Genomic DNA, 282,907 nt, shown 5'->3' with positions numbered 1-282,907 from the left:
AGTGGGATTCTTGTAATGCCTCTGCATTTATTGCCTCAACTGTTACTTGAAGGTGGCATGCCATATAATTTAACCTGTGGTATCAGTGATAGAAATGATACCTTTCTGAAGAGGGGGTTTATCATAATAAGCTGCTTCCTTGAGGGCTTGCACTTGTAGAATTGCATTCCCTTCTGCAGTGCCATCTTTTTAAAAATACATATATATATAACTATATCAGTCCTTGGTTACATTTCTTTCCTTCTCTTTGGACCATAAGCCTTAGAGTCGTGACTTCTGGAGCAGGCTAATTTAGAAGTTGAGACCTTTACATGGAAAAGTAATTTGCATGTATGAGATAGGAAGGTGTTTTGTTGTTGGGGTTTTGTTTGTTTTGGGGTTTTTTGGTATGTTACAGGCTTAGTTTAAACCATTTAACTTATGCTCCAGGGTAACTGTAATTTAATGTTGGTAGTATAGCAAATTATGAATAGCTTTAATTGTGTGTTTAAAAGTCATGTTCACAAGCTTAAGTCTGGATATCAGAATTTAAGCAATTCTTGGAATGTATGAATGTCTCCTTAATATACTGATTACAAAGCATTTCCAGTGTGTCACTACAGGCTTTTTTTTTCTCAGGAAAGCATTAGCTTTTCACTAAGATAGGTAACTTTTCATTTAACTAGTTAAAATGAGTAATTCCAAAAAATACCATTAACTGTAGTCAAAATATTTTCAATTAAATGTGTGGAAAGTGAAAAGTACGTCATGAGGGAAATGCAAATCAAAACAATGAGCTACTACTTCCCATCAAATAATCCAAAATCTAATTCAAACTGAAAGCAAATGAGAATGGAGAAGTCGGAATCCTCTACATGGCAGGTGGGAATGTAAAATGGTACGTACACCTGCTGTGGAAAAGTTGAGCAGCTCCTCAAAAGCCAGGCATGGAATCGCCATAAGACCCAGCCTTCATACTCCGTAAAACTCACATGACTTGGTGCCAGTATGGTAGCATTGTCCACAATAGCCCAAGGGAAACCAGCTGTGTGTCTAAAAGATAGTAAACCAAACGTGACACGTTATACAGGGATTGGCAAACATAGGTTTACAATTGTGAGTACATGAAACAGTTTATTCTCTTACTAATTACTGTATCATGCAAAAACTAAACCTACTTTCGCCCACCCTATATATGACGCAAAAGGACCTATGCTATATATTATGCTCCCAGCTCCATAAATGCCACAGACCAGAGTTGGGGGGACACAAATGGAGAATCAGTACATAATTTTTCTGTCTGGGATGATAAAAAGTTTTGGAAATACTGATGGTTGTGTACTGCTACTGAATTGTACACTTAAAAATCGTTAAATTTTATTTTACATATCTTAACCACAATAAAACTTTCAAAAGAAAATAGTTATAGTGTGGAGGCAGAAACTTGACAGGGTTGTAGTCTTAAAAAAAAAATGCCTCTTAGAACATTGACCACGGTTATCACAGAAATACAAGTGTTTTACCTGACCTCAACACTGCTGCTTTCTCTGTGATGCTTACCCCACCCATTCACACTTTGAAGGAGTGAGAATAGAGGCCAGTTATGTCCCACAAGCGTGCTGTGTAACATGGTGGCCAACCTTCCTGTGTGTAAAATTAGCGTCAGATCTTTTCTGCATACAGTGCTGGCTTTCAACCTTAGCTGCAAATTGAATTACCTGGGAAGCTTTAAAATCTGGATGTTTGCGTACAGCCAAGTTTCAACACTTACAATGTGGGGGTGTGATTGTATTTACCCATGTAGGACAGAAGTGCCACGTAGAATTAATGTGGAAGTTCAAATAATGGCAGCCCTTGCCACTGCAAATGAGATACTGAGGCCCAGACCAAGGGAGCTCCCAGCTTAGACATCACAATTTTTCTTTTGAAGTAACTGGAAAAATTAAGCATAGGGTCTAAAAGCACAGGAAAAGAAAATGCTAGTGAGTTACAAATACACTCAAGGGTTTCTGAAATCTTGCACCTTTATCACTTCACAACTTTGTGAGGCTGACGACAAGAATTAAAGCATACAGTCAGCTCTCTATATCTCAGGTTCTGTAGCCACGGATTCAACAAATTAGTGGATGGAAAAATATCTGGGAAACATCCCAGAAAGTTCCAAAAAGCAGAACTTGAATTTGCCACAAGAATGATGTGTATAGGTATATCCTGCTGTAGGCTGTATGTAAATGTCATTTTTATGTAAGGGTCTTGAGCATCTTCCCAGTTCTGGTATCTCCTGGGCATCTGGGACACAATCCACTGCAGATACCAAGGGCAGCTGTGCTTCACAGGTGAGGAAACTGCCCTCTAGTCTACTGGTTCTCAAATTCGTGTGTGCTTGCTCAGTACCACTGCCGCAGTTTCTGCTGCTGTAAGGCTAGAGTAGGGCCTGAGACTGCTTCTTCACATAAGTTACCAGGTAACAGCCATTGTTACGGCCCAAGTAAATTTACTTTTAGAAGGGAAGGGAGGGAGAAAAGGAGAGAAACATCAATCAGTTGCCTCTCGTATTCCCCCAGCTGGGGACCCGGCCTGCAACCCAGGCATATGCCCCAACAGGGAATTGGACTGGCTACCCCTCACGAGGCCAGCACTCAATCCGCTGAGCCACACCAGCCAGGGCTTTTTCATAGTTTTGGTCTTTTTCTTAAATGAGTCCCTTTAACATTTCATATAATAATGATTTGGTGATGAAATTTTTTTTTTTTGGTCTGGGAAGCTCTTTATCTGCCCTTAAATTCTAAATACCTTTGCTGAGTAGAGCAGTCTTGGCTGTAGATCCCTGTTTTTCATGACTTCAAATATTTCTGCCAATCCCTTCTAGCCTGAAAAGTTGCATGTAAGAAATCAGCTGACAGTCTTATGGGAACTCCCCTGTAGGTAACTGCTTTTTTCTTGCTTTTAAGATTCTTTTTCTTTAACCTTTGGCATTTTAATTATGATGCGTCTTGGAGTGGGCTTCTTTGCATCCATCATAATTGGGACTCTGTGCCTCTTGGACAGACATGTCTTATTTCTTTCACCAAATTAGGGAAGTTTTCTTTCACTATTTTTTCATATAGATTTCCAATTTCTTCCTCTTTCTCTTCTGACACTGCTGTGATGATAATCTTGGACTTCTTGAGGTTTTCCCAGAAGCTGTTTATACTATACTTACTTCTTTTTTTCTTCTTATGCTGCTGAGGTCCTCATTAAGTTCCTTGAGCATCCTTATAACCAGTGATCTGAACTCCGCATCTGATAGATTGCTCACCTCCATTTCATTTAACTCTCTTTCTGGAGTTTTGATCTGTTCTTTCATTTGGGCCATGTTTGTCTCCTCGTTTTGGCAGCCTCTGTGTTTGTTTCTATGTATTAGGTGTAGCTGCTTTGACTCTATGTCTTGGTAGTGTGACCTAATGTAGTAGGTGTTCTGTAGGGCACAGCCTCCCCTATCACCAAATCTGGGTAATTGAGGTGTGCCCTTTGTGTGGTCTGAGTACACCCTCCTCTTACAGTTGAGCCTTTGTTTCTGTTGGAAGATTAATGGGAGGGATTTCCCCAGGCCAGTCAGCTGGAAGGACTGGCTGTGACCACTTACCACCAACCCTCCATGATCAGCTGTGCACGAGCAGGGTGGTGATGCTCCAACAGTCTGTAGCTGTCCACTGGGTGCACTGTCCCTGGGGTTTCCTGGGTGGTGTAGGCCAAAGTCTGTCTCCACCTGTTTTGCCTGTGGGCCGTTGCTTGTTCCAGAGGATTTAGGTAGTTGTGAAGCATGAGCCAAGACCAGCCATTCATATGAAAAAGCAGCTTGGGTGGGCTGGTAAGTTGGGTTGGGGCAGCATCTCTGGGATCTCCAAGGTAGGTCAGTGTTAGCCAGGTTGATGGAGTCAGATACGGCACCTGCTTGATGGTTCTGTAAAGGGTTCAGAAAAGGGACAATGGCTGCTGCTTGCCTTGATGCCAAGACACTTCAATTTCTCCCTCTATGCCACTGGTACCTTTCAAGGCGCTACCCAGGTGCTGGAGCTCAGAGAGAGTTGAGTCTGAGTAGGTGAGAGGGTATGTCAGTTCTTTTTAAGAGGAACTGTTTGGGGGTCCCACAGTTTCTTCCACCGACTCAGTCCCTGTTGGTTTTTGCAGCCAGAAGTTATGGAGGCTTATCATCCTGGCACCTACACCCAGAGCTGGGACTCCTGACTCCTGACTCCTGAGATATCCCTCCCGAATTTTATCCAACACATGGATGAGGGACCAATCCATTCCACATCTGTGCTCCTACCAGTCTGGATGAATATGGTTTCTTTGATTCTGTAGTTGTCAACATTTAACTCAATTTCTAATGGTTCTGAGTTATGGTTGTTCTACATTTTAGTTGTAATTTTGATGTGATTGCTTTTAGAGGTGAGCCATATCTGCCTATGCCGCCATCTTGACCAGCAGTCCCAGGAAAAATTTTTAGTTTGGGAAGTATGACTGGGAGAGAGGGATTTCTTAGCACCGTTAAGAATTTATTCAACCAATATGGAGCATCATTATTTGCTAGGCACAGGATCAGGCTGTATTTAAAATTACAATGAAAGGTAAATTATAAGACTGCAAAGGTTTTTAAAAACTCTCCCCACTAGTTTGTACCTAAAATTACAGGGCGGCAGAAAAGAACTACACGCACTAATAACGCCTCACCTTCTGGAAATGATACCTAGCACAGTACCTTCATACGTCAACACAGATGCTCCATCTTGCAACACCTTTGGTTGAAACAAAAGAGATACCCACATGCCAAATATTTTCAAGGGTTTGTTGGCTTTTAATTTTTTTCTCTTTAGCTAACTGGTAATGACATACATGGCAAAAAAGACTTTTCTAAATCTCAGGCCTTTTCTTTCTTCAGAATAGCACATTTGCAATGACAAACCCTCCTTCAATGAAGAGAAGGTACCAAAGCTGAACTCTTATAATGGATCCTGCAACTAGTTCCACCAGTAAGAATGAGATGCTATTCCCTGGAGTTGGCCAGAACATGGGAGAAGGCACAGCTAATAAGAATGAGTGGAGGGGTTAGGGCAGTGAAAAGAGACGTTATGCAACAGCCAACCTTTTTACGCAGTTTCCTCTTCCACCCAGGAGCTGACTCCCGGCTGTGTTTAAGATTCAGGCATAATAATGTCTGTGTCCCACCCACCTCACTAGATTCTAAGTAAATATGTTAACTAGATGAGCACTTATTTACATTTAAAAACAAAGCCCCCAGAAAGGTGTAAAGTTTATTACAATCTCAAAAAAAAAAAGATGGAACAGCTACTGACTATGGAATAGTTCCTTATTTACAAGTTTACTGCAAGGAGGCACATTTGAATCAGCATTTCAATAATCAAAGGAATACATTTTTTTCTAGAAATAGCAGTTATTCCACTTTCCAGGTAAAAGATTATTGAAAACATTAGGTGCCTACCTCAATCAGAAACAAATGAATACCTTAAAAATATATTAAAAAGGATAACTGCTACTTAAACATGAATTTTCACAAAATTATTCTTGTGCCTAATTCAGACAATGTACTCAGAAAAGCTGCCGCCGCCCCCCCCCCCCAAAAGCAAAACATGAATTTGTCTTCATATAAGTACATGCTCTCAAGCTAATTTAAAGAAAGAAGTCAAATTAGGGTTTCCAGAGTTTGAGGAGTCCGTCCTCACTGTAGGTCGCAATCAGGTTCTGATGAGGGTGATGTGCAATACCGATCACATCCTTCTCGTGAACCTGGGGAAAGTAAAGCACAGCGTTAGGGTACACAGGTCTATAAAAAATCACTCCGAAGAGGCTTCCAGAGCTGAGTGGGAGAGAGTAAGAGTGAACCTTCCACTATTCACCAAAGGAATCAAGCTTAAGCCAGCCTCAGAAAGGGCTAAACACACACACAGTGTTTATCCAAAACACAGTGTTTTTCATAATGTGTGAATAACTTTGCCCCAAGACAGTGGCTGAGACCAAATGATTCCTTCTACTCAGTGAACCTGGACTGTCCAGGGCCCTCGGCTAGAGGACACTCTCCACCTCACCTTGCTTTACTTGCGTCTTAGATCAGTACTGGAGATTTCCCAGGGCAGGTGCACCAAAAGTTCACTCAAGAATGATACAAAACAAAAGGTTATTCTCTAACTTGGGTACGTACATAATTTTCTGTATGTTCACCATACCATGTCTTCCTGGACCACAGAGTTTACATTTTCCCTGCCCCCCTTGCATCTGGGTGTAGCCATGTGACTCAATTCTAACCAAAAACAAATGAGGAACAAATACAAGCCACTCCCAGATGTGGGTCTTAAAAACATCCAATATAGCCCTCCAGGTATCTTTCTTTCTTTCTGAGATCTTAAAGGACATATATTTCAAATGGCACAGCCAAAAAGATGGAGAAGGCCTGGCTGGTGTAGCTCAATGGATTGAGCGCTGGCTGCGAACCAAAGGGTCGCCGGTTCGATTCCCAGTCAGGGCACATGCCTGGGTTGCAGGCCAGGTCCCCAGTGGGGGCCAAGTGAGAGGCAACCACACATTGATGTTTCTCTCCCTCTCTTTCTCCCTCCCTTCCCCTCTCTCTAAAAATAAATAAAATCTTAAAGAAAAAGATGAAGGGCTACCCAACTCATTCAGTTAAGCTTCTGAAATCTGGGGACTGGTTATTACAACAGCTGGCATTAATTACTCCTTGTACTGACTCTTACAACATCAAGCTCCTTCAAAACATCATAATCAAATCATTTGATAGGATAATGTAAAGGTAATGTGTTTTTGAAAGGGCATGGACAGAATGAGCTCTGTCACTCTCAGGTGGAAGGAGATTGATTTGATTATGCGGTTGCCTCTCACTTGCAACCCCCTGAGGAAGATACGGATAATCTAGCTGGCTAGACAGGCATACTTTCTTCTCCTCTGCTTTATGTACACCCACCCTATCCATTTGAAGCTGAGGGCTCAACGAAGGATGACTTTTCTTGACAGAGGAGGTAATTACATACAATTACTTGCAGGTCCTTAATTTTATTTAGTGATAAAATTTTTTGTATTTTTTATACCAAGGTTCACACTGGTAGCAGTCAGGAAAACGCTTATTTCAGAGTTCAGAAAAACACAAGCATTAATTTCTTTAAATGGCCTGAAGTCAGTAATACTCACCGTCAAAGTTCTCTCCAGTTTGCCAGTGACTGTGCTAAAACAGTAGAGCACAAAGTCCTCCCCCACACAGTAGATCCATTCACCCCGGGGAGAGAGGGCGCAGCAAACAAAGTCACCACCTTCTCTCTTACCAGAGCTGAAGCTTCTGACAATCTACATCAAATCGCAGACCAAGACAAAAAACAAAACATCTGGATTAGCAGTTCTAATGCAGCAGTTTAAATGGCTATCTTTACATTGTTACTTTGTACTTTCGTTTACTGGCATTTTTAATTAGATCATCAATTCCATTCATCATATGCTAAATCCTGAGAAATATTCAATAGACAGGCTAAAGTCAGTGGCAGACAGAAATTTAGATTTCATACGTCCCAGGTCACCAATCTTGCTCTTTAGTCTATCGAGTCCTTTTACCCTGAGGCAAATTCATGACCACACATACAACAACTTCTAAGTCAGTATACCACTAGGTCTCAATGTTCTGTGGACCATGCCCCCCAGTTCCCACTTTCCAACAGAACGAGACACTCTCCCATGTGGGCTGGCACTGTGTCCAAGACCTTGCTTGCTCTATTTTACATACCATTTAAAATCATCACAAATCAAGCTGAGAGAAAACAAAGTGTAAAGATTATAAAAGGTTACAAAGCACAGGATTCCATTTATCCACCAGTCTCAAAATGACAAAATTATAATAATGGGAAACAGACCAGTGGTTAGGCTTGATGGGGAAGGTTTGAATATAAATGTGTATTATGAGGGAGTTTCTTTGGAGGTGATAAAACAGTTCTATATCCTAATTATGGTGATGTTACATAAATCTACATGTGATGAAATTTCATACAATTATTAACTTCCTGCCTCAAAATGAATGAATGTAAAAACTGGTGAAATCCAAATAAGACTGTATTTGAGTTAACAGAATTGTACTAATATCAATTTCCAGGTTTTGATCATTGTACTATGGTTATGTAAGATGTTATCATTGGGGAAAGGGTACACAAAAACACTGTTTTCTGAAACATCTTTATGAATCTAAACAAAATTTTTAAATAAAAATATCTTTAAAAAGTCATACAGAAAGCTATGAAGTGGACAGCTATGGCTGTCGTGCAGAGGCCCAGCAGATGCTGCAGACCAGCCACAGGTTCTAAACTACTCATCTGCATCAGTTATAGGGACTAAAGGAATACACAGCTCCATACACCACCCCCCAGGTCTTCTCCAATGCTCGGCAGAATCCCCACATGCCCAGGCCAACATTTCCATATCACACAACACATTCTCAGGGCCCGAGACCTCAACCTTGAAGTTTCTAATGTCCCTGATGCTATAAAAGTGAGGTTCCTTAGGAACCATGCCAATGTGCTGACTACAAATACATCATGAAGACATTGTTGCCCTTCTCCTTTAAGAGTTCTACCTTAGATCACATGGTAGCTAGATGTCCCAAGTTGGTGACTGACACTATCTCCCTCACTCAGACAAGAATTGTTATCTTCAAATTTTCCATGAAACTCAGCAAAGGCTTAAAGACAGATAAGAGACCCATTCATCCAAAGGATACAAAAGAAAGAGCAAAAGACACAAAAACCCTGGGGAAAAGAGATAACCTTTTGAAAAGCCAAAGTGTATAGTTTAAATAAGCACTTGAATAACACACACAGTGTATTCGGCTGGGAGGGCCAGGACCCGAGCTCTAGGCGAAGGCCCCCCCCTGGGGCGCTCACCTGCCCCTGCATGTTCATGATGACCACGGTGTTCGACCTGTTGCACACCACAAAGTGCTCCGGGTTTTTGGGGAGCAGGATCACGCTGTTGACAGTGATGTCTGTCCCTGCAGTGCTGCCCAGAGACTTGAAGGTATTTGAACATTCTGTGGTCTTCATATTCCAGATCTGCGACACCAAAATTTAAAGCATAAACAAATTCAAAGCATAAGAATCTCTATAGTTTGGGGATTTAAAACAATGAAAATTAGATTATTAAAAAAGAATAAAATTGACTCAGGAAAAAAATAACAACTTCTTGATTTTTCAGTCTAATCAAATACCTACACTGCCATATTTATAGTAAGCACTCATCTACTTGCTAATTAGAATAAAAGTCACAAAGCTAAATAATAAAAACCTTTAAAAATCTATGATCTTTTCTCATAAAATTTTTCTAATGAGCTACCAGCTTTAAAATTAGCTGTGTCGATACTGTCCTTCTCAGGAACTCACCCACACCTTTCTTTCCTCCTAGGTGTGCACGTAGCTCCTGTACTCTAAGGGTCCTCACAAGACTTGCAAACAGGGGAGCCATGGGCAGCAGCAGCTTGTCCCGGGCTAAGCCCCTGAATCTGTCTCCAAGGCCCCCTTTTCTACTGACTTTTCAGTAAGCCAATAATAGCAGCCCCTCCTTGGCTCACTTCTGTCATTGTGACTTCCTTCTCAGCGAGCCAAAGCAGCCCTGCCGTGGCTCAATTCTTCCCTATAACATTTCCAGAGAGCCAAAGCAGCTCCACCTAGCTGCTCTCCGGCTCCTTCTGTCTATTCTAAGCCCCTCCTTGTTTCACTGTTCCCAGCTTTAATAAATATACTCTCAAAATAAATAAATAAATAAAATTAGCTATATGTCAATACTGCCACTGTCATCAACAACCACAAAACTACCTCACCTGGACAACAAAATCAAATGGCGGCTTTTTAGAACTGCATGCTCAGGGCCCTGTTCCGAGTTTCTGATTTGGTGGAGCACAGGCATGTGCATTTTTAAAAGCTCCACAAGTGATTCTAAGTACCACCTGAACCACTGAGCAGAAGTCAAAATGTTGACACACACACACATGAGGATCCATGAAGCGGAAGCCACTCTTGGCCACCTACCTCTCCCCATGCAACATCTCTTTTGGTAATAGCTCTCCACCCTAATGCTTTTCACCCTGTCCCCCGGACTGTCATGAACTGAAGGGTTACATCAGACATTGTAGTTATTGACATCTGAGATGTGCTGAGAGGAGGGATGGACCAAATATTAATTGCATAGCCTTGTCTGGACACCACTCACTTAATGAGATGTAAATGCCTCAAAAGTATGGAGTTTGTTGTATTTTCTCTGTGCCTTCAACAGAGTTTAGCACAAAACAGATGGTGAATACCCACAAACAGGAGGAAAGTTGCCCACTAGTTGCCCCAGTGTTTATTTTCCTAATAAACACTGTAATCATCTGTCCCATTCTCCTCTCTAAAATCCCAGTTGCACCCTGGCTGGTGTGACTCAGTGGATTGAGAACCAGCCTATGAACCAAAAGGTCATTGGTTCAATTCCCAGTCAGGGCACATGTCTGGATTGCAGGCCAGGTCCCCAGGTGGGGCTGTGCAAGAGGCAATAGATCAGTGTATCTCTCACATATTGATGTTTGTCTCCCTCCTTCTCCCCCCCTTCCCCTCTCTCTAAAAATAGATAAATAAAAACTACCTCCCAAAGGCATTTTACATGTGCTGGTGCCCTACACATAGCACAAAGAGGGCAATCCCATGACTAAAGTACCAAGAGCTCCGTGTATTTCCCCATTCATCCTGAGGAAGTGTTATCTTCTACGCTCAGGTTTCTGATTCGATTCCCAAGCCGGAACAAACCTCAGAGCATGGTCTGACTTTTAGGCGTTTATATTAAAATGTTGAGGTCTTTTGCTAGAAAGCACTTACATAAGGCAATTTAAAAGCAAGTCCAGAATATATATGGGATGTCTCAAAGATCTTCAGCAATTTACTTTTTGAATTTCTCATCTTTTCAAGAAAACGAGGCCCTCTCTTAAAATAAATCTCTTAAGGTACTAAAGATCAGCGGACAGCTAAGGGCAGTATCTGAGAAAGGGCTTGGCTCTATACATCTCTGTCCCTCTATAAATGCTATTAGGAAGGCCATAAATGTGGGGGTCAGGGGTGGGATGAGGCTATGCAAAAAAAAAAAAAAAAAAAGATCCATTTATTTGGTCACTGAGTCCTTTGTGAATTGGTTGCAAGTGGACCCACACCTATGGCAAGATCAAATTTAACCCTGAAAGAGGGGTATGACTTAAATTTAGGACCCTATACTTTTCCCCTTTCCCTATACATGCTAAAATCTGTTTTGATTTTGTAGGTCTGAGATTTGAAGTTCCTAGGCCAATAGGAATTACCAATAGAATATTACTACTGTCCCAGACTCACCTCAATTATAGCTAAAATGGACAGTAAAGAGGTTTACTTCACTACAATTATCACCATTACCACCACTGAAACCTCTTCAGGGAAAAATGGAACAGAAACCCCCAAATACTTAACCTTTACAGTGCCATCAGATGATGCACTGATAATATAATGTCCATCTTGTGTAAATGTTGCTTCGTTAACAAAAGAAGAATGGCCACGAAATTCCTTCAGAGTTTTCCCAGATTTTAAACCATGAATTCTATCACACATAAAAGGAAATGAAAAGAACTATTAATATTCAATATGTTATGGTTGAGACCAAGTGCTGAATGCATTTTAGATGAATTATAGAAGCTCTTGTTATAATAGGTCTATGTATTTATGTATGCAGTATAACTTTTATTGTGTCAAACACAGAAAACCAAACAAAACTAAGATAAAGGTTGGCACAGAGACTGGAAGAAAATATGCCAATAATATCATAGGCTTCTGTTCATGGACAGACTTCTAGGTCTTGGCCGGGTCCCAGGCATCTCTATTGGTGATACGCCCTCTAACACGATGCAGATGCAGGTGGGTGAAGGCTCCAAAGGACAAAATCACAGCACTGTGTCAGCTGAACCCTGACTGGGGAAACGAGATCTCACATGCTCTCACTCTCCATGTAATACCATCCCAGTAAAAGCATAAGGAATCACAAGTACCTCTGAAGGGAGGCACTGCATCATATCAAACCCCAAGGAGGGCAATTTAGGGATTCTTACTTACCTAATTGTCTGGTCAAAAGAGGCACTAAGGATCTGACTGCTATCCTTAGAAAAGCTTAGACAGGTGACACCTTTACTGTGCGCCCTTTCAAATCTCCTCAAACACTGTCCACTCTGAATTTTCCACACCTTTATAAAACAAAATAGTAAAAACTTGTAAATAGTGTCCCACTCTAGCCCAAAAGCCAAGCCACACGCAGTGCTCACTACTGTACAAAAACAGCATTAAAAATGCATGCTAATAGCTGAATATGACGTGTCTGCTTCACATAGTACGATGATAACTGAATCCTTAAAAGTTAAACCTCTTTCCTTGTAAATTATTAAAACAAAAATTTAGACTTTAAGTTCACTTTGCAGAGACCATTTCTGTATTTTATCTAGCTCAGGGCATTTTACCAGCAATTAAGTACAAGCCACAGCTAATGAGCTGCAGTCCATCTCATTCCCTAAAAAGTAAAGTACAACATATATAAGGTGAGGCAGGGCGGGGGTATCCAGCAGAAAGGGCAAGAGCAGATCTGGACTGAAGTCCCACATCTATCACTTACTATGTGACCTTAAAGAAATTATTGGACCTCCCTCAGCAGAGTTATTATTTGGATTAAACAAAAAACAATGAAGTGATTAGCACAAAGTTGATGCTCAATAAACAGTAGCTATTCCTGAGCTGCATATCATATGCAGGACCCTAACTACCTCATGACAGAACCTCAAAATGCCCACATACAAGAGTTTGTGCCACTAATCCACACCTTGATTTTTCCATCTTGGGCCCCAGTTGCTAACATTTCTGTATCTCTGCTGAAGCACATGCAGAGGACAGCATCATCCATCATCATAAAGTTATCCTGGGCCTGGTACTTAAGATCCTAAAGGAAACAATGATAAGCAGTTATCAAAATAACACAAAACCCAGTTACCCCAGATCTCCACAAACTCACTGAAAGCAGGATAATGGCTTATACTTATGCTAATCTCCGAAGCAAATAGCAGTGGCATGCACACATGTTCCTAATAACAACTGACAATGCTGGGAAAAATTTTACACAATTCAAACTAACATTGTGAAACGTGCCAACATAATAGCCTGTATCTTTTGCTGACTAATCTTTTCTGAGCAAAAATTCCATCCAGTTTCATACTGTACATCTTTAATAAATCTTACTTACCTTAGGGGTATGATGTGAGAACCTAAGGTTTTCCCCCACCAATTCTCAGCTACTTTTCCTTAAATCATGTTACTGACTCATCTGTTTACTTGTGACTCCTATTTTATCAACCAGTATTGTTCAAATAGAAGTATCTCTGTATTTTTCTAATTATACACTGAGACTGCTTCATGGTTTTAGAAAAGACAAACTATAAACATATATATAAAGAAGAAAGTGAAAATTACTCCTAAATTCACTACTCAAGTACAATTTGGTACTCTGTGATGAAGATTACAATTTAAATTAGTGGATAGTCAATAAACAGCTACTTGGGAAAAAAGTTTCAATCTTCACTAACTTTATCTCCCTAAACAAATTCTAGATGGATCAAAATTTGAACATAAAATGAAACATAAAAAGACTAGAAGAAACTGTGGAAGAAAAGATGGATAAATATGATACAAAAAAACTTTAGGTATATAAAGACAAACCATGAGCAAAATCAAAAGACAAAAGTCAAAATTGAAAAGTATTACAAGGGTTGATTTCCTCAAACTTTAAAGAGCTCCAACAAATCAGTAAGACACAATCCAAAAGAAAAACGGGAAAATGATATGAACAGACATCACAGAATAGGAAGTATTGGTGGCTTATCACATATAAAAAGATATTCTCTCATCCATAATAACAGAAACACAAATAGTACTACAATTAGGTTAGATTTGGAATAAAAATTGTTTACATATACCTAGAAAGTTCCAGAAAGGTTACACAAAAAACTAGTAACCCTGGCTGGACCAAGGAAAGGAAATTACCAGCTGAGGGACAAGGGTGGGAGCAAGACCCATTAGTGAACAATTTTTCTATTTTATAAAACATTGTATCAGTTGTACATATCACCCATTCAAAAAAATAAATTTAAATTGTAAAAATAACAGATAATTTAAAAAGCAGTAACAAGTCATTGTTTCACTAGAAAGATCAATACATTTTAAATACTTTACCTTCCTGATTTTCCCAGTTGTAAAGTTCCATACTTCAATGAATCCGTCAACAGACCCAGTGACCAGATACTGACCATCTGGAGAAAATCGAGCACACTCCACATGTGATTTCTGACCAAACTGTTTCAAACGGAACAATGAAACAGATAAATCTTCATCTAACGGCCTCACAACAATTCTCATTTTAACCTTTTGAGAAACCTTGCCCTAGCATAATAAAGTCATAGGTAGCTTATTATTATGAAGTATTGGACATTTCTGTACCTGGACACAGAAAGATTGTGGATACGTTTTCTCTGACCAGTTTTATGTCTAGGCCCTGAGCTGAAACTAGTTTTTTAATGTAAAGTTGACATTTCCAAAGAAAAGTGGCCCCCAAAAAACTATTTTAGCATGGGACTTAGGAGAAAACTCCTGTTAACCCAAACAAGAAGCTTTTATCCGGATCAGTCGCTGTTAGCATGGTTTTCACATTCAACTCACTATGGCACTATATGTTCCTATTGTGCATTAAGGGGAAAAGTCATTTTTTCAAAACAGATAACTGTTTTCATACACTATTTTCTAAACAAATGTTCCATCAGTTTCTTTTCATGACCTTCTCTTAATTAAGTGATAATGTGTAGGTGACTAATTACAGGAAAATTAATGAAAGATGATGTGGACTGTTTACCTGGGAAATGCACCCTGATCATTTACCAGCAATCATGCTCCCAGTAACATGAAAACTACAGAACATTAGACAGATGAGTCCAGAGAAATGCTCTGTTATGAATTTCAACTTAGACGCCCACAAAGGAAAGTGTAATAAAAATCTTAGCCCAGCAGCATAATTGCGGTGGATTTCTATTTGTCTCAAGGCTTCAGCCAGAGTAAAAGTACTGCTCAAAAATATCTTTGAATGCGAGTCAAAACATGTAGCCCCAAAGAGACCAATTCAATGTGCTCAGCCAAAGTCAAAGATTTGAAGAATATGAATTATGTTAAAATCCATAAATTCAATGGGAGCAGAAACCCAGAGAGAAACTATAATATAAAAAAGATGCTGCCCTGACTGGTGTGGCTCAGTGGGTTGGGTGTCAGCCTAAAAACCAAAAGGCCATGAGGCACGTGCTTGGGTTGCAGCCGGGTCCCCAGTTGGGGGCATGTGAGAGACAACTGATCAATGTTTCTCTCCCTCTCTTTCTCCCTCCCTTACCCCCTGTCTAAAAATAAATAAATAAAATCTTAAAAAAAAAAAAAAAAGATGCTGAAGTAGCAAATATATTTGTAATTGTGGAAACTGCAGCAATTACTTGATTGTGCTTTTTCCTAGAAGAGTCTCAGATTTAAAAAAATAATAATAAACAACGAAAAAAAAAAACCCAAACACCCCCCGCCGCCCAAAAATCCAAGACCCAGCCATAGGATGATAAAATTATTTTCCTCAAACTGCACACAAGCCCACTTTACAGTCCATGCCTGATAATTTGCTGACATGCAGCAGGCAAAAACACAAATGTTGAACAAGACAAATATATTAACAGTTCACAGATAGTCCCAGGCTTAACCAAACAGCTAACCGTTCTTCCAAACGCAAGCTAACTGGGAGAAGTGCACGGTAGATGGTGGGCCAGATGTCAAATGTATGTCCACTAGGTTATACAACTGAGGGGTGCCATTGCCAGGCCACAGGACCCCAGTAGTGACCAATGGCAACACTGAATGTTGTCAGAGCTGGAGAATGAGTTCTGCTTCCTAAACCCAGCTCCTAGCATAGGGGCCTGACTGAGCAAGAACATGTTGAGTCCTCAACATATGATTACCAACGGGCTGAGTGTCTAAGGATCCTACCTTAATATGCCTACTCAGCTGTGTAGGAAACTTTTCTTCTTCCACATCTTTGACAGCTGCTTTGCCTCGGAACAAATCTATGGTCATGCCAGGAGGAAGCAACCCCTGGTGCTGCTGCCACTTCAATGCCTATGAGAAAACAAATGTACAATAATCCATGTGGGTGCTTTTAAGATCTGATCCTGATTGCTCAAAGCCAAGCCCGAAGGGATGACATTCAGAGGACACTGTGAGCTACCTAGAGCCAACCATCTTTGGCCATCTACACACAATTTTTTTTTTTAATTTGTTGAGGTGACAGTGGTTAACAAAATTATACAGGTTTCAGGTGCATAATTCTACAACTCATCACCTATACACTATATTGTGTGCTCTTCACCCCAACTCATGTCTGTTCAACACCATTTATCCCCCCATACCCTCCTCCATTTCCCCCAATCCCTCTCCCTCCAGTAGTCACCACACTTGTCCATGTCTATGAGTTTTCTCTTTTTTTCTTTTTCGTTCAATCCCTCCACTGCCCCCAGCCCTGCCCCCACAGCTGTCAGCCTGCTCTGAATCTGTCTCTGTTTTGCTTGTTAGTTCATTTTGTTCATTAGATTCCATACAACACAATCTATGTTACTCTGTGTGGAATCATTAGATTCCAAACAGATTCCGCACAACACAATCTATGCTCCTATGAACAAAGGTTCATCTCAGGGTGGGCTGAGGATTCTGAAAGCCATCAAGTCCATCTTTCCACACCTATTTTGTTTTATTATGAATAAAATTTGGAAAACAAAAATCTCCCATAGTTCCAACATCGAAACACAGCCACTGTTAGCATTTTATGTATTACCTTCTAGTATTCCTCCCTTACACATGTGTTTAATTAATGTAGCTGTAATTATACTATGTGTAAAGTTTTAAGTTTTTAAACACTTTTTTAAGTTGATTTTAGAAAGAGAGGGGGAAGGGAGATAGAGAGACAGAGATAAGGGAGAAAGGGAGAGAGAGACAGACGGACAGATATCAATTTGTTGTTCCGTTTATTTATTCATTGGTTGATTCTTGTATGTGCCCTGACTGGGGATCAAACCTGCCACCTTGATGCATCTGGACAATGCTCTATCCAACTCAGCGACTGGGTCAGGGCTGTTTATAAAGTTATATATTCTCCTGTTTTCATCTAGTATCAAATCATGCTATGCTATAATTAACATTTCAATGGCTGTTAAATATATCCTATCTAGTGGATATTTAACAATTTAATTAATATATTAATGGACATTTACACACTTCCAATATTTCACACATCTAAATAATGCTGCAAGGAACACCTTTGGACATAAGACTTTTTCTGTTTTGGGAAATATTCCCACCTTAGAATAGACTCCTAGAATAGGAATTATTGAATCCAAAAAAAGAAACATGAATGGTTACAGCTCTTGATATATACTGACTAACTATTCTCCCCAAAAGGTGCCAACTTCAACAGTGCCCACAACTACGTTATGGAGAGTTGAAAGAATCGTGGACATTGGAGACAGATGGCCCTAGGCTACATCATTTGCCAAATGTTATTTTGACTCCCCATTTTATGAACTAAACAAAAGTAAAAGCCTAATTCCTAGAGTTCCTGAATGGATACAACAAAATAATATACGTCAAGTCTATATAACCAGTACATGGATCAATGTTTATTCCTTCTTCCTTTTGTTACATCAGGAAAACTCAACTGTTTTGGATATCATTTTAAAACTCTACTAATTTACCTTGGCTGGTGTGGCTCAGTGGATTGAGTATGGGCCTATGAACCAAAGGGTTGCCAGTTCGATTCCCAGTCAGTGCACATGCCTAGGTTGCGGGCCAGGTCCCCAGTTGGGGGTGAGCAAGAGACAACCGACCTGTGTATCTCTCTCACACTGATGTTTCTCTCCCTCCCTTCCCCTCTCTAAAAGTAAATAAATAAAACCTTTTAAAAAATGATGTTAAAAAAAACACAAGAGCTTTTTTTCCCACTGAATTGTTTAATAACTGACTAATGGTGATACATAGGAATGCAATAACTTATATCTGGCAATATCACCAAACATTTAAATTCTATGATTATGATAGTTGAAATATGTAATATTACTAAATATTATTAATTTTTTCTTTCCAAAATCCGTGTTATTTTTCATGTTTTACTGAAATAATAAAAAAACTTGTATCTCTCTCACAACCAAGATTACTTTAGCAAGCAAAGCTATCATTTAGATTCAAAGGATAGACAAAGAGCTCCCCAGACAAGAAAAAGCTAAAAGGAGTTCATCAGCACCAAGCCAGGATTATATGAAATGCTAAAGGGTCTTCTTTAAGAAGAAAAAAAAGAAAAAATATGAACAACAAAATGGCAATAAATACACACCTGTCAACAACTGAATCTAAAAAACAAAGTGAAAAGCAGTACAGAAACAGACTTAAAGATACAGAGAACATTTTGACAATTGCCAGATGTGAGGGGGGTTAGGGGAATAGGTGAAAAAGGTAAAGGGATTAGAAGTACAAATGGGTTGTTACAGAATAGACACGGGGATGTAAAGTACAGCACAGGGAATATAGTCAATGCTACTCTAATGTCGGATGCAAAATTTATCAGGATGATTACTTAGTAAGTTATGTAATGTCTAGTCACTGGGTATACACCTGAAACTAACAAAATAATGTGTGTCAATTGAAATTGAAAAATAAAATAAATAAAATAAAAATAAACAAACTTGTATCTCCTCAGGGCCTCTCTCCAATCAACGTGTACTCTATGCTGGCTTTTTACCATGAGTTTATAATAGTTTCAAATCACTCCCGTCTCTAAATGAAAAGAATCCCCTCTCTTGCCCTGTGTTTAGCCATTGCCCTCCCTCTCCACGCCTCCTCACTGTCATTGTCTCCCTTTAACAGCCAAGCTTCATGGGCCATCTACACTCATTATCTTCAATGTCCAGTTAATTCAATCCCAACTCACAGCAACGTACTGTCTGCCTCCTTTTTCATTGGAAATGCATCTCAAATATCCTAACAGGCAAAACCAGACTCTTTTCTGACATTAAACTTCCTCATGTTCTCTGTTGCTGCCAACTCTGATGACCACTCATCTTCCTGAAACTCCTCTCTTGGCTTTTCTAACCCTATTCTCTCAGCTTCCCTTTTCTCTCTCTGGCTGTTCTTTTCTATGTTCACTCTGTTGACTGTACGTGTTCCCTATAGCTTTCTTCTCATATTTTTACTCTTCTTATTTCTTCATGCTTTCTGAGAGTAATCATATTTACATGTGTGGCTTCAACCACTATTGCAATTTATAAATCTATAGATCTCGCCAAACCTCAAGGCTGAGGTCTGGATTCACAGTGGTATTTTCCAAGACCCTCAGTGGATGCTTGGAACAAGACAGTACTGAATCCTACATATACTACTTTTTCCCTATACATGCTTATGATAAACTTTAACTTATAAGTTAGGTACAGTAAGAGATTCACAACAACTAGTAACAACAGAATAATTATGACAGTACTATAAAAGTTATATGAATGTGGTCTCTCTTCAAATAGCTTGTGCTATACTCACCCTTCTTCTTGTGATGATGTGAGCTGATATAATCCCTATGTGATGAAATGAAGTGAGGTGAATGACAAAGGCATTAGGCTACTGCAATGGTTACGTGAACATCAGCCCCCAGATACATTAACAGTCAATGTGATAATCAAGATGGCCACTAAGTGACTAGAGGGCAGATGGTGTTTACAGCATACAGCACAGATATTCGGGACAAAATGATGATTCAGCCCTGGCTGGTGTGGCTCAGCGGACTGAGTGCTGGCCTGCGATCCAAAGGGTTGCTGTTCCAGAAGGTGAGGGACAAATACCATATGATCTCACCTTTAACTGGAACATAATAAATACAAGAAAAAAGGAAACAAAATATAACCAGAGACACTGAAGTTAAGAACAATCTAACAATGGTCAGGGGGGAGTGGGGAGGGGACAGTGAGGAGAGGGGATTACAGGAACTACTATAAAGGACACATGGACAAAATCAAGGGGGAGGGTGGAGGTGGGGGAGGGAGGGGGTTTCAGCTGGGGTGGGGTAGAGGGAGGGGGAGAAAAGGCACACAACTGTAATTGAATAACAATAAAAAATTAAAAATTAAAAAAAACAAAAAAACAAAAACGAAAAAAAAACAAAGGGTTGCTGTTCAATTCCCAGTCAGGGCACATGCCTGAGTTGCAGGCCAGGTCCCCAGGAGTGGGTGTGCAAGAGGCAACCACACAGTGATATTTCTCTTCCTCTCTTTCTCCCCCTCCCTTCCCCTCTCTCTAGAAATAAATAAATAAAATCTTAAAAAAAAAAAAAAAGATGATTCATGTCCTGGTGGGACAGAGTGGGATAAAATGAGACTTCATCATGCTACTCAGAACAGCATGCAATTTAAAACTCACAAATTGTTTATTTCTGGAATTTTCCATTTAATATTTTCAGATCTTTTAATGCAGGTAAGGGGGAGGGCACTATACTTATACTGGAAGTCTCCACTTGTACATCCCATAGGAACTTCAAAATGACTACATCCAAAAGTGATCACCTCCCCATCCCTAGTGCCCACCTCCATCCATCCCAAATACTCTGCCCTTCTTGCATTCCTTACCAAGGTACTCAAGCCAGAAACCTGAAAGGGCAACCCAGAGGAAAAGCCTCACTCACCCCTCATATCTAACCAATTAAATGTGGAGGAACACATGAATTTATTTCCACTCTCTAGAAACTCTACTACAAGGACAATAAAATAAACACAAAAGTATATACCAAAAAAGACAAACATGGAAGAAGAAAAAACAGAAGATAAATGTCAGTAAAATTTCAGATACTGGAAAGTGAATGAACCAGTGGCAACCAAGAACAGAGAAAAATGAAACCTAACTATATAAGGTGAGGACGAGGAAGCCACAAAAAAAAAAGCCCCTACCTTGCATATTCCAGAAAGATTTAGGAATTGGAGGTACCATGTACCCCTCAAGGATAAGGCAGGACATGAGGCAATGATAAAATACGTATTGAGAGCAGTTAGCTCCTGGGACCTCTCCCAACCCAGTGCATCAGGTGACTGCCTTGCCCCAGCCTCAAGAGAAGTCAGGTGGTTTATTTTCTGGAAAAGTTGAGATCCTGGGTGCTAGAAAACAAGATAGAACTGAGGGGTAGTGAGTAAGAAGCTACAATGAAAAGGGGGATCCACTACAAATTGGTATGCTAGACAGTGAGGTTTCTCTACTCTCCACCCCCACCAGTTTCCTCCCACCTGTGGCTCACAGGACAGTTTATACTTCTCCCATGTAGGAAGCGAGAGGACTAGCCTCTGAAAAAGCTGGTGAGTCCAAGAGAATATACCTATAGATACTGATATACGAAGATCCTCACCCATTCATTCCAGGTTGAATCTTATCAGTTTCCACCCCCTTCCCACATTGAGTTTCCAAATAACTTTTCAACATTTCACTCTTAAATATGAACCAACTACCAAGAAACCTGAAATATTTCAGCAAAGTTTCTAAACGTGGGCACCTAAACAAGCGGGCAGGGAAAAAAGGGACTCGGAGAAAATGAGGAAATGCAAGGAGAAAAATAATACTTTCAGCACTTGAGTAAAGAGAGATAAGAAATATTCCATACACAAGTCTCAAAAATTTACCTCAATGTACCCTTTCTCAGGAAGTTACTAGAAGTACTCCATCAAAACAAGGGTTTAAACTATGAAAAGGAAAAAAACAAAAAAAAAATGCCCCTAAAAAATATGCCCCAACAAAAGAGGGAAAGAATTCCAGGAGGAAGGTGAAAGAAGTCCCAGTACAGTAATTGTGCAGCAAGCCAAGAGAACCAGTCCTGATGGAGACGAAAGAGAAGGGCCTCAGGGAGGGTATCAGCAAGAGGGGAAGGGAAGCACTTTTTACGAGGTCGGAAGGATTCAGGCTAAGCTAGCAAGAGGTAACAGAAAACCAGGCAAAAAAAAAAAAAAAAAAAAATCAAGCAATGACTGCAAGGAATCATAGAAATTATGTAAGAAATTAAATGTACCTATTTTTGGCTATGAGTAGTACTTATGTAAAGATAATAGGACTTTCGGTCAAGGTTGCAGCATAGGCAGACACGCTGACCTCTTTGCACACCCACATCCAAATTACAACTAAAATATAGAACCAACACTCAGAACCATCAGAAATAGAGGTAAATGGAAGTCTGACAACTACAGAATTAAAGCACATCTATCCAGACTGGTAGGAGGAGCACAGATGTGGAATGAGCTGGCCCCACACCCACATGTGGTGAATAAAAATTCGGGAGGGATATCTTGGGAACAAGGAGTCCCAGACCCACACCAGGTCCCCCAGCCCACGATGCCAAGCCAGGGACATAAGTTTCCACAACTTCTGGATGTAAACCAGCAGGGATTGAGTCAGTGGAAGAAACTGCAGGAGCCCCAGACAGTTACTCTTAAAGAACCCACACATGGACTCACCTACTCAGACTCATTCCCTCTGAGCTCCAGCACCCAAGTAGCAGCTTGAACGGCACAGTCTGAGTGGTATACAGGGAGAAACGGAGTTGTCTCACATCAAGGACAGCAAAGGCCACTGTCCCCTTTCGAAACCGTCTCCCCACAAAACTGGTAAGCTGGTGCCATATCTGAGACTCCATGAATGCGGTTAACACGGTTTGACCGCCTTGGAGATCCACAGAGGCTCTGCCCCACCCAACTTACCAGCTGCCCAAGCTGCTTTTCCATATGAATGGCTGGTCTTGGCTCCTAAATCCTATCAAATGAGCAAGAACTGGCTTCAGTGAGCCCTAGTGGCAGCCAAATTAGAGTCACAGCTTGGCTTCACCTGGGAATCTCCAAGCCCAGCACAAGTAGCAGCCATCACAGATTCCTTTATAGCTCAGGCAGGGTACCCCAGGAAAAACAAAGGTGGGGGCTGACCTTGGCCTGCATCACCCAGGAAACCCCAGGGACAGTGCACCCAGTGGACAGCTACAGACCATTTCAGAGCACTACCACCCTGCCCCTTCACAGCTGATCCTCCATGGAGGGTGGAGGTTGGTGGTCAGTGGTCACAGCCAATCTTTGCCGCTGACTGGCCTGGGAAAATCCCTCCCACTGATCTGCCAACAGCAACCAAGGCTCCACTATAAGAGGAGGGTGTACTCAGCCCACACAAAGGGTGCACCTAGAGTACCCAGCTTGGGTGATAGGGGAAGCTGTCCCATTGGACCCTACAGGACACCTAGTACATTAGGCCACACTACCAAGACATGGAGTCAAAGCAGCTCTACCTAATACATAGAAACAAACACTGGGAGGCTGCCAAAATGAAGAGACAAAGAAGCATGGCCCAAATGAAAGAACAGATCAAAACTCCAGAAAAAGAGCTAAATGAAATAGAGATAAGCAATCTATCAGATGCAGAGTTCAAATCACTGGTTATAAGGATGCTCAAGGAACTTACACAGGACCTCTGCAGCATATAAAAGATCCAGTCAGAAATGAAGGATACACTAACTGAAATAAATATTTACAGAGAAACGACAGTGGAATGAATGAAGCCAAAAATCAAATCAGTGATTTGGAACATAAGGAAGCAAAAACCAACCAACCACAACAAGAAGAAAAAAGAATCCAAAAAATGAGGACAGTATAAGCGTTCTCTAGGACAACTTTAAGAGGTCCAACATTCACATACATCATAGGGGTGCCAGAAGAAGAGAAAGAGCAAGATATTAGAAATTATCTGAAAAAAGAGTGAAAGAAAACTTCCCTAATTTGGTGAAGGAAACAGACGTGCAAATCAAGGAATCACAGAAGAATCCCAAAGAAGATGGATACAAAGAGGCCGACTCCAAGACACATCATAACTAAAAGGCCAAAGGTTAAAGATAAAGAGAACCTTAAAAGCAGCAAAAGAAGTTAGTTACCAGATGGGAGTGGGGAGGGGGAGAATGAGTGGAGAGGTGAGAGGATTAAGAAGTACAAATAGGTAGTTACAGAATAACGGTGGAGATATAAAATACAGTATAGGAAATGGAGTAGCCAAAGAACTTATATGCATGACCCATGGACACGAACAATGTTGGGGGAATTGTCTGAGGGAGTGGAGGGTGCTGGGTTGAGAGGGAAAAGGGGGCAAAATCAGGACAACTGGTATAGCATAATCAATAAAATAGAATAAAAAAATAAAGATAATAATAGTGTAAATACTAAACTGATTTAATCAAAAGTTGTGATATAACTATATTGAGAATCTGAAGAAAGAACATGAGTGCATTCTAGGGAGTGAATATGAGGTAAATCATCTTCCAAAGTCAATAGCTAATGTCTTAAAAAAGAAAATTCAAGATATAATAGCATAAACATAATACTTTATTTATCTATGGAGATAAATGCCAGGAGAGTCAGAAGTGACTGTAAGAAGTAAGACTCAGGAAAGGAAAAAGACAGATGGGACTATTTTTCACTAAAAGCCCTAAATTTTGTATATCGATTACTTTCATAAAAAGTAATTTAGGAAAAAAGCAGCTTAATTTTGTATCTGAGAAGCAATACAAACCTGGAACAAACAGCTTTTTAGCCCTCTTCTAAGTGCAGATTTAGTGCAAAAAGGCTATTTACAGCTCTGTTAATCGCCTGTGCCCTGTGCTACTTATAAAACAGCTATTAGGCCCTGGCTAAGTAGCTCAGTTGGTTAGAGCACTGTCCCAATATGCCACGGCTGAGGGTTCAATCCCCAGTCAGGGCACATACAAGAACCAATGAATGAATGCATGAATAAGTGCAACAATAAATTAGTATGTCTCTCTCTTTCTCAAATCAATTTTAAAAAAACTGACTGTATTACTCTAGGTAGCTCTATATTAATAATGACATTAGTAAATACTACCACAAATTTCAAAAAAATCACCACCAGCACCTACCATTTACTATGTGTTTACAAGGTGTTAGGCAATATAGGAAATGCTCTAAGTGCATTATATCATTTAATCCTTACTACAACGCCGCGATGAGTAAACGGGATCAGAAGAGGTAGGTAACATGCCCAAGACCACGTAGCTCGTAAGTGAGAGAGCTTGGATTCTAACTAGGGTTGACATTTGTCCCAATTTGCCTGGGACAGTGTCCTGGCACAACGATCAACAGTGCCCTTAAGTTACACTGGACTGACTGGTAAGTCCTATGGTCACTCTAACTCTGACTCTAGGGCTTTTGCTCGTAAGCCCTCGTCTATACTGCCTCTCCCAGGAAAGATGAGGGCGGCGCGGCACAGCCGTTAATACGGAAAGCTCTACCAGTCATCCTCCACACTCAGGGTGCCTGGTATCTTTAGCTCCCGTGCACAGTTTACATACAGGGTGATTTCAGTTCCACACACTCTGACTACCTGTCCCAGCAATGCCATGAGACGGGATGGAGGCACCACACTGACTTCCCCAGCTAAGGCCTGGGCAATTGCTGCTCTTCTCTTCTCTTTGCTACTTCCATCTGGGTATGCCTGAAAAAAGGAGAGGGATTAGCATCATTACCAAGCAATGGCTAGAAGATATGAGTGTGCTTAAAAAAACAACAGTCATAAAGCAGAAACACTCAAAAAGGAAAACATGGAAAGAAGCTTCCCAGTTAAACAGGGGATTAATGAAATTAATTAGTTTTTTAAAATGACTTTCCATTTCTTCCTACTTGTATTTCAAAAGTACGAGCTGGGAGAAAACTGATGTCAGCCAATCCACACTGTTATTTCTGAAAAGAGTCCGTGTAAACCATGAAAAACAACCAGGGTTGTTTTTACAGTTTTTAAAAAATCTGCAGAGCCAAGGATTCTTTCATATTCTTTGGTAATTCCTTTCAGTCAAATGACCCCAGCCCAGAAGTTCTTCACTACCTCTAACTTAAATCTGGTCTTGGTAATCCTGTATCCTCGTGGTTTCTGAGTTTACCCTAACTTTCCATTATCCAATGTCTATTAAATTCTTCCTCCCAATTTGACTAGCAAAAGGCTTAGTGAGAAAGAATGAAAATATACTAAAAAAAAAAGGTTTTGAAAGAATAAAAGAGTATCAGTCACCATACTTTACCAGTAAGCATCATCAGCTGAGAAGTAAAAGGATGAGCTGTGCCCTGGCTGGTGTGGCTCAGTGGATGGAGCACTGGCCTGCAGACCGAAGGACTGCCAGTTCGATTGTCACTCAGGGCACATGCCCGGGTTGCGGGTCACGTCCCCAGCGGGGGGCAAGTGAGAGGCAACCCACTGATGTTTCTCTCCCTCTCTCTCCCCCTCCTTTCCCCTCTCTCTAAAAATAAGTAAATAAAATATTTTAAAATAAAAAGTAAATAAATAAAAATTTTTAAAAAGCATTAGCTTCTAAGAACTGAAAGAAAGAGCTGGAAGGAAACTGCAATCGCCAGTGGCAAGGGACACAAATGCACAGTGAATACCAGCAGTCAGGTAGCACTTACAGGCCAGGCAAGTACGTGGAATAATGAAGAAATGATATCAGAATAGACTTTCTGCTTCTTTACTAATTGACACACAAGCCTCTGCAAAAGGGGTATGTGAGGAAGGGAAGACCCTCCAATACTCAGAAAACTGGACAAGATTAATCTCTAACATATGCAAATTTCAAACAACATATATAAATAGAAAAGTCATTATAAAAAATTAAAATCACAAATGTATCCAATAAAATGGTTTAAAAAGATTGCATTATTGTATGTTTTCAAAATTAACAAGTTTCTTTCTGTTACCATAGTCATACCTCACGAGGATCAAAATAAGACCTGGCCAAGAGGTTCTCCAGATGAATATACCGCTCTGGCTGCGTCTGCTTTAACATGATCATAGGGTCAGTCTGTCTCAGAAGTGACCTGGCCGCCCCCAATTCACGGAGCTCTATCAATTCCAGAACAACCTGGGAAAGTGAAAGAAAATGGCTATTTCAATGCATTCTCTTTGTAATACATCTTTTTCAGTACAATTTGTTGTGCAGAAATTACTGTCAAAGTAATTTCCTATATTGGGAAATGCCCCTTTTCCTTTTTAGATGGACAACTGAAATAACTGTAAATAATAACTTCAATATTTCAACTCCCATCCTCCATTTTTATCTACCAAAATCCTCTCCTCTCAAGCCACTTTTTTCAGAATATGGATGCTGACCAAAACTAAAGATGTTAATATCTCCACGGGCTCCAGAGAAATCTTTCTCCAAGTATCAAAATTTTCTTTGGGGAATTACTGAACTCATGCGGATTGTAAAGAAACAAACCAACTACCCTACTTTTACAAACAATACTACATTCCTGTATACAGAAAGTCCACTCTGTCCTTTCGTGTGATGTCTGTCCTGGTCTCCTGGCACAGTGCACCTAAAACCCCTGAAATTTCACCAGTGATAGCAGTGTCTTTGCTACTAATGAGCCCCCTGCAACACTCTTGAGTTTGTGCTAAAAGACAGCTCAGGATGGGGGCTGGTGACCAGAAAGACCAACCATGTGATTATAAAGTTGAGGCTTTGAGCTAGCCCAACCTCCAGAGAGCTGAAGATTGAATGAAACCCCATAAAACCCCCAGTGGAGCTTCCTGGTTGGTGAACACATGACTGTGCCAGGTGAAGGAGACATTGAATCCATGGACGGAAGGCACTGGAAGCTGTGTTCAGGATCCTCCCAAGACCTCACCCTGCGTGTCTCTTCTCTTAGCTGGTTCCAGCCTGTATCCTTGATAATAAAACTGCACTCATAAATATAGTGCTTTCCTAGTTATGTGAGTCATTCTAGTAAATTATCAATTCCAAGGGGGTCATGGGGACCCCCAAATTTGTAGCCAGTTGGTCAGAACTGTGGGCGGCCCGAGACCCTAAAGTACATCTGGTATCTGAAGTATGGGCAAGCTTATGGAGAACTGAGCCCTTTACTGGTGGGGTCTGCACTAACTTTGAGTGGTTAGTGCCAGAACTGAATTGCAGTATGCTAGTTGGTGTCAGAATAGTTAGCATCAGAACAGTTCACTGAATGATCAATTAAGAAATACTTTCAATTTGAGAAAATCTTGGCTTTTCCAAGAAGAGAGGGGAAAAAAAATACAAAGTAGCACTCAAGCCTTGACAGTGTAAGCTTTAAGGGCTATTACAGCCCTATAGTGCTTGAAGGAATGCTCACTAATGCTTCCCAGCCACGGGGCCCTCAATAAACCAACCCACGGGAATACGCTTACCTGTTCATAGAGGTCAATGAGGGTTTTGTCTGGCAATTTCAGAGACTGTATGGCCTGTAAAACAGTGTCCCAGTGGCCACTATTAATGTCAGCCACAAAACTCTCGATGCTGTCCACGGTATTCAGAGACACAGTCGTCTCCTCCTGTAAGGTGGCTAACGCCCGGTGTAAACTGTTCTCCTTCAGGTACTGCATGATCAGTCGGATCACACTGAAAAAAGAAAGCATGCCATCCAGTTCGGGGACCCTCACTCACTGGAGAGACCACAAAATGAAGCCCATGCCAGCTTATTTCTCCTCAGCCATCTTCCTTTCACTGCCGACTTTCCCTTTCTTTATCATACAGGAAAAACTTTTCTAAAAACACAGAATCTAAGTTACAGGGGACTTTGGGGATCATCTATTACTACCTCCATCTCAGAAATGGGAGAACTAGGGTTCAGAGAAGGGAAATAATTTGCCCAATGTCTCAGTTAAAAAGGGAGTTGGTACCGAAGTGACCCTCTTACTTCAACGCCAGAGATCTTTCTACTATGCTAAGTTTCTTACTGATTTGTATAATTATATTTTTGCACACTTTAGTGAACTATTTAAACCAAGCATAGTCACTGACTAGTGTTCAAAAATACTCTAAATGCTTGTACGATTATTTGGTTCCTTTTTAAAATGACAATCAAATATGTGAACTGAGATTTTCTTAACATCTCGGGGATTTGTTGAACACAACTAAGGTAGAGCTATACTGTATGTAAAAGTAAAGCAAAGCAAAGCTGTGTGTCCTCATTTGCAAAAATAACACCGACCTTCTGCCTTCAGTTTCCCAAGGAAGAGAGGAACCAGATAACTGCCAAATATTGAAAGAATAAGCAACCATTTTCAACATGTGATGGAAAATATATTTATACTTAAACACGTTTATAGTTAAAACATCTTCATCTTGCACTTAATGAGTCTAGTGAAGAATCTGTTCACATAGACTGTAAAAGCTCACTGTTTTCCTTCTCCTTTCTTATATGTGGCTCACACTATGTTTCTACTAGACGGCGCCAGTACAGAGGCTCAGATTGTCATAGGGAAGGTATTTCAGAATGGAATTTAGTCAGTTTACTCTGGGGAGAAATATCAGTCATAAAATAATAACCAATGTTTATTATGTATTTACATTACACCAAGTACTCCTCAAAACAATCCTATAAGGTAGGTTACTATGTCCATTTTACAGATGAGGATCTCACCAAGTAACAAGTAAGTGGGAAAATGAAGATTCAAACTGGCAGTGTGGCTCTTGAGCACACATCCCTGACGGGAAAGCAAACACTCTCATCTTAAGAATCCCTGTAGAAGGAAAATGATTACTGCTATTTACTGTAGTCTTTTTCCTCATGGCTCCTTTAAGAGACACTCAGGTTTAGATCCCTACTATTCTAGTACCTACTCTCTTCCTTAACACACTTCCATTTGCATTCCCTAACTAAGACACTCTCCTTGAAAAGACCTCTTATTTGGCATCATCAAAATCAAATTTACTTCCTTCAAACACAATGTAATACACAGAGTTTAAAACTCTGGAGACCAGCTGGAATTTGAATCAAAGTATTGTCACTTACTAATTGTGAGCTTAGGCAAGTCAGTTATCTCTGCACCTGTTTCCTCATCTGCTAAGGAAAATACCTACTCTGCAGGCTTGGTGAAAGGGTTGGCTATACTGCTTATACCATGACCAGCATAGAAAATGCTTAATAAATAGTGGCTACTATTGATAATAAAAACGTACAATGGCCCAAGACTGGAACAATGGTTGGTGTCCATTATTATTCACGTCCAAAAGCATGGGATCCTTCCCAACTCCTGCCCTTGACTTAGTTGTCTTAACTCCAGCACTCTTTATCACTCTTCTTTATTTTTCTCCACAATACTTATCATCATCTGTTAAGCCTCATATTTTACTTATTGTTTCTGTATGTTGTTTGCCTTCACCAATCACTATGTACATCGTTAAGGACAAGGATTTTTGTCTGTTTTGTTCATTACTGTATCCCCTGGGGTCTACAATTATACATAGCAGACTTCAGTATTTGGTGAATAAATAAACCTCCTTTCATCCTATGGCAGGTTTTTAGGAGAAGTCCTCTCCCTTACACTCAGGACACAAATGTTATGTCTGATGACTTAATTATTAAGTGTTGGCAAGGTGGAAGATGATGTCCTGGAAAAGTTCACTGAAGACCTCCTTTAATCACTCATTAATCCCCGCCCCCGCCCCCATCTATCATTCTTCTGGCCCGACCTCCAGATTGTTTCTCCTTTGTAGCTACACAGAACTCACAGACGACCCAAAATTCAGCGCCACATAGAGCCTGATATAATAGTTAGTTGTTCATTCATTACAAAGGCGGTGAATGAGCCTCTACGGTGTGCTAGATACTGCAACTATAAGAAAAAAGAGCCTCCAGGCGCCCACACAGGCTAGTAGGGTGGACAGAAAGCGACAATGCTGGGTTAAATGGTGTGCAGAGGAAAGCAAACCACGTAAGCACGTAAAAAACGAATCACACTTATTTAACGGGGGCAGGAAGAGCAGGAAGGCTGAGTCCAAGCCCCCTTGCGCAGGTAATCAGACCGGAGCCCAGAATGGAGGAGTACTCTGGTCAGTCACAGAGAGCGCCGCCAGGAGTTGGCGACGGCTAGAACTCAGGTCTTCAAGGAGCCGGCCCCGCGCCGCCTCCCGCGGGGCTTTGGGCTTCACGTCCGCTACTTCCTCGTGGGCCCGCCTCCGAGGTAGCCAGACCCAAGAAACTTATTTGTGGGTAAGGAAATGCTCCTCCATCCCCGAGCCTCTCGGACGCCTCCCGCTGAGCACCTTCCACTCTGCACCCTTCAAGTCCCGACCCCCGTCACTTCCCGACCATCCATCACCGCAGGACTCACTCCGAGGATTCGATTTCGATCGACATTGCGTTATATTCCCGGGCGCAGGCCCCAGTCCACTCAGGCCTAGCCGCGCAACACACCAACGACACCTCCGGCGGCCAATACGTCACTTCCGCTCGACATCCGCTGCCCGCCCGGGGTGATGTGTACAGAAAAGGGGTGTAGAGTACGTGGGGGGCGGAGCCTCTAGGGGCTGTCAAAAGTAGGAGACGGCGTCTGCCCTACAGAATTCTCCACTCTCTTCCCTGGAGGAAATGCGTACTTAGAAGCCATGGATGGAAATGTTGCTTTCATTTGATGTAATTAGTTGATTGGATTTAAAGATAGGATTGAATTTACAATACTGGAAGGTTAATACATTCGAAACCAATGAAACACTAGCAGGTAGAGTTAAGAATTAATTAATGGCTGTGGCTGGTGTGGCTCCCTTGATTGAGCACCAGCCTGCTGGCCGAAGGGTTGTAGGTCCGATTCGGGTTGGGGCACATGCCTGGGTTGCGAGCCGGGTTCCCAGTTGGGGGATGTGCAAAAGACAACCACATACTGATGTCTTTCCCTCCCTTTCTCTAAAAGTAAATAAAGTATTTTTAAAATAAATAATTAATGACTTTGAATCCAATACTAGTTTAATCAGTCTAGTTAGGAAAAGTTTGGAACTCAGGATTTTCATACCCACTTGTGGGAAGAGCTAAATTATAACATTTTCAACTAAGTTTTTAGTTGAAAAGGGTTTCATTTCAGTGATTCATTTCAGTGATACTGGAAAAACAATGAAACCAATGCAGAAGTGCACAGGGAGATTTGAGATTTCTCTTAAATGACTTTAAACCATGCATTATTAAATTAGTTGAGACAAATGAAATGTAGAGGTATCAATGAAATAAAGGTGTTTTAAAAATATTTTATTGTCATTTTTAATAATTTTTTTAAATGTTGCGGCACAATGATATGACGTATGTATTGTGAAAAAACCTATTGACATGATTTATTTGGAGATATTCTGTTGGCTTTCAGTTTTATCTGATACTGTCCCCAAAAGTCAGCCACAGAGCTTTCCTGTAGCCTCTTAAATAATGCTTTTTTTTTCCTTTCAAATTTTTCTCTATTTCCCATCACTCTTGAAAGACATGATCGCCAAGATTTCCAAGTTCTGGGAGTCTAAATGTTCGCTCCAACATGTGGTGAGATAACTAGATGAGTGTATGACGTCTGAGATGTTCTCTCATAGTCCCACCCCATGACACAACACAGAAAATTAACATCTTCCTTGAAAAGAGCCAGCGAATTTTCAACAACACCATATACCTGCATTTTCTCTATTTAGTACTTGTCATGTTATTCTTACTTTAATTAAGTTTACCTCCCTATTTTGTTTATGCAAATGTCGTCTCTATAATTACTTAGCACCAGGTTTTATTCTAGTGTCCACCACATCTCTTCTGCCATTTAAATAGAATGGCTTCTCTTTTTATTGTAACGGGTGTGGAACGAGGTTCAGAATTTGGGGTGCCCGGGAATATAGGAATAAAACCCCACAGCCATCCTTTGGGGGATGGGGAAGTGGACAGACCACAGACTGGGTTGAGAGATACTTTTCGTATCAATAACAGTTGCCCAGTGTTACAATCATTCTAAATAGCTGTGGCAGCCCACTAGGGGCCAGGGAGATGGGCGTGACTTTAACCTGTGATGTAGCCTGGAGGTGGTTACCTAGTTGCTGCACCTCCCTGAGAGCAGAAAGGCAGTTTCTCCAAGTCAAGGGCCACACCTGTCCCAACTAACAATGGCTGTCAGAAAGAGGCAGAAGATACCAGAGAATGGGCAGATGTAGCCGACTGTGGGAGGAGTCAGAAATGTGGTTATGGAGGTGGCACTGGGAATTAAACTAGGCGCAGGAACAATTTTCTCTCTCTCTACCACGTGGCTTAAAAAGGAGCAGAAAAGCTGGTTGTGGCAGCCACGTGGAGCTCTCCTGATTGTGCAGCTTGGCAAGGAGAAGGGCTCTTGGCCACGCAGGGAGTAGTAGTTGGGGAAGAGACATGCTGCCAGTAGTAAGGGATTTTTGCCATGCATTTTGAGAGAGAGCAGTGAGAATGGAGAAGTAAATGCTCTGGCTGACGCTAGAGCTGCAAAGAACTTCCTTGAAAGATCCTCACTGGCTGCACCTGGATTTTACCTGGACTTTTTTTTTTTAAGATTTTATTTATTCTTTTTTAGAAAGAGGGGAAGAGAGGGAGAAAGAGAGGGAGAGAAATATCAATGTGTGGTTGCCTCTCGTGCTCCTCATACTGGGGATCTGGCCTGCAACCTAGGCATGTGCCCTGACTGGGAATCAAACCGGCAACCCTTTGGTTCAGAGCCCATGCTCAGCCCACTGAGCTACACCAGCCAGGGCTTACATGGACTTTTAAGACTTGTGCCTTTCCTGAGTTTCACCATGATCCAGGGTAACACAGGCCATGCTTTTTGGACTATTAAAATGGGGGCTGATGAACATGTATCGCAGATTCCAAAGGAGAGAGCTGCTGCGTGAGGATAGTGACTTTGGTACCTCCCAGAGGGACTGGAGAACTGTATGAGCAGCTGGCTAAGACAAGGACATGAGAAAGCTTCAGGGATGTTTCTGGCTCATAGTCTGGTGGGGAACATGGGAAGTGCTGAGTCTCGGAAAACGGCTCAGAGCAGGAGTACTCTAGGCTCCCCCAGGGTTGGAAAGTTGTAAATAAAGACCTGCTCCTTCCAGCACTAATTGTCAGGTCTTACACCAAGGCGACACGTGAACAGGCCCTGGTCTGCTCTGTAACATTATAACTCCTATCAAATTCAACCTAATTAGTTATACATAGATACAAGCACCTCATCACTTCATTATGTTTCTTTAAATTATATTTTATTGATTATGCTATTACAGTTGTCCGGGTATTTCCCCCTTTGCCTTCCTCCACCCAGCACCCTCCAATCCCTCAGGCAATCGGCCCACAATTATTCATGTCCATGGGTCATGCGTATAAGTTCTTTGGCTACTCCATTGCCTATACTCTACTTTACATCCCCATGACTATTCTGTAACTACCTATTTGTACTTCTTAATCCCTCACCTCCTCACCCATTCTCCTAACCAAGGATGTAAAAGACCTGTACATAGAAAATTATAAGACAAAAGAAAGAAATAAACTGAAGAAGATACAAATAAGTGGAAGCACATACTGTGTTCATGGATAGGAAGAATTAACATCATTAAAATGTCCATAGTACCCAAAGCAATCTATAGATTCAACGCAAGTCCTATCAAGATTCCAATGACATATTTCACAGAACTAGAACAAATATTGCAAAAATTTATATGGAACCACAAAAGGACCCGCATAGCAACAGAAATCTGGAGAAAGAAGAACGAAGTTGGAGGAATCATGCTACGTAGTGATAAACTGTACTATAAGGCCATGTAGTCAAAACAGCATGGTACTGGCATAAAAACAAACACATTTATCAATGGAACAGAATAGAGAGCCCAGAATAAGCCCACACCTTTATAGTCAATTAATATTTGACAGAGGAAGCAAGCACATACAATGGGCTCAAGATAGTTTATTCAATAAATGGTTTTGGGAAAATTGGACAGATACTGCAGAAAAATGAAGTCAGACCACTTTCTTACACCATATACAAAAATAAACTTAAAATGGATTAAAGAGTTCAATGTAAGACTTGAAACCATAAAAATCCTAGAAGAAAACATAGACGGTAAAATCTCAGACATTTCTCATAGCAATATTTTTTTCTGATATATCTCCTCAGGCAAGGGAAACAAAAGAAAAAATAAACAGATGGGACTACATCGGACTGAAAATGTTTGTACAGCAAAGGATGCCATCAACAAAATGAAAGACAACCCACTGAATATGAGGTTAATATCCCAAATTTATGAAGAACTTATACAACTCAACACCAAAAAAACAAATAATCTAATTGAAAAGTGGGCCAAGGACCTGAATAGACACTTCTCCAAGGAGGACATACAGATGGCAAATGGGCATAAAAGAAGCTCAGTGTCAGTAATCATCAGACAAATCCAAATTAAAAGCACAATGAGATGTCACCTTACACTTGTTAGAATGGCCATCATCAATACATCAACAAACAACACGTGCTGATGAGGATGTAGAGAAAAGGGAATCCTCGTGCACTGTTGATGGGAATGCAGATTGGTGTAGTCACTGTGGAAAGCAGTAGGGAGATACCTCAAAAAATTAAAAATGGTCCCTAGCTGGTGTGGCTCAGTGGAATGAGAGCTGGCCTGCAAACCAAAGGTTCTCTGGTTCGATTCCCAGTCAGGGCACATGCCTGGGTTGCAGGCCGGGCCCCTAGTAGGGGGTGCGCAAGAGGCAACCACACATTGATGTTTCTCTCCCTCTGTTTCTCTCTCCCTTCCCCTCCATAAAAAATAAATAAATAAAATCTTTTAAAAACTTATTTAAAAATTTAAAATGGTACTGCCTTATGACCCAGTAAGTCCATTTCTGGGAATATATCTGAAGAAACCTGAAACACTAATTCAAAAGAATATATGCACCTCTATGATCATTGCGGCATTATTTACAACAGCCAGAATTTGGAAGCAGCCCAAGTGCCCATCAGTAGATGAGTGGATAAAAAAGCTGTGGTACTTTTACACAGTGGAATACTATTCACCGTTAAAAAAACAACAAAAAAAAGGAAATTATACCTTGTGCAACAGCATGGATGGACCTAGAGAGTACTATGCTAATTGAAATAAGCCAGTCAGAGAAAGACAAATACCATATGATTTCACTTACATGTGGACTCTAATGAACAAAGCAAATGAACAAACAACATAGAAACAGACTCACAGATACAGAGAACAGACTGAGAACTGTTAGAGGGAAGGGGGTTTGGGAGCTGGGTGAATAAGGTGAAGGGATTAAGCAAAAAAACTCATAGACACAGACAACAGTATGGGGATTACCAGGGGGAAAGGAGCATGGGGGAGGTCGAAGAGTGTAAAGGAGGGATAAATGGTGATGGAAGGAGACTTGCTTGACTTTGGGTGAACACACAATACAATATACAAATAATGTGTTATAGAGTTGTGCTCCTGAAACCTATATAATTTTATTAACCAATGCCACCTCAATAAATTGAATAAAAATTTTCTTAAAAAGAAAAGAAAGCCTTGACCGTTGTGGCTCAGTGGGTTGGGTGTCATCCCACAAAACAAAAGGTCACCAATTTGAATCCTGGTTGGGACACATGCCTGGGTTGCTGGTTCAGTCCCCTGTCTGGGTTCATAGAATAAGCAACCACTGATGTTTGTCTTTCACATTGATGTTTCGCTCCCTCTCTTTCTCCCTGCCTTCCCCTTTTTCTAAAAATAAATAAATAAAATCTTTTTAAAAAAGAAAAGAAAAATGGTGGCGGGTGGGTGGCAGGGTGTTAGCTGGCTTCTGTCTGCTTTTCCTTGCTGCTGGAGAAAATCCCTAGAGCCAAGTGGCCTGTTTCAAGTCGGATCTTGTTATTTGCAGCTGTGTCTGTGTTTTATGCATCCACAGCAGTCAGATCATCAGAAATGAAACCTTATGGTTAGCAGCCACAGATGTATCCTCATCCTTTGCTTCTTAGATGTAGTGGATTTTTTAATCTCTGATTGACAGGCAATGCCCTGGCATCACGACCTCTCCTCATCCCTGTTTACTCTGTAATAACTGATCTAAATAGGACATTTTTGCTACCGTATGTAATGAAACTACAATCTTTACCTCATTAGGGAGATTTCCTCCCCTAAACTAGCTGTTTATATGTGTTCTCTGTATCCCAACTATATAACCCATCAATCTCTGTATTCTTTCCAGACACAAAGCATAACCTTTTGTCATCTTGCTGATTCCTTATTAGCAAGTTGATACGTTTTGGCAATTACTAAAGATCAATTTGTCTAGGAAATGCTTTTTTAAACAGTAGACAAATGAGGTCTCTCACATCTCTCCACTGAGTATGGATAAAGAAACTCAAACAGGCAGACAGCATTTTAACCTCTAAACCAGGCAGTTGTATTCATTAGGAAGTGTCCCACTTCCCATTTAAGGGTTCGGTCACAACTTCCGAGACCTTATTTCTAGCAAACAAATGGCCTACAGTGACCCCAAAGGAAGTCCAGTCTACTGAACACAGCCTCTTTCCAAAAAATTGGCCCTTCGCAGAAGTCCGCATCTCCACAGTTTAGCTCCCTACCCAGCAGAGGGCAGGCCGACCACAGAAAAGCTGCCATTGTAAACCCCCAGGCTCCCGCAGGATAGTAAGCAGGATAAGCCAGCAGGATAGTAAGGGAGAAGTGTAGGGGAGAGAAATTAAGACCCTAACCAATACACAGCATGGGAGTGAGAGCAGCAGCACTGAGTGCTTAAGAGCAGATTTTCTGGGTTGGAATCCCAGCTCTGTCGCTTATTAGCTGTGTTACTTTAGGCAAGTTGCTTACCCTCCCTGTGCCTTGGTCTTCTCATCTGTAAAATAAGGACAATGACAGTCCCTACTCAAAAGTTGTGAGGATTAAGTGAGTTAATACATGTAAAACATTTACAGCAGTGCCTGGCATATAGCGAGCTCTGAGTTAAGAGTTTGTTGTTGTTGTTGTTGTTGTTGTTATATATTAAGAAGTAAAAGTCATTCTCTTATTTATGTTTCTTAACACAATAAGAAAACGAATACTGAAAGTCAAAATGAAGTCAGTTTTGGAGGGAAGGACTCCTCTCTCCTTTGGTACAATGCTGCTCTCACAGGTAGGTTTGTACTCTGCTCATGTGCAACTGGCTGGTGGATGGCTGGTCCCCTGCGATCTTTCACTTCATCTTGACCCCGGGAATCCCTGTGGATCCAGTTCAGCCTCCACGATGTAAAGCCACCATGTGGTTTGTTGCTGGCACCTCCTTTATTTACACAGCAGGGTTCTTTCCACAAACGTGGGGCTCAGATGGGAGGCCAGGTTGGAGAGTCCAGTTCTCTACACCATGATGACTTGTTAACACTTGTGGTTTCCAGAAGTTTCCCTTAGCACATCTTTGATCTGGAATCTGAGCAAATAGAATCCACAGGGTAAGGCCAGGATGATGTACAGCTTCCTATATACACCCCAGAGGGACTTTCCACTGTTGTCCTTTTTCTGAAATAGCATCTCTGGTCTCCTTTCCCAGGCTACTTGCCTTCGACCACCAGGAACCCTAGGACATCTTTGTCTACTACAACAAGGGGAAGTTCCAGCTTCATTATCCGTATTATATCTACTCATAGAGCAGGCTGGAATTCCCTATACCCCAATTGCAATGGATACCTTTTGGGACATCTGGCCAATTCACAATTCTTTCTCGCTGTGGTGCTCCAACTACCCTCAGGGATGGACTTGCTACAGCCACATTTTACCAGGTACTTCTCTTCCCACCACACCTAAATGGCCCAGTGATAGACACTGACCCAAACAAAGCCTGCAGGATTCTCTCTGCCAGCTATTAAAAATTGGAATCAAAATATTCTAGCTCTAACTGGCCTGACACACTGAGGAGTTGTCACTTTCTCTTACACAACTAGGGAGCAAAGAAGGTCAGGCTGCAGGATGAAACCAGCTGCCTAGAGAAAAAGAGAGATGAGAGTAACCAAGCATGCTATTTGAACTTCTGATGGCTTTTCTTCCCCACAAAAACACTACGTGGTAGAGACTATTAATATCCCATTGTACAGATGAGGAAACTGAGGCACAGAATAACAACATTGTCCAGGAGGTATCACGAGCTCCTCGATCTTGCTGTTCCTAAAAGGAATACGACTTTGGCCACCCTAGCTGTGTTGGTAAAGGGTCCCTTTCTCTCTCCTGAAGCTGGTTTGGGTTTGGATTCTGTCAGTTTGGAGCACTGACAAAAGAGAACTGCAACAGATTCTTTCAGACGAACCCAGACTTGGATGCGGGGAAGGACACCGAGACACAGGAAAAGGAGATGAGAATACGTGCAGCTGCAGAGTAGACTGAAGCTGAGAAAAGGCAGGAAATGGAGGAAGGTCACACCCATTTATCTTGGGTTTGTTTTTTTTTTTCTGTGAGGTGGTAGGAGGCAAGGTCCTTGTGTTGAGCTCAAACAAAGCACTTGGGGCGGAGTAAAGGGTGCAGCTGAAAAAAGAAGAGCTATAAATAGCTGGAAAAAAAGAATAGCTATAAATAGGGGAGGGAGGGCAGTTTGTGTTACGTAGAGGAGTCCTCAGTTGTGGTTACAGGTGATGAATGTTAGGTAGACTTATCCACCCCACTGTATGTGACTTTGCTCCAGCAAAGCTCAACTACATTGTTGGGCATTAGCTGGGTAAGGTGAAATAGAAAACAAATCTGCTACAAGATTAGGACATGGAGGGTGCTGAGGAGAGAGCTATTAAGCTGATACACTTGGAGGTCAAGGCTGAAGGAGGTGGGGAGATGTGACAGGCTGGAGGCCCCAAGGAGGTAGAAGACGAGTGTGGTGAGAGTTAGAACGTGATCGAACTAGAGAGAGAAGACGGCATATCAGAGCCTGCAACACTGGATTTTGAGACTTCTCTCACGAATGACAAGATTCAGGATATGACCACAAGAGGGCGCAGCTGAAGTGTGTGAAGGAGAGATGTTGCAGTAGAAGTCACAGAATTTGAGGACTAAATACCTATAAACATAAGGGCATAAGGAAACAAATGCAAATATATATCAGATACACTCGGACACAGGATACAGACATACATGCAGATGTACACAGGCACACAGCATAGACAGGCCTATAGCTAACTCACAGACATAGGACACAATAGAGCCTCTCCTCTATTCTCGCTCCCAGCATACAACACAGGCAGGTACACACAGGGACACAGGGACACGTACAGGCACAGACATAAAATACATACATAGGGACACATATAATCATGTGACAGACATGGAAACCTAGATACACACACACACCACAATCTTGTGACAAGGAAGTAAGTTTTTCCCCTGGGTATTGTTTTCGTTTGTTCCTTTTTTTTTAAAGATTTTATTTATTTATTTTTAGAGCAAAGAGAAGAGAGGGATAAATAGAGGGAGAGAAACATAGAAACATCTGTGGGTGGTTGCATCTCATGCATCCCCTACTGGGGACCTGCCCTACAACCCAGGCATGTGCTCTGACTGGGAATCGAACCAGTGACCCTTTGGTTCACAGGCCTGCGCTCAACCCACTGAGCCACACCAGCCAGGGCTCTTTTTTTTTTTTTATTAAGATTTTATCTATTTATTTTTAGTGAGAGGGGGATAGAAAGAGAGGGAGATGAAACGCCGATGGGTGAGAGAAACGTTGATTGGTTACCTCTTGCATGCTCCCACCTGGGGACCTGGCCTGCAACCCAGACATGTGCCCTGACCAGGAATTGAACTGGAGACCTTTTGGTTCTCAAGTTGGTGCTCAATCCACTGAACGACTCCAGCCAGGGCTCCCCTGGTATTGTTTTCCTTGTGGACTAGCCACTGTGTGGTGCCCATGTGGCACATACCCAGTTCTTAGAAAAAAGACAGAAACTTGAAGCCTCTCCCAAGTTAGAAACAAAGGTCCTGGCACAGCCCAGCCCTGGCTCTCTAGTCCGAGTTGTCTACCTTTGTCTCCCTAGAACTGGAGTTCTAGCTCAAATGCTGCCTCAGGGGCTCCCAGCCCAGGAAAACAGAGCTTCTCCAGGCACAGGGTAGCCCTGGGACAGCTGGCCCGAGCTGGGCAGACAGGTTCTGACACACAGAACCCCCACCTCCTGTAGCTTAAGCATCTCTTTCCCAGACGGGCCGGCCTTACCCCACAAAGTGGCCTGGTGGGGAAAGGGAACAAAGATGAGAAGGGTGAGTCTGGAGAGACAAGTAGGAATGAAAGCTTCTGCCAGAGGAAAATTGGGAGCCAAGAGGTATTTCTAAGTGGGAGAGTGACATATTTAAATTTATACTTTAGAGCTCCCAACACCTAGAATAGAGCCTGGCACATAATAAACATGAATGGCTCTGGTGGCTTCCTATAGAGGGGCTGGGAACTAGTGACACTAACAGTAAGAACCCCAGGCAAGAGCATCAGGTCAGGTGAAAGTGGGTGGGAGTGTAGTCTAGGGCCAAGGATGATGCAGGAGTGGGTAGAGGAAGAAATGGAAGTGACTACGACTGTGATAAGAAAGGCTGGCTAGGGCCTGGCCAGTGTTGCTCAGCTGGCTGGAGCACTGTCTCATAACGGAAAAGTCACCAGTTCCATTCCTGGTCAGGACACATGCCTCAGTTGTGGGTTCAATCCCTGCTCGGGCCCTGGCTGGTGTGGCTCAGTGGATTGAGTGCTGGCCTGTGAACCAAAGGGTCACTGGTTCGATTCCCAGTTAGGGCACATGCCTGGGTTGAGGGCCATGTCTCCAGTAGGTGGCACACAGAGGCAACCACACATTGATGTTCTTCTCCCTCTCTTTCTCCCTTCCTTCCCCTCTCTCTAAAAAATAAATAAATAAACTCTTTAAAAAGAAAATCCCCGGTTCTTCGTGGTTGCGTGTGGGAGGCAACTGATCAATGTTTCCTTCTCTCTCTCCCTCTCTCTCTCTTTCTCTTCCTCTTTTCTTCGTTCTGTCTCTTTCTCTCCCCTTCTCTCTCTCCAATGAGAATAAAATAAACCTTAAAAAAAAAAAGGCTGGCTATAACTGGGCCTCATGAGTGGCAGGGCCCACGGGCTTTCACTCATGCTAATTAAAGCCCCATTGTGCGGCAGATGTACAAATCCACCTTGTTAATTCACCTGTCACATGTGTATGAAATATACCTATCATGAAGATGGCAAATATATACATAATCAAAAGCATTCCTACCAGCATAAACATGCTCTGATATCTCTCACCCTTAAAATTTTTCTTTGACCCATATCATCCCTCTTTATCTCTCACCTCATTTCTCTGCTTTCCTTCATAGCCAAATTTCTAGAAAGAGTTGCCTGTCAAATGCTATTTCTACTGTCTCACCCCAGTCACTCCTAACCTATTCTCACCTGACTTTCATCTCTACCATCACCACTGTCTAATGCCTGGAGAAAGTTGACTTCTAGACAAAAGCTTTAAACCCAGAGGATATAACAATTCAAAATTTGTAAGACCCTAATACCATGGCCTCAAAACATAAAAGGTAAGAATCAATAGAACTACAAAAATAACCAGCAAAACATACAATCATACTGAAAGATTTTTAACAGATAAAGGGCATAAAAAGATTCAATTTAAAAATTCATTAAGGTTATTAAAGATTTGAATATAATTAGCAACTTTGACCTAATGGGCGTACACACAATGCTGTCCCCCCAGCTTCTGACTACAGCATCTTTTCCTGCATAGAACACTTGCAAAAGGTGACCATCTGCTAGGCCACAAAGTCTCAACACATTTCATCAATGTGTGGGTACCTCTTGAGTGCCTCCTACTGAAGACCTGGCCCACAACCCAGGCATGACTGGGAACTGAATTGGCGACCCTTTGGTTCGCAGGGCAGCACTCAATCCACTGAGCCACACCTGCCTGAGTTGCAACACCTTTCAAAGGATTGATACCATAGTGAGGATGTTTTCTGCTCACAATGCGATTGAGCAAGAGAGCTAACAACCACAACAAAAACCCCAATGATTTGAAAATCCACACAGGATGACATTGAAAAATATATTTCTATTATCATTGGATGAAAGAAAAAATCACAATTGAAATTAGAAAAAAATTCAAACTAGAAAGTAGTAATAAAGATGAAACATAAAATTGCAGGATGCTGTTAAATATGTGCTTAGAGGGAAATTTATAGGTTTATTTATTTTAAAATTTTTTATTATTTTTAGAGAGAGGAAGGGAGAGAGAGAAACATCAATTTGTTGTTCCACTCATTTATGCATTCATTGGTTGATTCTTGTTTGGGCCTTGACTGGGGATCGAACCCACAACCTGGGTTTATTAGGACAACACTCTGACCACCTGAGCTGCCTGGCCAGGGTAAAATTTATAGCTTTCAGTGAAAATATTGACATATATATCAAGAGCTGAGCTTTAATCTCAAAACATTAGAAAAAAAGCAAATCAAACCCAAATACAGTAGAAGAAAGGAAATCTTAAAAATTAGATCAAAAATTAATGAAGAGAAAATAAAATATAATAGGATCAAAACCAAAAGTAAGTAGGGTGGCCTTGTCCAGTAGCCCCAAAGCCCCTAGTGAGTCCCTCTCTTCTCTTGTAAACTGCAGCTGACACCCGAGCACCAAGTCCTCTCGAAGAGGGCGGCCCTCTGGTTGGATGCCAGCAGGAGGGCCACCCTTTGGGTAGGGGGGCTGACGTTCCAGCACAGCCACTCAGGGCTGGTGCTCTCCAGAACCCAGTGAGAGGCCAGCGCTCTGTCCCCTCGGGGTTGCTCTCCAGCAGTGTTTGGGAGAAAGCACGAGCTAGGCCACGAGAGACCCTGGGGCAAGTTTTACATTTCATTTTGTGAGCTGGACTTTGTGTTTTTTGCAGCTTCTGTCCAGGTGGTGAGACAGACAGAAGAAGCAAAGCAGTAGGGCCTTCCAGGAAGGCTTGCAGCAAACGCCTGGCTCCCTCTGGACTCTGGATGGTGCCCTTGGGCACGCCTGAGGACTGCCACGGGCTATCTTTCCTTTGCTCTTCCTGGCTTCCAGGATTGACAAAGACCTTTGTTTCTGGCCTTGAGTCCTGTCTTAATTGTCCCAGTACAAACCTCAAACAGGCAGAGGGGGCTGGAGCAATAAAACACCCCAGAAAGTTTTCCTAGAACCACACACTGGCATCCCTGAGGGGTGCTCACACCATCTCCATCAGTTTCTGGTTGAGGACCAGAGATGATCTGGACTTGGTCACCCAGCAAGTCAATACTGGCCTCCCAGTTAATGGTTTCCTCAGCTCCCCACGCTGCCTGGATCCCCCAAAGAAGTGTGCTAGGATGTGCCCTCACCTCAGGATTGGTAGGGGCCAGAGAAAGACCTGGCAGGCCTTGTTTCCCAAGAGGAAAACCCTGGAACGGTCTTCTGGCGGATATGGGCAGTGAACTTGCAAGACAGAGCATGCCCAAAAGGGAGAGGCCTTGGGGAGCCAGGAGGACCAAGCTCATCAGCCAAACATACCAGTCACCAAGCCAGGGCCTATGGGAGGCAAAGTTAAGCCCCATCACCTGAGTCAGAGGCAGAACATTCCATGCGGCCCGGCAGGGCCCAGGCCAGCGTCTGAGACGCACCGCCCGACAAGTTAGTCATGGTGGAGATTTCTTCCATCCTCAGCAACAGCTCTTCTCATTCCATGGTCTCAGTGTGGCTGGGTCAGCTTCTATCCGGAGCAAACCACATGCAGTGTAAGTCACTAAGGTTTGGAGTCTGATAAAGTTAAACCCTAAGACGTGCATTTTAGAGCCTTTGGTTCAGCCTGTTTAAATCATGAATCATCAGACCAAACCACAATCCCTGGCTTCATTAGGAAAATGCCATTGGCTAAGGAGGATTTGAAGTGGTGTGGCAGCTGCCCTCCTTTGGAGAGAGGGTGTACACTGGGAGAGAAGAGGTGCCAAGAAGGCAAAGTATCACAAGAGTATGTTCGTGATATATAGTCTTTCCTTAAGTCAGCCAGGCAACTGCTTGGCTCGCTGCCTGCTGAGCAGCCGGCACCAAGGAATAGACAAGAGTCACACACAGTAACTATGCTATTCACCCAGGTTTTATTGAAGGCAGGTTCACTCAAAGTAGAACATCAACATACATTAATATCCTACCCACACTCTAACAATCTAAGATAAATGTAGCACGCACACACACACACAGAGCAACCAATGGGGGAAAACAAACCCGAGTCCCAGAGTCTCAGTCTGCTGGTCCCGGAGATGACAGCACGGTGGGCCAGGGAGTTGTCGGTGTCTTTCAAGGAAGGGTCTTCAGAGCCCAGTGGGCAGCAGGGCAGGCGAAGTCCTCAGACCAGCCGGGCAGATCCTTCAGCGGCCGATGCCACGGGAGATCAGTGTGGCACAGAGCAGCACTCTGGCATGTGGAGCTCGGCTGTCTCAGCAGTGGTCTGGAACCGGCCTCGGCTGTACCTTGAGAATGGAGTACTCTACCCCTCTGGATCTTTTTGATACATGTCTTGGCACCCCTGATGCCAAGGAGCCTATGGGTGGTACATAGCTCTTCTGCTTGATTCCCCTGCTGACAAGGGTGGAATTTCCCCAGGAGACTATCCATGGGGGGTCCCACTCTGCAGAAACGGCTACTCTAACTATGTGGGCAGAATGTCTCCTTGCCAGATATGTTTCCTCTGACTTAGACTATTTTCCTCTTGAACCAAAGTGTCATGGCTGACTGGCAGCCATTTTAGTTGGCATTAGTAACTCCACTTTGTTTGAGATACTCTATGCTCTCTTAATTGGACCAATGCCATTTTATCGGTCCTGCTCTCCACAAAAAGAGAGCGCTGAGGAGTTCAGGCCTCAGCAGAGCTGCCTGTCTTTCCACCCTTCCCCACAGGTTCCCCCAGCCTTGGGACAAGACTGTGCTGATCCTTCCTGGACACCAGGTGTCAGCCCAGGGCAGGGACAAGGCTCAGCAATGGGACAGAGGAGCTGTAGTGCGAACCAGGGGCTGGTTGTTGTGGCCCGCAGCCACACTCCCAGAGTCAGAAAGCAGTCCCACCAGGGGTCTCCCTTCCTCCCAATACTCCATGCCCTAGGCCACAGGTGGCAAACACAAGGCCTGTGGGCCGAATCCGGCCCTCCACCTTGTTTTATCCGGCCCAGCACTTTGTTTCTACCCGGCTGCAGCACCGAGCTTAGCTGTTAAGTAGTTACATTTATACAGTCCTAAAATTACATTCGGCCCTTTGAAGGCAACCGCAAGGCTGATGTGGCCCCGGTGAAAATGAGTTTGACACACCTGCCCTAGGCCTCCTGCAGCCTCAGGGATGAGTTCACTGGCAATGACTCCTGTGTGTCTCCCAGATAGAGGCTGCACTCATGTCCCTGGTATAGGGCGCTGCTACCGTGAAGTATACCAGCTTCCCAAGTCCCCTGAAACCAGAAAGGGAAAACAAAACGAAAACAAGAAACACAAAAAACAAAACCCATGCTCTCGGGTCCAGCCCTCAGTCCACACCACACTGCTCTTGGCAATTTTGCTGAGGCCAGGTTCAAAGTGAGGGCCATGTCTTCCTGGATGGGGCAGGGCACTGCTCAGCTTCCAGCCTCCAGCTCCCATGCCATTTCATGCAAGCCTTGCTGCTGAAGCTGGGTGAGTGGCCGGACCATGGCCCAGTGGCCAGAGCCTTGCACGAGGACTCAGGAGACTGGGTCAGGTGCTAATTCTGTGTGACTTGGTGTGACCTCCCTAACCCTATGTCTCCACGATGGGAATAATTGCAATGAGCAGCACAGAGCAGGTGGGGAAGTGCCGGTGTACTCATTGGGAGAGAGCCATGGGAGGGCAGCAGTTCACCAAGTCTGCCCGCACCCTCCTTCGCACTTACACACTGTGCCTCCGGCAAAGTTGGCAAATACAGAGCTGGGGCCTTGGAGCTGGCCTGTCTCCTGCGCTGCTCTCATCAGGGAAGACCAAAGCCACTGCAGCCACCGCAACAGGACACTTTCGCAGAAAGGGAGTACTCTGAAGTCTCCACCAATGGCCCAAGTTCCTGGTTGGATAATCTCCAGGGGCTCACCATGTCCAAGGCTCTCAATACAGGAAGCTGCAGCTGGCTAGGCCCCAAGGAGCTGAGCAGGACGGGGCAGGGCTGGGCACAGGCCTCTTGGCACCCCAGCAGACAGAGATTCAAGGATAGAGGCATGCACTCTTGCCAGTCATGGCCTGGTACCCACCCTGCCCTGGCACATGCCTCCCAAGTAGGGACTGGATCCAGAAGCACTCACATCTGGCCCAGGAATGAATCTATGATAGCTCCAGGCTCAGGTCTGTGTGAAAATCCGGATGTCAGGGCCTTCCTCAGCAGCAGGACTTCTGGATTCTAAGGCCAAAGATCCATGGGCAGTGGAGTGCCCCTCTCTTCCCACTGGGCTCACACAAGATTGTCCTGAGAGCCCTGATATGGCACCTCAGGCCAGTCTTGCCCCTAAAGAGACAGGGCACAGTGCCCCCTCTGCCCTACCTTTCTTTTTGCCCTTTAACATTTTTATTAGCCATGTACAACAGGCATGAATGTTCAATTGCACTTAGGAAAGAGTGGCAAGAAATGTCCTAACTAGCCCTGGCTGGTGTGGCTCAGTGGATTGAGTGCCGGACTGTGAAGCAAAGGGTTGCCAGTTCAATTCCCAGTCAGGGCACATGCCTGGGTTGCAGGGCAGGTCCCCAGTAGTGGGCACATGAGGGCAACCACACATTGATGTTTCTCTCCCTCTCTTTCTCTCTCCCTTCCCCTCTCTCTAAAAAAATTAATTAAATTAAAAAAAAATGTCCTAACTGCATTTTTCTAAATCGAAGCTCCCTAGCCTGAACTTGTATCCCGCTTCCATGGACATCCTCACAGCATGCCTCATCCTACCGCACGTGAACAGGCCTCGGGCCTCCTGCATTTCCCCTGTGGGAGGAAACCCCATCTCCCTTCCTAGCCTGGCACTTTCAGAGAATGCAGTGCCTCTAGGGGACAACCCAGCTGTTCTCTCCGTGGGGCCTCAGCCCTCAGGGAGCCCCTGAGACACCAAACACTAAACATCATTACTTTGCCTCAAAGCACAGGAAACCGGCTGCACAGTCTGTGCAGAGAAGGGAAATCATCGCTTCATGTTATTGCTGGGCACCTGCTCCCACAAACAATTACAGAGTAATTTCTGCACTAAATTATTCATATAGTTCCCCTGCCATATATGGAAATAACATTCTATAGTTTGCTTTTTCCCCTTAGACCTCCTTCCAATCAATAAATATAGATCCACTTCATCATTCTCAGAGGTCACAGAGTACTTGATTGTTTGGATGCACCTCATTTTACTCAGCACAGTTCCTACTGACGGTGGCTTCAACGTCTTCAGTGTCACAAGCAGGGGTAGGGCAAACACTGTCACACATCCTGGCGCATGGATGTGATTGTTTTTGGATAAATTACTAGAAGCTGAATTGTAAGGTCAAGGGATAGCTCCATGTTTAAGATTTACTTATCCACAGCCACTCCCAGACAGACTGTACCAATGTGGCAACATGGGGGCAGAGGTTCCCTGTTGTCACAAACACCCAGTCATAGGGTCATCTTCCCAAAGTGTCCCCCCTGCCCTCCACGTCCAGAATGCAGGCTCTCGGTGGTGACACCTGGGGCCCTTCCTCCTCACCTAGACAGAACCAACACCAAGTCATCACCAAGAATCTGGTCCCAGCTTGTCATTGCTTCCTTTAAAAAGCCTCCAGCTCAACTCCTGGTTTCTGCCAACAGTAAACACCCAAGTGGGCACTCTGGGACTAATAACCTTCTCAGTCCTGAGACCCTGCCTGAGTTCAAGACTCACTGTCTCCACCCAATCCCCCCCCCTTCTGCTACGGGATAATTATGCCTATGTCTAGCTTTGCCGCATCAAGCTTCCTTAGGGAAGAACGTTTGTCCTGGGAAAAGAGAGCAACTGCAAAGCCAGTCATCTGGGGAAGAGTGCCAAGCTGGATTCAGCAGCCAAGCTGTGTGCCCACGATTCATGGGTCCTTGGGTGGCATGCCCCACGCGGTCAGGCAATCTTATTCTCAAATACCTAGGTGGATGCTGGGCTCACATCACCATATTCAGCCACCTCGATTGCAGGATGAGGTCAAGCTTGGCCGCAGGGAGCCTCCTTTTTTAAAAAATGTGATTAAATATACTACCTTAGTCTTTTCAGGATGCAGTAACAGAAGTACCATAGACAGCATGGCTTCTAAACAACAGAAATTTATTTCTTAAAGTTCTGGACACTGGGAAGTCCAAGATCAAGGTGATGGCACATTTGATATCTGGTGAAGGGGTTCATAGATTGCACCTTCTCTCTGTAATTTGACATGGCAGAAGGGATGAAGAGGTTACCTGGGGTCACTTGTTTGTTTGTTTTTTTTTATCACCCAAGGACATTGTTTTCATTGCTTTTTAGAGAGAGGAAAGGAGAGAGGAAGATAGAAACACTGATGTGAAAAACATTGATTGGTTGTGCCCAGGCTGGGGACCAAACCCGTAACCTAGGTATGTTCCCTGACTAGGAATTGAACCCACAACCTTTCGGTTTATGGAACAACACTACAACCAACTGAGCCACACCAGCCAGGGCTGGGGTCACTTTTCTAAGGGCACTAATTCTCCTTACAGCGGCTCTGCCTCCATGACCTAATCACTCCCAAAGGCCCCACCTCCAAATCCCATCATTACGTTGGGAATTAGGATCCAGCGTGTGAATTTGGGAGGATACATTCAGTCTGCAGTATACATGCAACGTGAAACTTTAACCATTTCTGAAGTGCAGTTCTTTGACACTTAGTACATTCATTTTGTTGTACAACTGTCCCCACCATCCACCTCCAAACTTTTATTTTCTCCAACTAAAACCGTATTCATTCAGCACTGACTCTCCATTCTCCCCTCTACTTCCTGTCTCCACGAGTTTGACTACTTCGGCGACCTCATAATACGTAGAATTATACGATGTTTATCCTTTTGTAACTGGCCTATTTCAAGTTTCATCCATGTTGCCGTGTGGGTCAGGACTTCCTTCCTTTTCAAGGCTGAGTGATATTCTATTGTAAGTATAGACCACATTTTGTTTATTCATTTATTGTCAATAGACATTTGGGTTATCTCTACCTTTTGGCTTTTGTCAATAGCGCTGCTATGAATGAGCACATACAAATATCTGTTCAAGTCCCTGCTTTCGTTTCTTTGGCTGTATGCCCACAAGTGGCACCACTGGATCACATGGTAGTTCCATGTTTAATTTGTTGAGGAATCACCACGCCATTTTCTGCAGGGGCTGCACCATCTTATATGCTCACCAGCAGTGCACAGGGGTTCCAATTCTTCCACATCCTTAGCAACACTTGTTATTCTTTTTTTAAAGATTTTATTTATTTATTTTTAGAGAACAGAGGAGGGAGGGAGAAGAAGAGGGAGAGAAACATGGGTGCGCGAGGGATAACATCAATTGGTTGCTTCTCACATGCCCCAACACGGGGACCTGGCCTGCAACCCAGACATGTGCCCTGACTGGCAATCGAACTGGAGACCTTTTGGTTCACAGGCTGGCACTCAATCCCCTGAGCGACTCCAGCCAGAGCTATTTATTTTAGTTAATAGACATCCGAATGGGTATGAAGCAGTATCTCAGTGTGGTTTTGAACTGCGATACCACAGCATGCCTTCTTAAGGTCAGGATATTCCTTTTTTTACAGGGAAGATGGTCCACCTGAAAGAAGCCTGGGTATGACGCTGGCTCCTATACCACCTTTAATTCTACCTCCTTCTTTCAGGAGCTGAGCAGAGGCTCAGGCATCCCACCCAATTCCTGTGCTTCTCCCTCAGATCCTGTGGGATAATCAGGAAGCCTGAGTCTTGAAAACCTAAGGGAGAGCAGGAGAGAGCAGTCTGCCCTGTGCCTGGAGGGGGCCTCAGGCAGAAGAGGGAGATAGCATCAGAAACTATATCCTAGCCCTGGCCAGGCAGCTCAGTTGGTTACAGCAATGTCCCAGTACACCAAGGTTGCTGGTTCAATCCCCAGCCAGGGGCACATATAAGAAATCAACCAATGAATGTATAAATAAATGGAACAAAAAATTGATGTTTCTATTTTTCTCTCCCTCTTTCTTTCTAAAATCAATAAAATAAAAAACAGAAGAGCAAACTGAGGCTTGGATTGAGGAACTGACTTGCCCAGAGTCACACAGTGCGTGGGAAGGCAGAGAAAGCCAGAACAATGATCACTGCATGGCTTTTTCCTGGCTGTCTTCCCGGCCCCCTGCCTGGTGACCTGGCACGCGTCTTGCTCCAGCGCAGATGTTCTTGGAGTGCCACGTTCCTCTGGTTTCAGTCTGTTGACCCTGTCACTTCTCAGGACAACCATGCCCTCCAGGTGTCTCTGCCTCTCAGCCTGGGTACACAGGTCCCAGAGCCCAGACAAAAGCAGCAGCCACTTTCCCTGTGTGCAGACTCTGCCAGGAGGAAATGAGGCTTGTCTGGCATGACTGGCTCAGCCAGACAAACCTCATTTCCTTTCTGATGGGGTAAGATGTTCCAGTTCTAAGAAGAAATTGGCCCCAAGGAATGTCTGAACTCGCACCTCCTGGAAGAAACAAGAGAAGGGATGTCTGGGATCCTGGTGGAAACTTGGCCATCTCCTCACTTCCTTGACCTCTCCCGTACCCTCCCCAGCTTCCAGGTTGTACTCACCTATCTCCTCAGGCACCCACCTACATGGGCACCACCGCCCTGCCTCCAAAGGACATTTGTGGGTCACTGACTTGCCATCCAGGTCACATTCTCACATGGAAAAGAGCAACTATATGGGGGAGAGGGTGATCTGGTGCCCACCAAATCCACTCATGACTACTGGGCTCTGCCGGCTCATACTTGTGCTGGGTCCCGTGTGAAATGGGAGTCTTGAGACAGAGCACTTTCCAAGGAAATTGCCAACCCCAAGAACCTGTCCTTGACCCTCTTCCTCATACCTTCTTCCCTTCCTGGCCCCTCAGAGCCCAGGAAGTGGGGGGTAGGGGTTCAAGACCCCTCCCTCCTCAAGGCAGTCATTCCAAACACCTTGGCTTAGGTGAGGTGCGGAAGGGGTGGGGAAACACCACTGGTAAGGTGACCTGGGTGTCTCCAGAAGAGGAATGGTCACTTACCCTGAGGTTCACCTGCCCAACTGCCACACAGTTAAGCCCCAGACATGTGCCCTAGAAGAGAAAAAATAAAGATCTCCACTACATCCGGCGTGTGTTCGTAATGTGTGCAGAGCTGCCTGTATGTACATGTCAGCAGGTGCATCCACGTGCATTAAAAAAAAAAAACCTAACATTCGTAACATATATAATGCTTATTATGAGCCAGGCATGGTCTAAGTGCTTTGTAAGTATTACCTCATTTGTTCTTTGTAAGAACACTACAAAATTGGCACTGCTGTCCCTATTACACAGATGAACAAACTGAGGCACAGAAAGGCTAAGTCATCTGCTCGAGGTCATAGAACTAGCAAGAAGCAGAGGCAAGATTTGAACCTCGCATTCTAGGCTCTCACAGGCACACGTCAGGTATATTATGCATGTTTGTGTATATGCATCTGTGTGGACATATACATGTGTGGGGAGAAAAGAGTGTGCCACTTAACTCAGACCTTACAGCTTGCAAAGCCCTGCAAGACAGCACTTTGTCCAAAGGACCAGAGTCTCCTGCTAGAAGGTCAATCTGAGCCCCAGGCCACCTCTGTTCAGGACTGGGGACACAAGGGGTCCTTCTGGCAGTCACAGGGATGGGTGGAGACAGCCACGTGGCCTGTGAAGGGGGGCTACAAGGGGCTGCCCTTCCTGCTCCTATTTCCCAACTGGTCCCAGCTTTGCTGCTCCATCCTAGCAGCACTGTGGTTATCTCAGCCCGGACAGCAGGGCAACCTCTCTGGCACCCTGCTTTCCTCTGGTCCATTTCTTCCAGATGCCAGTTCAACCCAAGCAGCACGTAAGAGGCTGCTGCTGGGTAGTTAACTGTCTCACATCCTTGGGTCACAACTAAGACCTTCTAGTTAAATTTCCTGGGGCTGACAAGAAACCTTATTTTGGGTAATAGTGACTGACATGGTGAACATCTTGTGTAAGTGGCTCTGACAACTATCTCAGAACTATCTGGCATTTGTTGAAAATAGCAAAACTGTGGCCAGAGAAGTGCTGGGAAAATTTCTACTTTGAAGTGGTGCTAGCCACTGTGTAGTGAGCACCTGTGAAGTGCCAGTCATTGTTTACTTTTTAAAAGATATTTATTTTCAAAGATTTTATTTATTTACTTCTAGAGAGTGGGGAAGGGGAGGAAGAAAGAAAGGGAGAAAAGCATTGATGTGTGAGAGAAACACTGATCAGTTGCCTCTTGCATGCCCTGGCCTGCAACCCAGGCGCGTTCCCTGACTGGGAATCAGACAGACAGCCTTTTTGGTTCACAGGCCAGCGCTCAATCAACCCACTGAGCCACACCAGCCGGGGCTAGTCATTGTTTTAGATATTTCATCTCTTGTAAGCCTCAAAAGTCTCTATGAAAATGAGGCTCAGGTAGGGAAATGGTTGTCCTGAACAAAAATCTTTAACTTCCATAACTTATGTCTTTTTTAATTTTTTTTTTGCTTTTTACAGTATTTTTCATTGTATTTTTCCACTACTATTTATCCCCTACACCCTCTTTCACCTCCACCCACCCCCCTGAAGACTTTTTTTTTAAATAAGGTTTTTTTTGGTTTTTTAAAAAAATATTTTATTTATTTATTTTTAGAGAGAGGGGAAGGGAGGGAGAAAGAGAGGGTGAGAAACATCAATGTGTAAACTGCCTCTCCAGAGCTCCCTACTGGGGACCTGACCCGCAACCCAGGCATGTGCCCTGACTGGGAATCAAACCAGTGACCCTTTGGTTTGCAGGCTGACACTCAATCCACTGAGCCACACCAGCCAGGGCTAAATAAGGTTTTATTGAGCCAGAAATTCTAGCTAAACGACTGGTCTTGGGGCATGGAGTCTAAACCACCAGCAGCATGGCCAAGTACAAAAGATAGCATGTCGGTCATCCTAGAGTTTTGCAAGCATCTTTATACATCAAATGGGGAGGAGGGGGAAGAAAGGGGTAGTCTGAAAGGGGTGGGAGAAGGTGAAGCAGGGCAAGCTCTGGGATAGCAGAGTCCACATAAAACGTCTGCTCCAGCGGAATGGCTGTGGGCAGCAGTCCAGAAAGCCCACGTGCACACAAGTAACCTGGGCATATCACCACCTGGAAACTAATCCAAAATTCCAACAGGTAAAACAGGAATGTGAGAAGTCCTTTGTTAGTTGGCCCTCGGCCATTAACAGACTTCCACTTTCAGGCTGCTGTAACTTAATTTAGAATATCTCGGAATTTTTTTCTTATCAGCCAATTCCAGGGAGGTGTGTGTACTCCAGCTGTGATTCCTAGGCAGTGTGTGTGGATACCAACACCTCCTGCTACCCAGTGCCCCAGCCATGATACCCTCAGACCCTCCAGCAGCAGCCCCAGCCACTGCCCACCAGCTCTGGGAGAGCCCAGACCCTTTCAATAAGAAGAGAAACCACCTGCAGTTACAAAGATAGGGACATTTATTCATGTTATATTACTGGATTTTAAAAGCAAAAATACAGTTTTGTTTTGAACACCAAATTCAGACAATCCCCCCGCCCCCACCTTACAACGGTAAACACATCCATTTGCACACACAGGAAATCGTAATACACAGCACAACAGATCTCCAGGACAGGAAAGCTGCTGTCCTGGCTGTGGGGTCGCCCCATGGCCAGCCCTGAGGTCAGCAGAGATCCTGCCCAGGCCGAGAGCGGCACTGGCATTTTCTTTACCCTCCTGGGCCACCTCTGCCCTCTGATTTTTTTTCCCCAAAAACCACTTTACAGGGTTGCCAGCAATGAGAAGGACAGAAACAAAGGCACAGTGTGTGACAACTTTATGGTGACAACTTCCAGGTAAAGGAAATGCTCCCTGAACCCTCCGTCCTGAACTCCCCAGGGAGGAAACAAGACCTAGAGCATCTCATGAACCAGGCAAGAAGCATCCAGGCCTAACCTGGGGCCCGGGTGACCCCATGAAAGCACCGGGTCAGGGAATGAGGAACAGATGACATAGGATTTCCCTTGGTTCTGAGATTGAACCACGTACTTGAATACTCCAATGGAACATAAAAGAACATCTAACAAAAAAAATTTTTTTAAGTCTGATTTTTTTTGTAAGAGTAAAGTGAGTAACAGAGAAGTTATTTCCCAGGGTATTTGTCTACTTTCTTTTAAGGCACTTGGAAAAGTCAGGATCTGGGGTCAGAAAGAGAGGCCTTCATTCTTTGCATTTCCCAAAACTCCTCAGTGCAGTTATTCTGAGTTTTATTAACATCGCTATTAAGGAATGGGGAACTGACAGAAGGAATACTCTTTGCATAGCCCAAATGCTTTTGCAGTGGTAAATAAACTTTAATCAATACAAAGGCTTCTGGAAAAAACCAAGTTAGCATCTGAGATGCTCAAAGCAGTAAAGGCACAGATAAAACTGGGGCTGGACACCAACTCAGCCTCCACACTGAGTGCTGGTCCCCAGGTCCGTGGTGGGGGTCCCAGCTGCCACCAGCCGAAAAGTCAACGCTGGGATTAAACAGCTGAGTCTCGGGTCCTTAGCCCAGACCGGACCCAGCAAGGGCACTCAGTGGTAGAAACTGCCTCATGCGTCTTGCCCCAGGCAGGCTATGCTTCTCCCAGCAGAGGTGGATTTTGAGAAGACAGCTCTATGAGTCAGCCTCCTGGAGTGGGGGCACCCACTAAAAACCTGAGGGGGAAAGGGAGGCTTTAGGCACCAGAGTGGTTGTGGGAGAGTGTGGGTGGATTCAGCTGACTTTCTGTTTCTAATTAAAAGGCACGTTCATGCTCGAGAATGAATAGTCTGTTTGACCCTGAGTGCCACAGGCAAGTTTTAGGGAACAGGCCAGAAGCAAAGGAACAAAAAGGGGGAGGGCGGAAGGGGGAGGAAGAAAGAGAACCAGTCCTGCAAGGTGGGACAGGCAGCGTGGGGCAGAACCTCCAAGGGAGGCAGCCCCTAGACTCCATGGGGGCCAGAACTGAGGTTCCCTCCACCTCCCCAGGCTAAGGGCCAGTAAACAGACCTGATTGCTGTCATTTGCAATTCCACAGCCTAGGTCTTGGGGGTGGAGGGAGTGGTCAGTCCAAGAAGGTGGTGGAAGTTCCCTCCATGCTGCCCACCTGGTGAGGGTAAGGAGGTGGGGTGAGGGTAAGGAGGTGGGGAGCTCTGCCAGGCAGGCCAAGGCTTCTGCCTTCCTGCAGAGGTCCCGGGAGGCAAGGCTTGCCCTCTTCAAAGGGCCCAAAGGTGATGTTGACCTTCACAAAACCTGGCCTGCCAGCTAAATTGGAGGCCGGCTTGTGGCCACTACAGCATAGAGAATTTTTTCCCCCTAAAAAGAATGCTCAGTCCCCTCCTCACTTTTAAAACACAATAAAAATATGTAGGTAATTCAAGTTCACATAGCATACTCAGAAAAATAAATTGCCATGACTTATCACTAAACAGCTATGCAAATCTAGATCAACACAAAATCAAGCTAGATCATCAATCAGAATTGGATTTGGCCTTTAAAATACTACAAACTGCTATTTAAAAAAAAAAAGTTTTACATTCAGAAATCAGGCAATCTGCAGAAAGGCCACTGAATGTGAGAGCGCCCAAGGCTTTTGCTCTGATGGCTAACAGGTGCCTTGGAATTCACACGTTACCAGGGCAAAAGGTCTGAGGCTCAAGTTTTAAAACTCTTTTGCTAAGAAAAGACACACACACACAGTGATTGTAACAGTTGTATAGCAGTAAAAAAAAAAAGGTGGGGGGTGGGGGGCAAAATGAGAATGGTTGAAACTGTTTTTCTGTTAAACTATGACAATGAGAAAATATCACACCAATCCAATTTCAGCAGCACTGTCCAATTTTCACAAAGTAATAATAATACAAGATCTGAAGCAAAATTCTTACCTACTTCACAACAAATGAGCAGTTTATCACTGGGAACAAGTCCCACAGTCACCAGATTTGGGGCTGTGTACTGCTCAGATTCTTTGGGGTGTGACACTGTGGACATGCTGCGAAGTCCCAAAGGCTGACAGTTTCTACACTCACAAACCCCTCGCACAGTTAAGAAGTCACATGCCGAGCCCAGCTGGGAGCAAACATCTGGCTCCTTCCGGTCATCTGGAAAGGCTTGTGAATGAGCAAAAGGGGCCTATCACTCTGATTGGTAGGAACTAAGGGACCAGCCCAGCACACTGGCAGGGACACAGCAGAGGTCCCTGGCCATTTTTAGGTCTCTTATCAGTGTAGCAAAATGCTAGCTCGGTGTCCCGACGTCCACTGTGATTTTGGTATATAACGGGTATCTTTCTATGTCCAACACCTCATAGGTCAGTGTGTTCAAACCATCAGAGAGCATTGTCTCCTTTGTGTGCGCAATTCGGTCAAACCTACGAGGAAAAAGGGCAAGTGGTTGGTGTCAAAATAAAAATCTTAAGAAAAAAAGCATTAAATGTTTATACTTCGTTGCCTTCCCCACCTTGGACTGAACCCTCCCTTTCCCTCCAGGTATGGAGCCCTCCTCAGCACCTCATTTCTGCAGCCTGCCCCACCCTAAAGAGGGAAGAAGGAATATGAATGAACACAGTACACACCTCTGAGGATTGGGTTCATTTTTCTTGTCTCTTGAGTGGCGAATCATCCGACACTTCCCAACCACAGCATTTGGGCGAGATATAGACATACCTTTATAAACTAACCTGTAAGGAGTAAAGGGGGCAAAATCATTACAGAGCTGCCATAAGGCTTGGGTCTGGTAGCCCCAGCCATGAGACTATTGCCCCATCTCCCATCCTGCTTACTGTTCTCACTTGCCCACACCCCAGCCCAGCGTGGAAGCGGTTAAACTCACACTCCTTCCCCATGTCTTTTTACCACTGGCTCCCCGTTTGTGTTGGTGACTATTTGTGCCAGGCTCTGGGGGCATCTGCCCTCGTGGAACTGACAGTGTGGATGCCTAGGATGCAGGGCTGTCAGCGGCAGGATGAGGTGAAGAGGGGAGGTGGGGTTGTGGGGCACAGACAGAGAAGCAACTACCTGAGCAACACTAAGCACAGTCAAGTCATGAGGATGAATGGGCGTCTGCCAGAACCTTTGGGGCAGCCAGGAAAGCACGGGCAGAGGCAGGGAGGGAGAGCCAGCACAGTGCCCTTGGGGAGCAGTGCCAGCTTCCAGGGACTGGTGAGCAGGTCCGGGGTTGGAAGTGGCTGGAGATAAGGCTGGAAAGATGGGCAGAGACTAAATCAGGGAGGCCTTCTCAAAGCTTCGAGCATCCCAGCAAACAGCGCCAGTGTCAGAAAGTTGTGACTATTACCTGTTAAAAATGTCATCATCTTCACCTCCCCAGCCCCAATAATTGTTGGGAAATCCATTGATGGTGAGAAACTGTTGTTTACTTAGAGCAGACACACCTCCAAAAAACTGAACATAAGGTAAGCTGGGAAGAAAACACATACACATACACAGAGGACCAGTGGTTAGTAAGTTTTGACTTGCTCAAAATAAAGTCTGCTTAAAACATGAATACTCTAAAGTTATTTTTATTCTCTGGAACATTTTAATTGGAGATTTATAAGGTTTTCTTTGTTTTGTGTTTAGAGCAGACTCAGATTATCTTAGAGAAGACACAGATATCAAAAAAATAGAATCTTCTTTGTGAGGACACTGTGTCGCTCCTGTGGTGATCTAGAAAATCAATGACAAGAGCGTAAGCCCAGTTCTGCACCGGTCAGGAGTCCGCTCCCCACGTGTTCTGCTCCTGCACAGAAATCCTTACCCAGGAGGTCCTGGCATCGGAGATTGTTTCCGAGTCTCCCTCTGCCCACTCTGTCACGCTCCTGCCCCGTCCACCGGTCTAGCTTTCATTCTTCCAAAGGTCTGCTGGTTTGAACACTGACTGACTCCAATAGTCAAGACAGCATTCCTGAAAATTTTCTTGAAAAACATTTCTTGGAAAGTTCTACCATATCCTGACTTAGCAAAATATATAATGGTGAATCTATATGGACACTTTTTCAAGAAGCAGGGCATCTGGACTCTCACCCACCCGTCTACACTGTTCTGTATTTCAGTGTTTCAATGGTTTTGAATCATGGCCTCCTGACAGCTACAGCGGAAGCACCGCTGAGAAGTGTTAGGAATCAGGACACGCCCAGCGGCCATGCAAAGGCCTTCTGTGGGTCCTCTAAAGGCTGTGGTTTTGTCCCGACCTTGTGTGCAGTTCCAAACCACACTCAAGCTCCTACTGAAATCCAGAGACCAAAACCTATCACACAAGTTAAGAAAAATTCTAACTCAGACTTCATGAAAGAACTTAGCCAAACCATATAGAACACATTTAAATAATGCAATTACCATTTTCAAATACATTCAGCAATTCTGACTGCAAAAATCCACAAGCAAAGATGCCTGGGGGCTTGCTTTAATGAATCTAAGGTAATCTATTTGCAATAAGGTATCACCACTGAGGTGCCAGGTCATCTACCTTTTGAGTTACCTCACGGTAGTTTGCACTTTAATGTGAGAGTTTGAACCAGAGGTGGCCAGGCCAATGAAGTTTTTTGATAAGTGTTTTTACAGAAACAGACTCTTAGTGACTTTAAGGGGAAGTACAAGCTGAGCTGACAAGATCTGGTTTTGCTGTTTCTGCTGTTTTCTCTTACCTCCTGCCCCACCCCCCAAGCCTAAGTGGTTCTGGGGAAAACAGACATGGTGCCGGGCTAAAGAATTATGCCATCGCCACCATGCTCCAAGGGAGGGATTAAGAGAGGTCAGGGTATGAGCCTGTGCTTCTAAAAAGGAAGGTACACAAAGGGAGGGAGGGAGGGAGGGAGGACAGGAGGGCAGAGAGTGACATTTACAGTTAAATCTCTCCTCTTTGAAGACAGCAAGATTAGGGCCAGAACACCTTTGATCTGGGGACTTCATAACAACCCTGTATTTATACCGGGGAAAATGATTCTCATTTGTTTCCCAGACTGGGTGGGGAAGGGGAGAGAAGAAAGCAAGGAAACACAGGCGTCAGTCTGGAGCCATTCCAAACATTAAAAACTCTTCTTGTCTGGATGTGCAGAGTTCCTAGGCCTTTCTGGACTCCACTTCCCTCCCCAAATAATAATTGACTTTGGGCTTAAAAAGCATCCATTTCTCAAGAGAAAGCAATCTTTTCCAGAGCAAAAAGACGCACTCCTGGGCTGGAAGAACATCTCCTCGTGGTCATATCAGAGAGGAACATGTTTTCTGTAGACTCTGGTGAACAGCTCTTACCTAAATCCAAACTTATCCATTGCCACAGAGATGTGCCGTGGCTGTGAGAAACACCTGTAGGTGTTACGGTCATCCATTGGAATGAGGTCCACGTCGCTAAACACAAAGCAGTTGTAGTCATAGTCCTTCAAGGCCTCTCGAAAGCCAACGTTGAGAAGCTTAGCGCGATTGAACGTAGAGTCCCCAGCCTAGCGGAGAAACAAAAGAAGTGATGATGGCCAAAACCATAAGGACTTTGAGCAGAACACAGGGCCTGGTGACTTGCCCATGACATGTGGTCATTCGTCCACTCGTGAGCCTCATTTTTTCTGCCCTCATTTACAAACCAGTACAAAGTGGTGTGTCCTGAGTCAGTATTCCCCCCTCTCGGAATTAGCCTGCAAGATCTGCGAATGTGGGAATGACGTATGAACGTTATTCCCCACGGAGTGTTCATCACCGCAAAAGATGGCAAACAATGACATACGCACACTAGGGAACTGGTTAAATAACATGGTACATCCACAGAATGAAATAGAGCTTTCTTAAAAAACATGGAAGCTCTAAAAGGAAATGATCGTCACAATAGTATTGTTGGGTGAAAAGGCGTTTAAACATGGCATTTATTTATATACTATATGTAGACTAATTCCGGGAAAGACAAGCAGGAAACCCGTGCCTATGGGACAGACTTTTCTCCTCTACCCTCTTTGTACGGTCGATAACCACACTGTGCGCCTACCAGGTGTCTGTCACTAAACGAGGCACCAGAGAAATATGGCGACCCCACTAGATCTCTGCCCTCACGGTGCACAGAGTGTATGGGGGAAGCAGTGTGGTGCGCGCCACGACAGAAACAGGGTGGATGACAGAGAGGACAAGACCTGCTTCAGAATGCCCACCGCTGGGTCCCAAAGCACCAAGTCTGTTCGTGCAAAGGTACTTCATATTTTATTTACTTACCTTGTTTGTTTTCATCCCCCTCACCCCCACTACTAGAACGTATACTCAATGAAGGCTGGAATTTTTTTAGTGTTTATTCACCCAGTGCTTTGCCCACTGCTTGGCATATAGTAAGAGCTCAATAAATAACTGCTGCTGGCTGGATGATAGATGGATGGGTGGATGAATGGATGGACGAGTGAGTAGACCGATGGATGGGTTTCAACACACAATGGCAGAGAGCAATCCGCTCCGGGAAGCTCTAATCAAAGGGCCCTTCAGAGTCACCAGCATGGGTCTCTTACCAACTCCCACGGCCCTAGGTTAGTGAGAATGGTAACAGCATCAACACTGCCACCCTTACCCTTCGCGCTTCACAAGCCCTTCCGCACATGAGCTCTCCTCCTGACCGGAACCCTCCCAACTACACCATGAAGAAACTAAGGCCACACAAGTGACACAACTGGGACTGGAGCCCAATACTCTGGAAACCTAACTCTGTGCTCTTCCCCATATCTCCTGGGATAAACAAGATCAGGGCCCTCTGCTTTGGGGAAAAATATGTCCCACAAGGGCCTGCAGTGGCTACGTGGTCTCAAAAGCGGGGTGCCCACACTCCTCTCCAGGCGCCCAAGAGAGGCCTTGGAACCTGGTACTCCACAAGGCTGGCTACCTGCGTGAGAACAGGGCAGGCAGACAGCACCTCGGCTGCTCAGCCGCAGGCCGGTGGCTCAGGAAAACAAACTACCTGAGCAAAGTTAAGTACCAGGAAGTCAGACAAAGCACCCACGAGAATAATAAAGAAATAAGGAAACATCTTACTCAAGAGCTCCTTTCCTCAGCCCATGACAGCGCTTTCTAACCACACAGCATGAAAAGAGAAAGCTGTGACCAACAAACGGCACACACAGTATTCTTCGGCTGTCCCACCAGTTAAGTCATTCAGAATTCTGCCTCCAGTTGATTCTGTGTAAGTCACGAGGCAAAGTGAAGTGCAAAGTTTAGAAACTGTATATGAAAACCGCAAAGTTGTTGTAATTATTATTACAACAATGTATTGCTAATATTTATTGGGGGGATATGATAGAGCAAGCAAAGGATAAGTGTTTATATGCATGCCATGCCATTTAATCATCTCAACAATCTGTAACCACTTTCACCCCAACCCAGATCCACTTCACTCCTCACACCTTCTACCTTCTGTGATGGGGAGAGAGGCCTGCACCTGGTGCTTTCCATCTTGCTCTTCCAGCTACATGGAGACCCTAAAAGAGTTAGCTGAATATTTTCAAACACAATTCAACCCCACGAAACAGATTTCCAACAAGTGAAAGAGCAGTGTCTCAACAAAGCCTTTCACACCCACGCAGCAGACCCGCAGGGTGGCTGCGTGTGCTCCCTTCTCTTGCCACACCCCCCAGAGGGGCAGGGGCTCTCCTGGGGGCTGTGTCTCCATCACAGCATCTGGCCTCCTGGCCATTACTATTTGATCTAAGCAGATGCCTGAACGAAACTACACTAAGCATTTTTCCTCTCCCAGAAACTGGTAATTTGGAATCATAAACAGGCACCTCTGGAGCCAAGCTCTGAGAACAATGGTAGCCTGGAGGAGAAACCTAAGGAGACGTCCTGGCTCTGCCCCTTTGCCCACGTGTGAGGCAACAGTTCCTTCAACTCAATAAGGCACTCCGGTGTCTGGTTCACACTTAAAACTAGTTAGGCAGTTTTCCAAAACAACCAGAGCTACACATTGCTTTTCCCATCCTTCTTCCCAGTCTGGCCTCACCTCTGTGATCCTGGGAGAGGGGAAGAGCAGGGTATATTTTTGCAGGTGTTAGCCCTAGGAATACCAGATCAGCAGAATGATGAGTAAAGTACGCATTTTCCTCTTTCTCCCCTGGGATTACAGAAACATCAGTTCTAGGCTTCTTTGGGTGGAATGTTGTAATAACATGGGTAAGTTTCTGGTTAAGAAAGACAGGCCCTGGCAAATCCACCAACCCCCACCACTAAGAGCAGGCGCCCATTCCTCTCCAGGAGGTAGGAAGGCACCCCACCCTCATTCCTGCCCCTCCTCACTGGGCACATTTATTCGGTGCACTGGTCACTTCACTCAAGCAAACATTTATCAAGTACGTACTGTCTGGTCAGTCCAAAATGTTGTGACGGATACATGCGTTTTTATCGCAGGAGTGCCAGCTTCTTCACTTATTAGCTATTGGACTTTGGGCAAATCTAACCTCTAGGCCTCAGTTCCCTCATTTGGGCATGGGGATGACAACAGGTGGGCTGCATTAAATGAGACAATACGTTAAAGGCCTTCACACACTGCCTGGCAACAAATGTCAGATGCTATCATTATCACAGCATAGGTTCTCCCACCCATCTTGAATAGTCAGACCTTTCAAAATGTCTCCCAGAGATCCAACCTGGAGACAACTCCTTCTTTGGTATTTGTGTGTGTCCTCTCCAGTCAACTTCAAGACTCCTCCCAAATCCTGCTTCTCTGCTGGAGGGGCAATTTCTTGAAAGGATTGTGTCTCAGGTGAGTTAGTCTGAGGCTCACATGAGTGTCTATAGCAGCAGAGGAAACAGAGACCTTCCGAGACCCGTGAAATGCCTGGGGAGTCCCGTTAGGTGAAGAGGAGCTGCTGCGCTGGGAGGTGTCCCTCTGAAAGATAGAGCTTTTTAAAGTGCAGGCTTCTTTAAGTTGGTAGACGAGAGTTAGACTTAGCCCTTCCTTCTAGGGCAGCAGCTTCTCTTAACGGAGAGGACATGAGGAAAGAAGAAAGGCCAAGAACTATATGGCACTGCCACAGTTGGACAGGGCAGCTGTCCCACTGACCAAAGCTCACAGGGAAGCCTTTTATGACTGAGCACACGTCCCGACAGTGGGTGTATGAGTCCGTCAAGCAGAACCAACAATGGCCAGTACAGAGAGAATGGGGGCCTGGGCTCAGTCAGGCATGCTGGCCGGGGGTACGGGGAAGAGACCTGAGGGGGGATGCTTGGCATAGGCCTAAAGGCCACACTCCTCAGAAGAGAGAAAAGAAGGAAGCTACCTTCAGACACATGGTGGAGCAAACCCAGTGCCCTTCTGGGAGGTCAGGGAGGAATGTCTGAAGTATCAGAGAGCTCTTCAGGGCTATGAAAACTTTTTCCTAGAGCCCTCTCATTTACACTAAGTACAGGAAAGAACAAACAGTATGTCTGAAAATGGAAGCCTCCTACACGGCTGGTGGGAATGTAAAGGGTACACCATCTTGGAAAGCAGCCTGGTGGTTCCACAAATAGGTAAACAATTGCCATACAATCAAGCAATTATACTCTTACGCATATACCCAAGAGAAACAAAAACACATGGCCCCACAAAACAGCATTATTCACAATAGTTGGAAAGTGGAAACAACACAAATGTCCATCAACAGATGAATGAATAAATGAAATGTGGTGCATCCACACAATGGGAAGTTACTCACCAATAAAAGGGAATGAAGTACAGGTACTAGCTACGACATGGATGAATCTTAAAAACATTATGCCAAGTGAAAGAAGTCACGAAGAATCACATGTTCATTATGATTCCACTTGTATGAAATGTCCAGAATAGGCAAATCCACAGACACAGAAAGATTAGTGGTTGCCAAGGGCTGTGGGGAATGGAGGGATTTGTAGCTAAGAAGTGTGAAGTCTCTTTCTGGCATAATGAAAATGTTCTAAACTTGATTTTATGGTGATGGATGAACAATTCTAAATATATTTTAAGTAGGTGAACTGTATGGTATGTGATTATATCTCAATAAAGTGGTTACAAAAAAAAAAATAAGAGCAAGCCAGACCCAGAGACAGAAAAGGACCAGAGGGTCCTGTTTCTCCTTCTTTCATACATTCATTCTTGCCATTCGTGGAGTGTCTACTTCATGTTTAGTAATAGGGATTCAAAAAAGGAAAAGAAACGGGCCTTGCCTTTGAGGCATTTCAAGTTAAACAGGCAACTGTAATGGGCAATGAATGATGAGCACTTGTGGGGTACAGCTACCAGGGGAGGGGAGAAGAGGGAAGAGGAACTACAAAGGCAGGCACAGGTGGAGAGGTGGAGGTGGAGACACCAACCTCATCCTAGAGAATCAGAGAAGGCTTCAGAGAAGTTAGCCAAATTCAGTGGGGGGACCTGAAAAGAGTATTCCTAGGAGAGCAGCATGTGTAAAGGCAGTGACGAAAACATTCAAGGAGCTACAAGAAATACACAATGTGGAAGCCAGAATAAGAAATGAAGGTGGAGATGGACCAAATCATGAGACGGAGGGGGAAGCTGGATACTCGGCTAAAACACTCAGGCTTTCTCTTGATTTAGGCCACAGGAAGCCTTTGAAGGTTTTTTTAAACAAGGATTATGTTTTGTATGTCAAGGAGGGATTTCTGCCCCACACCCCAACTGAAGGCAGGGAGACTGGTTTGGAAGCTGCTGCATGATTCATATGAGAAATAGAAACTAGCAGTAATGGGGGGCGATTGGCAAAGGTCTCTCCCAAGGGCTAAGGCAAGGGCTCTGCTTCCCCATTTCTGTTTCTTGTCTTTTTATATTTTATTGATTATGCTATTACAGTTGTCCCAATTTTTCCCCCATTGCTCCTCTCCACCCTATACCCCTTTCCCTCCAGCAATCTGCACCCTTAGTTCATGTCCATGGGTCAAGCTATAGGTTCTTTGGCTTCTCCATTTCCTGTATGATTCTTAACATCCCCCTATTTTGTACCTACCAATTGTGCTTCTTAACCCCTACACCATTTCCACATTCTCCTCCTTCCACCTCCCGCTGATAACCCTCCATGTGATCTCCATTTCTATGATTTGTTCCTGTTCTGATTGTTTGCTTAGTTTTTTTTCTGTTTTTTTAAAAATTTTTTTAGATTCAGTTTTTGATATTTGTGAATTTGTTGCCTTTTTAGTGTTCATGGTTTTGATCTTTTTTCTTACATAAGTTCCTTTAACATTTCCTGTAATAATGGCTTGGTGGTGATTAGCTTTACCTCGTCTGGGAAGCACTTTCTCTGCCCTTCCATTCTAAATGAAAACTTTGCTGTATAGAGTAATCTTGGATATAGGTCCTTGCCTTTCATGACTTTGAATAGTTCTTACCTGCAAGGTTCCTTTTGAGAAATCAGCTGATAGTCTTAAGGGAACTCCTTTGTAGGTAACTACTTTTCTCTTGCTGCTTTTAAAACTCTCTCTTTAACCTTTGTCATTTTAATTATGACGTGTCTTGGTGTGGCCCTCTTTGAGTCCAACTTGTTTGGGACTCTCTGAGCTTCCTGGACTTGTATGTCTACTTCCTTTTGCCTGGGGATTGGACCCGACTCTGGTACCTGTCCTGAAAGGCCCACAAAGACTGCTTGCAACTACAGTGCACATGCCCAGGAAATAGGCAAGGCACGAAATGGGGAAGCTGAGGGGAACTTCCAGTCAAGATAGAGGCACAGGGAGACATGCATTGCCTCCTTGTGCAACCATACAAATAATTACAACCAGATCTCAAAACGAGTAACATCCAGAACCATCAGAAAATTGAGCTGTATGGAAGTTCGACAACCGAGGATTTACAGAAGACACATTCATCCACGAAGGTAGGAAGGGAGCAGTCACAGGGAGGGGTGGAGAGGTGGCGTGGCACAGAAAGGCAGCAGTGGCAGTGGCAGAATGGACAGGAGGGATACCTTCAGAGTGAGCGAGCAATCCCAGCCCCGGGCCACACAGCCCAGGGTTCCAGCACCAGGAAGATGGATCCTCATTACCTCTCCCTGTAAAAACCAGTGGAGTTTGGGGTGGTGGAAGAAACTTCCAGATATTTGCCACTTTAAGGGCCAGCACAATCTTAGAACGTACATACACATTGACTGTGGTTAATCAAAGGGTAGCCTTCTTCCTCTCATTTCAATAGAGACTAGATAAGCAACTACCAAAAGCCATGGTTCCTGCTTGTCCAAGTTCTAACAGTCTCTACATGATCCACAAACCACCCTGCCTTCCCTGATGTTAGGCCCATGGGTGCTCAGCAGAAGACATGTCCCCAGACCACGATGGCTCAGGAATGAGGATACCTGGACCCTCCTCCATAAAAAGACAGAGCAGCAATAAGATTAGAAACATCAACCCAAAGCCAAGACTCCCAAAGAATCAGAACTTCTATGTGATGGGAGAGACAGTGTTGCTCCAGTTCACATGTCCTAGCCCATCACAAAGCAGCTCCCCTCTGCCCAGTTACCCCCAGGCTCTCAACCCCATGGATCCTGACGCAGGTCAGCAGTCCCTGCAAACGTTTACTGAATCACTCTCAACTCTCAGACACCAAGAGGAAAGGCCTAGGCAGCATGGGTGGTGGGAATCTCTGGCTGAGCAGTCCTGTGCAAGACTGACCTACAGGTCTAAGTGGGGACCTTGAGATGGCAGACAGGCTAAGAGGTGATCTCCAGAGATTATTGGGAAGGGCCTGGGATTATATGAATGAGTTTGTGGAGGGCTAACATCCATTTACCCATGATTTCACAGCAGTTGGGCCTCTGGTTTTTCACCATAATAATATGGAGCTTGGACAGGCCTCAAAAAAACCCTAGATTTGAGACTTAAGCTTTTTACTCAGTGAGTGAAAGAAATAGGCCCTTCAGGATCAGGGAGTTGAGAGGGTGGTTCTTTGTTTGACAAAGGAATTACTCACAAAAGTGAGCACATCCTTGGCCCCTGCCAGGCTGGAACACTGGTCAGATGCCATAAGTTGCCTTTACAGAGAACTGAACTAACAGAACCGCCCTAAGGCGATTCTGGGTGAGGTGAACACAGAGAATTTTTAAACCCCAGCCCCACAGGAGCTATACCAGGATGTCTGCCTCTCTCCCTAGGCCCAAGGCACTTTCTGCAGAGCAGCTCTTTAGAAAATAAAGGCTTCTCTCAGAAAGCAATTTGCTCATTTATCTTAAGAACCATAGAAATGTTTTAAACTATTACTAAACTCATAATCCTGTATCTGAAAATCTAGCCTGGGGAAACTTAAATGTAGAACAGGCAAACACAGAATAAGATTTTAGACTCAAAGATGTTCGTTACTGTATTGTTCACACTAGTGAGAAAGTAGAAATAATCTAAATGCCTGCTAATATAGAAGAATGGCTAAGTTAATTATGGTGGAACCGTATGCTCAACTACTATGAAGGCATGGAAAGGGATGATTATGAAGACTATGAAATAACATGGAAAGATGCTGATGATATAGAATTAAGAAAAAGCAGGATACAAAGTATATATACATACAATATGAGCTCAACTATGGCTTAATTTGAAGCAGGCAAAGTCTCTTAGACCTCTGCACAACAGGGTGGCATTTCCAAGCAAGCCGACAGAGCCCACAGCCTTGCCTGGGAGACCACAGGGCCCAAGGACGGCACACTGGCACATGACACAGCTTCCCCCTGACCAGTAGGGCCTGGGCTCTGGGTTCGACTTGGGGGCATGTGGACATTACCAGGGTGGCGGCGGCGGCGGCAGCGGTGGCGGCAGTTGCAGCAGTAGTTAGGTCGGCACTCCTCTCTCTGTAGGAGGTGGAGGGAACAGAAGAGGAGGTAGTGCAGAGTAAGAAGCAGACCAGAGAGAAGGTCCTCCTTCAGCGGGCTTCACTACAAACAGAATGAACAAGTAAAGGAGAAAGGCCCCCACTAGAAGGAAAAAAAGAAAAAAAGAGAGAGAAGGTGGATGCAAGGCAGGTAAAGAAGGAAGGCAAATGTTAAGGCTGTAAAGGAAAAGGGGCCCATTCTGACCACCCTCATTCCAGAGCAAAGGCTAATTCCTAATAAGCGGTTATTCCTGGTCTTGAAGTTAAGGGTGAGCAGAGAAAATGGCATTTCTCAGAAAAACATCCAGGGAGGCAATTCACCAGCTGTGTGAGTACCCGTAAGTGTCCTGACACATTCCTCAGGAGAATGGAGCAAACTGTGGATGGAGAGGGGCAAACACTGCGCAGGAGAGGCCTGACCACGGGGCTGCGCACACGCAGTGACAGGCACGGATACCCAGTCCTCCCACAGCCCTCCTGGGCCCCAGGCCCCAAAGTCTGTAGGCTCAAAGGAGGGGGCATTGCAGGACAGGATCAGCTGTGCCCCTCCCGAGCCCCATTCCTGCACACCTCAGTCTGGCCGCTGACTGCATGGGGAGGAAATCTAAGGCAGGGATGGGAGATGGCAAAAAGATGGTCAGGATAGAAACCAAACCAGTGGGGGCCACAGGCCCAGGCAGGTCTCCTCAGTAACGGGCAGACTCATGAGTCTGTTTCACCCCAATTCATCTGGACCTCATTTAGGAACCAGCCGCCTGGTCCAGGGACAGAGACGAGCTTCTGAGAATGGTGACAGATACTTCTGCTCATTGAGAGTACAAAGGGCTCTCTCCAAACCTGCCCACACTTGATCCCAGACAAGCAGCCTGGAACCATCTCACAACAGTGCACAGATGGAAAATATCCCAGAGCCAGAGAGAGCCAGGGCTCCTGTACTTTCCCTCACACCCCAGCCTTTCAGGCCAGGGTTTACCTGTTAGCATGATAATTAGGCAAGCCTCACAGAGGGTTCTGAGGCTGTTACTCCAAAGGCATGTCATGTCCCCCCTTCCCCCATGACCCATTGGGACAGCAGTGCCACGTGGAGGTGGACCTGTTCCCCAGTGAGGGGAAGAGAGGCATTCCTCAGGCTTCATGTGATCTCTGTCCAATCCCAGCTCCACCATCCAGCCATCACAGGACCCAAGCAAGACACTTACCTTCACAAGCCTTCCCTCAGCAGGAACAATGAGAATAACCATTTGCCTCACTGGAAGGTTGTCAGGGTCACAATTCAAAGTGAGACCCTGAAAGACGTTCAGTCCAAAGGACCAGAACCATAAAGTTTCATGACCATAAACAAGTACCACAGGGTTAAAGAAAGTGCTCTGCATTTTTCCTGAAAAGGGAGGTCACCCCCTGGGCTGTGTCCTAGGCAGCCTGCTCTGGTCAACAGGAGCAGGAAAGAAACTCTGGGGAAAAGCCCCAGGGAGGAGCTGGGCAAGTTCCCAAGGATTGTGACCTGGCCTGACTGAGAAAGGTGGCTTCACCTCCAAGAAGCGTCGCCCTCACTAGAGAACAGGGAGCAAGGGGTCCTGGGAGGGGTACAAGAACAGGGGCAGGAGTCACAGGAAGTGGCTCTGTGCTCTATACCTTGACTGAGCACCTGGAGCCGTGTGGTCAAGGAGACAGAGGCAGTCAGGCCCAGGAGCTGCAAGTCCAGGGGACGGAGGCTGTGAGTCAGCTGAGCACACGCTCAGGCAATTACTCCTCATCGCTCGCTAGGATGCACTGAGTGGCCTGGGAGCGGCAGGGAGGGAGAAGTCAGCTCCACTTGGGGCTTCATGGAGCTAATAAGGTGGGGTGGGGAGGGCTGCTAAATGATGGCCAGGAAGAGAGCAGGTAGGGGAGGGAAGGCAGGCAAGCAGGGCAGGGGGCAGCAGAAGCAGACACCAGGCAGGAGCGGAGTACAACAGGGTGAGGGTGAAGAACCCAGTACTGCTGTGACACAAGGTGTGAATGAAGCCTGAGGAAGAAGTGACTGGGGGTAGGTCAGAGCTGGACTGCAGTGGGTCCTGGATGCTGAACTCAGGGCTTCAGATTCGGGAGACCCTTGCCTTTGGGCAGTGGGGACACACTGAAGGGTTTAAGGAGAGGGCATGACATGGCAGAACTAGAAAGATCTTGGGCAACTGAGTGAGATCGGAGGTGCCAGAAAATATACAAGCGGACTTGGAGAGACCAGTCCTGGGCGCTGGCTGTAGGGCAAAGGGCTGCCATGATGATTATAAACTCACCTGGCCAGCTGGGCCTCCATTCTTCACCTGTGGGTAACTTCTATGATAGTTAATCCCACAAACATCCTGTATTTATTTAGGGCTGGTGCAGCCAGGTGGCAATCTGTCTTCCCTTCACTTTGGGTAATTTTTGTTTCCTTTCCTCATTAAAGTATGACAAAGTGTAGTATGCACCCCACCCCATCTGCTATGACGTCTTAAAGTACACTTCTGCATCAACTTTTAGTGCTGGACCTCAGGTAGGACTTCTGTGCTTCAGAGCAGCACTTTTGGCTCCAACGGGCTGGCAGCACCAGAACTCTAAAGGGACTCTCAAACCCTGGTGGGCTAGGGCAGAAGACCTAAGGACAAAGAGCAACGCTTGTACTCCATCTCAACTGGTAACCGTGCCCCCGCCCCCAACACTTATTGTGAGATGTAAGTTCTTCAGGTGATTGGAAGAGCCTACACCAAAACAGGGTGGTTAATAGCTTAATATGGACAGGGGTAGGAGCCACAAAAGCCGGTGAAAGGTCCCGTGGGTGGAGCTTGAGATACAACCCTATTGTGAAGGAGCTGGTAGGCTTGACACGGTACCTACAACCCCTGAGATTCTGTTACCTGATGGGTCTCTGTAGTACGTCATTATCCGCTACCCTTTGACCCCATAGAAGCCACACAAATGAGAGAGAGAATCTCGACACTGGTACTAAGTGACTGGGGACAGAGCAGGAGAGCAGTAAAGACCTTATTACCATAATACTGAGTAGAGAAAATAGGCAAGAAGAGGGCTGGGGAGAAGAAACTCAATCATAGCAGTAACAACTAATGTTTACTGAGGGTTCACCATGGCTAGGTGCTTCACAGCCCCCTGCGGTAGGTACACCAAACCTTGTCGTCCCTCCGATGAGGAAACTGAGGAACTCAGCTGAGCTCAAATGGAAGGACTCAAGCCTATGGTCACTAGCTGGGAAGTGGCAGAGCAAGAACCCAGGAAGTCTAAGCTGGAGCTCACTCCCAGGCCTGGAGAGCCAGCTTCAAGAAGCTCTTCAGGGGAGGGACTGAATGGCCTTGAGGGGAAAGTTACTGTGCACGCAGTGAGCGGGCACTAGGGATCAGGCCCAGGGTTTGAGCTCCAGCACTACCAGTATTTATGTGACTCTCTACTTCCCTCCTCTGAGCCTCAGTTTCTCCACCTGCAAAATAGAGCAGACATTTTCACACTATCTGGCCTCGGGGCTCCAGGCAAATCCCAGCAAAGACTGAAGGGGGAGTGAGGGGCTAGAGGTTCTGTTCTTAATAATCTGTTTGAGAACCCATGGACTAGATGTCTCAGAGGCCCCTCCTATTTTAAGCATCTGTTCTCTCTAACCTTAAATGGGGCTGGGGATGAATGGTCAAAATGAGAGCCCAGTGTCTGAGATGGGAGACGGGAGAGGCTCTAATGATGCCTATCTGCTCAATAGTACAGAAAGGTCAAAGCCAGATGCTACAAACTCCCTTTGAACTCCCTCTCCTCGTCTAAAATAACTACCAAACAGAGAACACAAGAGTTTCTAAGTCAAATGGGGGAATGATGCAAATGCTTCTCCCTTGGCCTCTTTCCTTCAAAGGTCCAGGTTTCCTGTCACCACTCTGTGTTTGCTCTTTGTAACTGAGACAGATCATCTTTACTGGAAAGGCAGGGCAAAACCCAAGTTTCTCCTCAGTCTTGGTTATCTCAAAATCAGGCTGTATTTTTCCAAGAAACCAGGGTGGAGTTGGAACAGAAGAAAAAACCTTATCAGGGGAGAGGGAGATAAAGAGGAAAGACTCTTAAGGTGGAAAGTCAAGATTCTCTTAAGGGAAAGATGTAGAGGCGAAAAGACAAGGACAGGGTGGCAGGGAAGGGAGATGATATTGACAAGGCTAGAGGGGAAAAAAGATGTAAATATGTTTGAAAAACTAGAAAGGAAGTATTTCCAACGCTGAGTTGCAAGTGGGAAAGATAAGAAAGGGAGGGAGAACAGGGGTTCTCAGTATCCTAGAGAAAGTAAAGAGGTGGGGGGCTCCCTCCTTTCCCCAAAGTGTGACCCACAGAACATTCATTACTTGAGATGGTGCTTGGAAAACCATCCTCCAGACAGACAAGCTCAGGCGACACCGCGCGCTGAGTGCTTCTGGCGGCTATAATGGACAGCAGTGCACTGAAGGCCCTGCGGGACGGAGACCTGCCTCGGTTGTTCGGTCCAGCACCCCTCCAAGGCACCCAGCCTCAGCTCTCCTTTTGGAAAGCACACTTTGAGAAAAGTCCCGACTTTTGCAGTGCCCAGTGTTAGCCACCTCGGCGGTGCCCCTGGTTCACGCTGGCTTAGCTTTTCCACCAGTGTGGAATGGGGCAGGTAGGACATTCGAAAGTCTGTTGTTTGAAACCTGAGGATTATCTGTATAATTATGTGATAGGAATATAAGACGGTGGCTAAATTTCACTGGTCCATTATTTGTTGTGACTATAATTGAACAGGGAAGTCTTACATTCACCAAAACTTTAACATATCTATACAATGGTGTATTCCCTTTAGTCTTCCTTGACCTCAGTTACCTAAATTCAAAAACTCAGCATTATCACTACCTCTTTTACCCTCTTTATGCACGCATATATTTTAATGCAACTCAGATGTAGTCCAGACCACAGCTGTCTATCTGCTGCTCGGGAAGATTTGTTGGAGGCCATCAGATGCCTTGGTGAGTAAGATCTGACAACACTGTGTCTACAGAGTGTTACTCGTCTACTGGCATAATAACTGTCAAAGACAGGAGGGAGATGCAGCTGGCATGACCTGTACTTTTTCCTGCTGGTTCCTGGTGATGGTGGCTTTCTCTTCCAGGTGTCACTGCCATTGCTTTAATAATGGACTCCTGAATCTTGCTATGATCAACATGTGCTCGTTGGCATCATACGAGGGTTCCTTGGTGACAGGGCTTTTCTTAAACACATGCTTGTTGGACTGAAGTGGTCTGGCATTTACTAGCTCACTCTTACATTCGGCAACATTATTCTATGGTGAGTGACCCACAGCTACCTTGCTGATAGATTTTTCTCAGGGCCCTGGTCTATGCCTCACTTGGCCAAGGGACTCAAACAGTCACCTGCTCTCCCAACCTTGAGCATTCAGTTCCCTTGTAAACAGGGCTGTTCTGCTCTTTCCGGACAGACTCAGTTCCAACAGCTGGCCCTACAACCTCTGCTGCCTTTACTACCCAATGGTCATCTCGATCTCTAGGAACATGCAAGGCTCCTTTTTCCTTAAAGTCCCCATTCACTGGCCCCAGCTGAGATGTCCATGTCTCCTATGAGTACCCCAGAAGAAGCAGTTAAATTGGATAATTTGAAGTTGCCTAAAAGTCTGACATCTAAATGGGGGGTTTTATTTTCTAAAAGGAAAATATAGCCCTGGCTGGTGTGGGTCAGTTGTTTGGATCAGTTATCATCCCATAAACTGAAGGACTGCAGGTTCAATTCCCATTCAGGGCACGTGCCTAGTTTGCAGGTTCTGTCCTTGGTTGGGGCACACCTGGGGGATGGATACTCCAATCTCATGTGGATATTTCTCTTTCACATCGATGTTTCTCTCTCTCTTTCTCCCTACCTTCCCCCCTCTCTAAAATCAATGGCCATGCCCTGACCAGTGTGGCTCAGTGGTTTGGGCATCACCCTGCAAAGCAAAAGGTCACTAGTTAATTCAATTCTCAGTCAGTGCACAGGCCTGGGTTGCATGCCAGATCCCTGGTTGGAGCATGCAAGAGGCAACTGATTGATGTTTCTCTCTCACACTGATGTTTCTCTCCCTCTCTTTCTCCCTCCCCTCTCCTCTCTCTGAAAATAAATAAATAAAATAAAATCTTCCAAAAAATAATAAAATCAACGGGCATATCCTTGGGTGAGGATTAAAAAATTTTTTAAAAATACACAGGTACCTAGAGACAGAATGTAATCAGTGCTTTATTTGGAGAGAACTAGAATTATTTTTCTCTCAATTTTGTTGGAAGACTACTTCCAGAAAAAAAGAACCAAAAACCCAAACAAAATATCTCAGCAATTTCCCTTGCCTGAAAGAGTTAATAGCAACAAGCAAATACACTGTACGTCATTTAGCTTATCTACACTCATTAAGAAGGTAGTATTACTGAGTTTCAAAATGTCACACGCCTGGGAAATCACTTCTTTTCCTTCTAGACTCATTACTCTCAGACACTATACCGCATGTGCAAACACACACCCTTCCTCACCCCGTCTTCCCAGACCTCACCTGATTGATAACGTAGACGCCGTAGTCCAACTGCTGCCGCTGGAGGATTGGGTGCAAGTAATACAGCCAGTACTTGAGGTGTTCCTGCCGGTTGCGGAATGGAATAATGATGGCCACCTTGTGAGGAGAGATGCAGTCCTTGGGGGTGTAGCGACCACCCACCTTCACCTCAGGGTTCTGTTTCGCCAGAAGCATCAGGTCCACAGGCGCCTTAAACTCGATCAGCAGGGGGCCAACTAGATGGGTGGAGGGAAGGAGAAGTTAGCAGGCCACAGGACTCACTCGCTGCTTTGCAGATGGGTCAGAGAGGCAGGCTGCAGGAGACAGCCCTTCCTGAGAGGCAGCAGGGCCATGGACAAGGCACTCGTGCCCTGCACTAGGTACTATGTCTAGCAACAGTGTGACCAGCCGCTGCAGGAAACTCGTACCAGGCAAACCTGGATGGCTGGTCACCCTAGGAAGCACTCACCTACGCAGGACACATTCCCTTCAGAATCTATGTTTCTCAACTGTGAAATGAAAATGGGGTAATTCCTGCTCTGACATCTTGACGGGCTGGTGTAAGCATCAGAGAGCACGGAGAAAACGCTTTCTCAGAAATCCTGAGGTTGAGGCCTAGCTCTGCCACCTCCCAGCATGTGGCTTTGGACAGGTTCTTTCTGAACTCAGCCTAACTGAGAGAAGGGGCGTGTGTGCATGCACATGCACGCACGTGTGTGTGCATTGGAGAGCTCAGTGTTGAGAAAATTAGAAGGCAGCCATGGAGCCATGTCTCACGGGTTGATTCACAGGGGAAACAAATCTGATGGGAAGGACTGGAGGAAATGAGACCCCAGAAGAGACCAAGGGGGAAGGGGAGAAGAAAACAGTTGGGAAGAACATCAAAGAAGAATGCTTAGGAAAATTAAGGAATGACATAATAACAGAGGGAATGAAAAAGGGAGGAAAAGTCGGGGATGACTGCAAAGTGTCTGGCCGGGAAGAACACGGCTCCAGAGGAGAAATGAGTCAGTCAGAGAGTCCTCTGGCTTAGATGAAAAACTGATGAGATGTGGATGGTGGGTTTTTAGTTAGTGGCAAGTTAGGAAGGGGGAAAGATAAAGGTCAAGATCCAGATATAGTCATGGAAGTCCTTGTTTCCTAAACAGAAACAGGTTGAGCTAAGAGAGAGCTGCTGGGGACAGCCCCTCATGCAGCAGAGATGGTGAGGGCCGAGGGAAAATGACTGGCCCGGGGACACCCAGGGGACTGGGGACAGAGTCACTGAACCCAGGCCCCCAGTATTCCCCGTAGGCCAGACTTTCTCAAAGCGGGTGTAGGAAACACTAATCCCAGCAAGATGCTTAGTGGAAAAATATGTCCCTGGTCACACCAGGGTAGGAACTCTGCCTACTAAATCCTGCTTCGGGAAAGCCATGACATACGCCAAAGGCTCTGAGAAGCTGTGCAGTCCAGAAACCCCCTTCACTTTATGTAACCCACCCTCTCCCAAACTTACTGGGGAACAGAACCATCTGATCAGGGGGCACACTTTGAGAACTGTTACTCTAGTGTAACCACCTTTACCTGTAAAGCAAACTAGTCACAAGAACCAAGGAAGGAACCTACAGAACAGAGGTGACAACGCTGACCACAAACTCAGAGCAAGTTCACGTGAAACATGCTGGTGGGAACCAGTGTGCAGCCCTGGCACCCTGTTTAGCAATGATATGCGGCTCTCCAAGCACCCCTATCCCCAGATATCACTCACTCTCCTGAAATGAGACAGCCCAAGAAAGCTGTGACTCTTGCTTCTCTGGCCCAACCGCAGGTGCAAACTTACCATCTCCTCCTCCCCTCAGCCCCTGGTCCCCTACAGCTCTCCACTCACCTTCACTCCCTCCAGTGCTGACCCAGTTCCACCCCAATGGGACCTGTTCCCACTCATTTTCTTCTGAGACAGCTCTGATCATTACTCTCCCGCTAAAAACCTCCAATGGCTCTAAGGCTGTGTCACCTCGGACAAGGTAAAGACAAATTGCTTAACTTGGCAACAAGGTCCCTCAGTCTCAGCTCTACCTCCTTCCCCACTCTTACAAACCAGGCCTATGACCACAGTCCTCCCATTGCCAGAAATGCCCTTCCTCTTTCTTCTAACAGCAAACTTTGCATTGAAAGAGAGACCAGAATTTTAGCAGCAAAGCCCCAATCTGGCCTCAACCTTTTCCTTTCTTCATTACCACAGAGCTCAGAGAGCAGATCCCCTGGGGGCAGGAAGGGAAGCCTCAGGGTTCCAAAGCTCTGTTGCCTTCCTGGCCAAGTACCTCCCTCTCTGGAGGGACAGGGGCCTCACAGATCAGTTCCTCACCTGACTGCTGGCTCCAGGCTCCAAGGGTGCCATCAGAGGAGCAGGCTTTATGCTCTCAGGCTAAGTAAGGGCTAACCCTGGAGCGAATTTTCCCAAAATTACCATCAGAATCACTTGAGGCAGTTTGTAAAAATATGAAATCTCAGGTTCTCCCCCTAGAGAGCCTGACTCGGCAGGTCTTGGGAAGGACCTAGGCGGAAAATTAACAAGGAGCCTAGGTGATTCTGTTTGTGCATGTTGGGCAACAGGGAGATGATCTTCCCATCTTCACAAGTCTTGGGGCTTCAGGCAAGGAGGGTCCTTAGGGTCTCCCACAACTCACACATCACAGAAGTAGCCCTTTGCACAGTGCCCGGGACAACACCTCCCGGGAGGCCCTACTACAGTGTACTTGTGAAAAACATGAGGAAAGACCTGTCGTTGGTCTCTTCTCACTTCAGAGGGCCCCACAACATCTGCAAACCCCCGGCCCCACTGCACCTTTGCTTCTCAAGATACTGCTAAACATAACCCCATTTTCAGGAACACAAGAGGCATCTGGTCTGTCACCCTACCAACTTGCTCACACTTTCTGAAACCAGCCCAGAAGACAGGAATTCACACTTGCGCTGCCTAGCTTTCTGAAGCACACACCTGCAGACTGGTCTTAGTGGCGCCCCTTTCAGGAGTTCCGGAAAGGTGGTCCTGAGGTTTCTTGGACAGAAGAGTGGATGCCTGGGCCCTGGTCCAGCTCCATCAGTGCTTTGCTGGATGATCTACCTTTAGGCAATCACCATCTGCTTTCTGCATACTGGTTTCCCATTTATAAATTGCAAGGACTGGAATTCAACTTGCTCCAGAAGAACTCTTATCTGCTACTACCCCCAATGGCTCCCCCAATGGCTCCTGTGGAGCCTTATCACTGAACAGCCTCTTCTCACTCGCCTGCTTTTCTTTGTGCCTCTCACAACCCCTATCATGCCTCCAACACATTGAGAGCATACTGACACCTGGAACCTGCCTCCCCTGCCCAATCTGGCAATTCCTTTCCCACCTTCTCTCTGTGAAGCCTCCACAGCTCTGAGAATCCTGCAGATCATACCTCTGAGAGTGCGTAGCACCTAGCAGTCAATGGCAGCTCCAGACCTGGAGCAGAATGCCTTCTTGGATCCAGTGCCAACCAGGTGGCCTCCCTGAGTGCCCTGCAAATCTCCTGCTATGCTGTAGGGAGTGTCCTCTACTGTATACCTGGCCCCATCCCAGTGAGAAAATCCACAGAGCTCAGACGCCAGGAGGGCAGTGACCAGCTCTGCCCAGAACCTTGCAGAGCTGCTACCAGGTCTCAGAGCCACTGCTCAAGCCTTCAGGGAGAGGTGAAAGGAGGAAGCAAAGGAAGGAAGGCTTCAGGACAGACCTCAGGCGAAGCCAAGGCTCCCCTGCTGTGAGGCGCATGGCGTGTGCTACCATAGGTCCTCGGCCCTGCTGGGCTGGCTTGTGTGTTTTCTTGGCTCTGGGAGCTGGGAAGCAGGGTTACGTAAGCAGATGAGCAGATGTGAGCCTGTCCTTTACTCCCCCAGCTAAAGCCCTGCCACGTGGGCCTCTCAGCTGGGAGCCCAGGTCACGGCCTTGCGTGTAAGTCGCTCAATAACTTCAGTGTGTGAGCTCAACTCAGACAAATTCCATTGCTCCCTTGCTCAGCATGGCAAACCCAAACACACACACGATCCTCCATCAAAAGCCCTGTTCCTTGCCTCACTTTCATGTTAGACTAGCTAAATCCCAACAGGCTGGGACTTCGAGCCACTGCTTCCCAACTGACAGCCAGTGCTCCAGACACAAACCTTGGCCAGATGCTGGGTGGAGACAATGTTTCACCAGCCTGGAGAGAATGGCAATAGTTAGGGGAATGTAGGTTGTTCTTCATTAGCTAAATGTAACCAATGTATCATGGAATGCCCTTTCCTCTAAGATTGAGACCTTCTTACTCTTTAAATATTAAAATGTCCTTTTTTTCATGAAATTAATTATGATTGATTTTGGTGCTGGATTGATTGATTGATTGATTTAAAATTTTGGTGCTGGATTAGCAACCATGGGTCAAGCCCCTCAGTTTCTTTTTAAGTTTTCCTGGGCAGTGAATTCAAAACTTTGGGAACTGTGAGCTTTGTGTTCTAAAAGCTGGGATGCTGGAACGTCTTCCTTGGCCAGGCCTCAGTCCTGACAGTACACGGCATAGCCCCTCTTTGAGCTCTCTCCTCCCCAACTACATTGCTGCTCCACAGGCACTGTGGGTGGGCCATTTCTCTCCGCACTCATCTTCCAAGAGCTAGATACGCACTGGAAGCTGAGCCAGGCACTACCAAATTCCCAAGCTTGGGAATGACAGCAATTTGCAGTGGTCACATGAATTCATGGTACCCCACCATGGCCCCTTAGACTAGAAATGAGAAGCACCATCAAGTGCACAGGGCTCATCCCAAACCTTCTCTCTGGTCCTTCAGGGAAGAGAAGCTCTCCAGAGTTCTCCAAGGACTTAGTCATCACCAATCCAACAGCCTCGGCTCAAACATCACCACCCCTAGGAAGCCTTCTTAGACCACTCAAGGTTGGTTCTTACTCTTTCTCCACCTCAAGTACTCACAGCACCACATCTATTCAAACACACACTCAGTTAGCTCACACCGGGTGCCAGTGGAGCCAGGCATGCAGCAACAAGCTTGAGTTAAGAGGAGGCCTTTGCTTTTGGTGGGGGGTGGAGAAGACCAGCAAAGCAGACAAGTCAGTGAGGGAGACAGTGGTGAGAACCACTGACATGACACAAAGGAAGCGGAGTCAACTCCAGGGCCAGAGAAGAGTCAAGGAAAGCTGTGCAGAGATACAACTGCCTGAACTGCACCTCTCAGCTCCTGTCCAGGAGCTCATCTCACAGAATTGTGAGTGTCCACTCAGCTGCCGTGGACCCAGAGTGCGCCAACCAATCGTAGCTGGGTGGATGGCGCACAGCTCTTCTCCCTGCTCCCCTGCCACTGAAGCAACCAACAAAGGGGACTATGGTAAACCTTGAGAAATCCTGATGGAAGAGCATGGAGACAGAGCGCCACCAGGAGGGACTTCTCAAGTCTCATGTTAACCATTTCTCACTGAGTTTTAAAATCTAACTCACCAAGGCTTCAAAAGCACTGAAAAAGATTTATTTCTTAATCCAGATGTCCATGCTATTTTTCTTTATCCCTTTGGGTAGATCCTTAAAATTAAACAATAAATATTTTAAAATATAACCCAAGGACAAGAAATGTGACTTCCTCCTTCATCCCTTTCCTAATAAGGAAGTGTCTCCCAAAATAAAGATTTCAAAACATACTACTTAGTGACCAGAAAGCAGGAATGATCTACTTCTAATGTCACTTGATATGCTTCAGGCGCACTGCACACAGGACTAAGTTTCAACACCTACTGTTCTTTCTGCCATTTCATCATCCCAGCCATTTATTAGACCCTAGGGAAAAAAATGTTTTTTCAACAGGAAGCAGAGCACATTTGTGGTCTCAGGTCCCTGCATTTGGGGGCATAGAGAAAAACAAAGTATTTGCTCGAAAGATAAAGACACCTGTCAGAGGATGTCTGCAGAACAGAGCCCAGGTGGCAAGGGCAAGCTGGACAAATTGGGCACAGTGGGACCAGCTGCTCTCCATGCATCTCTGCTCAGGAGTGGCCCTGCCATGTGCCCAAACTGCCACACTTTGTAGCTCTTCCAAAATATGACCTGAAAATAACCTGGCTAGTAACGGACGACCGATCTCAGTGGAACTGGTCTTGTTTGGGCCCTGCTCTCTCCCCCATTATAAATTCCCACCCAACCTTCAAACACAGGCCAAGCACTCTCATTTGCTACACTATTTGCTTTCAAAATGCTCGTGAGCTTTCCATCTATTGTAAACGTTCTCAAACTGCAAGAATCACCTGGGGAAGCCAACTGCAGATTCCTGGGTCCTACTCACCACATCTCAGGCTGGGGGCCAGGACTCTGCATTTTAACAACAAGCACTCTAGGTAATTTTAATGTGGATCCATGGATTATATTTGGAGAAATGCTGGTTTATAGGTTCACTCATTAACTACCACCTCCACCCCTCCCCCCTGAAGCTCTCACTAAGAGTGAGGTACCAAGAAAGACAGCTTACACTCAGGAACCACTGCGTTATTTCTCCTTTCTGACAACGTATGCCACGTAACAGAACACATTTCACCTCTGGCTTTGTAAAGGGACAGATGTCATAACTATCTGGGGCCATATGGTCTGAATGTCTACATTGTAACTCATCCAATACTCTGGTTTCTCTTCAGATCATATAAATCTTTCGCCTTTTACATTTTAACTCATCCCCAGCCTTAACATTTGTTTCTCTATTTCTGATTTTATTTACGTTGGTCCTTTTTTATGGTGTGTATTCTTATGAGCTATCTTAAAAACCTTTGTGAAAGCTACCAGTTGGTAACATAACATCCTTCAAAGTTCAAACCAAATGTCATCCTCTCTTTAAAGTTTTCCTCAAGCCCCTCGGGCCAGTAATCCCTGCTCCAGATGCCCCAAACGTCCTTCACGCTACAATGAGTCCTTCAGGATGAGGGTGCCCAGCTTCCTCCCTCATCTCCATGAGGGCAGGGATTGTATCATTCCTTTCTGAACCTGGGACAGTTACTTGCAAAGCAGCATCAACAAACACGTGCTGACCCATACAGCACAGGTTCAACTACTAGTTAAGAAGCTGAGCCCTGACTGGTTTGGCTCAGTAGGTTGGGCATCATCCTGCAAACCAAAGGGTTGCCGGTTTGATTCTCAATCAGGGCATATACCTGGGTTGTGGGCCAAGTCCCCATTTGGGGGCATGCGAGAAGGCAACCAATCAATGTTTCTCTCACACATCAATGTTTCTCTCCCTCTCTTTTTCCCTCCCTTCCCCTCTCTCTAAAAATAAAATCTTAAAAAGAAAAAGAAGAAGGAGAAGGAGAAGCTGAACAGTGCAGGGAACCACGTTGCCTTCAATGCTTGAGAATCTAGATTGTTGCCCTAAAACACATTGAAAACCAAGGTCACCAAGGGCAAAAACACTTCCCTTTCTGGGCTCTTACGATGCCTTTGGGTCTAGGAACAGCACCTGGATGAGCACATCCCCCACCCTCAATTTTAAAATAAGTTTCCTACGGGTTCCAGGCCTACAGTTCAAACTTTGTGGCAGTGGAGAGCCTAATGAAAATGTTCCATTTCCTCACCTAAACCTCACACTGTCACATCAAACAGGTGCTGCACCAAATACCACTTGCTCCTTGAGAGAACAACTCCAAAGCTCAAAATCTGATGTGGCCTGTGAGATCACCAGAAAGCCCTTACTTAGGAGGTCACTCAGTCCAGGGTCCTGTCACCAAGTGTACCAAGGCCTAAACCTAAGGGAGCAAAGCCACGGTCAGATTCCATCACCTTGAACGGTCTGGATCCTCTTTGAACCAGAACAAAGAAGAATCCTGGCAGACCAGGGCTAGAGGAACCTTTAGAATTATGTTTCAGCCCCATGGTTACACATGAGGGCTTGAAATTGAAGGCCAGAGAGATTGACAGACTTCCTCAAGGACATTCTTGGATTGCCACCCCCACCCCCCGCCAAAAAAAAGCCACCTTTGTTTCCCCCTTATTAATCCTTTAGGTTCCCATGTTCATGGATATACCTATGCAGTGGGCAAATCGCAGCGCACACGCCCCTCGACCCTCCCTACGCCATGCCCGTGGAGACTCTGTCTCAGAGCCCTTCTCAACCAAGCGTTCTAGGAGCTAGCAACTGATCCCGGGTGGCATAAAAATGAACCTTATTTGACATCACTAACATAAACCCTTCTTAAGCACATTTCTCTACCACATGGCCAGGGCTCCTGAATTCTGAGGCAGGGGAATAAAGGAGAGAATACTGAGAAACCTCTGGAGGCCCCACAACTGGGAGCATAACAGTACGCTTCTGTCCTGGGGTGACCCAAAAAGGTTCTCCTTTCTTTTTGTTTTTAATTTTTATTGAATTTATTGAGGTAACATAGGTTAATAGAATTATAGGTTTCAAGCGTACAATTCTATAAAACATCATCTGTATATTGTATTCACCATCCAATGTCAAATCTCTTTCCATCACCACTTATCTTCCCTTAACCCTCTTCTACCTCCCCCCAAAAGGTTTTCACCCACAGGGCAACCACAGAGATGCAAGGCCCCAAGGTCAAGAAACAGTGCTGGGGATCACAGGCTTTTAAACAGGCTTCCCAGTGTCTGTCCACTGAGGAAAACTGTCCCAGGAGGAATTTCTGCTTTGTTTGGTCCTGGCCCAAAAACAGATTTTCCTCCTCACCCAGCCGGTCTTCCTCTCTCCCTTCTTCCCTCCCTCTGCTGGAATTTGTGGAAACTTCGCCTGCCCACAGTTATCGGCACTACCAGGAGGAGCTAAAGAGGCCAACTTGCCTGGAAATGCCATGTCAGCCCCAGGAAGATCCTGCTGCATCTCTCACCTCTTAGAACTACAGCACTTCTGGGAGGAACTTCGTGGAAAGGATTAGAATGACAGAGTCTAGTATTTTATTTTAAGACCTTCCCCTCTGGGCTGAGGCAGTCCCCCAGCCTCCCCTGAGGCCTCTACTCTCACCCCAGAGACAGGCACCAACAGACTGCCCAGGGCCAGGATGGCAGGAGGCACATTTATCTCTACTCCTCTTCTGATTACTTCCCCCTCCTCTGGTGTGAGAACACTTTGCTCTGTACCTTCTTAAGTCATTTGTAAGAAAAAATATAGAAATTTGACACACAGCTCTACAGGAAGCAAATGCAATTTTCATGGGAAGCTGCATGGTAGGAAGAGGTCACAGACCAGGGTTCAAATCCCTGTGCCACTTCTGAAAAGTCACAGGTGAGTTTCATAACCTTTGAACCTTGTCAATGATAGCACAGTACCTAACGTACAGTAAATCTACAGCATATATTTGCTGAATGTACGAATAATACTTGCATATGGGGCTCTGGCTCGTGTGGCTCAGTGGATTGAGTGCCATCCTGTGAACCAAAGGGTCACTGGTTCGATTCTTAGTCAGGGCACATACCTGGGTTATGGGCCAGGTCCCCAGTGCAGGGCATACAAGAGGCAACCACGCATTGATGTTTCTCTCCCTGTTTCTCCCTCCCTTTCTCAAAAAATAAATAACTAAAATCTTAAAAAAAAAAAAATACTTGTGTGTGGGCCTTACACTCTAAGAGGCAAAGTCATTCTCAACAGAATTCAACAGATGCTAAGGGGTCATAAAGATTGACTGTTTGCTGAGGAGAATCAGCTGAGTTTAGCTATACCCCAACACCTAAAATGTAGCAGGGGTGTCCAACCTTTTGGCATCTCTGGCCCACACTGGAAAAAGAAGAGGTGTCTTGGGCCACACATTAAATACACAAACACTAATGAAAACAAAAAATCTCATTATGTTTTAAGTAAATTTACAATTTTGTGTTGGGCCACTTTCATAGCCATCCTGGGCCACATGTGGCCTGCGGGCCACAGGTTGGACACCCATGAGAGAGGAACTAAGGGTATTAACACAGTTACGGAAAAAGAGGAATGCTGGTGAGACTCTGCACAGAACAAAGAAAAAGGGTCATGTTCAAACCAAAGAGAGCATGGGCAATGTGAACAGATGACAGACTCGGAGGATATATCTGCGATGTCTGAGACCAGCAAGGGAGTAGTGTCCAGAATGTATTAAAAAGTCCTGCATATCAACAAGAAAAGTATAAGAACCTCAATGAAAAAAACAAACAGCTAGAGGATTATTATGAATAAGCTACTTACCAGGGAGGAATCCCAAAGGCCATCAGGCATATGAAGACATTATTTGTAATCAGAGAAAAGCAAGTTAAAACAGGAGCTCTCCCAGCACATTTATTCATTTGGCAAAAATTAAGAAGCTGGTTAATGCCAAGTATTTGTGGAGGTGCAGAGACGCTCATGCTCCAGGGGTGGAAATGTGTAACAGGGGTTGACATTCAGGGGTAGTACCCAGCAGTCCTAAATCAACATAAATATACACACACAGGTCCACAGAGGACCTGCTCCAGAGGTCTGACCTTACAGCAGTACTTGTGGAGACAAGGTGTGGGTCTATCATTAAGACAGGGAAAATTGGTATGAACACCATGGACCCTAGATGCACACAGCAACGTGGATGGCTCTTAAAAACAAGGGTGAGCACCTGGAGCCCATTCTTGGTTTCTAAATACCATTCTCTACTAAAAACAACCAGGGCTGGTCAGAGAAGTGGCTGATTCCAGGGCTCAGTCAGGGACTGAGCAAGAGGAACCTGGAACATCTTGCTGTACCTAAAAGGAAGGAAGCCCTCAAATAGTTTAAAAGGACACAGGAGTCAGCCTGAAGGGGATCTCACTGGCCAAATCTGGGACAGTCTGAGCATCAAAATAAATAATCCTAGTATAGGATTATGAGCTACTGAATAAAGTAAGGATCCGTAAGGAGGCACTGAATTAACAGGGGAGAAGGGAAAGCTCTTACAGGCAAATGCCAACTAATAAACATAGAAGGAATGATGACGGAATTAGATCACCAAAAACCATCGTAACTGATTCAGGCAAGAATCATCAATAGATGATACTAAATACTAGGAAATAACAGGATATTTACATAATCTCTAAGTAAATGCCCATAATATACTTTTTAAAAAATTATTTTTTTTATTGTTGTTCAAATCCATAATATACTTTTTAATTAAAAATGGTAAAATAGTGCCGGTAACTTTATAATGGAGAAGTGGCAGGTGCCACCATAACGCAGTGATCAAAGTTCACGTGGCCAGTAAGGACCGATGAATAGCGTGTACCTCCAGGCATGGTACACTGACAACTCAGCACTGCCCGTGTGGTATTCTTGTCAAAAGTGCACCATCTCATCACAAGGAATCATCACATGGGCCCAAATGGAGGGGCTTTCTACAAAATAACTGGCATGTACTCTTCAACAATGTAGTACCGTGTAATACAAAGGAAGACTGAGGCATTGTTCCAGATTAAGAGACTAGAAAGACAGGACAACTGAATACAATGCTTGGTCTTTGACAAGGACATTCTTGGGACAACTAACAAATCTTCCTAAGGTCTACAGGTGAGACAGGAATTTTTCAATGTTGATTTCCTGATTTTGATCATTACACCATGGCAGTGATTTTCAGCCAGTGTGCCACAAGAATTTTTAAAACATGCAAAACCTGGCCCTGGCCAGGAAGCTCAGTTGGTTAGAGCACTGTCCCAATACACCAAGGTTACAGGTTCGATCCTGGGTCAGGGCACATGCAAGCATCAACCAATGAATGCATAAATAAGTGGAACAACAAATTGATGTTTCTATCTCTCTTCCTCTCTCTCTCTCTAAGCTCAATAATAAAAATTTTATATAAATAAATAAATAAAAACATGCAATACCCAACTATTTAGAGAGGGGCACTGACCTCTCTTCCCTTAGATTGTCAAATAAAAAAATGACAACAGTCAATACAACAACAGCCATCCAGTGTGAATGAATCAAAATTATACCTATTTTTGTCAGATCAGAAAAACGTATACTTTTTGGTATGTCATAGAATTTTAATAATTAGTTTATGTGTGACATGAGATAAAAAGTGTTCAAAATCACTGCAGCATGGTTATATTTAAAAAGATGTTATTTTAGTAAATACATACTAAATATTTAGGGACAAAGGGGTAAGGTTCAGAATAGATCACACATGTATGGAGAAAGAAAGAAAAGAGAAAAAAAGCAAATACAGCAAAATGTTAACATTTGAGAAATTTAGGGGAAACCAGAGGATATCCAGAAGTTCTCTGTAGAATTCTGGTAATTTTTCTATACATTTAAAGTTATGTCGACTTAAAAATAATTGGGGGGAGGTGGAGGAGGATATGGAGGGAATAAATGGTAATGAAAGGAGACTTGACTTGGGGTGGTGAACACACAGTACAGTGTACAGATGACGTGTTGTAGAACTGTGCACCTGCAACCTGTAAAATTTTGGTAACAAGTGTCACCCCAATAAATTCGATAAAAAGGAAAAAAAAAGATTTTAAACATAATCTTTATTTAGAAAAATTGGCCAAAGATTGTATTTACCAAATGTTTATAGTCAAGTCCTCTGGAATGGTATTAAATGAACTGTCTTTGAAAATTAAAAAAAAAAAATTAAACAGAGCTAGGAGAAAAAAGTTGCAGGCAGAATGAACAACAAAATAACACTTATTTACATAAGTTAAAAATACACGTACAGCCCTGGCTGGTGTGACTCAGAGGATTGAGTGCCAGCCTGTGAACCAAAGGGTCTCTGGTTCAATTTCTAGTCAGGGCACATGCCTGGGTTGTGGGCCAGGTCCCCAGGATGGGGCGCACAAGAAGCAACCACACATTGATGTTTCTCTCCCTCTCTTTCTCCCTCCCCCTCTCGCTAAAAATAAATAAAATCTTTAAAAATAACAAATAAATTAATTAAAAATACATGTACAAAAAATACATATACATATGCTGTATGATCCACTTATATGACATTCTTGAAGAGACAAAACAACAGTAATGGAGAAGAGACTGGTGGTTGTCGAGGGATAAGGTTGACGGAAAATGAGACTTTAAGGGGGACTTTCCCAGTGATAGAAATGTTCTGTATCCTGACTGTGGTGGTGGTTATACAAATATATACTTGCGTTAAAATTCATAGACCTATACACCAGAAAAAAAAAAAAAAAAGAAACCAAACAATTTTACTGTATGCTCATCTAAAAAATAAAATTTAAAATTAAAAAAATGCATATATGTAAAACAGTAGCCCCCATTTGGCAAGAGCAAAAACAGATACACATAAAACACATCAGAATGGTTATGCAAGGTGGGGGTGGAGAAATGGAAGCGGGAATGAGGATAAAAGATAACAAAAAAATAAGGCAAGAGGGTCCATGATGACAATGGGCCATGTAGTAGTTTGATGGCTGGATGGAAAGGAAGGAAAGGGGAATGTACAGAAGAAAATAAATAGGGCAGTGGTGGAGGATGGAGCGAGACGTGTCCTTCCAGCACCTGCACAGGGGAGAAAGAAGCACTGACCTCTAGAACAAACCAAAGTCCCGAGGCAGGTCTGTAGTACTGTGGGGGTAGGTCCATCAGCCACGACAGCCCGACACAGCCCGACACCACCCGACATGACAGTGCTTGCCTCCCTGCTCTGACTTCTGACTCAGTAGCTGTCTGACCACACTCTGCCTTCCCTTGCAGTGCTGCCTGCCGCCAGAGAATTCTAAGACACTTGACAAGAGTTCTAATTTTCCCAGTAACTCAGAAACTGAGCATTCCAGCAAGTAAATAAGTCTCTGGGAGTTTTATTACTGAGTTGGTTGCCCCTCTGATATTCAGTCAGTTCTGAAGCACTGCCTGACTTTGTGGCCCAGTAATACTGGTTCCAAGCATATCCTTCTCTCTACATGTAGAACCGGCCTTTAGGCTGCAGGGAGCCTGCTTCCCCAACAGCCACCGGGGCGGTCTGCCAGCCATGCACTCCTGGCAATACCGCTCAGGTATCAGGACTAATTTAAATGTAGCCAGCTCCAATTTCCTTCTCTAAGGAGTGGGTATAATAATGTGTTCTTCTCAGGTGGTAAATGAGAAAACACATATACATATTTATCACAGTGCTTGACACTAATAAATGATCGATAAATATTACTTTGCCTTCTCACTGACTCCATAGAACTTCAAAGCCTACAGATTATTACAGCTCTACAACGACAAGTGGCTAAAATTCCACTTTTCTACTCAGATGCACCATGACAGCGGTAGATTTGGAAGAAGAGCCTGGGACCTCAAAGGGTCTTTGAGGTATGACATGTCTTCCCACAGTTTGTGAGGGTTGAATAGTGATCGTGTCCATCTTTCACTGTCAGGGACAAGTGCTAAAATGTTAAAGCCGCAGCTTAGAAGAGAATACAGATGAAAAAATTTATAATCTTGGAACAATAAAGACCTTCCTAGGGTGGGGAGGAGGGGGAAGGCATACTTTCGGCTAAACTTACCAGAAGGAAAAAAACACTCAAATTACCAAAATCGGGAATGAAAAAGGAAGCATCCCTCCAAGTCTTATAGAATTTTAAGAGAATACAATGTATGCCAACAAATTAAATAACTTAAGTGGATAAATTTTTAGGGAGACACAAACTACCAAAACTGACTCAAGAATAAGTAGAAAAGCTGAGTAGACCTGTAACAAGTTAAAAAATTGAATTAGTCATCAAAAAGCTTCCAACAAAAAAAAGCCCAGGCTCAGATGGCCTCACTAGTGACTTGTATCGTCTACTAGATTTGTATTCAAATACAAACTCTCCACAAACTCCCCCTAAAACTGAAGGGGTGACATTTCCCTACTCATTTATGAGTCAGTACTGATACTAAAAATCAGACAAAGACATGAGAAAGAAAACTACAGATCATTTTTTGTCAATTATACCTCAAATTAAGTTGGATAAAAAAAACCCTAGAGATCAATACCTCTTATCAATAATCCTCAACAACAACAAAACTAGTTAACTGAATCCAACATATAAAAAGGATTATACACCATGACCAAGTAGGATTTATCCCAGGAATTCAAGATTAATTTATATCTTTGAAAAAATCAATCAATGCATAATACACCTTATCAATAGAATGACAAAAACCACATGATTACTTCAACAGACGCAGAAAGGCATTTGACAAAATACATCATCTATTCATAATAAAGACACTCAAAAAACTAGGAACTTTCCTAGCCTGATAAAGAAGAAAGTATCCACCCTGCTATGAAAATCCCACTGCTGACATAGCAGAAGACTGTTTTCCCACTAAGACCAGGAACAAGAAAACGATGTTCTCTCTTATAACATCTATTCATCATTGTACTAGAGCTGTTCTGAGGGTTAATGAAAATAATGCATATGGGCCTGGCTGGTGTGGCTCAGTGGATTGAGTACTGACCCATGAACCTAAATGTTGCCAGTTCGATTCCCAGTTAGGGTGCATGCCTGGGTTGTGGGCTGGGTCCCCAGTTGGGGGCATTTGACAGACAGCTAATCAATGTTTCTCTCCCTCTTTCTCCCTTCCTTCCCCTCTCTCTAAAAATAAATAAATAAAATCTTTAAAAACAATAAAGTGGACCTAGCAATTCCTACTTATTAAAAAAATGCATATTAAGTACTTTTCCCATGCTTGGAAGTGCTGCATAAGCATCATCTGCTGTGAGAGTGGTTGATTGGTTGTTGCTGGGGCCTAGGACTCTAGATCACAGTGGCTCCCACTGATTGGGTGTTCAAAGCGACCAACTTACTCCTTCTAAGTTTTGATTTTGTGTCTAGAAAATGAAATTGCTGGAAAGATCAGGTGGTCATGGATTTTGTCCAGTAAGACACAGTCCTGGTTCCCAGGGTCCATTGAGAGTCACCCCGACTACCTGACTGGCCTCCATGGGGACAGCACTCTACTGTCGTGCAGCAAAGCCATTTAGCCTCACTGAGCAGGAGTACGTGGCTGCGTTAGAATTCCCAGGCAGGCAGGGATGCTACAGAGCATCCAACCTAACCCTTCATCTCATTTTATAGAGGATAAACTGAGGTCCAGTGAGAAGATGTGATTTCTCTCAGATTACTCTGTAGGTGGGCACCAGACCTGGACTGAATGGCTTGCCATCCTGGCTTTCAACGCCAGCCCCTGAGTAAAGAAAGGATGTCTACAGGTCTGTGCCTGAGTTCGCCTAAACACAGTGGGCACAGGCCGCTGGACGTTCCAGGCTAAGCCCATTTACACCCAGTCCCCATTATTTTTTTTTTAAACATCAAAGTGGTTACCTCTCACACACACACCCCTGGGGACCTGGCCTGCAACCCAGGCATGTGCCTTGACTGAGAATCAAACCGGCGACGTTTTGGTTCGCAGGCTGGCACTCAATCCACTGAGCCACACCAGCCAGGGCAGTCCCCATTTTTTAACACCCCTTCTCACTTCCTGAGGCCCCAACAAAAGTCCAGCGCTCCCTCCAGCTCCTCCTCCTGACCACTCAGCTACTTGTAAGCTATGACAGTGTCTCCCCAGGACACTGATAAACAATGTCCTCCTGGAGAAGGGAAGAGTAGGGGTCACCACAGAATCCTGGCATGCCTGACACATGGCAACACACACTCCAAGTTCCCAGGATTGTGGGAGCCTTCTCCTTGTGGCCTGGGACAGGTGCGCTCACCTATAAGCCAGGCCCCAGTCTCCAATAAACCCTGGTTCCAGGCTAAGTCCTGACCCCAAACTGGTTACAGCCTCACATCTTTCCTTCCTGTTAACTCTACCACAGGGCAGATGAATAAAAACTGCATTTGGAGGGAATTATACTCTGCAGCCTACTGTGTTGAATGCGTGTCTTCTGTAACCAAGGGGATGGTTTAGGCACTGATCAAAAGACAGAATATTGATATTACCACAAACCTCACCTCATTCAATCCTCTTATCAGCCCCCTGAGGTAAGGATTATCTCCCCACTTTACACAGGAGGAAAGACTTGTCCTGGGCCCCCAGGAACAATATGCTGGGCAGCAGCTCTGGTCTGATTCCAAATGGACCCAGAGGTGCCCTGGTAATAAGCCACAGCTGATTGCTGCGGAATGCGGCAGAAGAGACGACATATGGAGTGGCTACGAGATGAAGGGAACAGCTGTCCCAAGATGAATGCACCCTGTCTGCTGCATTTGTAAGCCTTTGGTCACTGAAATCATAGCTCTAAAGTCATTCTACCACTTACGCAAGTCAGCAGTTTATCTATAAAAGGGGCATGTGCATGGGGGGGCAGCTGTAGGGACAGAACTGGCAATTGACATTTGCAGACCTTGGGTTATTGATCAACCTATTTTAACCAATATAATCTAAAAGCCTTTCTTTGTTTGGGCCCCCTTTCTGGATCCCATACACCAGGGCTGTCAGACCAGAGCTCACGCACTTGGGTTAAGTGGCCGCCCGCCCTGGCTAGCCCTCAGAACCTCACTTGGTTCTATGGATGGTGGCATGCAGCATTTCCAGCACCCAACCCACAAATTTTTAGATCAACACTGTTTTTAAGCTAGGCATTCGAAGCCAGGGTCTGCCCCCATTCTATAGGTTTGCCTCCGTAAATGAAGGAAAATGAAAATGTTTTTATCTTGTGTAAATCAACTATTGGCAAAGATATTGAAAGAGCCACCAGTAAGTCTTTTTGTGTACAGGAAACCTCAGCAGGAACCAGAGGCAAAGGCTAAAAGGAAAAGCTTCAAGTCCAGAGTGGACACAGGTCCTACACAGGGGACCTTAACACAAGCACAAGGCCCAAGGGCTGGGTGTATGTAAGTGTGAGACTTCAGATAGGCCTGACTCTCCCTGGGAATCCACACTCCTTAAAAGCCAGGATCCCTGGCCCAGTAATTTACAATTCAGAGCCTGTGGATTATTCCAATCTTCTGGAAAACAAAGTAGCCATGTGCACCAAGGTCCTAGAGACGACCATATATCCTCAGGCCTAGAAATTCCTTCCAAGGAGATAATTCTATTGAAGCAATGAGCTACACACAGCAAAAAACGTTCAAGATTATCTATGATGGTGAAACCTGGAATGTCGAATACTAAGGGAATATCCCTAAGAATCTTAGAGAGCAGTTACAAAAGATAATTAGGATAATTATAAACAATTTAACAGTTGAATGAAAATAGCAGAATCCAAAGAGTTTCACACTACAATTACAACAGAGTATAATATGTATACATTTGTTAAGTAAATTCAAGTTTCGCTACAGTGTTAGGCACATGTTTTGCTACAATGGTAGAGAAAAGAATCGTGTTTTTAAACATTTAATGTGATGACATTTTCAATGAAAAAAATAAAAGAAGGAAATCCTACAAAGCAAAAGCCAAAATCTTCACAAATAAGAACTATGAGTACTGCCCTGGCCAGTGTGGCTTGGCTGGTTGGCAGAAAGGTCGCGGGTTTGATTCCCAGTGAGGCACATACCTAGGTTGCAGAAACAACCGCTGGATGTTTCTCTCTCCCATGATGTTGCTCTTTCTCTCTCCCTCTCTCCCTTGCCTTCTCTCCAAAATCAATGAACATGTCCTCAGGTGAGGATTTAAAAAAAAAAATCAGTACTACCAATGATAGATAACATATATTCAGAGCTTATTCTATGTTAGGCACTGCTTGAGGCCCTTTTATGTTTGCTACCTAAGCTTCACATCTACAGATGAGAACAGAAAGGATAACATCTTTCCCACATCACATTCGCCATGCCATTTTAGAGGTCATTCATCAATTAAATCTTTATGCCTGCTTAGTCAGAGATAACAAAATCCTCAGCAGAAGCCTCACTTTACAAGAGCCCTTGAAATAGGTAGTGGGTGATAGTAAACTTCACAGGGAATTTCAAAAGCCTTTCATGATGCAGATATAACCAGGATTTCTGCCCCCACACCAACCTACAGACTTCAGGAGGAAGAGACAAAGGGCATGAAAGACCAAAAAGTCCAGCCCACTCAAACTTCAGAGATGGAAAGAGGGGCCAACAGAGCTGGGACTTGCCCAAAATGATGTAATGAATTAGGAGAAGAACCAGAACTCAGAACCCTCACTCTCGTGGCCTTCAAGGCTTGCTCCTGCCCTCTGCAGACCATAAAACCCTCTCTGTACCTCTCTCCCTTCACCTTCCGCCCTTCGGTCCCTCCCCCTAAGCTATCCTCAGCCTTCCCCTGTCCAACATGATCCCAACCATACTAGCTCTCTCTTTTATCATCTTCTGTTCACTCTGCCTCTGCTTCCTGTCTTCTCCTACCCTGCTGGTGACTTTATGCAACAGCTGGGACTCAGCTATGATGTTCTTCCCATGTGTAGCAACTACAAGAAATTACAGGCTGTGTTCAACAGTAGATCCCTGCCCTGCCGGTCCAGGGAGACTGCTCGAACAGGTGAGGCAGGGGTGCTACAGTCAGTGTTTGGAAGCAAGGCTCTTCTTTCTGGCCCTGGCCCTTGGGAGCACCCAGGTTTCCTCTCCTCTCTCTGACCACATTGCCAGAGTCTGTCCACTACCGAGTGACTCCCCAAGAGTGGGGGTCAGACCTTGTTCGCATCTAACTTCCATGTTTCATTTAGTCTAGTTACCATTGAAAGTTTGCTGAATGAGCAAATAAGCCCCCATTCATTCTCTTTCTTGGGACCCCTATTAACTTCGGGGTGAAGACTCAAGTTTCCGGGACAGAGACCCTACCCAGGGTGCCTGAAAAGCTCATTTGAATGCCAGGAGCTACCTACTACTACCTACAATGCAAATACCAGTTTCCCTAAGTCTACCCTTATCTCAGAGTCCTTTCCTGTTTTTTCAGGCCGGCAGCCTCCTAAAACACCAACAACTCTGCGGTTTCAGGATGTCAAAGGCAAAAGGACATTATGCAAAACAGGAAGAAACTTTTTAAGAAAAAGTGTAAGGCATTTTTAGAATGCACCCTTTCATGGGGCAGGCAAAGACTGACCCCCTGGCCAGGGCCCCTCCCTATGATGCATGTGGTGGGGCAGGAAGGGCCCTGATCTCATACTGGTCACGCTGGTATCACATAACCCTGCCCCTTCCTTCAGTGCCGCCTCCCCGCCTCCCCCCCAGGCTCCATGCCAAATGACCCCTGGCAGATTCCCAAACCCAAAGTGTCCTTCACACGAGGAGAATTTAGCTCCAGTGAGGACACTCCAAGTGGAACTAACTTCAAAAGAGGCACCTTGGGAAGAGCCTGGAGCACTGGCCTGAGGCTGAATTGCTCTTAGCCCCCATGAATAAGCACCTACTGCATGCCAGACCCTCATGGTCTCAGCCCCCTGCTCCCCGCCCCCCGCCCTGCCCCTCTCCAAAGGAATTCCTGGGAACCTACAGGTTTCTCACTTCATGACCCACCCCCACCCCCACCCAGATCTCAGGGCTTCCTGTTGGACTGAGCCGTGCTATGTGTTTCAGATTTGCTGGCCTGTTGGCACGCTTTCCATGGAAATAGTCGTCAGTCACGTCAGTTAACACTGGGCTAGCTGGCTGGCTGTTCCCCGAGCACCACGGCCCCAGTGCTTACACGCCCACAGTCCCACAGTCCACGTGAGCCCAGGGACGTGGCTGCTAAGGAGACAGATGGAAAAGTTACTATGAAAGCTGACCGGTGGGCCATCACCCCACTGGTTCTCTGCTCAGCCTTATCCCAGAGAGCCTGGCCTGCTGCCAGGCCCTCAACCCCACCCCAGACACTTCCTGCACCTAGTTTCCTTTTTAATCAAAATTCTAGACACATCCTTCATTCAGCAATAAATGATACTCATCTGCCTGCAACAAGCAAACATGTAATTTTCGATGGGCCTATCCTTTAGGAAAACTGGTTTAAAAACCTAGCCCTTCTCAAAAAAGCATTCTTTTATTTTGTTTTTAGAAACTCTATTATGGAAACAATCCAAAAGTGCATAAAGCTTTGTGCACAAGCCTCACGAGACCACCAGAAAAAACAAAACAAAACCCTAAAACTGTGTGTGTCTTTGTGTGTCTGTGTTCAACAATTGTTAAATGGTCAAAATTATGGCATATTCAGTAGACAGAATAATATAGCCTTTGTGCCTTTTAAAGGTATAGAACCAAGCTTGTGACAGAACCTTAAGTGAAAAATGCCAGACAGCAGGCTGTCTATATCTACACCAGTCTCTCTGTCCACCTATAAAGATATCAGCTATATCCTTGAACATGCACACACACACACACACACACAAGAAGACTAGCAAAAAATACACCACCATATGTTGTCTGGTTGACAGGAACATAGGTATGCTTTTTACTTCTTAACTTTTCAAATCATTTTCAATGAGCCTGCATTACTTTTTACACAAAAGAAGAGGAGATTGCTGGCTCCTTAACAAACAACAACAGGAAAAAGCAAACAACTACAGTCCCTACCCTACCAATGAGGCAAATCCTTCTCCTCCTCTCTCTGGGCTTCCTGGAGGGCTTTGGAGAGGCAACAGGGGGATAGAAGAGCAGCTATGTAACACTTCCAGACCAGAAATTAAAATCACTGCCAAATAATTCAGCCACAGCCACTTCTACAGCCGCTGGCCTTCATTGTGTAGGAATGGAGTTTGGCTGAGGCCAGGCTGGAAAGCAGAACCTGAAACACTGAGGGTGTGAGTCAGCCCTTCTGCCTTCTAAGGACGAATCCTGTTAAGCCACGTTCACTCATGACCAGCCTAGTTCCCTGACAGACACTGTAGCCTACCCCCAAATCACCACAACATTCTAACCAACCTTCAGAAAGGGATTCCAGATCTCTCCCCAAGCTGGTGGCCTGCATAGGCCCAGATAAGCACAGAGCCCCCACGACTGAGGCCTTTACAAACAGCCACACAGCCTGGCTCCCAGAACCCTTCACCAAGTCAAGGGACGGGAGGGCCCTGTGGTGGTCACCAAATCCAAACCCACACCTTGTTAACTCCCGCAGGAGGCAGGGTCTTTCTGGCTAGCCTTCACAGTGACCTCATTGCCCAGAGAACACACTGAGCAATACCAGAGCCAAATGTACCAGGCCCTCAAGGGATTTAGGCAGAAAGGGCAGACCATTTGTCCTACAACAACTGGATTGGTAGTTAACTGGATGAGGAAAACTGGAGTTTCCAGATGGCTGTGGATTCAAACACAATTTCAGTCTCTGCTTCCTGCCAGGAATCAGCAGGGAATACTCAGTAGAGAACAAGGGGTAGGAGGCACTGGGTAACAGGCTGGAGAAGCGACCAGCTTTGATTTGACTACAGGATGAGTAGGCCCTTTTCACAAACACCCAGCACCCAGCTGAGCCCCCAAAGTCTGGAAAGCCCCTAGGGAATCCATAGAAGGGCTGGGACTGCCTTGGCATCAACTGTCCCATTATTCCCAACCCCAAAATTAGCCAAGTTCCAGCCTGGGAATCCCTACCCCACTGCTATCCCAAGACTATAATGCCCAGTCACATGGCTGCTAATGTTTCATCATAGTCATTAAAAAGCAGCAAGTTAGAGATTACCCAGCAGAGCTAACGTAAGGCTTCAGAAATTAGAGAAATATTTTCCCTACAATCAAATAAAACCAGGGAAAAGAAAATGTAAAAAATAAAACAAAACAAAACTAGGACTGGAGAACTTTATACCAACTTTGGGTTTCCAAGCAAGAGAAAGAAGTAAGGAAGAAAAGAAGGAAAGGAGGATGGTTAAGGAGAGGGAGACACTAAACACATACACACGTTTCCCTAAATGTCATCGGCACAGTTTAATCATGCCTCCTCCGCCTAAACCGGGAGTTCCTAAAGAGGAGGCATTTTGTCCTCTTCCTCCCTGCAGCTCTAGCGCCCAGCAGGCATAGGACAGGCATGCTGTTGGAAGAATGAGTTGTGACCAAATGCTTTAGCCATCAAGGACATCCAGGCAAGTTGTCATCATGTAAGATCTTACAAAGGGACACACCAACACACCTAGCAGGATCCTCCCAAACTCTAGGCCACATCAGGCTGCCCTGAGCCTCTGCACTAGGTGCTTACTGGGCAATAACCTCAGGAAACAGCACTGGGTGGGGAGGCAGGAGACTGGATTTCTGCCCCAGCAGGCCACTCCCTGGCTGTGTGCATGGAGGCAGGATCCTTCCCCTTTCCACGAGGGACGGGGGCCAGGGGACTAGACAGTTCCACCAGGGGATACTATCGCCCTAAGACGCTGCGGTCTGAGTCCAATCCCACATTTGGTTCTTGCTCCCTGGGCCCCAAGGAGCTTACACCTGCTTCATCAGGTCAAGGCTCCCATACTTGCTCAGAGTCTGAGAGGAATAAAACAGACAGAAATCACTTGCGCCATCACCAGAAAGCCAGATAGCCATGGAGGGTATTTCTCAATGTCGGCCTGTTGAACAAGAAGGCATGTCTGTGTGTATGTCAATAAATACTTTCCCCAGAAAAGCAACAGGACAAAACTGGATTAAAGAACTAGTTACCTAACCTCCCAAAGCTTAAAGATCTAGACACAGGGGAGGCTCCTTGTGCCTCCCTTAACTCGTAGGATGAGATTCTAACCCAAGCTGGAAGGTGATGAGGTTCCAAAACTCATCCCCTAAAGGGGAGAGAAAGCCCTTTCCCAGCAGAGGCCAGGACAGATGTCCTCAAAGTACACACTGTCCTGGGCTGGTGTCCACATGTGTGCATATGTGAGAAAGGGGGGAAGGGACAGTGTGCTGGCAAAGAAATACCTGCGGGCCAGCTGAGAGCTCTGAAGAGACCCAGCCAATGCTTTGTCTCCCCCAGGGCACAAACTGAGGCAGCGGCTCAGCTGACAGTTCCCGCAAAAGCCAGGGAAAATGGCTCATAGACAAGCGGTTCTATTTGCTAGCCCAGGTGCCCATGACTCTCTGGTGCCCACCTGTAGATCAGAGTCTTCCTCACAGCACAGCCAGGCTAGAGGGGCCCCTTGTGTTTAAATTAAGCAGTCTCATACTCACCACCACCTCCCGCCCCAAAGCACTTTTGAGGAGACTGTATTAACAGTCCCAGGCCCAGTGTACTAACAGGCCCCTGCCTCACCTAACCAGTCCAACCTGAGGTACTGCCCACCCCCTACCTAGACCCTCTCTGGGCTGGCAGTGCCAGTGCCAGTCACCAGTCAGGTCACATTGAGCTGCTGCCAAATCTGAGCAGAGATAACATTCTGGGTGGGGGCTGGGGTGGAGGGAAACTACACGAAATGCAAAGCCGCTGCTCCTCCCAGGCTGATTACATTGCAGGCAAACACCCAGGCAGCCAGGAAAAGGAGCCTCATTGCCACAGTTCAATGGCCCCTGAGGACTGAGAGGACACCACCTACAAGCCGATCTCACTGGGAGAATTCCCTGGGGAACTTGGAGGAATCTTCAGAAAAGGCCCACCTCCCCCCAGCGGCACTCAACTCAGGGAGGCCTCACACCAGTACCTGGGGGTGCCTGGGGCAGGATCTACTACGGCTCCAAACACTGTACCCTGCTCTATGTCACACAGAGAGTGTAGACAGAGAAAGCATTCAAACCAAGTCCATCTGAAATCAATCCCGAGGCTCTGACAACCCAGTACAGATCAAGCAGAGACCCTTCAAAAGCCCAGCCTGGCTCCTCCATGGAAGGGCATGCCCATTACCCACCACCTATCAGCCGCATCTGGTCCAGACCCCTGGACACCAGAAAGAAGAGCCAAGTTGTGGAAAGAAACTGCAAGTAGTGAAAAGGCCACAGCTCTAAAACCTACGGATGCTGCTTTCTCCCACCAACCTCAAAACCACCCAACAAGGGCTTTGGTAGACACCTGCCCAGCTGAACAGATGCCCCCCCAACACACACACACACACACACACACACACACACACACCCAGGGAGACTTTCAGCTTTCTCAAGGCCCCCTCCCAGCCAGGAACTTCCCCTCCAGGAGCTGCACACAACCACTCAAACCTAAAGGCTCAGTTAAAATGAAGAAAAACCCTCCGCCTTCACTTTCTGGGGCTGCCTCAACCAGCCGCCTGAATACCACGGTCCCACGCCTGTCACACAAAGGCGACCAAGCTAGAGAAGACCCAGGGCCTCTCTCCTTGTCCTCCAAAGCATTGTCTGTCAGAAAGCCCCTTTGAGCCACCAATTCAGAGTTAACTGCAGTTCAGAGACACCAGCAACTGGCCACGGATCACTAGCAACACCATGAGCAGAGGTGAGTCGCCACAGCTTCTCATGCTGCATCGGGAAGCCCACAGCTCGAACATCAATTTAATGAACTTTGGGGTCCTTTAATTTGCTAATTAATTTATCTTTCTTTCTGCATAAAGTCCAGGCAACAATTAAAAACAAAAGGACAAAACCTGGCCTGTCTGGGGGAAGGGAACTCATTCTTCCGTCTTTTCTCAGACTCTCCATGAGAAATAAAACTTCAAGTCTCAAGTCCTATTTGTCACATAGTTAACGTACACAATCTCATTTAGTCCTAGACACAACCCTGTGAGTTAAGCATGGACAACCTCAATTACACAGGAGAGACTCTGAGGAACTCTACATCATGCACTTAGCAGCAGGGCAGAGATTCGACTTCATTTGATAGGACTAGTCTGCTTCCCAGACAACAACCATCATCCAGTCCAAAGGAATTCAATTTTCTGCTTTAAAAAAAGTCCCCCTTATTACCACAATTCCTGTCTGACCGATTGCTAAAGCTTCCTCTCAAACTGGATACAAAAATGTTGAAGTAATTACTGGAGATATTGAGCAAGATCAAGTAAGAGGCGTGCCCTGCCAGGGTTCTGTGGAAAAGTGTAAGAGTTCCTATCAGCAGGATGCCTGCCTGCCTGCTTGCCTGCCAGGGCCCCTCACTCAGAACAACATTCTCTACACCCTGGCATTAGAAATGAGCAGCCACCTGTCTGGTAATCTTGGGAGCAACCTGTGGCAGTGTTGGGCCTGACTGCCTGTGGATTACAGGTCAAGGAAAGGTCTGGAAATAGGCTCAGCCTCCTGCTGGCGAAGGGAATGTAATCCCACCCACCCAAGCTCCCAGCCTAGCTGAAACAGAGGCTGGAGGTTAGAGTTCACAACCCCTAGGCAAGATAACTGAGACTCCAGGCTGCTCCCAGAAAGGGACAACTCAGTACTAACTGGTTATATTTCAGCCCTCCCATCCCTAGGGGACACACTTTATGTCCCCACAAACACCTATGGCCCCGGGAAGGACCCACCTCACTGAGGTTTTGGGCAAGAAGCAGGAGAGGAGAGTCCCAGGGCAGGGATATGGAAGAGGAGCTGAACACAATGGTGACAATTTACTGAGGGTTTACCTTTATTAATGTAAACCCTTGTTTACATTGTCTCATCTAATTTTCCAAAACAACTTCTTGAACTAGGTACCATTTATTGTCCCCATTTAACATGCAAGAAAGCAGAGGTTTAGGGAAAAGTCACTTGCCTAAAAGCTCAGGAAAAAAGGTTAACTCACACTCCGCTGAGAGTGGTTCTGTGGCAGACGTGAACTGGGAGATCAGCTCCCTTTCCTACCGGAGGCCTCATCATCTGTCCTCCAAACTGGAGGTTAGTCTGAGCTGCCTTGTGGTCCCCACCATAGTTAGCAAGGAGAAGGCTGTTGCAAGCCCTAAACACTCAAAATCTGAAACTTCTTGAGGCTTGAGCAAGAGCAGGGGAGTCTCCAAGGCCTTCTCTGTCTTTGGGGCCAGAGGGGCCTGTGGCTTCCCCATACGGCTCCCGCACCGGCTTCCAACACGAATCCAAAGGGACTGATCTACCAACTTCTCACCCCCATCCAGCCCGGGAACTGTTAGGGATTAGGGACTCTGATTCGGAATAGGGAGGCTGGCCGTCGTGGAAGAGGGCACGGGCGACAGTCCGGGGGGCCCTGTCGGGGAAATCCGAGAGTCCCAGTTCTCCGACTGGCGCAGACCCTAGTCCTTACCGAGCAGCGGGGACTCCTCAGGGCAAGCGGGCAGCGACAGTGCTGTGATGGGCGACACTGGGGCCGAAGTCAAGTTGCTTGAGGGGCCGGGGCGAGAGTCCGCGTCTGGGCTGGAATCGTGACCCGGACGCGGTTCTGAGGAGGCGTCCAAAGGCGGCGGCGGCGGCGCTGCTCCTCGCGGTCGGAGCTCCCCGGAGGGCTCCCTGATGGCACCGGCACCGTTGGAGCCAGCTTGCAGCGGCGTGGGGACTCCGACCAGATAGGGCAGGCGACTCAGGTCGCGGCCGGACAAGTAGTAGACCAGGGTGACGCCGAGGTGCAGCGCGCAGACGGCCACGAGCAGGCGGCAGGCCCGCTGCAGGGATGCGCCCGGCATCGCGGCGTTGCCGCCCAAGAGAGGCTCCCGGAACCTCATCTTCCCGCCGCCGCTTTAAGAGGCGGGTGGGCTACAGCTGGTAGGGCGGCCCGCCCGCGGGCCGCCGGCCAGGCGCTGCCAGACCGCGGGAATTGGGGGAGGGGCGGGGAGAGCCCAGCAGCTCGGCACCCGAGACCGAGCAGCGGAACGCGGAGACTCCCCGCCGGCCCTGCGCGCGGCGACGCGGAGGGGGCCCGAGGCGCGGGCGGGGCCGGGGGCGGGGCCGGAGGTGTGGGCGGGGCCGGGAGCTCAGTGTTCGGTGCGAGAGCGCAAGGGCGGGGTCCGGGGGCCTAGGTAGGGGGCGTGGACTTTGGGAGTGGAGCTGCCAGGGGCGGAGCTGTTTCCAGGGGCGGCCGGCAGCCCCTAAGGCGAGGAGCTACCCAACGTTCGAGTTGGGACCCTGAGGAGCTGCAGTGAACCGCCGTCCTCCCGAGCCTTGGTCGTGCTGCTTCGGTCGCTAGCAAGCCGCGCTTCCTCCTCCGAGCCGCCCTCGAGAGGCGTCGCCACTTCCTGGGGTGCTCAAGGGCGGCGCGTGTGGAACTGAACAGGGCGGGGAAGAAAGCAAGCGGGTAGTTGTTTTGAGGGGTTGAAGGTCGTAGCGGCGTTGGGCCTAGGGGTCTGGAAGATGGGCGGAGAGTGGTTGTCCAGGAAACGGGCTTAGACGCCCGGCTGGGGGTGCGAGAACTGCGGAGGGATTCCTTGGGACATTCTGGACCCCTCCCTTAGGCGCGCTAGGTCCTCCTACAGCTGTGGGGGCCGGGCGAGAAGACGTGACTCACCCGGCGCCCTGTGAAAAAAGAAATCGGCTCTTTCTGTATATCCCAGGCGACTGGATGTCAGAGGCCTGCCCAGCTCGGTTTAGGGTGTGTGGGGGAGGGTCCCACCCCGCCAGAATACACGCTTTGGGAGGGGAGCCAGGAGCCTCACTAACTCCTCTGCCAGCATGCAGGAGGAGAGGAGTCAGCTTTATTAACAATCTACAAAGGGTCTGGACACAATCCTGTGACGGAGGAGTTGTCCCCATTTTACAGATAAAGAGTTCAAGGCTCAGGAAGGTTAAGAAACTTGCATGAGATCCCACAGCTGTTAAGAGGCAGAATTCTGGCTCCAAAACTTTTATTTACCACATGCTTGCTTCGTATTGATTTGCAAGAAGGGCTGGAGGCTGTGTGGGTGAGAGACTTAGGCACCGAGGAGGCTTGGTTCAAATTTGATCCAGAGAGCACACTTCAGGCCCACCTAGTGCCTGAGTGAGCAGAGACACCTCACTCCCGAGGACTCATGGAAGGGCTGTCATTTATGTAGATGCAGAAGCCAACTCTAAAGTGGGGGGAATGACAACATAGATTGAAGTTTATTACCGGTATATGCCAAACAGACACAAGCTAACTGCTTTACCTGTTTTATCTCATTTAATTACAGCAATGCTGTAAAGTAGGCAGTTGCTACCGTCTCCATTTCACAGATGAGAAAACAGGCTCAGGAGGTGACCTTTGGTTGTGATGGTACAGAATCCACTTTCTTCACCTGGTTTCCGGGACACTGGGCTTTTTCCTGATCTTCCTCACTTCACTGGCCACTCTCGTCTCCTTGATGGGCTTCTCCTCCTCTTCTCCAGTTGTTGAAGTCCCCAGGCCATAGTCCATGATGATCTTTTCAGTCTGTACTCATTCCTCAGAGTTGGTTTATGATGACTATATGCTGATGACTACAAAATTTCTGTCTCCAGCCCAGACCCCAGAATAATATTCAACTGCTTATCATACTGGCATCTCAAACTCAACACATCTTGCCCCCACTACTACCTACACTCCACTCCCATTCTCATCTACCTCAGGGAATGTCATCCAGTGTCATCCAGTTCCTCAAGCCCCAAACCTAAAAGGTGTCATCAGTGTGCCTCTCTTACTCCCACATGCCATTTCTAAGTCCTCAGCAAGTCTTGTCAGTGGTATCTTCGAATCATCAGAATTCATCACTCACTCACTCTGCTGTAACCATTCCAAACCAAACCACCAATGCCTTGGCCTTGGTTATATAGTAGCCTCCTAACTGGTCACCCTGCTTCTACATCTTCTATGCCCCTTCGCCAGTCCGTTCTCCAAAGAGCATCCAGATAGATCTTTATCAGCATAAATTAGATCATGCTATTTTATTCAGAACAAAGTTTAAAAAGATAGAAGCCCAATCTGACCTGGTTCTTATGCCTCTTCCCTACCTTTGTCATTCTCTACTGGCGTTAGTCACTTTATCCTAATTGCTATCCCTTGAACTTGCCCTATTTCTTCCTACCTCAGTCCATTGTACTTGGCTATTCACTAGCCAGAAATACTCTTCCCCCATATTTCATTCAGATCACTTAAATGGTACCTTATAAAAGAGGTCTTCTTAGACCAGCCTTATAGAATAGTCACCCACCCAAATTTGCTTAAGCTGCTTGATTTTTTTCAGAGCAGATATCACTACCCATCATTAGACATTTATTTATTGTTGTCTGTCTCGCACAATAGAAAATCAGTTCTGTGAGTACAGGAACTTTCTTGTTCACTACTGTATTCTCAGTTCCTAGAACTGAACTGGAACATTCTTGGCACTGAATAAATACTTGTTAAAGTACCTGTTAAATGAATGTTTATTATTGTCTTCATAATGTTGGAAAGGGAGATGGAAAGAACTATTGCTAAGTTACTTTAGAACACAATAGTCAAGAGTTATTCACCAGGGAGTTGGTGAGGATGAAGCTGACCTAATAGCCTATGTATGCCTAGAGGAAAATGCCTGGCCAGTGAATGAGGATGGGTCAGATTAGCCCTCATCTGATAAATGAGGGGATGGGAAAATGATGATATGTCTTCTATATATCTAGGTAATGGCCAGGAGATAGGATTGAGGGGAGGTTAGGGGTCCCAGACCTGTCCCAGTTCCCTTTCTGTGGCCCGAAGTGAGGAAAAGAAACAAGGCTTGCTCTATCTCCCAGGAACATGCAGAGTACACTGAGGCATGAACACCAGCCTCACCAGCCCCTGTCCAGAGGTACCTAGAATCAATACATTTCTTTCTTCAGAATGGTCCAGAAGGCCAGAAACCTTCAGGACAACATTGTCCAGCTGTCCAACATGAACTAGTGTTAGATGGACAGACAAACCCAAGGCAACCTTCAGCTCTTTCCGCTCTCACCTTTTTCAGATGAAACAATCCTATTAGGGGGAGACACTTGGAGGAGGAAGTCACCACGCAGACTGGCCACAAGTTGGCGTCTGGATTTGGTAGTTTGCCCATCCCATGTTGCCCTGCCCGGACTCACTCAGTTCCCTGCCTCTCTCTGTGGGCTGCCTTCAACTGGTTAGTGGCATTTCCTCTGCCCCTTCACAGCACCCGTGTCTGCACCTGTCAGTTTACATTTCTGTTTCACCCTCGTGGACCAGAAGGGCACAGCACAGTGCCTGGTACATGGTAAACAGTTATTTCAATGATCTGTTGCTGAATAACACATAACCCCAAAATTTAATGTCTTAAAAACTAACAATTTCACACAACTGTGTAGGTTGCCTGGCTGTTCTGCTTCATGTGGTGTCAGCTGGAGCACTGGCACAGTTGAGAATTCCAAAACAGCCTCACTCACATGGCTGGCAGTTGGTGCTGGCTTGGGGCTGGGTTAGAGTGGGTTGTGGGTCAGGGGCCTTTATTCTTCACGTGGACCTCTGCACAAAGGCTCCTCCACATGGCTGCTTGGGTTTCCTTACAAACTGTAGGGTGTATCCCAATAAGGAACATTTCAAGAACAAAAACATATAGATTTCTTAAGGCCCAGCCTTAAGCATCACTTATGTGGGCATTTTAGTTAAAACAAGTTATAGGGTGGTCCAGATTCAAGGGGAGTAGGAATAGACTTCACCTCCTGATGGCAGGAGTTAAAAAAAAATCAGCAGCCATCCTTTGTAATCCCAGTGGCCATAAATTATCTATATTCCTCCCCTGTATAAAATACTTTAATCTCCCCCAAAGATTACTCAAAGGCGCCTCCCATTAAGACTTCAGGCTCAACCTTCAGGTCCAGAATCTATCTTACATCTGAATCTGGCCTAGGAATGATTACTCAAGTTCAAGGAACCATGAACCATAAAACAAATTACTTTCTTCCTTCCTCTCTAAGCAATTCAGTACAAAAGCCACTAGGTAGGAATGAGCAAAGTAGAAGTCCAAACAGCATAGACAGTGTGTAAAAGCTCAACCAGTGAAGAGGAGAGGGTGGTGTGAGGGGCACAGTCCAGCACAGGTATAGGAGCCCCAGCAGAGTAAAGAGGGGTGTTGGATATTAGTTCATTTATTTTGACTGATATTTTTGCTGTCTGTTGAGACTGTCCTGAGCCCTCTGTAATTCCTCTAAATTCTGCTTGAAACAAAAGTTTCTTCTTCCTGTACTTTTTTACAAGCAGCTAAAGCAAGTTAGTTGGAACTTTGAACATTTTGCCTAGAAATCTCCAGAGCAAGACCACAAGTTCCTTGGATACATTTTGTACCATCCACATTAACTTCATGTTGCCTGTATGTGATTTAGGTCTCTAATAACCTCCAGTAACAATTTCCTTACTACTCTTGCAATCTCCTTGCTTGCAATTCAGGACTCTGTAAGCTTTCTGGTTCCAAAGTCAATGCTCTGTTTTAGGTTTTTGTTATGGAAGCACCCAACTTCCAGATGCCAACTTTTGTTTCAACTATCTATTTCAGGTGTTGGCAAACAGATTCCATAAGCCAAATCCAGCCCACCAATTTTTTTGGTGAAGAAAATTTGATTAGACCTCAGCCGGGCACACAGGTTTACCTATTGTCTGTGTTTGGCTTTGTGCTATAATGGCAATGTTGAGTGGTGCAACAGAGACCATCTTCCCTGTAAAACATAAAGTACAAGGTCTATCCAGAAAGTATTCAGCCATGTAATATGAAAAATAGAGGTATTTATTGAAGAAGATACAAGAAACATTGTAATAGGGCAATGACACCTCAGTCCCCTTCAAAGTGGGCACCTGTGTGAGTAGGGGCCTCACACAGTTCTCCCAATCTCCATCAGCTGCCCTGTAATATTTTCCTGAATCTCATCTGAAATCTCTACCCTTTCAAAGGTGATGGTAGTTTTGGGAAAAGCCACAAGTCACAGGGCACCAATTCTGGGCTGTAAGGATGTTGAGTCATCTGGGTGATTTGATGGTTCACCAAAACCTCTGCATGAGATATGATATCTAAGTGGACTACATTGTAATGAAGCTGCCAATCACCAGTTGCCCATAGCTGAGGCCTTCTGAATTATCCAAATAGTTTCTGCAGAGAATGTTCAAGATTAATGCAAAATATGATGCAGACTCATTGCTCTACTCACTTAGTCATTTTGAATGCAACAGCCACACAGTACTCATGCTCATTCAATAGCATCTACCACCAGCACTGACTAGTACAGTGAAGTTGTCCTTATTCACACATGCGCATTCCAGTCCACTCTCCTTGGCTGCCAGGTTACGTCAATGTCGTGCAAACCATTCTTGTTACATTAACAGTGGTTGGACTTTTTCTGGACAGATCTCATTTTTACTATGTCAACATGAGAAAAATGTCCAAACCTGTAGAGAATTTTTATAAGAATTTATTTGAGCCAAACTGACAACATATGCCCAGGAGCAAGATCTCAGATGCTGCTGAGATCAATAGTTTTGCAGCTTCTTTTATGCATTTGAAATTAAGGAGGGAAAGGAAGATTACATGGAAGTGGGAAAAAGTGGGACATACTGGATTACAGGATGTTAAGGTGATGTGCTTTCTTGAGGGTGGTTATGGCTTATCTCAAAAGTATTTTCACCTAGATGCATAGGAACCATGGACAGGACTTGCTTAAGACAATGATAAACCTTTTACTAAAAAGTTCTATGGCTGGGGCATAACTACCCACCACGATATGCCCAGTTAGGAATTTATGAACAGATCACTCTACTTTCCATAGAACCCCTTTCACCCAGAAAAGTATTACAGTTATGTAATCTTTTACATAAAAAGTTTGCCAACCCTTGTTATTTAAAAAGCAATCCCAAAATGAGTTTCTTAAAACAAATGAGTTCTTAAAATTCTGTGTATTAACCAGGTGTTTTTCTGCTTCATGTAGTGTTGGCTTGGGTAATAGGATGTCTGGAAGCTACTAATGTTCTCATTCACATGGCCAAAAGTTGTTGCTGATTGCTAGTTGGGAGCTTAGCTGGAACAGGTAGCCAAAGGACTCAGTTCTCCTCTACGTGGGCCTCTCCACGTGGCTGCTTGGGCTTCCTTATAGCATGGCAGCTGGATTATAAGAAGGACTATTCAAAATGCATAGGAAGGAGTGGAAAATACCTTAAGGTCAAGTCTTGGTCACATTTGCTACTTCTATTGGTCAGAACATGTCACAGGGCTAGCCCAGATTCAAGAGGAAGGAAAATAGACTTAAATTGTTGATGAGAAATGTGGTAAATAACCTGTGGCCAATTTTAATCTATCACAACACAAATAAACAGTCTGTCAGGATGCTACTCCCACCAACACTTTGTTTTGAGTGCCCAGCTAGACTTCCTTCCATGACCTCGAGTGAGGTTGGCTTCCTCCAGCTTCCTCCTCTTACCTCTTTACCCCAATCTCTACAAAATGCCTGTAACACTGGTGCTAGGCCCCATACAGTGACCTTGGCCATTCACTTCTTTCTTTTTTAATTTTTTAAAAATTTCTTGATTTTAGAAAAAGAGAGAGAAACATTGATTTGCTCTTCCACCTATTGATGCATTCATTGGTTGATTCTTATATGTGCCCTGACTGGGGATTGAACCTGCAACCTTGGCATATAGGGACGACACTCTAACCAACCTAACAACCAAGCTAGGGCTTTTTAAAAAAAAATTATTGATTTGTGTGTGTGTGTGTGTGTGTGTGTGTGTGTGTGTGTGTGTGAGAGAGAGAGAGAGAGAGAGAGAGAGAGAGAGAGAGAGAGACTTTCATTTCTAGCAACATCTATTCCCCAGACAGGATATGCCTACAATCTGTTGGAATGTTTTTTGCCTCAAGTGCTTTTTCAGATTCTAGAAAGGCCACTCTAGTCATTTAGCAGGCACTTTTCCTCTTAATTATACCATCATCCAACTCATATTTTCCATTTTAATCAACAAGAATATAATGGCAGAGATCATTAAAGTCCTTGCTGAAGACCCAATTCGCCAACAAGTGCAGCTCTGTCAGTTTAGGAACCTGTCAAAAAGGAAATTTGTCCTTGCTCTGACTTGTTCTGAGAAATCTCCACTTCCTTTATGTCTTTAAAAATCTATTCCTGGATGAGAGTGTAGTTTTCAGAATCAACTCATTCTCCCTGTAATGGACAGGTGGTTGCTGGTTGGGAGCTTAGCTAGAACTGGTAGCCAAAGGTCTCAATTCTTCTCTATGTGGGCCTCTCCATATGGCTGCCAGGGCTTCTTGCCCTGCACTCATTTCTTCTTTCAGTAAGAGATGCCTGCCCTGTACTCATTACTTCACTCTGTCCTGTACTCATTACTTCTTTTGGTAAGAGATGCCTTTTCTTCCTTATGAGGTTGGGATAGGCTAACCTCACCATGGGCTCCTCAATGGATGGGTGACTCATATCTGGCCAGACCAATGTTTTCCTTTGACCACAGTGATTGGACATATTGCTTATCAGGGACTAACAAACAAAGCTTCGCTCTTCCCCCAGGACTTATTCTGGAAATGTTGAGAAAAGAGCACTTCCTTTCTTCTTGAGTTGCTCAGGGTATTGTAATAGTTTTCTGGGATTCCCATAATAAGTTGCCACAGATGTGGGGGTGCTTAAAAAACAGAAATTTATTCTCTCACAGTTCTGGAGGCTAAAAGTCTGAAATAAAAGTGTCAGCAGGGGCATGCACCATCTGAAAGCTTTAGGGAAGAACCCTCCTTTGTCTCTTCTAGTTTCTGATGGCTCTCGGCAGCCCTGGAATTAGTTGGCTTGTAGCTGCATCACTCTAATCTGCCTCTGTCTTCACATGGCCTCCTTCTCTTTGTGTATGTTTCTCTTCTGTTGATGTTTCTTTTTCTTATTAGGAACCAATCATTGAATTTAGGGCATGCTCTAATCCAGTATGACCTCATCCTCATTTAACTAATTACGTTTTCAAAGACCCTATCTCCAAATAAGTTCTATTCTGAGATTTGGGGTAGACTTGAATTTGGGGGGTATACTATTCAAGCCTCTACACTGATTATGTGGAAAGAGCCTACCTGAGAAATAAGCCAACAGGGAGGCAAAAGAGATGTACCCTGGGATGGCCATATCTGACGTCCTGTGGACTGATCAGTTATGTAACCTAGAATATTCCTCTCCCTTTTTTTCCTTATGTCAGTTTTAAGGAACAGAAAGAAACTGACTAACCAACCATACTTTTGCAAAGTTAGAAAATCATCTGTAGCCTGGCCAGTGTGGCTCTGTTGTTTGGAGCATTGTCCTGTACAACAAAAGGTTGTGGGCTCATCCTCAGTCAGGGCACATATAGGAGGCAATCAATCAATGTTTCTCTCTCACATCTCTCTCTTTCTCTCTCTCTCTCTCTCTCCCCCCACCCCCCCCCCCACCTCTCTAAAATCAATAAACATAGTTTTAAAAATTAATAAAAAAGAAAAGAGTCATTTGCACATAACTGAAGGGGACCAAAAATTTGCTACCCTGAAGCTACCTTTTGAGATATTGATTTTAAGCTATTTGTTAAGAAACAAGCCCTGGCTGGTGTAGCTCAGTGGATTGAGTACCAGCCTGTGAAGCAAAGGTTGCAAGTTTGATTCCCAGTCAGAGCACATACCTAGGTTTCGAGTTCCATACCAGTCCAGGGGCATATGGAAGGCAATCAATCAATGTTTGCATCAGTGTTTCTCTCTTTCTAAAAGCAATGAAAAAATGTCCTTGGGTGAGGATATAAAAAAATAAAAATAAATAATTGATAAGAAACTTGACAAAATTGGAAGTTGATTTTTAAACTCTGATAGGAATATTTTGAAAGTCTCAGATGGCCTTCCTGCTGGGTAATTAGAAATGCAAACACAACCCACAACTATCTGAGGCTGAGAAACCTAAGGGAAAGAAATGGAAAAGGAGCACTTTTAAAACGCAAGTGTAGAAATATCTCATGCCCGAACACCCTCCCATTTCCTTTTCCCAGCCTCCTCAAAAATTGTGAATGGCAAATAAGAAAAACTGTGTCTTCCGTATAACTAGTAGTCATTCTGTTTTGATCTGTTTGTGACATGCTTGTGTTTGTTTGTATATTTTATGTATAATATGGCATTTTCTACCTCCAGATGGTATTCCTAATTTGAAATACTTAAAGTCTTAAAAAGAATTAAATACTTATATAGATTAGATATGTAAAAGAAACTAGCCCAAATGCCTTTCATGATCACATGATGTAGGAAAATATTTGATATTAACTGGTTTAAATTTTGGTTAAGTAGACATGTCTTTTAGAGTCACTAATATTAAATGTATTTTTGTTTTACTTGCATTTACCAAAATAAGTTCATGTTATCTCTGGTAAAAATTTATCAAGAAAATAGCCTGGATAATCATTGATTTTAATATCTCATAGAGGTAAAAACTAGTAAGTTGACATAAACAAAATAAAAAGTTTTTTTAGACAAAACCTTTCAATAATAATTATAGTGGGAGGGGGTGTGCAGGATGGAGGGGAGTGAAGGGGGGAAAATGGGACAACTGTAATAGCATAATCAATAAAATATATTTAAAATAATAATAATAATAATTATATGTTAAAAATAGTTTCCCAAATTCTTTGGGTAGCTTAAAACTTTAGAGTTTTACTAAGTTAAATGATAAAAATTATTCAATATCTAGATATCACAAACAATACAAAAATTTGAAACATTAATTGTTATATTAATTTAAATTTTCCTACTTTTGGCCCCTTATTTTAGAGAAACTAAAAGGCAAATTTGAATCTGTGAATGAATATGTTTTGTACTTTACTAAAAAATGCATGTTTCTAAAAAAAATTATGAATATATTTGCCAATGAAAAAGCCTGTTTCTAAAGGTTATAAAATATATCCATAAATTTGCCAGTCTGTGGCAGGCAGTTAGACAGACATGAGCAGAGCAAAGATGATGGGCCAGGGACAGAAGGTCACCAGGGTACCTGGCAATGGGCAAAACTGGGAAAACAAGGACCTCACCCCCAAGGTAACCTTCCCTCCCCTAGCATATTACTAGTCATGCAGTTTAGACCCCCTGACCTTTCCTATCACTGGTCATGCGGTTGGGACCTTCTTCAGACCTATCCTTCCCTGGCATGTCACTAGTTATGTGGTAGAAACCGTTGGAGGAAGAACAAGGGGCTGAAGAGTGGCCTCATGCAAGTCCCATGTGGGCCCTTGCACAAACACTCCCTTAAGAGTTAACCCCTAGGGATAACATCTAGGCCTCACTTGTGTTTCAGCTTCAGGCCCAGAAAAGCAGCAAAACCAGACAAGTGATGCCATGGTTGACATCAGGACCAACTGCATCGACTAATGACCCCCTGCCCTGACATTGACCAATCAGTAGAGACCACAACCCTAAAAGGGCACATCTGGAAAGCTGATGAATATTTTATTGGGATCCTTCCCTGAGACCTCCAGCTAAAAACCCCCAAGACTGAGGATCCAGTGGTGCTCTCTCTATGGAGCAGGCCCATGCCTTTCTCCTCCCCTCCCAGGCACATTTTCCTTGCCTCTCTTTCTCATAAGTTCCAATGGCCCTTCTTTTGCCTCTGTAACGTGTTTCCTGAGCCTATTTCTTCTACAGCTCAGTTCTTTTACCTCTGTGACTTTGTAAATAAACTTTGTCTTATAGTTTAAGTCTTGGCCCTGAATTCTTTCTTAGCCAGAACTTAAGTACTGAGGTTGCAGAACCAAAGTCCAGGCCAGCTCCACCAGTCTAACACTTGGTGCCTTCGTGCTGCCAACAAATCTAAAGAATGCTGATTACTTACTTTTCAGTTGTCATGAGAAATTAAGGTTTCTAAGGGTTAAGAATTCTATAAAGTGAAAAGAAATTATGGGTTTGGTAATAGAAGGTATCAGGTATGGAGGTAAATTTTAAGGGAATTGAAAGAAAAAGAGTTTGTCTTAAAGTAGGTTATTTCTGAATAAATAAGAAGAGGCAATCTAAGAGGGATGAAGAAAGTTGTAGAAGGTTTGTGGAAAAAGAATCCTGAGGCAGGAAATTTTATATTTGGTTAAGCCAAATATGATTGGAATAAATTTAAGTAAATGAATTTAAATATCAAAAGTAAGCTAATACAGAATTAGAGTTTAGTTCTTTTTTTTTTTGGCTTTGTTAAAATGACAAAGTTTTTCCTGTGTTCATTGTTCTATTTCAGATATTATGAAACATTTTCTGCCTAGAAAACAAAGATTCTATGTTTTATTAAACATTAAACAAGAAATATAAAAAACATTTATGTATTTTATATTGTCTTAATCAGGTCCTTAAGTACTTAAGAAAACAATCTTCTCAATTCTAAGAACTAAATAAAGTTTTGCTAATAATAGGTAAGTTATATTTGTCTTTGATATCTTTTATTGTCACTCTGGATAAGTGAATAATTTAATATTGTTTCACAATGATATATAATTTTTTTTCATCAAGTATATTTGACAAACTTCCTAGGGTTTAGGTTTTAAAAGGAGACTTTTTCTTGATCTGGAAATTGCTTTGGGTTATTTCAAGGGGCCCTTGGAATACCTCAAAGATTTGTTCTCTCCTTTTAAAAGAGAAATTTTAAGCTAATTAGGCCCATTTGATACAGTAAACGTGACCAATGTTTTAAACTTCTTCCTACTGCACACACCCTCCAAAAGTCTCTGGCAGGGATTGAACAATCTTACTTGGAAATTCTCTTAGTGCCTTGGATTTACTTCATTTGGCCAGGAAACAAATTTATTTTGGACAACTAGATAACCTCTTACAACGTCTTACACCATTATCCTTTTCTTTTAATTTTATTATGGAAAATTCCAAAAATACACAAAAGTAGAAAGAATAGTATAATGAACCCCCATTTCTCTATCACCCCATACTTGCTTCATCCATATCCCCAACTTCCTTCCACCTCCCACAGGATATTTTTTAAGATTTTATTTATTTTTAGAGAGAGGAAAAGGGAGGGAAAAGAGAAGGAGAGAAACATCCACATAAGAGAGAAATATTGATCGGTTGCCTCTCACATTTGCCCTGACTGGGGACCAAACTCAAAACTCAGGCACATGCCCTGACCGGGAATTGAACTGGCAACATTTTGCTTTGAAGGATGATGCCCATCCAACTGAGCCACACTGGTCAGGGCCTACAGGATTATTTTAAAGCAAAGCTCAGATACCACATAATTAATTTATCCTCTTTGACCACTATTCTGAGCTTTAAATCCCCTCATTATGGCATCTGTGGAGTTCCGTCCATTGCAAGACAAAGCACGATACTTTGCATTTAGAAAGTGTACAATATTGACATCTGCTGAATAGCGCCACCCCACCTCAGAATTTTTGTTCTAGTAAGAGAGATAAAACAAGAACCCCTTCCAGTGCTTACCAAACTTTAACGTAAAACCACCTGGGGAGAAGTTAAAGTTCAGATGCTGCTTATGTAGGCGAGAGGCGAATTCTGCTCTTCTACCAACGCTGCTGGTCTGTGGATCTCACTTTGAGTAGCCAGGCCCTAAACCCTAGTGCAAAGGAGAAAATGACAAGGTGCTGTATAAGCTAAAGGTAATGTACTTAAAAACTGATTTTTTAATAGCTTACCACAGTTATTCAAATTAATTTTTAAAATATTCCAGAGTGAGAGTAACATCGAATCAAGCACTGAGGGACCCACAAAAATTTTTTACAAACTCAGAGAAGAGAAGACATCGCTCAGGAACTATCGCTTCCAGGAAATTGATATAAGTGTCTAGCCAGTTCATAGTGGCTCCTTTTTCTGCAAACTTGACCCTCCTGGGATGGGTCATCCATAGTCACTTTTGTTCTGCTTGACCCCACCAACCAGCCACAGCTGTTTGGACCAGAGGTCTAAACTCATCTGACTCAAGCTGGCCCAATCAGATGGTCTCTTCTGAGAATTTGGATTTGAGATTCAAGACACTCAGTCAGTCCCTGGGTGTGGCTGTAATTGAAATTATGTAAACGTTCCATCTTCTGCCAATACACAGAAAAGCAAATAAGCTGAGAGAATGGAACAGACCCCAGAGAAATGGAGCTAGAAGGGAAGAGAGCACTGGCTGTGATCCTGAGGCTTCTCGGCCCCATTTGCCTCCCTCCTGAGGCCTAGCAGCATTTCTGCCTTTGGATTCTGTGCCTTGGAACCCAAACTCCTTATACTGAAATCTTCCAGCTGTTGCTTCACTGACTTTCAGATCTTCTCAACCAGACAGACAGACAAATAGACACAAGTGGTGAGCAGGTCAGAGAGGAAGAAGGATCAGGGCTCCTAGGCTAGGAATACAGGTCAGTGTGGGCCCAGATGGCAGGTGGGTAGGGGACAGGCCATTCCTGATGGGAATTAAGTTTCAAGAACCAGAAAAGAATCTCCCTCCCTGCTGTCAGAGTGGGATAAGCTCTGCCTCTGGCTTCCTTTGAGGCCACCAAGTTCATGCTTGCCTACCTGCTTGCCAGTCCTCACCTGAGAATTCCCCTTAGTCTTCCTGTTGTGTTAGGATTGGCCACACCAGAAGGCACCTTATTCCCACTAAGCTCGGGGGCCACAGTGTCCCTGCCTTATTGCCACCTGACATTATGGTCTGCCTCTCCCAAGCATCTAAAAAGAGCAGCTGCCAACTGTTTGTTACTTCATCCATCCTCCTAATCAGCATGTCACTCTGTGAGTCCCTGTCCTGAGAGGTGTGAAAAGGACAATGACCTGCAGGGGGGTCCTGAAGTCCATGGCAATGATTCGTGCCCAGCCCTTTGGTTACAGATAGGATAATCAACTTACCCCTGTTTGCCCAGGACCACCCCAGTTTTAAAACTGAAAGACCCACATCCCAGGAATCCTCTCAGTTCTGAAAAAACTGGGAAAGTTAGTCACCCTAATTATAGAGACCCCAAGTTCTCAGTGGAAACCTGCCTTAGCATTGTGCCTTGAAGGCGTCATTCCAGGTCTGGGGACTCCAGACCTCCAAAACCTCCTAAGGATTCCAATCCAACCGCAATTTCTAAAACCAAAGCATCTCTCATGGGCCTGTAGGCAAATATGGCAGAGTCAAATTAAAAGCACAGATTCTGAAGCCTCCCATCCTCTAACTGGGTGACCTTGGGTGAGTGCTCCAAACTCTCAGTACCTCACCAGAAAAGTGGAACCAATATGAGCACAGCTACCTCATCGTGTTGTGAGAATAGTGCCTGATTGTATAAAAGTCGGCAGTTATGTCCATGCCCTAACCCTGAGCCAGTCATTGTCCCCTCTCACCAGTGGGGTGTCCTCTTACTGGGCACACTGTAAGGTCCCAGTGTGGCACAGAGCCTGGCCCAGGGCAGTGGGGGGACCCAGGCTCTCTCCAGAGGCTTCACCTGGTCCTCCTCTCCCTGGGCTCAGAGCAGGGCCCTGTTTCTCTCATTTCTGGGCAGAGTCCCTCAAAGGGAAAGTTTGTGGAGCCCATTAAAAGGGCCTAGCAAAAAGGGTCTGGCAAAAGACCTCAGTGGTTTAGCCAGCCCCCTGGTATGGACGGAGGACCCCTGTGTCTCTGGTCCCCTGCCATGTGGTCAGCCCAGTCCCTTGACCTGCTTTCTCAGCTGCCATGCTCTCACACCTGTCAGCCAGAAGTGAGAGATTCCAGACCAGGGGAGATGTGTCCTGAGAACTCTGCCAACAGACAAATACAGAATGCCAGAGGACACTGTCCGTGCAGAGTGGGGAAAGCTGTGAAGTCCCTGCAGCCAGCTACCCCTGATCACTGACAACGGGTGGTGAGGTCTGTCGGCCCACAAGGCACCTGGGCCCATGTGGATTTCTTCCTCGCTGTTCACTACAGGAAGTGTATGTACCAACACAGGCTTCATGTGTCACGATGAAAGCGAATCCCAAAGCCTCGGTGCTGGGTTTCAGGCCCTCTAAGGAGAAAACCCCAGGAGTGCATGGAGGTCTCACCACCTCCCCTTGAGCCAGCCACACCAGGCCAGCTCTCAAAAGCCTCTGGTGACCGTCCCTTTCTCTCGTCTTTCCCCACTCTGATAAACGTCCAGGGATTAGCCCTTCTGTGTTTATTGGATGAGCAATTTGTGTCTGTCTGAAAAGCTATGTCTGAATAATATTTGGCACGAACTGAAGAAATGTGATCTGCTGCCTTCCCCTCAGCCAGCTCTCTGGAGCCAGCCGTCTCCTGCCAACAGGGCTATACAGCTCTGCAGCTGGGCCTGCAGCCTAAACATGTTTGTGGGGTGGGAGGGGGGACAAGGGAGAAGGGGGGAGGTGCTTGCTGTGGGCCAGGAACCCAGAGGGAGAGAGGGAGGCAGCACCCTTAGCGAATCTGCCAATAGTTCTGGAGCTCCTATAATAATTTAGGGACATCACAGAAGCCCACAGACCTGGGAACAGGAAAACCAGGGCCCCATGCCGCTAAGGAGCCCAAATGGTCACCTGGGCCCAGAGACCCAGGTGTGAACTCAGCAAAGGTGATTCAAGGGAGTCCAGTGGGTAGCCTTAGGGTCCCAGGTATGGTGGGAGACAGGAGGAGGGTAGGTAATTGGTGCTGGGTTTTCATGTTTGTATGGGGTGGGGTCTAGGTGGTAAGGTGTACTGAGGCTGTTTAAATGTTTCCTGGCTCCATCTATGTAAGTGCCTGGACTGGGGAGGACAGAGCTTGCAGCTGTGGCAATCAGGCGACTCAGTTATGAAGTGCTGAGGAGCACAGAGGGGAAGGGAATTTGGTGAATGTGGGTGTGTCAGCAACCTCCACCTCCAACCCCGAAGCCTTCTGAAGGTTCTCACGCAGCAATCCCCCGCTTTCCTCTTATAGCCCAGATCACTTGTCTCCTATTACTCAGGTCTCAGACTTGCCTCCATCTCTAGCCCACTCTCCCCAAGCTAGTGATTGGATTGAAGGCAGGACATCATCCCTGTACCCCAAACAGCAAACACAGAACTGGCCCCTGGCCACCAAGGAGGCATCAGTAATAGTTTAATGAGTAAAAGAATGAAAGAGACAGGCTGGGGGCTCAGACCACAGTGGTCACAGATGCATAAGAAGATAGCAAAGGACAGGTCAGACAGAGGTAGCAACACAGGGAATGGACTCAGGAGTGAGAACATGGCCACGCTGACACCATCCTCTGAGTCTGCCCCTGACAGAGAAACCTGTAGGGAAAGCCAGCTCCTCAGGACAGAGCCCTCGAGGCTCTTCAGGAGCTCGCACACCCATCCTGCTGAGTGGCAGTGGTGTCCCATGTGGCTCCATCTGTTCAGATGATGTGTTTTGACTCCCTACCTTGTACCATGCTCCACAGGATGGTAGATCTGTACCCTCAAATAGGAAAAATGGGGGGTGTATCCCTAAAAAGAAAGGGTGTTCAAAGCAATCTGTGCTCTGAACAGAGCTGTAGAGAGAAGGTTATGAAAGTTTGGGGGGGGGAGGGAAGGGTTAATTTCACTTGGAAGCATAAGAAAGTCTTCATGGGGATGAGAAACGGGTGATGAAGTTGTTAGCAAATGCATCCCAAGTGCATTGTTTGCCCCCGCATGCACCGCCCCCCAAACACACACTCAGCTTGGTGTCCATGGCAGATTTTTCTACCTGATCCCTTTGCTCTTTCACTGGGCCCAGGTGTGTTCACAGAATCCTTATCTACACAGCAACACAGCCAGATGATCAGAGCAGGCTTATGAGAGGGGACAAACCTTTGCCACACCTTGTGTACAATTGACACTTGCAGGGACGGGAGACAAAAGGAACAGGGTGAGGAGAGGCACAGTGGTATGAAAATGCTGAAGACGTATGACAAAAGCGAGCGGGCTGGTTAGATTTGTGGGTGAGATTAATGAATGGGGAACAGTGGACAATGTGGCTGAGAAAGTAGGTTGAGGCGACGTCTGGACTAGGATCTCGCCAGGCTAAGGAATGGGTGCTGAAGCCTGTGGAGGAAGGAGCAGCCGAGCTGTGCTGAGGAAGGCATTGTGGCAGCAGTGGGCAGGGTGGCCCTGGGGTGGGGAGAAGCTGGAGGCGGGTAGGCCAGCCAGACGACTGTCCCAGACAACCAGTGACAGAGACTCCTCTGAGCTGCTGCAGCACTTGGTAATAACATCTGTTCAACACTCATCCCACTGTCTCTCTTGGAGTTGTCTCTTGACAGCCTGACAGTCCCACAGGCCTATGGGTTCCTTGACAGCAGTAACTGTTTGCTGCCTCTTTGGGGCCCCAGGCCTGACGTGGTTCTTGGCAGCTGCTCATTATATATTTGTGAAGTTACTGAATAGGGCAGTGAAAAAAAGGACAAGGAGCACACAGAGAAGGGCACATCTTTCTGGGACAACATCCTGTTTAGCAAGCGCAGTTCCTAAGGACCGGCATCGACGCGGCTGTCTTTTGGTGTATGCAGACAGTGCAGGCGTAGTAGTTCCCAGAGGCAGAGCCTGCAATAGTAATCCAGACTCAGTCCTTTGCATAAACTAACTATTCCACACAACAACACCAACAGGTGTTACTATTGTGATCATTATTACCCTCGGGAAACCAAAGCACAGAGAGGGTAAGTAATTACCAGAAGTCACATAGCTAGTAAATGGCAGAGATGGAGCTGGGATTTAAATCCACTCACTCTAGCTTCAGACCCTATGCCTTCCTATTTTGTTATGTTGCCTATTCACTACGGAAGGAAAGAAAGCAAAGTGCAGGGCTGTGAGGAAGGAGCCTAGACAATTTCTCCTGGGAAGATCCAAGGGCTGAGCCTGTGGGAAGTGACTGGTCCAATGTCTTGTGAAACTGGACTAAGAAATGCCACCACCCATTTTAATCTCACTGGAGATACCCAAAGAAGAATGTGTCATTTCGGCCTATTTTTTTCCTATCTTTATTTACTTCAAGATATAGCCAAGAAAAGCAAATGAAAGAACAGTAAGTTCCCATATTCACCTATTAAAAAATTAAAGCAGCAGTATAATAGCTATGCTGGCAATGGTGGGGAGAAGGTTTACTTCTAAATGGCTGGTGACAGAATATAGTGGCTTGACCAGTAAAAAACAAGAGCTATAAAAGACATCAAGAGCTACAAAAGCCATCTTTAACTTTGACCTAGTAATCTTACTCTTTAGAAAGAGTTCATAGAATCATAAAATAAAACCCAAAAGTGCCATGTGCAAGAGATACACCTAAAATTGTGTTTCTCAAAATGATAGAAAGTAAAAGAGTAGAAAGAAATAGACACCAAAAACAAATGCAAGTACAAATAACAAGAAAACAAGTGTTATAGTATTAATATCAGACATAGAAATTATTTTATAGAAAACAAATAGAAATTTATAGAAATGTCTGAATTTATAAAAAATCAGAAAACTAAACACAGGAGAAAACATTGTAGTGACACAGGTTGAGAGCCACATGAAGATCTGTCATAAATATTTATGCACAAAATACTTAGCATCAGAATACATAAAGCAAAAATAATAAGAAATAAATGGAAAAATTGACAAATACAGAATAGTCGAAAATCGTAATTTACCTCTCTTAGCCCATGACTGATCAGTAAACCATACAATAAATAAGGATATAGAAGACTTGATTTGTTAAATTAGTAAGTTAGATCAAATTAAAAGATATCAAGCTTCATACCTTGAAAACATAGAATATACTCTTTGTAAGTAGCCATGGATTATTAGCAAATGGCCACATATAAGGCCACAAAAAACCAAACAAATAAAAATCTCAATCCAGTCCACAAATGGAATGAGTACAGATAACATTCTATAATCACAATGCACTAAAACTAGGAAGTAATAACAAAACCAGAAAATGAAAATCAATAGGAAAGTTGAAAATTAAACAAAGAAAAACAAACCAAAAAAACCCCTCTACAACCGAGTGGAATATTATTCAGCCTTAAAAAAGGCAAGAAATTCTGATAGACGTTACAAGTGAACGAACTTCAATGAAGACATCATACTAAGTGAAATAAGCCAGTTACAAAAAGACAAGTACAAATACAATAAGATTCCATGTGCACGAGATTAATCTAGAGTGGTCAAATTACTAGAGACAGAGTGGAATCATCATTTCCAGGGGCTGGGAGAAGTGGGAAACGGGGAGTTGTTGTTTAACAGGTGTAGAGTTTAGATGTGCAAGGAAAAAAATGTTCATCTTGTACACTGCACAGCAATATGAACATGTGTATACTAAACACTGCTGAAGGGTACGTGTGCGAATGGTTGAGATGATAAACTGTGTTATGTGTATTTTTAAGTGTTATGTGTATTTTGAGAGGTTTTTTCTCAATTGTATCAAAGTGTAAAATGTAATTTTTTTAAATGATCATTTCCAAGGAAATACCGTAATTTCCATGTGTAAAAGACAAGTAAGAGTGTTACCGGACAGGCACCGGCCTGGAGCGGGTCTGCCTCAGGCCAGCCTGTAGTGCGTGGGTTCTTGACTTTGTGTAGGAAAGATTTCACAACACGAGTCCAGGTGATTTGGGGAGTACATTTATTAAGGTTGGGGAATGTGAAACAAGGAAGAGACCTAGGGTAAAAGAAGTAGTAGGAGAGCGCCTAGGCAGTACTTCGCTTTGGCTCCCCAGAGCATTTACAGGAAAGGAGTGAGCCAAGTTGGGGCTGCCTTCAGCTCACCAGGAAGCCAGAGAAAAAGGGGGTCCTGGAGACAGGATCGGGGGTAAGCCTGGGTCGAACTGCCACTGGCCACTGCTCCCCTGGCAGCAAGTGTCCTTGGGACCCTTAGAGTTCAGGCGGAAATGAAAAGTTCATGCCTGGGAAGGGGCATGGGCATGCTGCAGAGTGAGCCTGCACGGAGTCTTTGTCCTGAGGGCTTTTTATCCTTTTTCTGTGGGTGAGTATCTTAGAGGAGGGCTTCAGCAGAATATTCCTCAGTTTTCCAGGTGCATTTTTAATATGCTGATGCGTCAAAATGAGCGCATGGTTGGGGGGGCGAGGAATGGGAATATTCTTTGGTCTGCTTTATTGTTTTACTTTTATCTTGAGTCTGTCTGGCTTTTATTGGGGTTTTGTTATTTGTCCCTGACTTCATCTGTCCTTGGGTTTAGCTAGCACAAATGACATTAATTGGGTCTCTTCTCTATCTCCCAGACCAGGGAGATTTAAGCTATGTATTCTTTGGTTAGTGGGGAGAGGTATAAACCATTCATTCTCAAGTCTCCTCGGTTAGGGGAGACAAGTTCTTTTGAATCACCGTCTGACTGTCAGTTGCTCAAACTGTTTGACCTTGTTTAATTTTCTTGTCTCAGTTTCCCTATTCTACTCGCCCAGGAATTTTCATAGCTTCTTACTATCCTGCCTCTAGGTGGGTGCGAGATTTATTGGGATGATCACTTAGTAAGTTATGTAGTGTCTAAACACTGGGGTGTACACCTGAAAGAAAATCAAAAGGATTTTTTACTAGGTAATCTCTAAGAAGGTTCTCAGTGCCAACTTACAGGAATCGAAGTCTAATTTCGTCACTTTAAAATGTCATAAATGCTTTAAAGCATGGCTTCATTTTTGGAGCACATCATTTGGCACAGCTGCAATGCATTTGCTACTCTAAGACCTAATGGATAAGACATGGACTTTTGGTCCAGCTCTCATGAATTTTATTCCTGATCCTCTTCCTTATCACCTGTGACCTTACGCAAATTGCTTAAACTGTTTGAGCCTCACTTTCTTATCTATAAAATTCAAATAATACTAGAAACTATTTCACAACCTGAGATAATTCAAAGAGAAAGACTAGACTAATAACAAATGACCTATAAATTGTAGCTCTTTTATAAAAAGATATCATGTGTAAGTGGGCATATGCAGTTCAAATTCTTGCTGTTCAATGTTGAGGGCTAGGCAAGAGAGCTAGACAATTATAGGCATTGCTAAGCAGAAAACCTCTTGAAGGTCACTAGAATGGATAAGGAAGAGAAACAAATCGTCAACCGAAATAAGCTTATCAACAGGAGACAGACAGATGGTTCCTCCTGACCCCAGAGCAAAGTTCCTCCTGACCCCAGAGCTATGCAGAGATAACCGCAACTCCCGCTTTTGTAATTTGCTTGCTTGCTTCTCACGCGTATAAAAGAGCTAGCCTGTGAGCGTTCGGCGCGACTCCCCTTTGCAGCTTTAACAGGCACCCTGGGAGTTCGCCCCTGCACAGGTAAAAATAAAGTACCATCTAAGTGCACTCCACACGTTTTCATTTGATTTTCTGCTCACGTTTGGGATACAACATTCAAGTCAACTGTAATGGCATGCTTCCCAGAGGCAAAGAAAGGTATAAGCTTTCAAATTGAGATGGCCCACTGAGCACCAAGAAGAATAAGCAACAAGAAAAAAATACCCACAGCTAGATTAATTATGATGAACTTTCAGAACTCAGAGTATAAAGGAAATAGCATGCAATATTTTTCATCTCCTTACATTTATAAGTGCATTTTTCTAGGAAGAAGTTCTAAACCAAGTATTCGGTTCTTAAAAGAATGACTAAAAGGGAAGTCTAAGAACCCCTCTATGAAGACAACTTCTCCAAGCAGGGGGCCTGGTGGGAGGTGCCTCAAACCCATGTAAAGGTGGAAGGACACAGGGAGAAGGCCGTGTGAAGACATGCGGAGATTGGAGTAATGCATCCACAAGCCAAGGAATGCCATGGTTGCCAGCTACCATGGGAAAGTAGGAGACAGGCAGGGAAGAGATTCTCCCCGAGTCCTCAGAGGGAACCAACCCTGCCGGCACTTGATTTCAGACTTCTGGCTTCCAGAACTTGAGAGAATAAGTTTCTGTTGTTTTAAACCACGCAGTTTGTGATACACTGTTACGGCAAAATGAGGATATGAATACACTCCCCCAAGTGGAACTTTATTTTACATCAAGTATGAGTTTCTGATTTTTAGCATGCGTCAATGGGGCTCCCTGCCTAAGTCCCGTATAGCCAGGACGAGGGCCAGGCATGGAAGCTGCCCCAAATTTCAGGAGGCAGTCACTCTGAGGTCCCCATGAGTGCTGATCCTGGGAGTGAGCACCTCCTCTAAGAACCAGGCACGTGCGGCTGTGCTGCTGTGTGTGGCAGCAGTCCTTCCTGGACACGTTGTCTAAAATCTTTGACTGGTGCTTTGAAGCTGATTATAAAGTGTAGTCTCCAGCCACTTTAACCTAGGACAAAGGAAACCTATTGGTCATCATCTCAGAACACTTTCACTTTACTTAAGGTGGAGGCTGAGGGGTAACAGAACATGTCAGCCCAAAATATAGCTGCAGGAGTTTAAGACAGGCCACCCCGAAATATGCCACTTCGGTATCTTGATTATTTTGAGCTGAAAGCACTTGAAAAACAGCAAAGGCAGAGAGAGGCTTTCTCTGAACTCTCTTTATTTGCCTAAAGACAGACCCTCCAGAAGGAACTCAGTTGTCATAGGTCCCCTTCCAGGGAGTTTTATTAACTGGGGAAGATCAGCTCAACACAGGAGAGACTGGAGATCACACTCAGACAAACTTTGTCACAAACTATCTATCTCCTATCTATTCTTCTAAGGGCCCATTTATCTGTCCTAAAAATCACTTTCTCTCCCCTAAGTAACCTGTATCACCCTCTCTTTTCCCTATTAAGATGGTATATAATCTTGAACTGTAAGCCACCTCTCTGGGTATCTCCCATCTATCCATGAAGTATACATGCTAATAAACTTGTTTGTTTTTCTCTTGTTAATCTGTGTTTTAGAACAGAGATCTCAGTCAAGAAATCAGAAGGATAGAGAGGAAATTATCCTTCCTCCCCTAGAAGGCTTACAAACCTCAGTTCTCTCTTTCCCACTTGCCTCACTCGCTCCCATCTGTGAATTAATCACTTCTCTATCCGAGCTGCTGGGGATTAAGGGTTGAATAAAACACCAAAGTTGGCGGTGGGAGACACACTCATTAAAAAGAAAAAGAAAGCTTTGCTCACCTCCCACCCTCTTGGTAAGACCGGCCCTGAACACTCCGGCCCCAACGCAAGCGCAGCCTGTCCTGATGTTCCTCACGCTGCTCTGCATTGGCCCCCCTGTGGCACTGGTGTCCCCCAGCACACTGCATTCTACTTAGGTCTTTTGTTTAATGTCTCTCTACTCGCTGAGACCTTTTCATGTTTATGAAAACAGGGATCCTGTATCCCAAAGACCTTGTGCCTAATATGAGTTGATAATGAAGCAAATGAATTTATCAATTAATCTGTCTTTAGAAGGGCCTACTCACAAAATTGGCCCTTGGCTAACATCTGGGAACTTGGATTTCAGGTGTGTTCCCATTGTCCCCAAACCTAACTGGCAGTGGTGATTGATGTGTCCAGATTGTGCAAACAGTGTGGTTTACACTATCTGCTTGCTTTTCTTCTGGGAGTCTGAAATTTTGGTACAGGCTAAGCAGAGGATGCCTACAGTCAATCCCCAATAAAGATCCTGGGCTGTAATCTCTAATGAGCTTTCCTGACGGACAACGTTATACATGGGTTGTCACAATCTGATGCTGGAAGAATTAAGTATGTTTCGTATGACTCCATGGCGATGGGACTCGGAAGTTTTCCCCACACTTTGTCCCACGTGCCTTTTCCCATTGCTAATTTTGCTTCGTATCCTTTTGCTGTAATAAATCTTAGCCATGAGTATGACTATTAAAAAATTAAACATTAAGATAAATAAAAAGAACTCTGGCTCATGTGGCTCAGTGGATTGAGCACTGGCCTGTGAACCAAAAGGTCACTGGTTCGATTCCCAGTATAGGGTACATGTCTGGGTTGTGGGCCAGGTCCTCAGTAGGGGGCATGTGAGAGGCAACCACACACTGATGTTTCTCTCCCTCTCTTCCTCCCTTCCCCTCTCTAAAAATAAATAAAATAAAAATCTTTTAAAAAAATAAATAAATAAAAAGAAAGAAAGAAAAGAAAAAATTAATTATCATAAAGTATGATAAGTGCTGTAAGAGAGAGAATTTCAAGGGCCTATGAGAGCTCAATAGATGGGACATCACCTATACCAAGGAGATGGGGTAAGAAGATGGCACCTACGCTGCCTCTTTAAGAATAAATAATTGTTAATTAGATGAGAAGAAGAAAAGAGGAGGGTAGAGGGGTAACAGACTGGATGAAAGGAAATGAAAGAGTCAAGAATGGTACCCAGGTAGCTTGGAAATGCGCAGTGTGGCCCCATTCACTAAGACAGGTCAGACCAGAAAAGGAGCAGATGTAAAGGAGAAGAGATTGATCCAGTCTTGGACATGCTGAATCTCATGTGCCTGTTCAATACAGGGAAAGATGACCAATACAGCATCTCCAAATTTCTAGGAACCCAAGTTCCAGGAGACATTAATATTCCAGGAAAAAAGGGAGAGGAAATCTGTTGAAAGTTGTACTAGCTCAGGTTCCCTAGAACACAGAGCCTGAGGCAAGGATTATGTGCTGATTCTTTTTATAGAGGTGCAAACCCTATAGAATGATAGGTCTCAATGATAGAATGAGAGCCTCCTCGAGAATGACACAGAAAGCAAGGAGGGATGGGAAACAATGTAAGATGCAGGGAGAAGCAGCTGGTTGGCCACTGAACAAACAGTTGGGGAATTTGAGAACCATTAGGTAGTGATTAAAGCCTAGAGAATGGAGAAGATTATTTAAGAGGAGTCTGTAGAATGATCATAAGCCCTGGGGTAAACCAATATTAAAGGACAAACACAAGAAGAAGATCCCTTAGGAGAGACAAGGAAGAAACAGTCACAGAATTAGGACACTCAGAAACCATTTTTAGGTAGTTAAAGCAGAAAGGAATTTATGACCAGGTATAGGTGAACAGAAGATACCATAGGACCAAGCCATCAAAAATCCACCCTAGCCCTGGCTGGGGTGGCTCAGTGGATTGAGTGCTGCCCTGTGAATTAAAGGGTCACCGGTTCGATTCCCAGTCAGGACACATGCCTGGGTTTCAGGCTAGGTCTCTAGTATGGGGCACATGAGAGGCAACCACACATTGCTGTTTCTCTTCCTCTCTTTCTCCCTCCCTTCCCCTCTCTGTAAAAATAAATAAAATCTTTTTAAAAATCCACCCTAACCATCATACCCCGCAGCTTGTTAGGAATGCAGAATCTAGGGTCACACTCCATATTTACTGAATTAGAATCTACCCTTTAGCCTGATCTTCAGGCCCTCCACCTGAACATTGAAGTTTGAGAAGCTCAGGTATACATACAACATTGCTGGAAGGGCTGGCAGAGTAGACCTAACATGGAGCTTCCAGAGATCTCTGTAAGCCCTCAGAATCATCACGCCTTGCCCATCATGATCAGGAAAGATGCCCCTACCACCACCGCTACTGAACCAGAAAGCTGGTGACCCTGAAAGCAGTCTGCCATGATCCACACCAGCAAAACTGATGCCTTACTTACTGCCTCTTGCCACTTAGTTCCATGTTCAAGTCTTGTGTAAGTTAATTGAATTGACAATTCCTAAAACACATTTGGAATGCCAGCTGCAAGGGAGACTAGAAAGTGTGGCTTCCCAGTTATAATGTACTAGAAGGAGGTGGAAAGGGATATTGTGGGAACCAGTCTACATACCCACCTTTGGTGGTTTCATGGAAACTCTGCAGGTCCTGATAACTGTCCCCAGTATCTATTCTCTCTTTCATCCATAGTAATAGAAATTTCAGCTGGGCATATGACTGCTCAGAATAGAGATGTTTACCAACCTCTCTGTAGACAGATATGTCCATGTGACTAAGTTTGGACCAATAGTATAAAAGAGGAAATGTCACATAGCAGCTCCCAGGAATCTTTGAGAGACAGCAGAAGCATGACCTTTATATCCTTCTCTGTCCCTCCCTCCAACATGCTGCTTGGAGCGTGCGATGCCACCACCTTGGACTACGAAGGTGAGGGCTGCACCCTGGGGATGGCAGGCAGAGCTGAAGCAGCTGAGCCCTTGAGTACTTCATAGGTCAGAGCCACCGTTCCTGCTCTGATGACCTACTAGTGTGTACACAAAAGACGGGTCGCCCATTGTTATCTTAGATCTTTCCCAGTAGATTCTAATCCTAGCCAATAGAGATTTCAAGGGCACTGGTTCCTAACATTTTGGCAGATCGCTTGAAGAATCCAATGAATTTCCTAGAAAAATGCACATTTGTACAACATCCTGTGGAACAATTTTGGAGACTGCAGGAAGACAGTCTGAGGACTCATGAATTCCTCCTGAAGAACCCCTAGACTTGATATTTATGAGAAGGATTCTAATCGCCAGGTAAATGGCTCAGCGGAAAGGAAAAAATTGAGAAGTGGCCCCTGGATTTGGCTCCAGACTTGATGCCATTGGTAGGAGCAGTTTCAGTGGGGTGAGGTAGGACCGAAGCAAGGCCGTGGAGTGCTGGGAGAATGGGAATGAAGGAAGTGAGGCAGCTAGTACTGCCACCAATTTGGTGTGGCACGGCACAGGAGGCAGTGGTGGCCAGGAGACAGTGAAGACCATGGGCTCCAGGGAGGGTTTTCCTGGCTTTCCTCTGCTTCTAGGACCAAACCAGCCACAATGGCAGTGATCTGGGATATCCAACACCGTTCAGTATTGCAGCCCATCTGGTGGGCTTGGCCTTCCCTGCCCTGGAAACGCTGATGCTGTCTCAGAAATGGGGGGAGTGGGAGCCTGGGAATAGGAAGTATCTCAAAAGAAATGAAGGCTGGAAGATGGTTTTGGCTCAGCCAGGTTAGATACTGCTAAGTCTTTTCTCCTTCAGACACTCCACACTAGGTTGCCTCTGGGCACTGCCCCCTCCCTCCCCACCTCTGAGGTTGCGGCTTTAGCTGGGTCCCAGACCAGAAACCAATGTGTCCCATAGCCTCAGCACATCTGTGAAGCTAACGTCACAATAGACCGCAGCTCGTCCTCTGGAGAGGAGAGGGAACACACTGCGTGTGTTGGATTTATCTTCTCGCCGAGAAGCTCTTTCATGCTTTTCTGCGATCAGGCTTCTGACAGTCGTTCCTGAAGCGTCTCCACGATTCTCTCCACCTGCACCTCCTCTACCCTGCTCTGCTAGCCCAGGCTTATCCCTTCCTTGTCACCCTGAGCACCTCCTTTTCATTGGCCCCCGAACACATTAGTCACTTGCATCTTCTCTTTCTTTAACATCGATCATCCTTTCAAATGATAAAACCACCTTCCCAATCAAAGATTTACTGCACAGGGAACCCTCCCCAGCTCTCACTGTGCTGAAATTAGATAGAGGCTAGTCACAGGTGGGAAACTGAAGAAGGAAATGGCTCAGATTTACGCCAGAGCCCTGGGGAACAGCACAGCAGTGGGAGTCTATCCCAGAGGCACCACCCTGAATGGCTGACCCTTTGTGGGAACACAAAGTACCCATTTATCTCCTGTCTTGGAGGAAGTGAGGGTCCTCACAGGGGCCTGGCACTTGCCCATTTGCTGATTTCTGGGCCAAACTACTGTATTAGGTTTCAGTGGTCCCTTAAAGATCTCAGGCCTCCAGGGAAAAGTGAGGGTCCCAGGTCAGAGTCAGAGCAGGGTTTGTTCTCACCTCTGCGGCTCCTACTTCCCAGGACAAGCTCCTGGTGCTGGGTTATAGAAACCTTCAGAAAGGAGTCTGGGCTTGCAAAATAGAAATTGCCCAACAAAACTTGTAAACATCCCACCGGGACCCCTCCCACTTCCCATTCTCAGTCCTAGCAGCCAGAGAAAGCTTTTAGTATAGATAAGAGCTGAGCCCAACAGACTCAAATACCGGTGGGCCTGGTTCTTTAGGGTGGTCTCATCCTTCTCCCCTGACCAGCATTTCCTGGGTGAGGCAGAACAATTCAGCAAAAGGAGTAAGATTCACCTAGAATTTTAGCACAGTGCCTAGAAAATAAAGGGGTTCTGGCTTCTGAAAAACGTGGGTCCCAATCTTATCCCTGCCACTGACCTACTGTGTGATTTTGGGTACATCCCTTAACTTCTCTGAGCTTCCACTTACTTTCTCAACTGTAAAATAAGGATTATAATTCCTTATATAAGGTTGTAAGAATCCAATGAAATAATGTATGCACAGTTCCTGGCTTCTATTAATTAGTAACCTCCTTGGAAATAGAGTCTCTAAGTAATGTCTTATTTTCCATTTTCCGAAATTCTTTCCTCTCTGCTCTCGGCTTACCTTTCTACTCTCTCGTGATTTCTTTCCCCAGCACCTGGAAAGATTTCATAGGCTCCTGCCAGTCAAATGTCCAAGGTAAGTAGCATCACCTAAGAGCTTGTTAGAGAATGTCAGGCCCCGCCCCAGACCCACTGGGTCTGAATCTGCATTTTAATAAAATCCCCCACGTTTTTTCTCTGTGCGTATAAAAGTTTGAGAAGCACTTGCACTAGGTCACCCCTTGTTTCTTTTACTTATAACATCAAATACCATTGGGTTTCAATAATTCACACCACTGTGAAAGTTGACATAATTGGAGTCATTTTAAAATTGAGCCTAGCAGCCATTTCAGAACAACTGCCTTACATGTCTCGCTCCCAGACCTCTGGGCTGGGCCAAACCGACACTGTCTTTCAAACAACTTTGTGAAGCTAGCAGGAAAGCAGACATCCTGACCACAAAGGCTGAAGATTATGGACTCTCTCTCTGAAGACAGAATCAGTAACCAGCTATGTATAGCTAAAGAGTAACACAGCTTGTTAGCATCAATAGGAATTTCTTTCTTCTATTCATGTAATTATTCCCTTTCTTTTCTCATAAAAACCCCTTGTCCTTACCCTGTAATCGAGATACTATTTGGGTTTCTGCCAGAATCGATGATTCCAGAAACGCAATTCTTTGCTTCCCAAATAAACGCTTGTTGCCTCTCATTTTGGCTTTTTATTTTTAGGTGAGCACCACTTAACAGGAGTTTCCCCCAGCAAATTGCATACTACATACTAAAAACCACTTAACGGTGACACTTAGGTAACAACAAGCCACAATATTCATAAAATTAATAATAACACAATCTAATACTTGTTTGGTGTTTACGACACCCTTTTATACACAGTTTCATCTGGTTCTAGAATGCAGTCCTTCACTGTACGACATTTCAGTCAACAATGGATCACACACACAAAGGTGGTCCCATAAGATTATAATGGAACCAAAAAATTCCTGTGGCCTGATGATGTTGCACCCACCATCACATCATAGAGCAATGCATTGCTCACATATCTGTGGTGGTCCTGGAGTGAATAAACCTACTGCACTGCCAGTCATATAAAAGCACAGCACATACAATTATGTACAGCATGTAATGCCTGATAATGGTAACACATAGCTATGTTACTCATTTATGTATTTACTATTACGTATTGTTATACAAATGGTGTACTTTATATCTGTATTAAGAAAGATCACTGGAAAACTATGCCGTGTTAAGCAGACAGCTGCCTCATGCATCTCATGTTCACTGTGTCTTTCGATTGCATCATTTTCTCCTGTGCTTGATTTAATCCCACGTTGTACAGTAACAGATTGACTAGGCTTGGAGCCTAGGAGCAATAGGCTAGGTGGATAGGAGGCTACACCATCTGGGTTTGTATAAGTGCACTTTCTGATATTCTCACAATGATAAAAATGGCTAATAGTGCATTGCTCATAATACATGTTGCCTCACTGTCTTTGGAATGTTCATGCCTATGTGAATTCCTTGTGCACATATATTAAAACTTGATTTTCTCCTGTTAATCTGTCTCTGTTAATTTGATTATTAGCCCAGCCAGAAGAACTTAGAAGGTGAGAAGAAAAGTGTTATTATTTTTAGCCCCCACAACAGCTTTCTCAAAACCCTACCTACTCACTTCCACTGCCTTCTCATCAGCCACCCCTTTCTGCAAGGAAGGCAAGGAATGTGGTTTTATTAGCCAGGCACATTGCTGCCCCCGGTATAGGAGTAAAGAAGGTGGGGATAACGGCTGTTAGGATGAAAGCTAGCATTCTCTGCCAAAAGGGGCCTGAATGAAAGGGAGGAATCCACTGCAGCCATGTCGAGAGCAGTAGTGACCCCAGGTTGAGGAATACAGCCAGGGAGGCAGGCAGAAGTTAAACACCCCAAACTCCCTTACCCCTTACCTACTCACTCCATCTCCTGCCAGGGCTCTTATTAGCCAAACATAATAGGAAACCAGAGGGCAAGTGTGGTTGGTGGGTCATGCTCCCAGGGCCAAAAGCAGGGTAGAGAAGGGAGATAGGTTGGATCTTGATGAGGAAAAAAAAAAGAGGAGCGGGGAGAGAGCAGCACACCATGTCAATCAAGGGAAGATTGGACTGTTGTTTTATTTGGAACTTAAGCAGGAGAGCTCACCACTGCAGAAAATCATAACTGAATGGCAATAGTATTGGCGGTATTTGAGCCAATCATGTAACACATCTGTATCAGTCTGTATTCCTAGTTCACAGACAATCTAAGGCACAAGTATATGACTGCTTCATCCTATCTTCTAGTAGGAGTCTGTCCATGCATTTCTATGTTGAAATTTATATAATATATAATAAGTATGTATTTATTATATGTAATATATGTCTGTCCAGAAAATATCCAGCCATGTGATGAAAAATAGAGACATTTATTGAAGAAGATACAAGAAACATTGTACATAGGACAATGAAGCCTCGGTCCCCTTCAAAGTAGGCATCTTAGGACTTCACACAGTTCTCCCAGCATCTCTTGCACTGGTCAAAATACTCTCCATAATCCTTTGTTAGAATAGCCATCAGCTGTCCCGTTATATTTTCCTGAATCTCATTGATGGTCTAAAATCTCTTCCCTTTCAAAGGTGATTTTAGTTTTGGGAAAAGCCAGAAGTTGAAGAGCACCAAATCCGGGCTGTAGCTAAGGGGCTGAGTCACCTGGGTGATTTGAGGTTTCCCCAAAGAACTCTGCACGAGAGGTGATGCACATGTGGGTGCATTGTTGTGATGAAGCTGCCAATCACCACTTGCCCATAGCTGCAGACTTCTGAGTCATCCGAATAATTTCCACAGAAGAATGTTCAAGCTTAATGCAGAATATGCTGCAGATTCGTTGCTCTACTCACTCAGTCATTTTGAAAGGAACTACCACACAATATACATGTTCAATCAATGGCATCTACCACCCCCACTGACTAGTACTGTGATGTCATCCTTGTTCACACATGTGCATTCCAGTCCACTCTCCCTGGCTGCCAGGTTACATCCACGTTGCCCAAACCGTTCTCATTATATTAATGATGGTTGGACTTTTTCAGGACAGAATACATATTTATATATTTAAATGTAGAATGATTTACGACTTCTGGCCACGATGGAGGCGTAGGTAGACACACGGGGCCTCCTCACGCAACCAAAAGAAGGACAACAACAATTTAAAAACAAAAAACAACCAGAACTGATAGAAAATCGAACTATATGGAAGTCTGACAACCAAAGAAATAAAGAAGAAACATTCATCCAGACCCGTAGGATGGGCGGAGACTGGCAGCCGGGTGGAGAGGACTGGCAGCAAGGTGGCAGACTGTGGAGTGGGGTGGGCAGAGCTGCAGCTGGCCTTCGAGGCAGCAGCTGGTGGACTGGGTGACAGACCGCCCAACCCAGAGTTCCAGCATGGGGAAATAAAGCTTCAAACCACTGAGTGAAAACACCCGTGGGGGTTGAGGCGGCAGTGGGAGAAACTCCCGGCCTCACAGGAGAGCTCATTGGAAAGACCCACAGGGGCCTAGAGCGTGCACCCACTTGGGAAGCAGCACCAGAAGGGCCCAGTTTGCTTGTGGGTAGTGGAGGGAGTGACTGAAAACCAGCAGAGTGGAGCAAGTGCCATTGCTCCCTATCGGACCCCTCCCCATAATTACATTACATAATTACTTTGCACCCATAATTACATTACCCTCATACAGCATCACAGTGCAGCTACAAGCGTTACCCCGCCCTGGTGAATGCCTAAGGCTCCGCCCCTTTACATAATAGGTGTGTGTAGACCGAAAAAAAAAATGGCCCAAATGAAAGAACAGATCAAAACTCCAGAAAAAATACCACTAAGCGACGAAGAGATAGCCAATCTATCAGATGCACAGTTCAAAACACTGGTAATCAGGATGCTCACAGAATTGGTTGAATTTGGTCACAAATTAGATGAAAAAAATGAAGGCTATGCTAAAAGAAACAAAGGAAAATGTACAGGGAACCAATAGTGATGGGAAGGAAACTGGGACTTAAATCAACGGTGTGGACCAGAAGGAAGAAAGAAGCATCCAACCAGAAAAGAAGGAAGAAACAAGAATTCAAAAAAATGAGGAGAGGCTTAGGAACCTCTGGGACATCTTTAAACGTTCCAACATCCGAATTATAGGGGTACCAGAAAGAGAAGAGGAAGAACAAAAAATTGAAACCTTATTTGAACAAATAATGAAGGAGAACTTCCCTAATCTAGCAAAGGAAATAGACTTCCAGGAAGTCCAGGAAGCTCAGAGTCCCAAAGAAGCTGGACCCAAGGAGGAACACAACAAGGCACATCATAATTACATTCCCCAAGATGAAAGAGAAGGAGAGAATCTTAGAAGCAGCAAGAGAAAAGGACACAGTTACCTACGAAGGAGTTCCCATAAGGCTGTCAGCTGATTTCTCAAAAGAAACCTTACAGGCAAGAAGGGGCTGGAAAGAAGTATTCCAAGTCGTGAAAGGCAAGGACCTAAATCCAAGATTGCTCTATTCAGCAAAGCTATCATTTAGAATGGAAGGACAGATAAAGTGCTTCTCAGATAAGGTAAAGTTAAAGGAGTTTATTATCACCAAGCCCTTATTATAAAAAATATTAAAGGGACTATCTAAGAAAAAGAAGATAAAAGATATGAACAATAAAAATGACAGCAAACTCACAGTTATTAACAACCACACCTAAAACAAAAATAAAAGCAAACCAAGCAAAAAACTACAACAGGAACAGAACTACAGAAATGGAGATCACATGGAAGGTTATCAACAGGGGAGTGGGAGGAGGAGAGAGGGGGGAAAGGTACAGAGAATAAGTAGCATAAATGGTAGGTAGAAAATAGACAGGGGGAGGGTAAGAATAGTATAGGAAATGTAGAAGCCAAAGAACTTACATGTATGACCCATGGACATGAACTAAAGGGGGGGGATGTGGGAGGGAGGGGGCGGGCAGGATGGAGTGGAGTGAAGGGGGGGAAAATGGGACAACTGTAATAGCATAATCAATAAAATATATTAAAAATAAATAAATGTAGAATGATTTATGAATACGTGTTATCCTTGTGCAGGGGCCATGCTAATCTTCCCTGTATCATTTCCATTTTAGTATACGTGCTGCCCAAGAGGGCACAAAATATATATTTTTGTATTATAAATTTATTTTATTTGCCCCTTTACGTTATGGGATTTTATGGTCTAATATTATGGAACTGTGATGTAGTTTGATTATCTATGAATGCTAAAGGTGGTGTTGAAAAGTATTTATTATAAGGGGCACCGGGTTACATAAATTTGAAAACTATAAAGTGACTCATAATGCCAGTACACTAAGAGCTCAATAAATGGTACCTGTTGTTATCAAGGCTGCCTGTGTCACCTCCAGGCACAATTTAGTTGAAGACTCTGGAAACTGTGAGTCAACGGTGCGATGGGAGGGGGTGTATCTGAGGCCGGTTGCCCCGAGGGAGGTGGTGCTGAGTGCCTCAAGCCAGCCTGGCTTCTGAGAAACCAAGGCTCTGACACCGCCGTTCCTGCCGTCCAGAACAGTCGTCCCCAGAGAAAGACACTTTGTCTTGAGCCCTAGAAGCTCCCCGCCCCGTCCCGGCCCCGTAACCCCCCTACTAGGTTCGCTCGCGTGGCTTCCAAAAAGCACGCCAACAGCCAGGGATTTCCCCCCCAGAAGCGGTGAGGGCTAGGTGGTACCTGGCTCAGGCTGCAAGCCAAGCACGCCCCGGGGAGCCTACGAAGCGACCAGGCCGGCTGGGAAGGGAGGGGTGGGGTTGGTCAAAAAGCCTGGGCGGTTCTCTCTCAGGGGAGGGGAGGTGATGAGATGAGGGAGGGGAAGGAGGAAGGAGGAAGGCTGTCGGGAATTGAACTAGCAGAAGTCTGACTCAGGGCAGTCCGGAAACTGTAGGGAGGGGAAACGGAATGCCGAATTGCCTCCCAGCGTGAAACTTGGCATTCAAACAAGGAACAGACTGATAGCTGTAAAGGAGGGAGGAGGGAGGGTGGGACTGTTGAAAGAAGGTGAAGAGATTAGACAAAGAAGATATATGCATGACCGATGGATATGAACCATAGTGTGGGAATTGACTGTGGAAAGGAGGGACTGGGGGGAGAGGGGCAAAGGGGGAAAACTGGGACAACTGTAATAGCATAAACAATTTAAAAAAAAAAGAAAGAAATACATTTGGCATTCAAGACCCTTGTCTACACCTTCATTCTCACACCAGGCCATTCCCTGGCGTGCACAGGATCCTCCCACTTACATCCCTTCAAAAACGGGGCCAATCTGGGCCTATGTGTTTTGGGGTAAACAATTAATTCTCTGCTTGAATTGACTTTCCCTAGCTCATGTAGCTGCAGGCTTCCATGAAAACACCACTTTCTTTTGAGGCATTCTCCAAATGAGACATTAATTTCTCTGGTCTATGTGCTAAAAATCTATAGGTGTTTCAGGTAGACTAAAATGGTCATTTAACCATTTAGTACCATATATTGTCAAACAGTGTGCATCAGAACCCCCCAGAAAGCGCATTAAAACTTGAATTTCTGCCCTGGTCAATGTGGCTCAGTTGGTCGGAGTGTCGACCTGTACACCAAAAAGTCACAGGTTTGATTCCTGGTCAGGGCACATATCCAGGCTGTGGGTTCAATCCCTGGTTGGGGCACATACAGGAGGCAACCAGTCAATGTTTCTCTGTCACATTGATGTTTCTCTCCCTCTCTTTGCCCCTCTCTAAAAGCCATGAAAAAATGTCCTTGGGTGAGGATAAAAAACCCTTCAATTGCTGGGCTACATTCTAATTCTGATTCTAATTCTGGTCAGGGGTTGGGTCAAGAACTTTCACTTCTGCCCTGGCTGGTGTAGCTCAGTGGACTGAGTGCTGGTCTGCAAACAGAAAGGCTGCAGGTTTGATTCCCAGTCAGAGCACATCCCAGGGTTGTGGGCCAGGTTCCCCAGTTGGGGGTGTATGAGAGGCAACCAATCAGTGTATTTCTTGCACATTGCTGTTTCTTTCCTTCTCTTCCTCCCTCCCTTCCCCTCTCTCTAAAAATAAATAAATAAAGTTGGGGTTTTTTAAAAAGAATTTTCACTTCCAACAAGTTGCCAGGTGTTCTTCATGCTACTGGTCCAGGTATCACACTTTGAGTGACACTGGTTTAGCGCAAGAAATGATCATTCCTGGGTATGATCAGTGCTTATTTGTTAATTCATTCAATGAGTGTCCGCTGTATACCAGACATGGGTAAGTGCTGAGTATTCAATAGAAGCAAAGCAGGCATAATGTGATAGGCAGTAAGGCAGGTATGAGCAGAACAAGGAAAATGGACCAGGTACAAAAGGTCAGCAAGGAGGAAAGCCCCGGGGACCTAGCACGGGTGAAACTGGGAAAGCAAGGACGTGGGCCCCAGGGTGACCTTTCCTCCCCTAGCATATGCTGGTCATGTGGTTTAAACCCCCTGACCCTTCATATTGCAGGTCATGTGGCTTGGACCCTCCCCTGAACTTTCCTTCTCTGTCAAATCACTAGTCATGTGGTTTTAGACCCCCTTAGAAGAGGAACAAGGTGCCAGAGAATAGCCTCATGTAACTCCCATACAAGCCCTTGCATGACCACTCTCAAGCATTCGGCCCTCAGAACAATGAAGTTCTGACCTGCATCAGATGATCTTAAGAACAAAGCCTCTGGTCTACTGACCACAGAGACCAAGTTTTTGTCAACACTAGAGATGACATTTAGGCCTCAGTTGTGTTTCAGCTCCAGGCCCAGAAAAGCAGCAAAACTAGAGTGAGCAAACCAGGGCTGAGATCAGGAACAGATGCAATAACTAATGACCCCCTCTCCTAGCACCAACCAATCAGTGGAAGCCACAACCCTGAAAGGACACACCTGGAAAGCTGATGAATATTCTATTGAGATCCTCCCCTAAGATCTTCTGGAGCATGTCGACACCTTTCTTCCCCCTTTCTCCCCACTTCTCGGGTGTATATCTCTGCTCTCTTTCTCCTAAGCTCCAAGGGTCCCGCCAAGACTTGCAACCAGGGACCAGTGGGTAGCTCTTGGGCTAACCCCCTGAATCTGTCTCCAAGGCCCCTTTTTCCCTGACTTTTCAGCAACATAATGCAGCCCTGCCTTGGCTCACTTCTGTCGCTATGACTTACTTCTCAGTAAGTCCACATCCCTGCATGGCTTGCTTCTTTCCTATACCATTTCTTGACAGCCAAAGCAGAGCACCGCCTAAGCTCTCTCCTGTTGCTTCTTCTCCCCTAAGTCCTTCCTTTGTTTCACTGTCCCCAGCTTTACTGAATCTACTCTCAAAATCACCTGGACTTGTGTTATGAAATCTTTCCTGCACAAAGTCAACAACCCACACACTACAGGCCAGCTCCAGGCAGACCCACTCAGGCCCAGTCCCCTTTGAGTGACAATAGGACCTAGCCTCACGGAGCTTCCAGTCAACTGCGATAGACAAATACTAAGCAAATAAACATACTCTTAAGTATAAAATAACAAATTGTGATAAATGCTCTAAAGGAAAAGAAAAAGTAATAACAACCTATTTCAGATTGGGCAGTCAGGTAAGGCCTTTGGACGGAAGGGGCCATTTATACAGGAATATTTTATTTTATTTTTTAATTTTATATTTTAATTCTTTTTAGAGAGAGGGGAAGGGAGGGAGAAAGAGAGGGAGAGAACCATCGATGTGTGAGATACATCGATCTGTTGCCTCTGGTGTGCTCCTACCTGGGGATGCAGCCCACAACCCAGGCATGACTGGGAATTGAACTGATGATCCTTCAGTTCACAGGCCAGCACACAATCCACTGAGGCACACCAGCCAGGGCTTTATAAAAAAAAATTGTAAGTATATTTTATTGATTATGCTGTTATAGTTGTCCCATTCTTTTTTCTTCCCCTTTATCTCCACCCTGTACTCTATTCCCTCCAGCATTCCCCCACCCTTAGTTCAGTCCATGGGTTGTACATATAAGTTCTTTGGCTTCTCCATTTCCTATACTATTCTTAACCTCCCCCTGTCTATTTTGTACTTACCAATTATGCTTCTTATTCCCTGTACCTTTTCCCCCATTCTCCCCCCTCTCCTTCCCAGCAGATAACCCTCCATGTGATCTCCGTTTCTGTGATTCTGTTCGTCGTCTAGTGTTCTAGTCATTTACTTACTTTGTTTTTGTTTGGGGGGGGGGGTTCAGTTTTGATAGTTGTGAGGTTGTTGTCATTTTACTGTTCACAGGTTTTTTTTTTAAGATTTTATTTATTTATTTTTAGAGACAGGGGAAGGGAGGGAGAAAGAGAGGGAGAGCAACATCACTGTGTGGTTGCCTCTAGCACACCACCCACAGGGGACCTGGCCCACAACCCAGGCATGTGCCCTGACTGGGAAGCAAACTGGCTACCCTTTGGTTCGCAGGCCCATGCTCAATCCACTGAGTGACACCAGTAGGGGCTACTGTTCATTTGATCCTCTTCTTTTTCTTGGATAAGTCCCTTTAACATTTCATATAGCAAGGGCTTGGTGATGATGAACTCCTTTAACTTGACCTTATCTGGGAAGCACTTTATCTGCCCTTCCATTCTAAATGATAACTTTCCTGGATAGAGTCATCTTGGATATAGGTCCTTGCTCTTCATGACTTTAAATACTTTCCAGCCTTTTCTTGCCTTCAAGGTTTCTTTTGAGAGATTAGCTGATATTTTGACATTCTATAAGCACTCCTTTGTAGGTAACTCTCTCCTCTTGCTGCTTTCAATATTCTCTCCTCTTTAATCTTGGATAACTTAATGATGATGTGTCTTGGTGTGTTCCTTGTTGGGCCCAACTTCTTTGGGACTCTTGAGCTTCCTAGACTTCCTGGAAGTCTATTTCCTTTCATTATTTTTTCAAATAAGTTTTCCATTTCTTGCTCTTCCTCTTCTCCTTCTGGCACCCTTATGATTCGGATGTTGGTACATTTAAAGTTGTCCCAGAGGTTCCCAAGCCTGTCCTCATTTTTTTGATTTCTTGTTTCTTCTTTCTGTTTCAAATCGTTGATTTGAGTCCCAGTTTCCTTCCCTTCACTGTTGGTTCCCTGAATATTTTTATTTATTTCACTTTGCACAGCCTTCACTTCTTCCTCTATTTTGCATCCATGCTCAATCATTTCTGTGAGCATCCTGGTTACCAGTGTTTTGAACTCTGCATCTGATAGGTTGTCTACCTCCTAGTCACTTAGATCTCTTTCTGGAGTTTTGATCTGTTCTTTCATTTGGGCCATTTTTTTATGTCTTGGCACACCTGTTATGTAGTAAGGGGTGGAGCCTTAGGTATTCGCCAGGGTGGTGCAACCCACATTACCGTGCCGTGGCACTGTATATGGTGGGGTTGGGGTGGTGTCAGAGAGGGAACAATGCCACTTCCTCGGCTCTCACCCCACTTTCAGTCATTTTCCCCACTTCCCACAAGTAAATCGCACCCTTCCAGGTGCTGCCCTGGTGCTGATTCCTGGGTGGGTGTGTACATCTAGGACTCTATGGGCCCCTCCAACAGACTCTCCTGTGCGACTGGCAGTTTCTCCCACCACTGCAACCCCCACAGGATTTTTACAGCTAGAGGTTTTGAGACTTTATTACCCTGAGCTGGAACCCTGGGTTGTGTGGTCTGTCTCGCTCCCCAGTTGTTCCTCCTGGTTTATCTGCATGCAAATATGGGACTGCCTTGTCCACCAGCCACCTTGCCACACATCCTCTTTGCCCCAGTTGCCTGTCTCTGCCCCTCCTACCAGTCTGGATGAATGTTTCTTCTTTAACTTGTTAGTTGTTTGACTTATATACAGTTCAATTTTCTGGCAGTTCTGGTTGTTTTTTGTTTTTAAATCGGTTGTTATCCTTCTTTTGGTTGTGTGAGGAAGTGAAGCATATCTACCTACACCTCCATCTTGGCTGGAAGTCTATACAAGCATATTTTAAACAAAATTCTATAAGTGCATCTATTGCACTGTATTATTATGTTTTTTTTAATTGTCCAGCTAACTACTAGTCCATGTGCTCCTTAAAAGCTAGAGTTTTGTCTTCTTAATATTTGTGTCTTCAGCATGCTTCACAGAGTAGGGCCTTGGTAGATAGTATAAGAATGGATGAAAAAAAAAAAAAGAATAGATGGAAAGATGGGAGAATCATTGCAAGAATGAACAAATGAATGAATGAAATGCCAGATGAATGTATGCATGCGTACATTAGTAAATGGAAGGGTGATGGTAGATGGATGGGTGACTGTCTCTGGCAGCAACACAGAGAACCAGGATTCATGGTGAGGCAAGAGTGGGAACTTATAGAAACTTAGCTGACTCCTTTATTATATTTCCAAGCCCTGTCCATCATTTAAGGTGATAATCTATGGCCCCTCCTCCCCAAAGCTCTCTTCATTACCATTGCTGAGCTCTACTTCCCACATGAACGAATTGCTGTCACCTGCACCCCTACACATGCCACACTTACTTCAACACATACACTGCCTTACACTTGCCAACTACTAACCACATGTGTGCAAGTTTTACAGGGTAAACCATGCTCTCTGTGTCGGTCTTAGAAGGGAAAGGTTGTGGGGGAAGGAAGAAGAGAAAGTTTTCCTCTACCCCTGAGCCAAAAAAGGCACAGAGCTCAGAGGGTGATGAGAAGGTAACATGTGGCTTCAAAAGAGCACTTTGAATGACACATTTCCTTTAAATGTGTGTCTGAGGCTCCTAAGAGGAGCGGAGTTTATTTAGAGACTCAATTTGAATCAAATAATAATAAGAAAACCACCCAGGGTCCCTCTAGGGTGTTTAAAAATGGAGAGTGAAAAGAAAACTACGTACAGACCAACTCCTTCCTTTTGAAGACACTCTACCCCAGGATGAAAGGTCAACCAGCTTTGCTTGCTTCAGACTTCCATACCCTTGTTTCTGTCTCCCTGAAGCTCTTACCCACCCAAGCCCAGTCCTCCTATGCCAAAGGAACTTGAATTCAAAAAGGAATTTCCAAAGGACTTGGGGGCAGGAAAAGAGTCCCTTTCTTCCGAAAAAGAGGGCAGAATGAAGAATCTAGGACACAAAATTCCCCAGAGATTGAAATAAAATACTGCTCAATAGAGAAGGACTTCAACAGATGACTCCCAAAAGAGGGAAGAGATTACCAAGTGTGGGCACGAATATCTATCCCCAATAGTAGCTAAAGAAAGCAAGATTTCATATGTATGCACACACAGATTTTAAACTAATATGTATTTTAAAATTAATACTCCATGTGAGTCAAGATGTCCTGAAATGGTCTTGAGTGGGACTATAATTAGTACATTTCTGAAATCAGTGCAGTAGTCTCAAGTATCTTTAAGATGTTCGTGCTCTTCTTACCTCCAAAAGAGGAGGATGTGATTTGACATCAATTCGTTCCCAGTTCTGATCATCTATCCTGAGGAAATCACTTGAAATACAAAAACAAAGCAACAACAACAAAAGAACGCTAATCACAAAGATGTTCATCCCTGTGTTGTATGTGATAGTGAAAGACTGGAAATAGCCTAAAAGTCCAGCAACTAGAGAGTGACTATTCGTTGGACACTGATAGAATACTATTTATCCATGCCTAATTATATGTTCTACAGAGTCCTTCCTTGGGGAATGTTCTGGCACTGATGTTGTCAAGGGTGCAGGCTGCAGCTCCTTCAGGAGAGCACCCTGACTCAGTCCCTTGAGTCCAAAACCTGGTTCTCAGCTTCTCAGGAAATCTGGCCTTTCTTTGTGCACCTGGTAAGTCTTGGTGGCAGATTTACTCTCACAAGTCCCACCCAAGCCTAATGTAGCCATCAAAGACAATTTATTAGAACATGGTGGATGGTGTTCCTTTCCAAGCAGCAGACTCTGTGTATCCACTGCCCAAGGTCTTTTCTCCAGCTGGTATTGGGGTGGATGGGGAGGCAAATCAGAAAGCTCCTTGGTGAGCTGAGTGTTTAAATAAAAGCAAATGGTAGTCTTGAGGAATATTTTTTCAAACCATGGTGTGGCTTGATGAAATCTGTCTGATCTATAGGAGACACAATTTTCTCTAGTGAGTAAAATGCTTGTTTATCTCGCCTGGAGAGCAGAGGCTGCTTGGCGACCAGTTTGCTTTCTTACACCTGCTTTTCCATGCTCACTGTTTCCCTTTTTATTAATGCAGTTCCATTCTTAGTACAGGTGACTGGCCAATCCAGGGGTGGCACCAGCTAGACCAACCATCATCCCTTCTCTGGACTTGACACTGTGCTAATATCAATGTATTGCTTCTCAGCTCCAAGTTGAAGCTTCATTGTCCACTCTGCAAAAATGTAGTGGACCATCTAAAAATTTTTCCTTTGCCAGCTGTTGAACTTTGTCAGTGGAGGATGCTGGAGAGACAATGTAGGAGGGATTTTCCTTCCTACTTCTGGTGTGCTCTGCTCAGCAGGCCCCTATAGTGTGTGGAACCCAGTGGGGACATTTCCAGTATTCATCTGCAATGCAAGCGACTTTAGCATCTAGCTCCTGCAATGCATGGTGGCCAGCATCATCCAAAGGCCAGTAGCTTCCCCTGGCATCCTCGCTACAGGGGGGTTTGTGGAGGAGTGACTCCAGTGAACGCATCCCAAGCACCCTGCAGGGTGGATTTCCAGCAGATTCCACCAGTGCAACACCATAGGGACTTCTCTACCTTCCAGTGAGCCACAGCCATGCCCTCCCGACAAGGTCTGGTTCTCAGTCATAGGGGTGGGTGTTGGGAGGCTCTGTTGTGAATGTTTTATCTCAGCCCTAGTGGGAGCAGCTGCTGCTTGTAGCTGCCATTCCTCTATTCTTTAGAGCTGTTTTTACTTCTTATTGGCTGGCCAACTGCCTCTGTCAAACTAACTCTAGGCTTTGGCTAAAAATAAATGATAAAGATTTACTCAAGGATCTTAGGTTTGCAAACCAGAAACACAACTAGGCAATACCCGGAGTGTTCCAAAGAAGACCAAAAAGCTAAGAGTTCTTATAGTAAAAAGTTGTAGTAAAAAGGACATTCTTGAGAAGAATCAGTCCTGCATTCTTAGCCACTGGATTAGCCCGAGATGGTAATCCTCTAGATAACAGCAGATGGTCTGGATAATGAATGTCGGGCTGTCTGGATACACGGGATGTCTGGATACACGAACATTCTTTTCCCAGTTCTTCAGAGGTTATCAGAGGGTTATCTGGTTTTTATATCCAGATATTAGCACCAGATTGGAAAGTTCGGAAGTGTTAGTTCCTAGGCTAGTTACAACAAGAAAAGAATCATTTCCTCATGCCTCAACCTGATTTTAGTAATTTAGCAGCTTGATAATAGTGACTTTCTTCTATTTCTTCACTCTGTTCCTCAACTGCCAAGTACAAAAAGTAAGGCATGAACGTACCATTATTTTGATCTCAATCATGTTAAATACGTACATATATATGAATAGAAAAAAAGAGCTTGTGAGGAATTCACCAAAATGTACAAAGAGGTTGTCTTTAGGTGGTCACATTAGGGGTGGTATTTATTTTTTCACGTATATATTTTTTCCAAATGAGCTTGAATTATTTTTGTAGCTAGAATTTTGTTTGTTTCTTTGTTTAAGAGAACACATACATTGTGGTCTGACCACGTTATCAGGAGCAAACCAGACTGGCCCTAGCAAGCCCCAGCCAGGGAATGCACCTCCAGATATGCCTTGTCTTGGTCAGCGTCAGGAACCTGGGCAAACAACTCTTCAGCTTAACTCCTTCTTCAGAAAAGAATAGGAGGTGGTGAGGCAAGGACCCTTTTGAGGGGGCTTCCTGGAGGAGTGGGGTTGTGACAGGGATTCCCATTGTCCTGAGCACCTAATGTGGACATACAGGGAGTTCTTAGTCTTTCAGTCAAAGGTAGGCTAGGCCACCTGTAGGAGGGTGCTGGGAAACGAGTTGAATCAGCACTATCCCTGTCCTCGGGGAACCACTACGGGACTCTAGCACCAGTGACATGCACTGAATGGTGCCCTTGGAGAGTGGAAAACACAGAGGGGCCAGCTTAACCATGACTGGATGGAGACATGTAGGTTGATGTCCATCTTCCCACCCACGTGAGACTGGTTCTGCCTTTTGGCCTTTGCTTGGACCTTTACTGCCACTTAAAATGCCATCTATCTTTCCCATCTCTGTCTACTACCTGATTCCTGCCTGACCTGCTTTTGGAGTATTTAGGCGGAATAGCAAGAAGTCTTCACCTTGGTGGATTCAGGCATTGGGTGGTCACTGGTCTGGCCTCATCTCTTCTGGCCCTCTGGAGGGCACAGGCAGGCACCCGCTACTGGGGGATGCATCGCACCAATTCTGGGGTCAGGGGCAAAAAAAGATAAGCTGAAAGGCAGTGTTGTTGTTTCCATATTTTGTTTTGTTTTGCTGTTGAAATTTTCTTTCTACCCTTTTGAGTTCTTTAGCTGAGACCCTGTAATAAAAGACAGATTAACTGGAGAAAAACAAGCAGACGTTTTTTTAACATGTAAACTGCTTATATACATGGGAAATACCCAGGGAAAACAAGTAACTCCCTGAGGTGGCTTAGAATTCAGGATTAAATAACATTTTAATAAGGAAGGGGGAGAGTGATATAGGCCTCTTAGGGGAGAGGACATGATTTTTAGGAAAGGATCAACGGGCCCTTAGAAGAGTAGATAGGCCATATGATGGTTTGTGAAAAAGTTCATCTTCTGGGTGCGATGTCAGCTTCTAGTCTTCTCTCCTGTGGTAAGAGCTCATCTTCCCTGGCTGATGATACCTCTGGGGAGGGGACCTATGACAAATGAGTTCCTCTTGGAGGACCTGTCTTTAGACAAATGAGGTCAGTTCAGAGAAAGCCTCTCCCTGCATTTGCTGTTTTTCAAGTACCTTCAGTTCAAAATAATTAATACAGTAGACCCCCTTATCTGTGGGGGCACGTTCCAAGGATGACTGAAACCACAAATAATGCCAAATCCTGTATATATACACTATGTTTTTTTTCCCTATACATAAATACTATGATAAAGTTCAATTTATAAATTAGGCACACTATGAAAGTAACAACAATAACTAATAATAATAAAGCAGAACAATTGTAATGATATACTGTAACAAAACTTATGTGAATGTGGTCTCTCTCTCTCAAAATATCTCATTGTACTGTGCTCACCTTTTCACTTATTACAGGAAGCACTTTACAGATTCTCTTCGACCTTTGACACACATGAACTACCAGCATCACTATCTTGTGCTTTGGGGCGATTATTAAGTAAAATAAAGGCTATTGAACACAAAGTTGATCTGACAACCAAGATGGCTACAAAGTGGCTAATGGGTGGGGAGCATGTACACTGTAGTCATGCTGGACAAAGGGATGTCACACCCTGGAGGGGCAGAGTGGGACAGTGAGCGATTTCATCACACTATTCAGAATGGCGCACAATTTAAAATTTATGAATTGTTTATTTCTGGAATTCTTCATTTAATATTTTCAGATGGCAGTTGACTGTGAGTAACTGAAACCATGGGAGGCAAAACCTCAGAAAAACAGGACCACTGTATAAAACAGCGTATTTTGGGGTGGCATGTTCTGCAACTCTTCATTGTGGTGATTGATGTCATGCTTCCTTCCCCTAGTTCACCCCACCTGACCATGTCTGTGGGGAGAGCCTTTCCCTGGGTCCTCACCAAGGCCCTCCCCCATGCCCAGCCTGCCTGCAGTCTCACTGCAGCCTGCAAAACTCACCCCACCAGTGCCCAGGGCACGACCTGTTGGAAGGGGAAGAGATTGCAAAACTAGACCACCTGTTCAGCCTCTAGGTGCACTCATCCCAGATGTCTTTGCTTCCTGATGGGTGTGGCTGCCATGAGCCCTCCCTGTACGCTTTCTCTTGACCATTGTTGAAGATCAGGAGAAAGGAACTAAAAGCTCTCCATACAAAGCCCTGGCTCTGTGCCCTGTAGCTGGCCACTTGCCCGGTCCAGAGCAGAAATGGAGTATCCTCCTTGCCTGGTCCAGAGCAGAATATCCCTTTCCTCTCTAAACCCTGCAAATTCCCTTTTCCCCAGTCATACCCTACCCAGTCCGGGCAGACATTTAGGTGGGAAGGATCACAGGTCTGGCCTCATTACCTGTCCTTGACCCCCTGATGACATACCTGTAGGCTTACCTGGTGAATCAGTCATTGCTAGGTGAGGACTCAGAGAGGAAAGAAGACATGTGTTGCCTCTACATCTTCCCTTCCCACTTTTCCTGTCTGCTTTAGCCTGGAGGACACTAGTCAGCCTTTGGCCAAGACACCCCACAGAAATGCACGTGCTTCTGTTTAAATTCTTGTCAGAAAGTATGCTCATTTTAAGGCTGTGCTTCTCAAATAGTAATGCACATAGACATCACCTTGGGTTCTCGTTAAAGCACAGGCTCTTACTTGGTAGTTCTAAGGTGGAGCCTGAGATTTTTCCTTTCTGACAAACTCCTGATATTGCAATGGTGTAATGGCCCCAGTCTCACATTCTAGGCTTAGTGAAGTACTACCTAATCTGTGAAGATGATCAGAACCCCAGCGTCCGAATTAATCACTGGGTTCCATGTTTCCGTAACACCTGACCGAGACCATGCCGTATCTACTGATTCATTCATCCACCTGCTAGCCTGGGGCCTGCTGGGACAAATAATTTTTTAGCCCTAATACCTAGCCTGATAGATACTCCACATTTAAAAAAATAAATAAATGAATGAACATTTTAATGGCTTTTGAAGGCAATTTACAAAAGATGCAGGTTGTTAATAGCTAAGACAACATTTCCCAAGCTGTGTTCCTTGGGATACTAGTCCGGGGGGGGGGGGGGTGTTAATAGGTATTTGTTAAATGATGCAAGGAAGGGTGGGAAGATTCTGTAATCATTTAATCTGGGAAATACTGAATTAAAAATAGACATCCGAAGAGTTTCTCAAAGGCTTTAATAAACTAATGGTTGTTGCCAATGTCCAAGAGGGGAATCCAACAAGCAGCATATGTGAGGAGAGAGAATGTGAGAACTGGAAAGAGAGATCCCCTTTTCTGTTTCCCCTTCAGACCAAATCATCAGACTTTTAATATTTTATTAGCCACTGTGGATTTCTCAGGGAGCTAATAAATCTCTAGATTTCTCAGGGAGGGGACACAAGGTGAATTCTGACTCCCTCTCCATCCTCTGCCACACTCTAGTGGCTGAGAGAGGGAGGCCAGGAAACCTAGGGAGAAGAGAAACTGGAGGATAGCTTGGTGCTCAGTCTACTACAAGGCTAAGATCTTATAATAAGATCTAAGATCAGGAAGGAAGAGCTTTATCGCAGCTAGAAAGCAAGGGGTTTGGGGTGCAGGGGGTGTGAAAAGGACCACAAAATGCAAGTGCAAGTCTAGCTGAGATTAGGGTTGAAATAGACTGATAAAAACAAAGGAAGAGTCTAAAGAAAGGCCCCAAGTGAATCTCAGAGTTCATTTACCATAAAACAGTGGCTCTCATCCAGAAGCAATTTTGCCCCCCTTATTGGACATTTGACCATATCTGGAGACGTGTTTGGTTGCCACAACTGGGAAAGAGGAATGCCACTGGCATCTACTATACAATAGCCAGGGATGCTTTTTATTTTTATTTTTTTTAAGATTTTGTTTATTTTTAGAGAGAGGGGAGGGGAGGAGGAAGAGAGGGAGAAAAACGTTGATGTGCAAGAGATACATCAATTGGTTGCCTCTTGCAGGCTCCCAACTAGGGGGACCTGGCCCACAACCCAGGCATGTGCCCAGACAGGGAATCGAACTGGGGGTCTTTTGTTTCACAGGCCAGTGCTCAATTCACTAAGCCACACCAGCCAGGGCTACATCTTCTAATTAAAAAAATCTCAGATATTGCTTCGATTCAGCTGCTTTAGAACAAGGAATTTGGGAGAAATTTATTAGGAAAAGTGATTTTTTAAAGTACAAATAAATAAATACTAGAGGTGGGAAGGATCCCAATCCTGGCTACGTAATTAGAGAAATTTTGTACAGATCCACAAAGAGACATATAAGAAGGTATTTTAGCCCTGGCTGGTGTGGTTCAGTGGATCGACTGCCGGCCTGAGGACCAAGGTCTCACTGGTTCGATTCCCAGTCAGGGCACATGCCTGGGTTGTAGGCCAGGTCCCCAGTAACAGGCATGCAAGAAGCAACCACACATTGATGATTCTCTCCCTCTTTTTCTCCCTCCCTTCCCCTCTCTCTAAAAATAAATAAATAAATAAAACATTTAGGAAAAAAGAAGGTATTCTATCTATAGTTATTTGTGATGGTTGGAGAGCTAGACCCAATAAGGCACTTACCAATCACTGGAATATTCCATGACAGTAATGAGCAATGAACTAGATATCCACATAACAGTGTAAATAGATCTTTAAAACACAACGCTGAATCAGGGGAAGAGGGAGTGTAAGGAACAGAGAGAGACCTCCAGCATAATGCAATTGATTGAAATTAAAAATACATGCACACAAAACAATGCCTCAAGCTTTCAAGAACACTTAGAAATCTTAGTCACCACAAACTTTAGAGTCTCTTGGGCATTAGGCACTACTGCCATCTAGTGGTAGAAATTTTAAATTGAGGTGATATTCAATTTGTTAAAGGAGATACAATCTATTGTACATACTATGAAATGTACACATTTAGTTTCTCTTCCGGTCTCAGGCGCTTCGAGAGCCGTGGGCTTGGGTGCAGAGATGGCCAAGTCCAAGAACCACACCACACACAACCAGTCTCGAAAATGGCACAGAAATGGCATCAAGAAACCCCGACCGCAAAGATATGAATCTTTCAAGGGGGCAGACCCCAAGTTCCTGAGGAACATGCGCTTTGCCAAGAATCACCACAAGAAAGGCCTGAAGAAGATGCAGGCCAACAACACCAAGGCCATGAGCGCACATGCTAAGGCTATCAAGGCCCTGGTCAAGTCCAAGGAGGTCAAGCCCAAGATCCCAAAGGGCAGCAGCCACAAGCTCAGTCGACTTGCTTACATTGCTCACCTCAAGCTTGGGAAATGTGCTGGTGCCAGCATTGCCAAGGGTCTCTGGCTCTGCCGGCCAAAGGCCAAGGCTAAGGCCAAGGCCCAAACCAAGCCCCAGGCTGCAGATGCAGCGAGGCTCAAGCTCCAGCTCAGGCTCAATCAGTCTCAGGCTCCCAGAGGTGCCCAGGCCCCTGCGAAGACTCCACAGTAGAAGCCTATGTCTGCTGATGTGAAGACAGAAGGACTGGTGTGCCCCCGGGGCTGGGGTCCTCCTGTGGCGTTTGTGCAAATAAACCTGAGGCAGGGTCTGTCTATCCGAAGAAGAAGGAAGAAGAAAGAAGAAAGAAGAAAGAAGAAAGAAGAAAGAAGAAAGAAGAAAGAAGAAAGAAGAAAGAAGAAAGAAGAAAGAAGAAAGAAGAAAGAAGAAAGAAAGAAGAAAGAAGAAAGAAGAAAGAAGAAAGAAAGAAAGAAAGAAAGAAAGAAAGAAAGAAAGAAAGAAAGAAAGAAAGAAAGAAAGAAAGAAAGAAATGTACACATTTAAAAGTTTAATTCCATGAATTTTGACAATTGTATGCATCAGCGTAATCATCACTCTAAACTGTACATTTCCATCACCCCTGAAAGTTCCTTTCTTCCCTTTCCGGGAAAACCTCCCCACGCACTACCCTAGAAGCAACCACTGATTTGTTTGTATCACTAAAAATGAGCTTTGCCTGTTGTAGAACTTCACATACCTGGAATTACACAGCGTGTACTCTTTGTGCTTGCCTTCTTTTGAAAATAACAATGTTTCTGAGATTCATCTATGCAGCACATATCAATAATTAATGCATTTTTATTGCTGAATGGTGTTCTATTCTGTGGACGTTTCACAGTTCATCTATCTGTTCAGTTGATGGACATTTGGGTTACTTCCACTTTTTGGCTATTACAAATAAAGCATCTATGAATATTTATGTTTAGGCTTTTGTATAGACACATGTTTTTATTTATCTTGGGTGGGATCGCTGGGTAGATAAATAAGTAATTTTTTAAGAAACTGCCAAAACAATTTTCCAAAGCAATTATATTATGTTACACATTTGCCAGCAGTGCATTTATATCAACAATGAAAGATGAACAACCGAATGTATGTAAATGGGCAAAAAGACTAGAACAGAATCTTGAAGGTACACAAATAACCAAAATGCACGTGAAAAAATGTCTAGCATCATTAGTTTTTAGGAAATTGCAAATTTAAATCAAAATGAGATATCACTTTACACTCGCTGAAACGTGAAGCAAAATGCTAAGGATGCAGAGGAACCGGAGGCTGTCGGCTGGCACACAGGCGCACGTGCACCATGATGAATGACAACAGCTCTCTCGGGCCACAGGCTCCCTTCCTGGACAAAACAAGGATTCAGCGTATGACTTGTACGGTCCTACAGACCATTGTTGTTCAGATCTGGAAAACTGAGAAGTCGGAAACAAACTGATGCTCTCCATCTGTTGGGTTGGGACCACTGATGGTGCCAGAAACACACAGTGGGGCAGGCCCTTGTAACTCTTCTTTACCTCATGCAATAGAGTGATTTTGTGTCCCCCCCCAAATTCATATGTTGAAACCTAATCCCCCCGCGTGATGGTATTTGGAGGTGGGGCCTTTGATGATGTCATGAGAATGGATTCCTCATGAATGGAATTAGTACCCTTGTAAGAGACCCCAGAGAGCTCCCTTTGGGCCTGTGAGGACACAGCAAAGAGATGGACCATCTATGAACTAGGAAGTAGGCTTTCACCAGATACCAAATCTTGGACTTCGCTGCCTCCAGAACTATGAGAAATAAATGTTTTATTTTGTTTTGTTCCTAAAGATTTTATTTACTTTTAGAGAGGGGAAGGGAGGGAGAAAGAGAGGGAGAGAAACATCAATGTGTGGTTGCCTCTCTGGCGCCTCCTACTGAGGACCTGGCCCACAACCCAAGCATGTGCCCTGACAGGGAATGGAACTGGCGACCCTTTGGTTTACAGGCCAGCACTCAATCCACTGAGCCTCACCAGCCAGGGTTGAGAAATAAATGTTTGTTGTTTATAAGCCCTCCAGCCTACGGTATGTTTGTTATAGAAGCCTGAGTGGACTAAGACACCTCAGTTTTGCATTCAGGAAGCAAAGCTTTCAGAAGGGCATATTAGCAGAGACTGCCCCTTGACCCTTCTAAGGTGGATAAGAGTATCCTGAAGTCAAAACAAATGAAAGCTGGATGGTGGGTCCAGGAGGGATGTGGGCAGGCTTTTGTGGACCCGTGTGCTGCCAGGAGCTGCCCAGAATATGGGTCTGCTGTGGCTTTGCCATCCAGCTCACCTCCTCTTCCTGCTTGTCTTCTCTCTCTTCCTCCTTTTCATAACAGCATTTTTTAAGTTTTATCATGAACCAGGCTTTTATTAGCTACTTTCTCTAATACAACAACACTGCAAGGTTGGCTTTATTAGTCCATTTCCCAGACGAGGAAATGGAGGTTTCCAGGGTTGAGGAACTTGCTCAAGATCGTATGGCTAGTAGATCAGTTTCCTACGGCTTCATAACAAATGACCACAAACTGAGAGGCTTAAAACAATGCAGGTGTATTATCTTACAGTTCCGGAGGTCAGAAGGGCAGCAGGGCAGCAGGGCCGTGTTCCTTCTGGAGGCTCTAGGGGAGAATCTGTTCCTTGTACTTTGCGGCGTCTAGGGGCTTTCTGCCTTCCCTGCTTCCCTCTGACCTCTGCTTCCAGTGGCACATCTCCCTCTCTGATTCTGGCTCTCCTGCCTCCCCTTATAACGATACTTGTGATGCCATTCAGCCCACCCTGATAATCCACAATAACATAATATCCCCATCTCAAGACCCTAACTCAATCATATCTGCAAAGTCCTTTCTGTCATGCAAAGTTAACATATCCACAGCGTTTGGGGGTTCAAAGGTGAATATCTTTGGAGAGGGGCATTACTCTGCCTACCATAGCTAGTGAGTGGCCACGCCAGGATTCAAACCCAGTTCTGCCTTAGTCCTAAATCAGTGCTCTTTCTCTAAACCACACTGACCCTTCCTTCAGTTCCTCCTCTCCGTGGAGCAGCCCTGGATCCTTCACAGACAAAGCATCCCAGAGAGAAAGGGATGGCAGAAGACCTTAGAGCTGGATACATGAGGAGGAGGAGCTCCTGGCAAGTATCCAAGGACCCCTCTCCAAAGTTGGGAAGGAAGAGCAGAACAGGAGACTCCATGGCCAGGTCATGCTCACTCAAAGGAAGGGCAGCAATGGGAGGGGTGGCCTGCAGGTCCAGGCAGGAAAAACTCACTGGAAATGGGGCAGCACGACCCCTGAGGTCTCAGCCGTCAATACACCAAAACACAGAGCACTAGAAGCAACTCATTTCTTCCTGCCTGTGCTTGGGCAAATTCCCAAAGGCTGCTGTGGCTCCTAGCCCTCTGAAAACAGGCTACCCGCCTCCAGTCCCAGCTGTGTAACCGGGATCAAGGTACTCACCACTCAGTACCTCAATTGCCTCATCTATAAAACTTATTTCATAGGGTTTTCATAAAAATTAAATGAGTTAATATATGCAAAGGGCTTAGAACAGTGCCTGGCACAGCACAAGTGCTATGTAAATATTGGGGACACAGTGCCAGTTGCAAGGGGGAGGGGCAGTCTTGTGGGTCTTCAGTATCTAAATTTAGCCTGGTGCAGCAGGTGGTCATTTCTGGGAAAATGTCAACTGGGGTCACATGGGTCATGAATGCTGAACCCAGCCATGCTGCGGAATATGTGGGGCAGTGCCTCCCACCCTCTGTCTGGACCCCTGGATTGATCACCTTCGGGAACAACCCTATTTGCAGGGACCTCTGGACCTCAGCAAGGCTCAGCTGCAAGAAGGTTCCTTCCAGCTGTGGTCCATACCTGGCAATTTTGAGGATTTTCTTCTAGAAGACTCACTTGAAATTACGTGTTTCCTTCTGCCCATGCTGCTTCAGTTTACTGGGCCAAGGATGAGCTGCTGGATGTATACATAGGAAACCAGAATCTCAGGTGGGTATAAAAATCTGGTAAAATTATGAGATTTAAAGTCAGACAGATTGAAGGCCAGCTTTGCCACTTCCAAGCCTTGAGACTTTGGACATGCCATTGAATCTTCCTGAACCTTAGTTTCTCATCTGTGAAATGGATATAATGGTAGGGCCCACCTCATAGGGTTTTGGGAGCATTATTTAGTACATGTAAAGTTTTTAGCATGTGCTTGGAGTAGATAGTAGTAAACTCCCAACATACAAGGACCATTTCTTCCGGCCTGCCTAAGTGGGCAAACTGCACAATTTTCCCATACCAGCCTCCAGTGACAGGGACTGACAAGCTTTCGGAGTCATCTGTTCAGCTCTTCAGGGGAAGGAAAGGCCCTGGTGGGGACGGGGGGGTTGGTGGTGTCTGCTCCATGACAGGCCCCCTCCAAGGAGGCCAGGAGTAGGGCAGGGTTGAAAAGATATCTCAGCTCTTAGCTCTGAGAGACTCAACAGGCAGCAAGAGGGTGAGAACAGGAAACAAAGCCCCAGTGGACCTTTGAATGTATCTGATGGTCCAAGGGTTTGGCCCCTGAGGATGGTGGAAACCTCTAGCATGGTGAACGCAAAAGTGAGAAGCTCCCTGCCACCTGGGGATGTTCCTCAGGTTTTGCAGGAGGTGGTGCTGATGGGGAGGGGGAGGAGATCAGGCACTCTAAAGGTTCCCTCCTGCACCAAACCGGTCCACATGACCACAACGGCCACCATAGCTGAAACTGAAAAAGTCGGTGTTCGTGCTGCCTGACTCCACCAGAACCAATTCATAGAGACAAAGATTGAACCTTTATGGGTGCTATTTTCAGATGGCCAGAGATCTGAGATGGCAGGTTATGTACCCTCAAAAACCATCTTAATATCTCATCTCAAGCAGGCCTTTTTATAAGGAGAAGAAAGGGTAGGTGAGGGGCTTGGGGAACAGGTTAATCGGATGAGAGTCACAGTCCAGAGGAGATTTTCCTAGCACTTCTTTATCTGTTGATCAACAATCCTTTACCTGCATCTCAGGTATTCCCTTCTTGGGACACAATGGCTCAGATGCCATCTCCATGGCTTGCAGATGCCCTGGAGCACAAGGATTGAATTGCTGTCACCTCCTGGAGTCATGCATCTCAGTTCTTGGAATAATGGCTTTCCACATTCACTAATCACTTAAGCTTATCAACTAAGGTTAAAATCTTTAACTCTTAAGTGCCCCTATCATAGCCGCCTTAAGGAAGTGCTCTGTGTGTGCCAGAAGCTTGGTTACAGCACTTAAGAAAAATTATCCCCTTAATTCTGTCAAGTAGTTATTGTTTGTTATCCTGCTTTATAAAAGAGGCAACTAGCCCTCAGAGAGATTTAGGATTACCCAAGGTCACACAGCTGGTAAGCGGCAGAGTCTTGATAAAAACAGGAGCAGGCCTGCTCCAGAACCCTGCTTTTTCTCTCTCGCCAGTGTCTCTTTAGCCTTGCCCCTCCTGAGAGGGACCCCAAATCCTTGTAGGACCTTGGAATTCTAGAGAGGAAGGGATAGAAAGGAAGGGCTGAACAGCATCAAGAGGATGGTGTCCCGGTGAGGGTCCAAGGACTCCTCCAAGCTGGGAAGGAAGAGGTGGGCAGGATTGGCCCAGGCCACACCCCTCACACAGGGAGGGCAGCAGGGGTCTTTGGGTAGCTTGCAGAGCTGGGCAAGAGACAATCACCAGGGAGGGAAAGACAAAGCCTGAGGCCCACTTATCAACACTGAAGCATAACAAATATTTATCAAGTGTCTTTGAGCCTGAGAACTGGACCCTCCCTCACTTGTCTGGACCAATGCCCATGGGCTGCTGACAGCTCCCGGCTGGGAGTGAGCACAACTGTCTCCAGAAGGCATGAACACCACAAGGGGCACACTGAGAGGAGGGAAGAATTTTGAGGACTCCCACGACCTGCACTGAAGCCTTTAGCCTTTGGGGTTCTTAGGTCCTACCTTTTCCAGGCCAAATGGTCACTAACTGCATTATCCTGCTGCTTTGGCAACAACAGGTGCAGGTGACCCCAGCCTGGCCAACCATCAAAGCTCAATCTCTCGGCCATATTGATTGGTCCAAGAGATGAGCACATGACTTAACAGTACAATCAGAGTCTCCCCTTGGGTCTTTTGTACATTGAAGGGAGCTGTGGAGAAGCTCTCTCAGGTTTTTCAGTCCACGAAGTTGGGGTGATGCAAGCTTACTGCAATCTGACTGAGCGTAGTAAGCCTGGCTGTAGCAGCAGACGATAGGAATACATCTAGGACTGAATGTGACCTCGGGAGAGTGTGACAGCAGCCCCCAAAGAGACACATGGGGGTGGGAGGTTGGGAACAAAGCTCTGGATCCCGTGAGCATGTTGCATGGCCTGTGGAGGTTGCCGCTAAGGATGCTGGATGCCTTACCTGCCACCACTCCAATTCACTGGACACTACAGCATCAATTAGGTATGGCATGGACTGTGTCCCCTGGAGATGAGCACATTCCACACAACCACCTGTGGTTGCCCTGTCACCAACGAGGAACTGAGGCTCAGAGGTGAAATGACTTGACCAAGTGTTACCGGAAAGGGGCTGGGACAGTAGTGTGTGGGTTCTTGACTGTGCAGGGAAGATGTTACAACATGAGTCCAGATGATTTTGAGAGTATGTTTATAAAAGCTCAGGACAGTGAAGCAAAGGAAGGGTGTTAGGGTAGAAGAAGCAACAGGAGAAAGCCAAGGCAGGGCTGTTTTGGCTCCTTAGAAATGTTATAAGAAAGAACTGAGTGCAGGCGGGGCTGCTGTTAGCTCACTGAATAGTCAGAAAAAAAAAGGGAGCCTTGGAAATAAAAAAGTGGGGGGGCACTTGGAGACAGGTTCAGGGGGTTAGCCCAGAATGAGCCACTGCTGCCCATTGCTCCCCTGGTTGCAAGCCTCATGGGAACCCTTAAAGTTTAATATAGAGAAAAGCAAATCCAAGCCTGAGAGGGAAAAAGGTTGTAGGTGTGCTCCAGAGGGAGCCTACACTGGGTCTTTTTCTTGAGGGTCCTTCTCTGTTTTCTAAAGATGGGAATTTTAGGGAAGGTCTTAGGGGAGAACCTTAATAAAATATTCATCAGCTTTGCACTGATGTGCCAAAATGAGATTTATTCCCCTGATGTCATTTGTCCTTGGGTGTGGTTGGCACAAATGGCACTAATGGGATTTCTGTTATCTATCTCCCTGAGTAGGGTAATATTTACTCTCTGGCTGGGGAGGAAAAGTATAAATCATTTACTCCTAAGTGTCCTTGGTTAGGGAAGAAAGGATTTTTTTATTTACTAGGTGGCTGTAAATGACTTGGCCATTTAACTCAGTTTCCTTAGTCCACTTGTCCTGGTTTACTAATCTGTCTCACGAGGTCCCACAGGCAGGATCTCCAGACTCCAGAGCCCAGGATCTGATGGCACCATGCTCTCCCCACTGACCCCTAAGGCAACTGCCCAGGCCAGAGGGTGGCCAGCATTCTGCACTCCAACTGACCCACATGAACCTGGGCACTGTTACTATGAGCAGCACTCCCATACCCAGGCAACTTTGTGGGTCCCTAATTGGTCCAGCCTAGGAAGCCCTGGGCTCCTGTGAGTAAATCCATCCCACGGGTGAGGGATTAGCATATGGGGAAGATTTTGTGACATCTGTGGCTTTTGTATGACCAGCAACATTGACCCTTCTTCGGGTAACAGTGTGCTTTGGAGACCTACTTTCCCCCATGGAATACAATCTTTGTGGGACTGTCCGTGAAAATGTATTATCTTCCCTACTCAGGAAGTAGACACATGACTCTTGCTATGCTTGGGGGGACCAGTGCTTTCTTGGGCCTAGTTCTTCAGATTATAATTTAATTTTTTTGTGCAGCTCTGGCAGCAGGCCCTATTAGTGTCCCACCCACATCTTCTTGACATTCACCCTTCCTATGCATATCCACACTTCCACCCACACCCTTGAAGTCCTTTGGCTGAGAGCTTTCTCTGGATACCCAGGAACACCAGAGAGGCAGGCCAGTAGTGCCTTAACTCCCTTTGCACTTTGAGTGACTGATGGGAGTTGGTGGATGTGTACCCCAGCTCCCTCACCCCTCAGTGGGGATAACTGAGATGTGTTCCATGCAGTGTCCCAGCCATCCCTGGTAGGACTGCAGCCAGGCTTCCCACAATGGTAACCTCAGAAATGTACAATATTGGTTCCCTTCCCTTCTCTGCCTTACTTATTCTCACTTCCTTACCACTGCTTCCCAGGATCGTCTCCCAGAAAATTACTTGGAATCTAATATATCAGGGTCTGCTCCTGAGTGAGTTAAACCTAAGACAACCACAGACCCTTCTGGAAAATTCTTATTCTGCTTAAATTGGCAAGACTCTGTTTCTGTTGCTGGCAACCCATGAACTCTATCATAGTTAATAATAGTCCGGGCTGGTGTCACATTGCACTTGGCCATAGTGACCTACAGTCATTTTTCTAGACCATTAGAGCTCTGGGAGGGGAGAAAGAGTGTCTCATGAGCCTTTGTTCTATTTCTTTCAAATGTAAGCCCAGAGGACTTGAGCTCTGAGCTGTGCCTATGAATGGAACTGCTTAGATGACACATGGCCCCAGGATACCAGATCTCTTGTGATCCCAGGTCACTCCTACGGTAAAGAATGGCCTAAAAATTTCTCCTAGTTGATGATGATCAAGCCAGGATTCCATGCACTGGGATAGAAGTTAGGTACTAAAGCTGTTGATGTCTTTGAGCCCTACAGATAGGCTTGGGATGGCTTCTGGGCTGAAGCACCACATCTAGGTCTTGGAGAAGATGCTGGATTCTTGGGGTCCCAACCAGATGGGCCAAAAACTATAAAAATATGGTCCTTGGAATAGAGTTCCACCTCTGTTCTCATATGGACACAGCATACATAGACTAAGAAGCGACTGGACCTACTGAGCCAGCTGAAGCCCAGTCTGGTCCTCAAGTCCAGCTGACTGAGAATGTGGAGTTGGGCTTCTTCCTGCCCTAAAGCTGTATTCAGTCCAGGATGTACTCATATAGTCAACACACGCGGGCCAGCTCCTTTGCGGAATACTGGGGATACGAGGTGAACCAGATGTCCTCTCACTCTCTTGCTCTAAAGAAGTATGGGAGATATTCACATAAGCAAGAAAAAGTCACAGAGCATTACAGGTGCAGATAGGACAGATGTCTGTAAAGATGAGGGGCCCAAAATGGGGTGGGCTCAGGTCCCGGGAAAAGAGCCTGAAGGAGGTGATAGAGGGGCACGCCAGGCAGAGGGTGCAGCATGAGCAAAGGCTGGGAGGCATAAAGGCCTGGTGGGTGGTTCTGTCTAAGAGAGTGAAGGGTTAAGTGGCCACAGATGAAGTTAGAGAGGCCAGCAAAGGCAGTCATAGAGGAATGTGTATGCCATACCAAGGAGTTTGGTTTTCATCCTTGAGTCAACAGAGATTGAATAACTTTAATTGAATTGACCAACAATATAATAATTGAATATTATTAAGCAGAGGGATTATCAGTTATTCTTGCATTTCAGAAAGATTGCTTTGGAAGTGGAATGGAGGATGAATTTGAGGTGGTGAGACCTTAGACAGGGAGACAATATGAGTAAGGAAGGAGAGAGCAATGTGGGAGGTGATGGATGTGAGAGACAGAGAGGAGGTGAAATCAGTACGACCTGATTCCCCAAATGAAGAAGTATGGGAGAAGTTCAGAGTGATGCCCAGGGCACCTAGATGATAGTGGTGCTGTCCACCCAGATCAGGGAAGTGGGAGGTAGGGCATCTTTGGGTGGGTAAGTTGACTTTTAGACATATTGAGTAAGCATCTGTGAGTGTCCATAAATATCTCTATCACAATTTCTATCACTGCTCTAACCACAGCATTTTATAAATACCTGTTCATGTCCATGTGTCCATGCCTCCTCCCCACCACTGTGAACTGCAAGCTCCTTGAGCACAGGGGTCTGTTTCTCACTCATCTCTATGGCCCCCAGGACCTGGCACACTGACTGGTACCCAACAGTAGGAGCTCAGTAAGTGTCCATTGAATAACAGAGTGGGTATCCCCATGGAGGAATGACTTCAGTCTTTTCCATCCCCGAGTCCTCCTTGTAGTCAGATCCCAAACAAAGATGATATCAAATTAGAGGGGTGTCCCTTCCTCTCACTGCCATCATGGGGCACTGCAGCCTTGGACCAGGCAGAATGGGAAGTGTCCAGAACTGGGACATGGAGTGCTGAGGAGTCCAGGACAGCACAGGCTGTGGGATAGGCTGTGCCCAGACCAGGCCTCCCCAGAGTGGGTGCCCACACCTGGGCTGCTCATAGCAGGTATATGGGCAGGTGGGGACACTTACGGCTGGAGGAAGGGTGGAACAGAATGTGGGCTGAGGGGCCAGGCATAGTCCAGGGGCAAGATGATCATGTTGTCTCTGCCATCTGGCAGACCCAGGCCTGCTTGAGCCAAACAAGGCCACTGTTCCCTCCTCCTATCAGCAGGGCTTGTGACTCAGACCTAATGGATTCTGCATCATCCTTATCAAGGAGAAGCTGTATTTCTTGGAAGAGCTGGGCACCAGTCCAAGCCTTGGCAGGCAGCATGAAGGCTACTGGGTGAGGCTCGGGAGTGTTGGCTTTGCCAGCTCACATGTCCCATCCTTCACTCTGACGTGGAGCTGGAGATGGAGGAATCACCTGCTCCCCCGCTCCAGCCCAGTTTTAGGGCATCTCTGTTCTTACTATATTGATCCTAGCACTCTGCCTACTTCTAGGAAGGATTGGGGAATCAAGGCACCTCCTTGGCATCACAGTAGCTACACATGTTCCACCTCACACCCTCCTTCCTCAAGCCCTTGCAGCTGCCCCGGGACTCAGGCTGGTGTTGGTGTGTAGCAGTGTGCCCACTTCTCAGATGGGAGCACATGGGCAGGCCCAGAGAGGGAAACGACGCACCCAGATCACCCAAGTTGGTGGCTGAGCTGGGACCTGAGCATGAGCTGGCCCTCACCTCCTGCTACTCAATTCCTTGTTCACTCTAGTCTAGCCATAGTGGACTCTTTGATATTTGCTTTCTGAGCATGCCAGGCTTGTTCCTATCCCAGGGCCTTTGCACTTGCAGTTCTTCAGCTAAGCAGGCTCTTCACCCAGGTCTCTGCAGGACTTGCTCCTTCCTGCTCATGTGTCACTATCTAAAGGAGCTGCCTCCTCCCCTTTTGCCACTTTCTCACCTTCTACCACTTAATTTCTCTTCTATACAACATACTATGTGTTTATTTTATTTTTTTCTAAATATTTTTTTAAAGATTTTACTTATTCATTTTTAGAGAGAGGAAGGGAGGGAGAAAGAAACAGAAACATCGATGTTCAAGAGATACACACCTGCAACTGGGGACCTGGCCTGCAACCCAGGCATGTGCCCTGACTGGGAATTGAACCCGTGACCTTTTGGTTCACAGGCAGGCACTCAATCCACTGAGCCACACCAGCCAGGGCTCATGTGTTTACTTTATGTTTATTTGTTGTCTGTCACTAGAATATAAGCTCCTTAAAGACAGGGACTTATTCACAGCTGAATCCCTGGTGGCTAGAACAGTGCACAGAATAAAGTAGACACAATAATGTTTGTTGAAGCAACGAATGACCCCAGATCGCCTCACTTCCTGTCAAGAACTCTCTCCCTGTATTTCTCTCCACCCCAGAGAAGCCAGAGCAGGGAGATTATAAGGGAGATCTTGGCTCAGGTTGGAAGGAGACAGCCTTGGCCCTTTGCCAGAGACTCACCAAGCACTCTGACCCAGGCCCGCCACCTGGGGTCTGGCTTGTATCAGGGGTCTCTCTTGGGCTCTCACAGCATCCCAGAAGCATGGAGTCTCAGGGAAGCCACCTCTTGTATGAGGAAGGACTCTGTTCAAAGCCATCCAACAATGCAATTGGTAGGGAGGGAGCTCCTCATGGCTGGAGGATGAGTGACTTCCTGGTGGGGCTGCTAGAGTAAGGCCTGAGTAAAAGAAGGGAAACAGGACCTTGATGACTTTTAAAGTTCCCTTCTCTTTATCAGATAATGTTCTTGCTCTAGGACAGGAAATTATCATCAAATATTTGCTGTGCCTGGTTAAGTAATGGGAGGACAGCTGCCACCTGCCTCTGAGGTATTTGATGGCCATGTAGGTTCCTGAGGGGCAGGAGGATCTCGAAGCTGAGTCATGGACCTCGGGTTGGGCTGGGCTAGGCTGCAGACCTGGGCTTCTATTGGTCTGCAGGGGTGACTATCTGGCTGCCTGGGGCCCCCCAAAGGAGTTATTCTTGAATAAGAATCCTTTCCATTGACTCATTTAACTATTCTCGTAACTTATTTGTAAGTTTGAAATCTTTCTAAATAAAAAGGTTTTACTTTATTTTTTTAAATTATTGACTTTAGAAAGAGAGAGGAAGGGGGAGAGACAGAGGAAAAGGGAGAGAGAGACATCGATTTGTTGTTCCACTTATTCATGTATTCACTGGTTGATTCTTGTACGCATCCTGATGACGGATTTAACTCGAAACCTTGGCATACTGGGATGATGGCTCTAACCAACTGAGCTACCTGGCCAGGGCTAATAAAAAGATTAAAAAAAAAAAAACACTGAAATTTTTATTCAAATAATTTTGAGGGAAACCCTGCTTATGTAGTTCTAAATTCTTCCCTGGGAAGTGTAATCTGCAAATGGAGCAGATAATCACTGATCTAAATGAATTAGAGAAATACACATGTAAATCTAATTTTGTTCCTCTTTTAATAAATCAGAAACTCTTTGAAAGCAGACAACCAAATAGCTCATTCATATATATTGCATAAATATGGTGTGTTTGAGATATTGATTTTTCTTGAAAAGAATCTTCTCAGCATTTAATCCATTAAAATGCAAATGGACAAACAATATGTGCACATCATGAGGGCATCTTCCTTGTTTTATTTTGCCCTTTTCCCCCTCCATCCATTGTGCCTTCCTCATGATGAAGAGAAACAGAAAGAAATAAAGAAAACATGTCTGTTTACCTCTATGCCTCATTTCATACTCTGCAAGACATTTTCCCACCTACTGTCACGGCTCTCGTCTTCCCAGCAGCACTACGTAAGGCAGACAGAGCCAGAATTTCCACTCCCATTTTGTGCCTGGATACCCTGAGGCCCAGTTTAAAAAGTAGCTTTTCTGGGGTCACAAAATTGGTTGGTAGAGGCACAAGGAAAGGACTCCATGACTGCAGCCCCTTTCCTCTGCCTCCTGCCACCTTCCAGTTGCTGCTTTTTTTTTCTTTCTTTCTGATCTGCCTTTTCTCTCTCTCTCTGTCTTCTGACTTGGTTTCTCTGTTTTTCTTTTTCTACTTAAATCTCCCTCTCCCTCTTGCTCCAGCCCTCAGACTGGCATTAGCTTTGCAAATTGTTCAAACATCTCCTCACTCTGAAAATGTGCCAACCCCATAGTCCCACCCCACCCCAGCTCAGCACCCCTGCCCAAAGAAAGCTCTCTCCAGATGCCAGAGTGCAGAGATTAACTCTGGGTGACACTCCTAGCCTTTCCATCTGGCCCCAGATAAGATAAGGGTAGGGATCAGCACTATAAATAGGCCCCCTGTGTTCCTCCTGGCCCAGGCCACCACTAGCGGAGTCCACTTCAGCCCAGGAGCAGCATGGCCGTCCATCCATGGGTGGTTGTCCTAGCCTTGGCTGCCTTCCTCACTGTAGACAGGGGTGAGTTGGCAGAGCTTGGATTCTCTGCGGCTTGGCTTGGGTAGGTGAGCTGGGAGTAGGGGCACCCTTAGGGCGCCCTGAGTCCTCAGTTTTCATGGGCTGCATATGACTTTTTTCTGCACCCCTCCACCAAGGGTGGGGAAAGCCCTGGACTAGGAAAGAGGAAATCTAGGTTCAATTCCTGACTCTGGCCAAGAATTGCAAAAATCCTTTCCCCTCTTGGGCCTACATTTCTCCAGCTGTAAAGTAGGAGGTTGTTCTAGTTCAAGTCTGCACTGAGCAACTACTGGGCTAGAGATCAGGGAGGTAGAAAGGAGCAGGCCCATCTCCAAGATGACAGGAAAGTCTGCTGGCTACAGGGTGGTGGGTCCTGAGAGAAGCCTGGCCTGGGTCCTCTGAGCTTTCAACTACTCTGGCAGGCTAGTGCTGCGGGACTGACAGCAGCCATGTGAGCGCATGGGAGCCCTCTTCCTGGGGGCATTTGCCCTGGATTGACCATGTGCAGCTGGAGTGGGGCCTCCTCAGGGGCTGGGTCACCTCAGCAGTCCCACACCTGCTGAGTATAAGGCATTGTTCTGGGCCTTTAAGACAGATCTATGAGCAAAACAAAGAAAGAACTTCCTGACGAAGCTTAAATCCAGTGGGCGATGGTGGGGGAAATAGACAAACAAGATAGGTGTAATATATGTTAAACAGTATGTTAGAAGATGATATAGGCTAAGGGAAAAAACATGGAGCAGGGTGATGGAGACTGAGAGGGGGGTGTAATCAAAAATCAGCAGAGTTTTCCCTCAGAGGCTAATGTTTGAACAAAGCTTGAAGGAGGTGAGGGAGTGAGCCATGTGAATATCTGGAAGGATGAGGTTCCAGGCAGAGGGAACAGGCAGTGCAAAGGCCCTGAGGTGGGAGCTTGCCTGGAGTGTTTGAGGTCTGGCAAGGAAGCCAGTTGCTGGGGAGTGAGAGACAGGTTTCAGCGTGATGGGAGGGGAGGTAATAGAAGCAACCAGCAATTATAGTAGGTAAGGCCTCGAAGGCCAAAATGAATTGGGTTTTCCTCTGAGTGAAATGGGAGGCACTAAAGGGTTTTGAGCCAAGTTATACGGTAAAAGGATCACTCTGGTTACTGTTGAAGACAGACTAAAGGGGGAAACAGGGAGACTACTTAAGACCCACCTGGACAAAGCTATGGTGTTACAGGACAAGGCCTGGCAGGACATCAAGGCCATTGACCTCATGGCCAGTCCCAATCCCACTTCCCCGGCTGGGGACACAGACTCAGAGGCTGAGGCCTCAAAGAATGGGTCTGGGCCTCTGGCCCAGCACAGCCTGCTTACTCCCAGCCTGGCTTCCTTTCCCTGAGGACTTCTCCTACAGGGAACACTGAGGAGGCCTGCCCTGAAGACCATTTCAGATTCCTGCCATGGCTGAGTGAGGAGGTAATACCTTGGGCCAAGGTCAAGGGCAGCCTGGACGTAAATACAACTTCTTCCCACGTCCTCCAGGAAGAAACTCTTGACACCACAGGGTTCTGAACTCTTCCCCACAATGTACTCGACATTGCCATGTGGGGGCATTGCCACATGGAGGTGAAGACAAGAGAGCCCCAAGGAGCTCAGGCCCATAGGATGGCAGGAGTGACCCACTGGGACAGCACGTGGTGGCATGGAAGAAGCTGATATGGTCTGAATGTTTGTGCCCTCTACCCCAAATTCATATGCTGAAGTGCTAACCCCCAAGGTGATGGTATTAGAAGGTAGGTCCTGTGGTCGGAGCCCTCCTGAATCAGATTAGTACCCTTATCAAATAAGAGACCCCAAAGGGCTCCCTAGACCATTCCACCACTGAGAACACAGTCAAAAGGCACTGGCTATGAACCAGGGAGAGAGCCCTTACCAGTCACCAAATCTGCTAGTGATCTTGAACTTCCTGTCTCTACCACTGTGAAAAATGTTTGCTTTTCTATTGTTAATTTTTTTTTAATTGTTAATAAGAGTGTATTTGAGCCAAACTGACAGCGTAGGCTGGGGAGCAAGATCTCAAGTGCCCCCCAGTGTTTGTTTTTTATAAGCCACCTAGCGTGTGCTATTTTTGTCAGAGCAACCCAAACAAACTAAAACAGACGCCTATATCCCAGCCTGCTCAGGAAACCCTGGGGGACATGAGGGAAAGCTGCTCTGGAATGTGCATCTGAGCCTTGAAAAAAGGCTATGAGTCAACAGGAGGAGAAGGGGAATAAGGACACCGTTTGGGCAGAGGGAACAGTACGAGCCAAAGCAGAGCCTGTCCCAGGACGAGCAGGCTGAGAGGAATAGCAGGGACGGGGAGAGGGGTACTATGAAGAGAGCCAGGATGACGCGTGGCAGCAGCTTGTGCGGTGCCCTAAACATGAAACGAAGGAGCTTAGCGACCATGACAGGCAGCCATGGAAGGGCTTTATATTTTTTCATGCACTTTTTGGTCCCCTAACAGTTACCATGGAATGCACAAACCTTACCTCTCAATGAATTGTATTCAATGATTTTTTTTTCCTTTCCTTTTCTTTTTTTTCTGAGTCCAACCAGAAGAAGCTTGCTTTTCTGACAGTGGCTCTGAGGAAGGTCTGTGAGGCAGTGCCAGACTTGCTCAAGAAGCAGAATCAAGAAAGACAAGTGCCTTTGAAGGGCATGTCTTCCTGTGAGCTCCAATTCTGTTCCCCACCCATCTCCATCAGACTCCCTCCCTCTGAGCTCCAGCACGGGGACAGCAGCTGGAAAGGCTCCAGTGATATACTGGGAGGAACTGAAGTGTTTGGCATCAAGGCGAGCAGAGGCCATTGTCCCTTCTCTGAACCCTCCCCCCACAGAACCACAGAGACGGCAGGGGTAGGCTGGTGCCACACCTGAGATTCTCGACCCAGCTAACAGTCTGTCCTGCCCTGGAGATTATTATTCAACGATTTTTGACACTGCATGTAACTGTGTAACCCAGACCCCTATCAATATATAGGAAATTTCTCTTTCTGTCAAAAAAGGGAGAGAGAGAAATTTCCACATCAGTCAATCCCCACCCCGACCCCATCCCCAGAATCAACAACCACTGCTCTTTATTCTACCATAGATTATTCTAGAATGTCACAGAGAAAGTTTCCTTTACCCCCAGGCTGCCCTTGACCTTGGCCCAAGGCGCCCCATCTACACAGTATGTAGTCTTTTATATCTGGCTTCTTTGGCTCAGCATGCTTTGGGATTCAGCCATGTTGTTGCATTATCAGTTGTTTGCTCATTTTTATTGCTAAGCTGTATCCCACTGTATGTGTGTATCATAGTTTATCCATTCTCCGTTGAAGGACATTTGATCATTTCCAGTTCTGGCAATTATGACCTGGAAGGAAGGGTTTGGGGGCAGTGTGGAGACAAGGCTAGATATGCATTTAGATGCCCCAATAGCAGGCTTAATGACTGACGCAGATCCTGGCCAGCAGGATCCTGTGCTGTGGCTGCAATATACAAATACACATGGACTACAGAAATCCCGTGGAGAAAAAGGGACGGCATGGCCACTCTCTAAGGGAGAGAGGGCTAGAGAGAGCCCAAGAGAGAGAGCCGACCCCTGCCTGGACAGGCTTTTATTGCTTTTCTGGGCACATTACATAGAAGATGGTCCTCATTTACTATGTGCAGGTTCACTGTAGGTGATTACCTTTTACAGACAACAAAGGGTAGAATACTGCTAATTACTTCAAAGAGAAGGATGGTACAGCTCAAGGGGGAAAGTGGTTAAACTAGTTACACTCCATACTTGGGAGGTTTAGCACAGACTTTAGGAAGTTAAAGATACTCAGTAAACATTTGCTGCTTCAATCCAGGGTGAGGGAGTTTTAGCAAAAGCAAGTCTCATAGCAGCCTAGGTACAATGCAGGCCTGATTCCCCACAGGAGAACCTGTCCATGGGCGTGGGTCCTGCCTGCCGAACCTCGCACCCACTGGCTTTTCCAAGTGGGAGCTGGCCTACATTTCCCACGTGTGGAACAGTTCCCTATAAATGACCACACCAGAGGTCACTTACTTTCGGCTCCCTTTCCCCTCTCCACCTTGGAAATCTCTTGTAATAGCATTCCTAAGAGAAGGTAAAACCACAGTGCCTTGTATACCTCTAGTGATGGAGAACTCTCCACTTTGAGAAGGCCCCCTTCACTGAGGCACAGCCGCCTTTGAGAGAACATTCTGGAACCCAAACCTGCCTCCCTGAAGACTCCTTGTATAGATGGGCTCTGCCCTAGGAGGTTGAGAAGAGCTCATCTCTCCCTTGGTCTCAAGACAGTCCCTAGAGATTTGAGGAAGCATCCTGCCCTTCTCCAATTTACATAAACACCTTTCCTTCCACCTGTGGGATTACCACATGGCTCCTGTTCCCTCCCTCATCCACCCATCACACTGGCCAGTCACAGCATGATTTGCTCAGGTCCTGTAAGCAATTCATCCAGAACTTGAGGGGCCATGAGGCACACCTGTGTGTGTGGAAAGAGCCAGGTTGGGGAGTGACAGACCCATGTGCAAATCCCAGCTCTCCACTTCAACAAAACTGCATTGCTCTACCTCTGAGCCTTCTTTATGGGTTAGTTGATCTCCCCAGGAAACAGAGTCAGATCTGCATGCAGTTTATGGGGGAGTACGCATGGGGGTAACGCCCATGAGGGAAGAGACAAGTTGACTGCAATGCAGTGCAACAGAGGCCTCCAATGATCCTGGGGGGAGCTTTGGAGCTGGGGAAGCCCTTCAGCATTGTTCTGAACAGAGATGAGGGGTTTGGGCCATTGTACCTGGGTAGGGGATGTGACCTTGAGGGACGAAGCTCCATTCTGAGGGTAATACCTAGGGAGGGACTCCCTGTGAGTGACCAATGCTCTTGGCAGCAGAGGAAATGATTGCCTCAGCCCTGCCGGTGGGACCACAGACCTGCAGGTAGCAGACCACAGCATCCACTGCCAGCTCCTTTCCTTCCTGTTACATACTAGTGAGAGAGGTGTGAAGAGCAGTAAGATCATGTATTCTCCATGCTTGACACATGCTAATGAACTGTTATTTTTATTATTATATGGGACGTAATTCCACTGGAATTTGACTAAGGAACAGGCTAGATTGTTCCTAATTCTGGATTTTCTGTCTCTGTTCATGTAACCCAAGGTCACATCAGCTTTCTGGGAGCCCCATTGTCTGGTTACTTACTACCTTTCCTTGAAGAATCTGAGATTGGATAGTGTTTGGAACAGGTCCTGGGAAGAAGTGCACCTGCACAGGTCCTCAGGTACTTAGATCTGGGGCCTAGAATCAGTATCACCTAGTTCTTGCTGTTTTGCTTTTCAGATGTGCCAGTGTCAGCAGAAGAGCCTGTCTTCTCCAGAATGGTAAGACAGCTGCTTGCAGTTCTGGCCCTGGGGCTGCTGTTCTGGCCCTCCCTCTGTAGAGGGGAGCCCTCCCATCCACGCTGGAAAACTAGTGGTTTTTTCCTTTACACCCTTGCTCAGATAACCCCCATGGCTCCACGGTGGCCAGGGTGGTCTCCTGAGCCTGTGTGTTCCCCAGGTCAGCCCCTCCAGGCTGAGCAGGTCCAGCCCCTTTGCCAAAGTCCCAAAAGAGACATCAAAGCCCTGGAGGGATCTGTCCTGATCTGATCTACAAGGCCCTGCCAGCAGTGAGATCCCCCTGCCCAGGCGCAGCAGGATCAGGTGCACTCTCTGCTTGTATGGTGCAGACGGACAGGCCACAGGGTACAGGCCAAAGAGGTGACCCTGGCACACTGAACGGCCCTGTGGAGAAGCCAGCCTCCCCCAACCACACCCCATCATCCATCCATTTGCTCTGATGCATAGGTACCAAGTTGTCCTTGAACTTGATTCCACCTTGGCCATGGGCCTGATGTCACCAGTGATCCTAAGGCAGTGGTGTTGGCCTCCTTGAGACCCTCAACCCTCCCTTCACATAGATAATGAGAGGCTCAAAGCCACCTTCCCATCCAGCAGCCTCGGCATCTTCACTGTCATCCACCAGAATCCAGCCCCACTTGCTCTATGTCAGATAAGGAGCCAAATACTTCACATACATTATTTCAACTAACCCTATGTGAGAAGACTACTAGTATTACTTAAAAGAGTATTTGCAAATGAGGAAACAGGTTCAGAGAGTAGATGTAGCTCATCCAATTTTACATACCACATCAGTGTGTAACTCAAGTCCCAGGGCCCGGGGCCTTCACTGCTGCACCGCACTGCCTCCCCTACCCTGTCCGGATCCCAGGCCTCCATCCCATCCTGCACCAGTTCTGAGCCCACCTCAGGCCTGGCCTGAAACCCTTTTAGACTGAGCCTCAGTTAAGTCCCAAGCCCTGTCTTTTCCTCCAGCCTTCCCACACCAGGCACTAGATAGGTCTTGCAGACTAAGGCTCAGGAGCCCCAGGGGAGGAGGGGCCTCCTGGGAATGATGGGTGATTCTATCTCCTGGGGGCCTGTGGGGCCAGCAGCAGAGGTTCCTGAGGAGTATATGAACACATCCCCCAGGAGCTTAAGGGCACATACTCACTCCACATACATAAAGGTACACACTTGGATGTCTGCATACTTGGGCTCAGCAGACACAGGTACACACTAATGTACCCATAGCCACAGCCACACATGATTAAGCACACACACACAAGCAATCATGCCAAGGAACCCTGAGTGGTTGGTTTCACACTTGCTGTACCCACACTGGGGCTTTATTGAATCTGGCTCCTCCTAGAGGCCCCTCTGGCTCCAAACAGAGCCCCTGGGTTCCTGCTCACTGCCTCTGAATCCCTGTGCCCTTCCTCCCATCTTCTCTCACAGCCCATCTGTGATCATATGAGGGAACCTCCAAAATGTCCCCAGACACTCAACCCGGTCTGCGGCACTGACGGGATCACGTATGACAATGAATGCCAGCTTTGCCTAGCCCGAATGTAAGTCCACTCCCCTCTTTCCCTGTGCTTATGTGGGTCCCATCTCTGGGACCTACAAGTCTGAAAGGAACGAGACTTGACCTGCTGAGTAGAATCCTCCAGTATTTGCCCCTAAGAGAATGGGCACAAGTGTAGTCCATGCACACGGTGTCAAGCAGAAGGCTTAGCTTGTTGGGGGTTGGGAGTGAGGGCAGCAGAAACCCTGGGTTCTTTTCCTTGTTCTGACCCAGCTGACTAGGTGACCTATTTGCTCATTTATTCATCCAGCCAACAATTATCTATTGAGCACCTACTATGTGCCAGGCACTGGGGAAACATAATAAGCTCAACAGCATGACTGGCCTCCTGGGGTATACAGTTGGTCTAAGGGGAGAGCCAAGCTGATGGTTAGCCAACTGCAGCCTAGAATGCTGCAATATCAGATGGGCATGCACAGGGTTTTGTGGGCACAGGGCAAGGGCAGGGAACACTTCCCAGCTCTGATGGAGAAGGAGAATCAGCTAGGAAAATGAAGAAACAAGGGAAGGTAATGAGTTCAAAAGTTCTAGAAGAGAAAGTTTGTATATGAGAAAATACAAGTGGGATATGCTGGAGTATAAAGTTTAAAGGATAATACGGGGAAAGCAAGAAATGAGTGTAGAGAGGTAGTCATGGCCAAAACATGACCTTGATATATCAGATCACCCTTTTGCTCTCACGTCTTCAGTAAAAAAGACCCTTGAGCAGGCCAGAGCTAAGCGAGGTCATGGCAGAGAAGAAAGCATTTGGAAGCTACAGTGCTCTAGACAGATGTGCAGGAAAGCAGCAGGGCAGTCCTAACTTAGAAAATGCTGGTTTCTAACTGGTGGGCTTGGGCAGTTGGTGGTGCCATGTGCCAAGATGAGGGGGGTGTAGCAGGTTTGTGGGGAGGTGATATCTGTGGACAGTTGAGCCTCTAAGACATCCCAGTGGAGATGTGGCTGGAGTTTAGGACAGAAGTCTGGGCCAGAAACAGATTTGCAGCCATCAGCATGCAGTGGTGGTTGAAACCCTAGTAAGCTGAAACCTCCCAGGGGAGGGTGTGCAAGAGGGAAAAGCTGTAAAAAGATGTGCCCAGGCACCCCGGGGTCTGCCTTGCACCGTACACTGAGTGGGTGGGTAGGGCTCAGCAGGGTGTCTGGAAGGACTGTGCCAAGGTCCCTGAAGGGTACGTTGTTACAGTTCCTGAGGAGGTGGCCTCATTCCTGTCTCCTGTGATCCTAGAAAAACCAAACAGGACATCCAGATCATGAAGGATGGCAAATGCTGATCCCACAGGAACCTCACAAGCCATGAAGCTTCAGGCTGGAGAACAGTGGTGGGAGTGGAAAGGATGTGACATGAAATAAAAGATCCAGCCCAACCTGGGCAAGTGGGCCAGTATCTTTGGGGACTGTGTGTGGGGGTGGGGGGGGGGTGGCTGTGGAGGAGGTATGGTGGAACTGGCCCCATCCTCCTTAGTCTGAATTAATATCCTCTCCATCGCTCCTGTCACATGTCCCCCTAGAGATCCCAGGTCTTTTTTTCCTTTCTGAGGTCAGGGTTCTAAGAGGCCAGCCCCTGCCCTTAGGACTGACTCTGCCCAGTGCTCTTGTGTGACTGAGGTCAAGAACCTAGGTGAGATCTATACCTACTGCCACTGCTACGGTGGTTGGCCCAGCTTCAGAAGCCTTTGTAAGGGTCCCACAACCCCTCATGGCTTTCTCTCTGGCTAACTCGGCACCCCAAGTTCTCTCTTTCTCATACACACACACACACACACACACACACAGAGCTGATATCCAGGTAATGCACAAAGTACAACAGAACTGCTTGTTAAAATGCTGAAATAGGTATGTAACCATTGAAACAGGTGCTGTCCCAAGCCCTTGATGCCCCCCTCCTGCACCCTGCCCACCCACAGCAGGATGACTCCAGACTCACACTCAGCTTTCTTTTGGTCAACACGCACTCTGACTGGCTGTTAAATTTGCTGACATTATACACAGCCCCAGGCACACACGGCACACATGCACTCACACAACAGCCCACAGGCACACACAGCATGCAGACATCTGCCCACAGAGGCCCTGGCCTACAGTACATGTCAAGTGCCCGCTCTTTAGGCCGAAGCCTATAGGAGGAACCTCTTGATAATGGTGGTGGGGGAAGAGTGTGGAGGGACCTGGTCAGGTGGGAGCATTTTCACATGGGAAAACACATGCCAAGGTTTGAAAGGAAAAGTGGGGGCAAGGAAGGCAGGAACCAACATCCCCTGAACCACAGAAATGGGAACCTAAGCAGGAATTGCTGCTGATAAATTCACAATATTATAGGGACTGGGAGGTCATCTATAGGCCCTTCCACTGCTACTGACAACAAAATCTCGTTTCCCACCTGCATATGAATAATGTAAGATTAATTTTGACTGTCCAAAAAGCTGAAATAACCGCGGCTTAAACAGAAGTTCATTTCTTTCACATAGACCTATCTAGTAAGCCAACTCCATGCTCCTTCTATACTGTTACTCTGCCCTCATCAGTTTCTACCTCAAGGTCCAAGGCAGCTGCTCCAAATCCAGCCATCATGTCTACATTCCAGCCCTCAGAAAGGAAGAAGGGCAAATTAGTGCCTCTGAAAATGGTTCCCATAAGATGTACATATCAGTCCTGGCTGGGTGGCTCAGTTGGGTGGAGCATCATCTCATACACCAAAGGTTGCAGGTTCAATCTCCAGTCTGGGAGCATGTGGGGGGTAACCAATCAATGTTTCTCTCTCACATTGATGTTTCTTTCTCTCTCTCCCTTCCTCTCTAAAATCAATAAACATATCCTTGGGTGAGGATAAAAAAAAAATGTAGTCTTCTCTTATCCATGCTAGTGCAAGGACACTGGGAAATAAGACTTTTTAGCTGGTTGGCCATGTGCTAAGCTGAAAATTAGGTGTTCACTTATTGTAGGAAGAGTGGATATTTGTGACATCTGAAAGTCTCTGCTCTAAGTGGGCCGCCTGTCTTACACTCAAGTGGCATAGCTCAGCCAAGCTTCTCAGTGACCATTCTCTCCCAGGCTTCCACTCACACAATGAGGAATCGCAGATTCTGCTTGAGCAATGTGCCACAGTGGAAAAAATACCTAATTCCCTACTTTACAGATGTGGAAACTGGCTCTGCCTCTGGGAACAACCCTGAAATCTAAGTGTGGGCCCCTAAAGGCCCTATCTGTAACATGTAATTCTGCTGCTCCAGCCATGGCTGATTTGGCCAAAAGATTTTTCAGGATTTTTCAAATTGGAAACAAGAATACAGAGCCAGTTCCTCTCTGACAGTGAAGCTGTAAGATGTGCTAAGTAGGGGCTGCTGGCAGCTATGGTTCCTACTTCATGGAAGCAGCAGGACTGAGAGAATGATGTTAACATACAAAGAAAGGTACAGAGAGTGATGCCCGGCAGTGTTTGAGTTCCTGGAGCCCAGTTGTCCTTGAACTTCCCAAAGTTACATGGGATAACTTGACATCCTGACAATAAACTTTCCATTTTGACAGTGTCCTTGAAATTAAGTTTCTGGTTCTTTCAATGAAAAGATACTAGGTGAAGAAGGGTTTCTCAGAGAGAGTAATCTTTAAGTTATGCCTGAGGATAATTAGAAATCGTTGACTAAATAGTCCACGTGTGGAAGAAATCTTCTGGTTCTGTGAGGCTGAAGAAAGTTTTTGGGATCACGGAGCTCCATGTACTCCCCTGCAGGAGGGCTTATGGTGTCCCAGGAAAGTGGGCAACTGAGAAGGGATGTTCTCTTCCTGTTCACAGGCAAAGCCACCCTGTGGATGGGTGAGCTGTGTGACCAGGACCCAGTTACCATCCTGCACATCTGCCAGGTAGCCCACGCCTTAGGGCCTCTTTTCTCAACCTGAAATAAAACAGTGGTTGTTGCTGCTGTAAATTTCAGTGCTGACAGAGCTTCAGTGGCTGAGTGCAGCTGTGGGAATTTCTCTGTTGGTATGTGTGTTCAACGTTCACTCATTCATTCTCCAAATATTTATTGGGCATCTACTATAAACCAGATAACGTGTTTGAAATACATTGTTAACAAGACAAAGAAGCTCCTTAACCCAAGGAACTTACAGTCAAGTATAAAAGGCAAATATTAAATCAAACAATCCCATAAATAAATCATCACAGACTATGATACATGCTGTGAAAGAAAAGTTATGGCAAGCTACGACAGGGGCCTTGATATGTTCTCAAGACAGTCCACGGAAAAGGCATTGAGTTCAGTTTTGAAAGCTAAATAGGAGTTACCTAGGAAAGGGATGGCAGTGGTGGAAGGGTGACATGAAGCTTCCCAAACAGGGGAACAGTGTATGCAAAGACCCCAGGGCAGCAGAGGGCACAGAGAATATGAGGACCTGGGCAAAGACCACAGTGGCCAACCACAGGCAGCAAATAGAAGGGTGGCCCGAGATGAAATGGGAGACGGCAGAGAGTAAGGACTTTGGCCTTTATTCTCAGAGAAATGGGAAGCCATTAGAGGTTTTTAAGCAGGGGACCAACACGATAAGATTTGTACTTTATAATTATTCACAGTACTCTGTGGAGAATGAATTGGAGAGGACCAGAGAGGAAGTAGAAAGACAAACATGGGAGATAAGGAGGGGGAGGAAGAGAAAATGAGAGAGAACATGCAACCCTGTCGATGGGGAGGCGGTACAGTAGAGATTAAGAGCATGGGCTCTGAATCAAACTGCCCGGCATGGTGTCCTGGCTTTGCCACTTATTCTATGACTTCAGCAAATTGCCTAAGCTCTCTCAGCTTCCTCACCTCTAACGTGGGCTAGTATCCGTCTACCTCCTAGGTTGTTTGAGGATTAAACAACAAATGCATCAAAGTACTTAAAATAGTATCTGGCACACAGTAACTTTTCATTCAATGTTGTGACCCAAGGTGACACATAAAAACAGGTAAGTACTGAGTTGCTCTGACTGCAGTTGGTGGTGGGCTGGGCTGGGCCCTGAGCCTCATCCACTTGTCCACCCCGTCATCACCTTGTCCTAGTCCCACCCACACAGTCCTAAATTCCTGGGACTTCACTGATGCCCTCTCTTCTAATAAAGGTTGGCTTCAGAGTTGTCCATCAAGAGCCCACCTGTCTCCTGGGCACTGTGTGAAAAAATGGGGTGACAGCAGCTGACCAGTTTAAGAGTTCTAGCATGCATGGCCACTCTCGAGTTTATTAAAGTTACGACTAGAACCCCAGGGGCTTTTGCCTCTCACACTTCACTCAAAAAAAAAAAAAAAAGAAAAAAAAAGTTTAAACACTCTTCTGCTTGCTTATGTGTATACAAACTGTTTTTTAAAAACAGTGGATGGAGGGGAGGGGTAGGGAAGGCCACAAAACGGACAGGAATAGCCTTGAAGGAAATATAGATCTCAGGATGGAACATTTAACAGAAATGCCTTGGAAGGACTCCTGAGAAGCTTATGGTTGTCTTCCCCATCTGCCTGCTTTACTCATTCTGCTCCCCTCTCTGCCCTTCGTGAGCCATGATTCTGACCTGGTTTCAAGCAGAGAACCCAGTGCAGGAGGTCAGCACTGGGTTCTAACCTTCTACAGATTTGTTTGGGGACATCAACCACACGCCTCACCCCAGGAATAGCCCCCTGAGACCTACTGGCTGTGGCTTTGCAGAGACACTGGGAGGTGAGGACAGGGTCTATGAACCAACCACCAAGCCAGCTCTTCCAGAATCAGGTCACAACGAGAGATACTTGGACTACTTTGTTCCAAACACCTGTTCCAATCCATTCCCAACATTCCCCACAAGATACAACCCCTCAGTGACTCTGATTTTCCCCTATGGGACTATGGGATCACAAGGGCAAAAAGGCCTCATGATCTGAAGACCAAGATGGCCTATAAAAACACAAACTACCCCAGGACAAATGAGAGCACCCAAAGGTCAAAAGACCTGGGAAGACTTGGGCCCTCCCCAGACAAGGTGGGCTGGTGGCCAGCACAGCCACACAGAGACAGAATGGGAAAACAGACAAGAGCTCTACTTAATATTGTAAAGACAATACTTGTTCTTTGAGAACAGGTGTAGGAGAAGGTAAACTGGCCAACTGGCCAATTGTCCCCAGAAACCCTGGAGAAATCAGGTAACTTCTGCATCAGACAGGGCAGAGCTGGCAGAACTGTCTTCAGGGTAGAACAGCCTCTCTCCGCCTCACCTCACTTGGCCAGGGCCAAGTTTGTGGATTGCAGCCGCTCCGTCTCCTGGCAGATGTTCTGCTCCACTGTGTCACACTCAGCTAGGAACGCCTGAAAGATCCATGCATGACAATGAGGGTCCACCAGAGCTAGCCAACCTCAAGGCTCTGCTCAGCCATTCTGGGAAACCCACAGGTGACTGACTCATGCTGAAACAGGCTGTGCAGGGATGGCCTAGGCTCCAAAGTAAGGATAGGGAGGAGGAGGGATGCATAGGACCAGGGTTTCTGACCATACTCTAGGCCCATAACCCCCAAAAGGGTGGTGACCACAGGAAGCCTTGACTCTGCAACTGTACAACTTCAGGGGGCACTGTACATATGAATGTGTCCGCCCCCTCTGCTCTTCAGTGATCTTCCTTCCCAATTAGTTTAGATTCAAATATTCTGGGTTCATGCTGAATGCTAAGTAACAATCAAAAAAAAAAAAAAAGCCACACACACTTCTATACCTTTCTTTGAACAGATGAACACAGACACCAACATTTTACCCTTTGTAATGCTCTACCACACAACTCACCTGAACCCTTTTCACCAAACCCTTCCTTTTCAGTCTACTGTCTTTGAAATTTTCTGGCAGAATCTATGGAAGAATAAGTTGACACATAAATAATTATTGTTGAAAATGACGTAAGAACACACCAGAAATACCCAGAGTACACCAAATACAATAGGTCATGGGTCACCAATGTGAATGAGACATGCATTCTCAGGAATCATTTCTCTGAGTCTATATCCTCCACCACCCTTCCATGGCTCTTGGCCTTATAAAAGCTCCCGTGGTTCTCAGTGTCTAGGCCACAGAAACCGATCTTTAACGCGGACTTTGTTCTTTCACTGTTTGCTATGCATGGACACTATGTTGTGGCCATACCATGAGCTCACTGTGGCCAGAAAAGCACCTTCTGCATCTTCTTTACAACCTTCCTCACCCCCCCACCGCCAAATCCCAAGCAGAGTAGCTCACCCTCTAGAATGAGGCATCAGCCCTGGCTGGTGTGGCTCAGTGGATTGAGTGCCGGCCTGCAAACCAAAGGGTCACCAGTTCGATGCCCAGTCAGGGCACATGCCTGGTTTGTGGGCCAGGGCCCCAGTAGGGGGAACGTGAGAGGCAACCACACACTGATGTTTCTCTCTCTTTCTCCCTCCCTTCCCCTCTATCTAAAAAAAAAGGGGGGGGAACCAAGATGGCGGCGTAGGTAGACACACTGTGCCTCCTCGCACAACCAGAACTGACAGAGAATCGAACAGCAAGGGGGACTGACACCAAGGAAATAGAAAATAAACATTCATCCAGACTGGTAGGAGGGGCGGAGACGGGCACTGGGGTGGAGAGGACTCGCGTGGCTGTGGCGGGACTGAGACTGGCGGAGTGTGGGACAAATGGCGCAGGCAGTCTGAGCACTAGCAGACCCTGTGGCCCCACATTTGCACAGATAAACCCAGAGGGCCAGACTCAAGAGTGGCGGAGAGTGGGACAGGCAGAGCAGTGGGTAGCACCCTGCCGCACCACATTCGCCCACTGATAAACCTGACGAACGGCGGGCAGCGAAGCAGACCGTGCAACCCAGGGCTCCAGCTCGGGGAAATAAAGCCTCAAACCTCTGATTGAAAGCGCCCCTGGGGGTTGGGGCGGCAGCAGGAGAGACTCCCAGCCTCACAGGAGAGGTTGTTGGAGAGACCCACAGGGGCCTAGAGTGTGCACAGGCCCACTTACTCGGGAACCAGCACCAGAGTGGCCCAGTTTGATTGTGGGTAGCAGAGTGAAAGATTGAAATCCGGAGGACAGTGAGGCGGGCGCCATTGCTCCCACTCGGCCCCTCCCCCACGTACAGCGTCACAGTGCAGCGACCAGCATTACCCCGCCCCGGGGAACACCTAAGGCTCCGCCCCTTAAAGTAACAGACGCGCCAAGACAAAAAAAAAAAAAAAAAAATGGCCCAAATGACAGAACACTTCAAAGCTCCAGAAAAAATACAACTAAGCGATGAAGAGATAGCCAACCTATCAGATGCACAGTTCAAAGCACTGGTTATCAATATGCTCACAGACTTGGTTGAATCTGTTCGAAAAGTAGATGAAAAAATGAAGCCTATGCTAAGAGAAACAAAGGAAAATGTACAGGGAACCAATAGTGATGAGAAGGAAACTGGGACTCAAATCAATGGTATGGACCAGAAGGAAGAAACAAACATCCAACCAGAAAAGAATGAAGAAACAAGAACTTGGAAAAATGAGGAGAGGCTTAGGAACCTCCAGGACACCTTGAAACGTTCCAACATCCGAATTACAGGGGTGCCAGAAGGAGAAGAGGAAGAACAAAAAATTGAAAACTTATTTGAACAAATAATGGAGAACTTCCCAGATCTGGCAAAGGAAACAGACTTCTGGGAAGTCCAGGAAGCTCAGAGAGTCCCAAAGAAGCTGAACCTAAGGAGGAACACACCAAGGCACATCATAATTACATTACCCAAGATTAAACGCAAGGACCTACATCCAAGATTACTGTATCCAGCAAAGCTATCATTTAGAATGGAAGGGAAGATAAAGTGCTTCTCAGATAAGGTCAAGTTAAAGAAGCTCATCATCACCAAGCCCTTATTATATGAAATGTTAAAGGGAGTTACCTAAGAAAAAGATCAAAAATAGGAACAGTAAAAATGACAGCACACTCACAGTTATTAACGGCCACACATAAAACAAAAACGAGAGCAAACTAGGCAAACAACTAGAACATGAGGGTTGTCAATAAGGGAGTGGGAGGGGGAGAGGGGGGTAAAGGTACAGAGAATAAGTAGCATAGATGATAGGTGGAAAATAGACAGGGGGAGGGTAAAAATAGTGTAGGAAATGTAGAAGCCAAAGAACTTATAAGTATGACCCATGGACATGAACTATGGGGGGGAATGTGGGAGGGAGGGGGGTGGGCAGGATGGAGTGGAGTGGGGGGGGGAAATGGGACAACTGTAATAGCATAATTAATAAATATATTTAAATTAAAAATAAATAAATAAATAAAAATTAAAAAAAGAAGAAAGGATGAGGCATCAGGCTAGAATTGTCATTATCATCATCTGTAAAAGGGAACATGGTGTCAATGATTCCCAACAGCCTCACGAGAACTGGGTCTGACTGAATTCTGTACAGGTAATGAGCTAAGTGGAATATCAGTAACGTGAATATCAGAAAGTGAAGCCTACGTTTCTCTGAACAAGAGACCATGGATGATTTGGATCCCAGCTTCATGAGGATTAGGTGCTACTAGCATACATTAATAAAAATGACAAAAGCCCTGTGTTGGTGGGATGTGGGTGCCTAGAAATCAGGAACTGTCTTATCTTTCTGTGCATTCACCCCGGACCTAGCCGTGTCTGGCACATAGCAGGAGCTCGATATCCTGACAGTAAGGCTGCGTTTGAAAGAGTAAAACTGACTAAAACATAGTCAAAGGAAACTAGTTTTTCTCAGGTGAATATTTACTTACTAGTGTGTCAATCTCCTCCAAGATCTTCATAAACTGCTCGATTGTGGCTTTTACTCTCTTATTGAGTTTGCAGAGAGCTTCAGCTTGCAAATCCGTGGCCAGAAAGCCCTGTGGAGAAACAATGCACTCTTGCAAGGGTTCCTTGAGGCTAATGGGAAACTCCAAGCTGAGGCACTGATGGAGAAGGCACACCCTGAATCCACATTCCCCCCAATAGGCTGGGCCAGACCTCAGACCTGCAAATTCATCTCTTGGAACAACAAGAAAAGCTGACCCTGGGCCCCCCAAGTACTGTAATAGGCCACTCTGTAATAACCCGCAAATGCCTCCTGAGCCCCAGCTCTGGTGAAGCCAGAAGACTATACCTACACACAGGAGGCAGACATGGCAAGAGCACAGGGTTTAGAGTTTAATAGCCCTGGACTTGAATTCTACTGCCATTTACTAGCTTGTTGACCTATCTGTGCCTCAGTGTCCTCGTTTTGAAAATGAAGATTATGATACCCACACCCCAGAGGGTTACTGTGAGGACCAAGGGGAATATATGCAGACCCTTAATATAATGCCTGACACAGACATGTGCTAACCAATGGCAGCACTTATATTATTTTTATTAAATGGTCTGGCTGTTTATTCACATTACTTGGCCAAATGACCAGTTAGCTGGTAACAGCAGGGATCTCTGGGGGTGTTTATCAAAGCTGACAGTTACGGATGCAAATCTGACAACATATAGTAAACATTAGCCAGAAATTCCAACTCGAAGAATTTATTCTACCACAATCAGAAATAGTCAAAAAAGATCTATGTCTAAGGATTTCAAAGAAGCATTATCCAAAATGGTAAAAGAACATTAAGTGATGAACAAGAGAGAATTGGTTAGGTAATAAACCATGCTACATTCACATGTGATGAAATGTTATGCAAGTTTTGAAAGTATGATCATTTTTAATGAACAATTTACAAAGTGTGCGTAACAGCATACCAATTTGTTTTAAAGACAGAAAAATTGGTTCCAGGCTTTAGTAATGGCTATCTCTGAGTTGGGGCACTACAGGTAATTTTTATTTTCCACATTAATGCCCATATATTTACTTAAATGTTACATACAATCAGTATGTATGACTTTGGTAATTAAAACACAAGCATACATCCATTAAATTTATAAAATAAGATCAAAAACAAATGGTTTGGGACTGTTTCTAATCCTTATTGGTTTCAGTACTCCATCTCTAATGTAAGAAATTGGCCCTGGCTGGTGTGGTTCAGTGGATTGAGCACCGGCCTGGGTACCAAAGTGTTGCTAGTTCAATTCCCCGTCAGGGCAAATGCCTGGGTTGTGGGCCAGGTCCCCAGTAGGGGGTGCATGAGAGGCAACCACACATTGATGTTTCTCTCCCTCTCTCCTTCCCTTCCCCTCTCTAAAAATAAATTTTAAAAATTTTTTTAAAAAAAGAAAAGAAATTGAATCAGATGACCACCCCTCTAAGATCCGATCAAGTTGGACTTTCTATGAATCAACAAAATGTTCTTTGCTTTGCTAAACATATTATATCAGCCTAGACCAACAATTTTTAACCTTTTTTACCTCATGGCACACATAAACTAATCACTAAAATTCTGGCCCTGACCAGTGTGGCTCAGCTGGTTGGGCACTGTCCCGCAAAGCAAAGAGCCACCGGTTCAATCCCTGGTCAGGACACATGCCTAGGTTTTGGGTTCGGTCCCTGGTCAGGCATGTGCAAGAGGAAACCAATCAATATTTCTCTCCCTCTCTTTCCCTGTGTTAAACAAATAAATAAAAATGAAAAATAAAATAAAATTATGTAGTATACACCAAGAAATTTATTTTTTGCTTATCTGACAAAAAATAGGTATAATTTTGATTCATTCATACCTGACAGCTATTGTTGTGTCGGCTGTTGCCATTTTTTATTTGACAAGCTAAGGGAAAAGAGCTCGGTGCCCCTGACTAGTCAGACATTGCCTATTTTAAAAATTCTTGTGGCACAATGGTTGAAAACTGCCGGACTAGCCCGAGAGAAGTTACCTATTCTATTTCAGACAGTGCGATCCTAGCACAGCAGGTGCTCTCCCAGACGCACAAACGGATGCCGGCTGGGGTTTGAGATAACAGTGGCAACACTTACAAGGCACTTAGCATGTCTCAGGCTCAAACTACGTTAATCATCACAACACCCCTAAGAGCGAGGAATCATCATTTTTCCCCTTTTACAGATGAGGAACTTGAGACAAAGGTAGAGTTGCCCACAGTGACAGAAAGGGTAGAGCCAGGATCTGAACCCAAGGAGTCTGACTACAGAGCCTGCCTTTGTAAGATACATTTGCATCTCCACAAATTTCTAGAGAAGATAAATAGTCAAAGTCCACCACGAGTTACCTGCTGGATTCCACTAAGCTCTTTATTCAACTCTTCCAGCTGGTTAGCTATCTTCTCCACAGACTTCTCCAAATCTTTCAACTTCTTTAGTTCAACTTCTTCCTCCGGACTATTCTAAAATGTTTATGAATAAAACAAATAAATAAAGACAAACAAATAAAACAGAGCCCTGACCAGTGGGGCTCAGTTTGTTGGGCATCGTCCCACAAGGAGAAAGGCTGCTGGTTGGATTCCTGGTCAGGGTACATGCCTGGGTTGTGGGTTCGGTCCCCGGTTGGGGGGGGGGGGTGCAAAAGGCAACTGTTTGCTGTTCCTCTTACATATCAACATTTCTTTCCCCTCTCTTTCCTCTCCCCCTTCCCCTCTCTCTAAAAATAAATAAATAAAATCTTTTAAAAAAATAGAATGTTTAAGAATAAAATGAAGCCACTAATCACCAAGAAGAGTATTCCCTGTCAGGGGGAAAAAAAAAAAAAAAAAAGTCTGGCTGCAAATAGGCTAAACCACTCACCAAAATAAAAGTCTTAACTCTGTTGCTTCTTGGAAAACAAGCCACGGGATACATATTAGGTTTTCTATCTACAGAGACTAGATGAGAGAGAGAGAGAGAGAGGGTATCTACAAAGACTCCAGACTAGAGAGAAGGTATTAGGTAAGTATTCAGGCAAGGCCCTGACAACTTGGATTCGGAGAATGGAGCCAGGCTCAACCTCAGCCTGGGGCTGATCATCAACAGCTAGTCTGATCCCTAGAGGGTGAACAATTTACAGTGAACACCTGTGAAGAGTCCAGAGTGGCTAGGTAGATAGAATTCTACTATTCCTTTAAATAGAATCCCAAAATGTCATCCACCAACATGAATACTCTTGTATTCATGTGAATGATGAATACTCTTATTGAGCATTCCCTCTATGCCAGGCACTATCCTGAGCACTTTACCAGTGTTATTGTTTTAAGCCTTACCAAAACCCAATGAGGTAGGTAGGTACTGTTTTAGATGGTGAAATTGAGGTTATTGTAACCTAAGGTCACATAGTCAAAAAGAAGTAGAGCTGAGACTTGAATCAGATTTGGCTCTACACACCCCAGGACAGCTCCAATCAGGGGTCCTACAGCTTCTTCAACCTCAACCTTTGGGTTCTGCCACTGCCCATCACTATTCTCCCTGACCCTTGAGCAGAAAATCTAGACTATTTCTCCTTCTCTCATCTAAACAGTTGATAGCCAGAGCCAGCATCTTCCTGCTTTTAAACTCTTCCAAATTATTTACATTCTTTTTTGTGGCCAAATTCAGAGTGCCAGTCTTCTCCTAGCAGTTCCAAGTCTGGACTAGATTTTCTTTGCCTCTGCTTTGCTAATCTCACCCTCTTACCACTCGGAGTCAGCCACCTCACTCAAAGTAAGGGAACTTCATGTAACCAACAATCCCATTGTGTCACAATGCAGGACTGGCCAGGGCCCTCTTTCATCACCTACGAGGCGACTGTCCTCACCTGTCACCAATTGGCTCTTTTTCTCCCTCAATTCTTTAGTATGAACTGTTCTTTCCAGCCAGAGAGTTTTCTCCCTTGTGGGAGACTTTAGAAAAAGGGGTGGTTAAAGGGAGAGAGGCTAAAAACTTGTATTTACTTTTTAAATCTACAGGTTTATTTTAACAAAACGTTCTCTTGTAAATCCCCTCCAAATGAGTAAGGACTGTCTTAAGGCACCTTTTAACCAGACTGAGACTCCACCACCAACACAAAAACTGTGTTATTGAGGCAGCACAACCGTGCCTAACTTCAGAGCAGGAGCCCAAACCACCAGAAGCCAGAGGACATAAAAACAACAGAACTGGTGACCCCATCAAACAGATGGAGACTACATTTGTTTAGAGTGCTTCACCAATGCAGAATCCGGGTCCCCAATTTTGCCTTCTACACAGAAATATGCATGAAAGACCTCGGTCATTTGATTGGTTGTATTCTGGTGGAAAAAGCAATTTACCTTTTTCCCAATTAACATGATCCGGCAACCATTTTGTAGTCCAAGTGCAGACAAAGGTTTCTCCATTTCCTTCAGAGATTTTCCTGAAGAGAAGAAAGTTATGTCAAGTTGTATCAGTTGTACAACACTGGAAACAGATTTCAGCAAGGAGATAGACAAGCGTTTTCACTAATGAGAAGACCGTAACTTGGTGTGACCTTTTCAGAAGGGTCTTGACTCAGTAATTTCACTTCAGCTATTATCCTAAATAAATAACAGAACACGTGCCTGCAAAATAACTGTTACATAATAATTTTCTTTCTTTAAAAAAAGACTTTATTTACTTATTTTCAGCGAAGGGGGAAGGGAGGGGGAATGAGAGGGAGAGAAACATTGATGTGTGAGAGAAACAAGAGAAATATCAATCTGTTGCTCCCTGAAGGCCACCAACCAGGGACCTGGCCTGCGACCCAGGCACGTGGCCTGACGGGGAATTGAACTGGCAACACTTCGGTCTGTAGGCCAGAGCTCAATCTACTGAGCCACACTGGCCAGTGCAAACACATAATTTTCAGTGCGACCTTATTCATAACAATAAGAAATTGGAAAGAGCCAAAAATTCAGGAGTAGGGGGCTGATAAACTATACTTCAGAACAACAGAAGACTCTGTAGGCATTAAAGTTCACTTTTTCAGCAAACTTCAAGGCCACAATAAACGTTAATGACTCAGTGCTTCCTGGAAAAAAATGTTATAAAAACTGTATAATCAATATGGTCCTAGTTTTGTTATTTAAAAACAAACAAATAAAAAAATTAAAAAAAAACCCCAGAAACCACTGCCCTGGCTGGTGTGGCTCAGTCGGTTCTAGCATCATCCTGTAACTAAAAGGTTGCAGGTTTGATTCCCAGTCAGAGCACATACCTAGGTTGTGGGTTCAATCCCCAGTTGGGGTACCAATCCCCAGTTCGGGCGCCTATAGGAGACAACCAACTGATGCTTCTCTCTTGCATCATTGTTTCTCTCTCTCCCTTCCTCTCTCTCTAAAAGCACTGAAAAAAAAGAAAGTCCTAACATGAGGATAAAAAATAACAACAAAAGCCCACAAACAAGAACCCACACTTCCAGATGCCAGAACAAACAAACCAAAAAGCTGAATATAAATACGCTGAAATATTAAGAGGGGTTTTATCCAGGAGAACATTTTCTTTTTTGTGCTTTCTCTATTTTGAAATGTGCCTTTATAGTTTTAAAATGAGATGTTTTTAAAATGAAAACAACATCAAGGAATTATACTGTGAAGTATAAATAAAAATGCTTTCCATCACTAAATACTTTATGAGCACTAAATGAGACAAATCTGGCCCCACCACATACCAAAACAGTGGGTTCCCATGGAATGGAAAGACAGAGCTTGGGGGTGTGGAAGGGACAGGTCCTGGCAGAAATTGGCATCGTCCAGTGGGCCTGCCACAGCCAGGCTCCTGGTAAGTTTGTTCATTCGGCACCCTCTATGTCAGCACTATGTGGAGCATTGGACACACAGCAGTGTCTCTGCCCACACAGTCTGTTATTCTAACAGAAAAATCAGATACTGAGCAACTATGAAAACAATTATTTTAATAGTAATTTCGATACAAGTTGTGCTAAAGTGGTAGGGAGTGCTATGTGAACACACAATGGGAAGAGGATCTTACTCAGCTGGGGTAGACTGTCCAGGTGCTTCATCATGAATGTCTTTGAAGTCTCCTATTGTTCTAATGCATAGTTTATCAGCCCCCTTTTCCTTAATTTTGGCTTTTCCCAGTTTCTTACTATTATGAATAAGGTTGCACTGAAAATTATTGTGTTTGCCTTGGCCAGTGTGGCTCAGTGGATTGAGCACTTGCCTGCAAACCGAAAGGTTGCCGGTTTTTCCCTTTAAAGGCACATGCCTGGCTTGCAGGCCAGGTCTCAAGTTGGGGGCGTGTGAGAGGCAATTGATTGATTGTGATTGACTGTCTCTCTCACACATTGATATTTCTCATCCTCTTTTTCTCCCTCCATTCCCCTGTCTAAAAATAAATAAAATCTCAAGACTGAATCCCCTTTCCCCCAAATTAAGAACAAGACAAGGTGTCTGCTTTAAAAAGAAAAAGGGAAGATTCTGCCACCCTCATGTGACTTCAACTCTAATACATGCCCAAATGTTTGGAAGTATCCAGTACACGGTAGGTCCTCAATAAAGATTTAAATAAATAAATAGCAAACAAGAATTATCCAATATTGAGAACTGAAAGTTACCATTCCTTTAGTCATAAGGGCTTAAAGCTGGAAGAGAAATGCCTACCCTTAAATATGAGTTTCTGAAAAGGTAGGGGGACCCCAGTGGCCTCTTCAACAACCCGGGCCAGGTCTTGGACAGTCGGTTCACTACAGCCTTGCTGTGAGATAACATGTAGGTCATGCTTCTCATTGCCTAGGGAGAGAGAAAAGCATTTAAGTAAGAAAACTCTTCCACATAAACCAATGAAGGCTGATACTTTATTATATTTAAGTACAGAGCCTTCAGCCCTCAAGGCCCAGTTCTTATGCAACCGACTCCAAACAGCCTCCCACCCCAACTGCCCAGCCTTCTTCTGCTGACCTGGTCAAGGATTTCCATTTCCTTTATTATAATCAACAACATTAGGGATATCAGCTATTATTTAAGCACTTAACAAGCACAAGAGGCTAACTAGGCTCATTTTATGCTTTATCTCATTTAATCCTCAGAACCACCCTATGAAGTAGGTATTACCTATTATTCCCCATTTCACAGATAAGCAAACTGTGAGTTCAGTCAAGACCTGTCTGTGGAGACCCGACTGTGGAGTCAGAACTTGACCTCAGATCTGATTCTAAAGTCCACACTTTTTATCACAAGCCATCTGCCTCCTGTGGCCTGACTGCCCTCTGTTCTGTACTGTGCTGACCTTTGTAATCCTTTGCTATACCCGGCAATGGACTGTTTTATCCCTCCAGGTCTGTCCCACTGGGCACATCTGGGCATATACACTGTTGGTGCTCAGTAAATAGGCAAATGAGTGAATAAACTCAAAACAGCAGAAAATTTCTTTTTGGAGCAGAGGTGCCAATTCTTTTCCAGGTATGTGAGCAGTAAGAAGGTAGCCTGTTTACCACGCATTAGGCCAAGCCTTGAGCCTGCTCAAGAGCCGTGAGGTGAATGGGACAGGTGTTAACAACTCTAATTCACAGGAAACAAACCAGATGCCTACAAAGGAGACATCCCAAGGTCACTCAAAATTGCAGAATAAAATCTCCAGATTCTGAGGCCCTGGGATTTCCCACGATTGGTCCTGAGGAAACCTCAAGGGCTCAGCCCTCTGTTGAATTGATCGTTTTGGTCTGTGTCAACTCCAACAGCAGGCAGAGCCAAAGGGTGCTCAGAGTGCATGCTTGGACCCACGGCTCACTCAAACAGCGTACATGGGTTCTGACTCGACACCCCCAAAGGTGTCCAGACACACAGCAGTCTTACGCATGGCCCAATACAAGCCTGACACAAAGACCCCCAATAACCGTGCAGGCACACGCTTACATTACATACACAACCAGAACTACGACGTGAAGTACGACATCGAAGAGCAAACAAATGACTTGAAATCAAATACTGCGGCCACAGAGAAAGGTGTGCTGACAGAGACCCACACAAAAACCCGTTCCGCGGACACAAACAAGAACCCACACTTCCGGACGCCAGGACAAACACCTAGACAAGCGCTTCCAGAGAACACGTGGCCAAACCCCAGACCCTGCCACACTTTCGTGGCGCGGAGCGGAACCAACCCGGACACCCGTGCTCACTGTGGGTGACGGTCACGCTGAGTCCAGCTGCCGCCATTTCCTCACTCTGGGCCATCTCTTCGCTTAGGGCCATCTCTTCGCTTGGGGCCACCTCTTCGCTTGGGGCCACCTCTTCACTCTGGACCACCTCTTCGCTCCCGACTACCTCTTCGCTCCCGACCACCTCTTTGCTTCGGGCCACCTCTTCGCTCTGAGCCGAGTGAAGCCGCACTTTTTTCTTCACCCGCGGCCTGCGACCGCCGGCGGCGGCGCCCCTGGTGGATCTGACATGCCCCCTGGCCGCACTCCGGACCGATGGCCGCTGAAAGGGAGGCGGACCACGCTCGGCCGGGGGCACCGACTGGCGCGACTCTCGGCCCGGCCGAGGGGCGCGCCGCCGGGGGCCCAGCCGCTCCCGGTCGCCTCTCGGTCCCCGCGCGCCACTGCGCTCCGCCAGACCCGCACTTCTTGCTCACCCAGCGGTGGGAGCTGAACACCGTTCCCTGCAAACCCGCGGGGTTACTTCCCTGTCTCTCCCGGATCCGGCCTACCGGCCACGCCCCTTGGGGCAAACCCGGCTTCTACCCCGCCCAATACCGGCGTAGCCGCCCCTGGGTCCCACCCACTCAGATGAGGCCCCGCCTTGCTGTTTTGAAGCCACGCCCCCATATCACCAAGCGTGGCCACACCCCACGCCGACTCTCTATCCAGCACCTCCAAGCTCCTGGAGCTCTCTTTCCCCGGAAGGCCGGGCTGAAAACCCGGAGAAAGGATCTGGAAACGCCGATAGGCACATTGCGTTTGCGCACCGTGAGCCGGAAGTCAAGGCAGAGGCGGAGGTTCTCTGCTTCCGTTTCTGGTCTTTGCTCCAGTGTTTGGGTTTTCTTCGCGGCCGGTCAAGATGAACCGAATCTTCGGGAAAGCGAAACCCAAGGCTCCGCCGCCCAGCCTGACTGACTGCATTGGCACGGTGCGCGCTTGACCACATATAACTAGGCTAGGAGATTCTGAAACTCCTCACCCCACCTACCACCCCAGCTCCCGGCTCCTACTCCTCCACCCCATTCCTGGTCCTGGGCCCATTACACATCGACCCTTTTCACTCCACCTTCGTTACTGCTACTCAGGTCATTCCTGACGCCACAAACCAGGGACCCCTGACCCATCACCGTCTTCCTTAACTGGCCCCCGACCCCTTCTGATGCCCACTGCCGCGCCCATTCGCTCTTTCCTTATCCCTTTAAACCAGCTAGCTGTAGGGCCCATACACTGTTTCCACTTCTCCAGCCCGATCCCTTACCCCTCTTTCATCCCTCCTCCTTCTCTCACTTTAGGACCCATAGCTTGATATCCTAGGTGAACAAATCAGTGTCCGGATCCTGAAACTCAGTAACAAAATTCACAACCCTGGTCCTCCACGTAAAGCCACCAGCATTAGATCTACAGCCCTAGCCAGGGTCCACTGGACACCAACTCGTTTCACATGTCTCCTGGTTGAGTCCCCAGCCTGACTAGGTTCTGATTCTAGAAAAATTGCAGCTTAGCCTAGTGAGTCTCAAAGTATTTTTCTGCCCAAACGCATTTGAAGGAGATCCTGGAATATCAGAATCTGGGGGATGGGTATAGTTTATAAAAGTCCCCCAATGTTTCTGTGGAATCCCACCCCCCCCTTTGGGAACCACAGTTTTCCACCCTTCACCCTGTGATCCTCTTTATTTTTCTTCCTCCATATTTTTTCCTTTCTTGCCCCTTATGTAAGTATATAGCTACAACTACCTTTGATTTTTTTCTCCTTCAGGTGGACAGCAGAGCAGAATCCATTGACAAGAAGATTTCTCGACTGGATGCTGAACTAGTGAAGTATAAGGATCAGATCAAGAAGATGAGAGAGGGTCCTGCAAAGGTAAGTAGTCAGCAGCTGCTGTGACAGCCTGACTTCAGCACCTGTGGGAGTAGGGGCTGGTACAGAAGGCATGCTCACTGTCTGGTAAGTAGAAAACCTACATGAGGGTGTATCCTTCAGGGAAGAGAGTTTGCAACCAGATATAAGAGGGAGACTGTGGTTTGACCTTTTGGAGAGAAGACATTGATCACATGTCCAAAAGCATGTACGTGGGAATTAGCATATTCTATCGAGAAAGTGGCAGTCTGGAGAGAAGGGCTGGGCCATGTTCAGGAATAATGAGTTGCCAGGCTGGTCATGTTAGATATGTGTAATAAACTGATTAAGGTGTGGCATACTGGGAAGAAAAAGTGCTGAATTAGGCATCTGGAGACTAGTGTTCTATTTATTTATTTATAATTAATTAAAAACTTTTTTTAGAGAGAGAAAGGGAGAAAAAGTGAGAAATATCGATTTGTTTTTCCACTTATTTGCGCATTCAGTAGTTGATGCTTGTATGTACCCTGACCAGGGATTGAACCCACAACCTTGGTGTTTCAGGATGACCCTTTTAACCAACTGGTTAAAAGCTAGGGCCTGGAGACCAGTATTCTATTAACACCTTCACTACTTACTAGCTATGGCCTTGATAAAGTCACTTAATTTCTTATTTTCCTCTTCTGTTGGGTAGAAACATAGAGTACTGTATTAAAGTGCATGGACTGTGCATATGAAACTACCTTCTTTGCTTCCATCTTTTTAACTTACTAACCATTTGAGCTAGGGAAGTTACTTAGCATCACTGAACCTCAGTTTTCCCATCTAAATGGGGATAATATCTATATGATAGTGTGAGGATTAAATGAGGTAACTCATGTGACCTACATAGTACTGTGTCTAGTACATAGAAATATTCAGTAAATGTTAGGTATTATTATTGTCTGTGAAGTAATATCTGCTTTGCCTTCTTCAATGAAGGAGACAAATAAAATGATTTATGGAACAGTATAGAAAGGAAAGTGACAAGGGGCTTTTCTCAGCCATCTTAGTTGATAACATGGAATGAAGAGTGACCAGAGGCAGGAAAGCTCATCTAGACTTCAGATGAAAGCCTAAGCCATGGGGTAGTCGTGAGAATGACATGAATCAATATGAAAGTGAGTTCTGGAGTGGATCCAAAAACTATGGTATATTTACACAATGGAATTCTACACAGCAGAGAGAAAGAAGGAGCTTATACCCTTTGCAACAGCATGGATGGAACTGGAGAGCATTATGCTAAGTGAAATAAGCCAGACGGTGAGGGACAAATACCATATGATCTCACCTTTAACTGGAACATAATAAATAGAAGAAAAAAGGAAACAAAATATAACCAGAGACACTGAAGTTAAGAACAATCTAACAATGGTCAGGGGGAAGTGGGGAGGGGACAGTGAGGAGAGGGGATTACAGGAACTACTATAAAGGACACATGGACAAAATCAAGGGGGAGGGTGGAGGTGGGGGAGGGAGGGGGGTTCAGCTGGGGTGGGGTGAAGGGATGGGGAGAAAAGGCACACAACTGTAATTGAATAACAATACAAAATTTAAAAAAATAAGTAAGTTCTGAAAGTCAGTAACAAGATGGTCACGAAGAGACAACAGAGAGAGGAAAGGTAAGGATGATGTAAAGGTTCTCAACCTAGAAAAGTGAGAGATTTGTGGGACTGTTGTTGGTAATTTCTAAGGAGAGGGAAGGTTGAGGAGTTTGTGCATGTTGAGTTTGTGTGGATAGCAGGATGTCCAAGTTGGGAATCGCCTAAGGCAAATGTATATAAAAAATAAGCACTGTTGGACCTGGGGGTGGAACTAATATGCTCCAGGAAAAAGGCAGGCAGTTCATACACTGAGATGTGGGATGCAAAGGCAGAGATGAATGAGCTGAGGCTTAAAGACTGCTGGGGAGGTAAAGAACAATCCAGGAGCTACTACATCTGCTACTTTGAAGAAGAGAGTACATAGATGTGTACATTTTGGGATTTGGGAGATTTCTTTCACCATTTGTATGTTTTCTAATTCTTTTCATTAAAATCTGTTTTTCTCTTTAGAATATGGTCAAGCAGAAAGCCTTGCGGGTATTAAAGCAAAAGCGGATGTAAGTTATAAGCATAATCTTTCTTTCACAGGTTTGACCAAAAGAGAAATGATCTTCCATTTCTTCAAGTTTTTATACCATTTTATAAGCATTCTTCATTTAATTACAAATTTTGTTTACATACAGAGTGAGATGGGTTCCCCCATCCCCCCTGTGTATTCAGCAACATCTGGTTAAACAGAACTTTCGCTGTGTTAGTGATGTTCAGTACTGACACTGTCCAGTTCAGTAGCTCTTATCCATGGGTGGCTGTTGAGCACTTAAACTGTGGCTAGTATGACGAGGAATTGGAGCTTTAATTTTATCTAGTTTTAACAATATAAGTCGAACCATATGTGGCTGGTGGCTTCTGTATGGACTGCCCAGATCTATAGGGTTGGGTTTTGCCATTATTTATTTTAATCAGAGTGTGCCTTTTTAATTTTCGTTTGTCTGTAAAATTGGGAATCTTGAATATTTGTTCCCTCCCACCAGGAGATTTAAGGGTCCTTCATTTGTTTTAGGTGACCATATCCCAGTGTTCGAGCAGAAGCCGAATATTATCTATGTTGCTTACCCTTGTGAGCTTCCAGCTGAAGGGACTTTCTGCAGGGCTGTAGAGGTCAGATGTGATCAACTACTAAGGAACCAGAAAGATTGTTAATATCTCTTTCCCTATTTATAAAATGACTTTTATAAGACATTAGATGCCATCGTGCTCCTAGATTAGACAGAATTGGAAAAAGAAATGGTAATGCTTCATGTGGTGGTAATGTGGTACTGTTGCCTCCTTAATTGGTAGCATTGCAGGTTTTAAGTAATTTTTTTTTTTTTAAATAAAAGACTACAGCCCTGACCAGTGTGGTTCAGTCAGTTGAGCAAAGTGAAAAATCACCAGTTTATTTCCCAGTCAGGGACATGCCTGGGTTGAGAGTCAGTCCCCAGTTGGGGCATGTGGGAGAGGCAGCCGATTGATGTTTCTTTCATACATTGATGTTTTTCTCCCTCTCTCCCTCCCTCCCCTTCTCTCAAAAATAAATAAAATCTTTAAAATAAATAAATACATGTTCATTGTGGAAACTTGGAAAATACATAAACATGAGCAGAAGAAAGTTTATCTAGATTCTTACTATCAGGAATAACCACCTTTAAAATGGTGATTTCTTACAGTGTCTTTTCTATGGTTGAGCATACATGATACATATGCTCATAATTTTTAAGAAGAAAACAAATGTGTGTACAGGTACCCTTTTCCACTTAACGTTACATCATGAGCATCTCTTTGTTCTTTTAAATAATCTTTGGAAACTATACTTTTTAATACTTCCCCACCATTTGCCTATGCCATAATTGACCATTTTTCTCTTGGTTGGATAGTTAGATGGTTTCCAAATATCGTATAAAGAATATAATGATGGCCCTGGCCTGGGTGGCTGAGTTGGTTGAAGCATCATCACCGTTAACCATAAGGTTGCTATGAGGACAGGTACCTAGGTTGTAGGTTCAATCCTGGGTCTGGGCGTGTGTGGAAGGCAACCATTGATGTTTCTCTCACATTGATGTTTTTCTCTTTCCCTTCCTCTCTCTAAAAAGCGATGAAAAAATGTCCTTGGGTGAGGATAGAAAAAAATAAAAGAATATTAATGATGTAAGTCTTTGAAGTAGTGTTATACTTTGGTATAAAGCTTTATTTTATTTTTTAAAAAACCATGTTTTGAGTTCCAGACATTATAGTAGGTCAGATTGTTTACCTAATTACGGGTACTAGATTAATAAAATACCTGTCCTCAAGGAGTTCAGTCTACTGGAAAAATAGTTTCACTTTGTATATGAAGAACCTTAAAAATAGTCTCACCCTTTGCCCCAGAATTTAGTATAGGGAATAATGTAAAACATTATAAAGACACTAACATTAAGACTTTGTAGCAATAAATGTTACAATATCAAGTGGAAAATAGTGTTGTAACTGAAATACATACAAAAGAAAAAAACTGAAGGGATACATCAAACGGTATTTGGTTAGAGCAATGATTTTCTGCCAGTGTGCCACAAGAATTTTTCTTATCCTCACCCAAGGACATGCTTCTTGATTTTACTGAAAGGGGAAGGAAGGAGAAACATCAATGGGAGAGAGAAACATCTATCGGTTCCCTTACGCATCCTGACCAGGGACTGAGCCTGCAACCCAGGCATGTGCTCAGACGGGGAATGGAACCTGCAGCCCTTTGGTTTACAAGATAATACTCCAACCAACCGAGCCACACTATCCAGGGCAAGAATTTTTTAGAACATGCAATACCTGACTCTTTTCCCTTAGATTGTCAAATTTAAAAAAATGACAACAACCAACACAACAATAGCTGTCTGGTGAGAATGAATCAAAATTGTATGTTTTTTTTTTGTCAAATCACCAAAAATTGTATTTGTTGGTGTGCTGTAGAATTTTAGTAATTGATATGTGCCATGCGATGAAAAACGGTTGAAAATCACTGGGTTAGTGATTGTTTTGGCCAATTTTCCTGTATTTAATTTTAAAGCTTTTTTTTTTTAAAGATAATTCTCTTACTTAGTAGTAGAGATACTTTCTTCTTGAGGATCTCAGTGTGGCTCACATTTGCCATTCTCGATTCACTCTGAAAAGGTACGAGCAGCAGCGGGACAATCTCGCCCAACAGTCGTTTAACATGGAACAAGCCAATTACACCATCCAGTCACTGAAGGACACCAAGACCACGGTACTCTTCACGTGATTTTATTTTATTTTTGTACTCTTGTGCTCTTTCCCCATGGTTTTTAAAAAGACAGTTTAACCAGCATGGCGTCTTCAGACATTGTGTTTTCTCTTAACCGTTTTTTAGGTTGATGCTATGAAACTGGGAGTAAAGGAGATGAAGAAAGCATACAAGCAAGTGAAAATTGACCAGATTGAGGTGAGACGTGTAATTGTTTCTGGAAGAGTACACTGGTTTCTCAAAGAATCCAAATGAATGTGTTCGTGATGGGAAGGGCAGAGAAGAGGAATGGAATCTTGGACCTGCCATTGACTGATAAGTAACTTTGGGACAGGGTACCAGAGGTATTGCTTTCCATGTTGCAGGGCTCCTAATACCATGGTTATTGTGGTTATTATGAAGATGGAATAAATGAGCTGGTGTATCTACACGCTCAGTGCTTGGGGCATAATTAGCACTGATAAATAAGCACCCAGTTTCCTGTTACTTCTGACTCAGTGACTTTGGAGTCTGTTTCCTCAATTTTAAGTGGTGATGTGAGCGTTTATATGCAGAGCGCTTAAAACAGTTCTGGTGTGAGGTTGGTTTCCTCTTCTGGTCATTCTCTAGATTTTTAATACTGTCATTAGGTCCTTAAAATTAGCATTTCTTTGAGATTGTGTTTTGGCTGGGAGGTGAGCCCTAAGAGCTTGGCTCCTCTCACCTCTCCTGTGACCAGCCCAGGTGGCAAGCAGAGGTAGCGGGGGAGGGAGTGGTAACTGGCCAGAGTCGAAGAGACTTTTCTGAGAATACAGGGGTGCCCTTTATGTCTACCACCCGAGTAGAATGTCTCTGTATGAGCGCAGGGACTTGATTTTGTTCACTGTTGTATCCCTAGTGCCTTGAACGATGCCTGGCCACAGAAAGAATTTGATGGTTCTTGAACAAATGAATGAGAGGCTATTAAAGGACATAAAGTAGTTCTGCCCAATTCAAGAAGTATTGGTTGAGTACTTACTACGTACCCAACATTTTCCAGTCTCTGCAGAGGTGGTATTCTCTGGCAGTGCCGGTCTTTCAGTCTCTTGTAAGAGCGAGGAGTGACAGCTTTCTTCCTTCTTGCTGCTTTTGAGCATTCCTTCTTAGACTGCCTGTGGCCATCCAGCTAATTCTTCACCAGTCTCTGCTTACAAGGAGTTAAGCTTAGTGATATCTTCCAGGAGATTTACTGAGAAAAATGTTATATGTATACTTACCTTATTTGTATACTACTACTTGATAATAAAATATAATGAAATTGAATTTTATTTTTTGCTTTTAGGATTCCTTACCTTTTAATTAGAGCTATGTAATAAAATAGAAACTTTGGTTTTTCTGGGGGGTTGGGGGGTGTCTCCATCTTTCACCTGTTGTTGTCTGTTTCCCTGCTAATTATCCCTTACTTGTCCTGTAATAGATGTGCCCACATGACGGGTGGAGAGCTTGTTTCTCTAACTCTTTTGGTGTGTATGTGTGTGTATATCTTTGGTTGGATTATATCCAGCATCCGGCTGATTAACGCCTGCCTGAGTGTGGTTGGTAGGGTAATAATATAAGTGTAATAATTTATAGTTTTAATTTGAACATTTCACCTAAAATGCCATATTGTGTGCTTGAGTGTGATATTGTTATGTTACAGAATTACATGCTAATGATGTTATAATAAAACAGGGGCATTATTTGTGCAGGACCCCGTATTTTGAATTTCATTCGTTTTCTTAAAATACTGTGAAATATTTTTATTGCTTTATAGCCCTAACTAAAAAAAAATTTAGTTATTGATTTTTTAAGAGACAGAGAGGGAGAGAGGAACATCAATTTGTTGTTTCACTTATTCATTCATTCATTGGTTGATTCTTATATGTGCCCTGACCAGGGATCAAATTTGCAGTGTTGGCATATCAGGACCACGCGCTGATGAACTGAGCTGCCCAGCCAGGGCCTATAGCTCTCATTTTTAAATTTTGCCTCTCTGTGTGGGTATGTGTATCCTTCTGTTTCTATCTTTTTTATTTTTCAGTTTCTGCACATCAAGTCTAGTGCTTGCATTGTTTATACTTTTTTGTTTATCCAGTACTGAATCTATCAGTTCTTTGTGTAATGATTTTTTTTTCTGTGTCCATCCTAGAGTCTGTTGCCAGGAAGCCTATTCATAGATGATTTTGGGAGAATATCTTATCTTGATGTGTAATAGCGTAGTACTAATTTGATTTGATTAGTTTACATTATTTTCACTCTTAATTGTTGTTTCAGCCAGTGCGTCTCTTCATAGCAAAATTTTACATATGTACAGTGTGGTAGTCTAACACTTGGAAATGCAGGAAAGGGAGGTGTTTTCTTAATTTTTTTTCCATTTTACTTTCCACACTTTATTTGGAAAAATAAACCTCTGATTTGGGGCCAGCAGTGAGTTTTCAGATGTTTCGTATGCTCTAGAAATTCTGAGGGATAAGTGATGCTGATTTGGGCCTTTTGCAATATCAGCACTACCCTGTTATATGGAATTTTCACCATGTGAAGAGTACATCCTTAACATAGTACAAGATACATAGTATTAAGTGCTTAATGTTTGACATATATTATGGCAATAAATCTTTATATAACCCTATGAGATGTGGTTATTAATAATCCCATTTTATAGATGAAGAAACTACAGCTTAGAGACATTAATTTTCATGGAGTAATGACAAAATTTTAGCTTGGATATGTTTGACTACTAACTGCCCTTTGTTACGCGATACCACTTCTCCGATTCTTCTCAGATATCAAGCCTATCCTGAATCTACTTTGTGTTTCCCGGACCATGGCAGGCCCACTATAACTTTCTATACAACCCAGTTGTTTCTGCTCCTGCCTCCGTTCTTACTAATGTAGGCAGTCTTTGGCTAACTCAAGAAGAGTCATTTCCTTGTCTCAATTACCTCTTTTTCTCCATTAATTAGAAAAATGTTGATAATGTAACTGTGGCTTGATACAATGTTTCAGGTAAACTTTCTGTAATAACAGGGAGATAATGGACGCCTATTCTTGCAATAAGACTTTGGGTTTCCATGAGGCAGCTTAAATTCAAATACAAGATCACCAGTTTTGTCCCTCTTTAGTTTTAAGTTTATATTTTTACCACCAAAAACAGGAGGAGAATTACATAGGTCTGTGACATTTACAGTTATTGTTAGGAAAACTCTTCAAACATGTGATTTTTAAATAATTCTTTAAGCTCACTTTCTTGTACTTTTAATTAGAAGGGACATTTAGGAGTTCCTTCAACTTGTCCATTAGAGGAGCCCCTGCTCAGCTATTGACTAAAAATAGTCACTAGCCAAGGACTGGGGTAAAGAGGGAACTAACAGTTGTTGTGAACTTACTATGTGTTCTGTATTTTTTTTAAAGATTTTATTTATTTTCAGAGAGAGGGGAAGGGAGGGAGGAAGAGAGGGAGAGAAACATTAGTTGGCTGCCTCTTGCATGCCCCCACCCAGGGACCTGGTCCTCAACCCTGGCATGTGTCCTGACTGGGAATCAAACCAGCGACCTTTCGGTTCACAGGCTGGCGCTCAATCCACTGAGCTATACCAGCCAGGGCTGCATTTTCTTGCACATCATCTTTTTAAGAATTACTCCTTTCTAAGATTCAGAGGAGAGTAGGGGCAAAAGGTGGAGAACAGTGGAAAGAAATGAACAAAAATTCTGTCATATATTCCTATAGGATTTACAAGACCAGCTAGAGGATATGATGGAAGATGCGAACGAAATCCAAGAAGCACTGAGTCGTAGTTATGGCACTCCAGAGTTAGATGAAGATGACCTGGAAGCAGGTAAGTTATGGGAAAAGCAATGCATATCTAGCTTTAGAGTCTGAAAGGAGCAGCTGCCTAGGACTTTTTCCCAAATAGTAGAGAAAATTCCTGTGGGGGTTCCTTGAGAGAGAGTTTATGGTACAGTCTTTGGGGAGAAAGCTTGTGAGTCAGCCAAAGTGAACTTACATATTCTACCAGCAATTCTGGGAGGGACAAGTTCTGAAGGAAGGTCCTTGCAAAGGCCTCTGCTGACCCAGTACTTGGTATCTAAACACTGCCTTTACCTGCTGTTTTCCTTTTGATTTTGTTCCCCATTTTGCCACTTGGAGTCCTCCCCCTCAGAACAGCAGTGCAGATCAAGAAACAGTAGTTGGCATATACTTGCTGTGCAACTGCTATATGCCAGACACTGTTAGGTGCTGGGGATTCGGCATTGGAAAAAACAGATATAACCCCTTCATTCATGAAGCTTCTTGAGCAGGGTAAGCAACTGCTTCTTTCAAGTAGTTGATTACAAGAGCACAAATGGTTGGAGAAGTATGGGGTACTATGCAGCATAGCTGGGGAATCTAACATACAAGATCTGTCTGGAAAAAGTCTAGCCATTGTTACTATAACAGGAATGGTTTGCGTGACATCTATGTAACCTGGCAGCCAAGGAGAGTGGACTGGAATGCACATGTGTGAACAATGATGACTTCACTGTACTAGTTAGTGGGGGGTGGTAGATGCCGTTGAGTGAGCACGTACGTGTACTGTGTGGCCAACACATTCAAAATAAATAAGTAGAGCGATGATCTGCATCAGACTTTTGCATTAAGCTTGAGCATTTCTCTGCGGAAACTCTTCAGGTGATTCAGAAGGCCATGGGCAACTGGTGATTGGGCAACTTCATCACAACAACATGCCCATTTATGCATCACATCTCATGCAGGGTTTTTTGGTGAGACATCAAATCACCCAGGTGACTCAGCCCCCATACAGCCCAGATTTGGCACCCTGTGACTTCTGGCTTTTCCCAAAATTAAAATCACCTTTTAAAGGGAAGAGATTTCAGACCATCGAAGAGATTCAGGAAAATATGGGGCAGCTGATGGCAACGGGGAGAACTGTGTGAGGTCCCAAGGTGCCTTACTTTGAAGGCTACTGAGGCACCATTTTCCTATATACAGTGTTTTTGTATCTTGTATCTTCTTCCAGTAAATGTTTTTATTTTTCATTTTACATGGCTGGATACCTTCTGGAAAGACATCATATTTGGGAGTGGCGGACAGGCATGGGACTTGAAGGATGAGTAGGAGTTGGTAGGAAAAACTGAGGAGGGTTGGTGGTCGGGTGGCCTCAGTGAGAGTTGTGTAGAAAATATTCGTGCAATCTGTTTAAGAATGATGGGGTCTGAGACTAAGGTTGTGGTAGAAGAAACAGAGATAAATGAACAGATTGAAGACATTTTGCCCTGGCCAATGTGGCTCAGTTGGTTGGATTATCCTGTAAACCGAAAGTTTGCAGGTTCAATTCCTGGTCAGGGCACATGTCTGGGTTGTGGGTTTGTTCCCCAGTTGGGGAGTGAACGAGAGGCAACCAGTCAATGTTCCTCTCCCTGTCTCTCTCTCTCCCTTCCCCCTCTCTAAAATCAATCATCATGTCCTACGGTGAGAATTAAAAAAAGAAGATGAAGACATTTTAGGAGGTTGAGTGGACAGACTTAGTAATTGATTGGATATGGAGGGAGAATGAGGTATCAAGGATGACTTGTCAATTTCTAGCATGAGTAACTGGGTAGCTAGCAGAACCGCTACACTGGATTTTCTGTCACGTGATACCCCTGTAACATTATTGTTGCTCCATTTCTCTCTCCATTTTCTGTTTTTGTCTAGAACCTCCCTCCCACTCATTTATTTTTTTAATTTCCCATCTAGAATTTCCCCTAATGAGTCTCTGCCTGCTATTGTCTTTCTTCCTGATCACTTTCTTCTCATTTTACCATAGAATTTTTTTTTTAAGGCCTGACTTCATGTAATGATCACTCTGTGTACCACAATTTCTGCCTACTTTCATTGTCTTCTTTCAAGTTCATCAATAAATGAGAGAATTTTTTACATTCATTGTCAGCATTTTCTAATTTGAATTGGCCAACTGATAACTCGAGTCTTCTCGTGAAGACTGGGGCCCTATAAATCCATAGGAATGATTGTTTTGTTTGTTTGTTTTATTTTGATTTTTCATAGATTTTACCACATTAGTTCCCTTGAAATTTTCTTATAATGCTAATCTTTTATTTTGAAAACAGAAATTAATAATCCCTTACCCTTTGTTTTTAAATGTTCATCTTATAAATAATTGGGCTTTCTTAACATGAGCTGCTAGGTTTTTTGTTTATGTATTTTTGAAATGTTACCTATTTCAATTTCAGAGTTGGATGCGCTGGGTGATGAGCTTCTGGCCGATGAAGACAGTTCTTACTTGGATGAAGCAGCGTCTGCACCTGCAATTCCAGAAGGTGTTCCCACTGACACAAAGAATAAGGTGAAAGCTTTTTCTGTTTATATTTTCTATGCAAATTGTAAAGGTTTATGCTTGATCACCAGTCTAGGAGTCTAAAAGGTACTCTTACGGTAGAACAAGGAAAGACTGTTTTAGTCATTATTTTGGGTACCCTTGAAAGCCCAGTTTTCCTGCATCAGATTATGGACAGGCTGTGTAAATAGTGTCATGGATATTCAGGAATGTTTTCATACAATGACAGTTTGTATAATATTACAAATTAACCTTGTTGTGAACTTTGCACTGAGTGCCAATTACAGGTTTTAGACATTTCCTGGGAAACCATCAGCAACACATTGGGAACCATGCTAGGCAGCAGTATAAAGGTTCTAGCCTCCAGGCACACTGGTTAATTGTAGGGTGGATTTTATAAATTAGGGATTAACAATTTTAAGTATAAAACTTAATGTGGATTAACTTAAAGATTCTAATTCAATACAGTAAAAGAAGCAGGACACCTGGGTTTAAGTCTCTGCAATTGACAGCGAGACCTTGGCAAACCACTTAGCTGTTTTGTAGTTTTCTGTTTCTTGCATCTATAAGATACAGGTGTGATCTCACATAATTGTTGTGTAGATCAAATTAGATCTTGGAGGTGAAAGGGCTTTGCAAATTTAAAGCCCTGTCCAAAGTGACATGATTATCATTATTATAGTAGATAAAATTTTGCTGCATATGAAATTGTTTTCACTCCATCTGAGTTCCTGTATAGTGTGTCATTTTTTTGTTGCCACTGGACATTTATGGTCTTGGTGTTTGCCTTATCTCCCAACATGCACATTGAGTATGTCTAGTGTAGTTGGCAGAATCCTTGAGTGGGAGCCAGTCTCAGCTCTACCTTTATTCACTATGTGACTTTGAGCAAATTAGCAAATCATGTCTTCTCTCTAAATCTCATCAGTGTTTTTTCACCTGTAAAATGGGGGCAGCAAAAAGTGATAAGTAGGTAATTTCTCAGATCTTCTATAGCTGATTTTTTTTAAAGTTTTTATTTATTTATTTTTAGAGATGGGAAAGGAGGGAGAAAGAGAGGGAGAGAGACATCAGTGTGTGGTTGCTTCTCACTCACCCCATACTGGGGACCTGGCCCACAACCCAGGCATGTGCCCTAGACTGGGAATCAAACCGCCGACCCTTTGGTTCATAGGCTGGCACTCAGTCCATTGAGCCACACCAGCCAGGGCTATAGCTGATTTCTGTGAATATTTATCTTCCCCTACTATACCCCTCCTGTCTGCCCCACACCTCTGGCCATTTCAGGGTTCCAAGTGCATAGGCTGCATTTTCTCAGCACATGTGAAATAATTTTTTATTAATGGTACCGTAGCCCACATTTTTAATTCCCTGGAGTATGTATGTTATGTCCACTTCTAGAAGGTCACAGGTTCCTGAGTTAAAGTGCTGTTGGGGTATGGTTTCTTAATTGATAGTGGTATGACTGCCTATAAGTTTGGGCACTGCTCCTTCAAGGATTTGGGAGGCTATAAAAGTTAGTTGTTCACTTTAGAGAGCAGAGTGAAAATGAGAATCTGTAGGCAAGAACTACCACTCCCAGCCTTGTTTTCCCCTTTCTGGATTTACACTGAAGTGTCTCTTTCTCTCTTAGTCTTCATTTACCCTGCAATGGTCACCCCTTTTGATTTCTTCCAGTTCTTTTCCAGGTTCATCACTTCCATCTTTATCTTTCATAAAAAATCTCATTCTTATCTTCTGGGTGGGATTTTGATTTTCATTGATTAAGCACTTGGAGTTGAGTTTTAACTACTAAGTATTCGTTGTTTTTTTTTTTTTTATCAGTTGAAAAATATTGGCACTAAACGTTGCTCCCTTTTTACAGGACGGAGTCCTGGTGGATGAATTCGGATTGCCACAGATCCCTGCTTCATAGACTTGCATCACTCAAGTACATGGTGTAAAATAAACACTTATTCTGGGACTAGGAAATACTTATCTTTCCAAATTTGCCATAACAGATTAAGGTTTCTTTCCTTCCTTTAAAGGAAAAGTTAATTACATTGCTTTTTTTTTTTTTTTTTTCCCATTAAGAGACTCAGTGTTTGGGGGATGCTTTCTTTGTACTAAAGTTTTATTCTTTTTCTCTTATGAAAGACTAACTTACATAAAAGTATTAGTAGGTATGTCTGATTTCATTCCTTACTAATATTTTGAAATGAAATCAAGGAAATGGGACTCTTTCGATTTTATGATAGTATAACTCCATAATCTGAAATTGACCTGATAAATTGATAAGGCAGATGAGTTTACTGGGACTATTCATATTATGATTCAAAATCATTTTCTATTGTGGTATTATAGGTTGGTAAAGTGATGGTCTTTTTTGATAAGTTTTGTTGAGTCTTGTGAGTAATCATTACTGTGTCCAATATGGGAATGGAATTATCACTATGTCATGAGTGGGTGTTTTAAGTCTGTGGTTCCCTCAGTATTACAGCCTGACTTGTAATCATTACTGAATATTTCTTGATATTTAATGTATAAGACATTTATTTATATTCAATAAATATTTTTCAAAAGGATATAATTTTAATAATATCACTTCAGCCTAAAACCTCCACTTCAGAAACCAAATTTAATTTTAATGTTGATTCAGCCTAAAAACTCCACTAAAGAAAGAAATTTACCTGGTGGCATTGTGGTATAGAAGAAAGAGCGAGGAACAATCCAGGGTTCGGCCCTGGGTCTGTCATTTAATAACTACTAAGTAGTCTCCTCACTTCTCTAAACTTCTGTTTCCTTGTTGGTAAAATTGTGCAGGGGCTTTAGTCTCTTCTTGGGAGTACTACAGCAAGTCCAAACTCCTGCCTGATTTTCAGGGTCTGTACATCCTCCTCTCCTCACTCAGCCTCACTGGTGCCTCACAATGGCACATGCACCAGCCTTTCATGAGTCAGGTCAATCCAATAAACATTTATTGAACACCAGCTCTATAGAGTCTCTATATTAACCCAGGGGATATCAACAGCCAGCAGTTCCTCTCTTCAAAATTTCACTCTTTAGTTATAGATGGGGGTGAGACACAAGTAACCTTCTCCCACCCCCACTAACCTCATTCTCCCAAGAAGCCTTCCACTGGGAGTGAACATTATCATCATTACCTTCTTGAAACCTTCCTTGACTTTCCTACAAGTTCCCACTCAGCCCTTTAAATATTTCTTCTATTATAGTTCCAGTCTTGGACTTTTTACCCGTTGTACTCTCCTTGAGATATCTCACATCCATGATTTTTACTATTACTTACGCAACAGTGACTCAAAATAACTCAATAGCCTAGACCTCATTATTTCAATTCTGGGCATTCCCAATTAAATGTCCCACTATTACCTAAAATACAACATCTGTCAGCAAACACTCTTATTTTTATCTTGCCAATGTTACCAGTGACCCATATATTACCAATTTTAATGGCAAGGTCCTCCAGCTAGACCTCTTTAATGGATTGGATACTGTTACCAGCATTGGGTTCCCCCAGATAGGAATCGAGAGGAAATACCAGAGAGATTTCCACACGGACTTGATTAAGCTTATGCTCCAGCACAGGGGAGGCACACAGAGGAAAGGAAGGTCCTCTGAACTGGTTTCAGGCTGGCTCTGCTTTCATAAGTTTGAGGATAAAGCGGGTGGGATTTTTAAAAAGGCTGGCTTGAAGAATTTTCCATTTCAGGGTCAGGTGACTACTTTTCTCAGCCTTGGTGCTGGAACTATGTTCATGCCTACACTGCAGAGGCAATATGGTGAACTGCTCATTACCACTGTCCTAGGAAGATCGTATAGCAGTCAAACCTTGGTCGAATGTGCCTGTGGGTCAGTAGTTTAAGCAGGCAGTTAGAGGAAAGATAAAATCAGCTATGTCTGTGTTCTTTGAGTAGGAGTGCTGACATTTTTGCAGTCAATTTACCCTGTGTTCATTATGATCACCTGGTCTGGACTTGGCTTCCTAGCCACCCAGTGTTTTCTATTCTTGGGTCCAAGTCCCTATGCTGTCTCAATCACTCTACCACAGTATCCATTCTCTTGGCTTCTGTGGTTCTGTTCTCTAACTATTTCCTTTAAGACTCCTTCCTGAAATCTGCATCTCTCCAACCCTGTAATGTTACTCTTCCTTAGGTTTGTAGCCTTTATCCATCATACTTCTCTCTGCTCACGTATGTTTAGTGGTGTCAGCTATTTTCATGGCTTTACCTATTGATCTCTAAGTCTATACTTCTATCCCTGATCTTGTCCCTGAGTTTCAGAATCCTAGTTATATCCAGCTGTTTGCCTAACAAATATATGGATATTCCAGAAGCCCACAAACATTCCACATTCAAATGGCGAAGACAACCATTACCTTTCCCTCAGACCTGAATCTCCTGTTTTCCCTGTCTCAGCTAATGGAACCATTGTCCTCCACCATTCAAAACGAAGCTCACGAGTTGTCTGATCCTACCTTTAGCCTCGCCCTACGCTTTCAATCAATCCTTAAGCCCTGCTTTTAATCCCCTCGGGTTTCTCAACTCCAACCCCTCCTTTCCTCTCTCATCTCTCCTTGCCCTAGACATCATTCACATAATCTTTTGGAATAAATTATTTGCTTTCTCTTCTTGCATGGTTTCACTTCCTTGAGTCCATTCATCACATGCAGCTATAGATACCTTTCTAAACTATCAGTCTGACCATGTTATTCAGTAGGGCATAAAAAACTATGACTCGGTCCCTGCCTCTTCGTAGTGGTTTATTGCTTAGTCGTTTCAGAACAGAATTCTCTTTTAGAGAACTGGCAACTTCCCCCATTTTCACTGTGATTGTTGGAAAAATACCAGTTAGAGTAGCCCTGCCCTTGCTCTTCTGAGCTATGGGAGGGGGCTTGTGACTAGGCTGTGCCCATTGAAGCTTAACTCTCAAATTTTCTAACTGGAAACTAGGGGAAATGCTTTTTTCTTTAAAAAAAAAAACAAAAAACTCAGCACAAATACCCTAAGATATTGAGACCGGAGAGGAGCCAAGGTAAGAGGCTGAATGAAAGAATCCTCATGGCACTTAGCCCTGACTGCTAATCCTTGATATTCCCAGAGTGTTCCAAGTCTCTACAACTTTTCTTTTAATACTGTGAGCTCTCTGAGAATTCTGCCAATAAATCCCCTTTTTTTGCTTAAACTAGTTGGAGTTAGGTTCCTATCCTAAGAGTCCTGAAAAATCTCTACAGCCTCTCTCCATGCATGTCCCATTTTTCAATGTTATGCTCTAATAATTGCCTCTAGTTCCCTTGCATCCATCATATAGGCATGATTCCTGGCCTGTGCTCATGTAGTTTCCCCTCCCAGGAACTTCTTAACACCTTTGGCATTCTGCTAATTCTTGCTATACTGAGAAAAGACCAAAAGCCAAGCTCTGGGCTGTCAATCCCAGTGAAATTAAGGAAAATGGGGAGGATGACTCCAACCTCTGATGATCACTCCTATAGCTTCCACCAGGCAGCATCTCTGGTCAGTGTCTCACCTGTTAGCCATTGAAGAGAATCGGAATTGAGTGCAGGTAATCTCGTTAGGTTGTCATCTATCAGCCCTGGGAGTTTAGCAAGGGTAGAGGGGACTGGCATGATCCAATTAAAAGAAGTTGACACTTCTACCTCTATTATCTATATACCTCAGCTTTCCTTTCATATTTTCTTACAGTTATGTCACCTAGAAAACTGTGTGTGTGTGTGTGTGTGTGTGTGTTTATTACTAGGATCTACCCCCATACAGTGTGGCCTCTTGAATTTTTAAAGGCTCCCCAGGTGGTTCTCACATGTAGCCAAAGTTACATTCTGACAGGTGTGAGGTGATACCTCACTGTGGTTTTAATTTGCATTTCTCTGATGATTAGTGACATGGAGCATCTTTTCCTATGTCTATTGGCCATCGTATGCTTTGGAGAAGTGCCTATTCAGGTCCTTTTCCCATTTTGTAATGGGATTTCTTTTTTTTGGTGTTGAATTTTATAAGTTCTTTATAAATTCTGGATATTAACCCCTTATCAGATGTATTGGTGAATATGTTCTCCCATTTCACGGGTTGACTTTTAATTTTGTTGATGGTCTCACTTGCTGTGCAAAAACTTTTTAGTTAGATGTAGTCCTGTTTGTTTATTTTTTCTTTTGTTTCCTGGATTGGCTTCTTTCACTTAGTAGTATGTATCTAAGTTTCCTCCATGTGTGTTTCATGGCTTGATAGCTAATTTCTTTTTAGCACTGAATGCTCCATTATCTGAGCTTCTTTTTAATGTAATTATTTACAGCTGTAAATTTCTGTCTAAGCACTATCATTGCTTGTCACAAATTTTGGTATGTTGTGTGAAGTACTGTATGTATCAGGAAAGGCAGGATAAATGCTTGGTTACTTCCATTTATTTTACAAGTTTTAAAAATAATGAGTAGGTTCCCTAGTGTACCAGTAATAAATTATTGCACTTCAGTTCCAAATTCACCCTTTTAGCCTGCTCTGCGAAATGGATTTGGGCAGTTTATTTCTCCTTTGCCAGCTCACAGGTATTAAGCTTTGTCAGCAGAGGGCACCAGAGAGATATCAAAGGAAAAAAGGATTTTGCTTACTGTTTCTAGTGTTCTGGTTAGGTCAGCTTCTGCGTCCTGAGCAGCTTCTCCAGTTTCTGGCTCCTGCAATACACGTGGTTTCATCAGCAGCTGGCTTTTTCAGTGCATGGTGGCCAGCAGCCAGAGACTTCTGGCATTCCCTCTCGAGTGGTTTGTAGTAGAATGCCTCTTGTGAGACACCTCTGTAAATGACTTTCCCCAGCAACCTTCAAGGTAGATTTTTGGCAGTTTCTGCCACTGCAGCACCACAGTGGCTTCCCTGACATCTAGTGAGCTACAGGTACATCCTCTAACAAGATCTTTACTGGACACTTTATCTCAATCAACCTTACAGGTAGTAGCTATTCATTATATTGTTAATCCTGTATTCTTTTAGAATTATCTTTTCTTCACTAGCCAATTTTTATTACTCCAATCCCCTGTTATAGTTAATAAGACTTTTTTTAAAGTATATTTTATTGATTATGCTATTACAGTTGTCCCGCTTTTTTCCTCCATTTTATTCCCCTCCACCCTGCACCACCCCTCCCACCAGCATCACCCTCCCCCCTTAGTTCATGTCCATGGGTCATATAAGTTCTTTGGCTTCTCCATTTCCTATATTATTCTTAACCTCCCCCTGTCTATTTTGTATCTACCATTTATGCTTCTTATTCCCTGTAACTTTTACCCCATTCTCCCCCCCCCCCCTTCCCCGCTGATAACCTTCCATGTGATCTCCATTTCTGAGATTCTGTTCCTGTTCTAGTTGATTGCTTAGTTTGTTTTTGTATTTGGATTTTTTAGGTTCAGTTGTTGATAGTTGTGAGTTTGTTGTCATTTTACTGTTCACATTTTTTATCATCTTCCTTTTCTTAGATAAGCCCCTTTAGTATTTCATATAATAAGAGCTTGGTGATGATGAACTCCTTTAACTTGACCTTATCTGGAAAGCACTTTTATCTGCCCTTCCATTCTAAATGATAGTTTTGCTGGAGAGAGTAATCTTGGATGTAGGTTCTTGCCTTTCATGACTTGGAATACTTCTTTCCAGCCCCTTCTTGGCTGCAAGGTTTCTTTTGAGAAATCAGCTGACAGTCTTATGGGAACTCCTTTGTAGGTAACTGTCTCCTTTTCTCTTGCTGCCTTTAAGATTCTCTCCTTATCTTAATCTTGGGTAATGTAATGATGACGTGCCTTGGTGTGTGCTTCCTTGGGTCCAACTTCCTTGGGACTCTCTGAGCTTCCTGGACTTCCTAGAAGTCTATTTCCTATGCCAGATTGGGGAAGTTCTCCTTCATTATTTGTTCAATTAAGTTTTCAATTTCATGCTCTTCCTCTTCTCCTTCTGGCACCCCTGTGATTCAGATGTTGAATGTTGTCCCAGAGGTTCCTAAGCCTCTCCTCATTTTTTTGAATTCTTGTTTGTTCATTCTGCTCTGATGGAATGTTTATTTCTTCCTTCTGCTCCAAATCGTTGATTTGAGTCCCAGTTTCCTTCCTTTCACTGTTCGTTCCCTGTACATTTTTCCTTATTTCACGGTGCACAGCCTTCATTTTTTCCTCTATTTTATGACCACACTCAGTCATTTCTGTGAGCATCCTGACTACCAGTGTTTTGTACTCTGCATCTGATAGGTTGGCTCTCTATTCATCATTTAATTCTATTTCTGTAGCTTTGATCTGTTCTTTCATTTGGGCCATATTTCTTTGTCTCAGCACACATGTGATGTTGTAAAGGGTGGAGCCTTAGGTATTTGCCCCAGTCACAGTGTTATGGTATATGTGGGGGAGGGGTCAAAGGGAACAATGCTGCTTGCTCAGCTCTCTGCCGACTTTCAGTCACTTCCCCCACTACCCAATTGGGCCCTTCTGGTGTTGATTGCCCAGTTGGTGGGTTTGGGTACATTCCAGGATCCTGGGGGTCTCTCCAACGAACTCTCCTGTGAGGCTGGGAGTTTCTCCTGCCACCACAAACCGCTCCCCCCCAGGTTTTTTACAGCCAGAAGTTTTGAGGCTTTTCCCACACTGGAACCCTGGGTTGTGTGGTTTGTCTTGCTCCCCAGTTGTTCCTCCCAGTTTATCTGCACATACATATGGGACCACCGGCCACAGCCTTGCTACACATCCTCTCTGCCCTAGCTGCCTGTCTCTACGCCTCCTACCAGTCTGGATAAATGTTTCTTCTTTAACTCCTTGGTTGTCGGACTTCCATACAGTTCAATTTTCTGACAGTTCTGGTTGTTTTTTGTTTTTAAATTTGTTGCCCTTTTGGTTGTGCGAGGAGGCAGAGTGTATGTACCTATGCCTCCATCTTGGCCGGAAGTCTGTTTTCTCCAATAAGTCTTTAAATAAATAAAACCTTTCCTGTTCATATTACTGTGTGGTTCCTCACTCTTGAATGGACCCATACTTAATACATCTGGTAATTTCTGAAGATGACAAGGTTTGTTTGATGAACTGACCTGTTAAAATTAAGGATTTATGTTTTTTTAAAAAAGGACAAAATAAGACTTAATGGAAGATGAAAATTGAAATGTCTAATAAAACTGACATGGTATTGCTATCTATAATATACAAGAAACCATCAGCAAGAAAAATAATGCAAGCCCAATAAGCAAATAGGCAATGTATATGAACAAGCAATATAAAAAAGGAAACTCAAAAGGTCACTAAGAAATGTCAGACTCATTGGTAATCAGAAATACAAAATAACAGTGACAGCACATCACACCTGTTGTTTTGGGAAAAGTTGGGAAGCTGTATAGTGGTGGTATCTTAAATATACCTTAGATCTGTCCTCTTCTCCCCACATTTACTGTTACTTTCACAAGGCCACCATCATATCTGCATTAGCATAACACAAAAATGTAACTGGTCTGCCCAGTTCTACTCTTGCTCCTCCACAATTCACTCTTCCCCTAGAAGCAAGAGAAATCCTTAAATGTAAGTCACATTCCACTTCTTTGCTTAGAACCTTTCCAAAACTTCCTGTTGGTCTCAGAATAAAATACATTATCACAATCTGCAGGTGACCAGCGTGATCTCCTTACTCACTTCTTCAATTTCATACTGTGCCACTCGCCTTGCTCACTATTATTCTCCAGCAAATATTTCAATACCTTGAATATTTCAAGATCTTAATTTTTTTCATAACACTAGCATAATTTGAAATTCTTAATTTGTAAATGTAAATTACTTAGTTTTATTTTTAAGACTTCATTTTTTAAGAGGCCTCCAACTAGAGACCTGGCCCACAACCCAAGCATACCCTGACCAGGAATCAAACCAGCAAACTTGATTCACAGAGGGAATGCTCAATCCACTGAGCCACACCAGCCGGGGCTAAATTACTTAGTTTTTATCTTCCTTACTAGATAATGCACTTCATGAGGGCAGGGCCCAGTTTATTTTTTTCACTATTTACTTCCAGCACTTAAATGCCTGAGACAGAGTATTCATGAAAACGTGTGTGAATAAATCTATTTTGCATTATTGCAGAAGCCTGGACCAGTGAATTACTTTACAAATGTAGTCACTTCACACTTAAACGTTGTGTTCTATTTAGTAATGCTATAAGAAAACAAACTCTCCATGCATTTAGAATTTTATACTTTAAAAATTATCAGTGCCTCCCAACTTTCCCTCATGTTGTATCCCTCTGTGTTTTCTCATCTTTCCGTTCAAGTTCTTTACCATTTCTAATATGTGGTGTATCTTTTTCTGACTTGTAAGAGCTCTTTGTTTATTACCCCTTGTTTTGCAGATAGTTTTTGCCAAGATTCCCTTTAGACTTTTTAACCCCAGGCCTGAACTACTCTAGGAAGGTGTTATTTGAGTTGACTGCAGAAGACCAAGTGAAATTGGTTAGGTGGCAGGCCAGAAGGGACTAAGGGCATGTAAGCACGGTGAATCTTAAAAAACGAGAAAAATTATTAGGCAGGCCCCTGCCCACCCGCTCAACTCCCACTCCCACGTTCCCAGCAAACTAGGGCCACCAGGTCCTCCTTCCGCACCTCGCCTGGCGCGACTATCTGACGTCAGGGGAGCGCAGCACAGTTGACTCAGACGGCGCAAACTCTGTGGCCCCGCGCGCTGATGAGAATATTCCTGCGGAGCCGGAAGTAAAGGGCACGTGACCGGGTGACAGAGCTCGCGGGGCTGCAAGGCTCGCTTTAGGTGTTGCCACACTCACGGGATGGCGGAGGCGCCTCCTGTCTCAGGTACTGTTCTGGCCCGCGTGGGAGTGGGCTCCTTTCGAATTGCGGAAGCTTGGTCAGTGACGAGTCCTAGGGCTTCAGCCACTCATATCGCGAGAGTGGCGCATACTAGGGTTGGGATAGTGGCTCGGAAGGGCCAAGCCACGCGCGTCGTGCTTACGGAGACCTAGAGTGTCTTTGGCTAGGTCGTGAAGCCCAGTAGCTGGGTTTCCAAGGAAGAGTGGGTTTATCCTGGCGCCCAGCGAGTCGCTGTGGGTGTCCCGGCCCTCCAGGGGCAGCTGCCTCACCGATCTGCCACAAGCGGGCGTCGATGACTGGAAGGCTCTCGACTCGTAGTGGCCTTGCGCGTTGTGCTTAAGGTGTATTCGTGCGTCCTGGTGCAGTGGTGCGGGCGCGAGACGAACATTTGTGGTTTCCAATCCCAGCCCGCAGTGTGATCGAGTCATTTTCTTCATCTGTCAGTTGAGGATGATTAATTCCTGTGAAGGCTCCCGTCCTGTACTCTACCTGTTCCATGATTGTTAGCTCACTAACTCTCCCAGCGTTGCCCTCTATGTGTAGAGACAGCCTCATTGTGGGTTGTTAACATAACCCATTTCCCTTTCCTTCAGAGTGTACCTTAGATCTTCGTTTGGCATACTTTTGGACAGCGACCGAAAAGGAGTGTTTTACTTCTAGACCTCAGTGCACACATACGTAAACGTAAATATAAAACGTTTCAGGAAGCAATGGTTTTCCATAGTATCTCGGTACACTCTATTTCTTTTCAAAAAATACTTGTCACAATCCACTACACTGATTTGATTTCAGGACCCACTGTATTTGAAAAAAAGCGGCAATTTGCAGCATGAGATTTGCAAACAGTCATTGATTTGAGTCTTCTGTCACCTACCTGCTGTTATGGTACTAAGAAGAGTGCATATGTAATTATGTTCTGGGTGGCAGGTAAAATGTGTTTGTTACTGTGGATGCTGATCAGAAAGTTGGAAAACACCCAGCATTGGTGTACCCCAGTCCTGATTTAAGTCATTTGGCAGGTGGGAATCTTTTTAAGCTGGTGTTTTGTTATTTTCCCACCCATTCTTTTTCCATCTCCCCTAAATTGGATTCCTGGAGGGGAAGCTCAGTTGGTTAGAGCATCGTCGTAGCACACAAAGGTTGTAGGTTCAATCCTCAGTCAGGGCACATACAAGAAACAACCAATGAATGCATAAATGGAATAAACCAATGTTTCTCTTTTCTTCCACTATCTCTCTAAAATAAATAAATAAATAACTTTAAAAAAATAAAGTGGATCCATTTATCATCCTATCCTCTGGCTCACTTCTGGCCTATTTCTACACTCTTCTGTGTTTGAAGAAGAATTGGGTGGGACTAGTTGTGAGTCATAGTTTTGGCCAGCAGTGTGGTGTCCCAAGTTACAACCTCCACCTCTCCATCTACTGAGACAAAGATCACCCCACTCCTCTCCTGTCTGAGTTTGCTTTTCCCTTAGTTTCTATTCCATATCCTTACTTCATCACGATCTCTAACCTACACCTCCATCCCCACTCAAGGTTTAGTTTTCTTGTCTGCCTCTGTCCTCAAACAGCAGCTCAGTCCCAAGGACTATCTTTGTGCCCATGGGCAGACTCCAATGCCAGTTTTGTTTCTGGACTCTATAATCTACAATTTACTCTGCTCCACCCACCTGTTGGACACCTGCCAGGCTGCCATGTAATGTTGGATCTAGGGTACCACTTAGTATGAGACATCCCATTTACTGAGTAACTTCCAGCCATTTACATGGGGGCGGGAGGGGGGATCAGATCTTTGTGTCTCAGGTCCAGTTTCTTGATTCATGTGCCCTTTTCCCCTTCCTCATGTCTCCTAAGGGTCTTTCTGAGGGCTTTGCCTACTACCTCGTCCAGTGGAACATAACGATATGTATGAATAGGTGCTGCCCTGTATAGAATCTCTAGTTCTATCAATTCCTTACCGCCTAACATGAAACACCCTTTTCCCATCCTTAACCAGGCTATTTACTGACTTTTTTCTTGCCCCTCTCTCCAACCTTGCTTCTCAAGCAGGAAAGAACTACACAATACCCACTTGGTCTAATCCGTCCATTCCCACCTTTAATTTATCTGTTAGGTTTCCAGAATACCTTCCCTGCTACTTTGTGAATTTGTCTAATCTTCTTGCTATTTTGTAAGGCCCTCCAACCCCATCCCTAGATTTCTGCCTGTATGAAAGCTTTCAGGACAAATCCCGGATTGAGTGAGAGGTTACCTTATGACCTTTATGATCTTGTTCGCTTCTTTTATTTTCTTAATACTAGAAAGCCAGTTATTTTTTTTTAATTCTCACTAGAGGATATATTTATTGATTCCAGAGAGAGAGAGAGAAACAGAGAGAAACATCGATGTGAGAAAAACATTGACTGGTTGCCTCCCATACGTGCCCCAACCGGGCACTGAACCTGCAACCTAGGAATGTGCCCTGACTAGGACTCGAACCCATGACCTTTCAGTTTACCAGACAACACTCCAGCCAACTGAACCACACATCCAGAGCCTGTTCAGTTCTTTAGTGTATGTTTCTATGGTACCAGCCACCCAACCTCTGACAGTGTAGCGTAGTGAGAGTGTACGAGCATGGTCTCTAGAACTACATAGCCTGGGATGATGTTCTGAATCTGCTTTAGAATACACCTGTGGCCTTGAGCACATTACTTACTCTTTCTGTGTCTCCTTTTCTCAACAGAAATGTAAGGATTAAATGCATTAACATGTGAAAAGTGCTTAAAATAGTGCCCAGGACATGTTAAGTACCTAATAAAGTACCTAACAGGCTTATTGTTAAACCTGAAACCCCCAGGCTCTGAACTGCACCTGTCCATCAGTGGTTGGGTCTGTGTGTTTCAGATAGTCTGTAATCCTAACAGCAATAATAAAGCATCACTTTAACCACCTTATCCATGTTACTAACTTGCTTTACTCTTCATAGCAACTCTTTGATGCAGGAATTATTACTATCTCCATTACATATAAGAAAACTGGAGTTAAGTAACTTGCATAAGGACACAATAAGTAATAGGCAGGGACTTAAACCTATGTCTTTTCGTGCCTATATCAATTCATGGTATATTCTATATACTACTTATGAGTATAGTTCTGATGTTGACATTAACTAGTTTTGCATTTTTAGGCAAATCATTTAGTTTAGGAACTGAATTGATTATACAAAGAAACATCTTGCTGATTGGAATAAATGATGGGGTTGAAGGGGCATATACTTAATTTTTGAGACTCTGGGATTCTGGATTGTATTATAGAGGTTATGTATGGAAAACCTAAAATACTGGGTTGGCCAAAAAGATCTTTGTTTTTTTCCATAAGATGGCTCTAGTTGTGCTTAGTTGTCTTTAACTTCATTCAAGACAATTTTGTTAGATTGCATTGTGCAGCTGTTATATCCCCATGCATTTAAAAAAAAACTTATCAAAATTGGTGAATTTTTGTGTAGCCATTATAATATTTAAGATGGAAGAAAATACGCAACATTTTTGGCATATTATGCTTAATTATTTGAAGAAAGGTAAAAACGCAACTGAAACACAAAAAATGATTTGTGCAATGTATGGAGAAGGTGCTGTGACTGATCAAATGTGTGAAAAGTGGTTTGTGAAGTTTCATGCTGGACTTGGTGGATGATGCTTCACAGTCAGGTAGATCAGTTGAAGTTGATAGCGATCAAATTGAGACATGAATTGAGAACAATCAGTATTACACCACCCTGGAGATAGCCAACATACTCAAAATATCCAAATCAGTAAAGTTATTGGGGGAAATGAAAAATGTATCTTTTAGCCCTGGCCGGTGTGGCTCAGTGAATTGAGTGCTGGCCTGCAAACCAGAGGGTCACTGGTTCAATTCCCAATCAGGGCATATGCCTGAATTGTGGGCCAAGTCCCCATTAGGAGGCATGCGAGAAGCAGCCACACATTGATGTTTCTCTCCCTCTCTCTTTCCCTTCCCCCTCTCTCTAAAAAAAAATAAATGAATAAAATCTTTATTAAAAAGAATGTGTCTTTTATTTTATGGAAAAAACTAAATGAAGTTTTTGGCCAACCTAATATATTCCTGGGGGGAAGAGATGGGAACTAATGTACTCATTATATTAAGTACTACCTATAGTATTATCATCTTTTGGATAAGGACACTAGGCTAAAAGCAATCCAGTGATATCCCTAACTCAGTATAACCTGGAGGGCCAGACTTTAAAATGATTTTGGCTGATTCCTAAGCTTGTTCACTTGATAATACGCAATGCTACATTAGAATTTTGAAAGACCACATGGAACCTGCTGACTGATTTCTCAACTCTGAACTATTTGCTGACCTTAAATTTTTTGATAAAATTAATGCATGTATGAATAATGCCTGATGGCCCAGGTGAGCAGTTTTATTTAGCAACTCTCAGCGGTGGCTATTGGTGAGGAAGCTGTACATGGGATGATCCGTCTTCCATAAGCACCTTGAGCCCATCAGCTTCATAGGAAACATAGGTCTTACTGAGAGCCTGTTTTATACAAAGTCCTTAAGAAAATAACTTTTAGATACAGCTTATAGTCATGGGCTTCATGGTTGACCAATTAATTCTTTATTGGCGTGTCTGTTTCTTTTGTCCTAGGTTCTTTTAAATTCAGTACGGATGCTTCTGAGTTCATTCCTCAAGAGAGAAAAAATTCTGGTCTAAATTGTGGGAGTCAGAGAAGACTAGATTCTAATAGGATTGGTAGGAGAAATTACAGTTCACCACCTCCATGTCACCTTTCCAGGCAAGTCCCTTACGATGACATTTCTGCTGTTCATCAGCACAGTTATTCTTCAGGAAGCAAGCCTAAGAGTCAACAGACTCCTTTCCAATCCTCTGCTTCTAATAAATCACTCAAGAGCCTTCAGAATCATCCTGGACAGAAACTGAGGAGTGAAAAGCAGCATATCAGAGTCAAGAGAGTACAGAGTCTAACTGACCAGACCCCAGATGCAGCTGGCTTAGAAAACGTGGCCAGATCAGAGAGTGGGACAAAGCCCAGAGAGTACAGCCCTGCTGAAAGTGAGAAGGAAATTGCTGGCGCGGATCCGAGGGGAGCAAAACCCAAAAAAGCAGCCCAATTTATATACAACTATGGTAGAGGACCAAAAGTCAAGGGGAAACTCAAATGTGAGTGGGGTAACAAAATGACTCCCAAACCGGAGGATGCTGGACCTGAAAATTCCAAACCTGTGGGGGTTATCCAACTTGACTCTTCGGATATAGCCTTTAGAAAAGGAGCACTGGATGTGTCTGGGGCCAGGCGCAACGAGCAGAGAAGACACCCACAGAAAAGGCCTCCATGGGAAGTGGAGGGAGCCAGGCCACGCCCAGGCAGGAATCCACCAAAACAGGAGGGCCAACGACATGCAAATGTAGGATCCAGAAACAACATTGGCCCTATTCCAAAGGATAATCTTAATGAAAGACCAGCAAAATCTGTCTGTGACGATGGGAGCCTGGCAGTCATCAACAAGTCTTCCAGAAGGGTTAACCTGGAGAAAAGTGCTATAAGGAGGCAGGATTCTCAAGTAGCATCTTTCCACCGAGGCAAACAGAACCCCGTGCTAAAGAATGTGGAAACACACACAGGTAACCTACCTGGATGGGTGAAAATGTTTCATTTTTCTGATTTTAAGTTTTTGAATTGGTAATGTATTCACACAACTCAGAAGCCAGAAAGTATAAAAAGATACACAGTGAAAAGTCTCTTTCTGTCCTTATTCATCATCTGTGTGGATTCTGCCACCACCTTCTCCCCTCCCAGAGTAGGTAACCATTTACTTAGTTTTCAGATCATAAGCAAATACAAATAAGGGATTTTTTTCCTCAACAAATAAGGAATTTTGTAAGGTCTTTTAAAAATGCATATATGGGTGGTATAGATGTTTGGTAGCAATATTTTTTTAATCGTGAAAGCACAAGTAGGGGATGGTAACATCTCCACTGCCTCTCCTGGTTCCAGCCTGCATCATCCTTTGTCTTGCAGATGCAGGGGTTCCTGACTAACCTCTCCACTTCCACTTTCTCTCAGTTCATCTCTTACACCAGTACCAGAGAGTGACCTTTCTAAAACACATTGAACGGTGGTGTCACCCCACACTGCCACCCCTGCTTAATTTTGTTCACTTTTTCTCATCACCTATAGATTCTGGCTTCTGCCCTACCCAACAGCCCCATCTGCTGCATCGGTCTCCACTACATTTTATTCCCTCGGCTCTGTACAGTTTTGTCTTTCCACGCTGTTGCATATGTGGCTCCCTCTGTCTAGAATGTCTACCACTCAGCTCCCTGGTGAATTCCTACTCGTTTTTCAAAAGCTAGTATAGTCACATTGCCAGGAAACCTTTTCTCAGCTCTGCAGATAGAATTAATCTTTTCCAGCCCTGTAATGTGTCCTTCCTTTACATATACTCTGACATGCTTCTGTTACAGCAGTTACTCTGGGAACCATCATTTATTTAAGTGTCATTGCCCTCCACTAATCTATAAACTCCTTGAAAGCAGAGACTGTATCTTGGTTCTCATTTTTATATCCCTATTGCCCAACACAGCTCTTAGAATATAGTAGGTACTTAGTTCTGACTGTCAAAAGTTCTTCCTTACGTTGAACTGAAAACTTCTTTCCTATAAGTACTTACTACCCTCTGGTTCAAGTTGTAGCCTCTGGAGCTACACTAGTCTCTCTCCTCACACTTTCCCTCCCCCTCATGGCAAATCAGCTTCTTATAATATTTGCAGACACTTCTCATTTTGCCCTGAGGATATATTTCATCTAGACTAAATAACTTCATTCTGTTAGCTCTTCCTCATGGACCTTCATATTCTGGTCTCCCTCCAGTTCAACATGACATACAAACTAATACGTGAAGCCACCACCTGCCCACACCTGTTTTTACACTGCCCTATAGTTCTTCTTGTTCTTATTTACTTCACCAGGCAGTACTTCTTGGAAGCTCGACTTGAGTGTGAACCCAGGCAATGTTATCCCAGAGTTGTTTCTGAAATCTTAAGGCTGGGTAATGGTTTCCTATTGCTCCATAATGAATCATCACAAATGTAGTGGCTTAAGGTAACACAAATTGATCGTGTCACAGTTGCTGTGGAATAGGAGTCTGGATACAGGCTAGCTGAGTTCTCCACTCAGGGTCTCACAGGACTGAAAGTTGGCCAGGGATGCAATCTCATCTGAGGTGTAGGACTTTCATTCATGCTCACTGGTTGTTGGTAGAATGTGGATCTTTATATGTGTAGGACTGAGGAACCCATTTTCTTGCTGGCTATTGCTTGGGGGTCACTCTCAGCTCCTAGAGGCCACCTGCAATTCCCTGCCACTTGGGCCCTCATCACGATTTGGTAGTTTGCTTCTTTATGGCCTATAGCACAGGTGACAAACACAAGGCCCGCAGGCCAAATCTGGCCCTCCACCTTGTTTTATCTGGCCCAGCACCTGGTTTCTACCTGGCAGCAGCACCAAGCTCTCACTTAACCGTTAAGGAGTAATTACATTTATACGGTCCTAAAATTACATTCGGCCCTTTGAAGGCAACCATGAGGCTGATGTGGCCCCCGGTGAAAATGAGTTTGACACTGCTGGTCTATAGGCAAGCACCTGCCATAGATTCTTCAAACCTCTCTGACTTCTGTCTCTGATCTCTAGACTCTTTTTAAAAGGGTTCACCTGATTAGACCAGCCCACCCACACTCAAGGGGAGGAGATTATACAGGACGTGTATACTCTGCGGTGGGAATCTCGGAGGCCATCTTTGAGTTCTAACAAATCTCCCTTGGTCTCATGTCCCCACATATTCTTGAGAACGCTTTATTCTATTTATTGAGTAAATACTATGTACCAAGCACTGGTTTAGGAACTAGAAATACAGTCCGGGTGGGGTTTACATTCTGGTGTGGAAGACAGGCAGAAAGTACTTAACATTTTTAATATGTCAAGTGGGTGAAAAGCTAAAAAAATATAGAGCAGGTTAAGAGGACAGAGTAACGGGCACTAGTTTGTATAGGTTGGTTGGTCTCTTTGATGAGACATTTGAAGAGAGACCAGAAGGAAGTGCAGGGGTGCACCCTGTGGCTCTCTGGAGAAGAGCATTCTAGGCAGAGAAACGGGTTTAGGCTGGGGTGGGAGGGCAGCATCGTGACCAGTGGATGGGGGTGGGTAGGAGAGGAGGTCAGAGAAATCGCTTGGGCTGGATTATGTGAGGCTCTTAGATTTGGGTCTGAGTAAGAAGATGAGAAGCAGCTGGAAGGTTTTGGGAAAAGGGGTGGCATGATCTTACTAACATTCTAAAATGAGCACTCAGCCTGCCGTGTGGAGAATAAGCTGTAAGGAAGCAAGGGGTCAAGTTAGGAGGCTGTTGCAATAATTCAGGTAGTTGACAATGAAGACTTGCACTAGGGTAGTGGTGGTGGAAGAGGTAAGAAACCTTTTCTAAATCATTCTTCTATCTTTGTTTCAGAATCCTTCCTTCATTGAACCTAATGCCACATCACCTTTTAGCTACATCACCTGCTGTATCTTCTTATCATTTATTAGCCTCCAAATCTCCCAGCCCTCATTAATGCACGGAGTCTATATCTTCTCTCTACCACAGTCAATTCTCACTGTAATTCCAGACGAGCAGCCATCGGCAACACCTAGCAACCTGTTAGAAAAGCATATTTTTGGGCCTCACCTCAGATTATTAAACAAATTCTGGGAGTGGGGCCCAGCTGTCTTATATTTTAACAAGTCTCCAGGTGACTCTAAGGCATGCTCACATTTGATATACCATAAATCCTGCTGTTATTCTGGGTGACGTTAGTGATCATATGCATTGTGCCATCTTCAAGTTCTTTGATCTTATTAACCACAGGACTTTCACCTTCATTCCCTCTCCATACCTACTCCCAGGGAAATAACCCTGGGGAATGCCCCTTCCCTGAAATCTTAAACTCCACTTTTCGACCATAAATTCCTGTCCTTTTGGCTCCCTCAGTTTCTTCCACCCACTACTAGTTTTGCCAGCCACCTACCCATCTTCATTTCCTGTCTAGGCAGGCCTTATTGTAGGTCACTTGAAGTATTAACCTACCGCCAAACCATTGGCAGAATCCCATCCCTGGTGCAATCTACCTTTTCTCCTCCAGATCTGGGCAACAGAATGCTGTTCCAGGTAATCACGTAATAGTACAGATTGGGTGCTGCTGCAATTCATTTGCCTTCTCACTGAAGCCTTCCTGACCACCTTGTGTGAAACATACTCCCTCACTGTTAGCATTCCCTATCCTCCTTTCCTGGTTTATTTTTCTCCAGAGCACTTACCACTATTTGATGATGCTACATATATTCATAATTTACTTGTTTATTGTTTGCCTCCCCCCACTAGATAATACGCTTCATAGGGCAGAAAATTTTTGTCTGTTTTGTTCGCTGTGTATCTTTAGTGTCTAAAGAGTGCCTGACACATAGTAAGTTTTTAGTAAATATTTTTGAATAGTGGTCTCCACCCTCATTTGGCTTTCAGCACTGCCCATTTTCTCTTACATGACCTTGGTCCGCTGTCCTTCCATTTTCGTCTAAGACGACTACAAACTTTCTTCACTCTTAAACCTTTCTTTCTTTTCTTTTCGTTCTTTTTTTTTTTTTTTTAAGATTTTACTTATTTACTTTTCGAGAGAGGGGAAGGGAGGGAGAGAGAGAGAGAGAGAGAAACATCAATGTGGAAGAGATATTGATCAGTTGTCTCTTACACACCCCCAGCTGGGGACCTGGCCTACAACCCAGGCATGTGCCCTGACTGGTAATCAAACCAGCGACCTTTCGGTTCACAGGCTGGCACTCAATTCTCTGAACCACACCAGCCAGGGCCACTCTTAAACCTTTTTAACATTCACCTCCCTCAATCTCAGCAGACTTCATGCCTCCTACCTCACTGAGAAAGGGGGGATCATTAGATACAATTTTCTCAACATTTTGCTCCCTTTATTCTAACTCAGAGACACCTGTGCCCATTCTTCCTTTTCTTTCATTCTGAAATCTGTTTTTCTTTCCATCACTCTTTTCACATTTACTATGCCACTTCTCAGGCTGAACATCTTCCCAGGGCTATCCTGCGCTTTGCAAGAACTTACCCTGTTACATGACCTCCCAGTAGTGTTTCCTTTCTTTTCATTCCACTCAAATCAAGAATTGTTCACTTTTTTCCCTTTTCCCTGTTTTGATTCACTTCTCAGTCTTCTGCCATCATCATCGTCTGACTCAGAGCTACTGGTAAGGCCATGAGTGGCATCTTGTTTGCCACATCCAGTGGAAAGATGTATTTCAGTCCTTATTATCCTGGACTTCCCTTTGGGTTTGAGGCAGAGCCGGAGTATTTTTTAAAATGTAACTTCCTTGACTCATTTATTCCTTTATCCACTCATTTGACAAATACTTATTGAGCACCTGGTATATGTCAGGAACTGGAAATACTACCGTGAGCATGGCAGAGAAGACCCTGCTTCACAGAGCATACGGCCTTGGGGTGTTCGTTTTTTTTGTTGGTTTTTTTTTTTGTTTTGTTTTGTTTTTTGTCATTAAATTGGACAAAGTAACCTTAGGAAGCTAATATGACCAAAGGGTTAAAATGTGAGCTTTTCAGTCATATTGCAGTGAATTCAAATTTTGACTTTTTAATTTCTAGTGGCTTTGTGACCTTGGATAAGTGAGTTTTGGTGTCTTCATCTATAAAATCGTACCCATATTACAGCCTTGTTAAGAGAATTACGTAATATGGATGAAGTGCTTTAACATAGCACTGGTCTGAGTGTATTTAAGGTTAGTTACTTTATTCTTATAACCTATTTGGACCTGAAAACAAGTAAAATAACATTGTGAAATAAATGCTAAAAGTATGGACTCAAAAAATGAAATTAATATATATACACTCAGCTTTGAGAACACCCGACTAGGGACAGAAAGACTTTGTTTGCTGAGATCACATTTGAGACAAAAGTCCGGAAGTGGGTGAAGATAATTGAGGAATAAATCTGGGAGGATTATTTTCTTTTTTTTAAGATTTTGTTTATTTTTAGAGAGGGAAAGGGAGGGAGAAAGGGGGAGAGAAGAATTGATGTGAGAGAAAAACATTGATCGGTTGCCTCTCGCATGCCTCCAGATAGAGACCTGGCCTGCAACCCAGGCTGGGGATGGAACCCAGCAGCCTTTTGGTTCATGAGCTGATGCTCATTCCACTGAACCCTACCAGCCAGGGCTAAACCTGGGAGGATTCTTAAGATGCTATACACTGTTCTCTCTCACCAGGTGGCGAGTTTGTAGAGGCAGGGACTGTTTCTCCTTCAATCTAGTAATCCTACTGTGGGACTTGTGGTAGGCACTAAGCATTTTTTTTTTAAAGATTTTATTTATTTATTTTTAGAGAGGTGGGAAGGAAGGGAGAAAGAAAGGGAGAGACACATTAATGCGTGGCTGCCTCTCGAGTGCCCCCCACTGGGGACCTGTCTCACAACCCAGGCACACACCCTTACTGGGAATTAAACCGGCAACCCACTGGTTCCCAGGCTGGTGCTCAATCCGCTGAACCACAGCAGCCAGGGCTGAGCGTCTCTTTGTTGAGTGAATCAACTAAAGACTTTCAGGGAAACTACTATAACCATCTCACCACCTGATGTTGTTAGAAGCTGTCCAGGCTTTGGTTTCTTGCAGCCGACCAATTCACAAGCCCTTCCCTAGCCTGAATCCATGGATCTGGTAGATCCAGACCTTTCCAGATTAAGGAGGGCAAGGCAAGGCCCTATAATGCTCTGCTCCTGTGGATGCTCAAGCTGTATGATGAGAAGCATTTGACTATTTTGGTCTGTTCCTGGGTATCTTCTTAGGAATGTTTCCTCAGTTGTGGGAATTTCTACCTGAATGCCTCCTTCCTAAGTCCTCTACCTCAGCATATTCCTGCTTCTTCTTGGCCTTGATCTCTGAACAAACAGCTTACTCAGAATCAGACATCCTTTAAAACCTCTGTTTGGGTTCTTTCAAATATCTTGCTTGTTCTTGGTTGACTACAGTATGGATTGGTTTTCTGTGTTTGAGTTTATCTGGTTTTTTTTTTAACAGGTTCTCTAGTTGAACAACTAACTACAGAAAAATATGAGTGCATGGTGTGCTGTGAATTGGTTCGTGTCACAGCCCCAGTCTGGAGTTGTCAGAGCTGTTACCACGTGTTTCATTTGAACTGCATAAAGAAGTGGGCGAGGTCTCCGGCATCTCAAGCAGGTCAGTCATTTCTCTCTTCTGAGCAGTTATTCTCACCCATTTGATATGTTCAGCTTTTTAAATGCTATTTAATTCTTTAATATTTTATCTGCAGGGAAGACATATTGTCTCAATCACATAGCTCAGATGACCAGTATTAAGCTATAGCTCTCAAACCAGCTAAACAACAATATTAAAATATATTTAAGGTACAATAAAATCAGTCATGTCTACTGAAAATGGTAGCTTTTATCTAAGTAGCAGCTATAGAAAACATTTCTTGTATAGTTGCTTTTGAAAACTTTTAGAAAGTTACTTGGGATGTTAAAAGTTGTTTTGCCTTTAACAAATCTTCTCCATTGTATTCTGTGGTCTTTTCTCAAAGGATACTAGTATTTATGGATAATGCAAATGTTAATAATATACTTTCTGAACTATGTCTCTTCTAATTTAAGATATCTGGGTTTTCCTGCATGTACTCAAATATTTTATCCTCTTCTTTTTTTTCCCAAGCCAAAATTCAGGTAATGTTTACCTTGACATTAGAAGTACCATATAGGCCCTGGCCAGACAGGTCAGTTGGTTGGAGTGCCATCCCAGTACGCCAAGTTTGCAGGGCCGATCTCTGGTTACATACAAGTGAATGCATAAATACGTGGGATAACAAATCAGTGTTTCTCTCAAAAATCAATTTAAAAAAATTTAAAATACTGTAATAGGACATTATCACTACAAAGTGAAATGATAATTATGGGGTGGGATGGAAGTGTTAGCTAACACTATTATGATCGTATTGCGTTATGTAAGTGTATCAAAGCAACATGTAGTACACCTTAAACTCACATGATGTTATATGTTATTTATCTCTTAGTTTTAAAAAGAACAAAATGGACACCCACTTGATTCATTGTATGTAAAGTCCTTATCATAAATGTAGTATTTAATTAGAGCGTTCAGTATGTGAAATTTTTTTTTTAAGATTTCATTTATTTATTTTTAGAGAGAGAGGGGAAGGGAGGGATAAAGAGAGGGAGAGAAACATCACTGTGTGGTTGCCTCTCACGTGTCTCCTCCTGAGGACCTGGCCCACAACCCAGGCATGTGCCCTGACTGGGAATTGAACCAGCAACTCTTTGGTTCGCAGGTCTGTGCTCAATCCACTGAGCTACACTAGCCAGGGCCAGTGTTGTGAATTTGTTTCTTTAATGTCTATGTCCTTAACGTGGAAATTACCACCATTGTCAGTGTTACAGCTTTCTATAGGTTTGATTTTTTTTTTTTTAATTATGTGTGTTTTTCAAAGGGAATTATTTTGGTTTTTCCCTTTTTTTTGGCAGATGGCCAGAGTGGTTGGAGGTGCCCTGCCTGTCAGAATGTTTCTGCGCACGTTCCTAATACCTACACTTGTTTCTGTGGTAAGTTTTTTTGCATACATTGGAGTTTTTCTACTTCATACATTGTACTTCCGTTCCCAGTTCAGCAGGAGTGGTCTGCTGGGCATATTTTAAAGTTACTAATAAGACTTCAAAGCTACAAGGGTCTATAAAACATCATATGCATGTGGCCCATCACACAGCTAGAGTCACAGGCCTTTGTGCTCTGGGCAGGCTGTTTTGGAGAAGAGCCTGTGTGTCATGCCCTCCAGGCTATTGCTACTTCCGAGCTGTGGTGCTGATCTCCTTGGTCTTTGCTTTTAGACTAGAGCTGATCAGATGGCAAAGGCAGGTGTAGACTTGGGCTTCTTCTCACTTCTAGCTGTAACAGCTTTGATATTCCAGATTTCAGCAGCATAAGGAAAGAGTAGTATTAAAGTATATTTTATTTTAACCAAAGGAATCAGTCATTGATGTTTATAATAGAGATTTTCTGTAGACCAGTGTTTCTAACTCTATCCTTGTACCTTCCCTCTTTATGGAATACTTCTTGTTTTTAAGTATCTCAGTTCCCCTGTGCATTAGGAAAAAACTTCCCAGTTTTCCTAATGAGCGTCTGTGATTCGGACGCTCATTCCTGCTGCTAGCCTATTTTTTACATATGCGCCACCCACCACTTTCTTGCCTATCTTTTAACAACTAACCTTTACCTTGTGGTTATTGGTTTTTCAAATTTTGTTTCTTAAGGATATCTCCCTTCTTGAACTATTGCATTTTTGCTTCTGTCCTTGTTACCTCACTGAAACTGTATTCAGAAGTCATCAGTGACCCCTTCCTGACCAGATCCAGGGCTGATTTATAAATTCTTAATCCTTCTGGCAGCACAACAGCCCTTGACACTTTTAACTATGCCTTCTTGAAATGACTAGCTCTTCCTGTTTCTCTCTGCAAACTCTCCTTATTTTTCTAACTAATTGGTTCATATTTTTCCTTTACTATTACCTAACTAGCATCTTTTACTAAGGCAGTCATTGGCCATCAGCTCTTTAACTTCTAGGGTCAGTCTTTTGGTGAATTCATCAACTATCTAGAGTGTTTTTCCCCTTCTTTTCTTTAAATCCTCATCCACTGTATCATTCAAGATTTGATCCCAAATATTCTCTTCCAAAGGAAGCTTCCTTTAAAAAAAATTTTTTTATTTATTGATTTTTAGAGACAGAGAGAGGGAGAGAGGAAGGGTGGGGAGAGAAAGAAACATCCATTTGTTCCATGTATTCATGCATTCATTGGTTGATCCTTTTTTTTTTTTAATTTTTATTGTTATTCAATTACAGTTGTGTGCCTTTTCTCCCCATCCCTCCACCTCACCCCAGCTGAACCCACCTCCCTCCCCCACCTGCACCCTCCCCCTTGATTTTGTCTGTGTGTCCTTTATACTAGTTCCTGTCATTGGTTGATTCTTATATGTGCCCTGACCAGGCATCGCACCCACAACCTTGGCATGTTGGGCAATGCTCTAACCAGCTGAGCTACCTGGCCAGGATGGAAGCTTCCTTTTCTTATTCTCTCCCACTCTAGCTACTCTTTTATTCAGAATCTGCTGGTCTTACATGTTTTATTACCAAAATCTGAGCTCTATTAGATACTAAACTAGTATTGATTGAAGGAATGAATATTCTAGAATGTACTACTAGAAAGGCAGCATTAAACTGGAAGCAAAAGAGCAATGGAAAATTGGACAAATAGGACCAATACCAAGGCTTGATTACCTTATTTTAAAGCACTTTTTTTTTTTTAATCCTCACCCGAGGACATCCTTTCACTGCTCTTAAGGAGAGAAATATCCATGTGAGAGAGGAGCATCAATTAGCCGCCTCCCACACAAACCCAGACCAGGGATCGAACCCACAACCAGACATGTGTCCTAACCAAGAACCGAACCCACAACCCCTTGGTTACAGGATGACCCTCCTACCAACTGAGCCACACCAGCCAGGGCTTAAAGCACTTTTAAACGTAAAGCACCACAATGGAATTAAATTTCCTGTTAAAGCCTTCACTGATAAAGTTAGACATGAGACCTATGACAGTAGAAGAAAGTGGGGTGAAGGTCAAGATGATCTGAATAAGGTAAAATGCTATGGAAATGCAAATAATGCCCTTATTTTACCTGATGACTTTGCCCCACTCTTCTTCCAGACGCCCATTAATTTAATGTACTTTATTGAGAACTTATGAATGTACCAGGCACTATGAAGAAACAGAGGAATTAAGGCTATTGACTTATTCAAGCTTGCAGTTTAAGAGTTAAGACACAATTAACTTGATATTCTACTAGAAGCACAAAGTTACGGGAGATCTTTGGGGTGAATTATGACTTCTAAACTAGGTAAAATCTTGGTGAGAGGGAAGATTTGTTGAAAAGAATAGCACAAGTAGAAGTTAAAAACCAAGAAGGCTCCGAATCTATTGGGAGAAGTGGTAATCATCTCACTGTGGAGCCCAGGATCTATGAAGGTGGGGGAGTGGGAGATGACTGGAAAGGTGGGGCTGACTTCTTGCCAGGCTTAGGTGTTGGGACCTCATTTGGCTGGCCGTGGGAAGCCACTGGGGGCATCAGTGTGATTCTTTATTAAGCTTAATCTCATGGCAGCAAGTGGAGTGTTTTTGGGACCTAAACAGTTTGGGGTCTTGCAGTAACCCAGGTGAAGAATAATAAAAGTCTACAGAGGGTGTCAGAGTGGGACAGAAAGCAGGGAGTACAAGATCTCAAAGGTAAACAGGGATTAACAGAAGTGACAAAGGGAGGAACCCAAAGTGGTTCCAAAGTTTCATGCTTTTGGAAATGGTGATACCAAGAACAAAAATGGGCAGATCAGGAGAACTGGGTTTGGTGGGGATGAAGAGCTCGGTTTAGAGATGTTAATTTGGAGGAGTAAGACACTCAGAGATGTTCAACAAGCAGTTGGGAGTATTTGAAGAGAGATCAGGACTTAACATTGATAGTCGTCACAGTTCACAGTAGTAGATGAGACCTGAGTGGGGAAGGAGTAAAAGAAAGGTCTAATGCAGAACCCTGGGAGGAAAAAACAAAACAAAACATCATTTAGAGTCAGGAAAAAGAGGTGGTGCCATTGAAAGATGGCTGGGTAAAATCAGGTCACTGTATTGGAGAAAGCACAGAGACAAGGAAGCTTTCCCAGTAGTCTAGAGATAAGGTTCCAGCCAGTAGAGAGGCTGGAGCAGGGGCAGAGGAGAAGATGAGGTGAGATACCATAGGTGGGACAATGAACAAGATTCGGTGATGAAGTAGAATATGGGAAGGAACAGGGAGGTTGACTAGTCATTATGTGACTCTGAGAGTGATGGTGTTTCTGACAGAAATAAGGAATACTGAGGAGCGAGTGGTATGAGAGGGAAGATGCTAACTTTGGCCATAGGTGTAGGCAGTTTGAGGTGACTGAAACCCCAAGCAAAGGTGTTTAGCAGATGGTTGAATGAGTAGGACTGAAACAGGATTCAGGGCAATGCAGAAAATTGGTCTTTAGATGTATTAAACCTCAAAGCATGAAGAAGGTGGTTTTTTTTTTTAAGATTTTTTATTTACTTATTTTTAGAGGGGAAGGGAGGGAGAAAGAGAGAAATATGACATGTGAGAAAAACATCAGTCAGATGCCTCTTGCACACCCCCAACCAGGGACCTGGTCCACAACCCAAACATGTGCCCTGATCAGGAATCAAACAAGCAACCTTTCACTTTGGGGGCTGACTCCCAACTCACTGAGCCACCCCAGTCAGGGCATGAATAAGAGTTTTGAAAGAGACAGGCTAAAGGAAGAAACAGAGCCCCAGGACTGGGGACAGACTGTCATTTAGGGTACAAATTGTCCAAGTAAAAATGAATTCCTCTAGGGCAAGGAGGAGTCCTGTGCCTCAGGTTTACTCTTCCTGCTTCTCTGCTAAGTTGATGGAAGATTCTTGCTAAAGATTTGCAGAGTGACAACAATAGAGCCTTTCATGCCTGCTTTATAGCTTTAGAAGAAGTGAGTTCTTACTATACAGGGGGCTTATGTTCTTTCCATCTCTTACTGCTTCTTTTCCCCCCATTCTTCTCTTCCTTTATTCCCTCTTTCTGATCCTTACAGTAGATATTCCCAAATCAATTCAAGGGCCCGTTTACAGAAGGCTTATTTTGTAGGGGTTTTGTTGGATTAAATGTGTCCATTAGTCAAAATGACATTTTTAATAAGTAAAAATGACTTTTTATCTGTATCTTTTCCAGGTAGTTCATAATTTAAGATTTATCATACTCAGTGAAGCTTTTGATGAGTAGCATTACGTTCAACTTTTTATTTTAGGATGTGGGATAGTGTGTTTGTTGAACTAATGAAAACCACACTGATCGTTCCATGCCATCCAGCTATATTGTATTATTGCGTTAAAGTCTAGGATGCATTTGAAATTTGTACCATTGACTGTTTGATCTGTTATGTTTTAGGCAAGGTGAAGAACCCTGAATGGAGCAGAAATGAAATTCCACATAGTTGCGGTGAGGTTTGTAGAAAGAAACAGCCTGGACAGGACTGCCCACATTCCTGTAACCTGTAAGTTGGAATGCTAGATCCCTGCGGATTCCTGATGGACACACTTTGCTCATGGCTTTGAGTACACATATCTTGTTAGCATGTAACACGACAGGATAAAAGGCAATGTGGTATCATTTACTGAGCGCTTACTCTGTAGCAGGTAACTCCTCGAATCCTTAAAACAGCCCAGTGAGGTATAGATACTTGTCATCTCCATTTTACAGATGAGGTTCAGAAAGGCCAAATGTGTTGCTTAAGGTCACGGTGCTAGGACATGGTGGAGCTGTATTACACTGCTGGCTTCTAAAACACAGTGTCTCCCACTGATATCCAGATCCAACAGAGTGTATAGGACTTCTGTTTGGGGAAAGGCAATTGTGTAGGGTCCTATTGGGCAGTGTTTTTAGGATGTGAATCCCTTCCCTGCAATAAGTAGTGAGCTGTAGAATGTATCCAGTCAGCTTCTAAATAATAAGATAAATGCACAATAATAAACAGCCGACTAGTTACAAATAAATTTCTACAAGCTTTGACCTCAGACCAAGGTTTACTTCCTGGGTTTGAGTCACATAACAGTTAATGTGATGTTGGACAAGTTACTTAATTTCTCTGAGCTTGTAATATAATTATGATATGAGCGACTTACAGAGTTCTGATCATTAAATGAATTGATGTTCCTAAGAGACTTGGTACAGACCCTGGCATGGGGTAGGTGGTCAAAAAAATGGTAATTTTTGCTTTTATTACCCAAATCTAAGAGTAAAACAAACATCAGAGTGTTATCTTGGTACTTTTGCATGGAGCAGGAGTAAATGTTGGCCCAAAGGTCTTGTGATCAAGATGTGGAGTGGTGCTGGGGAGTCAGTGGGCTGTTCACTGGACCAGACGGCGTGGCCTGCCACCTTCTGGGCAGTCAGCCCCTCCCCTTCCTTTGACCGCTTCCATGGGTCCTTCCTCTGAACCCAAGGACTCAACTATTTAAACTATTCCTTCCCTTGGTTGGCATTTTAAGTATACTCAGCAGTAAGAAAAAAATCCTTTGTGTGAACTGTTTTTCCGAAGCCTTCAGTAGAAATGGGCCCAGTAGTGACTATCAGAGAACATCAAATGCTGATCACCTGGTCTTCAGATGTAGATCAGGTGATCAGCACCATGTCTGAAGGGAAAGGAGGCCATCAAATTTGTTTTTTGTGGCTCTGGAAATTCTACTCTTAATTTGGGACCTGACCTTTTACTACTGTCAGAACCCTAGAGATTGCCACACCCCAACAGCACCTTCCTTTCAAAAGAAAGCTTTGCATTTCTCTAATTTATACTTACCAGGACTGAAGCCACACTTGGCCCCCTTCGTGTCTCTATTTGGGTTGTTCTCATAGATTATACAATTCTCTAGAGCAGTTGTTCTCGACCCTGGCTACCCATTAGAATCATTTAGGGAGCATTTTTAAACACCTGTGCCCAGTCTCTACCTCAGAGCAGTTGAATCAGAATTTCTGGGGGTGGGTCTGAGCATCTGTAGTTTTTAAAGCTGTCCAGGTGATTCTAAAATGTAGCCAGTGTTGTGAACCACTGCTCTAAAGGTTATAAAAACTGGAATTAAGTGCATGCTTCATGGATATTTGAAATAACCTGGAGTCATCCACTTCTGGCCACAGTTTGTCAGTCAAAAGTTATTTAAATATGCGGCCATGAAAACGGTGTCACCTGAAAGGGTTGAGGCATGTCATGTGAAATACAATTATTGAATAATGGTACTCACCTTTAAACATGCACACATGCTTAAACTTATGTTTTCTGTGGGTTCTGTCAAAATGGGTCACATTAGAAGACTAGGCACTTGTTTCTTGGTTGTTTTCAGAGTTTAAAGCTCCTTTAAGAATTATCAGAACTAATTGAGAAGTCACATTAAAAAATCCAAGCAGACTTAATACGCACACCTGGTTTTATATTTTTAAGTCCTCACCCAAGGATATGTTTATTGATTTGAGAGAGAGAAACATTGATGTGAGAAGCATATGCGCCCCAACCAAGGATTGAACCAACAACATTTTGGTGTGCGGGACAATGCTCCAACTTGAGCCATCCAGCCAGGGCAGGCACATCTGGTTTTGTACCAAATTCAGTTAACCTACTTGATCAGTTAGACTTGGCTTGATTGACTTTTAATTCCCAAAGGACTGTGATTTGCCATTATTCAGAAAGCCCCCAATCTCCAAAAAAAAAAAAACCTACCGTAGAAGTTCCCATGGTGTTTTAAGTAGTGGTATTTCTGAACAGGTATGTGATTTACCAGGGTGTCTGCTTTGAAGAGGGTAGTGTTAATTTGCATATGTAATTCCATTTTGTAATTTTCTCCTTTCTATTCAGAGACCTAATTCTGACTGTAGCATGTTGCTAAGCCCAATCTTTCCATGAGTCTCTTTCCCCTTGGTTTTCTCCCTGTTTTACCAGTATGCCTCCCCTCACGTCAACCTTCTTTTCCCAGTTCCCATCATTAGCCCATCATTGGGTTATTATTTCACTGGCTAATGAGAAAATGTCTATACTTCTCATGGACGTTGTAGATTGGAGCTCTATTATTTTGCTCAGGCTCTAAGGACTCCATTGACCATCCTACCAGTCACCTGAGTGGCAAGCAGTTTTTATGCCTGCACAGTGCACTGTGGCCAAGGCCATATTTGGAAATGTCATCTCTGACTATCAGACCCAAATAAAACCAGTGTTTTGACTTGGGGTTTACTTTTCTGGCTAAATATTCTAAGATGATAATGCTGCCAATTCTTTCTATATAAAAACATTGTTATCTTTGTTTAAATAGTTTAACCAACTTTAGACAAACACTAAAGCATTCCAAAGTCAGTTCATTTGTTGCCATATTACAATGGGAGTCAGTTGGGGCAGCTTTGTTCATGTTTCATTTACTGATATGATTTATTCATCCAAGTTTTTCTTTTTTAGTCTCTGCCATCCCGGACCTTGCCCACCCTGTCCCGCTTTTATGACTAAATCATGTGAATGTGGACGGACCAGGTAAAGATAAAATTGTACTCTAAAGAAGACTCATTTTCCACATTGATGCTTTATGTGTGATTTCTAAAATAAAAGATTAGTAAATAAGTGTAAATAGTACATTTCGGTAAATAGTAGTTTCTTACACTGCCTCAGTCCGGTTTTGTAATCTTACAAGTGATTAAGAAGTCATATGCACAGTGAGATTACTTAATGAAAAGCCAAGGTGACTGGGATTTTTCTTCTTAACCTCTCTCCTAGGTGAAAGAACCAGGAATTGAACCCAGGCCTTTTTAGGTCCAAAAGACAGAAACCATTTACTTGTAGCTAGCACAGTATCTGGCATCTAGGACATGGGTGTCAAACTCATTTTCACGGGGGGCCACATCAGCCTCACAGTTGCCTTCAGAGGGCTGAATGTAATTTTAGAACTGTATAAATGTAACTACTCCTTAAGTAGGGGCAAGGAGCTCAGCACTATCACTGGGTAGAAACAAGGTGCTCGGCCAGGTAAAACAAGGTACAGGGCCAGAATCAGCCCGCGGGCCTTGTGTTTGTGGCCCTTGATGTAGGAGGTTTTCAGTGAATGTTGTTAACTGGAATAATAAGTGACCCCAGAGTCTGCCCTCTTTTCGGGGAGAATACAAGTTCTCCTGCATCATCAGTGCAAGGATCACTGATAGCTGTGAAGTGCCTCTGACCCAGTAAGATCACAAGATGACATGGGATCATGCAGATTTTCAGTAATATGCATTTGTTTAATATTTACTGAACTTACGAGGGCAACAGTGTGGCCTGAGAGTCACATGCAATGGCTCTAGGTCAGAAAGGCCAGATCACATCTGGGCCCTGCCCCTAATTAGTTGTTGACCTGGGTGCGTTGCTCAGTCTCTGAGCCTTGTTCTCTTATCATAAAGTGGAAGTGGTAGTGTTTTCCTCAAGTGGTTGATGTTAGCCATGATGCTGAGCGCTGGAAACTGAGCACTGACCATCTTAAGTACATAACAGTGACTGTTTTTTTAATTGATTTTTTTTTATTTTTTAGAGAGGGAGAGAAACATTGACATGTTATTCCACTTATTTCTACATTTATTGGTTTTTTTCATGTATGTGTCCTGACCAGGGATTGAACCGGCAACCTTGGTGTATGGGGTTGATGCTGTAACCAACTGAGCTATCTGGCCAGGGCACGTAACAGTGGCTTTTTTAAACAAAATATGTAGTTGATGTAGGTGTAGGGGATAGAATAAAACTCTTCATGCAGGAGAGTAGACTCCAAGCTCTAAACCATTAACCTGGAAAGAGACCTGAAGACAATGTCTGAAAGCCCTGGCCTCATATCCTTCTCTAGCTGATAGCTCAGTAGAATCAGGATGTTTATTAGAACAAAGCCAGAATGATTTCCCCATCCTGAATCAAAGTCATATACAGTATGTTCTTAAGTATTACAGCTGCATAAAATGCCAGGTCCCGGGAGAATGCCATTGTGTTCATTCTGAGAATCTACATTATAACTACACCCCCAACTTCGCTACTGACATCTATAAGTTACTGTGGGAGCTCCAAGCCCTGTCCTCTCCTGCATGCTGTTTATAGGCGCTCAGAGAAGAAATTGCATGTAACAGAAACTAAGCAATAACCTCTAGTTCCTCACTGGCCAGAAGGCAGGGGACAGAGAAACGCAAAATGGGAAATAAGGAAAGCAAAGGAGGAAAATGAAGAAAGTGGAGAAGGGGAGAAAAATTGAGGAAATAAGGATTAGAGAGGGAAACAAAGAAAAAGTGGGGGGAATTGGGCGAAGAGAAAGGTTTAGTAGGGTTTGGGGGAGGGCTTGGGCTCTAGTACTAGTTTAGCTGTCAAACAGCAACTTAATGTCCAACATTAGACTAATGCTGTCTTTACATTTACTGTTTTCACAGGCACACAGTTCGCTGTGGTCAGGCTGTCTCCGTCCACTGTTCTAACCCATGTGAGAGCATTTTAAACTGTGGTCAGCACCACTGTGCTGAGCTGTGCCATGGGGGTCCGTGCCAGCCTTGCCGGATCATATTGAACCAAGGTAAGTGGTGAACACCATCCAGCAAAACTAGTGTACTTTTCTGGAACCTTATTTATGGTTGTCTTGATGACATCTCAAAGCTGTAGTCATAAAGACTATTAGCTTTTATACCTTGGGTAGAGAAAACTGGGGGTATATTAATGCTTAGACAGTTTTCATTATTTTATTTATATAATACCAATGTAGGTCATTGTTTTATATAATTTGGACAATATATTTTATTTATTTATTTGAAAGGGGGGGGGCAGGGAGAAGGGAGAGAGAAACAATTTGTTGTTCCACTTTCTTATTCATTCATTGTTTGAAGCTTATGTGTGCCCTGACCAGGGATCGAACCTGCAACCTTGGCATATTGGAACAAGGCTCTAAACAACTGTGCTGCTTGGCCAGGGCTGGACAATAGATTTTAAAATGTCATTTAAAAGGAACTTCTTGGACAGCTTTTAAAAAGTAACTACTTGAAAAGGATCCAAAAAGTTCAAAATAATCTTGAACAGAAGTGCAAAATTGACAGTTAAACTACCTGATTTCACCCTGGCTGGTGTGCCTCTGGTTGAGTGCCGGCCTATGAATCAAAGGCTTGCCAGTTCAGTTCCAAGTCAAGGCACATGCCTGGGTTGCAGGCCAGGTCCCCAGTAGGGGGCATGTGAGAGGCAACCACACATTGATGTTTCTCTCCCTCTCTGTCTCCCCCCCTCCCCTTCTAAAAAATACATAAATAAACTACCTGATTTCAAGACTTACAAAGTTACAGTAATTATGACTGCAGTTTTTGATGTAAAGATAGACTACTAGGTCAATGGAGGAAAATCGAGTGCAGAAATAGACCCATCTATATACATTCTGTTGATTTTCAACCAGGCTGTTAAGATGATTCAATGGGAAAAGGAGAATCTTTTTACAAGTGTTGCTAGAACAATGAACCTGAACCCTTATCTCACTTTGTACACAAAAATTAACTCTATCAATACATGGATCATGGACTTAAATGTAAAATCCAGAAATATAAAGCTTCTAGAAGAAACTGTAAAAATATTTTCATGACTTTGGGTTTAGACAAAGATATTTTGGACAGAGCAACAAAAATACTAATCATAAAAGGAAATAATAAATTGTATTTTATCAAACCTAAACATTTCTACTCATCAAAAGGCACCATTAAGGAAATAGATAAATCACAGATTGTATTTAAAATACTCCTACAAATTAACAAAAAGAGAGCAAGTTAAACAGGGAGCAAATCCTCGAACAGATGCTTCACAAAAGAAATGCATATAAATGGCCTTGGCAGGGTAGCTCAGTTCGTTGGAGTATCATCCTAATACACTAAGGTTGCAGGTTCAATCCCCAATCAGGGCATACACAAGAAACAACCAATGAATGCATAAATAAGTGGAACAATAAGTTGATGTTTCTCTCTCTCTATTTCTCTAAAATCAATTTTATATATATTTGCACATGGCTAATAAACACATGAAAGGTGCTTAACACCTTTAAACACTAGGGAAAGGTAACTTAAAACCATAATGAGTATAATAGTGTAACCATTTTAGAAAACAGTCTTTGATTCCTTAAAAGGGTAAACATAGAATTACTGTGGAACCCAGCAATTTCACTCCTAAGCATATACCCAAAAGCAATGAAATTATGTTTATGTCCACACAAAATGTGAATGGATTTTTATAGCATCATTATTCATAAGGGTGAAAATGTGGAAATGATCCAGTTGTCTATCAACTGATGAATGGGTAAACAAAATGCAGTGTGTCCATAAAATGGAATACAGATGCTCCTCGACTTGTGATGAGGTTACATCCCAATAACATCTTAGCCTAGCCTACCTTAAACATGCTCAGAAACACTTACATTAGCCTACAGTTGGGCAAAATCATCTCTCACGAAGCTTATTATATAACAGCATTGAATATCTCATGTGTATTGCTTTAACACCGTTATTAAGTCAAAATTTGTAAGTTGAGTCATTAAAAGTCAGGACTGTTTATATTATTCAGCCAAGAAAAGCAATAAAATGTTAATGCATGCTGTGAAACAGATGAACCTCCAAAACATTATGCTAAGTGAAAGAAGCGAATCACAAAGGACCACTTACATGATTCCTATGTTTTTATGACTGCCTCTGATCTGCAAGGATCCTGGGCTACAATGTATTGGTGCCCTATAGTGTTTTGTTTATTTTTTTAAGATGTTATTTATTTAATTTTTGAGAGAGGGAAAGGGAGGAGAAAGAGAGGAAGAGAAACATCGATGTGAGAGAAACATCAATCGGTTACCTCTTGTGCTCACCCTGACTGGGGACTGAACCTGCAATCCAGGCATGTGTCCTGACTGGGTATCAAATTGGTGACCTTTTACTTGGTGGAATAACGCCCAACCCACTGAGCCATACCAGTCAGGGCTATAGTGTTTTATTGTATTAAGTTTTACCTTGGTGTGATGCTGTTGATTTTTTTTTTTTAATTTCACTTATTTTTAGAGAGAAGGCAAAGGAGGGAGACAGAAAGGGAGAGAAACATCTATTGGTTGCCTCTCACACTCTCTCAACAAAGGACCTGGCCCACAACCCAGGCATGTGCCCTGACTGGGTATTGAACCAGTGACCTTTTGGTTCGCAGGCAGGCACTCAACCCACTAAGTCACACCAGCCAGGGCAAGATTTACGTTGGCATTTATAATAAGAAATAGCCCTATGAAATGTTTTGTGGTGTGTTCTGTAAGGATTTTATGTAAGGAACCATGCCTTCCTTATATTACTCAATGTATTTTTTATGGGTTATCTTGGGAAAAACTCCTATCTGTTATTAGTTCTAAGAATATTTTTCCTCAGGCTATAATCACTTTTTATCTGAAGAACCCTGTATAACTGGCCTAATGTTTGTCTTTATAGTATATTTTTAAATTTATTTATTTATTTATTTTTAGAAAGGGGAAGGGAGGGAGAAAGAGAGGGAGAGAAACATCAATGTGTGGTTGCCTCTAACACGCCCCCTACTAGGGACCTGGCCTGCAACCCAGGCTTGTGCTCTGACTGGTAATCAAACCAGCAACCTTTCGGTTCACAGGCCGGTGCTCAATCCACTGAGCCACACCAGCCAGAGCGATAGTATATGTTTTTTTAACTGTGACTTATTCTGTATCCATAGCATTGCTTTTCTTTCTCTTTTCACATTCTTTATCTGTTTTCTTGTTATGTTTCATATATCCTTACATGCTGCCTCACATCATTTTGAGATAAGGCAGGAATTAAGTATACACTGCTAGTTTGGTCTTAGCAGAATAGACTGTGGTGTTGGAGAGTCCCTTTGATCTCTGCACCATTTTTAACACTTGATTCATGTGGGGCTTTTACTCAGCTAAATCAAAGTCTTTTTGTACAAATTTGTATGGATCCCAGTCTCTTCTGTTTTTGTGTAGTTGATTTTTCAAACTCAGTTGAAAACTTTTCATTTGTCTACATTAACTATCTAGCAAAGTATTTTGGCCATGAATATAGTTTATCTTTTCAAATTATAACTCTCCTAGGATCCCTTCAGCTTTATCTAGACTTTTAATAAGCATTCCTTCTAAGTCTTTTTTAAAATATATTTTATTGATTATGCTATTACAGTTGTCCCAGTTTTCCCCCTTTGCCCCCCTCCACCTGATATCCTCCATTCCCTCCAGTAATCCCTCCCTTCGTTCATGTCCATGGGTCACACATACAGGTTCTTTGGCTGCTCCATTTCCTATGCTGTTTTCAACATTGCCCTGTCTGTTGTGTACCTACCAATCTATACTTATTAATCCTTGCACCTTTTCCCCCATTTTCTCCTCCCCCTTCCCAACTGATAACCCTCCAGATGATCTCAATATCTATAATTCTGTTTTTGTTCTGTTTGCTTAGTTTGTTTTTTATTTTTTTCCTTTTTTAAAAAAAGATTTTATTTATTTACTTTTAGAGAGAGGAAGGGAGGGAGAAAGAGAGGGAAAGAAACATCAGTGTGTGAGAAATACATCAGTTGGTTGCCTCTCACATGTACCCAACTGAGGATCTGGAGTGCAACCCAGGCAAGTGCCCTGACTGGAAACTGAACCAGCAACAACCCCGCCCCCCGCCCGGTTCACAGGTCAGCACTCAGTCCACTGAGCCACACCAGTCAGAGTACTTAGTTTGTTTCTTAGATTTGATTGTTGATATTTGTGAATTTGCCGCCATTTTAATGTTCATAGCTTTAATCTCCTTTTTCTTAAATAAGTCCCTTTAACATTTCTTATAATAATGGCTTGGTCGTGATGAACCCCTTCACCTGGTCTGGGAAGCACTTTATCTGCCCTTCCATTCTAAATGCTAGCTTTGCTGGGTAGAGTAATCTAGGTTGTAGGTCCTTGCTTTTCATCACTTGGAATACTTCTTGCCAGTCCCTTCTAGCCTGCAAACTTTCTTTTGAGAAATCAGCTGATAGTCTTATGGGAACTCCTTTGTAGGTAACTCTCTGCCTTTCTCTTGCTGCTTTTAAGATTCTCTCTTTATCTTTAACCTTTGACATTTTAATTATGATGTGTCTTGGTCATGTCCTCTTTGAGTCCATCTTGTTTGGGACTCCGTGTTTCCTAGATTTGTATGTCTATTTCTTTCACCAAATTAGGAAAGTTTTCTTTTATCATTTTTTCAAATAAGTTTTCAGTTTCTTGCTTTTCCTCTTCTCCTTCTGGCACCCCTATGATTCAGATATTGGTTCATTTGAAGATGTCCCAGAGGCTCCTTACTTAGCCTATCCTCTTTTTTTTGGATTCTTTTTTCTTCTTGCTGTTCTGATTGAATGCTTTCTTCTTTTTTATGTTCCAAATCATTGATTTGATTTTCAGCTTCATCCCCTGCACTGTTGGCTCCCTTAAAATTTATTTCACTTAGTGTAACCTTCATTTCTGCCTGGGTCTTTTTTATGCTGTTGAACTACCCAGTGAGTTCCTTGAGCATCCTAATAACCAGTGTTTTGAACTCTGCATCTGATAAGTTGCTTATTTCCATTTTGTTTAGTTCTTTTTCTGGAGTTTTGTTCTGTTCTTTCATTTCAGCCATATTTCTTTGTCTCCTCATTTTGACCGCCTCCCTTTGTTTGTTTCTGTGTATTAGGTAGAGCTGCTTTGACTCCCTGTCTTAGTAGAGTGCCTAGAGCCTTAGGTAATTGCCAGGGCATGGCAACCCATGTCGGACTCTCTGGCTCTGTGTGGAGGAGGGCTCAGAGAGGGGACAGTGCTGCTGCCTGGCCTCTGGAGTTTTATCTAGAAGGAACCTCTCTCTCAGCATTCACTCTGATGCAAGTTACTTAAATTTCTCCCCATATGCCACTGGTGCCCTTCTAGCTGTTGCCCCAGTGCTGAAGTCCAGGGGGAGTCAGTCTGCATAAGTCCTAAGTCAGCGGCGGTCCTTTTAAAAGGATACTCCTGAGAAATAGGCAGTTTCTTCCACCACTCCAACCCCCACTGGTTTTTATAGCCCCATGTTATGGGGACTTATCTTCCTGGTGCTGGAACCCTGGGCTGGGTGGTCTGATGTGGGGCTGGGATTTCTTGCTCCCAAGATACCCCTCTTGATTTTTGTCCACCACACATGGGTATAGGACCACCTGTTCTGCGTCTCTGCCCCTCCTACCCGTCTGGCTGTATGTGGCATCTTTAATTCCTTGGTTTTCGGACTTCCATACAGCTCGATTTTCTGACAGTTCTGGGTGATACTTGTTTTGTCGTCTAGTTATAATTTTTGCTGTGGTTGTGCGAGGAGGCTATGCCTCCACCTTGACCGAAGTCTCCTCCTAAGTCTTCATTCCTGGGTTGATAAAAATGCTGAGCAGATTAAGGCTGTCAGTAGAGAGTTTATTCCAGACAGTTTTTGGTTCATTAATATTCTTCAACCAGCTCCACTCAGTTCTTCTGTCACCAGCTCATATTTCTGTCTCTTGTGCCTAAGCATAGCAAAGCTTTTTTGTATTGCACTGAGAATATTTTCTGGTTGGTTAGGGACTCCATTTTGTTTCTGTTGTCACTATTTTCTGGCCCTTGATTCTTTTGTTCACAGCTGTCACCTCTGAAAATAGCCTCTGTTCTGTTTGAGCAGAAACCGAGCAAAGAAAAGCCTGTGTACAGAAGCTCCCATTTGCTAGGTTTTGTTTATCAACTCATTGATTCCAAAAATGCTGAATGAATTTTTCATCATTTATATAGTTAATCTAATAATATTGAATGCATGAGTAAATGGATGAATGAATGAATGAGTTTTAGAACAGGGGATAAAACTAAACATATACTTACTGAAGAGGAAATATATTTTTTTCTTTTTTTAAAAAACAAAATACCTCTTATTTTTTATTGAATTTATTGAGGGGACATTGGTTAATAAAATTATATAGGTTTCAAGTGTGCAATTCTATAACACATCATCTGTATATTGTATTGTGTGTTCACCACCCCAAGTCAAGTCTCCTTCCATCACCATTTATCCCCCCTATAAAATGCCTTTTGTTATGAATTACACAAAATCAAAACTCCAAATAGTACTGTTTATAAGATCCACTGACATTATATTTTAAAATAACACTATATAACTAGTTTTCTTTAAATCTGAGGTAGTATAATATCATTTATCTTTACTAAGACCAAAAAGTCCACATTAATACTTGATAGAATTTTGCTGTCTGATAATCCCTGCCTATCGGACAGCATCCAGTTAAAATATTAAAGAATGTCATTTATCAAAGAAGATATTTTTTTCAGTTACCAAAACAAGTTTAAGGAGTTATGTTGGGTTTGAATGGAAGAAAAAGGCCCAGTTAAGATACAGAAACAAAGTTTTCATTTGGTGGAAGCTGAAATCAGAGATCTGTCCCATATGGCTTTTCTCAACTTTTAAAAAGTTTACCAAGCCAAACCCTTAGCCACCTTTGCTACTTTTGCTTTGATTTTCCCCTTCCCTTGCTTTTGCTTTGCCTTCAGCCTTTTTCTTTGCCTCTGCTTCATTCATATAGGGTACTGTTGATGCTGGTCTACAAGACTGTTTCTCTTAAAATCAGTCTCCATTTTCATGTCATCTTTTTCATCTTTTACCACGTACTGGGTTTTCTCGTCAGCATGTTTGTGGAGCACCACAGTTGCTGTCTCTTGAACATCTTTCATTAAAACACCAGAATCTACTACTTTAAGAATACTTTTAAGTCTGCTAAGGTCCTTTGAGGCATTCTTTTTTCTCTTTTCATCAAACATCTTCCTTTTTCACTTACTACAGAAGCTTTTACCCGTATTTTCTCTGGGAATGTTCAGAAACTCACAGTCCACACACTCAAAACAACCAGAAGTCCCCTTATATATATTTTTTAATTGACGTAATATTGGTTAATAGAACTTCCGTAAGTTCAAGTGTACACCTTTATAGGTTGATATCTGTATATGCTATAGTGCGCTTACCTCTGGTAGTCTAGTTCCATCCACCATCTTACATTTTGACCCCCTTTACCCATTTCGTCTTCTCCCCACTCCCCTCCCCCTCTGATAACCACCAATCTGTTGTCTGTATCTATGTTTGTTTTTGTTTTGTTTTTTGTTTTGTATTTCACATGAGTGAAATCAGAGGTTTTAGCCTTTTCCATGGGACTTACTTCACTTAGCATAATGTCCCCAAGGTCTGTCCATGTTGTTGCAAATGGGAAATTCCATTTTTTTTTTAAGATTTTATTTATTTATTCTTAGAGGAGATGAGAGGGAAAAAGAGAGGGAGAGAGACATCAATGTGTGGGAGAACTATCAGTTGGCTGCCCCTCACATGCACCCCAACTGGGGACCAAACCCACGACCCAGGCATGTGCCCTGATGGGTGAGGGAACCAGTAACTCCAACCAACTGAGCCACACCAGTCAGGGCTCATTTTTGTATGGCTGAGTAATATTCCATTGTATATATACACCATATCTTCCTGATCCATTTCCCTGTCGATGAACATTTGGGTTGTTTCCATGTCTTTGCTGTTGTCGGTAATGCTGTAATGAACATGGGGGGTGCATTTTTTTTTTTGAATTAGTGTTTTTATATTCTTCAGATAAATAACCAGCAGTGGATAACTGGATCATATGGTTGTTCTGTTCTTAAGTTTTTGAGGAACCGCTATACTATTTTCTACAGTGGCTGCACCAAGTTACAATCCCACCCACAGTGTATGTAGGTTCCCTTTTTGCCAGTCCTCTCCAACACTTACTACCTTTTTGAAAATAGCCATGGAAGGTATTTTTTTAAACTCAAAGTCTTAGTATGTCTTTATTGATTTCCTCTTTCCATGTCTCAGTAAAAGTTTTTGGTCTGTTCAGTACAATATTTTATATCAATGTCACACCAATAAATTCAACTTAAAATATACAATATTTATAAGCAGTATTTCTGATGTTTTGTTAGAAGCTTTCTATTTTATTTTTTACCATATGTGATTTTAAGATTTGGTGTGATTATATAATGTTATATTTATTTTGATGTTGGTTTTCTGTGCAAGTAGATATCTAACTATACTGAGGAAGAAGGGAAGCGCCATTAGATCCGCAGAATTTCAGTTTAGTTTCTACTCTTCTTGTCTGCATTTATGTAGGGCTCGGTATATTTGCATTGACTGATTTTAATGAGATAAATTTTCATTATAAATTGAAAAGTAAATGACAGAAAAATTAAGTTGGTGAAAATTCGTATCAGACTTTGTTACATAATAATACATCAGAAACATAGCTCCTTAAACATAACACATTTATTGCTGACCCCAAGAAATAAAGGAATACGTTGTTTCTTGAACCCACAGGAAAATCTGCATTAGACTAGGTTCTCAATCTAGCAAATAAAAGTCTCACATTATTTGAAAGTTTTTACTCAGTGTGAATATTTGAACATGATTACTTCAAATTGTACTCACAATCTTGGTTTTCAGTCATGATCTTACAGACTAGATATTAGTCTCTTAATTTAGAGGGTTGCTTCACTTTAATGCTGTTTTCAGGATATGTTTCAGAGGCCCCATGAGATACTGACAGAGTTTGACAAGGACTTTTTTTTTTCTTTCTATGATGAAGCTCTTAAGTGGGACTTACAGCTGCTATATAAGCCACATTCATTTCTGCCTCAAATCTGATCAGCACTAATGAATAGTTTTTTGTGTTTTCCTGTACATTGTCTGGAGTATTTTAAGGACCAGTACGGGTTACTAATCACTCGCTTTTGAAATTGTGTCCTTCAGTATGCTACTGTGGCCACACCTCCCGAGATGTGTTATGTGGAACAGACGTAGGAAAGCCTGATGGATTTGGGGATTTTGGCTGTTTGAAGATATGTGGCAAGTAAGGCTTATGTTCTTCTCAGTTAGAATAAAGCTGTATTTTATGCAACAATTGCTTAATAGTCTGTTGTTCTTTTTTTTAAACAGGGTTTTGAAATGTGGGAACCACGTATGTTCTCAAGTGTGCCACCCTCAGCCCTGCCAGCCGTGCCCACGGCTCCCCCATCTGGTGCGCTATTGCCCTTGTGGGCAAACTCCTCTCAGCCAACTGCTAGACCTTGGAAGCAATGGTCGGAAAACATGCGTGGATCCTGTCCCTGCATGTGGGAAAGTGTGCGGCAAGCCTCTGCCTTGTGGTTCCTTAGGTAACTACTAGGCATGTGAATGTAAATGTTTGGCAGCAATGATTACTTAAGCAAAATAGTTTTAAATTCTATTATGATACCAGAGGTTTTTCTAAATACTAGGATCAAATTTGTACAGGCATATTTTCTTTCCTCCTCAGAATATACTTATGAAAACTTCCATTTGCCCAAGTAATTTCTAGTTTGGGTGTTTTATTGCTAACTCAGGTCAGTTGTGGTGAGATACTGTTCCATGGCGGATGGTCGGGGGAGTTACCGTTTCTGTTAGTAGCCTACACTGGTATGAGTGCCATATACCCTTTTAACTGATCCAGGGTCCAGTTAAGTGCTTAAAAGCATTTTCATATAATAGGAACATCTTAACTAAAAGTCTGAGTACACTAAAACTTTGGCCATTTGGACCACTCAAGAAATGTCATTGTTTTATAGCTAAGATTCCCATCTAGCTGAGGATAATACCTCCTGATCATAATTTTATGTAGACGTTTTTCTAAAACTTTTTCTTTAAACAGAGGTGACTAAAGATAATTTCTTTCCCATTACCAACCCAGAGTCATCGTTTTTCTGAATCTCAGTTATTGTATTATGCTGAATACAATAGACATACAGTGATGGCTTCAGGGACTGCTGAGGCTTCTCAGGCGGTTTCCCCATACCAGTGTGCAGTTTGAATTGTTTTATCTACTTGTTAAAGCTTTTGTTGTTTATTTTCTTGTCAACGCTTGTCCCACCTTTAGTGGTTCTCCCTTTCTTCTGACTTGTGGCTTCTGATTACTTGGATGTAGAAACCAGAAAATGCTTGTTGGAGTCTGAGTTTCTGACTGAGACTTTCTGAGGCAGGCCTTGGGAAATATATGTGTACAGTTTTGTAACGACCTCGCAACTTCTCTCCTAAGTGAGTGTCCCAAGGCTGCGTGCTTAGAAAAGTGAAAGTGGGCAATGAAGTCTGAATAAAAGAGGAGTTCCTATTGCTAACTGGTAAAGCTAATGTCTAAGTTGGGTTTGCATTTTTATAAAAAATAGAGAGTTCACATTTCTTCCAAGTACTAACAAGAACCAGTAGGAGCACTCTACCTAATTCTGTTTTTCAGTCTGACTTTAAAATCATGTACAGAAGAGAAATGCTCTCTTACATTTTAATACATCTTCCAAACACACTGGGAAAATCAATCATCTATTGGTTCTCCTTTTCTGCTGTGAAAATGTATCTTCAGATAAGCCCTGTGACATGGAGATCAAATGACTTCTAAATCAAGAAGGATGGTAAAAATCTTCCCTTTTCAGAAAGCACATGAATCAGTTTTGTAAGAATTTCATATATAATTACCAGAAATCAAACCCTGAGGCTAAGATATCTTGCTGGCAATGAAAGAAAGAGGAAATGTAAAATGGGTAATGCAAAGGGACTTGAGCAAAAGAAGGACAGTAACTATGAGTATGAACTGACATGGGGGTGAGATAGACGAGGTCATGGATTTTAATTGTGGCGGACTTCTAAGGAACTAGGCTGAGTTGGATTGAGAAGTTCAAAGGCAAGCCTATGGCTAGTGGTAACAGTGACTCTCAAGTTTATTCAAATCTGGCATATTTGTATAAAGCTTGTTTAGGTCTTTTAATATCTCCCCCAGTAGGAAATTTGCATTCTAGACATACCACTTTAGTACAACAGACTAGGTGGAGTTCTGCTTTCTGAACGGTAGCATACTACTACCTGAACCCACTCCCCTGTCAGCTACTTGGACCCACTCCCCAGCAAAATAAGCAAAGCTGGTGAAACTATTTTTTTAAAAAAGCATCCATGTAAAGTCTCTGGAAATTGTCCTATAGACATACATAATTAAGAAATATTTACTAAAGAAAATCTATTAAAACTCAGGAGAGTCTGTCATTGAGTTATGACCCACTTCTTCCTTTCCCTCCAACCCCAGCTCAGCTTAACAGAAGCTCCATTAAGGATGGGTGTGCCCAAGAAGACAGGGCTTCCTCTGTCCTCAGCTCCTAGTCAAGGGTTTTTCACTAGGTGGAGCAGACTTACCAGCATTTCTTATCCCCTCTAACTCTAAGTCAGAGAAGCTAAATTTCTGGGAAGCACAGCCGAGAGATTGGAGGCTCTCTTCCTTTGTGAGTCAGAGGGTCTACCCCAATTACAATAGGCGAGAATACTGGGGCCCCTGTCACCCTCACCCTGGCTCACTTATAGGGCAGAGGTTTCACACTAGGAAAATTAAGCCAAGGAATCGGAGGCTACTATCCCATCCAGAACCCAGAGTAATGACTGAGACTTCCCAGGGGAGAGGCAGTCCATAAGAAAACAAGCTCCAAAGTATTCCCCAAAGGAACTGACTTTAATTTAAAATGGAGTGTGGGGGAAAGTTCAGTGTTAAGTCTCCTTAGAAAACAATAACATCTCTTAATTAAGAACAATAAGCTAAACCACAGGCCAACTAGTTCACCAGAAAGAACCAGGGAAAGAGATGGCTGAAAGGATCCTTCTTGGGATCAGAACAAAGCTCACAGACTTGCCTCAGAGACTACCCCTGCCCTGATTTCCTTCAATCAAACTGAGCAATTTATGCTTCAGGGCATTGTTGAAAACAGGAAAGCAACCAGCCAGCAGTTATTGTGGAGCCTCAGAATTGAGAGTAACACCAAATGAGGCAGATGGCTTAACAGAGAGATGGGGAAAACAGATAGTTGGAGAGACCTCTGCTAAAACCATTGTCTTGCCCGGGTGACTGCATACCTCAAGCTCTGCCACCAAAGGGTGACACCAAAGGCTTCATTACCGTAGGGGAAATAGACGTCACTAAAGTAGCCTAGATAAGTCACAAAACAAATAAATAAGTAAAAAACAATAAAAATGATGTGGGGGGGGAGAGAAAGCAGTATCCAGAGTTGCTACAAACAATATATTACCAAAAATGCTTGGTTTCCAGCAAAAAAAAAATATGAAGTATGCAAAGAAATGGGAAAGCACAAGCAACAGAAATTTTCTGTTTTCTGTGAGAGTGACCTGTGTCAGATTTAACAAAAACTTCAAAGTAGCATGTTTAAAGAACTAAAGGAGACCATGCTTAAAGAGGAAAAGGAAGGTATAAAGACCTTGTCTCATCAAATAGAAAATATCAATAGAGATAGAAATTATAAAAAAGAACCAAATGGAAAATCTGGAGTTGAAAAGTTTAATAATTGAGATGAAAAATTCATTAAAGGGGCTCAACAGTAGATTTGAGCTGGCAGAAAAAGGGATGAATAAGCGTGAAGATACATTGATAGAGATTATGTAATCCAAAGAACAGAGAGAGAATAGAATGAAGAAAAGTGAACAGTGTCTCAAAGAAATGTGGGACACCTTTAAGCACATAAACGTATATGTAATAGGAATACCAGGAGAGGAGAAAAGAGTAGAAAAATATTCAAAGAAATAATGACTTGAAAACTTACCTTCCAAATTTATTTTTTTTTTAATTTTTATTGTTATTCAATTACAGTTGTATGCCTTTTCTCCCCCAAATTTATTTTTTAAAAAAACATTAACCTGTCTATCCAAGAAGCCCAGCAAACTCAAAAAGGGTAAATTCAAAGAGCTCCACACCTAGACAAGTAGTAAAAATGCTGAAAGCCCAAGATTAGGAGAAAATCTTTACAACAGCAGGAGAAAAGTGACTCAAGGGAACCTACATGAGATTAACAGCGACTTCTCGTCAGGAACAATGGGCACTGCTGCACCGCAGCCAGAAAGCAGTGGGACGACCTGTTCTAAGTCTGAAAGAAGAAGGCCTGCCAACCAAGAATCTTACATCCAGCGAGACTGTCTCTCAAAAATGAAAATAAGAACGGAAAATTTGGTGCTACTTGATAGTGAATGATACTAGAGGAAGTTCTTTAGGCTGAAAGCAAGTAAACTCAGATGTAAATTCAAATCCATATGAGAAAAACTAAGAGTAAATGTATTACATAATTGTAAAAGATAGTATAAATGTATATTCTTTTCTCAACTGATTTTAAAACACACTTGTATAAAATAATGTGTTTATAATTGGATTGTTTGGCCCATAATATGTAGAAATATATCTGATGATAACAGCAGAAGGGAGGTGAGTGGGATCAGTGTGGTATTGGAGTAAGGAAGTGACACCAGGGGGTAACTCAGGTTCACAGAAACAAATGAAGGAAACCAAAAATGGTAAATAAGAAAATGTAACAAACTATTAGTATATAATATTCTCTTTTCTCAGCCTCTTTAGTAGACCATAACAGTATGTAAAGTAATAATTATTACAATATATTACTGGGTTTGTAACATAGACATACATATGTCATATGGATAACAATAATAGCACAAAAGAGAAAAGGGAATACAGCTATCTGGAGTAAGGCTTTTGTACTTCACTGGAATTAGGTTAGTTAATTACATCTGAAGTCGATTCTGATAAGGTGCGTATGATAAACCCCTAGAGTAACCATTAAGAAAATAACTTTAAAAATGTAGTAAAAAATACCATTAAAGAAAAAATATGTTACACTTAATATTCACTTAATGCAAAAGAAAGCACTAAAGAAAGATTAAATTTAATAAAGACAGGAGACATGTAAAAAACTAAGTGAAATGGCACACAAATCCATTTATCAATTATAACAATGTGAATGGATTAAACAAAAAAAAAGATTGTCAAATGGAATTTAGAAAATAAAAAGCAAGATAGATCCAACTATATGTTATCTTCAGGAAATAGATTTTAGAGTCAAGATACATTTAGGCTGAAGAGACTCTGGGTGATCCCTGAGGGGTCCTTGAAACAGGACTTGTCCTAAACCTAGTTTAGCAGAAAGAACGGCAGGCCACCTCTCAGCAGACAATTACAGAGCTTTAGTCAGTGAGATTACAGATGTGGCTTCTGATGATTTTTGATCCCCATATGATTTTCAGTCAAGAGCATATCAGTAAAATCATTTATGGCTACAATTTCAAGGACTTCTAGGTCTAACCTGGAGACTTGGGGCCTAAGTGAGGAAAGAGACAGACCTGTTCTTTTACGTAGCCAAAGCACCCTGCAGTCCAAGGCATATTCCAGTGACTGATGCTGGGTCCTGTCCTTGCTGCGAAAGGCCCAGCCTGCTGGAAGAAGGGAAGATGGGAAAGGCACTGATGATATCCTGCCCTCAACTCTGATTCTGGAGTTGCAGGGAACAAAGGTAGAAGACCCATGTGGCTAGTGAATTTGGGAGTCTGCAATGAGTAGTTTCAGTTTTCATTCCTAGCTCTTTTTATTTTTATTAAAGATTTCATTCATACCTGTGAAAAGCTCTGCCATGAAGGAGACTGTGGACCATGCTCTCGTACATCAGTTATTTCCTGCAGATGCTGTTTCAGAACAAAGGTAAGTCCTCAAAAATACTACAGTCATTGTCACCAATGCCTTTTAAGTTGGTGATTAAGGAAGGGGAGGAATCAAAATAACCTCAGTTTTCTTCCTGTCTTTCAGTCCTGCCAATGTATACTGACACCTACTATGGACCAGTTATAGGATAGGTATCTAGGGAGGCGGAGGGATCCGGCACTCAAGGCTCAGAGTCTAGTCATGGGTGTAAGGCAAGTATGCAGATAGCTCTAACAAATGCAAGTGTGATAATGCTAGATGCTGGAAGAGAAGAAAAATAGCACTGTTGCAAAGACAGAGAGGGAACTTCCCTCTAAGAAATTGGAGGGGACATAGTCCACAAGATTGCCCTCACTTCTGCAAGAGTTTAGACAACTGCTGAATTAAATAGAACAGTCTACATGACCACCCTCACTTCCAATACCAACTACAAGTTCAGTGGTCCCCAAGACAACCCTCAAGGTTTGATAATAATTCACTAGTAGGACTCACATAGATTGTCAAACCGAATTTAGAAAATAAAAAGCAAGATAGATCCAACTATATGTTATCTTCAGGAAATAGATTTTAGAGTCAAAGATACAATTAGGATAAAGAGACTCTGGGTGATCCCTGAGGGGTCCTTGAGACAGGACTTGTCCTAAACCTAGTTTAGCAGAAAGAATGGCAGGCCACCTATTAGCAGAAGTTTAGTGACGTGAAACAGACATGAAATCTGTTACGCTCACAGTTACAATATATTTCAGGGAAAAGATACAGATTAAAATCAGCCAAAGGAAAAAGCACCTGGGGCAGAATTCAAGAAAGTACCAAATTGGGAAGCTTCTAGTTGTCCTCTTCCCATGGAGTTGGAACAGTGTTACTTTTTCAGCATCAGGGTGTGACAGTACAATGGAGTATTGCCAACCAGGGATGCTCACCCAGTTTTTATAGGGCCTCCATCGTGTAGACATGATTGACTGCCATTGTAGCTGATCTCAGTCTCTAGTCCTTCCGGAAGTCTGTTGATACTGTGTGACCCAAAGCCCCCACCCTAAATCACATCATTGGTCTTTCTGATGTGGTCTGCCCCATCCTAAGACTGCCCAGTGTGGCCAGCCTATACCTTAAATCATATTATTAGATTATATGACCCGAGTCCCCTGTGACCCAAGGCCCCAGACATACAGCGACACTCCTGTCAGGCATGATATTCAAAGGGCTTAGATATTACCTCTCAAAAGCCAATGACAAAAGTCAGATCTTTCTTTGAATAACATTGATTATTTACTATACAACTGTTTTATAAGTTGATAAGTATAGTCAGTTTGTCTACTTTCAGCCCTGGGCAGTTTTGATTGGACTTTGTGTTTATAAAATGGATGTCTTACCATTTTGGAATTAGGCAATAGTGCCGGTTCCTAAGTATGTAACCAGGAGAGGCAGGGAGCCTTCCTGTGGAACTTTTTGAGTAATCAACTTGAACAAACTGGATGTTGATCTGTCCCACTCTCTGCCCCACTGCTAGTCATTTCCGTGCATATCAGCACCTGTCCCAGCAGAGCAAAGGCCAATGGAGACAGAATTCTGAGCATTGGTTTATGTCTTAAATACAGCCCAAGGTCTTGGTATCTGCTGACTTGCAAATGACTCTGAGGATATAATCCATAAATTGGGAGCAACATTAATAGTTAAGCTTCAGAATAAAAGAAAAAATGTAAAAGCACAGTTTACATGCAAAATTTATATGAGCATTGTAGGGGTTTTTTGTTTTATGTTTTCTAAAAGAAACCACAGAATACATGGGGCGGAAAGATATGTGAATGTCAGGTGCAGGGCCACTTTATACTTTGTACATACGAGCTTGAAGACTGAGATGCTATGATTTAGTAATCACGAATTTAATAATGTCCAGAGGTGCTCTTTGTGACGAAGAATCACGAGCAATGCAGGGACGTGTGAACTTGAAAGGGCTACAGTCTCTTTGCTTTTCTCCCTAGCAGTCCCTTTCTTGCTCAGTTTTTTTGCTTCTCATTCATTCTCTGTCCTTACTCCCTCTAATAGTGGACCCCATGGCAGCAAGTGTATTCTTTAAAAGCTATGTGTAAATTGAATTTTTGCAAATAAAAGTCTTATTATAAAATTGCTGTGCAAGTTCACTGTCAACATGAATTCTATTAAACCTTTGAACAAAGTGAAAAACCTCTTTGAAACACTGATAATCATCACCTTGTTTAGCCAGATTTTCATGAATATTGATTTTTCATGAAATATCTTTTGTAATGGACTAGGCTTTTCTATGGAAACAAGTTTTCTAGATAAATAAAACTTATTTCTTAGATCTTCAAGGGCTGTTTTAATCACTTCGGTGGGAGTCTTTGAGCAATGTATGGTACATCTTACTGCTTCTTTATAAAGATACTATATTTAGATTAGGCTGGGGTGGGGGGGAATGCAGAGAACTGTACTTGAATAACAATAAAATTAGGAAAAACATCAAAAAATACTATATATAAGTTTTTATTGGTAATTCATATTTGTTATAGAAATTAATAGGAACTCTGTCATTCCCTGCAGTTGTAGACACCACTCCAGCATGTCATTTCCTCTGTACAACCCAGCATTTGCATTACCTGGAAGACTCATTCAGGCAGTTTCATAACTCACCTTTGCTTTATATCTCTAGAGAGCACATGGGGAGCTCTCTTATATTGTCAAACCCAGCCAACTCATTAATTTATCTAAAACATCTCTCAGCCAAAAAGCTTCAATTTCTTAGACTTCTTCATTTGTTATCAACTCTAGTAGCTGCCCCCTTTTTTCCCAGGGTCATTTTCACAAAGAAGAAATGTTTTTATCACTTTGCTGATTTCTGAGTACAATGCAACCTGTAAATGGCATCAAAGCCAAATACAAATGTAGTTGCTGGACAGCCAGCCAGGCTCACTCTGCCCGAAGGAACTGATTTGCTCCCCATGGACCAGCCTCACCACGTGTGTTGTTCAGGATCAGGCCCCAGCAAATTCCATCTGATAGACCTTTGGGGCTATTCACACATAATGGAAACCACAGTAACAAAACTTTGAATGCCAGCGGTGCACTGTCATTCCACTTTGCTGCAGTGCAGCTAAGTTGTCAGGGCTGCTCTTGACTGTGTAGAGCTGTTTGCCCCTACATTAAATAGCACCAGATTGTTACGTATTTTCAGTTTTTACATCTGCTCTTTTTTTTTTTTTTTTTTTTACTTTTTCAGTCTGTGTGTACCCCTACCGGGCAGTTATTTCTCTTTGCTTTGCCTACGTTTAGCAGCCTTTCTTTCCATTCAGGTTTTATAATAATCTATTATGCATCTGGAGGCCAGGCCACAGAGACTGTTGCAATTATATTTACATGAAGAGTTAGTAAACCTGGGGCCCTGCTGTGAGTAAAGCATATCAATATAAGAACTGGGCTACCCTTGCTCCAGACAGGTGAACTTGGTGAATACAGTGACTGCCAGAGAAGTACAGCGTGTTTGGGATATGCATGCTACATTTAGCATTATACTATAGTTGTTTTGTTTCATTTATTCTTAAAGTACGTACTGTTTTTCTTTCTTTTTCCACAGGAGCTTCCTTGTACCAGTCTCAAAAGTGAAGGTATGACTGGGGGAGGGGCATGAGGGAACTTTCTGAGGTAAAGGTAATGTTCTATGGGATTACGCACTTGTCAAAATTCAGCAAAGGGACACGACATTTGTGCAATTCGTTGTGTATAACTTTTACCTCATGAGAAAAGGAAGAACAATCATGAATTGAATTCTAGTTAATGAAGTGCTGAAAACTTCAGGGGAAGCATACTCATGCCTGCAGCTTACTTTAAAAAGCATAAAAAAAAAAGTAAGTTGATGGGTGGGTAGAAAATAGATATGTGAAAAAATAACTAATGGTAGAATCTGTTCACTGTAAAATTGTTTTATTTTGTTTATATGTTTGAAAATTTTTATAATAAAGTATTGGTGGGGGAAAGTGAGGTAAATAATACCTAATGAGGCAAACTTTTTACACACAGACTCCAATGCTTGCTGCCTATAAGCCTTGGCAGGATGTTGGATGCCTGGAACAGGGGCTCAGCCAGAAGCCTTCATAACCTTTAACATTGTTTCTTTCTTTGTCCTTGATCCTGATGTCCCATTCTATTACGACTCTGTTTCTGCTTGTTAACCATCACATAGTCTTTTGTTGAGGCCACCTTGAAACCTTTTTTGAGAAGTGATAGAAGATAAAAATGTATACCAAAATAAAAGCTCTTACTCTGGTCAGGAAGAAAGCTAATTGGTTAGGATATTTCCAGCTGCAGGCATTGGAAAACCCAAGGAAAAGTGACTTTAGCAATAAGGGACCTTACTGTCTCACATAACAGACAGTATGGAGGCAGAACAAGTCCAAGGTTGGTTAATTCTAAACTTAGTAATTCCAAGATCCAGTTCAGCTTCTCTGTGACTTTTTTTGTTTTTCCCTCATGGGTATAAAGTTAGCTTCAATTCCACACATTGAGTTCTCACCTAACAACATAGAGAGGAAAGAAAGGGAGATTCTTAAACTTCTCTTCCGTCTTAAGAGCAAGAAAGAGTCCCAAAAGGCTCCCAATATACTTTGTATCACATGCTTCTGCCTAAACCCTTCACTAACAAGGGGATGGTACTACCATGACAGGTAATCCCATACATCTTTCAAATTGAGCCCATGGGTGCCCAGTTTCTAAACAAAATTAAGGATTTGCTAGCCTGAAGAAGGTGGTTAGTGGCTGTTTGGAAGCTAACGAGAAATACCTGCCTCAAAACCTCAGTCAAAAGTTTGGTTATTAAAAATATAATTTGAAAAAATTATAACATTAATGCACTGTTATTTTCTAAAAGATTGTATTTATTTTTAGACAGAGGGGGAGGGAGGGGGAGAGGGAGAAAAACATGGATGTGCAAGAGAAATATCAGTTGGCTGCCTCATACACACCCGCAACTGGGGACCTGGCCTGCAATCCAGGCATGTGCCCTGATGAACCAGCAACCCCTCAGTTTGTGGGACAACACCCATCCCACTGAGCCACACCAGTCAGGGCTGTTTTTTCTATTTGACAATCTGACAAGAGAAAAGTATTATGTTATTTTAACATATATTTTCACCATAACATTTTTACTACTTATTTACATTATTACATCTGCATTTCTTCAGCCTGTAGTCAATCAGATATTTGTTGAATGAATGTTAATATCCTTTGCTTTGTTTTCCTTTTTAATTGGCCACAACAGATGCTACATTTATATGCGACAAGCGGTGTAACAAGAAACGGTTGTGTGGACGGCATAAATGTAATGAGATATGCTGTGTGGTAAGTGGGCCTATCATTAGGCACAATCAGATTGCCTCAGCCATCTGGAATGCAGCCCAGATTTAGAAATTACTGGAAGGAGCCCCTTGAGCAGGAGTCAGAGAGCTGCCCAGATCAAGCTGATCTCAGTCTGGTTAAAAAGTCAGCCAGAGGCAACATGGAGGAAGAGAAAGAAGAAAGACAGAGGCCGCAGGCCCCAGAGCCAAGACCGCTGGATGAACATATGGTCCTCCACAGGAGACTGCGCTGTCCCTGGCCTTAGTAGCTGGGGCTCTAGGGTTCATACACACCTTTTGTCAAGTTAGTAGGCAAATGAGTATAGCATTTTTTGAAAGGAGCAAGTTTTAGTTATCTGAAATGTTCCCTTCTGTGGAACTAAAGGAAGCTCTGCCTGGCAGTCAGTATTGCAGTATCTTGTCGTGTGTGTGTGTGTTTGTGTGTGTGTACAAATAACATAGTACCAATAGCAAGAAAGTGCGGATATATACACTTGCACATATGTGTATATAAAAAATACATAATTGTTACTTTTAAAATTTATTGACATGGTGAAGAGTGATGAAATTGTACAGTACATGAAACTTATTTATAAACCAGTGTTTGAAGGCCTAAAGACTTCCTGTTGTTATTGAAAATTTCTAACAGAATAGCAGATGAGACTAGTGTAAGTCCCTTACACCCAGTGTCCAACTTCAGCAGTGATCAGCTCGTGACCAACCCTGTTTCATCCACGTCTCCGCTAACTCTGCCTCCCCTGATTGTTTTGAAGCTAATCTCAGACATCATTTCATCCATGAATGTGGAGAGCTTTTCTTTATTATTAATCTTGCTTATGGATAAAAAAATAGAGATGATTTTGTAAACAAATATAAATCTCTTCCTAGGATAAGGAGCACAAGTGTCCTTTGATTTGTGGGAGGAAACTCCGTTGTGGCCTTCATAGATGTGAAGAACCTTGTCATCGCGGAAACTGCCAGACATGCTGGCAAGCCAGTGAGTGTCTTTACTGTACACTTTATTGTAAGAATATTCTAGAAATTTTGGCATGATACGTTTTGAAAGGATGATGTGCCTAGATTGATATGAATTACTCTACTAATAAGCCTTAGTATTTCAGACATGTTGAGTTTTTTAAAAAAGTTATGCCTAGTGCTATATTGTTCCTGAATGTGGGAAACTTGGGATGTAGGCAACGATCCTAAGATACAGCCTGGCTCATCTATAAATACCTGTTCTGCTGCCTGCCTCTTAAATATTATAGACCCACGTTCTGTCCTCAGCAATTCTTCTTTCTCTACATCAGCTATTTTCAACCTTTAACATCTCATGGCACACATGAGCTAATTACTAAAATTCTATAGTACATCAAAAAATATATTTCTTGCCAATCTGACAAAAAATAGGTTTAATTTTGATTTATAAAAAAATAATAATAGGAATTACCTACCCTTTTTGCTCCAAGGTGGCTTTTTAAAAATCAGGTGCTTATACTGTATATAAGGATTTCTGGTACCAAAAGTTAACCAATCAGAAACAAACTTATTTTGCAACATTACCAATAAGATGCAACTCTGTTATATGACCTATATATTTATGGCTCAAGACAGGCCATTCATACTGGATGGCTACTGTTATGTTGGCTGTTGGTATTTTTTTATTTGACAATCTCAGGGAAAAAGGTAAGTGCCCCTGACGAAATAGTTAGGTGTTGCATGTTTTAAAAATTCAAGATTTTTTTTAACTGCTTCATCAAGGACTTTCTTAAGTGCAACTGGCATTTGTTACTCACTGTAAGTGCTTGGCACTGAAAATACAGTGATTACAGTTTGATGCTGCTGCCTTGATTTGCCCTGTAGCCTGGGCAGTTGTTTTGCTTTTGCACCAGTAGTGCAAATGTGAACATAGTAGAAAAAGTAAATAATATCTTAATATTATTATGAAAATAGTTTTGACCTTGTGGACTTCCTGAAAGGCTCTAGGGACCCCTAGGATCAACAGAGTGCACTTTTAGGACTGCTGCATTAAAGGATTGTCCTAAATCAGGGTTTACCAAGATGTCTTCTTTAGGATATTGAGCTTGCCTCGTTTCAAAAAGGAGTTAAGTCAGTGTTTTGGAGTTCTGTAGAAAAACGTACATGGCACCCTGGCTGGGTGGTGCAGTTGGTTGAAGCACCATCTCATATACCAAAAAGTTGTGGGTTCAGTTCCCAGCAGGGCACATACCTAGGTTGCAGGTCCAATCCCTGGTCAGGGCGTATATGAGAGGCAACTATTGATGTTGCTCTCTCACATTGATATTTCTCTCCCCTGCCCCCTCACTGCCCCCCACTTTCTTCCTCTCTCTCTAAAAATCAATGAACATTTCCACGGGTAAGGATTAAAGAAAAATACATGGCCCCTTACCCTTGACCTAGCTATTTCACACATATTAGCTCATCCTCACGATAAGCTTATTGACGTCAAAGTTTGGTTACCCTCTTTGATGAAAAGAAAGCTCAGAGAGACTTGTGGAGTCCCTGAGCAAGTAAGTAGTAGGTCTAGGACTAGAAGCCTAAGTCTCCTGACTGTTTACAGGGTTCTTTCTACCACACTGTGTAGCCTTTGAAGGGTTTGCTGGAAAGTGGTGACTAAAAAAGAGCAGTGTGGGATGGGGGGGATCCTAGAGGACCCTGGGTTTCCTAACTCTGGTGCTGTAGTTGAGAACCATGGCCAGGGGCCTGGCCTCTACCATGGCCCAGAGTTGGAGAACTGGCTCCCCTTAGGGTCTGAGGGTTAGGAGAGCTCTGACAAAGTGGGCTGCTTGTTAGAGCTGACCCACGTGAGCTCTCATTTTAATTTGGCTTATGAACTGTGCCTAATGAACTCAGGTATAGTTCTGTGCTTCATTTCAACGTATTGCAAGTGCCGTAGACCTATAAGAATTTTTTTCAATGGCTTCTGTGGATCTCTGGGGTTTATATTCAAATATATATTTCTGTATGTTTGTTAATTACCTGTAGCTCTCATAATCTCTGTCCATTTGCCTAACCAAAAGAGTTGAAAAAGAACTGTACCTTTAGTGTAAGCCTCCTTGTTCTCTCAAAAAGAGATGGCCTGTAGGTCTTTTGTTTAAAATTGTCTTGGGTTCATGGTCTTAGAGTTCGTTGTAGGTTAAAATGAAACACTTCATAACCATCTACTCCTTTGTCATCAGCTCAAGTTCCACACAATACAAACTTTAAAAAAAAACAGTAGCCAATTCTCTAGAAATATAAGCCAAATAAATAAATAAATAAATAAAATGTAAATGTATAAAATACGTGTGTGCTCATCCCAAACTCATGAAGGGTTATTTTGTTTCACCCACTCCTCTGCCAGGCTTTGATGAATTAACCTGCCACTGTGGTGCATCAGTGATCTACCCTCCCGTTCCCTGTGGTACCAGGCCCCCTGAGTGTACCCAAACCTGCGCCAGAGTCCATGAATGTGACCATCCAGGTGGGTCCCATCCCCTTGCCTCCACACCTTACAGCCTGCTCACTCCATGTCATTTGGAATGTTGTGTGATGGTCTTCACTGCTCGGAGGTCATCCTGGATGGCACCCCTTGCTCCCAGAGTTGCTCAGGGGCTGCTTCTGTGATCGGGGCCGCAGCTGGGAATCGCAGGAATGGAGTGCCCTCCATCGCCTCTGTGGACGTCAAACACACCTGAGAGGCCAGGAGAAGCCCTCGCTGATGTTCTCTTTTAGGGATGTTCTTTCTTTCTTTGTGGCCTCTGCTTTTGGTGCATATTTCAAAGTTGAGCATCTTTTTACAAAATTTGAAGTAACTTGTGTTTTGTTGTTGTTGAACCAATGTGGCTTTTTTCTTTATTTCTTTTTTTAAAGTATATTTTATTGATTGTACTGCTACAGTTGTCCCACTCTTTTTTCTCTCCTTTATCCCCCTCCACCCAATACCCCCATTCCCTCCAGCATTCCTCCCCCCCAGTTCATGCCCATGGGTCGCACGTATAAGTTCTTTGGCTTCTCCATTTCCTGTACTATTCTTAACCTCCCTCTGTCTATTTTGTACCTACCAATTTTGCTTCGTAGTCTCCGTACCTTTTCCCCCATTTTCCCCCTCTCCCTGCTGATAACCCCCCATGTGATCTCCATTTCTGTGATTCTGTTCCTGTTCTAGTTGTTTGCTTAGTTTGTTTTTGGTTTTTTTAGATTCAGTTGTTGATAGTTGTGAGTCTGTTGTCATTTTCCTGTTCAGAGTTTTGATCTTTTTCTTAGATAAGTCCCTTTAACATTTCTTATAATAAAGGTTTGGTAATGATGAACTCCTTTAACTTGACCTTATCTGGGAAGCACTTTATCTGCCCTGCCATTCTAAAGGATTGCTTTGCTGGATAGAGTAATCTTGTATGTAGGTCCTTGCCTTTCATGACTTTGAATACTCCTTTCCAGCCTCTTCTTGCCTGTAAGGTTTCTTTTCAGAAATCAGCTGATAGTCTTATGGGAACTCCTTTGTAGGTAAATTTCTCCTTTTCTCTAGCTGCTTTTAAGATTCTCTACTTGTCTTTAATCTTTGTCATTTTAGTTATGATGTGTCTTGGTGTGTTCCTCTTTGGGTCCAACTTGTTTGGGATTCTCTGAGCTTCCTGGACTTGCATGTCTATTTCCTGTGCCAGATTGGGGAAGTTTTCTTTCATTACTTTTTCAAATAAGTTTTCCATTTCTTGCTCCTGTTCTCCGTTTGGCACCCTCATGATTCAGTTGTCGAAACATTTAAAGTTGTCCCAGAGATTCCTAAGCCTTTCCTCATTTTTAAAAAATTTTTGTTTCTTCTTTCTTTTTCCAGTTGGATGTTTATTTCTTCCATTTGTTCCAAATCGTTGATTTGGGTCCCTGTTTCCTTCTCTTCACTGTTGGTTCCCTGTGTATTTTTCTTTATTTCACTTCGTATAGCCTTTACTTATTTCTTTATTTTGTGTCCATACTCAATCATTTCTCTGAGCATCCTGATTACCAGTGTTTTGAACTCTGCATCTAATAGATTGGCTATCTCCTTGTTGCTTAGTTCTTTTTTTTTGAGTTTTGATCTGTTCTTTCGTTCGGGCCATATTTCTGTGTCTCAGCACACCTGTTATGTTGGAAGAAGCGGAGCCTTAGGTATGCGCCAGGGCAGGGCAACCCACTTCGCCGCATTGTGGCTCTGTCAGTGGGGGAGGGGTCAAAGAGGGAACAATGCCACTTGCCTGGCTTGTGCCCTGCTTTCAAGATACTTGCACTTTCTCCTGCCACCACAACCCCCACAGGTTTTTACAGCCAGAAGATCTGAAGCTTTATTTTGCCTCTGCTGGAGCCTTGGGTTGCGTGATCTATCTCGCTCCCCAGTTGTTCCTCCCAGTTTATCCACACACAAACGTGGGGCTGTCCAGTCCACCAGCCGCTGCCATGCCGAGTGTCCTCTCCACCCCAGCTGCCCGTCTCCACCCCTCCTACCAGTCTGGATGGATGTTTCTTCTTTAACTCCTTGGTTGTCAGACTTCCATACAGTTTGATTTTCTGTCAGTTCTGGTTGTTTTTTATTTTAAATTGGTTGTGTCCTTCCTTTGATTGTGTGAGGAGGTAAAGTGTATCTAGCTACACCTCCGTTTTGGCCAGAACTCCTATATGTTTATTTTATAAAAAGAAATAAAAAATAAAAGATAAAGTCAAAGGATTGAAATATCACTTCTGTTGTCTTTTTGGGATTTAACTTAGTTTGTATTTTGGGGGACCTTTTTTCATGGGCAAAATACACCTTTGCTTTTTTTTATTCCTTAAATAAAAATGGGATTCTACTGAGTTTACTCATTTTAACTAGCATTTTTCTTTCTTCCTGTAATTTAAGCCTCTCTCCTTATCAATGAATATTTATTATAAATAGATTTTTCAATGGCAGTGCAGTGTTCTGGTTCATAGGTGGACCATAACTTATTCAGTCAGTCTTACATTTCTGGACATTTAAGTTGTTTCCAGTTTTTCTGCAATGGTCTGCTGCAGACACCAGGCCTGCGCTACTTACTATCACCCGTTTTTTCATATCTGTTCAGTCTAGTCACTGACTTTACGAGGGTGTCCAACCTGCGACCTGTGGGCCGCATGCCACCCAACACAAAATCATAACTTTACTTAAAACATTATAAGATTTTTTTGTGATTATGTGTCACAATGTATTTAACGTGTGGCCCAAAACAACTCTTCTTCCAATGTGGCGCAGAGACGCCAAAAGGTTGGACACCCCTGCCTAGAACCATATCCAGCCCATCGTTTCATTTACCAAGTCCCAGAGGCAAACCTGAAATTACTCAAGTCACCAGATTTGATACTTACAGAAGTTTGGCCATCTGATTCAGACTGACAAATAGGCTGCTAGCTCTCATTTTTTAAGTTAATAGAGTAAAACAGAATGAACTAAATTCTTTATGAAGTGAAAGTTCCTTCCCTGGGGACCTTAGGATGGCCCTCCCAGCTTACTGTGCAAGCCCCTGCTGTGGTGTCACATTGGCATAAATTAAATGCCCAAGCCAATACCCACTCCCTCCTTTGCACCCTTTTGCAGATGTTACAGATGATGTCCAAATGCTGCTGGTTAATGTCCATAGTATGAACTTAAAACCATTTGTGAGTTTTATTTTTTTAGCCTTTTTTGTTCAGTATTCATTTAACTTTTCTTGAGTATTTGTTGTATATCTAGCATGGTGTCAGACATAAAGGGAGGTTTAGAGAAGGTGATAAAAGAGCCCATTATCTTAAGGTTCTTATGTTCTCCTTGAGAGGAAGAGGATGGTAATTAAGTATACCTGACACAACCTACCGGTACATGAAGATGGGCCGGATAACATGGCAGCAAGCCATTTGCGTAAGAAGCAAGACATCACATCCGGGAGCGAGAGAGAGCTCAGGGCAGGGTGTGGTCATCTAAGGAAGGCTTTGTTGTAAGACTCAAGTTGGGATGAACTACCTCATACTGGCAGCAAGGAAATTGAAAGGAGTCAGCAGAAGCTTGTTAAATGGATGAGTAACCGTGATGTCTGAGCAGAAGTGAGCAGTTGCTGTGTCAGGTAGGGCCAAAAGAATGACTGAGTGGAGCGGCCAGACCATGGGGCTGTGCCGTGGGAAATGGGGCAGGAAAGCTGCCGCCCTCTCTGCTTCTGGGCATGGCGTGTCTGTCCGCCTCAATTGGGTTTCTTTTTCTCACTCACGCTTACCCTGAACACTCTGACATAAAGCCGGCCACTTTTTACTTTCCTATGACCATTTTTAAAGTACTCTAAGTTTAAAAGTTCCCTGTCATATGCCACTATGACATGTATAATAGTTAATGTGGCTTTATTTAAACATTATTCCTAATTTTACCTTTCTCTTTCTACAGTATATCATTCTTGTCATAGCGAAGAGAAGTGTCCCCCTTGTACTTTCCTAACTCAGAAATGGTGCATGGGCAGACATGAGGTGAGTTTTCTCTCTCGTGTTCATTATTCCAGCCAGGGATTTATTTTTATTTAATTATTTTAAGTTGTGAGTCTTATTGTTTCTCAAAGTTAATACTCCCAAGAAGCACAGGTTTGCTATTGTCACTTTTTTTTTTTAATTAAGGTATACTTTGCATAAAATAAAATTTACCTTTTTAGTGTACAGGTCTGAGTTTTGACAGTACCATTCATCCATTCATGTAGCCACCACCACAATCAACATGTAGAACAGTTCGTTCACCCCCCGAAAAACATTCCTTTGTGTCCCTCTGTAGTTATTCTTCCCCGCACCTCTAAGCCCTGACAACCAATGATCTGCCCTATTAGTTTTCTGCCTTTTCCAGAATGCCACACAAATGAAATCGTACAGTCAGTAGCATTTTGATTACAAAAAGTAAAATTTAGCCAGTTGGCCTTGAGAACATGGGCTGTTTTCTGACACAACCTCTAGGTTAACCAGCAAGGAGAGAGGTTACTAGCCTGGGAAAAAATGTTACACTGAGAGCATCCCAGGAGTGGGGCTGGGCTCTCCGCCAGCAGCCGCTGTTTCTTCTCTGTACGCCCTACGCAGCTTCCCGTCCAGGCTGCTGGGCCCAGACACCTTCCTCCAGCCTCACTTGCACCTCCACGTTGCCACTGTCATGAAGGACAGGCATCCTTGTTCTTAGCCTCTAAGCTATATTTGGAACTATATTTGTTGACTATGGACCCTTTAACACTTTAAAAATGTTTTATTTTTAAAAATGCATGTTCATGGTAGAGTTCTGCACCCGGAAGGAAATAGTCTTAACATTCTCGTGTGTAGATTACCAGTCATGTGTGATACACACTTTCTCCTACTCTATGAAGATTATACTGTTTTGTAACCTGCTCTTTTTATTTCATAACACCTTGGCCAGCATTTTTTGAAACTCTTGACATTTATGACAACATACTTTCAGTATTCTTACCTTGATGGACATATTTTTTTTTCATTTATTTCCTGTGAGTAGTTGTCAAGTCATAGTCCTTAGTATTTATTCTTCTTTTATAACTCTTTTTTAAGATTTCACTTATTTATTTTCAGAGAGACAGGGGAAGGAAGAGAGAAAGAGAGGGAGAGAAACATCGATGCACAAGAGAAACATCAGTTGGTTGCCTCTCGCACGCCCCCAACCAGGGACTTGGCCTCCAACCCAGGCATGTGCCCTGACTGGGAATCGAGCCAGTGACCCTTCGGTCCACAGGCTGGCACTCAATCCACTGAGCCACACCAGCCAGGGCTTCTTTTATAAATCTTATTTCCTCTGAGAGTAACCACTCTTAAGACATTCATGTCTTATCTTCGTGTTGATGGCTTATTCAGACTTCATTCAACTATTTATTGATACACAATATCAAATATTTATTGCGTGCCTACTATTAGCTAGGTAAAAACTACATTCAGGTGATTCAGAAATGAACAAGACAGTTGTGTTCCCTGCCTTTGTGGAGTATAAGTACAAAGTACTGAAGGGGATACAAGGGGCCTCTTCCCAGGGAAGATATTTCTAGAGGAAGTAACATCCTAGAGGACAGTGAGAATATAGCCAGCTCATGTGGAGAGGGGACAACAGAGGGCACAGCACATGCAAAAATTGTCTCCAGCACTCTGATAGTAGAGTAGGTGTTTAATGGTTGGGAACTACAGTCTACTAAAATGCTGGTTTCAAAGCATTACAAGCATGTACATCCTAGACTTTGGAGGTCTCTTCAAAAGTAGAAGTTATGTATCACAAGAGTCCAAGTATATTCCTCATTTTGAGGGTTCTTAAAAGAATTTGAGTGATTATATAAAAGTAACCTTTGGTTCCACAGAAATAAAATTCCAGCATCTTTTTCCTGAAGTGAGGACTCCTGGAAGGAGGCAATTTCTAAGAAAAAATGAGTTTGGAGTTACAAGGCCTATTAACTCTTAATTTTTTATATAACATAGCTGTCTAAAACCGTGGAGACCATGAGCTAGGAGATGTAAGGAGAGTTAAGTATTTAATTACATAAAACAGTCCTGCAAGCAGTTTTGAAACCATGGGCCATCAGTGCCCCCACTCCAGGGGATTTGTCTGTTAACTCTGCCCTAGCTGTTTGCAAAGGATGGAAAACATTGTCTGAGGATTAAGATTTTATTTATTTTTAGAGAGGGAAAGGGAGGGATAAAGAGAGGGAGAAAAACATCCATTGGTTGCCTCTTGCACTGCTCCAACTGGAGGCCTGGTCCACAACCCAGGCACATGCCCTGACTGGGATTCTCACCAGCAGCCTTTTGGTTCTCAGGCTGGTACTCAATCCACTGAGCCACTCCAGCCAGGGCGGTCATGGCATTTTTAAATACTCACTAGTTGTGTGGTTCCATGTGCTCATTACCTACTTTGGGAAGTTTATGTCCCAAGTCCTACTTGGCTGTTACTACAGATCTTTTTGGGTCATAACAAGCAAGCATTAAATACGGTTCAGATTTGATTTATTTTCAAACTAATCTTTCAGACTTTGAAAATCAGCTTAATTTTTTTCAGATAAAAATAACTTTTAAAAAATGTTCTTTTTGAAAGTTTAGAAATGTTTAGATAGGAAGTTTAACACTCGCCCCAAATCCCACATGGAGATGAGAATCTGACCACTTCTGTCTCCCCTAGTTGCGAAGCAACATCCCATGTCACCTGGTCGATATCTCCTGCGGATTACCCTGCAGCGCTGCACTACCATGTGGGATGCACAAGTGTCAGAGACTCTGTCACAAAGGAGAGTGTCTTGATGAGGCCTGCAAGCAGCCCTGCACCACTCCCAGAGCTGACTGTGGCCACCCATGTATGGCACCATGCCACCTCAGCTCACCCTGCCCTGTGACTGCTTGCAAAGCCAACGTGCGTATTCCCGTTTCCGGGTGGGAGGTTGACTGTGGTTCTGGGGCTGCTGCTGAGTTCAGAACTGCCTGCAACAATGCCTGGGCATGCATCCTAATCAGAGGTCCTTGGTTGCAAGGAACTACAAGTTAAGTTGACAAGAGCAAGATGGAATAAATTGAATAGGTTCTGTCAGCCCAGCTTGGATGGCCTTTTGAATATATGAGGGTCTGTTTTGTGTAAGATGTTGTGCTCAGTGCTGGGTCACACCAGTTTACAGGAGACACATGGTCCCTTCAATTAGATGGGACAGATACCCATTAATTACTCAGGTGATTATGGCTATGGTGTCGTGAAGGAGTAGTTATACCCTTATAGAGGGAGCTACAAGAGTATGTGAGACGGGGACTGACATGGCCCCCTGAGGGCTTAAGTAAGGCCCCCTGAGTAGGTGAAAGCAGCGGAATGAGGTGGAATTGGTTAGGCCTTGGCTAGACCTGCATCAAATGTGCACCTCTGGTTCAGTGGTAAAAACTCCGTTCCAGGCCTGTCATCACAGGTGGGATTAAGGACTGGAGTAGTTCCCAGAAAGGGGCATGTCAGTTACTTCATAGTCAGTTTGCGTGTGTGGTTAACTTCATCCTGGAGGGCAGCCACTCACTGTCTCTCTATTCTCTACCAAGTTTGATTTGAGAGATGCTTTTAAAATGAAAGCTGCCTATTCACATGGTTTCCATGTGCTGAAAGTCACTCCATGTCAATCTTATTTCAGATTGAGCTGCAATGTGAATGTGGGCGAAGAAAAGAAATCATGATTTGCTCTGAAGCATCCAGTACCTATCAAAGGTTAGTGTTACCTAAATGTTAACAATTGGTGGATCTAGGTAAAGGGTATACATGTGTTTATTGTAGGATTCTTGAAACTTTTGTAAAAGTTGGAAAGTTTTTGAATATTTTTATTTATTTATTTTTAGAGAGAGGGGGAGGGAAGGAGAAAGGAGCATGGAAACATCAATGTGTGGTTGCCTCTTGTGCGCCACCTACTGGGGACCTGGCCCGAAACCCAGGCATGTGCCCTGACTGGGTTTCGAACTGATGACCCTTTGGTTCGCAGGCTGGCACTCAATCCACTGAGCCATACCAGCCAGGGTGGAAAGTTTTTAAAATAAATTTTCTTTCTTTTTTTTTTTTTTTAAGATTTTATTTATTTACTAATAGAGGGGAAGGGAGGGAGAAAGAGAGTGAGAGAAACGTCGATGTGTGAGAGATACTCTCCCACACGCCCCCAACTGGGGGCCTGGCCCATGACCCAGGCATGTGCCCTGACTGGGAATCAACCCAGTGACCCTTTGGTTCACAGGCAGGTGCTCAGTCCACTGAGCCACACCAGCCAGGGCTAAAATAAATTTTCCTGAATTTAGTTTTTAAATGTAATGGTTAAAAGCAATGATACTGCTTTATGTACCTTTCCTTTGTGAACTTTAATTTGTAAAGTAACCTCTTTACTTTTCCTGCTCCTTCCTCTCTCTTTCCCTTTTGGTCTTATTATGCCATGAGATCACATGGAAAGGTGAAGTTGCATGAATTGCTTTGATGCCCTACCACTTGTGGTGGTGGCACAGCTAGGACCAAGTCCTGTGCTCCTCCTCTGGGGTGGGGTTTCTGACTGTCTTTGCAGTCTCCTGAAATTTTGGGACCTGCGTGTTCGCAGAGGAATCTGAGTACAGAGGTGGAGGTGTTAGGGATGGATGGTTGTGTATATCTGATTGGATGTGAGATGTGCCATGGAGATACAACTTCAGGAGCATGCAGACATCAGAGTATCTGTGTTTGAATACCCCAGAGTGCCAGGCATTGGCCTGGATGTTCAGGGGGATACTGAGGAGTGGATTACCTCATCTTTTCCTGTGGAGCTGGCTGCCTAGAATCTAAATGAGGAGATGTGACGTAAGCGTGTAAAGAGTAATAGATGGGCTTTCAAAGCCACAGAAATTGTTGAATGGCAGATATGCTTTGAGAGGAGTCTTCTGTGTGCCTAGTATGAAGAGGTTTTTATGAAACTGCAATGCCTTTTCTTCCTTTTTTTTTTTTTTTAATATTTTAGAAGAGCTGCTATTTCCATGGCCTCTAAAATAACAGACATGCATCTTGGAGATTCAGTGGAGATCAGCAAGTTAATTACTAAGAAGGAAATTCACCAAGCCAGGTAACTTTTTAAATGTGTGATTATGCCTTCTTTCTCCTATTAGACTTAATTTCCAAAGGGCAGGAACAATTAATTTATTTCACTCTCCCGCTGTAAAACCTTGTACACACAGTAGGTGTTTAACAGATATTTGATACTGAGTCACACCCAATCCAATCCAGTGAATCTTACTCAGGGTATAGCTGAAACTAGAGGAGACTTTTCCGGGCCTCACTCCAGCCAGTAGCCAGAGGAAGCAGAGGCGTAGATGTGTCCAGCCCGAGCCACTGGAAAAAACAAAGAACCAGAGTGGTAGCTATGTCAGTGTGGGGAAGAGGGGCTGCTAGAGGGACACTGCAAGAACTTTGGGGGCTGAGCAGGCAGGGGACACTCTGAGGCCCTTCTGAGGATTCCTAGACTTTGACAGCCCAGAGGCCTGCCCACCTTGGGAGGGACCTCATCCAGCCATCCTGAGGCTGCTTTGTTTCCAGGTCGACTGTAAGAACTTCTACTTCTTGCTGGGTAGAAACTGTGAAACCCGTAACCTGACTTTATTTTCATTTGCTTCTCAAGGCTGGAGTGTGATGAGGAGTGTTCAGCCTTGGAAAGGAAAAAGTAAGTAGTGTCAGCTGCTGTTTATCTAACTGTCCTTGAGGTCTGTGAAACTAGTGGAAGGGAGCCACCCTTTAAGCGGTCACTCAGCATCTGCTCTGAGTCCTTTGCTGCTATTGGAGAGCAAGAGAAATTTGATCATCAAGAATTGAAGTGTCTAAGGATAAACCACTTAACATGATTCAACGTATTTCTGAAACATGAGCTTATGTGGTTTGGGCATGGCGTAAACATCACATGCCATGGCATACTTATTCATGACTAAGACTTCCTGATTCCACTGGAGATAAGAGGCTTAACATTTTTTAATGAACTTTTATGTTGAAGTGTGACATACAAACACATCAGAAGTAAACCGATCAGTGAGTCATCAGAAAGTAAATACAGTGTTGTTATAAGCAGCACCAGGCCAAGAAATGGAAAATTACCAGAACCCTCTTTAGTACTCCACAAAGGTATAACCTCTATCCTGACTTCTCACCCTTTAGATTAGTGTTGCCTGTTTTTTGAACTTTCGATAGGTGATGAAATCATACAGTTTGTGTTAGTTTTGCCTGGCCCCTTCCCTTACCTTTGTGACGTTCATTCCTGTTGTGGCGTGTAGCAGCACTTTGTTCATTCCCATTCCCGTGTATTCAGTGTATTGTATCGTAATCTGCTTCTCTTTCCTGTGATTAATAGACATTAATTAATCTGGGCTATTACAAATAATGCTCTGTAAGAACATTCTTATACTTGCTTTGCTCTAATATGTATTCATTTCCATTGGATATAAACTTAGGAGTGGAATTGCTTATTAATAGGATATGCATATGTTCAGCTTTAGTCAGTTCCACAAACCGTGTCCAAAGTGGTTGTACCAAATTACTCTCTCACCAGCAGGGCCTTCGTTCTCACTGCTCTGCATTTTTGTTAGCCCTGGAATCGTCAGCCTTTTTCATTTTAATCCATTTCATAGATGTTAGTGAACTTTTAACTTAGATGTACCTGATGACCAGTGAGGTTGAGCACCTTTTTGTGTGTCTAAAGGCCATTTGGGTATCATCTTTTGTGAAGTGCCTATTCAAGTCTTTTGCATATTTTTAAATTGTGTTGTCTGTTCTTTTCATGTTAATTAGTAGGAGTTGTTTACATATTTTGGATGTGAGTCCTTTGTTGGCTTTAAATATTGTATTTTCTTATACTTTGTGCCTTTAACTTTCCACTCTCTTCATGATGTGTTGATAAACAGAAGTTTCTGATTTTAAGGTAATTCAGGTTATCAGTCTTTCCTTAGTGAATAGTGCTTTTTATGTCCTGTTTAAGAAATATTTGTCTGTCTGAGGTCATGATGTCATTCTGCATTATTGTCTAGAAGCTAAATTATTTTGACATTTAGATCTACAGTTGACCTGGACTGATTTTTTTTTGAGCATAGGATAAGGACGGTTTGTGATTCAGTGTTTTTCCATATAAATATTTATTTGACCAGTACCACTTAGCAAGATGTCCTTTTTTCAGTACTCTGTAGTGCCACCTATGTGTGGGTTTACTTCTGAGCTCATCTAATTCATTTTGCTAATATCCACCATCATAATTACTGTGCAACTATAACAAGTCTTTATTTTTTAGGGAGAGGGGAAGGGAGGGAGAAAGAGAGGAAGGGAAACATTGCTGTGCAATAGAAACATTTATCCATTGCCTCTTGCAGGCCCCCAGCTGGGCACCTAGCCTGCAACTCAGGCATGTGCCCTTACTAGGAGTCAAACTGGCAACCTTTTGGTTTGCAGGTCGGCACTCAATCCACTGAGCCACACCAGCCAGGGTCAATTATAACAAGTCTTAATATCTGCTAAGTATATCTCTTCAGACATGGTTCTTCAAGAGTGTCTTGACTATTCTTGGCCTTTTGCATTTCCACTTAAATTTTAAAATTAGCTCATCCATACCTACCCCCAAAAAAACCTACTGGGATTTTGATTCAGATGGTATTTAATTTATTGATCACTTTGAAGTATATTGTTGCCCTGTATTCACAACCTTACTAAATTTACTTCTTTTTTTTTTCTTTTTTTGAACTTTGAATGGGGTTTATGATGATTGAGGGATAGCCTTTATGCATTGATTTGGCTCACATATCACCTGTGAGGTGGACAGCTTACATTAGATACTAAGGCTGGTATCATCAGTTGTGAGCCCAATCTTCTTGGGGACTCTGCACATGCCACCGTGGTGGCTGGGTCCCCAGAGCTCTGCCTTTGTTTTGCCTTTATAAGTCACTGAGGTACAAGTGTGTGGGCCCAGGGACTACAGAAAATCAGCTCCCAGCCAGGCTCCCACATGCACCTCAGCATCAGGCATGGTACTCACATCCCGAGCTGGTTGTGGGGCCTCCCCTGCCTTAGACATGGGGGGGCATCGTGCCTGTGGCATTGTGGAAGGACAGCTCACTGACAGGGCCCAAGTCCACTGGGCCCAGGGGCTGCCAGGTCACTGGAGGAGGGTTAGAGTTGTACAGCTGGAGCCTTGGGGAGCCTCCAAGGTTAGGGGTATGCAGTTTAGGTGACCCATAGATTTACTTACTTCTAATAGTTTATAACTTCTTTTAGATTTTGCATGTATACAATAATTCCTCTTCTAATAATACTAGTTTTATTTACAATGATTATACTTCTATTTCTTCCCAATTTTTAACTTTTTTTTTCTTGCCTTATTGCACTGGCTAGGGCCTCCAGTAAAATGTTGAACGGAAAGTGGTGATAATAGATATTCCCAACTTATCCCCAGTCTCATAGGGAAAGCTTTAAATATTTTACCAGTAAATATGTTTGCTGGTTACTTCTTATCAGATTAAGCAGCATTTATTCAATAACTAGAAGCCTTTCTGGTTCCAACAAAGATTGATCAAAAAGTATAGCCCTATAAAAATGTTAATAATTGGAGCATTTAGGTAACGGGTATATAGGAGCTTATTATAATATTCTTGTAACTTGTCTTTGAAAATTTTTCAAGATGAAAAGTTAAACAGACAAATGCAGCAGAGTATAGTCCTATTTTACGTTGAAGTTGAACTTTAAACAGTTGTTAACAGTATCTCTTTAAGTGGCTATGTGTGTAGAAGGTAATGTGATGGTTCATAGCATTGCCCAAATCTCCCTTGGTTTGGCCCCTGTGGTAACTTTGTAATAACTACTGTTCAAAACTCTTGCCCTTTAAGAACCATCAGTCACAGTGTTCTCAGCTGCAAAATGTGAACTAAGAGTCCTGAGTATTCAGAAATGCTATAGTGAAAACACAGAAGGCCTCCAAAAACATGGAAGTGACCTTTACGTAGTTTGAGAGACAGTATTGTATAGTAGGTAGAGCCTCAGAGCTCTAGAGTCAGATTGCCTGGATTTGAAGTCTCAATTCACAAATCACGTAGCAGTGTGAGCTTAGGCAAGTCACATATCCTCTCTATGCTTTGATTTTCTTTAAAAATTGTGAGGCCTGGCCGAGCAGCTCAGTTGTTTAGAGCATGGTCCCAATATGCCAAGGTTGCAGGTTCAATCCCAGTCAGGGCACATACAAGAAAAGCAACCAATAAATGGATAAACAAGTGGAACAAGTCAGTGCTTCCCTTTCCCTCCCTCCTTCCTTCCCGTCCTTCCTCTCTCTCCCCGCCTCTCTCCTCAAGATTTACAAAAAAACCCAAAAAACTATAGAAATGGTGACAATAATAGTACCTACCTCCCAGAGTTGTGAGAATTAAAATATTAAAACTAAGGATGAAGCAGAAGCTCTTGGCACAAGCCTAGCACACAGTAGGTGCTCTCGGCACCTGTCACTTACTGATTAAAACTGGCTCTCTTTCTGAAAGCCTTTTGAATTTATCCTCAGTCTTGGAGCAGTGACAATGACTCTCACTACATACTCTTTCTTAAATGTCCACTGGCCTGAGAGGAAAGAAAGAAATGCAAATTTAAAAGAAAAAGTGCCATCCGCAGTTGCAAATATATACTTCATTGCAGATAAAAAACTGGCAGGCCAGATTTTCCCACAGATGTGTTTTATTGGTGTTTAAATTTGAATTAGTGGCTAACTAATCAAAAAGATCTCCCCCTAGGAATTCTCTTGAAAATTTGAAAATTAAGCTTTTCTTGAAAAATTGGAAAGTCTAATAATAGTAAACCAGATTGTTATATGCATTAAACTTGCAGAAGACCCCTGTCTCAGTGTAAGTGAAAATTGTACTAAGTGCTAAGCCGAGTTTTATCTGTCTTTAAAAAAGAAAGTTAAGACATTAACTGGGCGTTGGTGCAGTGCCGTAAAACTCATACACTGCCGGTCAAAACACAGATGGCGGCGGCCATTTAGACTGTGGCCACCAAGGGTCTGAGGGCCCTGCCACTTAACCAGGGAACCCTACACCTGGAGGCATTTTCCAGAGAAGTCATCTTAAACGCTTTTTGCTCAAAGGTATTAATTGTGTCACTTAACAATAGTGAGAAACTGGAGAACTGTTAAAGAAACCTAAATGAGGAATGTTTAAGTAAATTGTGGTATATACATAATTAGAGGATTATGCATGTGTGTGAAAATCAAATAGTAATATGAGAAATGCTAATCATATAATGACAGGGGAGGAGAAGATGCAAAGTTTTATATACACTGATTACAATGTATTTATAGGGGGAAAAATCTGAAAGGAAATGTCCTATAATGTTGTTAATGAAATTCTTTATTTTCCAGATTTTCTGTAATGTGATGTAATTTTTATTTATATTTTTAATTCTTACTTGAGGATATGTTTATTGATTTGAGAGAGAGGGTCATTGACGTGAGAGAAAAACATTGATCTGTTGCCTCCCACATGCCCCCCAACTGGGGATCAGACTCGAAACCTAGGTATATACCCTGACCGAAAATCGAACCCACAACCCTTTTGGTATACGGGACAACACTCCAACCAACTGAGCCACCCAGCCAAGGCATAATATTAATTTTAATATTTATAGGTCTACTTTATGTAACTGATGCTTAGGTGAAACCTCAGAGAATGTCATTCCTCATTGACCATTTCCAGTCTCTCAACCCCGCAGCCTGCTCTACACCAAAAAATCCAAGTCTCCAGTGTCAGCCTGTGGCCTGCTCGGACTCATATAGACCTGTCTTCTTTATTTCCTTCTATAAAGACAATACCATATCTTGTCCCAAGTTGTTATTCTTTCCTTAATGATCAGAGTACTGAATCAGGTTTACTGAAATGAGATCATTAAGTATAAATAACTTAGGACATGCCCTGGCTGGGTGGTTCAGTTGGTTGGAGTATTGTCCCATACACCAAAAGGTTATGGGTTCAATTCCTGGTCAGGGCACATACCTCGGTTGTAGTTTCAGGCCCCAGTTGGGGTGCATATGGGAAGCAACCAATCGATGTTTCTCTCCCTCTCTCTAATCAATAAACATAACCTTGAGTGAAGATTTAAAAAAAAAGGAGAACTTAGGACATGGTGAGCCCTCTTATTATAAGATAGTTTCCCTCCCCCCCTTTTCCTTTTATTTACATACCTCTCTTTTTCAGGCGGTTAGCAGAGGCCTTTCATATCAGCGATGATTCTGATCCTTTCAATGTACGTTCTTCAGCATCAAAGTTCAGTGACAGTTTGAAAGAAGATGCCAGGTATGTAACTTATTACCTACTTTCTTAATTGTAGCTTATAAGCATGTTTAGTCTTTTAAAATATAACTAATATGTACCCTATGATTGACCCAGTTGAAGTGTATATATCTATTATAGGAGATTACATGATGTTTAATAAAAAATCCTTCTCTCAGTTTCTCAGAACTATTCCTATGAAGAACTGAGGTTGGGGGAGGAGGGAAAGGGCCCCTACGATAGGAGTTCGGGCCTCCCTAAGGCTGGACTAGCCTAAATTCCCTGGCCAAATCCTACCTCTGTCCTCCCAGGTCTCAGTCACATGGGTCCTCACTCGGGCATTAACAGCCCTTATTGTCCACCTGTCTCCTGGCCCTCCAATGGCTATTGCTCCTTCCATCTTGTCCTTTCTTGTATTTGTTTTCTCTTTCTTTGTTCAGTGATGATCAGTATTCTGTTATCTGTCAGTTCCTGACCTCTGCAGTTTTTCTGCCCACATTGTCGTCCGCTGTCAGCATTTCACAGGCAGGGAGGGTGGGCAGGAGGGATTTTCAAAGAGCAGGAACACATGAAGTTAACTGTAGCAATTTCTCATTTCAGGAAGGACTTAAAGTTTGTCAGTGACGTTGAGAAGGAGATGGAAGCCCTTGTGGAAGCCGTGAACAAGGTTGAAGTCAAAACATCCAATTGGACATGTCTCTAAGGCCAGCTTAATAAAAAATCACTTCCCAGAACACCATTGGTATCGCGTAGTTGTAGGAAAAAGTTCTTTTTGAGGATCCTTATATTTCCCCAAAGCCCAGCCTTAATAATATCCACAGAAGCCCTGTCCTGGTTTAGGGAAGATATCTGTAGTCAAATTACATGTAGATAAAAGTCCTAGCTCAGTGCCTGAGAATGAGTGAGGAAACTCAGATGAGGGGTTTCAATAGTGACAGCGGAATGAATGTGTGAAATAATTAGGAGCCATGCTGGGACCTCAGATCTCTGAAGGGCTGTTGTATAACAGGGCACACTGCCTTTGGGTAAAGTTGAAAAGGTCAGTGACTAGCCCTGAAGAGCAATGGCAGAGACTCCCTCAACGTTCTCAACAAGAGAGTGGGGCCTCTGCCCTGGAGGCAGCCGGGGCTGTTGAGGAGTAGCTTTAAGCAAAAAAGCCTTTTAGTCAGAAGCAGCCAGCCGTACAATGGCTCCCTCTTCATTCAGCCGGGACTCTGAGTGAGGACGAGATGCTGCTTCATCTTCATACCTAATGAAGGGTTTCCTTCCCACCGTCTGTCTTGCCCCCTTCCCTTCCTCCCTTTGTTCCCATTTCCCAGCAGGACACTAACACAAAGGAGCAAACAGAATCATTGTTTTTCTCCTAATTAGGAAACCTGAGCAAATGTATTTTTCTGCCTTTGTATCTGCACATTCATTAGTGAAGAACCTGCTTTTATAGGAAGTGAGATTTTCTTGTTTTATAAGTCTTAAATTTAGTCATTTCTTAGGACTCTCACTCACCCCCCACTTACAGCCCCCTCAGGAGGAACCACTCACTGTCCGTGTCAGTTCATTTACCCTTTGTCCCTGACCCTGGCCGGCTGCTTCTGTGTGACTCACAAGCAGGTGAAGTCCATCAGCCCTCGCCCTCCCAAACCGCTCAGCTTGCTTGGCAGTCAGTGAAGCGCTGTTCACTGTAGGCCTCTACCACTCAGTTACCTCTTACTGACCCAGGCTGTTCTGGCTGGGGGAAGGACCTTTGTAAGCATATGCTCTTTTAAGGGGGACTTTATCAATCACTCTCTTTTCTCTTAATACAGGGAAAGAATAGTAAGAAGAGCCACTTCTTCCCTCCCATGAACAGAGACCACCGCCGGATCATCCACGACCTGGCCCAAGTGTACGGCCTGGAGAGCGTGAGCTACGACAGTGAACCGAAGCGCAACGTCGTGGTCACTGCAGTCAGGTGGGTTGATCTTGCCATCATAGGAGGGACTGCGTGGTGGGGCAGACTGGACCCAGGAAGCAGTCTGTCAATATTCGCTTTCCCTACTTCCTCTACTGTAAGAATAGTTGGAAAACCGGCTTCCAGGACAGCCATTCTGAGATGATCGAAAGGTCCACACCAGATGGCACAGCCTCTCGTCTGCCCAGATTCACATCAGTCACGGGAGGCAGCATTCCTGGGGCTGAGGGAACAGACCCCGAGGGCCTGGGTTGGGTGCCTGCCCATCACGCCTGTCCCTTTTTCCCTGGCATGATGGAAACAGAAAGAATGCTGGACTGTGACTCAAGGCATCCCCTGTAAACAGTGTTTGCCTTCAGAGGAAACTGGGACAGTAACTTTAGAGACAGGAGGGGCAGGGAGGACCTAGGATCACTGTCAGAACGTGAGAAAACAGAAAGAACTTCTCAACAAAGAAAACATATGTGTGAGAAGCAGCAAGTAACAGGCCCAGCAGAGGTGGGTGAAAGGGACGAGGGGTAAATGAAGGTGGTCATGCCCAAGCAGAGACAGGTCATATCAAGAGAGTGCGCAGCAGCATCATAGCGCTGAAGTCAGACAGATTCCCAACTGTCTGCCTGTGTCCACAAACAATTCTCTCTTTTCCGTGTTTCGTGTTCTGACTTTTATCAGGGGGAAGTCCATTTGTCCTCCTACCACACTGACAGGGGTACTTGAAAAGGAAATGCAGTCACGGCCTCCACCACCTATTCCTCATCACAGACAACAGTCAGACAAGTAAGGATTCTTCAGCCGCTTTCCAGAGGGCAGGACTGAACTATTGGGCTGCACCAGCCATTGGTGGCCTTCTCCAGCCAGCCTTGGGGTACCGTGCTCAAATATAAAGATTTGACTGGGTGTCAGACACATTTGTCATACCAGTGGAGTCCCAGTTTGATGCTTGTTGTGCCTACTCAGTTCCCCTGAGGGAGAGCAGTCCCTGGACATAGTTTCTGTGGTGGAGATGGAGACCCTGGAGAGTGGGTTCAGCCAGCTGATTTAGGAGCCTCGTGTGGTTCACAACAGTTACTCTGGATGAAAGTGGGATTGGTGGGGGGGAGTTGGCAGTAAAGAGGAGGACTTTCATGTTTTGCTGTACTTCCATATGATTGGAGTCATTTTCCCAACCAACACATGTATTCGTGATTTAAAGAGAAGAGAAAACCGCACTGGCAAGCAGCAGCACGTCTACCAGGTGTTTTCTCAGGTAGGGGCAGGGAAGGAGCACCGTCCCTCCTCCCCCGCCTCTCCCTTGCCAGGAGGGAAGCTGGCTGCCCTACTGTGATGAAGCAGCATTGCTGAAAGTTGCTCTGAAACTGTAGGGCCCCTGCTCCTGTTGTAGCCCTCCATGCGGAAAGCCTGACAGTTCCTCCTACACAAAACCTCTGGGAGGATGGGTAGGGCAGTTTACAAGGTCACCATGAAGGTCGTAGCAATTGGTGTTCCCCTGGGACTAGATAGAGCAGCTCGGTGTTGCCCATTGGACACAGCTCCAGCAGGAGCTTCTAGGGCCATTTAGCTCCCCAGTGTTGGCCCTGATCATCCCCAGGAAGCAGGCAGCCTGGACTCCAATCAGCGCAGGTTGCCTGTCTACATGGGCAGTGGTCTGGGAAACGGGTGGAGTGTCCAGTACCACCTGGACATACCCATGTGTAGTCATTAGCCTGTTTATACCATGCTGTTTTTTCCCCTTTGCTTGCTTTATTTTTGTATTAAACTATATTGTGGAAAATTTTTAGAGTAGAGAAAATGGTATTAATGTAGTGAACCCCTGTGTGCCCATTACCAAATTTCAACAGTTCTCAGCTCATGCAGACCCCACTACCTTATCAAAGCTTCATAAATGATAAGTCAGCCGATCCTGAACTTTCTGAAGACCTGAATCTGTTTACCACAGAAAGAAAAGATGGATCATTCTTTCTTTGCTTTTCAGGAATCCTGGGAGCAATAACTTACAGAAAATAACCAAGGAGCCGGTAATTGACTACTTTGATGTCCAGGACTGAGAAGCTCAAGATGCATTTAGATGAAAGAATGATTAGGTGGCGTGGAGACTCGTTTGCCAGCAGATAAATCATGCTTGTTCCCAGCTTCCTGGTGGACTCACAGCCTCACATGCTGTTTTATATCGATAGGTCCAAAGCATGAGTGTGTCAGAAATCCCGTTCTCTAGTCCCTCTCTATACAGAGCGCCTCTGTGCGGCCAGGTGTTGACTGCACAGTCACTAATAACTCAGTCATGTATTTGCATAGGCTCCTCACACTTTCCCTGTGGTTGCTCGGGGGCATAGGGGAACATGGGACTTGGTTTGGACAAACCAGAATTCTAGCCTGAAACTGGCTGTATGGCACTTGGTCATAGGCTCAGTTGTCCCAGTTATCCATCCTCCTCCTGAAAATCCTGCAGCATCAGATGCTCCTCCCTCTCTTAATCCAGACTGATCGCAGTCTTTGGAAAGACAAGCAAACTTCTCAGTCTGAAATACCAAATGGTGAATTGGTACACCATATCTGGAATCACATAGCTAGGTGTTGAACCCAGCTATCTTACCTGAGTATTTTGCCAAAAACTCTCATAGACCTGTCTAGCTGAACTGAACTTTAGTGGTTCTCTAGAACCGTTAGTTCTAGACCTAGCAGAGGGGTTGGGTGGCTTTACAGAATTCCATTTTCGGGAGTCCATGGAGCACCTCATGCCACATCACTGAGCCTGTCAGATGACAGTCACTTTAGTTATCCACCATGGTGGGAGAGGACATAGAGCAAGCTCCACGTGCCAGACTCACACTCTGGCCTCTAGGTGTGACCAGTGTAGCCCCAACACCCTCTCTCTGGTTGAGAAAGAGTCTCAGGTAAACTTAACCGTCCCTGTGTTGCTTTCTCCCAGGCCTGCAGCAGCCATACAGGCTCTCCTCATGTCTGAGTGCTGGGCTTCTGTTTGAATAGTCAAAAAAGTATGTGGACAGCCCAGCGCTTATCTCAGCAACCCACTGGAAGCATCCTTCAGGCTTCTTTAAGGCAGGTGCATCACCAGTTACATTAGTTTGGTCCTCAGCACTGGCACCCCTCCAGCATGGGGGCCAAACTTCCAGCAACTTCCTTCTGCTCCAGAACGAGCCACAAGCCCCAGAGTAAGAGGACATTCAAGAAATGACTTCACAAAACCCACACTTCATTTTCATAGAGCAGGGCCAGTCTTTGGTCCTGGCCCAGACAATCCGCCTTGAAAGGCATCAGGTACGGCAGTGGAATAGACAACTGGAGGGAACAGATGAACTACAAAGCCACCTTATCTGGGCCCATTCAGCACAGGGTCAGTGGCTAAGAAGCCCACACGCATCTGTTACATCTTTCAGTCAGCGGTTGAGCAGGTGAACTGTGCACTGAGCATCTCGGAATCAGCAGGAGGCAGGAAACCTAACTTCAGATTCCAGCTCTGCCACAGGACAACTTGCCACTTGGTGGAATGGAGGTCATCAAACTACCTCACCAGGGTGGTGGTGAGGATTAAATGAGATAACATACGTCGGGGTGCCTGATCTATCATAGGTGTTGATGTTTATAAAAATTATACTTGATATCTGGAAAATATGCAAGCATCTTTTTTCTCCATAATACCAGCCAAGTAAAAGGTTAGAATGCTGAGCAGTCCTCTTCAGGGGAATGCTTGTGTGTCTCCTTAGCACCAGCCTTGTTCTAGGGCTGAGCAGGGGGGAGCAGTTGTGGCCTGCTTTTTAGTTACTGATCCAGTAGGGGCCACATACCTGAATATATATATAATGGTTGGTCTGGCACAAATAGGTCATTAGTCCTATTAAAAGCCGAAGAGGCGTACGAGGACTGGGTTAGCTGGTGGTTGGGGAAGGGCAACAGGAGGAAGCATTTGAGCTGAGTCTGGAGATGGCAGACTGGTATTTGGAGGCGAGAGGCATGCCACGTGAAGGTACAGGGTGCGAGACAAGCCTGGGGGTGTGGTTTGTGGTGCATATGAGGAAGGGAGGGATCTTCAGTGTGGACAGACACTGGAAGGACAAGTGATAAAGCTGGAGAGGTAGACAGGTGAGCTTGAGAGTCGTGGGGAGCTGCTGAAGGATCCTACGCTGAGTGGCTGGCCTGGATTTATGATCTAGAGCAGGAGCCAGCCAACTTTCCTGTAAAGAGCCAGGTAGTTAGTACTTCAGGCTTTGTGAATCTGTTGCAGCAACAGCTGCCAGTGCAGTGTGGAAGCAGCCACAGACAATACACAACTGAGTGAGCACAACTGTTCTAATAGCAATGTTATAGACACTGAATTCAGAATTTCATGTAATTTTTACGTCACAAGATACTATTTTTATTTTGCCAAACGTTTTTAAAATGTGAAAACTGTTCTTAGCTTGTGGGTTGTACAAAACAGCAGCAGGCTGGGTGTGGCCATGGACTTAGGTTGCCCAGGGGCTGGAGGACTAACAGGTAGGAGACCCAGCCAAGAGCTGGGAATGACCCAAGGGAGAGGATGAGGGTAGTGGTAGTTGGTGATGCAAAGAGGGAAGAG

General features: G+C 44.0%; 7 protein-coding genes, 1 non-coding gene and 1 pseudogene across 16 annotated transcripts; 4 read left to right on the top strand and 5 right to left on the bottom strand.

Annotated features, from left to right (window-relative positions):
* Positions 1 to 4,793: 4,793 nt before the first annotated feature.
* On the bottom strand, positions 4,794 to 31,439 carry SMU1 (SMU1 DNA replication regulator and spliceosomal factor). 2 transcript variants are annotated; one of them, XM_045195192.2, is made up of 13 exons: positions 31,314 to 31,432; positions 29,621 to 29,720; positions 28,386 to 28,596; positions 26,929 to 27,081; positions 25,557 to 25,667; positions 16,116 to 16,244; positions 14,283 to 14,402; positions 12,880 to 12,996; positions 12,126 to 12,253; positions 11,490 to 11,616; positions 8,910 to 9,077; positions 7,180 to 7,332; positions 4,794 to 5,766 (listed from the first exon to the last, which is right to left on the bottom strand). In XM_045195192.2, exons 2-13 carry the CDS (start codon positions 29,707 to 29,709, stop codon positions 5,668 to 5,670), a joined length of 1,605 nt encoding a protein of 534 aa, XP_045051127.2. In that variant the 5' UTR covers positions 29,710 to 29,720; positions 31,314 to 31,432; the 3' UTR covers positions 4,794 to 5,667. The 2 variants fall into 2 exon arrangements, with proteins under 2 accessions (XP_045051127.2, XP_024415827.1); XM_024560059.4 differs by lacking the exon at positions 29,621 to 29,720 and having other exon boundaries at positions 31,314 to 31,439.
* A 23,181-nt stretch (positions 31,440 to 54,620) lies between these two features.
* On the bottom strand, positions 54,621 to 103,029 carry B4GALT1 (beta-1,4-galactosyltransferase 1). Its single transcript, XM_024560019.3, has 6 exons — positions 102,419 to 103,029; positions 75,503 to 75,738; positions 60,438 to 60,625; positions 58,486 to 58,608; positions 57,767 to 57,871; positions 54,621 to 57,562 (listed from the first exon to the last, which is right to left on the bottom strand). The coding sequence occupies exons 1-6, from the start codon at positions 102,831 to 102,833 to the stop codon at positions 57,430 to 57,432; spliced, it is 1,200 nt and encodes a 399-aa protein (XP_024415787.3). The 5' UTR covers positions 102,834 to 103,029; the 3' UTR covers positions 54,621 to 57,429.
* A 12,456-nt stretch (positions 103,030 to 115,485) lies between these two features.
* BAG1 (BAG cochaperone 1) lies at positions 115,486 to 190,486 on the bottom strand. 7 transcript variants are annotated; one of them, XM_071221399.1, is made up of 8 exons: positions 190,022 to 190,252; positions 188,523 to 188,651; positions 186,216 to 186,298; positions 184,230 to 184,343; positions 181,829 to 181,936; positions 178,865 to 178,927; positions 178,306 to 178,396; positions 175,857 to 175,983 (listed from the first exon to the last, which is right to left on the bottom strand). In XM_071221399.1, exons 1-7 carry the CDS (start codon positions 190,110 to 190,112, stop codon positions 178,307 to 178,309), a joined length of 678 nt encoding a protein of 225 aa, XP_071077500.1. In that variant the 5' UTR covers positions 190,113 to 190,252; the 3' UTR covers positions 175,857 to 175,983; position 178,306. The 7 variants fall into 7 exon arrangements, with proteins under 7 accessions (XP_071077504.1, XP_071077503.1, XP_071077498.1 ...); XM_071221400.1 differs by lacking the exon at positions 175,857 to 175,983 and adding an exon at positions 179,312 to 179,367 and having other exon boundaries at positions 178,321 to 178,396; XM_071221398.1 differs by lacking the exon at positions 175,857 to 175,983 and having other exon boundaries at positions 176,097 to 178,396.
* On the bottom strand, positions 136,300 to 136,406 carry LOC112304634 (U6 spliceosomal RNA). Its single transcript, XR_002974767.2, has one exon. It is a non-coding gene; the product is annotated as a U6 spliceosomal RNA (small nuclear RNA).
* Positions 150,915 to 151,624, top strand: LOC112304364 (large ribosomal subunit protein eL29-like). The gene has a single exon (XM_024559958.4). It carries the CDS (start codon positions 150,973 to 150,975, stop codon positions 151,534 to 151,536), a length of 564 nt encoding a protein of 187 aa, XP_024415726.3. The 5' UTR covers positions 150,915 to 150,972; the 3' UTR covers positions 151,537 to 151,624.
* Positions 165,007 to 173,480, top strand: SPINK4 (serine peptidase inhibitor Kazal type 4). Its single transcript, XM_045195272.3, has 4 exons — positions 165,007 to 165,128; positions 170,471 to 170,511; positions 171,967 to 172,079; positions 173,322 to 173,480. The coding sequence occupies exons 1-4, from the start codon at positions 165,068 to 165,070 to the stop codon at positions 173,365 to 173,367; spliced, it is 261 nt and encodes an 86-aa protein (XP_045051207.2). The 5' UTR covers positions 165,007 to 165,067; the 3' UTR covers positions 173,368 to 173,480.
* Positions 190,487 to 190,777: 291 nt separating the features above from the next.
* On the top strand, positions 190,778 to 205,649 carry CHMP5 (charged multivesicular body protein 5). Its single transcript, XM_024560225.4, has 8 exons — positions 190,778 to 190,988; positions 191,817 to 191,921; positions 193,991 to 194,037; positions 196,658 to 196,751; positions 196,875 to 196,946; positions 200,473 to 200,581; positions 202,977 to 203,089; positions 204,945 to 205,649. The coding sequence occupies exons 1-8, from the start codon at positions 190,920 to 190,922 to the stop codon at positions 204,993 to 204,995; spliced, it is 660 nt and encodes a 219-aa protein (XP_024415993.1). The 5' UTR covers positions 190,778 to 190,919; the 3' UTR covers positions 204,996 to 205,649.
* Positions 205,650 to 213,773: 8,124 nt separating this feature from the next.
* NFX1 (nuclear transcription factor, X-box binding 1) lies at positions 213,774 to 281,962 on the top strand. Of its 2 annotated transcripts, XM_053923291.1 has the most exons (25): positions 213,774 to 213,898; positions 218,570 to 219,565; positions 226,077 to 226,235; positions 227,552 to 227,629; positions 232,086 to 232,191; positions 235,132 to 235,203; positions 237,102 to 237,241; positions 246,498 to 246,597; positions 246,684 to 246,901; positions 252,185 to 252,282; positions 255,869 to 255,899; positions 257,549 to 257,628; positions 258,513 to 258,621; positions 260,986 to 261,105; positions 265,015 to 265,094; positions 267,766 to 267,993; positions 268,745 to 268,818; positions 270,077 to 270,178; positions 270,731 to 270,772; positions 276,312 to 276,410; positions 276,987 to 277,053; positions 278,189 to 278,334; positions 279,007 to 279,111; positions 280,307 to 280,349; positions 281,261 to 281,962. In XM_053923291.1, the coding sequence occupies exons 1-25, from the start codon at positions 213,874 to 213,876 to the stop codon at positions 281,294 to 281,296; spliced, it is 3,354 nt and encodes a 1,117-aa protein (XP_053779266.1). In that variant the 5' UTR covers positions 213,774 to 213,873; the 3' UTR covers positions 281,297 to 281,962. The 2 variants fall into 2 exon arrangements, with proteins under 2 accessions (XP_053779266.1, XP_053779274.1); XM_053923299.1 differs by lacking the exons at positions 279,007 to 279,111; positions 280,307 to 280,349; positions 281,261 to 281,962 and having other exon boundaries at positions 276,987 to 277,090; positions 278,189 to 278,315.
* On the bottom strand, positions 243,996 to 244,749 carry LOC112304339 (protein LLP homolog pseudogene; annotated as a pseudogene).
* Positions 281,963 to 282,907: the final 945 nt, after the last annotated feature.

Source organism: Desmodus rotundus, chromosome 1, assembly GCF_022682495.2.
Source record: "Desmodus rotundus isolate HL8 chromosome 1, HLdesRot8A.1, whole genome shotgun sequence".
NCBI classification, from domain to species: Eukaryota; Metazoa; Chordata; class Mammalia; order Chiroptera; family Phyllostomidae; genus Desmodus; species Desmodus rotundus.
The sequence above is the reverse complement of the archived record's forward strand: the minus strand, read 5'-3'. Positions and strand labels throughout refer to the sequence as shown.

Coding starts and splice junctions, on each gene's coding strand:
- SMU1 (XM_045195192.2), bottom strand. CDS start 29,709: ATGAGAGTGTTTGCTTTCCCGTCAGGGATGTGTGCTCAAGAGCCACAC. Junction 28,597..29,620: donor TCCCACTTACTTGTTACTTG/GTGAGATCCTCA, acceptor TTCTTTTTTCAG/TGTGATCCGACTGATCATGC. Junction 25,668..26,928: donor CTTATTTTGATCCTCGTGAG/GTATGACTATGG, acceptor TCCTTTTTTCAG/GCATACCCAGATGGAAGTAG.
- SPINK4 (XM_045195272.3), top strand. CDS start 165,068: ATGGCCGTCCATCCATGGGTGGTTGTCCTAGCCTTGGCTGCCTTCCTC. Junction 170,512..171,966: donor AGCCTGTCTTCTCCAGAATG/GTAAGACAGCTG, acceptor CTTCTCTCACAG/CCCATCTGTGATCATATGAG. Junction 172,080..173,321: donor CAGCTTTGCCTAGCCCGAAT/GTAAGTCCACTC, acceptor CTGTGATCCTAG/AAAAACCAAACAGGACATCC.
- CHMP5 (XM_024560225.4), top strand. CDS start 190,920: ATGAACCGAATCTTCGGGAAAGCGAAACCCAAGGCTCCGCCGCCCAGC. Junction 190,989..191,816: donor TGACTGACTGCATTGGCACG/GTGCGCGCTTGA, acceptor TTTCTCCTTCAG/GTGGACAGCAGAGCAGAATC. Junction 203,090..204,944: donor CCACTGACACAAAGAATAAG/GTGAAAGCTTTT, acceptor CCCTTTTTACAG/GACGGAGTCCTGGTGGATGA.
- BAG1 (XM_071221402.1), bottom strand. CDS start 190,112: ATGGCCCTAAGCGAAGAGATGGCCCAGAGTGAGGAAATGGCGGCAGCT. Junction 188,652..190,021: donor CAGTGAGCACGGGTGTCCGG/GTTGGTTCCGCT, acceptor CTCTCTCCCTAG/GCAATGAGAAGCATGACCTA. Junction 184,344..186,215: donor TCATGTTAATTGGGAAAAAG/GTAAATTGCTTT, acceptor TAAACATTTTAG/AATAGTCCGGAGGAAGAAGT.
- LOC112304364 (XM_024559958.4), top strand. CDS start 150,973: ATGAAATGTACACATTTAGTTTCTCTTCCGGTCTCAGGCGCTTCGAGA.
- NFX1 (XM_053923291.1), top strand. CDS start 213,874: ATGGCGGAGGCGCCTCCTGTCTCAG. Junction 257,629..258,512: donor GTAATGAGATATGCTGTGTG/GTAAGTGGGCCT, acceptor ATCTCTTCCTAG/GATAAGGAGCACAAGTGTCC. Junction 270,179..270,730: donor AAGGAAATTCACCAAGCCAG/GTAACTTTTTAA, acceptor TTGCTTCTCAAG/GCTGGAGTGTGATGAGGAGT.
- B4GALT1 (XM_024560019.3), bottom strand. CDS start 102,833: ATGAGGTTCCGGGAGCCTCTCTTGGGCGGCAACGCCGCGATGCCGGGC. Junction 58,609..60,437: donor ATGGATAAGTTTGGATTTAG/GTAAGAGCTGTT, acceptor TTTTCTTCCCAG/CTTACCTTATGTTCAGTTTT. Junction 57,563..57,766: donor AATGAACCCAATCCTCAGAG/GTGTGTACTGTG, acceptor TTTTCCTCGTAG/GTTTGACCGAATTGCGCACA.